Source organism: Agelaius tricolor, unplaced genomic scaffold, assembly GCF_023055355.1.
Source record: "Agelaius tricolor isolate 1412-34295 unplaced genomic scaffold, bAgeTri1.0.p SCAF_10, whole genome shotgun sequence".
Taxonomy (NCBI): Eukaryota; Metazoa; Chordata; class Aves; order Passeriformes; family Icteridae; genus Agelaius; species Agelaius tricolor.
Window position 1 is genome coordinate 24,203,867 of NW_027269270.1, and position 288,358 is coordinate 24,492,224.

Here is a 288,358-nt window from a genome sequence, read left to right on the forward strand (position 1 = left end):
AACCAGTGTTTATAGGTCTGTATTTCTTTGGAGTTGACACCTTGAACTCTCAGATCCTACCTCTTGACTGGGTGGTCAGCAGCATAACTTAAATGGATAGCTTTTAGATAGGATACATGGACAAATCATCAGAGTATCCCCAAAAAAAGTCCAATAGCTTTGGAAGTCATAAACTTGACTAAAAAAAGATATATTCAAAAGCTCAAATCAAAAGGAAGTGACCAGAGTCCATCTGTTCTCAGTGGCAGGTAAACATCTATCACTCACATGTTTTAATATCAACTTTCCATCTTAGAAATTGAGGCTGTCCTAGGGGATCTGTATATTAGTGTTTCTGTCATAGAAAAGATGAACTTGCTTCCATAGTTATGCAGTGTGCTGCAAGAACTGAAGAGAGACATTTGATATAATAAAAATAGCCAACCAATAAAATATGAGGCTCTGTTAATGTTGGCTCAACCATCAGAAACATAAATCGTGCTCCTCTGTCTCTATGTTTGAAAGGTGAGGTTTAAAGATCCTTCCTACCTATGGCTAAATGATGAAAATTACCAAGATAAAGGACTGTCTCATTTCCTGTCTCTCAGGCTTGGAGAATCCTTACAACACAAAAGGAATTTTTATACCATTACCGCTGTTTCAAGTTTTGTCTCTATTATGAAAAAAACCCAAAACAAGCACTCACCCCCCTCCAATTTGTTCTTCAAAGCCTAAAGGCATGAAATTTGTTCCCTAAGTTTATGGCCCATCAATGTGCAAAGATAAAATTGTCTCCCCTAAAAAGTCTAGCCTTAGGAGAGGGAATTCAGAAAATGACTGACAGCTGAACAGCTAATTCCCTTGGCCTCCTCTCAGCTTTTGTCGTTAGAGTTTAATTTCCTATTTTTGGAAATATTCATTCAGAAGCTGCACTCCTTTACTTCTTTACTTCTCCATAAAAATTCTTATTTGCTTTGCTAAGCCAGCCATTGAACTTCATAACAAGTAAGAATACAAAATCCAAAAAGTAGAGAGTGACTCATCCTCAGCTGAGTTACAGACTTGAAGGCATTGCTAAATGGTATTTTTTTAACCATTAGTGTCCAAGCTTGGGATGCCATTGAACACTGAAATTGTTCCTTTAGACACTAAAAAAGAGATGAAGATCCCTTTCCCCAAGGGTTGGAAAACTAATACACTGAGTATTAATTAAGTATGATCTTGAGAATTATTGGCAGTAAGGATACTTTTAAGGAAGAGTGATTTTTAATGTCATTTCTCATTTTGCTACATGATTTGCTACAGGCCTCTCTCACATCTTATTTGGTGATGCTATGTATAAATTTTAAGTCACATACATTCTGCTTTCTGCTGTTTAGATTTGTGAATATGTTTAGAGCCTATACTAATTTTGTGGAAAGGATAAAAAGAAGAGCTATTTGGATTATTTGAAATCCTTCAGCTTGCACATAATTTCTATTACATGAGCTATGGCTTCCAGAGAGACTCTTCCAGACAAAAATGTAGTAAATGCATATAAATATATTTATATCTACATGTATCTATATTGTACCAGATAACTATTGTGTTCATTAGGATTCCATTTAGGTCTTTGCTGTAATAAATTTACAGGCACACATGACTTTTTAAGGGTTTCATAGATGTGCCTGTGTCACAGCACTGTGAGCCCTGGTGTTCGCTGTCTCCATCTCAAGGGCAGAGCATGGGGCTGCTCCTGCAGTCCTCACTCTGCAAACCTCTCACCTTGATGCCAGAGCATTTCTGTGACATTGAATATGTGGATTCACACCAGGAAAGTCGTATTTGCCTGTAGGTCACCTTCCTTCTGGTCCTTTTCCAAGGGTGGGGGGGAACTGGAGCCAAATTAAGTCGAGCATTAGCCAGCACACAGACTAATTTTCTGTTCTGACATTGAGAAGTTCTATTTCTTTAGCCTCTTGCTTCAAGCTTGGAACATATTATGAAATAGTGATATTTTTCTCTAGAACCTCTTCTGTTTACTTTTCACTCCCAAACTGGTGTTATAAGGAGCTGAACTTACATCCAGCACAATTTCCCTACCTCAACAGAAGAGATGTCCTTGGAGCAGAGTGCAGCAAAGAAAATCTTTTCACTTTATTATTTAAAAAAGCAAAGCTGATATCTTGATTAAAATATCCCTGTAATAATAATTAATTTCTTTAATAACTTTTCCCCCAAGGCCTGCCTGGTTTCTCTGCTCCTTTTTCACCCGATGTCTTACCTGTAGGTATGGGCACGATGCACCTTGTGGTGCAGCTGCAGTGCAGATGACATGACTGCTCTTACAGTCCTGTTACCATGAGGCAGCTGCCAGTTCCAATTAACCTCTGAGAGATAAGAACTCAAATTAACACAAGCTGACAGATACCTGGTAACAGGAGGAGGACGATGATTTGGGTTTCTGTGTTGTTAGGTTATGACCCAGCATGTATTACTGAATGATGTGGCTCACAGAGGCCATGTGTGATGACACAGCCCCAGGAGGTACCTGTGCAGGGTTCACCATGGTGTGGCATGAGAGCAAGAGTGACCAGAGCCTCCACTGGTCCTCCACCTCCACTGGGGTAGCCAGGAAGGGCTTGAAGGCTATGTGTGTGCAGGAACAGGTTATGCCAAGTGGTCTTTGGAAGAAGGACAGTGCTATCATCACCTGGATGGTGGTTAGATGTTGCTGTGAGTCTTCAATCAGTTGGAAACTTCTTGGAACCTGGTTATAGTCTTCTGTATTGTTCTGTTGTTCTTAAAAGTATCTCTTCCTCTCTCAAGAATTGTGTTATTAGAGAAAAATTTAATTTCCTAGCAGAGGGTAGAAATGCAAATATTCACAGTGGTCAGTCCCAGGTATTTCCACATGGGAGAATGGACATGGTTCTTTCACAAAGGTTAATGAACCAGCCAGAGTCAATGCTATTTAAGATTTGGTTTCAGTAAACAAAGAATCTTTCTTTCAAAAATAATACCATCATAAGAAACTGTTACTGGATTAGGAAATGCTGATTTGATCCAGTTAAAATCAGCTAAAAGTGAAAAAGACAAATAGTTCTGTCACTGAAATTAACATCTACTTGAAAACAAACTTTGCTGAATTTAGAGATATTCTAATAAAATTCAAAGAACTACAATGACCAGAAGAATACAGGGTACAGGCAAGAACTATTTGTCAGTGATGTAAAGTCTATCTGAAATTTCTGTTTCCAGAAGAGGAAAAAGAATAGGCAAGGGCTACAGATCCAACCAGAAATGTTATAGGAAAAAAAAAAAAAACAAAACAAAACAAAACTAAAAACAACCTAGAAAGCCTGAGATAATTTTATTCAAAGAAATCTGTGTTTTGTCGTTCAGAAGGTTTAGAAATAAATTGAGAGTTTCTAGTAATCAGCTGAATTTGACATGCAAAAGAAAGTACAACAGCAAGAAGATTTTTTTCAGGCACAGAAACAAGAAGACTAAGGAAAGAAGAGAGGCTTAGGGAAGAAGTTCAAGAAGCTGAGCATCCTCCCCCAGTCAGCCATAGACCCCCCATCCCTCACATGCACCACATCACAATTCTCCTGACACTGCTAGTACCAAAATGTCTCAACACAGAATGGGGAGAGAAAAGAAGCCTGAATTATAAGGTTACCAAACTGGGCTTTCTCATCATAACCCAAGTTTAAATTTCATTCTCTAAATGTATTGTTAGTACATACTTGGTAAAGGAATAATTGAAGCTAAAGGAAAATACTGGCTGGAGTGAACAAATGAAAAAGTGGACGTAGACAAATGTAGGCTGAAAATAAGAAGGTGACTGCAACAGCAGTGACAGTCTTGCAGCCTTTCTCCCCCTGTTTGTATTAAAGCCTGACTAACTTGAGCTGGAAATGCAGTTTTTAAAGTGGATTACACGGTGTGGCTGTTAACCACAGCAAGGCACAGACTCGTGACCCAGACTGCTCCTTCCCCAGTTCTGCAGCAGAGCCTTATCTGGCAGTAAAAGTGCAAGCCCCTAATATTGATTTTTGACTAACTGATAATCAGAATAAAACTGGAAAATTAGCTGATTGATATCTGACGTGCACCCAAATATCCCACTAAAGTGAGCTAAGCTTCTTAAAGTTGACATAGATATTATAGGAGGATGTTTGGTTCTTGCAGCAGTTGCCTGTGCAGAATACGAAGAGGAAATGAGTTTTGAGATGCTCTGTCACCAGATCTAGCTTGTTTCACCTTCCAGCGAGTCTGAGGCCTTCTGCATCCAAATTATGTATTCCTTACTCAGTTTTCTCTTTGCTTTAAAGACCCATGATATCCATTATCATATTGAATAACTGGACTTGCAATTTTGTCTTTATACTTTTGGCTATTTAGGAAAAAAAAATAGCAAACCTCTACGAGAAAACAAAGGATTTAAAGAGTTTTTAATTCTCTTCATGTAAAAGCATACACTTCACTTGTACAAAAACATTTATTTTCAGTACAAGCTCTGGATCACCAAAAGGACAGATAGTAAGTGTTATTATTTCCTTCAATCTTTTGAAATTTTTTTTCTCCACTGTCAGTTGTTTTCTTCTAAAAAAGAAAAGCCCAAGCAAACCAAGCAGTCCCAGCTTGAGTCATGTGTGCTCCTTCCAGCAGGAAACAGAATTATGACATTGCATATCCAGCTTTTGGACATGGCCTCTGCTTTTGAGACATTCCTTCTGTGAACTCTGTGATGCTACCATGCTAATAGCTAGATAAACTACAAAATCCTTTTGGAAATCTGCCATCTCTACTGCAAAATGTTATCTTTTCTAGTTTTCAGGGATAAGCAGTTATGTGTCTTGTTCACTAGACTTTTTTTAAATCATGTTTTTGGAGCACAAAGCCATCTACTGAACTAAGACAGTAACGTAACCTTCAGGGAGATGTATTTCCTTAGTCTGTTGAGGTTCTGTGTAATGGCACCCTTAATTCAGGTGGGACCACTTTGTGTTTCACCAAACAGAATTTACTTTGTATATACATCAGAAAGTGACACTGTTTAGATAGAAAAATGTTATTGAATAACAGTCCTTAAAGGTTCTAGTGTCCAGTCCATAGCAGTTTTACTTGATCTCCATATGAAGTTTTCTTTCTATATGAATTCAAAATTTTTCCATTTTAAAGCCATGTGTTATGCTCCTATATTTTTACAATATTTTATATGAAGGAAATAATAATTTTTGCCTGGAGATAGTTTGTTGATAGGACCTCTGAAAATGAGATATTCAGGTCTGCCAAAAAAACATTGCTGGAATTAAAGCAATGTAAAAATGGGAATTGATTAATTCTGTAGTTTAGTTATGTTCAAATGGTTTCTATAGACACAAAGAAATTGAGTGCACAGGCCCAGATTTAATTCTTATAAAACCAAACCCTAATTCAACAAAGCACAAACCCAGTGTACTGTTTCAGTCCTCAATGCTTTGTCTCTAACCCCACTGGGTGTATCCTCTGGTAGTCTCTGATCATCTTTTCTGGGCCAAAACTGAAGGTCTGGTTATTTTCTCATCCTCCTTGATCAGTCTTGATATCAACAGGTACTCATTCCTTTCTTTTTTTTCTTTTTAAGGTTCATTCCACTTATGAATGTGTTCACCTGATGAGTCTATGTGCAATATCTTACTAGCCACACTTGCCAGAGACCTAGGATCAGCTGCACAATAGCATAAAATGCATGGAGACCAGAGGGAAATGGTGTTTAATTGACTACAGTCAATCAGATCTGAATAGTTACCTGGGATTTGTTCAAGTTGTATAAAAAGTTCCTGAAGTTCCAGAGGGATGAGAAGTTTCTATTAAAAAAATCAGATAAGGACAGAGGAAACTGATTGTCTAAATACAGCAAAGGAAATTGATGAATAACTCAGCTTGGAAGTAATTGATTTTATAATTCTCATTTTACTGGCAGTTCAAATGACCTAGTGAAGTTAGAACAACTACAGCCCCTCAGTTAAGCTTAGAGCTAACTTTAGTTACAGGAATCTGCTTTTAATCATGATCAACTTGTTAGTCATCATCATACAGTGCAGACCAATTTCCAGTTCTGGAAGATCGCTGTAGTCAGTTCATAAATACCTGCATTTGTCAGAGAAACTGAATATCAGATAATATCTGAAGTGGTGAAGACTAAAAATTAACATCTTCATCACTTCTGACAGCATCTGGCATTTAGTAACAGCTACTAATACTTTTAAAATGTAGGGACTATCAGCAGCAAAAAATGCTCTAAGTGCATGTAATTTTAGTGCTGTGTTTTGTACTGAAACACAACTTCAGCTCAAAGCACGACTACCGCTAACAATCTTGTGTATCATTAGAAACTTTAAAAAAGTGTTGAAACAGATAATTTACACATGAATGATTGTTACAAAGGAATTAATTTCAATATTTTTAATGGACAGCGTTAGAATTTTTTCAATTATAGGTAAGTTGTTAGGCATTAGAAATGACTGATTTTTGTCTAGTTTTGATGAAATGAAGTAAGTCAGCTCCTGTCCATGCCTAATGTTTCCTTTATGTATCATTTAGAAAGTGCTGAATGTTTTTGGTGGGGACCCTTTCTATACCCAGTAGACAGGAGTTTTCAAACAGTTGAGGGCTATCTTGCACAGAGATTGATTGAGCTAATTATTTTTTAAATGTGCCTTTGTACATATTTTTTCACAACTATTTTTCTTCCCATTAGGCCATATGCATATGTTGTATGTCTTGTTTTCTAAGTCATCCTTATCTCAGCTGTTCTCCTTGCCTTGTTTGGCTTCCTCTGACTTTTGTCCTAGGACACTGCAAATCAAACATGTTTTCCTTTGAGTCTGATATTCCAGTTTCCACAGCTTCCAGTAAAGGGAGATGAAGTTTGATGGCAGTATTGTGTAATCTACTGCATGCCAGGAATATCTTACATACAGTTCTTTAGAAGGACGATCTGGTAATGCATGTCACCACACTGCTTTTTAAAGATGATTAATGGTCTTTTAAATGATTCCTCAGGTGAGCTGTAGATCTTCATTATCTTCTCCGAGGACATTGCATTAGATTTATTTGGAGAAAATGAAATTAGGGTCATGAACCTTTCTTGAAAAACTAATTTATATCTTCTGAATTATTGAGAAGCACTATACTCTAATGATGTGATATGGTTGTTGATATTATAAAGACAACTGTCAATAACATCCAGAAGATAACTGTTATTTCTTATTTAACAACTTGGGAAGTTGCTTCTGTCTTTAAAGCTATTTTTAATAGCTGCCGTTCCTACTTTGGTTTCATCTGGATACACTCAAATTTTATCTGACTACCCAATAATTAGCTGCTGTCAATCCAATCAGTGCTAGATTGGCTAAGCTATTTTTTCTAAAATGCAAAAGTTGTCACAACACTGCTTGACAATATTATGTCATGATGACGTTAGGTGCTTTGCCACCTCACCCACTGCATAATGGTTAATTTGAGCAATATTAAATGAATTATAGGATTTAGAATTTTGATGAGCCAGAATTTGCCTGAAGAAGTATTGCCACATAGAATATTTGTATATAGTTTATTTGGATGAAGAACATCACAAGAATTCTGTCATTTGCTATTGATACATTAAACCCTTCCAAGAAAAACACAACATCTAGATCTGAAAATAGAGGCTCTGGCCTATTTTGTGAGCTCCTCATTAGCTGACTGAGAGTTTATGCAGTGAAGAATCTTAGTGCTTGGGTTTTTGGTGCTCTATCACTATGTGTGGCCGTATATTTAATTCTGTCAGGGTTGTATGGAAAACTTTGCACAGCAGATGCCTTGTACCTCCATGATGTTTGGGAAGTGGGTGGTTTGCATGGAAGTACAATTCTTTCTTTAAAATTTTCTGCTGATCTTCAGTTTCTCCATGGTTTCCTGTTCTACAACTATTTAAACACCTCCAAAAAAACTGTGCTAGCTTTAAGTGGTCTTTAGTGGTCTTAAACATCCTCTGTGGTGCAAAGAGGTTTTGCCATTTGAACTGCAAACTTTTTAATACCCAATAAATATCTTTTAATGTATAACCGAGATTAAAGAGGGCTTTAGCTGTGGACTGCTGATTAAACTGACAGGTTCTAGAATTTCTGTGCATCACCACTCAACAGTACAGCTCCAAGCACAAGGCAGCTGCTTGAAAAGAGTGGGTGTTTTGTAAAGCTCCAGCGATCCTACTCAAACTCAATGGCCTGGTCTCTGGTGATCCACAAGCACCCATGGAAGTCACTGGTGGACCCAGATTTAACCATGTTGCTTTCTCAGGCTGGGAACTCGAGCCTGTCACACACAGGCAGTGCACAGAACATCTTTCCTTTAGAGCCTGGCAGCTCAGGCTGTGTTCCATAAAGGGACTGTCAGCCCCACAATGGGCGTCATCGCACCAGCCTTTGGGCAAGGAGCTCCATTGAGCGAGCACAATGTCTGCTTGAGGTAAAATGTTCTCAGCACAGTGGCTGTCAGAAGAATAACTGTTATCTCCCAGATTCTGGCAAGCACTTAAAGGTCAGAGTTTGGGTTTTCAGGGCCACAATGGTACCTTGCTAAGCTCAGAGTGTCCATAGCACTTTCAGCCAGCTCTCCATGAAGATGGCTTAATGCTCTTCACACATGTAGGATAAATCTACAGCCTCACTCCTGCACAAGCGTTTCAAGGCTTCTTCAGGGTTTGATCTAGGCCCCCTTCCTTTACCAGGGCACACATTTTCTATGAGATCCCCTACTAAAACAGCTGGAGCAGTGGAAGGTGGCATGGACTGTAAGCATGCTGGGGCCAGTTAGTATCTGTTCCTTTTGTTTGTGTATTTCTGTTTGGCTATCAAGTCCTCCAAAATATTAATATGAACTAATCCTTTCATCTTAGACATTTCTTTTAAAACCAAATACAATCTCTTACCCCAGATTATATAATTTGCTAATTAAGAAAGCTAGATGGAGTACTGCAAGAGTATGTATTTTAACCTGAAGTATTTCTAACAGCCCTTACAAAGGGAATTACTGTGGTGAATCATAGTACAGTGAAAAAGGCATTTTTTGTATCTCTGAAGAATAATTGTGGTACAACAAGTGCTGAGCAACTCCTCTGTATGTTGCTGGAGGTGTCATTGCCTGTGATTTAAAGCTCTAGACGAACTGTGCAGCCTTTGGCTAAGCAGCCTGGAAGCAATGGTTAAAACACCCTTCAACTGCACTATCACTTTCCTTTTTAAAAGTTAAAACAGGTCAGCAAAGGTGACAGAAAGTTCTTTTTTTGATTGCCTTCATTAAGCTTTTGTTTAAAAAAGAAGGGAGAAGGGACTGAAGCATACAGAAATCGCCTCAATAACCCTGCAGCAAACTGCCAGAAAGTTTTCCAAAGCTCTCATGCAATTGAACCTGGTGAAAGGAACCTACTCCCCTAGTCCTGCCCACAGCCCTCTTTAATAAAGTTGCTGGAGGTTAGGGGTTTTTTTCTTTTCTGAACACTTAATTGTGTAGGTCTCCCAACAAACTGGTGCCAGCCTGAGAGAATTGGAGCTGATGCTGATAGTGGAGAAGGGAAAAAGCCGAGCTGGAGGGAGGACGTTCAGGGGTGCGCGGGAGAGTGGGGACCAGCAGGCTCCAGTTTCCGCTGCTGGCCAGAGTACAGAAGTCACCAGTTATGATTGGGTTACAGCTCATGACTATTTAGACTTGGACATGGACTTGAAGCCACTTCGTGTCAGTACAAAGGGAGGAATGTAACACTGTCTCTCCAGTGCCAGGGGGGAGAGATTTGTAGGTTGGTATGTGACCTTCACTGCTGGCCCATGCAGGTGCTGTTCAAAGGCTCTCCCCATTCAGCTCTTGATACTGATACTAGATTAAAAAGAGAGAATGAAAAAAGTCCTTGTTAAAAACTTTCCTCTCTGTTTTTTCCCTTTATCTCTGTGAACAAGTTGTCTTTTGATTTGCTTGGGTTTGTGGGTTTAGGAGGCTGTTTTCCTTTCAAGGACTTACTCTTGTACTATGTATTTTTTCCTTTAGCAAATAACATTTAACTCAGTGAAAGAAGATTTGTCTTGAGGCGATTATTAGGTATTAAAAAAAAAAAGGTTTTCATTTGTGCCCATGCTGTCTCGTCATACTAGCTTTTTACATTTTAAATTTTAGCTCCTTACCTGTATTCCAGTGCATGTGTTAAAAGAATCAGAACAAGAAACAGAGAAGTATTCAAAGCCAGAAAATCAAATCAGCAGGGCAATTAAAACAATGACTGGTAATAATCTTACTGACTGGTGGTCAAGGAAGAGACCAGCACCCTCCCTGGTCTCTGGCACCATGTTCCAGATCAGTTGTGTTCCCTAACAGCCCCACTGGTGTGTGCACTTGGGTGACTCACAGTGTTTAAGATGCCTTCAGAGATGATGTGTTTGTCAGGGACTGTGCCTCGCCATCCTGTAGTCAAAAGCAGAACAGACCAGCCTTCCTCACCTGCGAAGCAGACAGCACCCATCAGCAAAGACTTGGCTTAGCACAGATGTTCGGGACTAACTTTTGTACTGGAAAGATCTCAGGATTTCTGAGGAGCAGGAGTGTGCAGCAGAGCTAAGTTTATGTAAATGTCTTGTTCCAGTAAGCACTTAGGTCAAATTTCTTCTCACAGCCTTTTGGAAGGCTGCAGAACTATGATGCCCACTTTTAAAGACGGTTCTTTTCCTATGTGCGTGCTGAAAGGACCAAATGTGTAGAACAGAGTTGCTCCTTCTGCTTCCAAATTCCCTCCCTGGAATGCTGTGCAACCGAGCAAGCCTGCCCAGCCTTAGCAGCAATTTTTCCTTAACCCTCATAGGGTTTTTCGATTGAAGTGGTTGGTATAATTAAAAAGCAGCTTGACTGCTGCTGAGTTTCTTTGTTTTATATTTACTGGAGAAAACCACTGGGCTGTTGATCTGTGAGTTTTATGTTATTATTTAATTACATTGAGGGAAGATCCAGCATTTTGGATAATTTATTTTGAGTGCTATATTTTCCAGGGCTTCGTTTAGTTCTCGTATTAATCCCTTTCCTTCACAGAAGTTTGCATATTGTTTTGGATTATTTATACTTCACTATGCTTCCAAATCCATTATTAATCACACAGGTATTGAAATACATTTCACAGATAATACTGGACATACTGCTGTATTGTTTGCTCACATAATAGTCATGCTTTCACTCGGCAGGTTTCTCATACATCAAATTATCATTAGATAAGAAAAAATGTTACAGTGAAGATTTGCCAACAACTTAATGCTGAATGCTCAAGCAAAACCCTGATGTTTCCCATTCCAGGTGATGACTCCTGGGGACAATAAATGAGCAGATGCTCTACTTAGATGAGAGCATATCACCTTCAGGGATGTGAACAGTGCAAGGTTCTGCTCAGTGGACCTAAAGGAAACCTCTTGTTCATTTTTTCTCCGGCAGCAGTCCAGATGACTAAACAAGAGAGATTTCTTTCATGGTTGCATTTTGGTCAGTATAAAAAGTATTTTAGTTTTGAGAGGTCCTGCAGCTATCAGTGTCTGTAAGCCTAAGAAGGTAGGGCTGGAAAGGACCATCTGGGTCATGGCATCCAATTTCTGGGTCATCCAGCCTCTAGAAACCCACGGGCTGCAGGCCACGCTTACCCAGGCTCCACTGCGTCATCGCAACCTCACAGCAAAACCCCAAAAACCTCAACTAAAAAGAGAGGAAAATCAAAGGAAAAAAACAAGAGTGATAGAGAGTTTTAGCAACAGTCTAGACCCTTGCAAGAGCATAAAATATTGGATAAAACTCCTTGATGATCCCAGCAGGCAGCCCTAGCCTACTGCACAGAGGAAGACAAACTTTTCTGTCCCATTTCTTTGCAGGCTTTTCCACTGAACTCTTGTATAAAAATGGCCCTGAGAATTTGAACAAGGGTATCACTCAAACCTTGGGCCCCTGCTGAGAGCTGCAGCATTTTCCACCCTGTGTTTAGTCTCTGCCTACTGGCCACACCAAGGCCAGGTGTTTTAGAGCCAAAGGAGAGCACAGCTTTGCACACTGGAGACAGCTAATCCATGAACACATTTCCCTGCACTCTACAGAACAGGACTGTTCAGGGGAAAGGGGTGCAGATATGCTGTGCAACACAGAGCTTCGGGCTGGGTCCCTGAGACAGTTTTTCCACCCTCAGTGTGGCAGAAGTCTCAACATGGGTCCCTAGCTGTGGCACAACATGGCACTGGCCCTGGAGTCATTCTGAGTTGGCACTGGCTTAGGGAGCTTAAGTCTGGGCATAAATACAGTGCAGGGACCATGGAAGAGCACACAAAAATTGGAGTTCTCAGTGCTGTTCCCATGTCAGAGAAGAATCTTCAAATACCTCTCTTTTTCCATTTGCACATCTGTACTTGAGGGAGAGTAATTGCACTTTGACACAAAAGCATTTTTCTGGTCCTTGGATGGATGGTTAGTGCTGACATTAAGACATAAATCTGTTAAAACTGAGGATTGGTTAAATAAGTAAAATATTATTACAGAAACTCTCTTAGCTGTTCAAAATGACCTTTCTCCTTAAATTAGCAAAGTGAAAAAGGAATAATTGCTTTCTGTCTGCCCACAGAGTCAGGCACACACAAAATCCTCTAGGTTTATTAGACTTCACAACAGAGTGGAGGACATCCACTGTGTCATCCTCAGCAGTTCCTGCAGTCTCTGGCTCTTTTCAGCACAGTAAAAGGTTACTTTCTGCAGACAAACAGCAACAGTAATAATGTCTACATCACTCAAATGGAATCTCTTCTCTGTAATTCAGAGGAGTAGCAGCACAGGTTTATAGGATTTCCTTCCAGTGATCTCAAAGGACTCTGCAAGTGGAAAAAAAAATCTCAAAATCCCCACCCAGTCACTGGGCCCCAGTGTGACTGTTTTGCAGGTGGCAAAGACATGTCACAAGCAAGAAGTGACTCATCAGATATACACATGAGAGTTGGGGCACAGCAAAGAGCAAAAGAAATTGACTCTGTTGCCTGCCTGTACTAAGAGCTGATCTTATAAAAATGAAAAAATGCATAAAGTAAAAGTAGGGATTTGCTTCTTATGCCATTTGAATTTAAGTCGTGTGTAAATGACTGTGTATTCTTCCTTTTAGTGTAACATTGGCTTTAATTTGGCTTAGCCTTTGGGAAGGATGTTTGACTGAATTAGAGAAGGAAGCTCAATGCACAGGTGACTCTACCAAAACCATTTTAAAGATTGGCTTAAGTTCAGTCCATTTTGAGGATTCATGAAATCTCTTTATATGGTGATATCTATAATTTATGTGCAATGTTTTTAATCTTTATCATTTATATGATTGTAATATGTTAATGTGGTTGTTGTAGATTCATTTTTCTGCAGACAAGCACCACTGTGCATCCCAATTACAGCTGGGCCAGGGTAGCATTCTCTGACCCATCAGTGTTCTAGCTCAGAAAGGCCTTGAAAGCAGGAACTTCAACTTGCCTTTATGAGTTTCTTGGTCATAATTTTTCCTCCCAGAACTTTGTATGAACTTTCATTGTTTTACTTGCTGGTTCAAAAGCCTCTACACTGTCTGCTTTTAGACTGTTATTTCTGGGCCCAAAATAATGGGATTGCCCAGAAGCCCAGGGAATTTCTTGGGGTGGAACAATGTCTTCACTGGGTCTAGATGCAAAGCTCTCTGGGGACAGCACCACCTTCATATTTTGTCTGTTGAGCACCAGCTCACTGGGGACTTGGTCTGGGACAAGAGATTTTGCCAAAAGCCATTTGGGTACAAGACAGTTTTGAGCAAAAGAGCTCGAGAGTTTGCTTTTCCCGAAAGAAGGAAAAAGGCTGTAAAAGTCTGGAGGGAGAGGGTTGCTGGATTTTTTTTTTTTTTAACAGCAGCATCATGACCCCTTCCATGTTTATGTGTCATTACTTCTGTCAAAACTTGAACTATCTCCTCTGTGTTCAGGTTTGGAACATCAAAAGGACCATAGAACAGTTTTCTTTGATGTTAAATTTTTCTGCTGATGCCGTCTGTGGTCAGGTAATACCACATGATTAATGTGAAAAGATTCAATTTGCTTATTTTCCCATGTTCACTAGCAAAGCAAAGATGCAATGCATCAGTGGGATATGAGATACAGTCAATCAAGAAAATCCTCCGTATTAGAAAACATAATTTTGGCTTTCCAAAAATCACCCCTGATGCATTTTCTTTGGGGTTTTTTTTGTTTTTTATTTATTTTTTTTTAAATGTGTGAGTTTGCATAATTGCTTAATATTAAAGAGAGCGTGGTTTGGTCATTTAGTTAGTAAAATGAGGCCTTGAGACTGAGAAGAACAGGCTCCTCTCACTCAGCTCAGCTATTGGCCAGGACAAGCAAGTCACTTTGCCTTTTTATAAAGTAAGGATAATGGTTCCTCCATTGTAAAGATGTGAGATCTACTGCTGAAAAGCAGTACATGAGAGTTAGGTAATATTATTTCTGGCTCTCCTACAAATGTACTTAGTGTTCAGTTTTCCCATCTGTAATGTGGGGATGTTAGAACTAATCTACCTCCCAGGGTTGTTTTGCTTAATTCCATAAAGTACTTGAAAACCTCACATGGAAAGAGTTATAGGAGCACAAGGTTTCTTAATAAAGCTCATTCATGAGTAATGTAGTTTTGAAGTAAGTGACTTGAACCTTCACCCATAGTTGGAAACCAACATGAGCCAAGTCTTCTTTGTTGTTCAGCAAAGGTTGGTTGATCTTTTTTTTTCCCCCTTACATATTTAATTCTCATACAGCTTTACATCTCTGGTTTCTGGCTATGATTGAAAGCAGAAATTCCAAATACCACAAGAGAAGACTGGGGTTTTTTACTTTTTTCCCCTGACCCTTCCAGAAGCTGGAAGTTTTGAAACATATAAGAGTCTCCCCCACTATCCAGTTCTCAGTCCCCCCAGCATAGATAGGTGTCTGAAGTAGTCTTCTCTGAAAACTGAGACTCAGCCATCCAGACACAGCCTGTACCCTGCCCCCTTGCCACCTGCTCCCCACCTTGGAGGGGACAAGTGACTGAGGTGTGGCAGGGCAGCTCTGTGCAGAGCACTAGGTGCCTCATCAGCCCTGATCTGCCCTGCCTTCATACAAACTACATTCAGTCTCATCTGCTGCACTGTTGTTGTTGTTGATTGCTGCTCAGAGCATGGGGAGGCTCTTTAGAAGCGCTGCACAAATGCTGAGGCTGAGATGGTCTTTACGTCAAAGGGCTGTAAGAGAAAATTAGCCAAAACTCATTTATCTCCGTGTCAAAATTCCTCCTAACTGGGGAGGAAGCGAAGTTGGACCAGGCTGGAGGCTGCCAGGGAGCCTGGCCATCACACCGTGGGATGCATTACAAACCCGGATTTGCGGGATCTCTGCCTGCAAATAATCCACACTCGGAGTGCTCTGCACATATCATTTGATGTGTGTAACAGAGGGATGGTGCCAGGAGCACAGAAGCTAACTTGGAGCTTGGGGAAGTTTTCAATCGGTTTTGCCAGGGTTTCCCTCGGTGGGAAGGCAGGACGGCTTTCTCCTGCCCCCTCCTGGTGCAGCCCTCAAATGTGGCTCTGGAAGCGGTAGGCTGGAAAAATGGCACCTTCATTTTCCAGGGGATTTGCACCTGGCATATATGGCAAAGCTGGTCTGTTTTCATGGCGTGAAAAGGAAGCGTTATCATTATTTTTATTTTTTACTTCCTGGCATTGTAAATCCAGTTGAGCTCTATGAAACAAAACTAAAGCTGGATCTGGTCAATGCCAGTCGAGTGGAAAGCAAACATTAGGGTATTTCAGGTGTGTGATCTAATGCCTTTCATCATTGCAGTACACTGCCTTGGGAAATAAGTTCTGTTTTTCTTTTTAAGCTGCTGTGATACTTAGCCAACCAAAAAATAATGTAGTGCAAATAATTTAAAGAAGATAAATAGGATTATGTAGTCCTCGACCAAATTCTTTATTCTTTACTCTAGGAGACAGCAGCAAAATTTCTCCTGAAGAGTCAAACTTGGCAGTGGGTGCAATGCTCCCATCCTGCACTTGAACGAAAGGCAGTCCCTGGGCACTGCACTCCATGGAGGAACAGGGCTGGGGCAGTGCCCAGACTCCTCCTGAGGTCTGCAGCACCACAGGCTGCACAGACCAATGCAATCTTAACTTTTGCCATGGGTACCCACCAGTAAAGCAGTAAATCGATTAATAGTAAGTCAAAATAGCTCCTGTATGGGATCATACTCACTCTTAAACTCTTCAGCCTTTTGGATTGAGCACAAGTGTGAATACAATTGAACACAAACTAAAACAGACTTGCCTAAAAGTGGGCATCCTAAGTCTAGGCTGTCATTCTCTCTTCATATCTGCATTAACTTATTTCACTTTGTAAAATGATTATTGTTCACAAAACCAGAAAAAGATTTTCAGGCCTTTTGGTTACCATATTTCAATATAAGTCTAAGATCTTCCTGTCTGTAGACTCAAAACTGTGTTCTGCTCTTGATGTAAGTTCTCTGGACATCAACATGTTTCTTAACAACAACAAAACAAAACAAAACAAAACAAAAAAAAAAAGAAAAAATTCATAAACTTAGAGTTTTTTAATCACAGAAAAAGAACTGATCAGTTTCTCACTGTTTAGATGACTATCTGTTCCCTTATCCTGCCTAACATATGACTATTGAAGAGGTTTGAGTCTTCTGAATTTTCTAAGAATTTGGAAACAGCTTTTATGTGTGTGTGTGTGTGTATGTATATATGTGTATATATATATAGATATATATATATAAAGTATCAGCCAGCTGTGATTGTGCTGTATTTTCAGAGGCTTTGTATTTCCTGGGAAGGTGTTTTTGATTTGTCATCTTTGATTGTCCAAGATGTTGGAAGCACACTTTCTGCACAGCCATATCCCAAGCTAAGCTGAAGTTAGTGCTCAAGAGGGTGTTGTTTCTTCAATATATTTGTTTGAAAAGCACATCTTGCAGCACTAATAATACAGATTTGTCTCACTTAAAAATAATACCTTTTCTGTAATGTATTTTGGCTGAGGAGTTTCCATGTGAAGTGAAGCAACTCAGCTCCCTTTCTCTACAGAGCTGGAGAAAGGTGGGTAACACTTTGTGATGCTGATGAATGTGTAGCTGCAGCATTGGGCAGGGGGAGACACAGAAAACCACATCATTTCTGCTAAATGGACAGTATCAGAGACAGGACAAAGAGATAGGAGTTTCCTTTTTTTTTACTCATGTCCAGTATTCTTAAGGAGAAGGTCTGGCTGCACAAAGCTTTCTCTGTCTGAATATTGGTATTTAGGAAAATGTGCAGAGAGTAATTCCTTTTAATGAGTTTCTCTGGACTTTCCCATTGCAGCTTGTATCTGGCCAGTTTTTGAAGGGCTGTGACTCTGATCCATTTTGATACTATCTAAATCCATCAGTTTATCTCTTAAAGCTGAAATGCATAGAGAGGTCTGAGCAAAGCCACAAAAATTTTGGGAGGTGAGTCATTTGTTCACCACTCAAAAATTCTATTATGGGTGGACTTTTGAAGAAAATTTTCCATAAATTTATGTTTATATGCAACAGACCGCAAAGACAAAACAATTTCAAATTAAACAAAACAGTTTAGTCAGACTGATGAAAATAACTTTTTTTTTCCCCCATAGTTCTTTCCATCAACAAACAGACGTGAACTTCACTTCAGGGCAGTGTGAATGTTTTTTCTCCCTTCAAGTTCACCTGGCAAACTGAAAAATTAGTTATTTGTACAAGCCTGGCTGTGAATCATCTTGACTCAGATGTGTCCCTGCTGGGGAGGACACGTTAGCCCCTGCCACCTTTGCGTGGTGCTTTGAATTTTCAAGTTTGCCATAATCCAGTTTGGCCTCAGATGACCTGAAAAATACCATTTCTCAAAAAGCACTTGAACTGCTACAGGGCTTCAGGGCAGGTGAGTACTGAGATAGGTATTAGATAACCAGAACCTCCATTTCTGATCTCAGACACTGGGATAACGAAAAGCAGGCTGATGTACCTTCTAGAGTAACTGAGCTAAAGAAGTTTTGTAACATCACATAATGTAATGTTCAAATTTTCATTCTGTTAGACCTTCTGCACAACAGAGGTTCCATCTATCCTCATTACTTTTAGCATCCTGACCATGACTTTTACTTGAACCATAGCACAGAAATGATAGCAGTAGGTGGAACCTCAGGAGGTAATCTAGTCCTGTCCCTCCCTAAGCAGAATCAGTGTGATAGAACAGAATAGACTATTCCAGTTGAAAGAGACCTAAAATGACCATCTAGTCCAGCTGCCTGACCAGTCTGGAGCTGATCTTTGTGGGTCCCTCCTAACTCAGAATATTCTGTGATCCTGTGACCAAAAGCTAAAGCCTGTTAAGGACATTGTCCAAATACCCCTTAAACACTGACAGGCTCAGGGCATCAACCACCTCTCTAGGAAGCCTGTTCCAGTGTTTGACCTCCCCCTTGGTAGAGAATGGCTTCATAATGTCCTTTCTAAACCTCCTCTTAGAATAGTTTTGAAGCATTCCCATGTATCCTATCACTGGATCTCAGGGAGAAGAGATCAGCACCTCTCTCTCTGCTTCCCTTCCTCAGGAAGCTTTACAGAGCTACGAGGTTGCACCTTACCTCCCTTTTCTCCAAGGAACTGAAAGTGTTTGTGTAAAGAAGTCTTAAAAACTTCAAGGTTTCTACAACTTCCCCAGAAAATTAGTCTGCAATGCTTAAAGCTACAAGCAATTATTTCTCTGTCTCACATTTGGGATTTTTTTTTGGTTTTGTTTTTGTGGGTTTTTTTGGGGTTTTTTTTTTTTTGGGTTTTTTTTTCAGTTTCAAAAAATTTATTTTTAAAAATCCAACCTAGATGTACAGTTGTTAGAGTTGTAGTACCATCAGCATGTCCAGTGGCCAATTAGTCACTTTATTACTAATTTTTAGCTCACTTTCAAGTTTGGTTTTAAAATCTTTTCCTCTACTAGATTGCATTGTTTTACCAGACTAGAGGTAACTTTCTTGCAGACATCCAGAGATTCTGCACTCAGAGAGGACCATGCAGTCATCATATTTTCTCTCCCACATGTTATAGACTTTTATATTTTGTGCTGATACCCAATACTTTGCATCTGAATTAAGCATAGCTTTTATTTTGGCTAAAATATATTTTCTGGAAAAGCATCTAATTTTGATATGAATACATCAGGAAATGGATAATCAATCATTTCCTTTAGAAGTTTGTTGCAGTGGTTAATCGCTGTCACTGTTTGAAAAATTGTGACCGTTTTGAATTTCTGATTTCAACTTCCAGTTACCGGTTCTCATTATGCTTTTCTCTGCCAGATGTAAGAACCCTTTAGTATCCAGGATGTTCTTTTCTGCAAGTAACTACACAGTGTAATCAAGACATCACTCATCTTTTTCTTCACAGTAAACTCAGTAGATGGGTCTTTAAATCTCTCACAGTCAGGTGTCCCCTTCATTCATCAGGTCAGTCTAACACTTGTTCTTTCCTGCCATTTCAGTTGTTTATAGAGGTTGGTAAAAACTGGACCAGACTTCTGTGAGATGTTGCACTTTGAGAAGATAAAAACACATTACTGCTTGTTTGTGGGTATATGGATCATAGGGACAACCCGTCCTTTTTTATAGACTTTCTGGAATTAGTATTTTCAAGGGGTGTTACTTGCCCACTGTGATTCCCAAACCATTCTCCAGAATCACACCTTTCCAGGATCCTGGGTCCTATCAGGTTATTTTGCTCTGTGCCTTATAGCTCAGCTTTGTACTTGCCTGCATTTCGTTCAAATGGGCTCCCTCTAACAAGTGACTCAAAATACTCTCAGCATTAGTATTTTCTCCTCATCGTTATTTACCAGGCTGCTAATATTTGTGTCAGCCATCTGTCTATCAGTGCTGACTTTATATTCCCTTGCAGAGCATCAGTGAAAACGCTGAATAGCACCGAGTACACTTCAAAGCCCTGCGGAAAGCCAGTAAAGAATCCTCATTTGATGATGATCTGATTGACGCAGCTGGGTTTTGAGTTATGCTAAATAGCCATGTCTTAGCCATTTAACATAAGTTTCCTTCATGTTATATAGTGTTTATCTAGTAAGTATGTCATGCACTAAGTCTAAAGCCTCGAGAAAGCCTGCTACATCTGTACAGTTGGCTTTTTTTTTGCAGGCAGAACATGAAACCAGTTTTATTTGAGCTATTTTCCATAAACCCACATTGACTGGCAGTAATTAAAATCTTGTTCTTTCATGTTTTAGCAGTTCAGTCCTGTCTCAGTTTTTCCACTCTTTTACGTGGGATTGATGTGAGGTTAGCTGCTCAATAACTCCCCTGTAATTGCACTTGGTTTCCTGTTCTCCCTCTCTCCCCTTTTCTCTCTTTATCTCTATCTCTCACTTTCTTTTTTTTTTTCCCCCAGGTTACTACCCTGCTTCCAGTCACCTGGAATCCCTCTGATATTAAAATGTATTAAAAATTAACATTAGCAAGCCAGAGTTCTCCTCAGTCAAATATTTTAGGACCCCTGGGTGTTATTTATCCAGGCCTGCTGATTTAAAAATGTTTATCTCTACTGGATGATGTTTAACATCCTGCTTATTTCCTAATGGGCTGGAAAGTACTTATTCAACCTTGCTCTCATATAAACATCGTCGAGATATTACTTTTCAAAATACCAAATGGAAACATTTATTGAACAAGTCTGGCTTTTCGTATTGTTGTTCACAGTTCTACTGTATGCAATTCAAACACTCCTCAAAAAATCCTGCTCAGCATTGCCATGGGCTAGTTTTTCACAATCTTTTTATTTTCCAATATAAGTTTTTCTTCACTTCAGACAGTTGCTCTATTTTCCCCATTTGTTGAATATTTAAAACACTTTCAGTTTACCAGTGGAGTAGTTGAGCCAGTCTGTCCTTGATGATGCTGATGGACTGACTATTCTGAAAGAACTTCTGATTTCCATTCATGTTTTCCTCTCTGATTTCTTCCTCCCACTCACTGTTTTCTCATAATTTTCCTCAGCTGGAGGATATTAGCCATTGGGAAGTACCAGCTACAATTGTCTTAATTTTGTCCACTTTTAATTACCAGCTCTTAGGATAATGTTACTTGCCAGCTGTATGACTGCTACATTCTCTGTTAATCAGAATGAGTTGCAAAATGAGTAGTTGATGTTGGATGCAGTATCTTTTCCTGATGTAAATGTGTAAGCGCAGGTTGTCATCCCATCACTTCCTCACTCTCTTTTGGATGAACTACATTGCACCCAGGATTAATGAGATCATTAAGATTTCTCCAGAAACATGGGTCAGGTTTGGGAATCGTGCACTGGATTCAGGCCTGAACCTCACCTTCTCCAGAGGATAACAGACATCAGGCTTTGCTTTTCATTTTGGCCTTATCTCACATTTGGTTCATTCCTCTCTGCCTAAATTGCTCCATATTCTGATGCCTTCCTCAGGGCTCACTGCTGCAGATGGTGTATTTATATTAACTTAAAGATTGCATTCCATTCCATCTTTCAAATGAGATTAATATATTTTTCAGGCCATTGTGGTTACCCGACCTGACCTCCCATAAACGCAGCCTATAATTCTTCACCCGGATTCCAGCATCTGGTCCTATAACTCATACTTGAAACACGGCATGTCTTTTTTAGAAATGCATCTCGTGAACATTTAAAGCCTCTGTCATTTGGATATTTTTCCTTATTTAGTGTAAAATCCAGTCTCTTGATGATGTGTAAACATTGCACTACCTATGGCTGTTTATAAGTATGCAACAGTGTCGTACTTCTAACTGTGTTTCCAACCCTGCCTTCTACCTACCTAAAATATTGCCCTTATTTTCTTCCAAGTTGATGTTGTTCTAGCCATGAAGATGGGATCTGGAAGTCACTGAGAGTTACAGATGCTTAATGAAAGATGCATGATAAAAACCAAAATAATCCAATTATTTATGGTGTCAAACTTCTTAGACAGGTGTGCAGGGGTTGACTGTCTGTATCTCTGATTGCTATGTCTTACATTTCTGTAATGTCTTTCAAATGAGGATGGAGATACATCTGCTGGAATTAAGAGGGTATTGTCATTTGCTCTGTGAAATGGACACACATTTTTGTATGTATGATTAGTGTCAGAAAACAGAAACTGGACTAGAGTGTTCAACATCTTTGCTAGTACTCTTGGGGTTTACACTTATTTTTTATTTCATTTAATTTCTTTTTCTCTGGTGAGATTTTACACTGAACCCTAATATACTCCTGCAGAATGGCATTCTCCAGGGCCTATTTGAAATTCTTGATCTTTTCTGCATCTGTTTAAATCCTGCGTTCATGCACGTACAGTACAAGGTCAACCCTTTTGTTTGTTATTTTTATGGAGTTTAAAGAAAGTCCAAATACCTGACCGAGGTACCTGTCTGGTGTAGCCTTGTGACAGTTGCAAAATCTTCAGGCTCAGAGAGTCACATGATTGTTTCTTGAAGAACAGAGGGAACCATAAAATCAGGGTTGAAGCTAATGGGTGGCTGGGGCTGGCTCCCCACCGATCAGAGTGTAGGAGGTGGTTTGAGAGTTGCCTGCTCAAAGGAAACCAGCCCAGAGTGTATTGCTGAGCCGTGCTCCAAACAGAGCCCAGCGTACAGGGAGGTTAAGAGCTCACAAACAAACTACAAAGCTTAGCTCTTCCTTGGGTTTATCACCTCCAAATTCAATCTTACCCCACAGCATAGCTGACCAGCTTCAGAAGACCAAAGGGTATGGAAGTAAAGATGATCTGCTAAGAATATTTGGGGTTATTTCTGCAGAGTCTGGGACTGGCACTTTTCAACTCAATATTAAACTGAGACTTCAGTTCAGTGTTATTAGAGATGTCAAACTCCTAGGGGGTTGTTGCAGATCTCAAACACAAAGCTGGGCTGCCTGGTGTGCAACTGTCTGCGCTGCTAAAATCCCCAGAACTTGCTCATGAAAGGTTTAGCTTTGGAATGGCTACAGTTAGCCCTGAAATGATAATTACTTTCAATTTTTTATCTGCTTGGGTTTTTTTGTTTTTCTTCCCAAAAGATAAACTCCCTTCAGACGTTTGAAGGGATTTTGTTATATTTCTGCTACATTTTATTGGTGTGAATCTCTGGGGAGAGGCTGATGTCTAAAGGAAATTTATTATTAAGAACTAGCTATACTGTTTCCCAGCACTGAGCTTGTTACTGACACATCTTCATCTAAACTCTGTAATTGGTAATTATGTTTGTCTGACCTACATTCTTCTGCATAATTGTACTGAGATATGGTATCTTTCAATTCCTGAGTAAAAATGTCCACACCAGTTGTGAAGTGTTGCTGGGCAGAAGCTTTCACCCTCAAAAGGCAGTAGTATTTTTGTGGTGGAGGATGCATTTTTTTAAAATGTATGTAGCACTAGAATCCTATGGGGGTAAAAAGCAATGTTGAAATAAGTTAGATATAATGACATGATTTTTCAGAACCTAGGAAACTAATGGTCAATTAAGTCCCAGTGGAGGGTGTGTATTAGCTTCCTAATTTGTTTTGGATCCATGACTGGAATGTATACGCACATGCTATTCAGTCCAGAGCATTCATGTGAAAGATCCTTTGGGTAATTTAACAGCTACAAATGGAACTTCCATCTAAAATTGTTATTGTGTTGTGTTTCTGCACCAACTGAGCCTTCAGTAACAGATCGGATGATCAAGTTAGAAAATTCCCTCTCCTATTGATTTTATCATCAAAAGAAGGAAAATTCAAATTCCTTATAAGGTTCTTCAGTGAATAAAAAGCCATCCTTTCCACTTAACAAAAAAAAATTATTTCCCTTAAATAACATGGGAAATATCTCTCCTACTGCTTCACTTCAGAAGTTTTTCAACATTTTGCACCCATGAAGACTGAAGGAGCTAGTGGATTATTAGCATTTCTCAGTATGTGGACCAGATAATTTGACCAAAACCTTGTTTCTGAGCCTTTCACTCTCTGGCTTATTGACCCAAAAGTTTTTTCATCTGTTCCTTGGGGGCTGCTGAGAATTCTGATATTTTCTCCATCTGTTTCTCGAAATTTCCCTTGTGAGCACTCGGCGTGTTTCCCTGTTCCTTCCAGATGACCCTCTCTTGCTGTTCCCACTGGGTGTCATAAAGTCCATGACTCCTTCCAAGAAACGTTAAGGTGAGTCTCATTTTATTTATTGTGCTGAGTAATGCCATTAACACATTCCAAATTGATCCATCAAAGAACTCAGCCTGGAGAGCCTGCTCAGTGAGCAGCTTCAGGTCAAATATTTAGGTGGGGCAGTGCGTCTCACCTGAGCACTCTGGGAAGTTGTTATTGAAGTGTATCACCCAAAATACCCCTTTGGACTCCACTGGAGTTGCAGGTCTGCTCCATGAAGTCAACCAGCTGCTCCTTTTAGAGTACCCCTCTGAAATGTGAGCACAGCACAGGGAAATTGTTGTCCCACCAGATCATTCATCTGGAACAGACATTATTAACAAAGGGTGATAGACTTCCCATTGATTTGGGATGAAGGGATGTCCTTTTTATGGGTGTTTTGTTTTATCATGTTTTGAGCCCAATGCTGAGCCCCTGAGCACAGCCTGGCAGAGGCTGAATCTTGCTTTAGGGGAAGTGCACAATGTTGACACTTCCAATGCCTGCATTGAATGCAATCTCTTCATCTGAAGGAAACCAAAGGAGTAAAAAAAACCCAGAATCAGATCATTCCTTGTGATGTATTAGAAATATGAACGCTGATGTCAGGAGCTTCTCATAAATTACTTATTTGTCCTCAAGCTGTCTGTGGGGGACAAGAGACAGTTATTTGTACTCTAAAAACCCAAAGAGATTAATTTAATAAAAAGTTATACTAAAACTATTTCTCCTTACATATTTTGCTAGGTGACTTCACTGAAATTCTGTTGTTCCTGTTGATCCTGTTCTCTTCCAGCTGTGCACCCACCTTGGTCTGCACATACCATAATGTTTCATGATCCACCATTTGGGAGAGGGGGGAGCAACCCTAACAGGAGTTCCAGCCACAGGAGTGCTGGGCAAGCTGGAAGCCTGGCACACGGGGGAGAATGGGAAGAACAAGTCCACAGAATGACAGTGTTCCTGGTTACCAGGGAAACAATCCTAAACTGGAGCTTTTTTTTTTCAATCAGAATATTTGTTTTCATTTGAAATATTTTGATAAGGGATTTTGGTTTTGATTTAAAGCTAATAATTTTCACAGGTATGTCTGTTTTTAAATTCTTAACCTTTTTTAAAAATCAGTATTTATAACATACAGATTTCATTTAGAAAAAATATGGGGAGCTAAGTCATCGTCATCTTTTCATAAACATCTAACCTTGTACACAACTTCATAGAAATGCAGAGATCATTGATGCAGCTGGAGGGACTTAGAGGGGTCCACTGGTACAGAACAGGATCAACCACACCTGAATTTCCCCCACCAGGTATTTGCTTAACATGCTTGCAGGGAAGCTCCCATTGTGGAGATTCCTCAGTCATCTTAGGCTTCCCTTCCCCCACAGTAAGTAAATTTTTTCTGATACCAATCTAATCTTTGTCACAATTTTAAAACATTTAAACACAAATGTTGACTTCACTCTGCAAAGCAATCTTTTGCATGTTTGCAGACCATTATGTATCCTCTGCCTCTTCCAAATACAGTAATGTCAACATTACTTTCCTGGTCAGAGGTCTATAAATCCATGACCTCTCATGCTTGTTCTCTTCATGCTCTGTATCTTTCTGCAAGTGTCATGCCCACAGCTCACATCAATGGTTTTATCCCAGCATGCACATTTCTGATTGCAGAAAGGATCCTACTTTTTAAGCAATATCTGCATCTTTTCCTTTGAGCTGAACAGATATCTCACTATATCCAAAACTGTGTGTTTAAACATATTTTACCCTTCATGCCTATATAACAACAATATTTTGACAATGTAATTCGTCAGTAGCATCCTCCTGTTAAGAGCTATCATCTATAATCTGAAGAAGTGATACAAATCTTAAGTACTCATAACCCTCTTGACTTGTTCATCGAAGATGATCTTACGTAGCCTTCACACCTGCCATTTCTCTGGCATTTTCCTCCACAGTATCCATTTGATGCTCATTAGGTTTTCAAGTTATTTTCCCAGCTTTTTAACTATGTGTGCAATCTTGTATTCTAAATAGGGTTGTTTATGCCCCATGTGTTTCAGTGAGTATTTTGGTAACAGTACACAAGCAGGCGATATATTTGTCCTACACATCTTTGTCCCAGCATTCTGCAGTTCCTTCCCACTCGTGCCTGAAAATTGGAGTACACTGGTTTTTTTCCTTCATCTCATCATTGTTGTTGTATTTTTTTTACCCTCTAGCATTTTTAGAACATAACATATTTTCATGTAAGTAGTGTTAATTATGTAACAGTAATTTATCTCAGATAAGATCTTTTATTTTTGTTTCAATTTGGCAATTAGAATGCAGAAAATTTCATGCTTTGAACCCTGCCTTTTATGTCAAGTTGTCTGCCCACAACTGATGAGTATAAGTATCTTATTTGCTTCAGAAAAGGAAGTGAAAAAAGTACCATCTGCAAATTTATTGGAAATTTAAATATCTTGGAGGTATGGCTGAAGAAATAGATCAGGGAGTAGTCAAAGCTGTTCTGACCACAGAGTACTTGAATTCAGCACCCTGAGAACCATTATCAAAGGGCATCAAGAATAAATGTAGATATTGCTTCAGACATAAGGTTAAAGCAACTGGCCAGTGTTTGATGCATAGAGAACTGCATGGGAGGGAACATAAATGAAGCTTTTTTGCTCAGGCATCACAATTTATTTGGGTTCTTTGAAGAGGTCAGCAAGCATACGGATAAGGGAGAGCCAATACATACAGGCTACCTGGATGTCTATTTATAATGCTTTTATGGGAGCTGAATAATGGTTGGAGAAGAGGAAGGACTGTTGCATGAATTGAAATAGCTTAAAATATGTAAAATAGCAGAGTAAATGGCAACTCTCAAAGTGGACTTCTACAGGGCTATGTAGAAATGTGAATGGCAAGTCTCACGGTTGAATACTACACAGATCTGTTTTAACCCCTGATCTTATAAGCATCCCTGGGTTCTAATTTAGTCAGTGCACCACTTGCTTGATCCAGGACTCTTGACTGAATGGTAAGTCTTACCTCACATGTCCTAAATATGTAGCTTCCACATGAACTCCTTTAACGTGACTTCATAAAGATGGTGTTTGTTAGGGAACAAAACGAATGGGGACTCAGTGCTCTACTGCTTCGTCAGGAAGCTCAAGTTCTAACTTCAGTATCAATTACAGCAGACAGTTTTGTGCTGGGTACACAGACAAATTTGATCCAATATTCTCTGGCTGCCTTCCTGCAAATCTGGATGTTGATGTTGTGTCATCTTTAGGACATGGATGTTGTATTACCCTTAGGAGATCTTACTGTGTTGGCACAGAGCAAGCACACTAGGTTTCCCAGTAATACTAGGGTGATCTGTAGTGCTCTGCTTTATTCTTTTAATCTTACAGAAAGCATCTCTAGATAGTCATCTATCTCTCACCATCCCTCAGAGTACCTTAGTGACAGAATTATCACAGTCACAGACCCTGATTTAGGAATTCTTTCCATGTTGGTAGAACACCCATGTTATCTATGCACTGCCATGGCACTGCTGTGCTATGGAGGATGTTACTCACCACTCTGTATCTATTGCTGGCAGATTTGACTGTCCTCATCAAACCAATCAGCTGACAAATAGAATGTATTGCCTTGAACGTCAGAGTAGATTTTTCTAACTAGGTCTAGCTACTGAGCATATGCAGGAGCCAGAATAGCAGTTGCCTGCCTTTATTTCATCCTCCTCCTCTGACAAAGCTAAACTAGCTGATGCTCCCTACCCAACATGATCTTTCAGGCCTTTCAGCATCCTCTATTCAAACAACTCTAACTCTCATAAAGAGAAATTGTAACTTCAAGCCTGCTGGGAGCAGATGGTGGAGAGGAATTACCCAGGGTGGGAAGACCCTTGCACATATATGAATCAATAGATGTCACGCATTACCAAGAAATATAACCTCTAGATATCTTCAAATATGGACTTTTCTGACCTTGAACAACCACAGAACAGCATTCTCATGACACTCTAGGCTGTACATCTAGAAAGGAGTATAACTTCATCAGTGTCCACTAAAGCAGAGTCTTTTAAACAGTTACTTTGAAATGCTGGCATTGCTGGCTCTCTGCTGATCTGCAGCAGAGCTCCTTGGCGCACAGAAAGTCCTGATGACACAGAGCCCTAATGACCATCACTCCTACACCCAGGCAGTGGCGGATCTAGCTCAGCAGGGCAAAGTTTTCTTTTGGGACCTGAGTGTTTCAGAGAGGGGGACACTTCCCAGTGATACATGGGGCTGAGGGACATGAAAGCACCATAGTGCTGTGAGTAATGCATCTATTTGGTGTGTTTTCTTCACATGGCCAGGCTTAAGTCAGTCACCAGGTTTGGGCTGAGTGAAGAGCATTTCTACAGCAGGTACCAACACCTGTTTCTGCTTCCTATAGTTTTGTCCTTTTCTGCAGCATGGTGCACAGTCCATTTCCCAAGGACTGTGTGTTCCAAATCTTGTCCACTGTATCCACCTATATTAAGTGGCCAAATAACATTACTAATCTGAGATCACCCACTCAGTTTCACCTACAAATGCCCATGAGTCACAGTGAACCACCTCCCACCCCCAACAGGCTGTGTCATTAATTTATCCTGTATTTGTCATCTTGCATGGTCCAGTTTTGAAGTTTTAGATCTTTGATGAGAAAGTTTAAATTGGGTTTTGAGAGCTAGTTTGTGATTAGAGCTGTCTAGGGCTGGGGGGAAGGTAAAGGAGAAATGTATTTCTTTGCTTGCTCGCCTTTCATATACTGCGGCAGTGACTGTAGAAACCTGGTCCTGATGACCCAGCTACCATGTTCCAATTCACTTTTTCCCCTCCCTTGAAGGATTGTAGCTCTTCAGCAAAAGGTAAATAACCCTTTTTCCTCTGACCCAGAAATACTTATATGAGTCATAATGTTCTAAATGTGCTTGTTGGTGTAAAACTACATGCTGATGTGAAATCCTTCTTTGGCTTTTCAAGGTTGTTTAAGAACAAAGTGGATTATAATTCTTCACAAATGTTTTACTTTATTGTCCTTAGAACTGGGGATGAAGGGACCTATATGTGGTTTTATTAACACAGAGCAAATATCTGACTGTTTACTTCCAGTCTTGTAGCTGCACCTTGATGAGGAAAAGAAGGGGAGATGAGGAAAGGAGACTGCAGAGATTTAAGCAATTCTGACAAGGACAGGAAAGAAATCAGTGCTTCTAGAGAATCTGTCTCCTAAATTTCTCTGTAGTGCCTACTGGACCATCTGTAATTCCCACAGAGCAGGATCTTCAGAACTATTGGAGAGGCCACTGAGACTTGAAGTCTTTTATAATTTGTCTTCCTGAGCCAGAGATACCTCTCAAGTACCTAGGTGTTATTTAGAATAAGGTTATTCTGACTCGGATAAGCAAAGGGAACTCACCTTCTAGTGGACACAACACCATAGCTAAAACTTATCTTAAAACTTCAAGTTCCTTTAAACAAACTCTTTTGTGAGTGGAATTAAAGTAGGAGAGAAGGGGGCAGACCAAACTGAACAATTGCTGGGAATATGAAAATTATATAGGGCCAATAATGTGTTTATCATAAAGAAGAGCTGGCTAAAAGCTGTAGGAGGACAGTGACAGCTTGCCAGGTTTTCTTGTGGGCTTTTTTTTTTCTATCACTATTTTAAAGTTTCAGAAAAATTATCTGTTCTACAGAAATAATGCTTTGATGCACTTTAAAATATATGGTAGCCAGCATAGTTTCTTGCAGCTCTGGAGGTGTTGCTCTTTCTGTTTCTGGAGAAACTGTGACCCTGCAGGTCTCAGGTGAAACCCCTCTGTAAGTACAAATGCTCTGCCCCACGTGGGCTTTGCAGAGCTGGGAGATGCTTAGCTAGTTTTGCCAGCCTGGATCTGAACCTTGAGTGACTACAGGAGGGGAGGAGGGGAGTAGAGACACCAAATGGCTCTGTCATAATTATTCAGGAGGTATTTAAGGTAGTGCCATGGACTGTATTGCTTTGTGTTCCACGTTTGTAAGCAAAGCCATGGAAGACAAGAGTTCCTCATCCTGCTGTAGATCTAAACTGGAGTTGTGAGTACAGGTAAGCAAAGTGTGAGGCAGTCCTCAGTGCACCAAGATATCAGGACTAAAGAAACAATTGGATCAGTGACACACCTCAAAAATTGCAGTCAACCATGTTAACATACACGAAGGTTTTAAAAGTCTGTACGTGCCTCTTTCTCTTGTATCAGAATCCATCTCACAGGCCATAAAATACTGTCAGAAACTTAAAAACAATAGCAAAGGGTGTGAAACAAACTAGAACTTGTTTCTGGATAAGAGCAAGAAAGAGACAATTCTGCTGATGTCCAAAGACCCTGTGATAGCCAGAAATCTCCATTGGAAAAAACTCACTAATGGCTCCTGGGAAGCAGATTATGGTCCAGAGTACAGAGAGGGAGAGGAATCAGCAGCAACCCTCCCAAAGAAGTTCTCTCCACATTCAAATATGGTTGTCAGCTTGAGATTTGGGTCTGTGCATGGATACCCTGACCATGAACCAGATTTATTAGTTGGGAAGAGAATGGTACAGGATGTTAATGATTTGTTACAGGCATGAAGCAGAGATGAAGGGATCCTGCTTCCTAATTCTTGTGCTGATTTTATAGTGAAGTGAATTGAAGAAAAGAAACACCGATCATGGAGAGCCTTGAATTGTTCTTGCACCTGAAGGTGCAGGGATCTGGTTTTTGCTGCAGAAAAATGATCATTAGAAAAGATGTTTTTGAGCCAAGATCAAACAGAAGGGCTGTAAGCAGGAAGAGCAGTGTGATTTTTTTTTTTTTTTTTTCCTTATAACTGTTTTTGTGCATACTGTAACAGCTGTACATTGGTGCCATCTACTGCCTGGCCTGGGGCTGTCCCTGCCTGGATCTCTGAGGGCATCACCAGAGACAGGTGTAGCAAAAGTGCAACAAAGGAAGAAAAAGCTTTACTCTGTTGATGCCCTGACATAACAAGAAAAATCCTACCTACCTGTCCTGATGAAAGCTGCAGTGATTTAAAGGGAACAGAGATGTTAACCAGTGATACAGCTCACTTGCCTTGGAGGTAGGACAGAAACCATGGGTGAGCATCTCTTTGGCCTGAAGGAAACATAAAGGAATCAGCTGGATTCCTTAGCTATGTTCACATACTATGGCAAAATAAGTCTCTTCTGATCCCATACAGATGCCAACAGCAGTGAGACACTCTGAGAGACAGGGGAGGAGATCCTGCAGCTTTCACAATGCCGATGGTATATGGCTTCTTCCCTGAGGTCAAAACAGAGGTTCATGTGGCATCTGTACCAGAAGACTGGCACTAGAGCATAGCCCCCAGCTCACACCCTGCAGCCACTGTGACTGTCACCAGCAGCAGGCTGCTGTACACTTCTGAAACTTCTCTTTGCATGCCAGGGCTTCTCTGTAGCCCATGTCTCTCTTTTAATGCCATTACCATAACCCACCCATAAAGCTTCCATGAAGCTGCTGTTCACAGTGGCTGTAAAAATAATATATGTAGGGAGTGTTTCCATCAGCTGGTCTGAGCTGCACAGCACAGTTCACATCATCACAGCTAACTCAGCTGAGGCTGCTCCAGGAGACTTTCTAGGAAAGGTGGGAGAATGATCAAATGTGAGGAATTGCTCAGGCTGGTAACAGTGCTCCCTTCAGGTAGGACAGCCACAGGGATCAGGAGCAGGACCTGGCATCCTTCCCTGGTAGAACAGGAATAGGGTTCATGTTCCTCTCAGTCCAAGGCATTTGTTGTTATTAGCCAACAAACTGACCATTTACAGGGCCCTTAGCACCACTGTGGTTAAGGGTTTCATCAATACACTGTGCCCTCTTTGTCAGTGTGCTCTCCTCCTTTCACAGGCAACAGCAGCCGAGATTCCAGTCCCAGCTTTGTGACCAGCCACCAAGCCAGTGCCCAGGCAGCAAGAGCACAACCAGCAGCAGCAGAAAAATGCCATCTTCCAATAGACCTGCCCAGAGGAAAAGGGGGAAGAGTACTTGAAGACAGACATGGTGTTTGCCTGACTCACAGCTCAAGGTAAAGGATCATTTAATGACACAGGTGTCTGTTTACTTTGTGACAGAGATTGTCTCAAATATTTTCAATCTGTGGGTAAATGCTGACTTTTCTAACATGTCATTCTGAAGCCTCGTTTGATCAGTATGTTTACAAGGTAATCTCATAACCAAAGACTCTTTTAAGTGCTTGTGGAGTGCCTGAGTTCAGTAGGATCTGTCTTAGTTTTCTCTGCTTCAAATGAAAATCAATACCCATCATAAGTATCCCAAAGCCAGTTCCTATCCAAGGATAAAAACTTTTGTAGGTAAGAATGTATATATTTGTTATTATGGAAATTATACTTTAAAACTGTACAAATAAAAGGGGTTTCATTCTCTTCTTTAGAAATTACCTTTCTTAATAATTCAGTTTTATACAAAGTGAACATAAACTCTTTCTGAGAACGTGAGAAAAAAGAACGAACATTTTCTCAGAGCTGCAAATCAGTGGAGACTGCCTTTCAGGAGAAGAAACTTGAGTTTCCCACTGGGAGCTGATCCCACATATGACTTTTAGGAAGACCAGCCATGGCCACCAACAGATACACCATCAGAGCCAAACATAAGCCTTCGGGGGAATGTGATCTGACAAGCAGCTGCCACTGCTGAAAACTTTCTTTGTAGACCCTGACATCTGGCTTCCTCAGCTGCCAAGCTTGGCTTCCTCCAAGGTGCCGCAGGAGACACATCTCTGCAGCAGGTAGGAAACTGGGAGGATAAAGATCACAATTTGATGTGACTGGAAGTAGGAGATGAGCTTGGCTGGATGTAAGGCACTAATTTGTATGGCCTTTGCAACACCTTTTATTTTCTACAGATTTGTTCATGAGTTGGCAGTTCTATATGCATAAATTATTTTAGTAGAAGAAGGGAAAGGCAAAGAAGGGAATGGGAAGAGTCACACCAGAACTTTCAATCCATGTTTATATATTCAAAAGATTGATATAATTTGATGTGGCTTCAAACCAGAGCTCCAAATCCAGTGCCTTGCTACATCTAAAAGGATGTGCACACCAGTATTAAAGGTGTCAGGAGAACAAAATTAGATAGGACAAATGCAAATTTCACAAATGTGTGAAGGCTGAAAAAGTGGTGGTCTCTTCAACCCCCTGAATACTGTGGTGATTGGAGACTCCCCTGAGCTCAACGTGGCAGTGTTCTGCTCCATGTCTGGAGCTGAGCTCCCTGCCAGTCTGCAGTGGTTTTGTTTGACACACAGACCATGAGCACTTCAATCCTTTATAAGGTGTGGGTGAGACCAAGCTGAGGCTTTTTCAGATACTGAGTAAGCCAAGGTTTCATTTCAAGAGGGGATCACTTGAGACCTGAATGGGGAGACAGGGTGAAGGGAAGTTCATGTTGCTACACTAGGTGTGACTGCAACGTCACAGTGAGAACAAGGTGTTTGTTTTCCCTGGCTTGCCAACTGCTAGCTGTACAGGGAAGGAGGAAAAGACCAAGATGAGTCACTCTCTGAAAGTAGGATTTATTACTCCTTCCTCTGAAGTGTCTGTTCCCAGTGTGGGAGACAGGCTAGGTCACTGGTTTCAGAGAGGAAGCTACTTTGAGTTGAGTCTTGGCAATCTTCAACTACCAGTTTTCCAAAAAGGTTTAAATGGTTCTTTACTTTATAATAATTTTTGCATATAATTGACTGAACTGCTTTGTTCAAAACTTGGCTCCTGCCTAGACCTCAGTGAGGAGGAAAAGTAATTGCCTGAGTTTAAATAGTCCCCTGTTTATAATCCAAACACTGCAGCATGGAACCATTGCATGAGAACTGGGAAGTAAACCTGACTACAAGCCAGCTCCTCACAAATGTGAAACAAATGTCAGCCTTTCATTATCCAAGACAAAATGTAAAGCAAACAGCTTCCGAGGAAATTCACTTTTTAACCTATCTATCTCATTGAAGGATAGAGGTTTTCCTTGAAATGCAGAGGAGAATATTTACTACAAATACTTTATAATAGTGAAATTATAGAACAGTGTGGGATGGAAAGGACCTCAAAGACCATCTAGTTTCAAGCCCCCATGCCTTGGACAGGGACACCTTCCACTAGACCAGTTTGCTTAGTGCCCCATCCAGTCTGGCCTTGAACACTTCCATGGATGGGGCATCCACAGCGTCTCTGGGCAACTTGTGCCAATGTCTCACAACACTCAGAGTGAAGAATTTCTTCCTTGTATCTAATTTAAACCTGCCCTGTTTCAGTTTAATGACATTTCCCCTTGTCCTGTCACTCCATGACCTTGTAGAAAGTCTGTCCATCTTTCTTGTTGGCCTCCTTCAGTTACTGGAAGGCTGGCACAATGGGTCTTCAGCAAACATATTATATCCAGTATACAGAGTTATCGCCAGAAATGGCAAAAAGTTAAACAGTACCTTTTAATATCTACCACAAGATGGCAGAGTTGGACTTAGAACAATTACAGTTTTGGGTAAACTGATAACTAAAACTTCAGACTAAAAAAAGTCTTTGTGTCCTGTAGAAAAACAAAAAACCAAGAGACAGTTATTACATCTTTCCATGGCAAGGAATTGCATGTCTATATAATACCAATAGTAGCAAACTTATCAGATCTGGCTAGCCCTGAACTGGGACAATGAAATGTGGGCTCCCTCCTGAATACCGTGGTCACAGTGGAGGAAATTACCTGGATGGTGACATGTAAGAGAACTGAGGAGTGTTTTGGTGGTACCTTCTTGTTTTCCAGGGTCAGGCAAAAGCCAGCCAGCAGCAACTGAAAGTTAATTCCACAGATGCCAGAAATATATGTGATGCAAACGGCCAGCTACCATTAAACTTCCACAAACACATTTACCATAAACAAAAAGTTACTCACTTCTTGAGAAGTGCTGACCCTTACAGATTGTCTCTCCTAAGCAGCTCCCTCCAAAAATGCAGTTATCTGACAGCTGCACAGTAGTGTCTCCCACACAAAAAAGTTGCTGTCTTCAGGGGTATCCCGAGAATCAGATTTCCTATGCTCCAAAATGGTGGTATGATCCTCAGGATGCTAATCACCAACAGAATGCTACTGGATCCTATGGGGAAATTTGGCTCTATATACACATCTTGGGGCTGCTCTGAATTCATGTGGTCTCCCTTAGCTGTGTGAAATTTTGTTGCTGGGTAGCTGGAAGGTGACTTGGGCTGTGCTAAGTTATCACATGGATGGGACTACGTGGTGACTTTTAACCAATGTAAATACACAAGAACTCACACAAGTAATGTTATGAGCATCATATATGGAATAAACACCTTACATATTCATGTTATACATTTATGGCCAGACTCACTGTCCTTGGGAGGGTAAAATGCCTACCGAGGGTTGATTATCCAAGGAGAGCCTTGTCTGTGCAACTCCCACTTATCTAAAAGAGGTCGTTCCATTCTTGCCAGGTTTCACAAAGGTTTTTTGCCATCTCAGTTCCTGGTAAAGGTGTAAATTTCACTTTCCCACTAGATGGCAGATTGTCATAGTTGAAATACTCGTTCAGGCCCATTCCATTAATTGAGCATCGTCTACTTGCCAGCTTTGTAGTTGAACTGTTTCATGTACGAATGCATTGGAACCAGAATAGATATGGTGATGTGCTCCTCACCAATTTGTTTAGAATTCAACAAGTTTGTTTACTTATTGATGGATCTCACCTGAGCTCAGTTTGACATTGCAGTACCTACACTGCAGGACACATGGTTCCTGAGAAATGATGGGCATACATCAGATGCACTTTGCATCTCCACAGGACCCTTTTACACAGCTCCTCTGGGGCTCTGCAGGAAGGAGTGTGTTGGCCAAACCACTCTCCTACAGATCTAGGATGTGTGCTGTGGCTCTTTCAGATTTCTTGACACAGGGCATCTCAAAAAGCCCAGCACTATGACACAAAACAATTTTTTTCCTGTCTGAATGCTTAACAAATTGAACATACTTTCTAAGAGCTGGTAGCTGTCCTGCTCCACATTACAGAGCTTCTCAATGCCTCTTTCCCTTGCAAGTGATGAACTCTTCATTTGAGCAGGTCCAGGACTTCAGAATGTTGCAGCAATAAAATCTGCAATCCTGATGCTCCTGTGCTTGCATGAGGTTCTTCAGGTTCCAGTTCTGGCTTCAAAATTCAAAGCAAACTCTTCTATAACTACTAGATATTTCTTGTTTCACTCAAACCCATAAATTGTTACAGACACCTGGAAAGATAACCTTGACTCACAGGACACTTCATCTAGGTGCAGATTTTCTCCCCTTGAACTTGTTACTTATAACCTTAAGAAATTCTACTGGAACTTGTGCTAGTGTCATGCACTGAGTGATGGATTTTTCCTGCCTTACTTTGGTGCAACATTGATGACAGTTGGTCCTGGTGACTTCTCCCTTACCCATGACTCAGTTTGCTACAGTGCTCTCCTGGCTCTGCAGTCTGTGTTGAGGAAGCAGATGAGCTGTTTCAGGATCAAGATCTCTCCAGCTAAAACTGCAACACAGATTTTCCCATCAGTGTTGGGGATTTAAGCTCCATTAGCCACTAAGCAGGCACTGGCACTTGAAATTTCACTTCTGAAGGAACATGTGTGAGCTTTGCATACAAAGGCAAATAACAAATTACACTTCAGGATGTGTTAACTTTGTCATGTGCTGTTGTTTCAGCAGTGGGGGCCTTTTAACAGTCCCAGAGAGGTGTGATGTACTCACACCTATCTGTATCTGTTTTCCTAACTCTAGTGCAAGTCTTTCAAACTTTCATTTGAGAGGATCAATGCTTCCTAATAGGTTTTCAAGGGCATGGAGCATTCTCACACTTTCCTGTGACCTAGGTAAGGACCTTGACATCTCACAGAATTGACTGGAGCCTGTTACAACTGGACTGACCTGTTGTACTGTGGTAGCATCAAACACATACAGGTCACACAATCTCTTTTTGAGAGGAGGAATGATACCCCAAACTGGCTGTGTCCTGGAAGGTGGTGATCTCCCTTCACACATCTAATTTGAATTACTCCTGTTGTGGCAGATTAGCACTGACTGGACACAATAATCAGGACACTTCTGGTGCCCCATGCTGCTGGGAGCTTCCTTGCCCTTGTTACACGGTAATCTTTTCCATGCCTTTTGCAGATGTCAAGCTGTCAAAGCAATTCCCTGGGTTTGTTTGTTCTTTCCCTACTACTAGTTTTTCAGTGTAAAAGGTGGATTTGCAGATCCATCTCTGGGGGGAGGGTTTGGCTCTTCAGAGAGCTGTACAAGTCCAGCAAATAGAGGCATGTGGAAATCCTTCATTTCACCCACATGTAGCCCTTCCTTCAGGCTCCCAGCCTGCTTCGAGCCCATTCCTCTTTGTGTCCATCTGCAATTTGCTGCAAGTCTTTTGTTGCCAAGTACTTTTTGACTGCATACAAACAGAAGGTCCCTAGAAACTATCTGAATTGATCTAATGGAAATCTGAAGACTGTGGCAATGAAAAGCCCAGTTATATGGCAGTGACAGTTTTTCTGTGCATAAAAAGCTTGTGACTAAAAGTCCAATACTTCATAGACTGCAGAAGTGGGAGCTTTATATCATTTCCAGCTCACTAATAGTGTTGCCAACTCTCATGATTTTATCATGAGTCTCATGATATTCTTCTTAAAAGCTTAGTTTCTGAAGTCAGGCAATTACATGAGAATCTTTCTCTCTCTCTCTCTCTCTCTCTTTTTAACATTCTTTTCTTAGCAGCAAGTTTCTAGCCCTGATGCTTTCAAGGGGAAAAGAAGGGAAAAAAAAACCCAAACAGAGGAAGCTTTAAAAGATGACCAAGGTTTGTCCTGAAGACTCAAAAACACCAAGAATGCAAACCAAAAGTGGTACATAGATATTACTGTTTGCTTGTTTCTTTTTAATCTTGTGGGCTTTTTTTAAGCCAGCCTTATGTCCAACTCATGATTTTTGAATGCCTGGGATTGGCAACTCTATTTTGACAGGCCTAATGCCTATGTGTAGCACTGGAAGTCCTGTTATAGTATTTATTTTTAGAAAAGCTATTTTAGCTCATTTGGCACATTCTTTATAGCTTCATCTACCTCGTGTAGTTCGACTCATGGGGCCAGATCCTTTGCTGGAGCAAATTAGAGCAAGATCTGTGATTTAAACCATCTGGAGATCTAGCTCATGGTGCAGTCATCTGGCTTTACTGGCAAAGGGATACAAAATATAGTCCCAATAACATTTTTAAAAACTCCATAAACTGTGCCTAAAATAGTCTTCCGTCGTTCTGGAGCAGATGTGGTACATACAGGGAACCCAGGATGGAAAGCTTCAGAGGGTTTTCTTGCTGCTTGTGTGAGTGCATCTCCATAGCTCACTCCATCAGATCTGCCTGTCATGGGTTTTGTACTCTCCCCATGCACTGCACCACAACTGAGCTGCTGCTTAAGTGTGTCTGTGCTGGGTGCTGTAAAATCAAATGTGATTTCCATACAGGGAGATTCCTACTGTGCTTCCTTCTCTTCATAACCTTTTACCCATTGCAGTGGAACCATGTAGCTTAACATGAATGAAGGAGCCCCTCAGAGAGCAGCTCACATGGAAATGTCTTTGTGCTGGGCTCCCAAAACCCTCTGAGGGCAGACAAGGTCAGTGCTGCTCTGGAGTTGGATTCCTCAAGGACCACAGAGGAGCTGCAGGAAGTGGTCTTGGTGACTCAGCTGATGGCAATCCTCCTGCTGGGTCAGCATTGAGACAATGCCTGGCACAATGGGAGAAGGCAATGTTTGCTTCAACATCCTTCAGGTAAAGTGCAAGGTGAGGTCTCTGACCATTTGCTTCCAAAAGATCTTACAAACCGTTTTGTAGGAACAAAAATTGGCATACCCTTTCAGGAGACTGAAGTAGTCAAAAAAATATGGTAAATCAGAAAATGGATTTTGTAAAAATATATGCAACTCATTTCCAGCCCTTTTTCCAGATGTTCTACAGTGAAAGTCCCCACAGCACCATGCAGTCCTCCTGAATGTCACTGAACCTTTCCCCTTTGCTGGCAGCACTTCATGAGGCTGAGCTCCCCTTGCTGAGCTGCTGCCAGTGTTGACTGGAGTTGTTTAAAGCTGCTCTTCAGTTTCTGTGACTGAGTTGTTGGCACTGCACTAGAAGATGTGAGCCCCTCTCCTGCTATTCAGTGATTCCAGTGATGACTGCTGACAAAATGAAACATCAATGCTCAGAGTCCTGAGGAAGTTTCGAGGAAGCTGCTTTGCAGTGCACAGGAGCTCATTTTGAAGGTGGTGGTGGGAAGGAGGCCACAGCTCAGCAGCTCAGCTGCAAATTGTGCAATCCCTGAACCACACTTGTGGCTGGAGCTCTTTGCTCCCAGGAAAGCACTGTATCTAGGATGGCCCATTTCCTCAGGGACTGTACCCATGCAGGGCCCAGGGCCCACTGTGGTCTTCTGAGCTGCTGGGTTTGTTTGTTGTGGGCTTTCTCGTGGTTCTGCCTGCGTCACTCTTGGTTGAGTTATTCTTCTACAGTACAGTCTGGGCTTTCCACCTTTGGACTACAGGGTGTGCACTGTCTCAGGTTACATCAGCTCCAGCCTTTTTCTGTGTTTGCTTTGCATTTTTCTCTGGACTCATTCAGAACCTGATTAAGTTACTTTGTCCTGGGCAGCTAACTCTTTAGAAAAGCTGGAGAAAAGGGCATTTTCTAGAGAGCATTTGGAAAGGAACAGAGGTGGGCTGTGCCTAGCACCCCTGGGAGTGTGAGTGACCTAACCCAGGCTGGTGGAAAGTGCTCTGCTGTAACACTTGGTAGATTCACCCTCTTTTTTTCATGGTCTTCCAAAGTGTGGCACACTTCACATGGCAGCTGTGACGTTCTGTGAAAGTTAAGGAAAAGTCTGGGCAAGGACAATCCTTCAGGGTGTATGTGATTACTTTTACTGTGATTTATTCTTTTGCAGTCAGAAGGGGAAAATGTAATTTAGTGGCGCAAGAAAATGCTTACTGGGTTAAGTGTGTTCATTTCAGAACATTTCAGGTTTCACACAATTTGGGGAGAGTGTGTTCCTGAGAGAAGTCTCAGGGTGTAACAAACTGTTGGGCTGCACCAGGATCCCATGAGTTACCATCCCAGTTCTGGGGATCCTACTGGTGCTTAGGGGTGCTGCAACTAAATGATAGAAAGACTTTTAACAGTATTATTTCTGATATTTGGAATATATTCATAAATTGGGACTACAGGGCTGTATTCAGTGTTTGTCAACTTCTTTAGATGATCTTTGAAGAGAGGACTGTTGTTCTTTGCACTGATTAGAATCTGCACGGTCAATATGGACGTGTTCATGCCATAAGCTCCTGGCTGGGGGAAGCTCTGCTCTCCTTGGGGCTGCCTGGGTGAGTCATTCTCACCCTGTTACATTTAGCATTTGGGTTATGTCATATCAGCTCTGCCAGCTGGAATTGAGACATTTGCAGTGATACTAGAAGATTAATTGTCCTATTAAGAGGTCGTATTATCAAAGAACCAGATTTACCTCACATTTTTATATCAACATAATACAATGGGGTTTTTTCCTTCCATGTTTTATGCTAAATAATTACTTGATTGTTGATCCTGAGGAAATCAAAAACTAACAAACTACACATTAGTAGCATAACCTCTCTTCTTGTGTGTAAAATTGCTACCAGTATATTTTCTAGGATTTGTTCACTCCAAATTTTGGAAGTCTTTGGGGATGGAATTTGTTTTGCCTTGTTTTTTTTATTAGTATAAATATTGTAATTTTCATTCTGTTTTGGAAAACTTTATTTGAATCCATGCATCAGAAACAATGGATTCAAATGAATGGATGGTTAGGAGATGGTAGAAATTAATTTTTGACTTTTGGTGAAAGTTTTGTGGTCCTTGCTAGTCACCTTCTGCTGATGCCATTTTTCTGCAAATATATTAACAGATCTTAGTTGTCTTGGATAATTAAATAGCCTCTGCATTTAAGAGAAAGATGTTAATTTTGTGTGTGGTTCCAATGTTTGTCCTGCCTATGGTTATGTGACCTAGTGTATATATTATGTTCCACTGAGGACTTTATCCCATCTGCTTCCCCATGAGACATGCACAGATCACCTCCTGTGTGTAAAGCCAGCAGGATCTAGGCTGTTTTGGAAATGTTTGGGATGTTCCAGAAGAAAGTAATCATATTAGTATTATAGAGCTCCCTTTCTGTGCTTATTATCCCAAAACCACTAACAGAGAGAGAAATGTGCTTTAATTCTGTGGAAAGGTTTGATGCTGTGTGCGTTTCAATGGAAATAGCTTTGTCTCTGTGGATGTGTAGCTTTATAGCAGCAGTCCCCTAAGTATATGTAAAACATATTCTGCTGGTAAACCACTTTTTGTGTAGTCAATATGCATATTTATTGGTAAAACATATGCACACTGTCATCTGTCCAATGTTTTACGTGTTACCCAATTTCAAATGAATAGAATAAAACAACTGCATTAGGCTGCAGTACATTGGTAAGAAAATATTTATTCTCATCACAGGGAGCTCTGAAGCTCACGAGTGACTGTGGTTCCTAACACCAAGCCCAATTAAATAGGGTATAGAATGTTGCCACGGTGGCAGTTTGGGTTGTGCTCCCTCCATGCAGAGCACAAAGTAACACATTAAGTTCAGCAGCGGATCCAGAGAAAAGGGGCATCCAAGCATTAATCATTCATTGCAGTGCTTCATGAAAGAAATCACAGTGAAAACAAAAGCAGGAAACTCAACTATTCTGAGAAGCACTTTGAGATAGCACTAGTTTCAGCTGCCAGGTATTTGCACAATCAATCAAAATATATTTATTTATCAGTTGAATCATATATTAAAACTCCCAGCTATGCAGAATAAGAGGCAGAAGAGAAATATTGAATGAATACATACAAAAATACTGAAGCCTACACTTTCTAGAAATAATACATAAATGTCATTTGCTGACAAGAAAAACAGATTGTTGTAAAAGGAACTCCAGCAATGACCTGACATCAGAATCACAATTTCCTGTGTCACAGGTTAGTGAGAAATTGCTTCTTTACAGCCTAACAATTCAAGGAATAATGACCTAACATTGTTCCACTGTGAATTGGGGCCAAGATATATATTTTTGCAGGTAGCAACAAATAAGAACAAACCTTTCAAAGAACTAGAATACATAAATCCTAAAGCACACCAGAGAATTCACCAGTTTTGACATAAGCAATCTATAAACAATATAACCAATTTGAAATATATTAGGTATGATTGCAACTGTTCCAAGTCTCTTCAGCAAAACTGGGCTGGACCTCTGTGGGCAGTACATAGGAGGGCTATCATTTAGGGATGTGGAGTACTTCTGATTCCAGATGTTTGTGCCACTCATTTATTCAACAAATGTAATGGAAATTCACATTGGCTTAATAGAGTTTTCAGACACCTCCTGCCGTTCAGCCAGCAGTTTCATGTATCTGTGGCCACATTCTTTGCTCATCACCATAAGTTGTTAGTCAGGATTCATGGTAAAGGATTCAAGGTAAAGGTATTTTGGATGCTTGACTTGAGATAACTCACAGACAACTCATTTCTGAAGAAGGCAGGCTACCCCTGAAAATATGAGTACTGAAAAATTGGAGCCTTTTCCAGAACTCTTTGTATTTATACAACTTTGGCTGTAGTTCTGCAACCCCTGGATGTGTTATCTGGAGAAAGGGGCCTTTAGTACACAAGAACTCTGAGATGTCAGTGATGCAGTCATATTCTTATTTCTAATCCTTCTATTCCTTTACAGCCTCCTAAAACTAGGACTAGCACAAGAGTTCGTGCTTCTGCTAAAATGCCATCCAGCATGGAGGATTTGTAATTCCTCCAAAAGACTTAGAAAAAGTGATCTACAAAAGTAAATAGGATGAGATCACTTTGAATGCTTTATATACCCTTAAAGTCAGGGCAGAATAAAGCAGACTGAGCTCTGGCAAAGGATTTCTTTGTGAGACAGCATTATCTAGTAGCCTGAATTTGGGTCTATGAATTGGGATTTCCTTTCCAGCTGTATCAGGGATTCTTTATCTGGCCTTGGATTAGATAAGCATTAGAGATCCTAATTAATGGTTATACAACTATGAAGTTTAAATGGATAAAGTTTTTTGGCTGGAGGAAAGCACAAACTTTTATTACAGGCACTGGCCACAGTAGATAATGTTTCAGCAGTCCAACCTCAAGGCAAATCTGTGCAAATTATTTATCAGTATATATACACTGTGTATATGCAATATGGTATAATGTGTACAGCACCAGGTTATACATTTTGTACTGACAAGGATTTCTATTTTTCTGCAAAGCCTAACAAATTTTCTCTTCCTGGAGCAGAATGAAAAGTCTTCTTGTTAGTTTTCCCTCATGAAATATAAATATAGCTTCCAACAAATCTCATTGACTTTATATCAATGTCCGAGTGTTGCTTTCTGTTCCTTGCCAATTCCAGCTGTTTGCAGTTCCTCACACAATGCCACTCACAGGTATCCCAGTTCCTACTCTGTGCATTCCTGTGCCTGCTCTCTTCCCCTCTTCCCTATAAGGAGACAACAGATTTCCAGTAACCCAATCAGCCCTGGGGAGAGAATTGTTATCTGGGCTCTCATCAAATCAAGCATTTTGCTGGGGACAGATGAAGCCCAGAGGAGCCCTGCAAGGCTGCTGTGCTGCCCTGCTCCCTCCTCCCAGGCAGGCAGAGCCCTGTAGCCCATTCCTGGCTGGCAGAGGGGGCTGCAGTTAGAGGGACAGGGAGAAGAGGAATAAGGAATGAGAAACTGCAAATGGTTATGAGAAAAGACCATCCCTTAGAAGCTGCACATTTTGTTTTCACATCTATGCCAGAGAGCAGTGCTTCTGCAGGGTTGCTTGTTTTCCTTTCCCCACATAAGCACAATGCACTGCTGCTTTTCTGCAGCTGGAAACACTGTGAGAAGCACAACTTATCCCTGAGCTTTTCATATGAAACTTTCTGCAGTTTGATCTTGGCGTTGCCAGTCTTAGAGCAAATTGTGCTTCCTTTTTCAGACCTGAGTGAGAAGGGCCCTCTCAGAGTGTGACAGCAGGCTGGGTCTGCCAAGGACAGCCACAAATGCAGCACTTCTTGAAAACCACGCAGACATGATGGGCTCTGTGCACTTTGAAGAAACTTCTGTCCTTCTGCTAAGACAGGTAAGGATGGTGTGTGTATCCCTGGTCCATTGTGAATGCCCAGTCAAATGGTTTATTTATCATTTTACAAGCAGAAATTTCAGTGTATATAGTCATGTGAATAAGGTCTTGTTTAGCAGGGCTTTTCAATTTGAAGTTGAATAAGAACTTGCATGCTCTCTGAAATGACAGGCAGGCTTCCAGGCCAGTTTTGCAGTAAATAGATGTAGCACCTTCTTTCCTGATATAGTATAGAAGTATCATTTTGTAATCACAGAAAACCCTTAGAAGAGTTTATGGTATTAGTTCAATATTCATGATCCAGTATAGATTAAACGAGCCAAAAATTGATCTTTCCAATGCAGCAGAAAACCTCCCAATCCTCCCCCAAAAAACCAAACCAAACCAAATAAAATACAAAAACAAACAAACGAACAAAACCAAAGCAGCATCTACCAGGAAATTAACATTGAAGTTATAATTTGAATATACTTTGGAGAGAAGAAAAATAAAATAATGCTTAATCAAAATGTAAAATGCAGGGAGATGGCACCTGCCTTGAGAAACTTAACACTGAAGTTTTAAACAAGAGACAACACATACATGGAGGCAGATAGGAATCAGAACTGCATATCAACCCCATGAGTATCAGCTCATTGTCTACCCACAGTTACATTTCCCCCAGGTAACAGGGCAACTTTAAAAAAAGAAAGGAATTTACTGTGCCAAAAAATCTTTCCCATTCTCTTAGTAAAATCCTGAGTCAGCATTACACATGACATTGTTAATTCATTAAATATCACTGTGATTAATTACATTCAATAGATACGAGGTGCATTCAGGTTCAGTGCAACTTCATTGACCCCAGAGCTGGTACAGCTGTTTAAATCAGGGCAGAAGTGGTCATGTACTACTTCCCACTTGGACTTAAACCAGGCATCATAAAGATATGAGTTGCATGAAACATGGGTTTAGGCTTCTATCTCTTAGTGATCATCCCACATGTAATTATTTTCTACATTCTAAAAGAGAAGCATATTTAAATGTGATTTTTTTTCCCTGGTAGCTTCTACCTGTGAATATCCTTTGGAATACTCAAATGGGCCTTTTAATTTATCATAAGGATTTATGAAGATTTATAGAAAGAATTCTATAGACACGAACAGAACAGACTGGAGCATTCCCCACTGCTTTTTCAACAATTGTCTTTTAAGATGTACTTTAATAAAGAATTACAGTCCATTTTCAGAACTATATCAAATATTTTAATAGCCACATTTGTGCCTTTTGAGGCTAGTCTAACTTCGAGATTCTTTCCATTGACCTAACAGAAATGGGACAGATCCCAGATTAGCAATCCTGGACTTGGTGGTGTGTCAATCTTTTATCATTGTGAGAGGTTTTTTCTAAAATTGTGATTAAAAGACCCTCTTTCCTTAGTCCTGAACATTTTGGAATGTATCTTCTATATCCACATGATCGTGCTACAGCAAGATATAGTAAGTGCACGTTGTCATATGTCCTTACATCCCTACTTGGTTTCATCCCTATCAAGTTGTACAAGAGCAGGAGGGAAGACAAGAGGGAAGGTTTGCACTTTGACCCGTTGTTCATATTTTGGTTCTTTTATGTGTACCAAATGTCAGTCATCCTGTCGTCTATTTAATCTCGGACACCTACGGAAGATTAAGAGAGGGCAGTTCAATGAGCAGGGCAGGAGAGGGAAGGATAGATGAGCTACAGCAGGCAGATAATCTAAAAGCCGACTCAAAGTTCTCAAAAAACTCCAGCCGTCACCAGCCATCGCCAGCCGTCATCCTTCAGACAAAAAGGAGGAGTTTCCATTCATGCTTAAAAATCTCCATCTTCTAAAAGATTGGCATGTGAGAATTCTAGAAGGGAAAACTGTCCTTCTTTACATAACTCTGAATTAATCCTTTAATTCTTCCTTCTTTTGATTTTAAATATGTTCTTGGCCAGGAGTCTGGATGTACACATGTTTATCACTGTGCAGCAGGAATTTAGAACATATCTAGTGTTATTGTTTTGCCAGCTTGTCGTTTTGATCCATCCAAAACCCTGTTATTCTAACCTATATCTCAAGCTGCTGGGTCATCTTTCCCAAGTAAAGTAACCTGGGAATAAGAGTGAGCTTTGTTTTTGGAGATCAAAGACTTTTTTTGATCCTTCTTTTGGTAACCAAAGCCTCCTCTCCCTTGCATGGTGCTTATCAGTAGTAGGTGCAATGAAACTCCTCTCTGCACAAAATTGTCCACTTGGATGGGGTAAGGTTGTGCTGCTGTGCCAGCACTGACTGCATATGTACCACGGAGAGAGGAGAGAATTTCTTTGGATAAAACACTGTGTGCATATTAATGCAAGACTTTGACAAAAAAAAAAAAAGTTGCAGTGTTGGTGGTTGGCAAAATAACCTGCCTCACAGTCCTTCCCAGGCTATCTGAATGGAATAAACGGGATTTGGGAGTGCATGGTGAGCCAGTTGTCACCCTCAAATACTAGCCTTCTAATGACATCCAGAAAATAAGGGGGGGGGGGGGGGGGGGGGGAGGAGAAGGAAGAAAAAAAATGAGAAAAAGCTATGTGTGCAAAATTTCAGACAGAAGGCACCCAAATTGGTAGCTGGTTTTTAGGATTAAAATTGTCGTGTGAAGCAGTCCAGCCTGGTTGCTTTGCACAGGCTAGAAGAGGAAGGTTTCTGAGTGGTTTGTGCTCATTTTCCACTTGCCCGGACCTGGGCTGCGTGTCGGGCAAATCCGCTGGCAAATGTTAACACTGCCCAAGGGACTGAAAGTGAAGCTGGGGGCTGATGTGGCATGCGGTTGCCATGGTACTGGCCATAATCCTGCCGGAGTCAGATACCCTGATGATACGGCGAGTTTGAGCTTGCTCTGGAGTAAAGCGCAGTGACCCTTCCCAACAGCATCTGGTTGTGTTTTAAACTTTTGATAAATTCCATAGCCAAAGAAATCAAAACAATTTAAATAACAAGCCCAGCTTGGCCAAAGTCCAAGTTCAGGCTGCTGCGTTTCTCATTGGTACTGCTGTTTAATGTAGAATGGAGCAAAAGCAAAGATATTCGGGGTGGGAGCGGGGCACTTTTTGGAGATTCTTTCTCCCCTCCTCGTAGCCTTAGTCCCAGAACAAGAGGATGAAACTAGATTCAGCCTCCGGCGAGGCTGCTTATCGCGTTTAAGGAACAGTCTTTAATGAACGCGTTTCTCCCCCTAGATGTTTCTGGCGGGTAAAGCCGCCCGTGTGCGAGGATGTTCCGCGGAGCTCTGCTGCCTCCAGCCCTGCTGTGGCGGGGGCTTGAAAAAGTCGCGCAAACTCGCGGGGAAAAAGCAACCACCAAAGTTGGAGGAAAACCACCCCCAGCTCCATCCCCGCCTCTCCGCGAGCGAATCTGCACAAGCCAAACTTGTGCTGTTTGGGGAGGGGGGGCAGCTTTCCTCGAGAAGGGGGATTTGTGTGGGCTCGCTGCAGATGTGCTCCAGCTGAGCGCGGTGTGCGGGGGCTCCCGGCGCTCCCGAGCGGCGCGGCCGGGCTGGGTTGGCGGAGCGGATCCCACAGAAAGCCCCGCACCCAAAATGGTGCGGTTCGCTGAGGCGAGGGGGCGATCCGGGATGAAAGGGGCTGGGGGGTGGAGAGAGAAGATCCGGAGCGGTGCGCTGCTCCCGCGCCATAAGGGTGGGAAGGTTTAGATTTCCCTTTTTTTTTTTTCCTTAAAGGGCGGGTGGAAGAGAAAACAGACCCTAGAGCCAGTTTTCCTCTTGTGTCAGGGCTTGAAAGCGCTCCAGCGTCCTCCTGCAGGCTGCTCAACTTCATCCCTCGTGTGTGTGCATGTGTGCGTATATCTATTATATACATAAAGTAGGTGTACGTGTGCGCGCCGTGTCCCGCCGGCGGCCCGGGCGGATGGGCAGCAGGAGCCCCTCACCTCTGCACGCCGCCCCCGGCCCTCCACAGCGCTCCCTCCCTCCCTCTCTCTCTCTCTCCGTCCTTCCCCGCCCGCCTCCGCGGAGCTGCTCCGCGGCTGCAGCCGGGAGAGCACCGCACCGCCGGGATCCGCGGCAGCTTTTGGCGAGGAGCGGAGCGGAGCGGGGGAGAGGCACAAAAGGGAAGGACGGAGGGAAAGTCCCTCCCACGCCCCCCTCCCCCAAGTTTATGATGGGGGTCCGGAGGAGCAGCGCTGCTCCGCGGCAACCGCTCGTCTGCTGAAAACTTGCTGCTCCGCTTTTTGGGTAAAGTTGATGCTTATTGTGTCTTTTCATTGTGCTTTTTATTCTTTTTTCCCCCCCTCCTCTTCTCCCGCTTTGGCTGGAGCTGCCCTGCGCCGGTGGGGGGTGTGTGTGAGGGAGGGTTCAGTTTGGTGAGGGGCTCTCCTCGCAGCGGGTGCCCAGGGGGGCCCGTCCCGTGTGTCCCCCCGACCTCGCAGGTGAGCGGGAAGGATGGGGCCGCGCGTGTATCCGCTGTGTCCCCCCCTTTCCCCGCCAGACCCCTCCGGGACCGTGCCTCCACGGCCATTGTTTTTCCCGGGGGCTGCGGTGACAGTCCCAGCCCCGGGCTGCTGCCGGGACCGCCTTGCCCCTGGCTCCCAGAGGACGGCAGAGCTCCCCAAAGCGAGAATTGAGTTCGTCTTTTTTTCAGAGGAAAAATGAAGTTGCCCCCTCGCCTCCTTGTCATCCCCCCATCCGGGAGGGGCAATCTTTCGACAAGTATATTTGCTGAGGAATTTAAAAAATTCCCTGCTGCAACTTGATCCCTGTGTGATGAGGAGCGGGTTGGAGAGACCCGGACTCCAATCCTATTAAGGACTTAGAGAGTTGAGAGTTTTTCCCCCGGACTCGGTGGCTTTAAAACAATCAGGGAGGAGGGGACGGAGATGGGCTCATCTAGATGCCTTTTCTGCCTCAAGTGATTGCCATCATTTCCTGGGAAACCTGACTTTTCCAGCGCGGGGGCTTAGAGTGATTTATCAGTGGTCCTGCTGCCGGTTTTCCCGAGGTTTACGGGCTTATTTATTTATTTATTCATTTAGCTAACCTGCAGCCAGGGCTTCAGAACTTCCCGGGCCGGGGCTGCGGCTGAGCCGCGGGTGCGGTGCCCCCTCCGCGGGGCCGGGACCCGGCTCGGCCCCCGGTGCGTGGCCCGGGCGGCCAAATGTCCGGGCGTGGGGGTCATCGCCGGCCGGGCCAGTGAAACTTGTGTCTTCCCATAGCTGCCCTCGCGTTTCATACTGCCCCAGGTGCTGGAAAACTTCGTGCTTACAGAAATTAGCATTTTATTGGTGTATGGTGTTTATATTTTTACGGCCACAGATAAAGGTGCTAGTTGTAAAAGCTTGTCTACCCCCTACCAATCCCCTTCTGTTTTCTTTTTATTCTTTTTTTTTTCAACTGGGGCTCTTGGGATGTACAAGAATTTGAAAGTAAGCGTTACTAGCATGTGCATAAAACAGCATTTAAACAAATACTGTATTGGCATGTGCTGTGGAGTTGGTGCCAAAAAAGTTAAGTAAATAAGCCATGAAATTCAAAATACACACAAGTGGAATAGACTGATTTGTTGTAAGACTTGCTGATTTTATCTGCTTGTTCTAGCTACCTTGCTTTAAGAAAAACTTTGGAGGTCTTTTTGGGGTTGGTTTTGTTTTGGTTTTTTTTTTTAAGTTCTAAACCTAATAAAAGTAACTTCATTAGAAAAGAAACTAAATTCACCTGGAAAAGAGGATTGTGCTAGATAATTAACTAATTGTTTATGCTGCTGAGATGTTTGAATTGCGTGATAATTGCTGCATACAGCAACTACAGTTGGTGAATTGGTTTGGTTCAGCTTTTCTGATGGGTGGATATGGTAATTTGTATTTTGGCTGTAACGTCAGGAAATGGTGACACCTGTCAAACTTTGAATTGCAATAGAAATGTATTGAATGTTATTGCAAAACTGACAACTTTTAAGAAGCGAGTGAAATTCATTATGGCTTTTCCACTGTAAACAACTCCTGGAAATTTGTCATTTGATTGAAAGCATGACCTATCTGTAGCACTGCAAAGTGCCTGATTGACTGAAGATGAACTTGTTAATCTATAGGTATGTGTATATCCAACCTCTGGTGTGTGTTTGTGAAAGAGTTGATCTTTAAAGCAAGTTGAGGTAAGATTCACTTCATCTCGAATGTTGTTATTGCTTAAAGTATGTGACTTTGAAGTGCCCAGAAATGCAACTGCTGTTCTTCAAAGGAAAACAGATCTCGAGGACTGTTTCCAACTTCCTTTCAATGTCTTTCTTTTTTTTTTTTTCCTCCAGTGTGTCAAAGGGGATGTATACAGATGGACAAATTCTATTTGTGTTAGGTCATTCAATTAGAGAAAAATTAGAGCCATAGAAGAATTTGAACTAGATGCATATGTCAATATAAATCTAGCATAATTTCATTGAAGCTGCTCCAGGTTATACTTGGATAAAAGAGAATAGAACTTGACCTCAGACATCCAATACATAGCAGCTTGCATTCCCAAATGTCACACTGAAGTCACACTTAGAAAAGACAGCCTTCTGGCTGCATATATATAATGAGCAGTATTTTTGTCATTGTTTTGAAAACCAGTTTGAACTTCGATGTCAAAGAACCATTTTTGATTATGTTTTCTGTGATTCTAATGATCTTACAAGTTTATACCACAACTTCCCTTTCAGTGGCACAGTTGTATAGAAGCTGCACAGGCTCTGGGGCTGTGTGATCAGCCGTATACAGAAAGGGTTATGTGGTTGCTACGGTTTTGTCTGACTTGAAAATACATTTTTCATGATCCCGATACTTTATTTCTATTCTATACGTTTGAATTTTTCAGTCCTCTGGACACATCTCTTTTTTAGTTTAAGGACAGGGTAGAGCATATGACCTAATAGCAGTTTCCTTATTCTCATTCTCTGTTTGCAAGTTCAGAAGACACTTGGTTAACTGCCTGCCCCTGTTTTTGGTGGCCTACTGTAAGCCAGTTGTTTGCCCTGTAGTCTGAAAGGTACACAGATACTTCATGCTTTTGTATTCTGAGAAGTGCTCTGTTCATAGTGAAGTTTCCAGTGCAGATTAGTGAAGGCAGTGGATTCAGCAAGCAGTCACCAAAATCTGTATGTATTTGTGGAGCAAACACCTATCTATTGCCCCGTCACAAAGCCTCCACTTAATAATCTGGCCAAGGATTTCAAGGCAGTGAGTTTTTTCAAAGAAGCTACTTAGGAACATTAGATGTGACTATAGCATCAAACTAATTAGTTGCCACTCCATTTCTATGAAGCTTCTAGGGCTTTATAGAAATGCAATATTTGCACTTCTCACTTGCTGCTAAGGCATTGAGGTTAAGCGGTCTCTGCTTTTTGTCCGCTTTCTTGCTGATGGGAAAGATTCCAGGGCATTGTTCAAGAGCTGCACAACCCCCTTATGTACCTGGGTAAATGTTTTAAACAGTTGCACATTTGGACAACTTGCCACAAAGCATTAAGTGGTATTTAGGGTTTGCTTCAGCTCTGTTGCCAGGACCCTTGTAAAGAAAACCAAAACAACTTGTAGGTATTTGGGAATTAATTAATGCAACACTAAATAAAATAACAGCAAAGAATGAATCCTCCTAGGAATGACAGCAAGAAGGCATTGTGTTAGAAAGGCAAATAATACATGTGTGCCTGTGCATATCTACATGTATGTACACACATTTGTGTGCATGCATGGAATATGCACAATTCATGACCTGTGTATACAGCAGATCCCATATATATGCATGTTCTAGAAACCAACTGGTGTTTGGTGTAAAAGGAATGAAAATTGCATCTTGCATGGCAATCTTGATAGTTCAAGAGGCAAAATTGCAGGTTTCCTTTGTGAACAAGTGAGTGGAATGGAAATAGTGGGTAATCAGGTCAAATTTTCTATAGACCAGCTCCAGTTGGGAGTGAATACATGTTTGATGTGTGTAGTCCAGGAGAGGCCACAGAACTTTTGTTCATTCACTCTTGGCTACTGTAAAACCACAACCCATAACCTTTAACTTCTTATAAACAAAGTGAACCCAAATGCACTAAAGATGAAATGTATTGCACAAAGGGAACAGGAAAATTGTCCTTTAATTCAGAAGGTCAGAGCTGTAAAAATTGTTTGGGATTTGTGAATATTCAGTACCACAGCAAAAAGAGGCCTCAGTGCCTGGAAGTGGACACCCAAATTAGAAAAAAATTGAAAATAGGCTCCCTTGGGCTCCTATTGTAATGAGTGGAAGCGTTTCTGATACTGTCATGGGCATGACTGCCCAAATACATTAGTCACTGGTGAATCTTTTCTTATCGTTTCACAATTATTTGTGATTGGCTGTCACCTTTCTGCAATTATAAATATTCTAAGAGGAAACAATACAAATTAGAACTGTAGGTACCAGGATCTTTGTACTGGATGTATTTCTTTTTACTTTCTAAGTGTTCTTTTTCATATGAAAAGAGTCTTGCAGCTTTATCCTTATTCAAGTCTTTTCTTTTTGTATCTACTGGGGAGAAAACCATTAATTTTGAGGAATGGTGAGAGTAAGCCTTAAGCTGTCTTTGACATTTTACTTTAACTTGAATAGGTTAATTTTTTTTTTTTTTTAAGAAAACAAGTTGGTGGGAAGTGTGTTTTAACTGTGAGCACCCGATTTCAACCATTAGCATAAGAAAAAAAGTTTTAGTGCATTTACTATTGTATTGAATGAAGAGTTCCAACAGTCAGGGAAAAGAAAGTAAAAGGCTGTAAAGAAATGATGGTCTATTCAGATTATTCAGCAGCCCAGAGCTCTGGTCATCTGCCTCTGAAATCTGTGATCGGGATATCACTTTTATCTTCCTGTGCCTTTCTCTCCTCTATTTCACATGTTCACTTTTGTCAAGGTTTATTGATCACGTTTTCTTCTCTGCAAATCTGTGGAAAATTTAATGAACCAAAAACAACTGAGAAATAAAAGGAACTTTTTATTCATTAGTCACTAGATTGAATTTTGTTCTATACTCACTACCCTCTTGCCTCCCATGTGCCTCATTGTGTCACTCCTGCAGCAGTTACAGTATGTACAGTGGGGATGGCCACATTATTAATTCTCTTCCAGGGAAAAGTTTGTTTAAAGTTGTGAACTCATGGCAGCCCCAGCTCTGCTCCTTGGCTTTTCTCTGCCTTCCTGACATTTGGATTCTTGATTGTGGTGCTTCTGTCACTAAATGCCTTTAAGTGTGTATTCGGCAGAGCATTTACCTCTTCAGGAATTAAATGTATTTGCTGCCTAGCAATTAAATCCAAATTTAAATGATTGCAGATTAGTAGTAGTTATTTACAGTCCTGATTGTTTTGGTGCTGTGATCCTTGTTCATTACACATCTGCTTTGCCGTGGTGCTGCCCCAGAGCGCTTTGTGATGCAAATGCTTTTGTTAACTTACAAATAGTTTCAGTATCTAGATCATCTCAGGTGACGTATTTAAGTCGCTTCTTTTTTCCCAGATGGACTTAAAAAAAGCTGTAATTAAATGTGGCTTCCAGTATGATTAAGCTTTGCTAACATTTTCCATGGAACGATTTACTTGAACTCTGGCACTTTCTGAACTTGTCTCTGGAAGATTTTTCAATAAACGCCCCTTTTAACATTAATTTCATTTCATTTAGTGCAGCTTGTAAGTGTAGGGAAATGAGTTAAAATTAAGCATATATCTGCCTGAGAGATTACTTGGATGTTTCTTGATTCTTAAGAACTTTACTGCTACCCCATGTTAAATGCAAAGTGTAAATCCCAGGGGAAGCAAAACGGTAAAGTTCTGTAGAACAGTCCCAAATACTCTCCCAATGAATAGTAGCATCAATCCTGATACTTTTAAAGGATGACCTAAAAGCCACAAAAAGGACTCTGGACTTGAGTTTGTAATTTCAGCTACAGTGATGGCACATCTGTTTTTCTGTGCATGGAGTGACTCTGTTCTGTAGGAGTAGACACTTGAAAGCTTCAACTGCCTGTAAATCTAGAGAGAGGACTTTGTGCCCAGCAGAATGAACCCTGCTGGAAAAATCTGGGGGGAAGGGGGGTGGGGGGAATAGTAATAAAACGTCTCCTATCCCCTGTGAAATGTAGGATTTTAGTGGAGGTAACCCATTCACATGAAACTAATGGAATCTCTCCAGAGGAAGACAGACACCTTCTGTGGGATGCTGTGCCGCACAGGGGAAGCCGGTGTGGGTCCAGCCCCGCAGAGAGGAGCACCCTGTGGTCACAGTCCCTCACCCCTGCCATGAAAGCGGCAAATACCCCCAGCAGGGGAGCAGCTGGTTCTTCCCACAATCTGCAGGGGATGGTTAGCTGCACGGCTTAACTCCTACAGTGGCAGTGGGAAAACTTCCCGCGTTACAAATGCAATTCAGAGGAGTGGAGATTCTGTAGCACTACAGTGCTGTGGCTTATATTCATCACTAGGAGCTTTAAATATCCAGTCTCTGGAAGTTAAATCCTGTTTTGTTTAAATATATATTTGGTGATTATAGTCTATTCAAGCAAGCAGATCTCCTGGAAGTTGTTTAGCGCTGTGTTAAGCAGTTTGATTCTGTCGCTAAAATTCATTGAAAACCCCTTGAAAACATCTCAGCATTTATTTTTTTTCAGCTTGGAAAGTGACATTCCTAGTTAGAATCAGTGTATTGCTCCCCTCCATGCTGACCTGAGGAGCTCTATTAGAGCCCTTTTATCACACCGTCTTTAAAAGCAAGGTCTGTTGATTGCTGCGGTGTTAAAAGAGCATCAGTTCCCAACACCAAGATCGCTCCTTTTCACAGCAATGCTCAGCAATGCCCCTTTGTGCGGGGGACAATGCAATAAGTCAGACAGGACTTTCTGAGCCACCTCTATAAGGAACTGTAAGGGCTGCTGAAGTACACTTGTGTTAAGTTGAATTGATTGAAATTTAATGGCTGTTAGTAGCTATGAATGGTAATGATTTTCTAGAGTATCTTCACCATGCTTGACATTAATAACTGTAGAGTGTGTATGTGTGACGCTAGTATGTTATTCATTTTTAAAGATGCTTTCTCCCAGCCCTCTTTCCCATAATTTAGTTGCTTTGATGCTTCAGAAAAGAAAAAAATCTTTGTGCTTCGAAGAGCACGTACATCTTGTCAACATAATTTTGTGCTCAAGATTTTTATTTTTTCTAATTCTAACATAAATCAGACTACAATATAGTGAGAGTGATGAATTTGTTTTACATGCCATCAAGAATTATTGTTATGCAAATAAAAGCTTTAGAGGTGCCATGATTTACTTAATAATTTCAAGTTCTAATATTTAAGCTCATTCATTATGTTTGAGTAAAAAAAATAACAGAGCATGTTCATATTTTAAAACGTGAAATGTGAGATTTGTGTGCATTTGCTGTGTGTAGTTGCTGTGTAAGCACATTTGATGGCTAAGAAAGAATCAATCAGTGTTTGCATTCGGCATCCTATGCCTGTAGATGTTACAGAGACATTTCAAAGAGAATAATCAAATATTTGTATGTAAGGAGAGGAAGAGGGTGGTGAAATATCCTTCACAGATACAAAGAAACAGAAAACTGCCAAAGAAAACTTTTCTGGCCTTCAGAATTTGAGCAGGGCAGCACAGTTTTGCTATGCAAAGTGGCCTTTATTTCATCCTGAGCTGTTTGCTCCCAGACCTGCCGCCTTTGCCGCACGGGGAGGATGCACTGAGGAGCTGGTGAGAGCTGTAGGCATCCTGGGTCAAAGGTGAATGGGAATGTGATGGCAGCAGGGTTTGCAGGCTTTGATATAATTTTTAGTGTGCTTCCCAAAGGCTAAGGACAAGGGGGAGAAAGTTTGACACATAAATACATCTTGAATCTCTGAAGATAAGAATAGATTTTGATTTTATTTCTCAAAAATTGAGGTCACAGTGGCCTGATGACAGGTTGAAAGCCCATCACTCAATTTTTTTTCTGTTTCTTACTTTTTTTTTTTTTTCCAAATGAACAGACAGATTCTTATTTTTGATACATTGTACCCATTGAGTTAGTGACAGCATATTCAGGTTTTGAAGTTTGTGGCCCCAGGATCAAGGTTTAGCACCAGCATTCAGGCCTCCCTGCCCAAACAGTAGTGATTTTACTCATAATGCCGTTATAGAATCAAACCTCTTAAATTTGGTAACAGTGAATTAAAAGTGAATCTTTATAAAATGCAAGAGGGTCACGTGTTTCTGCGATTGCTACAGTTCATAGCTGTGGTAGTAGGCTCAAGAATTGCTCCTTGACCTCTTCAAGCCCAGGGGACCATTGGCCAGGGAGCAGAGTGGTACTTGGCTTTTAGTAATTTTGACAACTTCTCCTTTTGCTCTGTGTTCTTGAGGAACTTGGAGGAGAAACTCATTCGGATGAGCCATTCAAGCCGAGGATTTAGCTGGGTGTTAAAGGGCCATTTGGGAAGTGGCACACAGTGTATGTACCGTGATCAAGTTAATTATGTTGCTTTGGCAACCCCAGCTTTGGTATTTCCTGGCTAGGACTCATTGATGGAATCATATTCCAATATCTGGCGTCATCAACACTAAAATCTTCTACAAAACCAGGTCAGTGTTGTAAAAAAGTTGCAGAAAAAAAGAGATGGAGGATTTTTCTGAGAGTGTTAACAATTCATTGTTTTACATGCTTTGTGTTGAAGTAAGTTTCTCTTTAGAATTTTTAAGTATAATTCCATTGTAGGAAATACAGTAGCAATATAATTGCTTTTCCAGTGGACTCCAAGTGATTGTTTTAGAATTCCTTTTGTGGAGAATTTCAGCATTTTGAGATTTTGTTTCAATTCACAATAAGTCAGATTTGGAAACCTTACATTTCTTTGTAACTGCAGTAACTGGATTCTTAACTTTGCTCGCTGCTTCTGAGAGCTGTAAGGGAACAACAGGGCTGAGCACGGCACATGCGTTTTTGAACCACGGCCATGGCCAATTTTTTCATCATTGATTTATTGTGTGTGCTGTTGGAGTCTTTTTCCCATTTTCTGCAGAGAAAAGGGAATGAGGGGGGAAACATTGTGCATGTTGGGGTTGCATTATCCCAGCAAAGCTTGCAGTTCTTTAGAGACCTTGCTGCAGCACTCTAAATCTCCATTTCCTATTTGAGAAAATGTTTCTACTTCTGCATATTACTCCAAGGCCTCTGGCAGGGGTTGGTAAAATTTAAACTGTGTGTTGGACTTCTTTTGAGAAATTCACTGATGCTGGAGGTGATTTCATCCCTCTGGGTCAAAGCACAGGGGGGAAGTGGGCGGTGAAAGGCAGGTCTAGATCTGTGTCGAGAGGACGGGGATGAAACGGGGCAGTGCTGGAGGTTGCACCATTCTCCCAGGAGCGTGCAGGGTGAGGGATCTTCCTCCTCTCCATTCCAGAGGGCATTTCCAAGGTGCAGATGGCAGGGGCATCTTTGCCAATGCATTTGTTTCCTTTAATCTCTTCTCAGGGTAGAGAGACACCTGAGAATCAGACTCCATCCAAGCTGTTGAAGGTGGCAGATGAGATGGGCTTTCTTGGTAGAGAGGAACTCGCTGCTTCTGAGTTGGTGTTGCTCTCTGCTGCCCACTTTGGGCTGGCCCATTTCTGGTCACTGTGGGTTTCTCTGCACCAGGTGGTGGCTTTCCAGGGAGACACTGCCTCAGTTTAGGCTGGAAACTTTTAGTGCATTGGCTGCAGTCAGGTGATTAAATGCTCCAGCTGTCAGGCGGGAGGAAGGGGACACAGAACAACTTGGGACCCCTAACCTTGGTCATTTGGGTGTCTTCCTCCTTTGCTGTTGAAGATGCAACTTTCAGCCTTCTGCCATCACCCCACTCCCTCCTCCTGTTACTGCATGTGGAATAACTAGTGCATTCATGGGGTTTACCAGAATCAGATCTCCAGTGAAGTGGAGGACCCTCCAGTGGAAGTGAAGAAGGCAACCACTCAGGATGTCTTCTTCAAAGTGACTTCTCCATCTTTCCTCAGTCACTCTCATTTGCTGGCGTGGTGCAGCCCAGGGGTTGCTACTTGGGACTGGCAGGCTGTTAGCCCTGCTCTAATGAAGGGGGAGTAGTTGGGGGATTTTATCTGGTTTATTTTTTTCCTCTCTTGCCATGTGTTGTTGGGTTGCTAGGATGAGGTCTGTGGTCCTGGTGTGCTTTCCGCATGTGCTAAACCACTCGTCCCACGAACCTCCCATGCAGGCTGGACGGGGAGTCCTTGGTGCAGCAGTTCAAACAGAGTGCAGAGCTGCAGGTGCTCTTTTGCTGGCTGAGTGCTTCAAATGTCACACCTATCCTCAGCTTAACATCTGTGCTCTTTCAACATCTCATGTGAGCTAATGCAGTTTAGGCATCACCCATTTCTCTCTCTCTCCCTGGAGGTTACAGATTTCCAGACACCCTTGAGATGGAGTTTTAAGGTCATCAGTGGCGTTTTTAGGTCACAGAACTGCAGGACCTTGTCTTCTTGCTGGCTAATCAAATGACTAATTAGTTCATATATCGCTGCTGTTATCTTTCTCTCTAGCTTTGGTTCAGCTCTGCAGGATGAAGCCTGCTAGGAGATGACATCTGAGAATTACTTGATTGGAAACTTAGAGGCAGATATGGTCAAGGGAATCCATATGAGCAATCACTGGTGCCTGAGTTAGTCTCTGTACCCCAGTTCATCCATGTGTATTAATGCATCTGTCAAAGCACAGTATTTAAAAACAGCCTTGCTCTAAGCCTTTCCATGATTATGGCAGTGAATACTCAAAATACGCAGCACTCTTAATTCCATTGTAATTTGAGTAATATGCACAAGACTGTATTTTAACAGATGTAGCTGTATACATATATTTTAATTTATTTTAATCATCTATGAGCAGTTTTACATCTGGGCACTTTATCCTGCACCCTCTTAAATGCTCACAAATAGGGACTTGGGCAGTGCAAGCCTTTGTGCGTATCACAGCCGCATTAACCCACTTTATTTCACACTTTTCTCAGGTGTTGATGGCATCTGGTTGTGACAGATGCTTTCTGGTAAAGCCTTCAGATCAACATGCCTTTGGAGACATCAGTGCTCTGTGTTGGTACTTGCAGACTGCTGTATCCAAATACTCTTCTTTAATTGTCTTATTAAGTAGAGAATTAAGCTGTGTGCTTTGACTGTTTTGGTGCCAGTGATTCTTATTGCAGGCTTTGGCACGGCACCACGTTGTGTTTTAAAGAGACAGCATCACTTTAATGATGTGGGAATTGAGTTGGAGGATAAAAATCCACTGAGAAAATGGCTGACTGAAAGTACAGTACGTAAAATCTGATTTTATGTTCTACCCCTCAGACTATTAGGTGGGGGGTTTAGTTCAAATGCCTGCAATGATTTAAGAAATAAAAAGCAGAAATTCTCCCTGCTGCCAGACCACAGGCTCCTCAGCGCCAGACTTGCAGACGAATGTCACATGTTGCTGTATGTTTTGAAAGCATACCATGTGTTATTCTTTAGCTGTCTCAGTCTTCCCCCCCAGCTATATCATCTTCCCCCTAGCCAATCTCACAGAAAAACTTCTAATGAAAAAACTTTCCTTTCCCCCCGTCCGGCATAGACCCCAGGATGTGTTCCCCTGTACCTGTCAGTCCACGTGAAGGTCTCTGCCCACAAACTTCCAGAAGTGATTTTAACTTGACTTCATGTAACTCTGCCTCTTATGCTTTAAATCAGACACTTTTGACACTGATATTGCAGCTTATGTTGTGCGTTAGGATCAAGAGCTCACAAATGACTAAACATATGGTTAAAACTTTTTTTTCATGAAATATAATATGTTTCAGTTTAACTCAGCTGTGGGTCTAGATAACAAACCTCCACAGTTTGCCATTAGAATAATTGCATTTCCAGAAACAATTTTTTACTCCTTCTTTTCTACTGTCTTGGATTAATGTTTCCTCCAGCTAATGACAGGACTGGACATGCAGAGTGGATTAGAGCATAGTGTGAGTACTATGAGCTGAACATGCTGGCATCTCACTTTATTGCCTACAAGGTTAAGCGGTTTACTGTGAGGTCGCAAGAAGTAAACTGAAAGCAAAAAGGCAAATTAATCCAGATCTCTTGGGTTCCGTCAGCGAGGAGTGTGGCTCCCAGGGCACTTGCCTCTAAAATGTTGTTTTGCCTGTCCCCCCAGCCTGCAGCAGTGGAGCTTTCTGACTCATGACCAACTTGTGCCTAAATGGGAGGTCAGAGTCCAGCCACCCCTCGGGTAGCCGGGTGTCACTCCGCCAGAGTGGCCACGGGATGCCGCTCCTCCTCCTGATCTGCAGTGCCAGGATGAACTGTGGCAGAAAAGTTGGCAGCAGCAGCCTGGCGCTGCAGCTCTCGTGAATGGTAAAGGCTGCTTTGCATTAGAGCTGCTCCCTGGGGTTGCCTCCTTGCAGGAGGTCTGCTCCCAATTTCAGCAGGGGTAGGAAGCAGCCAGCACTTGTGCTCGACATCTCTATTAAGTTCACTGTACCAAGGAAAAAACGGCTACTCAGGAAAGCCACTGCTTGGGTTTCTGCAGAAAAGAGCCTTGAATTGGTCCAGTGGCAGAACTGCAGATCACATCTCTGATAAGGAAAAAAATGCTGGGGAATAATGTTAGGATAAAGGATAGGGCTGGGAAGACCAGAGCAGATGGTGCAAGGGATCATACATGCATCACACCCACGTGTGCTAGCTAGACCACTGCTGAAAATTCATTTGTATTCCTTTTATTTTTCCTTTTTGTTTGTTTATTTGTTAGGAGGTTTTTTTTTTGTTTGGTTTTTTTTTCTTCTTTTTAACACTACCGTGAATGGGATTTATGCAAGTACCTGCATCCAGCTGTACCTTATAATTGTAGGTGGTATTTCCAGCTATGAGCTTAGGTGCTGGGTGTGCCATCTGATGTCACAGTTTGCCAGTGGACTGGTCATACTGGGGACTGAATGAGTCTGCTCACTTATTGTACACAAAAGCTTAGATTTGAATCCATGTTGGAAGGCTGGATCACAGCCTGTGTCTTAAGCGTGTTGGGCTTGTAATTCTCTTTTCAGTAGAAATGAAAGATTTATTTGTTATCTTTGAAAACAATAATAGAAAGTTTGTGTTTCATGTTTAGGTATGAGTGTGGTGCTTGAATGATGAGGTGTACTGTGTTCAGAAAGAAACCTGGTACCATCCCACACGAGTGCAGGGCTTCCACTGGGCTGTGTCTCTGACAGATCAGTTTGACAACTCTTGCTTTACTGGGGCCTCCTTCTTCACCAGTCCCTCATGTTTCCTGGGAAGCTGCAGTGTTCAACTGGACTCAGCAACCCAGCTGTGTTGTAGTGGTAGAAATATTTCAGGGATGTGGCAAGTGCCCTGCTGGGACCACCAGCCTCAGGCAGAGTGACTCCTGGATACGGAGCTGACTGTATAGCTTGTATCTGTGGAGAGGAAAAATGGGTGTTATGTTTCCCCTCTTGAAGTCAGTGGGAACTTCACCAGAGTGCCACAACTTCTCAAATACAGTGGATGATGGCTTAGGCACTTCACCCACCAGCTCCCTCAGGACCCACAGCTTAGTCTCTTAGAAATACCAGTAAATGTTGCAGCTCACCAAGGGCACAGGGCTGCTCTTTGTATCCCAGGTTCATGGCCAAGAGCTAGTGAGTGATGACTGCTTTGTGAGACCAAGTGTGACCAGGAGGGCACATCCTGCCTTGTGTGTTACCAGTTGCCTCTCATGTGGACTCCTGTGACCTTTTTGTACTGATGTGTTGGATCTGGAGCTGGGCCTTGGAACCATGCAGAGCTTGTACTGGAGCAAGGGACTTACCCTGCAGCCTTCCACAAGCAGTTATACACACTCTGCTTCCCTGTGCTTTGTCTGTATACAAGTCGTCAGGGGCATTTCAAGATAATTGCTATAAACTGGAAATGTTCACCATGCTAAGGATTTGCATGGTTGGGACAGACCTTTCCTTTGTGACACTGTCATGGTGGCACATGAGAAGCTACTTGAACCTGATCCTCTTGATTTATGAAAGAACTGGTTGTAAGTTTGATTATTTCCCATGGGGCTTCTCAGAAAGCAATGCTTTCCCTGCCCTTTTCTTATCTGAGGGAGCCCTTCCTGTGGCCTGCAAAGATCATCTTACTTTCAGGGCATTTGTGGGACATGCATGTATTACAGTTCTAGTTGGTAACAATACCTGTGTGGGTTATCTTAGAAAAACTATTGCATTACTATATAGGAAGTTCATAGAACTTTCACTGTCTATTTTTATAAGGGAGATCTTTGCCTTAAATTTGTTGCTCTTCAGCAGAAGAGCCGGTGCCCCAGCAGAAGAGGAGGCTGGAATGTGATGTTATCAGCTCTCTGCTCTGCTAGACCTGCGGGCTGGTACAAAACCACAGTTGGCCCCCGAGCAGGCACTTGGCTCACCAGTATTTAAGGGACATGAAGGGGTCCCAAGGAGACAGATGCACAGACAACCTGGTGGCAACTGTGGGGGAAAGAAGGGATGTAAGACACCAAACCTGTAGGAAACCAGTCTTCATTATTTCTGTAACTTGTCTGACTACTTGCACTCTTTTATTAACTTTTTATTACGGCAAAAGTGAATAGAATAAAAATAGTCTAAGTGCCAAGGGGATAAACAGGAATTAAAAGGATTAAGTTCTGAACACTTTACTGCTTTTAGAAAGATGTTATTTGATTTACTAGCTTAAGTTAAACTTACATGACCAAATTACTTCTTAACTTAATAATGACTTTTGTGGGGTAAAAAACCTCATCTGTTGAGGTGTTTTAGCACTTAATCCAGAATACATCATAACTCTTTAGGCCATTATGGAAGAGTGGAGCAGCTATCCTTTGTGTCATAAGCTAAATGAGTGCTGACTGGGATTTGAGTCTTCTGGAAGTCAGCATGATCTGCATGTGGTGTAGGTATAGATAACAACTCAGCATGTAAGATAGCAAGGGAACTATTCCCAGTGTTACATTGGCTACGTTGCCAACTGTGATATTTTTGATTGTTTCATTTTTCATAAACTCTTGAAATAATTTAAGATAACTTGTTGGGGTTTTTTTAAAATATTAAAATCTTTGTTTTCAAAAGACAGCTCATGGAAAGTTGATGACTGACAGTGGCAATTCTGTTTGAGATCACCTGCAATAAACTTCTCTCCTGATACCTGTCAATGTAGTCAAGCCAAGCTCCTGCCTTTTATAAGGGCTCAGAGTTGCTGGCAGTTTGTGTTGGTTTCCTCTGAATCCACAGTGCTTGTTTGTGGCTCTTTCTTCCCCCCACAGCTCCTCACACAGCACACTTGCATGTTGGACAGAGTCCAAATTTCCTCCCTCCTGGGGATTCCTTTGCTGTTAATTTAAGTGATGGCAAATGCAAACTTCTTGCCAGAGCTTGCTGTGTGTTTTTTGGATGCTTTTTATAGCTGTTCCCTGAGGGGTCAGCTTTTGTCCTTCCCCACCACGCTTTCTGCTGTGGGGAGAGAGGCCTTGAACTGGAGCTGATCGGTCCCACCTGGCTTTGAATGCATCTCTGACATGGCTTCAGGACCTCACTGTCTTGTCTTTCACAGTTTTTGAAGACTTGCTTTGTTGTTGTTTGTACAAAGCTGAGCTTTATAATAACTTGAGTGTATATGTAATCTAAAAAGCAGAATTGATCATGCATGCCTATAATAGAGTCTAAGTTCATATTAGATGGTTTTCTGCAGCACTGTGACCTGATGATTTTAGATGCTACATGAAAGTTACAATTAGGGAGGAAAATTATTATTTTTAATAGGTATGCAAAATAGCTTTTCTCTTCAAAAGTCATGTGGTGAAGACATGGTGCTAATATGAGACAGAGCGAATGTGTTGAAGAGAAGTGAGTGCCCATCTGCTGTATGCCTGAACTGTAGATTTATGGGATATCTTCTCAAACTGGGGATGTTCACACAGATCAGAGCACAGTCTAGAAAAGCACTGAGTCTCCTTTCAGGTAGACCAGCAGTAGCCAGGAAAGCTGAAAAGCAGCTCTTCAGTTTGAAGTCATATGTGCCGTTGCTCATTTCCCTTCAAAAGGTCTGCCCTTGTCACCAGAGGGGATTTGAGTGCTTCCCCCAGCCACAAGTTCTGCTTCCCAGGGTTATTCTCCAGGGCCTTTGTCCTGCTGTGAGGTTTGTGCTTGCACAACTGAGAACCCCTTTAGTTGTGGTTTTAACCCCTGTCAGCTGTTTTCAGCCAGTTGAAGGAGCTGTGCAGCAGGACATGTTCACAGGACAGGGAGAAACAACGCTGGCTTTATGGAGATGCACATGTTGGAGGAATGTCATCTGTTTGTGCTTCATTTTGCACTGGGGTCCCTCAGGGCACTATGTGTTCTGTGATCATCTGGGCTGTTGTGGAAGGCAGAACATTTGATTGAGCACAGAGGTTTGTAACACCAGCACTTCATAGCTTTGGTGTCCATTTCGTGTTGAACTGAAAGTCTCTGGTAGAATCAGAGAATCATAGGAATGCTCTGTGAGGGCACCTGGTGAACTAGTGGAAATGATGGTGAAGGAGTTCTCCATTGTGGCATCCTGGATGGAGAAATAAACCCTTGAGTCTGGAAGCAGTGTGGCAGGCAGACTCAGTGTTTGGGGAAGATGACTTGTGGAGACCATGCAAGAAGCAGCACAGCACCTTAAAATGGGATTCAAGTAGGAAGAACAACTAGATTATCTGGGGGAAAAAATCCAGTGGAGTGGACATCCAGGATCCAGCATCTATTGGGATACCTAGGTCCTCAGTAATTAATAACTGAGCGTGAAGATCTTGCAAATTTGCTGCTTTTCATACCTAAAAAGACCCCCCAAAAAAGATTCGGTTGCTTGTCCTGTGCTGAGGCAGCAGATGGGACTGAGGACACAGCACTGGTAACTGCAGAAAGTGTAATGCATTCAGGTCTGCTTCACTCCATTACAATAGAGATTGACAAATTGGAGAGAGTTCAGGAGAAAAAAAGAAGTAACAAGAGAGCTTGAGGGATTGACTTACAAGAGAAGACCGAAAGAGCTGAATATAGATAACTTGGCTAAAGGATGACAAATGGGGTGGTTGAGATATAAATCTACAAATATCTGAAGGGTGTAAACACCAAGGCTATGAAGAATTATTTAGAGTGGTACAATGGGGTGTAACTAGAAGTAATGGGATGAAATTTAAGAGAAGGCAAATTTCAGTTGAATAATGGGAGAAGCTTTTTGACAGTGTGATGTATTAAGCCACGGGCTGCTTTTCCAGCAGTAGTCCTGTTGCTCAGTGTTTAGGGCACAACCCTGTTTGCTTAAGAAGACAGAGTTTTCCAGAGTCTTTATTAAGGACAGTTTCAAATCATGCCTTTTGTGTTTTATGTATTTGATGCAGAGGCATGCAAACCATACACCAAAACTGCTGTGCCTCTCCACACATGCACCATGTCTGGGTGTGACATAGCAGCTCCTGCTAGTGTGGTGGTGGAGATGAAGGCAGGGGTGTGAGCAACCTCTTGAGCCACAGCTGAGCCCAGATGGCCCCGCTGGCATGGCAAGCTTGGCCAGGTCAGTAGTATTTGCTCTTTGATCAGGACCTTCTGTAATGTCCCACACTCCTCCCATCCAGGTGCTGTCATGTTACCCTTTGGGGGTTAGTTCACTTACGGTCTCTGGAGTAGATATCAAAGTTATGCTGCAGCTCTGCACCAAGAAATCTCCCACTTTGCTTCAAAGAAATCAGGACAAACAAGCTCCCATTGATGCACATGGTCTATGATCTTTTATAAATCTACAATACTGTACCGTAACTTTTTCTTTAGAAACTCCCATTTCTTCTTCTGCTTTTCACTTCTCTTGAAATGCAAACCAAGTTCAGAGGATCACTTTCCTACTGGCAGAACACATTGCATTGTCTGTCACTTTTAAATGTCCTCCACAGTAACTGAGGAAAGGTTCCTTTCTCTACTCTTTATGCTTAAAAGTGATTCTTGAATGCATTTTTATTTTCCTAATCTAGAAGGGCTAAATTAGAAAATTAGGTTAACTAGCTGTGTAAATCAAGTTAGAGTTATCTCAACTAAAATGGTAGCACAGGGAAGATGGCAGATTCATGTAAATGGAGAAACAAATGCAGCTGTAGCACTTAGCACACACTGGAAACTTGGCTATTTTGTTGAAGAAGGGGAGGACAGAAAACTTTAAAGCACTGGCATTCTTGGAGCATAAATGAGACGAGCTGAAAGTGTCTTTTATAATTGTTCTTAAATGTGTTTTGTATTGCTCCTGCTGTCCCTGAAGAGGTCTGTGTCCATACGCTTCAGGGAAATTTCTGAATTATATCCTCTCTCAGTCTGTGGGAAGAAAGAACTGCTGAAGGGTTTCATTCTCCTCTGCATGGGGATGAATATTTTTCTTGCTAAAAAAATGCAGTTTTGGTCTCCTCAGAACTGGATTAATTTGGTGGATGATTTTCATGGGGAATTTTGTATGTGGGGAAATGTCAAAACAATTGTGTCTTCACTGCATTCCCATTACTGAGGGCTGTGGTGAGAGTACACTCCTGGAGAGGAGAGCTTTGCTTTGAACCACTTTTCACATCCAGACCAGGAGTGGATGTGTGCTCAGGCCCCGTCGTCTCAGGAGAGCAGCATAACCACTAAGCTACCTCAAGTTTGCCACCTTAATCTAAGTGGTTTCCATTCAGCAGAAATAAATCATTTATGTCAGTATGACTCCAGAATTATTTTTAAAAAATTGTTTGGTTTCACTGCTGTGCAGGAGTATCAATTATCCTCCCTACCTTATTTCTGAGGCCACTTTAAAAAGGAATTTTAATTATGCAGCTGGGGGTCTCTAATAGCATTTGCAGGAGACATCACTGGAGTTTTTTTCCCTGGAGGTTGATTGATGATACTTTTGCACCTCTATTAGTAGACTTAGGTCCAACCCATTTGCAAGGCAGACTTTCCAGGCAGGCACTCCTCAAGAGGACAGTGTAAAACCTGGTCAGGTTTCTTTTAATCGTTGCTGCAAACTTCTCTGAACCTTGACAGTGAAAGACATCTTTGCAAAAGCCAAGCCTGAGCAACTGAGGGAAGTGTTTGGGGGGAAAGGGTACCTTGGAATAAACTGCAGCAAATTTTGGGGTCACCATAGCAGTCCAGGCCAGTTTTAACTTCACAGCAGGGCTGGATTATGATCTGGAGCATTTGGAGTATTCCCAATCTTGTTGGTCTGAGTTGATAAACTGCAGCTGAAGGGTCAGGAGATGGGTGGGAGCTATGAAGCACCAGCAGGAGCAGCAGAATACAGCTCCCACAAGTCCTGGCTTGTAAGAGCCAGCCTGTGCAGCATGGCAGACTATAAGGCACAGTAAGCATACTTTTTTGTCAGTATAAGAAAGGAAAAGGCTGCCCTTCCTCCTTATCTGTTGAGGGCAATGAAAAATCTTGAGCCAGCTTGTGCAGGGAAAGGATTAATTTGCTGTGGATGTTTGATTAATAAAGCAGTAGTCTATCTCATTGCATTTCCCCATAGTAACTGCTAAAGAGTTTCAGATGTGCGTGGCCTTTGCTGCTCTCCCCCTACTGTGAAACAGATGTCTCACTGCCCCCAGAAAGGAAGATCAGCACCCAAACCCTCCTTCTGGCAGGACATGAGGAGAAGCCAAAACTGAGGGAGGGAGTCAGCCCAAGTGCAAGGAACATGCCTTTCTTTTTCTTCTACAATATGAGAAAACATAAACGAGTGTGCGTGAAAGCCAGGCAATGGAATCAGATTATTTGGACTTAAAATACAGTGTTAGTTTTCTTCAGCAGCATTTAAAGGTTGGAAAGTTTACAGCTAATTTTGCTGACAGTTGGACAGTTTCTTTACTGCCTTTTGTCCTTTTCCAGGGCATCCAGCCTTCATTACTCCATACTAGTGCCCTGCCTGTATCTCTTGCAAGTCCTGCTCCTCGGCCCAGCACTGTGGGCCTCCAAGAGTAAATGTTTATAATGTTCATTTAGCTTTCAGTGAAATCTCTTCCAGCTTTCAAAGAAAGCTCTTTAGTTTGGTCTGCACAGATGTAAACTTTCAATAGGAGAAATTCCCTGTGTTCAGCTAATGGCTTCAGGACACCAAGTGGTGCTGATGCAAACTGTAGTTCAGTGTCCTTGTAGCTTCATGTAAAAACGATGTGCTACCTCTGATTTTGAGTTTAAGCACTCTGTAAGAGAGGATTTAGGCCTTCTATACATGCAGCATATACTAACAGTACCTTATTTTTGTTTATGTATAAATAAGATGTCTCTCCACAAGATCTGTTGGAAGCCAAGTACGGGGTTTAAAAAAGGAATAAATAAGCAATGGAACAGTAATTCTGTCATAAGGTGCATTGTGTCAACAGAAGTTTATTTTATTTACCTCTTAGAGTGGGAAGTGCTCTGACTTGTTAGTTTGTTGTTGCTTTCTGATGTGTTGGGTTCTAAGACGGTTCTCAGTGACTTGTATTCTGTTTTCCCAAGAAAAGCCTTATATCACTGTTTCAGTTATTTTCCTTGGCAAAACTTAGTATTTTATTTATTGTTAGCTGCCATAAGTTACAGATGAACTAGCTCATGCTTAGAGCTACATATTTCATTCACTTAGTTTGCACATTAATTTAGAAATCTGAGGAGATGGTACCAGCCATAGGTGATGGAAGTTTTTCCCCTGATGCATTCTCATTTCACAACAAATCTAGCAGTGACTGAAGGTCTAAGGGATGTTGTTTCTTTCCATCAACACCCATACAAATATTTTCTTCCCATATGTCTCAAAGTGCTTTAAAGAAATGCTTGAATATTATATACCAGATGCTTGTATTAAGAAGCTGAGTCACAGATGGACAGTCAGGGCTATGAGGACACCTGATAATAGTGTCAGAGAATGGGGGCCCTTTGCCCCCTGTCCTGGGAATTAGACCACTGCTTCATGGTCCCCACCTGTCCCACTGCAGAAGTGGCTTAAGGTCTGCAAGAATTTCAGGATCCTATATTCTAATGCAGAACAAATGTTCCAGGATTTATTGTGATGTCCACAAAATCAGCTGTCTTTGCAGTATGTCCACTCTGGATGAATCATTTCTTGTCACTTTTCTCTGACAAGATGGGAGAGTGAGTGGCTGTAACTCTGAGCTGTGTCCTCCACGTCGCTCCTGAGGGCCAGGAGGAAAGGGCAGTGCTGGGACTGGGTTCCCTTGGTGTGGTGCAGCTCCAGCACCTCTGAGCAGGCATCAGATGAGCAAGTGATAAGGCAGGTTTAGCAGTGTCCTGGCAGCTCACTGGTGAGGTTGAGCAGCCCAGCACTGGGTTGCCTTGGACTGGCCAGCCCCAGCCCAGAGGTGCCTTAACATGCTCCACACACAGCGCAGCCGTGTCTGCAAATGACTTCCAGAGCTGCAGGCTGGGGACTTAGACTAGACTAAAACTCCCTTAGGAATGTAGAAATAGAGGTGGAATTATTAGCAACCAACTGGTGCTGGACCCCTGAATTGGTCTACCTCTGTTATGGTTTACACCCGTAAATTCTGATAGCTGTTGTAGGGCCATGTGTGTATGGGAGCAGGGAGAGGAGGGGAGAACTTCTGGTAGTGATCAAACTGCATCTTAAACTCTGGTTTGTGTTGAGCCAGAAGGGTTTAATTATATATATGTTACATGCAATGAAAAGCAACATGGGTCTTGGATAGACCATATGTCTTAAGTGCTGCTGGGGATCACTGAGAGCTGCAGAACCAAGCTTTAGATTTTGGAGATGTGGTTCAGACACAGAATTGTGCTGGTGTCCCTAAACTTTCCTGGTTTTGAATAACATTTTTGTAGCTGAGGTTTTGCATGAAGCCAGCTTAAGGAAAGTTTATGATGTGAAAATTAAGTTTTCTCTAGTAAGCTGCAGTTTGTCAAAACAACTGCACACATTCCTGTTGGGCTAGAGTTTGGCAGGATGCAAAGATTGCATCTCTCTCTTTGAATATCCAAAGAAAATGGAAACCTGGCATGTTAATCTTGCATGGATTTCTGTACATCCCTTTCAACAGCTGGGATAAGCTCCTCTGCTTTATCACACATTTTCCCTTGTGTTATGAATCACCACCTTCTCTTCAGGCAGTTCACATACAGGATTCTTCAGTCTTTGGAAGTTAGTGTGTTTGACTAAGGGGAGCAAAAAAAGGTTGTAAAGGGACTTGCCCAAGGATAAGACGGATCTCAAATTTGGTTGTCTGACAAGAAATGAATTGTCATATAATTGGCGCTGGTGCTAACTGACATTTCTACTTTTGGGGAAAATATTTTGTGAAAATTCACTCCGTTTTCCAACAGACCTCTTAAGAGGGTCTCACAGAGAGGAAATTCCATACATTTTTTGCTCTGGAGGCAAAAAAAAAAACCAACAAAGAAACCCCAAAAAACCAAAACTTTTTTTAGTTGATTACTCTGAAATGAAAGAGAACAGCTGTCTGCTCTAACTCCCCACTCCCAGGGAAGGAGGCCTTAAAGCCCCCCTTTAGCTTCATGTAGAGCTTGGATTCATGGAGCTCTCACAAGCTTTGTGCTCCTGCCAGCAGCTTGGGGTAGGCATCCCAGCTCCCAGGTGCAGAAGGCAGTCCATGAGGTGGGTTTTCCTGGGAACAGAAGCTGGGGAGTTTGGGTGTCTTCCTGGACAGCTGCTGAGGAAAAAGCAGCGTTCTGACCCAGCCCACGAGCAGTTACCTCTGACTGATGCCCAGCCATAGACATTTCCAGTGTGGACAACCTGATGATTTCTATTGGAAATCTCTTGTGGCAGGAGCTCCTGACCTCTTTTACACAGGTTTTGGTATATATGCAATGTGTAGCATATTGCTGATAAAGCTGTATAGTGCCATTAAGATTTGGAGTATTGCTGGAGCAGAGCTCAGTTGGGGAATCTGCTTTTGCAGGTCACTGTTTGGATAGGAACTTAATGGTGGTATCCAAGCAGTTGTAAGCAGGAGATCAATAAACCAGAAATGTCTGAGTTATTCCCTTTCTGCTTTGTGACCTCGCTATTTTAGAGCTTTCCCTTTTATGAAACTCGCCCCGTGTGAATTCGCTCACAGCTGTAAGAGCGATTTAGTTCCACTCATTAGTGATGAAGCAAAGGTCCATAATAAAAAAGAAAGGATAATACATCCCCTAATGTATTTTTTCCCCGGGCTTGATGCATATGGAGCACTTTAAAGTATTAGTTGTTTTCAGATATAGTAGAAGTATTGTGTGTTTTGGAAAACTTAACTGCATAAGTAATAGGAGACCTCAGCCATACGCTTCGCTATTAAATCTTTTCTGAGAAGTATGGAGAAACGTGTTTGCTCTGCGTGTGTTTGTGTGAGTTATGGGCTGTGCAGATCAGCAAAATGCAAATTAGCAGTCCTCTACTGTCCTGTCATATCTCGACTCGCAATAGCAGAGTTCAGAAGTTCATTGCTTGGGGGAGGCAAAAAAGGAAAAAAAAAAAGAAAGTTTGCTCTGACTTAGTTGTGCTTTTATGAAGACTGTCTGGAGCTAAATAACCCCTGGTGAACTTGTATCCTCCACCCCAGCTGCAGCCTTTCAGCTCCAACAAAGACCACTCACTAAATCCAGGAAATCGAGCGGCGCGTGGGTGAGTGGCTGACTCCGCATTCACACCCTGCCTGTGTTCCGGGGGAGCTCTGCCCAGCCCTGCGAGCAAAACCCTCTGCATGTGCGCCTGGAAAAAATAATTCCTCACCATCCTCAGAAAGCTGCACTTTCCATTGAGTTTTTCCAGCAGTGCAGCTTTGTAGAAACCACAATAAAAACATGGGGCTGCAGGAGTTTTATTCTTTACATTCCTCACTGCACAAAAAGCAGCACCAAATGTTTTTCTGGAAGCAGGATTTCCAGCCATGGAGCAGTGATTTAGGAGAGTGAGAATATCAGTTTCCAAGAATGTTTCGTTTGGAAAACTTTGAGATTTACTTGAGACATCACCAATCTATCTCCTCCGCTTTGATTACTCTGTTTCCACATACATTTATTTAGCCACCGGCTGTTGTTCTTTTACCCTCGAAAAATCTGTTTTGATGCCCCTAAACATCGTCTTCTTTGTTATGCTAAGGCGGGAGATAGAGCGGCATGCAGAGAGAGAGAGATAAAAGCAGTGTTGTTTTATGGATCCTACGCAGTGTACTTTGCAGGAACTTTAAAAATAATTTGCACAGTGCTCCACAGTGGGATAAATGTTCTCTAAGATCATTTACAAAACACGAACAAAAGAATATTAACAAAGACGAGTAAGCACAGATTTCCTCGTTTCGCAGGTGAAGAAACAAAGCTCTGTAAAACTTATTTGTTGATACAGGGCCTGGTCAGGGTTAAAAAGGGTGAGGCTCAGCCTGCAGGGCCATCATGTCCATATATCATGGGAGTTGCAGAGAGATGGGAGGTTAAAGTGGCTGAGGAAAGAAGTGGCTGTTTAGCAGTTTAGTCATTGGACTTTGCTGCTTGTGTAACATGGCATTTTGGAGATGCTTTCAGGTGATGGGGATTTCTGTCACTGGGGTGTAAAAACAACTCCGAACCTCAACTGCCCCTGTCAGATACTGTAATATTTTTTTATTAGGGAACTTGATATTTTAAAAAAACATACATTTTGTGGTTCTTGAAGACCAGAAGTTTCCTTAGGAACTTCAGCACTGCAGCCTGAAATGAAGCAAGTGGGCTGTTGTGCCAAGAGTGAGAAGGTCCCCAAAGGAGTAGCTGTGGAGGAATGCCTGACTGGCCCTGGCACTATCCATTTGCACTTTTTATTAAACCCAGTGATTAGTGGTTTAAAAATAGGTACAATAAAGCTTGTGAGAAGACGTTAATGCACAGTAGCTGGAGCTTTGCACATCTTCTTCTGACTGTGCTGTTGTTCTCCAGCTGCTGCCTGGTGGCCTCTCTTGGGAGGCAGATGACTTTCAGACTCACTGTATTTGGGGCAATGCTCTTGGTCAGTGGCAGATTCACAGGAGTGCTGTCAGGATGGGACTTGGAGCCCAAATGCCTTGCCTGGAAGCCATCACTAGTCCCCCCAGTGCAAATGCCTGCCTCTGAGAGGCTGAAAAATTGTCCAAGGTGCCTTGTGGATCCACATTCATGGACTTTTCTGGCCCCTTCCCTTGCACCAGGATGCTCCAGTCTCTGTTACTTGTGAGAGAATGTATTTAGAATTTTCCTCTGCAAAGTATTGGTCAAAGGCAACTTAAAATGATCCAGCTGTTAAAATCGTCTTTCCATCTTTACCCTTCTGGCACTCCTGTGGTCATATATCATACACATTCACGTGCTGAAAACAGATTTTTTAAAAATTCCTCCCAGAATAATGTTTTTGTCAGGATCAGTTCCCTGAACTGATTGACACTGTGATTGCATTAATGTGAGCACAGGAGAATGGGAGGGAAGATGGGGGCAGGCAGGACAATGGGATCACAGCATCCCAGGCTCGGTTTGGTGAAGGCTGTCTCCTTGGTTGCTGGATAAGGCTGTATCTGTGGTGGCTGGTGAGGCATAAATTTGAGGATAATTTGTGCAGGAGAATACAGAAAAAAAATTCATTGACTGACTTCCAAGCCAGTGGAGGTAAGCCTGTGTTTCAGCTACTACACAGCCTAAGTAATTCTGGTTTTTAGATTTTTTGATTTATTTTTTAAATTGCTTGGTTATACAGTGGTTTCACTCTATGTCATCCATGCTTAGTCATGCTTCTGCAGTGTGATCCTGCTTATCAGTAACTGGGATTATTCTGTAGCTGGAGCTGAATCTCTCATTGAGCAGCTCCAGGAGGAGGGCTGGTCCCCAGAGGCTGCTCTGAGCCGAAGTACACCAGGGGTTTTGCAGCCTGCAAATGTCAGGCTGATTTTTCTTTCCTTTTCTCACTGGACATTTCTATGTCCTCATAACTGTAGGTACAGCTGCCTTTCTTCAGTCGCCTACAGCATCAAGACAAAAATTACTTTGGCTATCAGTGCTTCTGGGTGGGTTGCTTTTCTCCCTGCTGTTTGCAGGAACATCCTGGGACACAGAGTGACTGTCCTGGCCTAGCCTGTCTGTGAGCTGTTCTCTGCACACTTCTAGCTGTGCTTCAGTCGTGTCTCCCAATGGGCTTGACAGTAAACTGGAATCATCTGTCTTGCAAATGGCCTTGTCTTTAATTAGAAAATCTTTAATGTCTGCAGAGTCACACGTGGGTGCCAGAGTTTGCAGCTATATAATATTGGTTCTGTTGACTTGCTGGTTTTAGGCATAAAGTTTTAAAAAATTATCTCTTGAGCCTCAGGATAGCAGTGTATCCATTGAACCCTGCTTGCAGATTTTCAGGAGTTAATTCTGGCCAAAAAACCACCCCTCTAATTCACATTTTTCCACCGGTGAATCACTAAAAAAGGTCTTTGATTCATTTTCTCATCTTCATCCCCAATGGCTAGCAGACTGTTTATTTTCACTGTCTCTGTACGAGTGCTAATGCATTTTTTGTTTTGTGTTGTGTTTTTCTGGTTTTGTCCTGTAGTTAGGTATCCTGAGCCTGTTTGCTCTGTGTCAGGCATTAGCTTGTTTCCTATCAGTGCCATGCTCTTCCTGGCTGCAGCTTTTGTGGTCTGGCTGCTGCTGCCAGGTTTTGTGCATATTGTGTGCAGGGTGGCACTGAGAGAGTAATATGACTCCAAACTGTAGCCTCCTTCTGATGAGAGACTCTGGAATGCTGTGAGTGGAGCCAGAGCAGAAGCCATGTGGGCTTCTTGGTGTACCCTCCCAGTCTCTCTCATCCATGTCCATCCTGTGTTACGGGATCCACCTTGTGCCAGGCTTCGAAGGAGCAGAGACAAAGGGCAGGACCTTGGGTGAGTTCTTTACCAATAAAGGCCTTGATTTTTTTTCCATTTTGTAGGACCTAGAAAAGCATAACCATGACTTAGCTTATGGGGTTGTGGAGGAGAGACATAGCCCAAGCCTAGATGGACCACAGGTCTCCTGTTTCCTTTGTCATTCCTATAAATTATTCCTATATATTATAGCATGAGGAAAGGATGCTGCTTCTTTCCAGAGGCTAATGTTCCCAACTTTGGGAAGCATTTCGTGGGGAAAGCTTGTTCACTTGTGCAGAGAAAATTATTAATGAAATGAAACAGCTTCATGAGAAGTAACACCTAGTGCTTTGTCTGTGAAGGAATCAGTCTTTTATGAAAGACTTTGTGTTCCCTGATTTATTTATTTATTTTTCCATTGAATGAGCAAGATTGTTTAAAAAGGGTGGTGGGGAATGTCACTGGGGAAAAGCCCCCTCCTCTACTCACTCATCGATTCTTATAACATTAAAAAAATTAATTTAAATTGCCACTTTCCTCAAAATGAAGTGTAAAGCTTCCATAGTTCTGTTGTTTAATTTCCCAACTGGATATGAAATTAAGGAAATTGTAATTGTTTGACCTCTCACATCAGGGAGTCTAGGTATTTTTTCATCTGTTTCACCGGAGTACATCTATATGAGAATAATGGCTTCCCTGGAGACTCCATTTCTTGTAAAATACAATCTAATGAATTAAAATACAATCTATTGAATTAAAATATATCTCCTCTTCTTGGTGCTTTTTCACGCTGTGACCTGCCTTGGGTTTGAGTGCAGGGTGGCTCATGTTGAATTGTCTGAAGGCTCTCAGCATACTTCCTCCTACTGAATTGTTCTTCCTGAAGTTTGCCCATTGATTCCATCCTCTGCCTTGGGTCGGTTGTCTTTCTTACACGGTTCACTAATTTTTCCTCACTAAGCATTGCTAATGTGCCTTCCACAAACTTGCAGCTTTTTAAGCTTTGATCCAGGAACCTTACCAAAATCAGCAAAAACAACTAAAGAAGCAGGACTTTTTTTTTTTTCCTCCTCCTTTCTTTGTGTCCTTTGTTACTGAAGAGGACTGCAGATATTTAGTACAATTTAAAGCCAGACAAAAAAAAAAATCCCTCTCATTTGGTGATTTCTCCAAAACACCAGTTGATTATTGTTGGCAGGGATATCACACTGGAAAGGACTAGCTGTTCTGTGTGGTTTTGAGGCCAGAATACTGCTGGGACTGTCCCTGGTGGCTGGGTGGAGCTCGCTGGGTACCTGCCTGAGAGCTGCAGCGTCCTCATGCAGCAGATGGACCTCTCTTGGGGGGAGGGAATTAGTTGACACCAAAGAACAATGCTCTTCTCCCCCAAAAGGTAAAAAAATATATACTCAGTATCACTGAGAAAACAGCAAATATTGGTCTTGAGATCTCTGTGCTCTGTATGTCTGATCAGATGGAGGCATGATTTTTCAGGAGATCTAATACACTGTCTTTTAGAAAATTGCTGGGTATGTCAGAGTGTGAAGTAAGGGAAAATGAAATTCAAAATTCAAAAAATGCATTCATTTTGAAGGCTCTTACAGAGAAATTTTTGTCCCAAAATCAGCACTGGGAGAGGTGGGATTGGAGGCTGACCTGACTTGCCACCAGAATAAGTGTATTTTGCTCTTGAAGAGAAAAGGTGAGAAAACATCAACTTCACTGATATATTTAGCTCTCAGTGATTGCAAGGATGAGTTCAACTGGATCCATAATCCCTTGCTTAGCTCTTATTTCCCAAACAGGCCACACAAGTGGCCTAATGCACACCCATAGCAGCTGGCAAAACAGCTCCACTTGCGCAATGGAAGAAGTTGGCAGGAGGGGACTGTCAGGAAGGTTTTGCCAGGATTTCATGGCAGAGAGGTGACTCTGTCAATACCACACAAAAGTTGGTCCAGATCCGATCAGAAGTCAGGATCTCCTCTGTCTCATTTCAGCTATTAGAAGCTCTGGTTTATGTAGCATGTGCATCTGAGCTCTAAATAGGTAAAAATCCTTGAATTTATTTCCCTTTCTCCAATCCCATTGCTTTAAACGGAGAGGAAGTTTTCAGCATGCCCCAAAGAAGAAAGTGACAAAAAGGCTGGCAGTGGTTCAGGGCAAACCCCTCCATCCCAGGCTGGCAGAGGAGGCTCCCAGGAGCGGGGTGATGGCCGGGGTGCTCCGTGTGCTGCCAGACCACATCGGTGTGCGCTGAGCAGCAGGAGCAGAGCCTGCCCGTGGCCCACAGGCAGCTGTGAGGCAGCAGCAGCAGCAGGCAGCTCGCTGCCAGCGCGGCTCTGGCACCGCAGAGAATCGAGCCCTTTGTATCTAACCACCCAGACCTAATACACTGACATGGTCGTCATCAGATACAGTTGACACATGTTTAAAGAGTGTATCTCGCTGCTTTGAACAAGTGGGAAAGTGTTCTTGGACTGCTTTGCTCTCCGCATTTCTACAGAGTTTCCCACTGTCCATTTTCCATAGTTACTTACAGCAATTAACTGGAATCCAGGGCTGCAGCGGCTGCATGCATAGTCTCTCAAACCACACCTGTGGCTTTTTTGTGTCACATATAATTCATGACTGAGTGACACTTCCTGCCTTGTCATCTTTAGTCCTGGATGAATGAATAGTGTAGCTAAATCAGCTTAGTGCCGAACTGAAGTGGTGGTTCACGTTCAGCTGTGGCTCTTGCACAAGTCGTGCAGAAACTTATTTGTGTTGGTATGGCTGGCTGTTCACTGGAGGCTCCAGCTCTTTTGATATCGGATCCACTCACAGCTTGCATGTCCTGCCTCAGCTTTATTTTCCCTTCCAGAGGCATAGATACTGCATGAATCACTGTGTCTTTGCAGAGGCTCCAATGGGCAAAGGTATTTGTTCTGAAACCTCACCAGGCTGTAATTAATCTGTAGACGAAAGGAAATGGTTTTGTGACAGCTAAATGAAGACCAAATAATGTGATGTGATGAAAGGTATGCTCAGCAGTCGGATTCAGGATCTGAAGTTATATGAGTTTAGCTTTATGGTGAGCTGAAAAGGGTATGAAAAAGGAATTGCCTCTAGTCCCACTTAGCAGCAGACAAAAGCAGAGGAAAACCTGCATGTCGTTATATATTAGTATGGAGAAAAGTGAGAAGAGATTAAAAAAATTACACCGTGTTATGCATTATTTTGTGTATTTGAAAACATTTGGAAAACTTACCCATAAAACTGTATGGAGTGGTGTACACAGGAGGGCATGTGCTTTCTGCATTAGATCTGTGAGATCAGCATATGTGCCAGTGAACAGGCTGTCTTTTCTTTGGGCTTCAGTTATGCTGAGATAGAAGACATCTGATAACCTTAACAAAAATATTGCAGACTTTTGTAAATTAGGCTGAGGAGTTTTTCTCTCCCCTCTCCTCCCTCCCCCAAATCCCCATTTTGAAATGTTTTGTAGAAGGAAAGAAGTTTGTGATCATCTTGTTTGAAAGTTAACTCCCAAACTTTTTATGGGAGAAATATTTATCTTTTTGTTTGTTTTTAAAGAAGGAAGAAATATTTTAAAGTCATGTTTCAGCTTGTTCATTATCAGTTGCACCTTTGATGCAGGTTATACTTCACGTGCAGCTGGGATTGGTTTAGCAAAAAGTCCCCTTGTTAAATGTGCACCTTCCCTGTAGTTTGCTGACTCTGACCTGTGGAGTAGGCACTCAGAGTGGTTGATGCTGAACATTTCAAGCAGCAGCAGCAGTGAATCCTTAGCTAACTGGATGATCTTCCAAAGCACTGAGATTTTTCATCTCCACTTCTGCAGGATCACAGAATCCCAGAAATTTCAGGTGACAGAAAGCTAAGGGGGGCTCTTTGTCCCCAGCCTCCAGCCCCAGTGGGGCCTGACACCAGCACTGAGTTAAATTGGTCATGGCTTGTTTAGTGGAGTCTTGCAAACTTCTTTTGGCAAAGAGATGCCTCAGCCTCTTGAGGGTGACCTGGTCCAACAGTGCATGGTCTTCCTGGAGAAAACTTTTCTGAACACCGAGCCTGAACTCTCTGGCGAGTGTCACATCATTTGCTGCTACCAGACAAGGTTTGGCTTTGTTATAACTGCAGACTTTTACATTAGGTCATGTATACATGCTTATTTTCTGTTTTATCCTAAGACTTTGATAAAGAAACTTCACTTAGACTGTATTTAAAATAAAACCCGATTAGGATTACCAAATTTTAATGAAATCCTAATTTCACTAGGGCTATATCATAACTATGCCTTAGTAGCGTTATAAGACTGTGACAGTATTGTTATTAGGATTATGATTGTTTTAATCACTTATCTATATTCAACAGGAACATACCATTTCAGGTTGCTATCCCTAATTCTGATAGCAGAAAATTATTTTTATGACTGGACAGAGTTGCTTAATGGTAGGAGAATGAGTTTGATTCTCTTATGACTTCAGCATCATCAACAAAATATCAAGTACTGTAAACTTACATTATAATTATGATGTCAGAAACCATATAACTTGGTTTTCAGGTTGACTGAAAATATGCCCTGGGAATTTGGAGGAAATATATTTTTCTCATTTGGAAGCAGAATAAGTCCTAACAGAAGTATTTCAAGAATATTTATGTAGTTCGGTGATGTTATACTCAGCAAGTATTTTATAAATAGCTGAAGTTTTAAGACCAGAGCATCTCATTTTTGGTTCCCATTTTATTTACTTGTCATAAATGAACTCAGGACTCTGTACCTTTTGTTTTTTTGTTTCAATATGATTTGCATCCTACACATCTACAGCAATACTCACTTTTCTCTGAGATGGAAATTACTTATTTAAGTAAGCATGTAGTAGATAATTTGAATCTTGAGAAATGAATGTTGAAGGAAGAGCTGTTTCAGTGTTTCAGTTAAGACATAGGGCAGTATTTTCCAGTCAGTGTAGAGAATTGGCTGCTGGAATTTTAGGGACACTGGAATACCTTGTATGTGCAGCAATGGGCCAGGTATCTTAATTCCTTCTGGCTGTATAATTTCTTTAAAGCAGAAATGGACATCCAAAATCCTTCAGAAGTGAATAAAGGTGATACCTGGGGCACTCTGATAGAGAAGGTAATCCAGAGCTATACAGGATGTTGCCTGCTTCTCCAAGTCATGTGAAGGGGACTATTCTTCCTCAAACCAAATCTTTGTACCTCTGGTGACTTAGAGTGTCAGAAGGGCTTTGTCTTCAAGATCTTTCTGGTTCTTCCTTAAGGAAGGCTCCTCTCAGTCCTGCTTTAGGGGTTTTCCAGGATGATCTGGAGGAGGTGGTGAAAGCAAAGGGCACAGTGGTGTGGAGAATGATGCCATCTCTCGTACCACAGTGGGTATGTGAGCTCATCTGCTGTGACGGGAAGCAATGGCCCTTCCAGCAGCAGCTGGTTTTGCTCCTGTTGGTGGTGGTGTCCAGTACCAGTCACCTGCTTTGGAAACAAACAGCACCCACTGGAGCTGGGCATCCTGTCTGTGCAGCAGCACAGCTCTGTGGGTTTGCTCTCTTACCTTCATGCCTCTCTCCTCCCCTTCCCCCACAGTTTCCACTATGCTTTCTCTTGTAGACTGCAATATAGGATCAGACTGCTTTTCATTTCCATCACTTTTCCCTGCTGTGCCTGAATCTGTTGCAATTAAATTTTAATTGAGATGCACACTGCTTAAATAGACACAAGACAGCTACAGCTATCGCTAATTAATTTTCTTCCAAAATGACAACATTTAATAATTATATTCCTTGTCACTTACATTATTTATACAAGTTTAACTCTGGGAATTTTTTTAAAGACACGTCAGCTGTGAAAGTGCTTTATGGTGTTAATCTCCTGTAAGGCAATTGTGATTAACTTCAGAAGTGGAAGTATGTTTATGGTGCATTTATTAAAATGTAGCTCTGCAAGCTTCAGGAAAGATTGAGGTATTTCTGCAATAAGGTAATAGTGTTTCTGGTTGCAGTATACAAATCTAGAGAAGCCCTAATGGTAATAATGCGTGCTTCCGTATTATCTGATCTGACGATCTCTAAGCACTTTCTGACTACTAATGAACAAGTTCACACCTTCTGCAGAGATGCTTCCCCAGTTTCTCACTTCATCTGACATAGCACAAAGAGATCATTTTCTGCCCCAGCTTGCAAAAGTCCTTGCCCTCTGCTACCTAGCTGTAATACTGGGCAAAGCAAATGACCTTTTTGTATTTTAGTCTGAGGAATCCATCACTGGTTGCTGTCAGACAGGGTGTTGAATGAGTGGGACCATTTGTCTGTTGCTGTGTGACAGTCCTCAGGCAGTGCTGTGACAATTTGAGGTTCTGTCTGTGCTTGAATACATCACTGCTGCATCATGGCATGACTTTGGTGTTTGCAGAGAGGTGCATCATCATCAACCTCCAAACTTCAAACGTTCACAAAACAGGCAGAAATTTCTCAGGACAGCTGTGAGGAGAATTTTTCCAGCCTCTCCTGTGGGGATATGTGGCCGTGGTGTTGCCTCTGCAGAACAAAGGAGCTGGCTATTGAAGGTGAGATGCATCAGCCCTGGGGTTTTACTGTCAGATCAGGAAACTTTGGGAATGACTGAAGAATCAGAAAGGCTTTTTTTTTCCTCAGTGAGGGTCCTGTCTAGGGTGAAAGTTTAAGCTGGAAGCTGCAGCAGAGGGATTTTCTGGGTCAGAGAAATAAATGTGGGAGGGCAGGACAGGTAAGACTTGGATCTCTCGGAGGACCCAAGACCAGTAAAAGTCAAAACTAGATGTGAAAAGTGACTGCAAGTACCTGGGTGTGCATATTTTCTCTACTAGCATCGAGTAACTCTTTAGAAATCTTCACACCTTTGTGGTCACTGGCAAAGTAAAGCTGCTCTGGGAATAGAGCTCTGGGAAAGTGTGTGTTTGCATTTATTAAGGATGTTGGCGATTAGTACTGATGTTGCAGAGCAGAATGACTTGGATGATGCAACCCCATTCCAGGAAGGCTCAACAGAGAATTTTTCCAAGGATGGCATGAAAAGCAATTGTACTGTGTGCTGCTGTGACCAGAGGAGGTTACGATGGTGTGGATCTAGAGGGCTGAGCAACTGGACATTTGTAATGAGTCAGCCAAAGGAAATTAATTTAAATATATTAAATGTGCATATAACAAAACTCTTTTGTTGGACATTTGGGACTATCACAATTATTACATAAATTTCAGCAGTTTCTTGATGTTATTTTGATTCATTTTATAGTGAATATATATCATAATATATATAACATATATATATCTCCAAAACCATTTACTTCTGTATTAAGATGAATTTGAATGAAAAGCTCTCTGGTCATCTCTCTATCCTCATGTACTGTCATAGCAGCAAAATTGCATTACAAAAGCTTTTCATTGTCACTTCACTTTATTTTCCTCTCAAGTTTTACAATAGCAAAAGAGACTGGGAAATATTTAGTGCTGTTTTGGTATCTCTGTGGTTTCTTGTGCACTGTTGTACTGTGGCAGGGGCAGGTAAGCCAGGAAATTGCATAGAGGATATTTTAGAAGCAGTGGAACCTTTTTGCACCTTTATTTTATCATGTGTCTCAGTAGGCTGTACTTTACTATACTCTTCCTCAGAAGTTAGTGCAGTTAATTATTTTTGTGCTTATTGGTAATACAGTCACAATTCTTGGCAGAGACACAGGTCTGTGTAGCACAGTGGGGTGGGACAGCAGTGTGTTCCTTCCAAGTGGGCCTGTTCTGGGAGCCAAGGTCTGCTCCGTTGCACCTGAAGAGAGAGGAATCATTTATTTCTCTAACAAGTAGATCTCTTCCTATGTGTGTTTTCCCTGAAGTTACTTACACACGCAGCCATTTGCTTTGAGGTCTTGCATGCTCTGTAATTTGCACGTGGTGCTGGAGTTGCGGATGGTTCGTTCCTTTGATTGCCGATTCTCACGCTCTGAGAAAGGCCTTCAGCTGCCAGTGCCCTTGGCTGGCTCTGGGGGCTGGAACCCAAAAGGCTTTGGGAAAAGCTGTAGGTTTTCTGCATGACGCACAGTGTGAGTGCCCGGGTCCCAGCCAAAGGGCCAGGCAGCAGCCGCGTGGCCTTGGGGCTGTGATGTATCATTGCACTGATCAGCAAAAGGGAAGGTCTCAACATCAGGGAATGTTCACAGCCAGCAGTCTTGTGTTCTAAAAATCTCAGCGGGCTGCAGCAGTGGAAACCAGTCCAGCACATGCTTCAGGTCTTTCTCTGAAGGCATCTGCCTGAATGTGGTCTCTAAATAAAGAACAATCTTTGGTTACAAGAGTGCTAAGGGAAGACATCTACTGTTTTCTCAGTATGCCACTATTGATTGGGGGATGTCCATCAATTTTTGCTTTCAAAAAATACATTTTCTCTGTTTGTTTTTTTTTAATTAACATTTATAAGTATTTATTAGCAGTAAACCTGTGAAGAGCTGAGTTTTCAGTGATGATACTGTCTCCAAGACAGAAAGTATGTTGATAATGTCTCACTTTATAATACATGAAAGGCTGGGAAGTGCCCAAGAGTCCAAATGGTACCAAATGTTGAGTAGCTATGGATATGGTTTAAAAACAAGAAATTGTGTGGTCATCCATGGCTGGTGACAAATCCCCCACCCCTGTGCCTTCAGTTCTATGAAAGGTTGGACTCAAAAGGATGAATGTAGAGATGGGGAAAAATAGATGTTTAATTTCTTTAGTAGAGAAATAGATAACTGGGTTTTAAGTCAAGTGCTAGGTTGTGACAGCAATTAAAATGCATACTTGAAGAGGTTTTTCAGTATTTGTAGTGTATAATTTTGAATGTCGCGTGTGTTATGCAGAGAGCAAGGGGATATAAGAAGTAAATCTTTCTTTTGGTGGGGGACAAGTGAATTATGATAAATGCGTTATGCAAGTGATTATTCCCTTACAGGAGGAAACATAGCATTAACTGTGGAACCCTAGTACTTCTAAAAACAGAGCAGGAAAATCAGAACTGGTTCCTGATTTTCTGAGGGGATCTGAGTCTCTTACCTTGGAGACCTGAAATGAAACAGAAGGCAGCTGAAGTTAGTAGTTTCAGTGGTGAAAACTAATTATGAACGAGACTGGGAGTGGGCAGATATCTCTGACCTGTATGACCAAACCCACTCAAAGAACACATATTTAGGCCCTGATGGAAGCAAGTGCATATGCATTTGCTCAAGTCTTCCTGAAGCCAGTGAGATTGAAAGCATAGTGTGGTAGGCTTTGATAGGCTTTGAAAGAGGAGACAATGGCTGAGGCAAAACAAAAGAGCATGCCATCAAAGGATGTAAAGCAAAGTGACAGGAAAAAAGTGACAAGCTAGGAAAATGTTCTTTGTTCCCACATTCTGAATGGCTGTGAAATCAGCTTTGTACTCATTAGAACCAATGTAAAGGAACTTGCTGTAAATGAAAATGAATGGGTTAGAGGCTGGTGTTTTGAGTTCAGATATGTAGGTGAGTGGCAGGAAGCTCAAGGAAATGCCAAACTCTGAGACACTGTGCAGAAGGAAGAATCAGGAGTCAAAGGTGGCCTAGAGGCAAAATCTTACAGTGAGGTTGGAGGAATCTTGAGGACCACCCCAGGTTTCAAACTTGGATAACAAACAAGATGCTATCCACTTCTACAGCATTTGGCATCATTTGCTAGCTTCTAACCATAGCCAGACTTCTGTGAGAGATATTTGAGAGATAGACTGAAGTTTCTGTGTGGTTGGAGGGAATTAGGTCCAAACTAGGTCAATCTGACAGTAAAATGTAGGTAAGATTTAGTGGAGAGAAAGCCCAGAGGCTACTGGGCTTTGAATACAGCTTAGCTGTAGTGAACAAGAAGGAAGATGGAAAGAGTTATAGGCACAACTCAGATTTTGGGTTTAGAGGGAGACAGACCAGAAAAAAGAGGAAAAAAAAGAGAGAAAGAGCAAGAAGAGTAAAAAAAGTGGCTGTGGCATGGTTTAGAAGATGACTGTGCAGGAGTGAGATGATTGAAGGAAAGAGTAGTTGAAACTTCAGGAGCAGGGAGGAAGTTGTAGATGGGAGGTAAATGAATTAGCTTGTTTTTACTGTTTTCTCAAGGAAGAACTCAACAAGCTTGCATGCAGAAAAAGATATGGATATAGAATATAATTATGTGCATTCATATGCAACAGAAATCATGTACAATAACTGCAAGGTATATTGTAACTGGTTTAGTAGATAGTTGTATATTAGTTATAACTAAATGATAACTGTAAGTACAATCAGATGTATGTGTATGTGTATATACACACATGCTCCTGTACAAGAGTTCTGTCCTGAAGAATTGATATGAATCCTTTGCATTTTGTCTTAAATTAGAAACTATCACAGAATGAAAGCAAATAAGGAGGCAGGATTTACAGAATCTTCTCAGGCTAACCTTAATGACTTGAGTCTTATGTAATGAAATAGTTGAAAGGATCTTCTTGTGTCTAGTGGCCACATCAGTCACTATGCCCTGAAGTCTGGTACAGCCTCTGAAAATCTGTGGGGGCTCAACAGGTGCAAATGCAGTTTCCAGTGCTTGGGCCCTGGCCTGGCTGCCACCACACACAGTTCTTCTGCTTCACTTGTTCAATTCCCCTGAGCCATAGCAGCCTGCTGACATTTGCTACAAGTTCACTATGGCCTTTGTTTTGTTCAGTAAGTTTTGGGGACGTGAGACATTCTGGCTTGTCAGCCCAGCTTGTTTCGTATGTGAAGCAGACACTGCAGGGCTGCAGAGGACCAGAGCTCCTCGTATTCCCACTCTTCTCTGGGCTGTGGAAGACACCACTGCTGGGGTTGAGATGGGAGGTTTTCCCCTTAGCTTTTTTTTACAAGAGAATGAAATAAATTAGTGTTGTTTCTTTCCTTTTTTTGATGCTGGCAGCTGCCTACCAGATCAAGAAACGAAGTGAGTTCTTATAGGCTACAACATGAAGATTGCATGATATTCTGTTGGTGAATGGTTTTATAATTTGTCTTAGTCATCAAAATACTTGTAGCACAGTAGACATAACTGCATAGTGAAAGAATGTATATTCTGCAACATTGCTATTGGCAGGACATAAACACCTGTCCTGAGTCCTTAGCACAAAAGAAAAAAATAGGGAAGCTGGAAGGTAAACATTAGTTTTGTTGTCAGCAGAGATAGTCATGCTAAAATTTAATCATAATAAATGCAGATGTTTTGATTTGTGAGGGTATGGCAGACCAACTATTAATAATACCCTGATACATAGGTGCACAGAGGATCAAGGTGCTGATCTAGTCTAACCTTCTCTATAATACCATTAGAGGACTTTCCTGTACTTAAATCCATCTTGTACTTAAAACTCATGTGCTGTGATAAGGCACACTACAGCAGACCTCCTGAAAAATACCTGAACGAAATGTCAGCTCTGCCATGCTAGAAAGTCTGGCACCAGCCTGAATCTAGTGCTCTTTTCTGTTGAAACTGGGAGCCTTGTTTCTAATCTGAATTTCTCTAGTTTAATATCTGTCTCTTAGCCTTTGTGGTTGTGTATCTCTTAATATTACTGATCAGCTCATTCTGCAAGTGCCTCTCTGTTGACCTCTCTTTCATTTTTCTCATGTGTGGCACAGGAGCCTTGGCAGTTTTCATCTCTCTGCTTGGGCTATGGGCACCAGAACTGCACATATTGTCAGTTCAGGGTTAGGCAGAGAGGCATTACAGCCTCCCAAACCCTGTGTAGACAAACACATATTGCTTTAATAGTTTTAATGTTGGTACCCTCCATGGAGCTTCTCAGACACTGTCTGCCCACCATAAACTTCAAATAATCTCCGGTCAGTGTTTCTCAGACAGTTTTCATTTTAATCAATTATTTTCCAGATGTGTGGCCTTGTATGTGGTTGCTTTAGAACCTATAATCTTTATCTAGGCCATCTAGGCATGGAGAGCATCTCACTGGTATAAAGCAATCATCTTTATTTACCATGTCAACACCCATTTGTCACTGACAGACTTCATGGCTCTGTGTTTGTTTCCAGTCCCTGATACACAAAATGATTGTAACTCTCCATTCATGTGAATGTTTCCACCAGATTCAGTAATACCAGTCAGGACTAATTTGTGTATTAAAGGAGCTATTCCACTTCTTGTTTATTACTCATGTTCATAGTGTTACAGTCTACACAATTAAGGAATCTCTTCTCTTTGAGTCCCTTGGTACCTTGATTAATTTTAATCTTGACATCTTGATTTCTGGCTAAATGAGTGCTCATTTTCACCCTTGTCTTTTGTCATTAGCTTAATACCCTCCTGAATACTTTAGCCTGTCTCCTGAAAGACTTATTCCCATCCACTGTAATGACAGCCAGCCACATTGTACAGTTTCTTTTCTCTGTAGAAGATGGACCTGCACAGGGGCTCTGCCAGTCACCACTTACTTAACTGTTAATTTCTGGAAAAATACATAGCTTTGTAACTTGAGTCACAGCTCACAGAAATTGAATGCTCTTCAAAGTATTGATTTCATTCTTCCTCATGGAATGTTCCTTGCAAGGATTTTTGGTTCTTCTGGAATTTTTGTTCACCAGCATGCTTGTGTCGTTGCAGACTAGTCTTTGTTGTGGTTCATGGGTTCATCCCATATAACTCTGACCTCTCCTACAAAAGCAGCTGTCAGATATTGCAACAGTTTTGGGTTTTTCAAATGCTAGTTGTGAGCATAAGGCTGACCTTGATGACCTCCATGGTCCCTTTCCAATCCTAGATATGCTCCTCTGAGAAACTCTTCTGCCATTCTCATCTGGATGAATTTTTCTCCGTTCTCCTGTTTATGAACTGCCAGCCATTTTATGTGGTCTGCATCCTGCCTCCAGCTGGCAACTGGAGTCTTATAAAGACAATATGTGAAGTGGAATAAAGTGTGGAATAGCAGCTTGTGTGGTGTATGTGTTCAGCAGAGGAAAATGAGCCAACTGAAGTGTTGCTTTTTTGTTTTTAATTACATTCTTGTTGCCTTCCCAGGCTTCTCTCTTCTGCATGCTTACATGTGTGCCTCTGGAGGGAGAATTCAATAGGCTGATGAACAGAACTGTAATGTTTAAAAATAAACCAAAATTTTGTAATGAAGCATGTTCTGAAAGAGCCTAGTTGCTATAGGGATTTTTGCAAGGATGCAGTCCTTCATCTTTCATTGCTCAAAATAAAGATTTTCATTTCTTGAGCCAAATGAGGGGTTTCTTATCCAAGCTTTGGAGCCTGTTCAATGTCATCTGGATGGACTAGCCACTACAAGACATTATTACTCATCCCACCCCTACATAAAGCAAACCCATTAAACTTCAGTCCATGTGGTTTGTATTTGGGGTTTCATTCATGAGAGTTGAAAGTGCCCAAACTACTGCAGCACGGAAGTGAAACCCCAAGAGGATTCTCCTTCAGTCACCACCAAGCCAACAAAACATTCACTTCTCAAAACCTCCCTTGAATCCAATATCAAGGCAGCTCTTCTCCTGTTAGCCAGACCTCCTGCGCTGACCCTTCTCTGCTCTGTGGACTCTGCATAAACATTTCTGCTCAGAATCAGTTTCTGCTCCTCTTCTAGTATGTGCAATTTACTTTTGTAGTATCTTTTACTCATAAAACCTGATGAAAAGGCATTAGGTTACTAGTGATTTGCAATTAGAGTCTAATTTTGTTGTTAACAGTTTAATGGTCCTCCACCCTGGTCTTCATGCAGTCTGTCACCCACCCTGTTTAGCTGTAACCCACCCTGGTGTGGCTGCCAAGCACCACATATGTTTTCTCTGACATGTTAGTTATTAGCAGTTCCTGCTCTTGTTGGAGCATGAGAAGACTTGATGAAGGGGGTGTTTGGGGGGTGCTATATTGCCTTTTTTTTTAGTTTTCTATTTTGGTGTGCGAAGGTTCCCTAAAATGAAAACAATACTTCTTCATTAGATACGTGTGTGCACACATAGGTAGTATTTGTAATTTTGGTTCTGTTTTTGGAAAAAACACAGTTGTGTAATGGGAAATTGAAAACTTCTTTGGATTTACATCAAAAACACAAACTTAGACAACGCTTTGCCACAATTCTCTCACTCTTACAACAAAAGCAAACAAATAAACAAAACCCAATGAAGATTCATGGACCAGTTATAATGGTGACGCATCAGTTTTAAGCAATTTTTGTTTACCTGGTGCCTCCTCCCATATTTTTTGCTGCATGTTAATACAGCGTCTGACTACAGGAGTGTCTTGATTATCTTCTTTGACGGTTTTTTCGCATGTCAGAATTTGCTTAGTGGAAATTTTCTCATGATAAGACATGTAGGATTGGTTTTGTAAAATTACAAGCATGACTTTGTTTTCCTGTTCTACCACAAAAGACTCTTCCCTCCAGCCCCCACTCCTCCATCTTCTCAGCTCTTCCAAAGTAAGAAACAAAGATAACTTCTGAGGGAAAGGAGGGAAAGTCAGGTACCCCAGCCTGCATGCCTCAGCATGGACCAGTGCTGATTCTGTGTCTGGCTTTGAGCTTTTATGTCTGTTCGTTTGTTTTGATGATGTATTGTGATTGTTTTTAACCCAGCATCTGAAAGATAATTTTTGTTCAAGGCTCTAAGTTTGGCAACTTGGAAATATACTGGAAGTGGGGAAACGATTCAAATGTTCTGCTGTTTTATAAATCATACTTGTTTGTAATGAAGCAGCAATATTAAAGTGACATTAGTGTTTGTGAAAAATAGGAACATCAGGCTAAACCTGAAAAACAGCTGAAATTTTAGTTCCTCTCTTTAATATCATCTCCTTTCCAATAAATGCAGCCTAGAAAGTAAAATGGCTTTAGAAAGGAAAAAATAATTTATGTTGCAGTACAGTGGCCTCAGTGCTGTCATTTGGTGCCACAGAGCATCCTAGGATAGCTGGCCTGTGGTGGCCATTCCTGAAGGACGTGTCTCTCCCACAAATGCTATGCCACCTCTGTCAGCCCTGCCCAGGACCTGGAGGCCCAAGGGCAGCTGGCTGCCCCTCTGTGCATGCTGGCATTGCAGCCTTGCTGCGTAGCACCCATCAGTGACTGGCTCCTGCTGGAAGGACTCCCAGGAGCTGCTGAAGGCTGGTTCTTGAGCAGGTGGCTGAATATTTACAGACAGTCCATGTGGTGATAATCTCTGAGTGCTGCCACTCTTACTGTCCTTGTGTGATGTTAGGGGAAGGCTGCTGTGGTCAGTGTCAGCGTAAGTAGGGGGGGGCAGCACTTGTGACTCTTTTTGAGATGGTTTCCTTTCACATGGCTGGGACCACCTGAAGCAGTAAAGTCTTTTTGTGCCTAGGCACAAAGTCTTAGGTACTCCATGTACAAAGAGTGATGGAGCAGGCTGGAAGGCTGCACTCTTCGAAGCTGTTTGCCGGGCATATTTCTATTATCAGAGACCCTTGCATGTCACTTTTCTTCCCTGTGTCTCTCTTCCCTCTGTGCCCTGCCTCCCTGTCCTGTCCCTCCCATGAGCAGATGTCATGTGCCTACCCCTGCCCCAGCAGTGCATGTATCTCCATCTCTTGAGGAGCCCGGTCTGCCTACAGTCTTGCTTCTTCATCTCTGCGCTTCTCTGTTTACACAGGATTTGCCATTGTCTGTGCTTCATTCACTCATACTCCTCAGTAATCTTTAAGGTCATCCCCCTATCCCCTGTTTTTCAGGCCCTTGTCCATCTTCAGGAATTTACTGCTCTTTCCACATCCATCCAATCATCCTTTCAAACATCCCTCCTTCCCTCATGCCTCCTTCCTACCCTGCACTTTTCCTTTCTTTACCTTCCTGGACAGAATTGTGCCTGAAATATCCCAGGACTTGTGGAGCTGGCTGGAGGTGATGTTACTACAGTACAGAGAGACCCTACCAAGCCCCAGTCAGTTCTGGGTGCACTTTGACCCCTCCCAGTACCGCAGAGCAGCTTCTTCCTCATGCTTTTGGTTTGCTGTTGCCATATGGAAATGGCAGATGGTGTTGATCAGGAAGTTAATCTAGAAGTGTATCCGTTTCATGCCGTACGCGAAGGATTTGTTCATTAAACTTAGAATTCTAATTTAAAGCCAATTAACGGAGTGATTTGAAGAGACTTGTTGTTTTTGAAGTTCAAAAGAGATGCTAAGTCTCTGATTTCAGCCTTTGTACATTCCAGAACCTGTATAACTATTGCAGTTTTGCCAACCCTACTGGGGGTATTTTTTGTCTCTTTTTCCCTCCTCTCTTTTTTTTTTTTTTTTTTTTTTTTTTCCTTTTCATTTTTTGGAGTGATACAACTTTTACCATGGGCTGGAACTGTTGGGTCAAGCTTTCTCAGATTTCTCAGCAATTTTAGCCTTACCTTTGGGAGTAGGCAGGCAGAACTTGTGTGTCTTCCTATCCTGTTTGCTGCTAGCACAGGTCCCTCCTCCCTCCCTTTGGCAGCCTGGTATTTCTCTCCTCTGAGCAGGAGTCAGGGTAAGGGGTAGAAAACCAGCATAACTCCTGAGCAGCTCTGTGCCCTTCTAGCCCTGCTTCTGCCAGCATGGGTTTGTCTCTGCTTCCTTTCATCCCAGAAGCTGGGAGGGACCCACCACAGAAGGTTTTTTTGAGGGTAAGGGGCAGGAGTGGCTCCCAGACAGGGAGCTACTGCCCCAGTGTACAGCTCTAATTTCCATGTGTAATCAACCCTATAGGATTGGCCCAAGGACACCATTCCTAAGAAATGTCAAGATGGGAAACCTTGTGTCAGGAGGACCTCAAAAGTGATTAGTTCTGAATTAATATTTATGCTGCTTTTACCTGAGATTGATATTCTGTAAACAGTTGTAGGTCCTTCAGCAGCAGACAGCCTGTTTGGATAGTCCCAAGATTTACTAGTGGCATTTAGACAGAAAAAACTTTCTTTAGTAATTTGAAGCATTTGCTGATATAAAAGAAAATAGAGGGGTCAAGTTTTGCTGTGGTACAGAGCCTATGACTTCACCAGGTTAACTGCTGCTACTTCCACGTAATTGAGAACATAATTTGGCTCAAACCCTGGGAGACTGAAAAGGATCACAGCAGCCATTGTATTAAGCCAATGTTCAGAGCAGTTGGCTCACACTGAATTTCATAAGTGGATCATGTATTCAGAAGGCTTTAGCTGTATGATACAGTCCACTGAAAAGAAGAGATGGTGGGAGTGTGTCCTTGTTTATCTTCACTAAAGCAGCACACCAGGAAAAGCTATCAGACCTGGGATTGTACCTACATAGGGCTGATGTGGCAGAATTTATTGTCTCCCTGTGGGTGCCTGAGCACAAACCTGGCAAGAGCTGTGCAAAGCTGCCCTTGGTTATCCCAGCTCCCATCAGCCTTGCCAGGAGCCAGCAGCAGTGGTAATGGACACTGGCTGTGGTGCTGGTGTCAGCAGCCAGCACACGTCCAGCGTGTCCCCTGGAGGTGACGCCACCTCACTGGCACTGCTAGGGCTGTGTGTGGAGAGGTCAGGTGGGGGTGAACTCAGAATGAAGAGAGAATACACACTGGTCTGAGAAAGCCCAAAATATTCCCAGAAAGTGAGATGGCTTCTGGAAGCATGCTTTGGAAATCCCTTTCTGCCCCTTGCATGGGGCTACCAGCCTTGAAGGTGGCACTCAGGATTGGATCTGAGTCTCAGTGTCACTGGCAGTGTCTGCCGTCTGCCAGAGAGGATCACTCCCACAGTGCTGCTTACTCTTTGAGCAGATATAGGCAAAATTGGTCATTCATTTGTCACAGAGAAGAAAAAAAATGTGTTTTCTGCCCTGTCTAGGGGAGGAGAAGGGGGTTTCCTGATGAAAGAACAATCCTGAAGAAGGAAATAATTGCCTTTTTTAAAAAAAAAAAAAAAAAAAAAAAAGGGTGTGCAGAGGGTATGGCTGATGAGTATCTGTTCATTCCTAAGTTTGCCAGCAGTCCTGCTCAGGCTGATGCCCTCCAAAAGAGACAGGCATTTTCGGACAGCACTTCAGACCATTCCTCAAGCACTTGGCGGGAGGGATTGTTTTATTAGGAAAGTTTACGGCTTCTTGTTTTCCCTCAAAGGCAAATGTGACTTTGTTGTTTTTAATTCTGTTGGGATTTCTCCCTTTTAATATACAACACAGCTGTTAAAATAGCTAGGGTTGTCTAGGGCAAATCATATAGCACTTTCCTTGTTCAGATCTCAGATGGCTGCCTTTTTAGTGTCACTGCAGAATTATATTACAGGGCATATGAATAGTGCTGGTATTAGTGTCAAAATCAATTACCCAGTCCTCCTCCTGCAGAGAAAGCTACAAACCTTAGGAAAAATCTGAGTAATCCATTCTGGTTTTCTAATTCTGAGTAATGACGGAGGGCAGAGAGTTGTGCTTGAATAAGTGCATAGGGTCTTTCTCTGTATAGTCACTCCTAAATGCATGCTCTTTACAGGAAAAAGCAGGCTCCCTGTGAAACCCTTTTTCATGCCAAATGGCTCACTGCTAAGATTAATCTGTCATTGAATTTATAAATTCTGTGTGGCACAGAGCAGCAGAAAAAGTTTAGCATCAAACAGAAAGCAAAGTATGCTTTGCTTAAAAAATGAATGTTGTGCTCCTGGATAGTGTGGATTGACTGCCTCCACCAATATATCTTCTTATACTGGTAATAAAAACACTTCCATAGCCTTGTGCCTCAAAGGATCTCAAAGCACTTTGCAAATAGGGCAAAGTACTATTTCCTATTTTATGGCTGTGGAAACTGGTTGCAAGAGAGGAGTTAAGCTTTTTGCCCAGGGACACTGAGGAGACTGTAGCAGGTCCATGATGGGGACCTAAATCTCCAGAGTTCCAGTGCTGTGTCCTGGTCACACATTGCACCACAGGGAAGGCTGCTGGCCACCAGCTCTTGGCTGCTGTCTGTGAAACCTCAAAAGGTGGGGTATGAAATCAGTGTTGGTGCTCCTTTGCTCACTGGTCTGTGGGCAGAGGTGCTGAGCAGAGCAGGATCTGGCAGGAAGGATGCTTGTGTCTTCCTGGGCTGAGATGATCAGCTCTGGCTGTGGGGTGCTGTGAAAAGAAAATGACTTTTAGTTGCTGCTGACTTGGGGAGAAGCTCGGAACCTCACAGTCAGCCTGCTCTGCCCCAGGCACCTTTACAAAGCAAAAATAATTATAGATTTATTACCCTAAATCCTGTGAGATTAGAGTAGTTGCATTATTTATTTTTTTTCTAATCTGGTATTTGAGGATTTACCTGTTTAATACAACCACTTATTACAAACACTTGAATATTGTTTTAAATTCATAATTCATCTGAAAAGAGAGCATTACAGCTGCAAAGACCAGATTTTCAAATACAGGCATGATCTCCTGTCACATTCCAGTTGGATAAATGACACATCTGAAAAACTGGGTCCCTACTGAGGTGTCTGTGGCAGGGATGTAGAGGTTTTGCTTCAGGCATCTCTGGAAAAAAAACCATGGCTCTTATCTGCATGTTTCACAGAACAAGTCCTGTTACCAGTTCCTTCCTTCCCCTCGCTGGCTGCTGAGCTTTGCAGTGCCCGAGGATGCTCCCTCACCCCCAGGGCTGCCCCCAGGGTCAGGGTGCCCAGAGAAGGGGGGTTGGGGTGCGAGGGCCAGCGTCTGGTTTCAAACAAAAGTGCAAAGCCTTGAAAGGAGGGACTAAGAAGAAACAGGTGGGGGGTTAGCCATGGAGCCTCTGAAGTTTATTTGCTTAACGAACAGAAGCCCAGGCTGTCAGACCTAGGTCAAATACTCCTGCAGTTCGGGTGTATTTATTTCATACGTGGCCTGTAACCCAACCTGGTTCCTGGATTAAACCACTGTAAAGTCCTGGCCCCAGGAACACATCCCATGCTTGCCATCAAGCCCAGCACATGCCGGGGCAGGACCTTGAGGGGCCACCTCGGTGTTCAGCGGAGCCTTGTGTCATCAGTAAAGCCTGTAATTGTGGGTCCTGTCATTTCCAGTGCGAGCTCTGCAGTTTACAGCTGCACACTGTGACCACAGATCCATCACTTCATTGTCCCATTAACGTGAGCCACGCCTGAAGGCTCCTGGGATGAGCTGCTCAGGCTGCAGCACACAGCTGCTTGGTGGGACACCACTGTCCCAGAGCCCAGGCAGTGGTGACAGTTCTGCACAGCCACCAGGCACCAGGTCCCTCACACGGTGGGAACTCCTGAAATCTTTGTGCTTTCAAGTTTTTAGGAGAGTTCACCTTTTAGTTCAATATTTTCAGGAGTCAGTCAGTCCTCCAGAGCAAAGGGAGGGAAGTTCTGAATTGGCACAATGGTGGTAAAACTACCCGCACACACACACAAAAAATGTTCTGGTTTCCCAGATATTTGCCCAATCCCATTAATTCTAGTAAGACAAACAGCCAGTGTGCTCCAGAGTATTTCAGAAGATGAAAAATTTGCATTTGAAAATTTGCATGTGAAAAATTGCAGATCTGCATTAAAATTAGAAAGGAAAGAGGAATTAGCAGTGGGTTTTCCCAAGCCCAGCCTGAGGCTGATAGTGCCAGGTAACTGTGCTGGTTACCTGCAAGGAGGAGTCAGGTGGAGATATGTGATATCAAATGAGGTAAAATGAGGGGAACAAAGTATTTGCATTCAGAAATAAAGTATGCCTCTTCATTTTAGAGAAACCCTGTTTTTACAGTAAATTTGGGATACCCATATGTTTGCTTTTAAGTCTAAATCATGCAGAAAAAAATGGTCAAAAAGTTCAGGAGCCTCTATGTTTTATCAACCTAAGTTTAAAAACCTAGGTTATTTGTATCTTCTTGTTTTGTGGATATTTCATGGCATTTAATTCACTATTTGTGGCTGATTTTTAGATGCAATTGGTCAGGATAGAAGAAGTTTTTTGAGAGAGAAAGGGATCAGTGTTTGTTAGACTTCACCAGTGAGAACTTGATGGGATATGGCAGACCTGCTATGGCTTATCTATAAGCATTGCTGAAAAGTTCTGATCATGACACTGGTTCCATACCAGCCCACAGCATAGCCACCCACTGTGGGATAGAAAAAAACCCTCACTTTGAATATATGTTTATCTGTATTTTATTGAAAATTTTTCACTGAGTTTTTTCTTAGGATGATCTAGGTCATGTATACAATGGGTAAATCCATGTAATGTGTGCTAAACATCTGTATCTCACCTATCCTATAACCCTGGAAAGCCCTTTGGACCTGTAAACTTTACGGTATAGCCCAAGTTTAGCTGGGAATTGGTTTTTGGTCCTGATCTTTGTAGATCTGTGAGAACACCCAGTCCTTTACATGGTTGTGGCCTTTGTGCCTATGTTTGCTGGAGTTAGGAACCCAGGAATTCTTTGCTGCTTGCCATTTGCTTTTGAACTCTGCCAAACCATCTTATGCTTCATGGAGTTGATTCTTCCTGTTTTGTGAGTGGTGACCAGAATCTGGTTTTGTTTTATCTCCTGTAGGGTTCCTGAGCTGGAAGATGCCTGTCTAAGATGGAAACTTCTGCTTCAACAGCTGCTGGGAAAAAAGAAGGGAAAGGTGCTGTTCTGGAGGGGAATGGCTTTACAGAGACGGGGAAGAAACCCCCTCCTTTAGCAGCAGCGGGAGCAGCAGTGTCACAAGGAGGTACTTTGTTTTCCACAATTTGAAAGCAGCAGGGGTGTTTTTCATTAGACTGTAAGAATTTAATAAGTATGGTGGCATCTGTCTTCCTGTGAACATGCTGAGTTTATTGGGGTTCTGGGCTGTCAGAGGATCTGGAAGCTGTGTCACTGCGCGGCATCCAAACGTCACCGTGGTGTGATGGAGAACTGGGCTGGGGTGAGGGGTGGCTGTGGGGGAGTTGGGGCATCCCATCAATGCTTGCCATCAGCTGACTGGTGCTGCACAGTGTTGGCAGCACTGTGCCCTCCACTCCTCCATGGTTAAAGAGTGCCTGGTGGGGCTGGCTGGAGATGGGGAGCACCTCATTGTCCTGGTCAGAAAGGGGTGTCATGTGCCAGCTGTGATCCTGCTAATGAGCTAAACAGACTGCGTGGTCTTCAGTCATTGCTGCTGGGATTTCATGGTTAGAGAGGAATTTGGAATTCCAGACCCAGTGCAGGAATGTTCATAAAGAAACCCCTCCACTTGTGCTGTTCCTGTTCAAATCAGTGTGTTAAGCAAGATTTTGGTCTTGCTTCTGTTGAAGTCAACTGGGAAGCTCTTGTGGACACCTGCAGGCATGGAACCATTACTGGTGCATGTAACTGGTGTGCAGGTGAACATGCAGGGATGTTGCTCCTGCCTCCTCCTGCTTGCTGTGGCATGCAAAACCCACTCCCATCTCTGGTACACGTGTGCTGGTGGATATCCAGAGTAGTGCCAGGGCCCATCATGGTGGCACAGCTGTGGGCCAGGCTGTGCCCACTGGGGAGCCACCATAGCTGCCCTCTTGCTGGGGACTGGTTGTCATCTTTGGACAGGGTATAAGAGACAAATTTAGTTTCCACCAGTTTGGATGTGACAGGAGACACCCCAGCTGTGTAAACTTTGCAGACAGCTTTTTTTTTTTCCTTTTTGAAATACATGCTGTTGCTAGTCAGAGTCTACCTCAAAATAATCCTGTCCTCTCCCCTTCCTTCAGTGCAGGGTGGTTTTTCATCACCCCAGGAGAACGGAGTGACTCTTCTGTGAGCTCCTCTCTTTCTTACTTAGATTGGCTGGAGAGTTTGAGTTTTTTGTTGCCTGAGTTTTGAAGATAGTTTCCGACCAAAAAGGCTTAAATCTGCTTTATCACTCCTTTTCCGTAAACTTTGCTACTCAGGTTTCTTTTTCCAATTGACCTGTGAAGATTCAGATGCACAGAATAAAGTAGAGTGGCTAGCAATCTATCAGATTAGTTTGTGTGTTTGATAAACATTTTCTTAAAAGCAACCAAAAAGTCTTTTATAAAATTGTTTGGAGGGAAACGCAGTTTTGTGGTGCTGGATGGGTCTGAGCCACTTTCCTTGTGAGCACTACACAAAGTGGCAGAAAGGAAGGCTTGCAGGAAGCAGAAATAGGGGGGACAGCAATGTGCAGAAGCTTGGCACCCCCCACCAAATCCCTGAAGAAGCAAAGGCTGTAGGAACTACTGAGGCAGCCCACTTGAGGTATCATCTCAGTGACTGGCAGACCTGAAGGGTTGATTGGCCCCAACGTAGTCCAAGCATGTTCTAAAATTCACAACCCAGAGATGTGCTGTTATGAATAAACACCTTCTCCCCACTTGGCACTTGCCTTGGGAGCGCCTCCACTGAGGAAGCAGTCACAACCTTTCCAGAGATCCAAATGAGGATGCCCTGAGGTGGAGTGTCCATCAGCCCGTGTGGCATCCCTGGAGACCTAATTGGTTTTTAAGCATCTAGTATAATGTGTTCTGTTAGCAGTGTGCTCTCACCTTTGGAAAAAAGTGATTTATGGGCTCAATATTTCTCCTTTTAGTAGGAGGAAGTGGAGAAGTAAGTTGAGGATTGTTTGAAGATGTCAGGGGAATTGTGATAAAAGCGTTGTGTAATGAGATGTAAAGAGTGAAATCTGTGTCACGCTGTGAGGAAAAGTGCTCATAAATGACCCAAAATGGCAGCAGTGGAGCAGCGTGTGGCCGGGCGCTGGCCGCGGGACGCTGCAGGTGATGCACGTGCTCTTGTGGCTCCAAGTGCTTCCCTTTGAACTCTGGCTAGACATAGTACAGGCTCCTGAAAGCCAGCAGCATGCTTGTGCATGTGCTTGAAAGTAGGAAAATTGATACGAACTTGTCTTCTAACCTGAGTTAACTGCAAGGTGTGATTTAGCAGGTGATGACAAAAAGGCTGGGTAGAGATGAGACTCTACTTACATGGTATTCATGCTAATGTAACATGTTTGATGCCCTAAACTAAAGTAATTATTCACAACAGGCCAGAACTATGAGTATTTATGCTCATGTTTTTACAGAAGAAAGCAAACGAGGCTTGGAGATTAATTAGGAAGTTCCGTTTGAGGAGGGCATCAGCTTTAAAGGGGGGCCTCTGAGCTCCCCACCCTGCTTTGGGGCCGTACGGGCAAGTCTTTATTCTCATCCAAGACAGACTCTTGATTTCATTTATTGCAGAAGTTTTACTCTTTGTACTAGCATATGAGGCTCAGCCAGCGCTGCAAATCACCAAGCTGCTCTCCAGAGCCAAACAAATGTAATTTGCAACACATTTCTCCTCCTTTATTCTACTGAGTCACACAGAAGGAGTGCCATCATAGCACGTTTTGCATATTTCTCAGATCATAAGGTTTTCTTTTTCCCTTGTAGGAATTAATGGATTCATAAGGTTTTATTTCTAATTAATTGAAGGAATAAACTGAATATTGGTTAAATAATTGAAGAATAACTATTTGATTATATTATTAGTTAGACTGTATTATTATAAGATAATATGTTCAGTTTGCATTTCTAGTTCCCTTGCTTTGGGTAGTTGTCCCAAATGTTTCCAGCCTCTAACAAATTAAGTTATGGCTGTGGGAAAAGAGATCAATATTGTTGATGCTGGCAGTAGAGAAGAGTCCTTTTGTACTAAAAATTTGCATCTCAGTCTTCTGAAGCTGCCATTTTAAACATCATCTGCGACAGTTTTTTTATAGTAACTCATTGATCAGATGTTTAGAAATTGGCCTCACAGATATGCCATCAGGGAAGTCTCTCCTAATTTTCTGGTTTTCCATAAATCATGTTGGCCAAGGAGTCAAAGCTTCTCTTTTCACTTGCAGTAGGGGCAGCTGTGTATGTGTGACTGCGATGGAAAGTGTTTATAATGACAGTGTGTAGGAACTGTAGACAAGTTAGATCTGCAGAAGAGGCTCTTGGTTTTATTGTCTCTACTTCTGGAAGGGCAACATACAACTATTCAAGTTCAGAAAACCATTCTGTTGAATGCCAAAATCCACATTGCTGTGTAGGGTGGGAGGGTTTGGTGCAGAGCACCACGGGTGAGGCTGGGTTTTGTCCTCCAGGCTGGCTCTGACACATCCTCTGTACCTACAGGCATGAGGAAGCCCAGGCACATGACTGTAGGGGAAATTTAAATGAGCCACTCTTTCAAAGGCAGAGATATTTAGGAAGATAGGTTTCTCATCTTGTAATAAAAATTAAATACAAATTCTCCTAAATGCTAACTGCCCAACTTTAACAAGGTCCAGAATGCACCTTTCCCTCTCCACCCCACCCTCTGCATGACACAAACTCCAAGTTCCCAAATTGATGGTGTTTATGTTTGAAACATTTTTCTGATGTCTGGCTCTGTCAAGACTAATTTTAGCATTTCTAAAGCTGAGTAAAAATACAGCCTCATTACTTTGATGTCAGAGCATAGTTTACTATTAGTATATTCTGGGGTTTATCATTTTAGTCATGTTTAACACAGCTACAGCAGGCATGCACTATTAAATCTGGCTTATTTTACATTCCTGTCCGAAATTATTTATTTGGAACAATTTCCTCTCTATCAAAAGACACGGCTAATGCTGAGTTTTAATGTGTTATTTACACACAAAATAACCTATTTACAACTCAGTATCTGCCGCAGGGAGAATGAATGGGGCAGTGCTCCCTTCATCCTGTTGTATCTGAGTTTAACAATCTGGATTGCTAATAGAACCATTTATCACAGGGTGGTAATTTATTTTATGTTAGCTGCACAGGTCTCCCTGCCTCTGATCTATGGAAATACTTTGTATATAATGAAGTTCAACAAGTCATTTGGTGTAAACATGGGGAAGCCAAGCTGCAGAACTAGTACGACTCTGGCTGTGCTTTTTTTTTTTTTCCAGGAGGTAACGACTCTCCTCTGATATTAAGGCTTCAGTTGATGAAATACAGCTCTTTGCCCTGTGTGTGCTTTAAAGGCAGAGTATGGGGCTTTTCTGCAGTGGATCAGAGATTGGGATGGAGTTTGCTCACTTGATTTATGGGCTGGCAGGAATGCTTAGTTCTGCAGAAGTAGCACACTCAGCCCTTTCACAGGCAGAGGAGAAGGGCAGGGAGCACCTCCCATTCCTCTCCAGAGGTCTTCCATAAGCAAGCCCCAAGTGGCATTGGCAGGGAGTCCTTGTGCAGTTCAGCTTGTCTTAGTGCTAGATTATGGGAAGACCATGTAAATGAGGAGGAGGAAATGCCAGCATCCCAGCACACCTCAGTGCACTGAAAAAATATATAGTCTGTGTGGCCCAAGACTCAGACAAATTAGAATGAGAACAGCCCCAATGAAGTCATCTCCTATGTCCACCCTGGAGGGGCAGGGATCTTCTTGAAGAATGTTTTTCATTCAGTTCGCATTTTCCAGGAAAAGGAACATAACCAGTACAAGCACATTCTTAGTTTCCCTGCCCTGCACTGCTTTGCTGTGTACATCTTAAAATACTGAGAGATGTGTTCAACAGAAAAGCTGGGACTGGCTCCAGGGGGAGAAGGGGCAAGTGGTTAAAACTGAATGATGGGAAAGTCCTGTAATTCAGACTGAGAAATTCTCCTACTGCACAGACTTCAGTGGCCCCCACCTTGGGTAGAGCTTCAGTGCAGTGCTGCCACAAGAGCAGCAGCAGTCAAGAACTGTATTTCTTCTCTGACTGTTTCTGTCAGCCTTTCATGAAACTAATTCTCTTGGGTCCTGAAGTGTATTTCTTTGCAACTGTAGCCCTTCTGAGTGCGCAGATTGCCTACAGTTCCTTGTGTACCCACTTATGTCCCTTTGGGCAGCTGGATGTCTCAGATGCTCAGACTGGTGCAGTGCTGAGACTGTTCCCAGTCACAGGATATCAAGGACAGTGACAAGCTTGCCAGCTTTGTCTCATGCTGGTCGCCTGGCACCTGCTCTTTGGGATAGTTTAGAAGGATTCGTGTAGAGATAGATGAAGTCAAAGCCAGGCTGCACCATTTTTATGTTTCATGAGCAGTGTCTGGGGTGTGGGCCTGGCAGGGAGTACTCTGGGAACAGCAGGTTTAGTTCTTCAGTTACAGTGGCAGAATTTTGATAATTAAGATTGCCACAAACTGTGCTACAAAAGCACGTTTTGTCTTCTGCCTGCCCTTTCTCTTCTATCCACAGCTTGCAATGCTGTCTCCCTAGTTTCTTCTTCGAAGGAGTCAGCCCAGGTAATCCTTTGCTTTGCTTAAACGTGTGATTGGAGTCTGACTTCTTGGTTTGTTTTCTTTTTTCCCTCATGGGGGAAAGTTCTTGCCCAGGCCTCTCTACTGACTTTGTGTGGTAGCCAACCCTGTGGGCAAAGGTGTGACCTCAGAGTGGATAACCATTAATGTTTACAGACTTTTTCATTCAAATTGTGTAGCCCTTAGGTGATGCAACAGCTTTATGGTTGGACGTGATGATCTTAAGTGTCTTTTCCAGCCTAAACAATTCTATAATTCACAGCATCAGCTAGCATTCCCTAATTGTATATAGCTCCTCCACACTGTTAAAGCAAAAGTTCTTATAATTTCAGCTCGTTACAGATGCAAAGGTACTTTTGAAGACAGAGTAATTTTATTTCATCCCTAACCATACTGCCGGTTTGCACGCCAAGTTGAAAAGCTTTTATGACTTTAAAATAGAACAAGTAATTCTTCACAGGCTGGTTCTGGCATTGGTGATCCCAACCATTAAGCGCCACCTGGAAGACCTTTGTATTTTGTGAGTGTATTATCTTACCATTAATAATAACTGTAATAGTAATAACTTCTGCGTTTCTATTACTCTGTAAGCTCCATAAGTTTATTCTGGCAAATACTGGTAAGTCTTCTTCTCTGGGGACCCAGTTTAGTCTTCATGTAAGTGCCCTCAGAGGGTACCTAAATATAACCTTTATAACTGGTGCTAAACTTACCTATTGTGGATTGGTCCATTGTAGTCAAGTAAGAAAATCTAGTGGTGATAATGAATTATCTCCTGGATTGTCTCCTCTGCCAGCACATCCCCAGAGCTTGAATTTTTAGTATCTCTGGCAGCTTTTTGCTTGAATGTCTGTGAATTTGTGCAGGTTTTATAAATCAATTCTCCCAACAGCACCCATTAGCCAAGGCATTTGAGCCTTCCATAATCATGGGAGGACAAAGGATGGGAGTTATTTTGTCTAAGTTTGCTGCCTAAGTGTTAGGTGTCTAGTTTGGGATGCTTTTGTATTAGAGTGGAGTGAATCACATTGTGCCTGCTTTATTCCTTTGAGGGCTTCATGCCTGATTTAATGTTAGGTGGAAAAATCCCAGTCTTCCCAACTTTGCCAAAATTTCAAAGTGGGGTTAAAGTGAGAAACCAAGGTGGGACTAGATTAATATTTAAAGCCTTTCATTCATGTTCATCAGTCCATAGCCTGATGAGCAGTCTGGGAGCCCTGACTGCCAGCTCTGAACTGAAATCTCACCCTTGGCTTCTCAAGTTAGAAGCAAACTCAGCACCCAGATATCAACACAGCCAGGGGGGCTGTTTCCCAGAGCTGCTCCTCCTTTACACCAGGGTTGGCAAAACTAGTGTTTTAACAGCCCATTCAGAGAGATGGGAGATTTAAAATCCCCACTAAAAATACAAGGGGAAAAACCATAGTAAATTCTCAAGGCTACAAAAAGCTCCTAAAAATAACCCAAATGGAGGAAGGCTATTAATGCAAAAGTAAATAATTATGTTAAGGAAAGCAACTAGAGAGGCCAGTTGTGTAAATCACTTTAAGGGGAACAAGCCTTAGATAAAATCCATCCTTTTATCACACAGATTAGGTCTACCTTTGGATGCTAAATAATTGATAGGGTTTGGCAGAGTGTTCCATGGCTGCCTGCACAGAGCAGTGGGACTGCTCCCGAGGTCAGACGAGTGGCAAAGAAAAATGTTCCTAGAAACGCTGTGCATCCAATACCAGCACCAAGAAACAGGGCTTTTATTCCCAGCACCCCCTAAAGAAATGGCCTTGAGAAGGCATCCATACACCTTGCAGTGAAAAGAGGACTTGGCATTGTTCCTCACCTTGTTAAACTGCCCCCATGAAATCAGGTTGTCTGTTTTCATGGTTTTGGGTGGTGATGAGTGAGGTGCAGAGGCCTGAGAGGATACAGCCAGTTTCACTGGAACTTTATAATAGAGAAGATTAATTATGCTGTATGGTGGCTTCTGGGAAGCCCAGGGCTTGTGGGGGGATTTCTTGTTTTGTGCAGCCCCCACACAGCCTCAACACTTCAGCATCTGTCTGCGTATGAACATCCTGGCAAGACAGGGAGAGGTCATTGCTCCCATTCTCCAGACAGGGAGACAGGGGATTTTTTTCCAGGATCAAAGTGGCTAATATGGATTGAGCTGTTTCAGAGGGATGTCAAGTGATTATCTCTGGGACTTCAGATGTTCATATGTGGCGTACATGGGACGTAGATAATAGTACAGAGGTCTTAGCCCAGGTTCCTTGGTTCACCATATCCACTAGCAAGCCCTTCCTCTCTCAATGATATGCCATGTAATCATGGTCAGATGACTCAAATCCTCATGCCCATCTGCCAAACGGAGGCGTTGTTTCTTTCCCTTCAGGAGAGATGAGCACAAGTTGTGTATGCATCATCCAGAGCCTCTGAGAACATCACGATGCAGCAGTCAGCTTCATTCCTCTTGGTTGTTGCATAATGGTATGAAAATGCTCAGTAGCACAAATAGGTTATCACTGAATTTAAACTAACTCAGCAGTGCCTTTGTTCAGTACCTAGCACAGTGGGCTCATAATTAGAGCCTACAGATTTTTCCAGAACCAGGTGAGACAAAAATTGCGGAAACCTAAAATTCTGAAATAAATTGATATCCCATGAATTCTGTGTGGGGACTATGCTTGACAGGATGAGTTCTATGATCTTAATGGTAATGACAGAGAATAAAACCTTAGCCAAGATTGTAAATTTAGCTCTTGAAGGAATGAAGGGGATACAGTATTTTCATGCAAACTTCTTCAGAATTATGTTAAACTCTGACATTACATGTCTTATCATTACATTATGACTTTACATGTGTTGGAAAATGACCTATGCTGGGTGTTCTGTGACTCCTATAGTAGTGTTGGGTTGAAATCAGGCAAACCTTGCTGGAAAGAACTGAACAAAACTTTGGGCACATAGGCTGAGTCCAAAATGAAAATTAAAAAAATTGAATGTGATCCCACATGATCACAAACTTGACTGAAATCAATTCTGCCTTTTCTGTAGTTTGTTAGAGAGCTCAGTGGGGGTTTCTCTCCTCTTTTTTTTAATACTTCCTTCCTCCTCCTGGAATCCCAGATCTTTTTAAGATCATCCCATTGAAAATGCTTCCAATTGTAAGTAAATCATAAATAAGATCAGGAGAATTATAAGCAAAATATTTATATTTACTGCCACCAGTATCTGATTTTTAAAATACGGTGACATTTGCAGGGATTGAATGGTGCCATTTTAGCCAGAAAGCTGTTCTATTCTGTTCTCTTTTCTTACAGTGATCAGCTCTTGACTGACAGATTTTCAGAAAAAATCACAGCTGGCAACAGATGCATCCTTAAATAAACAGTTAAAGTAGATGTTTTGATGGCTTCAGTTGTATTGATATAAAAGATCAGTGTCTGGCATTCCTGAAAACTATCCAATAGAGGAGGTATCTTCTTCTAAGCCCCTGGCCCTGTGTGTGCTGCTTCAACAATAGTTTAATCTTTTAAAGAAAGCAGAGGGTTTATGCACCTGTGGGATGCTCTGAGCCAAGGGAGAGTGACAGGGGATCAGCACCGCTGACCCTGGAGTCAGAATGTTGGCCAATATTTAGATTTTCCTGAAATGAAATTTTTCTGTTTGTGAGGTGATAAAATTACCTTTCTCTCTCAGTTTTTCTACCTGAGACTCACCCTGGTTTATGGCTACTCTTTGTGGGATGGACCAGCAGTGATGGGGAGAATTTCCTGCATCCTGGCTGGAGTGAATATCCCTGTCCTGTGTTAATGTGTCCAAGTGCCTTCTTGCAAGTGAGGCTTGAGGTTAAGCCAAATCTGTTTGTGTTGGTTTGCAGGTACAGCTGATGATGTTCTTTCAGAGGCATTTACAGCCACACTATAAAGTAAAACCAGGGAACCACAAAGGTGAGGACTTTAGGCATTGGTTTGCACGTCCCGTTTTAACGAGGGGAATTATTATGTGTTGTGGGAAGCTGATCCGACTCCCAGAGGCTGCTTGTGTGAAGATACCCAATTTTTTGGTGGCTCCCTACAGTGAGGGCACAGAACTGAGCCTGGAGAAAATTAGTTTCAGGTCCTGATGAAGTCCCAAACTTCCTTCATGATTTTGGGAAAGCTGCTTGACTTCCCTTTGCTCCCTCATTTATATAATGAACTCGGATTGTTCTTTGGGCCTCCAGGCCCATCCATCAGCATCTGGTAGCATGTTTATGGCATCAGTCACAAGGAAACACTTAATGGTCAGACTGTGGGGAGGTTACCATTTCCCACTCCCCACCACCTGCAAGAGAGTGCTGCTGCCCCTGGGTGCTGCCTTACAAGGGTGACCATTTCATATGTCTTAGGTGTCGCATATATTGTCCAAAGGGGACAATAAAACAGTTTTTTAGGGTTGGGGAAGATAAGTTTTAGTTCTTGCATTAAAGGTGTTTTCAATATCTGCAGTGGAGAGACCATTTGGGGGTATAGAGATGGAGTGTATTCCAAATGGCCATGCTTGCTCTGAAGTGAGAAAGTTTTTCAGGTGATCTTACCTGGAACTCAGCTGGAGAACATCAAGTTGTTAATAACAACTTGTAAATGTAAACATTCTGTATCAAAAAAAGATAAAATTATTTTTCTTAGTTCAAAACAGTTTCTTATGCAAGTAGTCTGTGGGTGAGCTCCAAATATCTCAGTGGGATTTTGGACACATCTGGATGAATTTACAGAAACCGCGGAGAGCTTCATGGTTTACCCTGACCCAAGCAATAGACACCCAACAGACATGTATATTCACCCAGTCTAGCAATAGACAGTGGTCTTAGCCAAGTCCTTTGTAATGAGACTCTTGGATGCTAGGTGATGGAAGGATAAAATCATTGTCATGCGATAACAGCTTCGGAGAGAAACTTAGTTTCAGCTTACCTTCCCATTAGTCTGCTGTGCACATGCAAGTTCTAATACTGTAATCAGCTGCAGAGGAGCTGGCAATGCTCTTGTTTGGTGTGATTTTTTTTCCCTTTGAAAACTCCTGAGGAACTTTCTGTGCTGTTAAAAAGACATCCTTAAAACATCTTTACTGCAGGATCCTGTGTTTCAACTGCTGGAGCAGTGACTCTTAAAATAGATATGAGATGACTGAATGTGTGAAAAACATTTGCATCTCATATTCTGAGCTCTGTGCATTCTGCATCACTTATGCAAGCAAGTTAAAAGGGTTGAGAGTTTTGCAAATTCTTTTGCTGCTTTTAATTCCACTCAGAACAATGTCTTTGCAGGTGAAATAAGATCCAAGGCTATCTTTTGGTCACATAGAGTCACTGACACTTGAAACAGGCTGGATTTATATGTAGTTACTAAAAAATATATAGCAAAATTAAAGTTTCAGACACTGAGTTCACACGCACTGCCCATTGTAAAGATAAGTAACGGCTGTTATAAGAACACTTAAATGGTTACCTTTGGGACATAAAAGGGATCTTTGAAGACAGTAAGTCTTAATACAGAAATGTTTACTCATAAAAAATACATTTGGAATGGGGGAGGGGAACACATTTCCTATTAATGTGGGGTTTGCCTTTCATGGCAGGTTGTAGCTGGTCTTTAACCTCTGTAGCACTTGAGTGAGGATAGAAATGAGCTTCTCTAAATATCAGCCCACAGGGCCTTTCCTCAGTGCCTGTATCTGCAGTGGTTTTAGTTTATTCTTCCTTTCTGTGACCATAATGAAAAACTATTCTTTTCCAGCCTCAGATCCTTCCCATAGTTAAGTCCTGAGGGCAGAATAGAAATGTCCTCCTGAATTTGCTTCATTTAACCTTGTGTTTTATGAGATACAGGGCTGATGGCCCAAACCAGTGGGGATTTGAGGGCAGTGTCAGCTGAATAAGGCACAAGAAGAGAAGAAGGAATTGGCCCTTGAAAGCTATGGTTATGGATACCAAAAAGAAGGGTTGATGTCTCTCTAGACACTTGGAAAGGGTGCAGCTGTGCTCAGAATTCCCAGTCTGCACATGAAGTGGATGGTGGCTCATGTTACCTGTGAATTTTCTGGTACCAGTTCTGCAGGTAGTTTTGAAATTATTTTTCCAGGCAATTATTATGTTCAGTGAGGCAAAAGAGAACGCCAGGAATATTTGATCAATGTGAACCCCATAACTAGGGAGGATGTGATTTCTGCTTCAAAGTTTTGCAAAGTTATTACTTGAAGGGGTAGGACACAAGGTGCCTGTAACTCAGAGTAGTAGAGAGTCCTTTATGGAAATCATGGTGGACTAAAGTCAAAAGGCTTTACTCAGATACAATAATATACAGAGCAGCACAACTCCCAAGTTGTGTGGGAGGAGGGCTGAGCTGTGCAGAGCGATCTGAAGACCCTTGACCAGCTGCTATACAGAGATGTGAGAAACAAGAATCTAACAGCAGGGTTTGAGTCAAAAGACAACGATTTTTTGGGATCCTCAAGAGGAGAACTTGGTAGCAAAGGGAAAAGTTAGGAAATATTACACACTCAGAAGTGTAAGAAGAAATTGGCTGGGTGCAGAAAAAGACAAAAGGTAGATAAGCTGGAAAAAAGTACATGTTGTGAAGATATGAGGTTACCAAGGTGAGATGACTGGATTTCTGATAAACCTTTTCACTAAGCCCATGGCCCAGTGCAAAATTAGTTCTTCACATGCTAGTGACAGGGCAGAACGGTTGGTGGGCTTTGTTATTCTTGTTCCAGAACATCATGCTCGTCCAGGCAGTAATCATTTTAGGTGAGTAACAGAAATTAGGTTTTGAGTCACATACTGACCTGTCTTTGTAATTAGTACAGCATGTTCTGGTCACGTAATGAGAGAGAAGACAGATTAAATGAAAGACAGGCAGGATTTTCATTCAGGAAATTGGTATGGTAATGACAGATATGGAGTCTTGGCATGTTTCAGATAGGCTTCGTCTGGTCTCTTCAGGTAGCAGATACAAGCACGGCGCTCACTTATATTCACCCAGTCAAGCATGAGGAGGTAACAAGTTCTCCAGGGAGGCTGGTATTTAATATCTGCCAGATGCCTGCTGGAGAATACTAATACAGATCCCAGATTTAGTGTGCCCTGGGAATGCAGATGGTTGGTAGCAACGTGCCTGGCCCAACAGTCACATCTCCCTTAGCTCCGTCCGTGGCAGAGCTGCCTGGGTTTTTATCCCCTGCTATTTGGATTGTGAAAGTGATGACTTGGCCAAAGAAGCCTTTTCTGACTTCCCTGGGAGGAGGGTTAGCAGGCAAGAGAGGGAATGGCACTGGGGTTTCTGTCAGGGTGTCACACTTGAGGACAGGGGTACTGGCAACATCAATTCCCCTGGATGTCACTTGGACCATTCTCTTGGGCAGGACTAGCCAAGTGCTGTGAGGCAGTGAGGGCCACAGGGAGGATTTGTGCTCGAGGAGAAGCTTCAGCCAGCTCCTGCAGTGTGTGTATTCCCCTCTGAGACCACAGCAAGGGCAGAGGGAGGGTGGCAGCGCTGTGGAGATCCCGCAGCTCGTCCTCAGGCTGCAGCAGGGAAGGAACTGGTATGAGTTTCACTTTCTTACCAAATAAAGGGAAAAAAGCCCCAGACCCCTGCAAGGCTACTTATAAATAAGGGCAATAAAACTGCCGGTGGTCATGATCAAATTATGTGGTCTAAATCTATATAAAAGAACTGGAGCAGGTTCAGTGCAGCACTAATGTCCTTCTTGCTGTAAACAGTGAATGGGGGGTGAGGAGAAGGAGGAAGGGCAGGCACTGGGCTCCCAACACCAACACACCGGGGAAATAATTTGCTGAGGTGGTTGAACTACATGTTTTCAAAATCTGTTTGTGTCCATAAGGGTTTAAGAAAAGGATGTCGTCTGCTTACTCGGTAACTTGTGTGTGGCCTGTGAGTGGTTTTAGATGCCGGGCCAAAACCAAATAATCTCTCCTTTTAGGAAATTTGAAAAGTATGCATGCATCCCAAAAAAGAACAGAGATTTTCACTGATGTCCCATGCTCGAGCCACAACGCCTTGTGTAATTGTGGCACTGTGTGCTGTTGAGATGGGCAGAGAGAGGGTTGCTGAGCCGCCTCTGCTAGAAACAGAGACCAGATATGACTTGGGCTTTCATGAGACTGAGTTAATAGGCTGTTTTTAATGGGAAAAAGGGCTACCAGGGTACCTCGTATATCTTCATAATTTAGCTGAATGCTGCAAAAATGTCCATATTAGGACATGTTCCTTACTAGAAGTGAAATAACAGAACTAGTGAACTTTCATAGTGCGAAGAACTTGTAGAAGAAGTTGAAAATTCTGATGGTGTAGGAGAATTTTAAATTCAAGGGTTTTGCTTCTTTCTGAGTATCCTGGTCATGCTGATGAGTTCATAAATCTCTGTGGTGTTTGACTAATATACCAAGGATCTGCACTGTCCTACTCAAAAGTGATAGCAGCCATCAGTATTAATTAAGGGCTGTATTAGAGAAGAGCAGGGGGAGCAAGAGGGGTCTTTCAAGTCTGGCAGCCACCACTTTCAGAGGAAATGGGCAGAGACTGCACACATGCAGCTGAAAGCCAGCGTGACTTCCTGTGCACAGCAGCTCCATGGGGCCACCAGAAGGTGTGAAAGACTCCTTGGGTGGAGGGAGAAACTTAAAATTTTCTGGGGCATGAGGGTAAAAGAAAAAAAAAGCCAAGAAGCTAAAGGCAGTAGCAGGTTTAGGCACAATCCATCGAAGGCCACTGCAGGCACCAAGAAATTTAATAACCTGTTATATTTATGTAGCACATTTCATCCTCAAAGCGTTTTGCGAACTTAATGATGTGCAAACTATGTGCACACGTATCCTTTCATCTGCCAACGACTGTAGCCGCCTTCAGTGTGAAGCCTGATGATGGCTGCTTAGCCCTCACAACAGTGTAGAACAGCAAGTGGAAAATGCCTGAAGTGCAGGAAGATTTAGGGAGGCAAAACAAAACCTTTGGGCAAGACAAAAGGATTGAGAACACTTGTGCTGGCAAAGTGCACATATCTTCTGTGACTACAGTCGATCAGCAATCCCATCAGATAGAGCTTTCTTTCGGGAAAGCTGGAAAATTCACCTTAGCTGTCTGGAAATCTGGTGTGAGCTCTCTTTTGTGCCAGTTGGCAGTCTCCCACCTCAAAAAGTAGTTGCTGACTCCGACTCACATGAGCTGCTTTTCCACCTGAGATCCAGTGGGATCAGATGACAATGTTCTACAAATGGCCTTGTGATGTTGTCCATTTCTTAAATTCCACTTAATGGCATTCTCATCTCAAAGGAAGAGTGTTTATTTTTTAGAAGGGTCAGTAAGTGAGCGTTAGAGATCCTGGGAGATGTGCAAGTTGATAGCATCTCAAATTTGTCAGGAAAGGGGGGAAAAAAAGTGCCACACCAGCAGTTTTGCCCATTATCTTCCCAAGTAAGTTCTATATTGTCAGGCATGATAGTTTTCAATGTCACCCTCCCTGTAAGAGTTTTGGTGTGCCATCTAATCCCCCAACCTAATGAGTTCTGCAGGGATGCACCATGATAACTAAAGATCATTTACCTGAATTGCTTTTTAATTTCTGGAATGGGAAGCTGCTTGTGCAGCAGGATAATTACATTATAATTTACAGCAATCCAAAATCAATAAATTTAGTCATATTGGGATAGAGAAGGAGGATGAAAATCCCCCCCACCATTAAATTATTTTACTCTCTGTACTTGATGATCCAAGAACTCAACAATAAACTTTGGGGGATGGGAGAGAGGGTTGGAGAATCACTGGCTTCCTGAAGCTGGCCAGTAAATCAGCTTTGTCCAGCGATTTCTATAGTGAAATGACACATGGTGTGTTTGCAGAAGAGGGCAAATACAGCAGATAATGTCCTTTTTCTAATTTATTTTAATTATGGAATATTGAAGGAGAGAAAATGCTTTGTGCTCTCTGGCCCCTTATTCCAGTGGGGAAAAGCTGATGAGCCATCACCAGCTGCAAGCTAAACCTGGGCATCTACCTGAGCTCTGCTCCCTGCCTCAATGTGACAGTGGAGTTGAATAATTATTGGGATGAGCCACTAAGGGAGCTGGTGGGGTTTCAAGCTCTTGATGTCTTCATCAAGATAAGATTGGAAGCTTTCTTTTTTTTTTTCTCAAGTTAGGATTTTTGCCATGTACGAGCTGTTTGGCTCATTGACTCATCTCTCATAAGGAGAGCGGGCTGTGCAACATCGGAGTATCGTGAGCTTCCCTGTCCAGGAAGGGCCACTTGAGGGATGAGTTTTTCTTTTGGAGTGTTGAAAACACAGTAGTGCTCTGGTCATTGGAAAGACTGAAGGAGGAGGGATGACTTCCAGTGAGAAGGCTGGTCTCAGCTGGTCCTTGCACCTGCTGCCAGCCCCTCTTTGGTGCAAGCCAAGCCCTGGCAGCAGCAGGGCCAGTGTAGCCCCTCCCTGGGCCACCAGCCCTGTGGTGTCCACAGTGATCCATGTTTTCAGGGGTCCACCCAAGACTCAGGTTTGGTTCTGGCAAGTGAGAGGAATAGCAAATAGACACAGGTAGCCCAAAGACACCCCTCCCTGATTTAAGAGAAATATTATTTGAGCAGACAGTTCAAAGGAGTTCAGTTGGGCACATGGCGATTGGAGCTGTGGTTTGGTCTGGGTTTTTTCCTTCTGTTTTCTTTAAAAGAAAGTATCCTAGTTGTATTAAATCCCACCCATGTCTTCACTGCTGAATTTATCTCACAGGAAGATGTATTAGATGTTTCTAGACTTCCCCCACTCAGACTGACTCAATTTTATTTTTCCTTTGAAACCACAGAAAAGCTGTCGATGCTGCACCCAAAAAAGGATGCTGTATGAAAAGGAAATCACTTTGTCTCTTGTATTTGAGGAGGATTATGATCTGGCATGACCTCATTATGGGTTAGGCGAGGATATTTCTGGAAATACTAATTAAATACTTTTTCCATCCCTTGTGCCCTTGCAGCAAGTGTAGACTTTATAACAAGAAAAAGAGGGAAAAAAAGCTGTCTGCAAGGAATTTTTTCAAGCTCTTTCTCCACTCAAATGAAGGAAGTACAGTTACAGTCATGATAGCAATATTACAAGCTATTAAACAAAATTTTCCTAGTTGTGACGAACTAGAGGAAAATAATTATTTGAAAGAAGACATTAAATGTGGTATTCTTTTGGTGCTTTGTCTATGCCTGACTTCAGGAGTCTGAATTGATCTTGTTATTTCAGCAAGATCACTCTGAACTGCTGAAAACATCCTACCTTGTGCAGTTTTTTTGCTTTAGTTGCCCTCCCTCAGCAGGTTCAGTGAGCACAAGCAGTAGTGCACAGCCCCACAAAGAATCCTGTTGGCAGCAGCCAGTGGTGAGCATGGACTGCAAATCTGTTACACAGGCACAGGCAGGGATGAAATTCCATGGTACCATGTTTTAATGTTTTTATTAATGGATATTCTCCTGTTATTTCTCTTGGTGGCATTTTCCTCCTGGGCTTACCCATTTTGCTCTGAGAGATCTGTTCTCAACTTGCGGCATTTCAGTGAGTTATAACAGCTCTGAATCCTGCCCTGTCTGAGCCGTTTCCTATTGAGGTCAATGGGAGTCTTCCACTTAACTTCAATGGAAGTTGGATTTAGCCACTGACAAAATGTCTTCAAAAATTGCCTTCAGCAAATAAGCTTGTAAATGTTAGCACTAAAATAGCGACATGCAGGCCCAAATATGTCTGTATTGAAAACACATGCTATGAGATAAAAATGTGTTCTGACAAAACCTTCCAACATCATGATGAAGAGGCTGTAAAGATTTTTTAAATTTTTTTGATCATATATTTAGCACTTTGGTTTGCTGTTCTGTTGTGTGGCACACAGGATTGAGTCTAATGAGGCTAACACCAGACTTGTTTGAACGAGCAGTCGGTGGCTTTTGTTTCCGGTTATTGTTCTAAGTCTAGAGATGTGGTTCTTCTTTTCCATGTGAATGTGAGATTTTGTCCAAATTTCAGTATTCCTCTGGTATGTAACAATATCCAGTCCTGCATGTTGTTTAAAGTCTTGTTGCCTCCATGGGAATGAAACAGGAGTGCTATATTATAGCCAAAGGAGGGAAACGGATGCTTTCTCACGATAACTTCAGGAATCGTTTCTTGACCTGCAAAAGCACAACCTTGCATTGAAATATTGCAAGTAGAGAGAAGGTGTGGGGGAATTGTCCACATTTTTACACTTTTGCTCTCTCTGTGGCTTCACAATGGCTAAGGAAAAATGAAAGCCGTGGTTAGGGTGACTTGGGGCAGCTGATGAGTCGACCATGGCTTGTCTGTCATCAGCATTCTCAAGTGCTGCACTTGAGTGATGGTTAAGGCAAATGGAACTGGGTGATGGGTTAAATGCCTGTTGTAAATTGTTGAGTCCTAGGAGTGGATTGATAACGGATAACTTGATTCAAAGCAAAGCAGGGGCATCTGTGGAAGTGGTAACTCCATCAGCCATCCCAAGCCCTGCTGCCTCTGCCCATCAGAGAGCCAGAGACACCTCGCCTTCAGCCGAAGAAAATGAAAAGATTTTATCCTGGCTCATCTGAGTTGATTGGTCTAACCATCCCCATCCTCCAGATTCAAGTCAGTAATGTTTGAAAACTCCACCCATCCACATGGGTGATGCAAATGCTGTTGTTTCCTTTGTTTCTGGTTCTCTTGCAGAAGTAGGTCTTTGTAGGGATAAAAATCAAACCTCTTCCACTAAAATCTATTAAAATGACTTTTACTCATTGACTGGAACAGGGAAATATTTGTCAGGGTAAACCTTCTTGGGGAGCTAGTGGAAGCTGGAGCTCAATGGATAAAACATTGAGATGAGCTGGGGTTTGCCAAGACAAACACTTGGACTTTTCCTGGCCAGTGAGACTTACTCACATAGCAGGGTATGCAGGGTATGCAGGAAAGGTACCAAGACCCTTCCCACTGCAAGGGAGCTGAAGACATCCCCAGTGCTTTGCAAATTGGATGTGGGGTGGTGGCTGGTTCAGCCTGGACCCATTATATCAAGGGGAGGAGCACAAAGAGGCACTGTGCAGAGTGTTAACCATGCCACAATATTTCTGGCTTTGCAAGAGAAGGGCTCCCATTCTTCCCGTTAGCCTAGAAGGCTTTTGAGAAGCTTTGACCTTCTTCCTCTCCAGCTCTTGAGCTGAAGTAGGGCTGTTCCTTTGGGTAAATGCACTTGTAGGATAAAGGTGCAGATGGTTCAGGTCCTGGTCACTGCTGTTACAGCATGCTGTGAGACTAAATCACAGCTTGGCACAGCCACTGAGCCCAAGCCGATTATGTGAAAAAGTAACACATGAGCAAATTCAGGGTGAAGCAGGAGAACAGTATGGGATTTAAAAATCTCAGCCCTGTTATTAATTTCTCTGGAAAAGGTGAACTAATGATACTACTTTTAATTCATTAGTATTTAGGCTAAAAATATGTTGGCTTTGAAAGAAAATGATAAAGTAAAGGGGAAGATGTAATAAAATCTCCCCCCACTTCTCCTCTTAAAGAAATGTTTTGCACAAAGACAGTTCACTGATTAGAAATGAAAAGTTGTAGTCCCATGGGGCCAGGTTGGAATTACTGCATACCACTTGTCTTTGAAATCAAGGCCTCCAACCTTAATGTCCAGGTGGGGAATTCTGGTGGCTTTACTCTAATCCAGGCAAATCTGAAATCCAACCCTGTAGGGAGGAAACAATGTGGGAAACAGATTCATCTTGATCTCGGCTTTGTGCCTTGGAAAATGATTAAGACCAACTGTTAAGCAGCTCCCAATAGAGTTCACAAACCTGCCGGCCTCTGTGTGACACAGATTTCTCAGTTCAGCCTTCACCCCTTAAAATAACAGATGGAACTGATATGGTTAAGCTACAAAGTGGGTTTCCATTATTCCCCAGTTGTTTAAATATTACTTTTGTTGTTGGAAATTATTTTTAATCTGATTGATTTGCTGCAATTAATTATTTTCCACTTTCTATTGTTACTTTAACAAAATCAAATGCAAACAATTTAATGCTACTGACAGGCAGCCACTCTGACTTCTGTGAGAGTGCTGTCCTGATACACAAAATCCTGTGCAGCATTGCAGAGGTCACACACATGGTCCTGTCAAAATCACCCAGTGGGGATCCTTCTGTGCCCTTTTCTCTGTCCTGATCTCAGTCAAGATAACTGGTTTTATAGCAGCTTTTGAGGATTTCAAAGTGATTTAGAAAATCAAGTCCTTTGAGGTAGAAAAGTATTCATATTCTGCACGCAAGTAGAAGCGGGAAGCAGAAAAGCTGCTCTTTGTTAAAGCTTATTTGGGCAAATCCATGAAGAAAACCAGGGACTCACAAGTCCATTTACTGAAACAGTTGTTAAGAAAACATCCTCCAGAGAACCTGCCTCTATAAAATTTCAGACCTGGTGAATGCTGGAAGAACATTCTGGCTTTGCAGAAGCCTCCTGAAAACGAACCTTAGAAAGTTTGGAGGTCTTTATGTTCCTGCAACACTGATTAAGGGAGTGTGTTAAGAAAATAGTAACCAAACATTATGTAATCTTTGTTATTCTTATTTTTCCTATATTTATTGGATGTGGTTACAATCAACACCCATGGGTAGCAAAACTTGTTGCTGGTTTGATTCTCGAGTAATTCTGCAAGTAGTTACTAGCAGATTTGTGAAGTTTGGCACCAGACTGTGCTATTTAAGGGTGGGATTTCAAAAGCTTCCAATGGAATTTGGAGCACAGATCCCTCCGTTTCTCCCCTGAGAACAGACATTTTGTTCTTTATAGTGGATTTATCATTATTGCAGTTTTGGCAAGAATGTATCAGCAAATTTTGTTTAACGCCATTCCTCGGCATTCCATTACTTAAAAGGCATGGATTGCTTTGTTCTCCCTTTTTAGACAGCCCATCCAGTAGGTGATTTTTAAAAGTGTGATTAAGTGTGCACTTATTATGCACCTCTTTTACACCATGTCAAGGATAAAGGGATTGATTCTGCTCTTCTTTTTATACTGAAGGTATTCTGCTACTGGCCACCAGTCCAGCTCTATGCTGTAGGCATGGTTCTTACCTCTTGCTAGGACCAGGAGGAACCAAGAAACCAGAAGATTCATAGAATGGTTTGGTTTTGAAGGGACCTTACCAATCTTTTGTTCCAAACCCCTGCTATGAACAGACATAATTTGCACTAGACCAGGTTGCTCAAAGCACCATCCAGCCTGGCCTTGAACACTTGAAGAGATGGGGTAGGTGCCACTTCTCTGCAAGTCCCTTTCAGCCTTAAAATTGGGGCAGAAAGTTTTGTCAGTTTACCATGGGGGGAATGTTTCTCCCATTAGTGGGGTTCTCAAGGTCAGTTTTTTTTAACTCTTTCCCAGCCCCTTTTTCTCCAAAGATTGCTCCATTTGACTCCTTGGAGGCTGCCCAGACACCGCACATTTGAGCTGAAACTGGAGCTTTCTGGGTTTGCACAGTAGCTTGCAGACTCGTCTGCAGCCCCACTCCCAGTGTCCAGCAGGGATGAGCAGGGTAAAGCCTCTCACTAACCTGTTTGAGGGTGGAGGCCTGGCTGTGCTCTGCTGCCTGCATGTGCTCCTGATTCTCCTTGCAGGGCTCCAGGCCCCTTCTTCACCAAATAGCAATCCCTACCCCATGAGTGTCAGTGCCCTGCTTCCAGTGCACTTTGCTGTGGTCCCTGCTGAGTTTAGAGATATCTAAGCTGAAGTTTTGAGCACCAAAGTTGGGTTGAGTGGGAGAAAACACTATAAGGTTCTGCCTGGTTTTGCCCTTCACCTTTGCAATTCTGTACAGTTGCTTGCAGTTAAGAATAGGCGTTTCCTTCTTCTTACATGTTGGGAATGCAGTAAAAAACTAGAGAGCGTAAAAGGGAGCTCTGTTAGCACCGAGCCAGAAGTCCAGCCCAGGAGAAGCTGGAAGGAGTTTGAGAAAAAATTCACATCTATAACTGAGTAGGTTTTTATGTAGCAATATACATACTTAATTTATGCTTGCAGCGACAGCAGTTGTATATGCAAAAGCAGGCGTGCAGTTACATGTGCACTTCTGTTTGGGATTCCAGGACTTAAGAAAGAAGCGATTATGATCATGGATGAGTTATACTGTAACGGCTCTTAGTGTTGTATAAGCAGCATCTGTATGCTGTATCATGCACATGTGAAACTATTTTTATTATATTAATTTGATTTCCCTGGGAGATTGCATAGTAACCGTTTGTGTTTCATGGCTGCACAGAACCTTGTCTTGCAAAGAGTGCTGTTCATGTACGTGGCTCTTGATAAGGCAGAACGTACCGAGATGGTTGACATTTACACACTTACAGTTAGTATTTTTAATAATGAAAAATCCAGTTTGTTTGCCCCAGAGGAGTTGCCTTGTGAGATTTCCATTGTAATTCCAAACATACATCTTGCCAATTATTCTATTCAGGTACATTTCTTAATGAAGAACAAATTTGTTTTGATAAAGACTTAGTCCTTTGCTCAATAATTATGAGCAAATGGTTGGAGAAGATTGGCTGTGGAGAAGCTTTTGCAGTTGCCTGTGTGAGATATCTGTTTCCATTTATTTATTTATTTTTAAATTTTATTTACTTGTATGTTTCAATCATTTCCTCTTAGACTTTTCCCCATGATAAAACTCACTTTTCGGAGGATGTAATTTACTTCTTTTCCTGGCTCTTCTAAGGCTTAGGAAAGTATGGTTCAGCAGTTCAACCTTCTATATTGAGCTACCTCCTTAAAAAAACAGATGCACAAGACCTTGCTTCAGAAGCAGTGGAGCATTTAAACTTCTCCCTTTCCCAAGTCCATCCTTTAACTTGATTATTTACAGTCAGTGGTGTTATCCATACAGATGTGCTCAGGTATTTTAAGACTTTTCCTGAAGTTTTGTCCACACTAATTTCTCATGGCAAAAGGTTCCCCTGGGAAGCCACGTGCTAAAATCTCTTACATTTGCAGGCAGTGGTGAGTGGTGTGTTGCAGCTGACTGTCTCGAGTGGAGACTTCAGGGTTGCATTTGAACAACCACCTTTGCTTCTGACTGTGTTTTTTCTGAGGCTGACAGCTTCCAGTTTTGAGACTGCCTCTGTCACAACCAGGAATTTTTTAACTTCAAAAATAAAATCCAAGGGAGGGTGCATGGATGATCAGCTCTTCATGGTTTTCATTCTTTGCAACACAATAGCAGGATAAAAAAATTACATGCAGAGAGATGGATTCTAAATAATTATGTTGATTCAGTATACGGAGATATGCCAAGCCTTGCCGCAGAGGTACTGATGCTCTGTTTTATGTGGCTTGTACATAGTATAGAGGAAGCCTCATGAACACCACAACAGGCTTCTGAAATCTTCCAAGGGCTGTTCCAGTATCTACTAGTCCCCTTCCAGAAGAAGTACTCAGGCAGAATGGTGAAAACAGGAAGTTCCTCAGGATTGCAAGGAAAATTCATGTATTTTAATAGAGTATAAATTTTTTACAGAGGTTAAGGTTAATTTTGGCCCTGGTAAAATAAATGTTCATCTCTGAGTTTTGTTAAAAATATATTTAAAGTGTAGAGGCGGTCAATTGTTGATGTATATCTCCTTGATGGGGCCTCTTCCCATTCTTTTTCAAGGTCTGGGTTTAATAATAGTAATATTCTTGTCATATATTTTAGATAATGGTCATTGTATTTTCTTGACTCCTTAGAGACACTGTGAAAATTAATTAGCTAGTGTTTATAAAGGAGGACACTCAGATTCTGTTACTCTGACTAATTACTCTCTGAATACCTGTATTGATTTATAGGAGGAGTGTCCCCAGGATGGGATAATATTTTGCAGGGAGAAGAGCATCAGTGTCTGGCTAGAGGTGCCCTGGGTTGACACATGCTCCTGGTTACCCAACCAGCTCTGAGGGTGATAGTGACAAATATCTGATACTTACATATGCCACCTTACCTTCTCCTGCAGGATGCATTTATTGCAATGATTATCTCCCATGGTTTGTTAGATCGCATAAAACATGACTTGAGGGGGAAGTCCTCAGGTTTCAGGGTCTAACCATTGGGGGAGGCAGTGTCTATGGTAGGCCAATGTATTTATGAGTGCGTGTATTTGGGTGCAAAGATAATGTTTGTGCATGTCAGATCAGGAGAAACTTATTTCAATATGTATATTTTTCTTCCTGATCTAACAAGTACAAACTTCAACTGGTGGTAAGAGCACCACTTTGTAATTGTGTTTAATAAGGAAATGGCCTGGAGCCAAGCACCCAGAGATCCCAGTACTGCTGGGTTTGGGAATGAAGCAGGTCTCAATCAAAGCTCTCTGGTGCAGACACATCCTTTCTCTGTAGTCCATCCTGGCAAGGACTCTGGCACCCACTGTGGCTGACAGGTATGACCACTCCAGCTACATTTTCTCACCAGAGAAACCAGGGCTCCAGGCTAAAACTAAGCCTGAAGAGCATGAGCTGAGTGGAAAAATCTGATGATTAAACAATCACCAGGTTCAGTGGATCCCTGAGTTTAGCAGGTAAACCTGTTGTTCAGATAGCAGCAACAGCTGAACTTTAGTAGCCCAGACTACAAAATCCAGCCCTGTGCAGAACTATCCTGTCCTGAGGCCAAGCTCCCACACTTTAGCTTGGTACAGATGAGCGGCTTCCCCTAATAAAGGATGAAAGCCATGCATTTGTACGAAGGGGCTGGAGAGCAAACAGCAGTCACTGGTGTAAAGAGCTGTAAGCCCTGAACATCCCCACTTTCATGGCTTGCAGTGCAGACCAGAGAGTGTACAGAGCAAGGCCAGCTCCTCTATGTAACTTGTAGCCCATTCTTTTCCTATAACCAGTCTCAGCTGAAGAAGAGTGTATCCCAGACTAGGTATGTAGTGAAGGATGAGTATTTCAGCTTGCTATGACTCAGAAGCAAAGAAACAGCTTGGGTCTGGCAGAGGTGGAGCTGGGTATATGTTGCAGCCCAAGCATAATAAAGGTCTGGAGGCTATAAGTGGGGAAAACCATTCAATCCTGACTTGGCAAAGCTCTTTAAAAAAGACTTCTTTGCCCCAAGCCACAGTGCCTCCCAAATCTCAATTGGTTCCCAGAATTCAGACACCAGTGTTCCTACAAGAAATGAACACACAGAGTTCATTTTAATAAGGATTGAATTGGCAGCTGCATGGAGTATTAGTTACAAGAACATAATAGACGCAATAGAGGGAATTTTTAAGCCACTAAAAGTGACTATAGGGAATATCCTGTCACTCCTGGAGTCATTTTCCTTTGGCTTCTTCCAGTCATGCAGCAGAAGTGTGCAATTTCAAGGAGGTGAACATGTGAATACCTTGTCAGTGGGACAGTGCTGCTCTTGAGGCTTTCACCACTTCCTAGATTGCATTAAGGGCTGTGCTTTGCTGCAGCCTTTAGAGATATCTCTGCTTTTGTCGACCTTTCCATGTCTGAATAGATTCTGGGCGTTGTGACCTTTCTGCACAGCGTGGTTTTTGTGTGACTCTTGTGATGCTGCCTCATTTAACAGTAATGTGCCATCATCTCAGTTTTGCAGGCTCAAGGATCAGATGTTGTGATGACTCAGTTTCTGCAGGGACAGAGACCATGTTCACCATCATGGAAGTTTGTTCCTGCAGAAACTCTGAATGTGTGTGTCTATACATACATTTTCATGGTTTATTCTTCTTTAAGCAGCCTGAAATCTATGTGGATTCCAGACTAGAGGCAGTGAAAATGTATATGTGACTCAGTTCTAATTTTTGGGGGGATTTAATGGCTTTCTTTATTGGAGCAAGATGTATGTTGTAGAAGAAAGGCCTTGGATAAGATACTATTTCTGTGAAGCTGAATAGAGAGGTTTTCCTGAAACGACATAAAATCTATTTGGGGTATGCTGGTGGTGGTGTACAAATGAGCAAACTTAAGGCTGGAAAGGTTAAGATCATGGCATCAGAGGAAGAACATGGAAACTACAAGTTTCAGCCCATTTGACAGCATGCAAGAGAAGAAACCAAAGTTACTGTTTCTCTTGATTTGGCCACTACATACAGCTGCTCAAGTACCGCTGCAGCAAAGTGTCTTCATCTGAGGCAGTCCCCTGCATTGCCTGGATAAACCACTGAGGGTTAAACCACAACAAAATATCCTCGTCACTAAGTCTGCAGATCTGGAGGGGAAAGAAGTGAGGGATAGAAACAATAGATGTTTTTTGCTGGTTGCCAAGATTTATAATGATGATTACGATGATGATGAGTAGCTGAAGGAATGTTGCTCACATTGTAAACCACTGATCTCCTGATGCTCATCAGCAGAATTTCAGTTCTCAGATATTTTAGTGCTGGGGTGTTTTCTATCCTTATCCAAGTGGTTTATTTAATACAGCTGCAGCCAAACCTCCAGCATGGTGAATTCCAGCTGCAGAGCCTGTGAACCCCCTTCCCAGGCTCCCCTGAGCAGCTGCTGTGCTGGGAGCCCAGCACAGAGAGCAAGGAGGCAGATGTCGCCAAGCAACATATCTTGTTTATCTTTTATTTATTGCAGGTATTTATACAGGGCAGGTCTCTCTGCTCCCAGCTCACAACTTTGCACCAGTGGCGGCTGCCGCTTGCCAGGCAGAGGCAGGGGAAGGCAAGGGAAGGGGCATGAATAATGCAGTGCAACATATTTATCGACATTGTCAAGTTGAGCCTCAGATCAAGTTTAGTGGGTAAAGAAGAGGCTTTGAATTCTTGCCGTACTACGCATTAAGATTCAGATAACTTGATTTCGTAAAATAAGTGAGTCCAGGAGGGTGAAACACAGGAATGCTGTGTACAAAATGCACCTAGTTTTCTTCTCTCCTTTCTTTCCCCCCCTTCTTGTGTTACTAGTGTAGGATTTGATGTGGGGTGTAAATTGCCTGAAAAATATTAGCTGGCCACAGACATGCTTCTCCTTTTTTCACTGCACATCTCTCCCACCCTGCAGGACTGCTGCTGCATGTGCTGAAAGCTTGTTCCTGTGCCTTCCAAACCCTCATTTTGGCACTTCTTTGATATGCACCATCATTTGTAATTGTCAAGGCAAAAGTAATGAACTGTTCCCGTAAGTAGGTGCGGGGTGCAGTGCAGCTCCCGGGAATGGCCATCATGCTGCAGCGGTGGTGGGGCAGCCCTGCCTGCATCCCTGTGCTCACAGCAGCCTGGGCTTCCCTCACTGCCCCAGTCAGCTGCAGGAACGGTGCAGACTGCTCAGGCTTAGAGAACAGTGATTTATGTATTTATTTATCAATTATTTATTAGAACACTGGACTAGGCCTTGAGAGTTACTTTCTGTCACAAACTACTCCAGTTGTTTTGAACGTGTCATTAGGGCTGGGATTTCCTTAAAGCAGGTGGCAGCAGTTCAACTTTTCTGCTGTTTGAAAAGAATGACAGCAAGTCTTGAAGAACATCAAGGGGTGGGGAGGAAAGAAGCGAAGAGCAAGTTAAATTAGCACTGAGTACTTCAGAACCCCCCCCACCCTTCATGTTCCTATTTTCATCCCTGTGTGACATTTCCTTACAGCACAGAGAGCCTGAAACATAAGCCATCCTTAGCTGCAGTGACTTTGCAGCACTGTGGACACAAATAACTTATTTCAGAAAAAATTTGATATATTTTTATATTCATAAGAGTGCATGTAATTTCATTTTAATATGAGTTGCCAGTTATGTAAACTGTCCTTGTGTTTTGAGTCCTGGACCCCAATTTCCCTATGCCCCTGCTTTTGTTGTTACACCTTGGTTTGTCCCCTGCATTTGGGGAGGCAGATGCTGGTCCTGGGCTCTGAGATTAGGAATTCATCTGCAGCTGCTCCCCCACAGGTAGCCAGTAGTTCCTTAAGGCACAGTTCAGGGGACATTTCTTGATTGATAGTCCTTTTGGCTGCAAATAGTAATTGCAGATGAAAAAAAACCCCAACAAAACTAGTAAAGGTAGGTAGAAGCCAGACTGGCCCTTGTGTGGTGTGAGGTACTTTACTGGCTTATAGCCTCTGGTTTTTAAATGTCTGTGCAAGGACACCCTGTTGTGTGTATGTGTGTGTGAAATTAAAATAGGATTGTTATTCAGCCTGCGTTTTAAGTGCCTAACCTCTCCATTCTGAAGACTTCCTTCTGCTTTGTGGGAAAGCTCATACTCTTTAAATTGTATTTTTTTATTGGGGGTGGGGGGAAGAAGTCCGCAGGGAGTTTCATGGACAGTTCACACTGTCAACTCAGCATTTTTGCACACTAGAAAAAACATAAGTCTTCCCGGTTAAAAAAAAAAAAAAAAAAAGGCCAACAAAAAACCAGAAGAGCCCCTGAAGAAATTATCTTAATTCTAAGCAATTTTCTTTATTTAAATGTGAAGGGCCTGGGATTTTTTTTTTATTCAAACAAACAAATATTTTCCAGAAAGGAAACATAATTTCACTCTGTCTACAGCACACAAGGGAAAGAAATAAATGATTACTTGACCCCAGGACAACACGATGCTCTTTTTTTCTCTGTTGTCTGGTTGTGGTGCTGGAATGTGCAATCTGCAATCAGAACTGGCAGATGCACAACTTTTGTTTGTAAAACTGACTTCATTATTCCTGCTTTAGGGGTGGGCTGGCTGAAGACGTTTGGGATGCTGACAGTTTCTGGCCTTCCTGTTGAATCATCCGAATATTTGGCCTGAACTGAAGGAGCAGTAGCATCGCTAAGCTCAGATCCAGTGTCTTGGGAATCAGGGAGCAGCCAGCATGTTTTAACCATAGCTTTTTAGCACTAGTTCACATTATCTCAGCCTTAACGTGGTTTTACTCCACCCTGTCCCTTGGGTTTGTTTTGACAACTGCTGAGACTATAGACTTTTTGGACCAGGGTCATCTTCTCACATCACATGCAAAAAGTAGAGCAGAGGTGGTTTTTACTTCAGCTTTACATAGCACTATCACATTACAAATAACTATGATCTAATGTTATATATCACCATAGAGCTAAAAATCCCAGCCGCCCACCAGTACTTAGCTATATTTTACTCCTGATGGCTTGTGCAGTGCTGTACTTCCTGCTTGTATCACTCTAATGACTGTCTTCCCTTATTTACCTTCTCAGATGTCTGCCCTAGTCTGAAGTGATTCCCTTAAGGTTAAGACAAAGACTTTGGGGACAAAAATGATGTGATTATGTAATTAAAGCGTGTATTAATTTATGCAAGGTAGTCTGAGCAGCCCAAACTTCTGTATTTCCTTTGGAGTTCTTGAATCAATCCTCCTATTTGCTAGTAGGAAAGACTTATATTTTCCATAATTTTCCAAAGTGAAATTTCTTTGTTTTCTTAATAGAAAATGCCAGTTCCACTATGCCCAAAAATGATATTTCTGTTTCCTTTGCAACCACCCGTGGGGTTTGAACCACAGACCTACAGCACTGTAACAGAGGTCTCTATCATGGGCTAATTAAAGGGCTTCAAACCAAAGTCAGACAGAGGGGGAAAGCAGCAGCTTGGGGCCAGGTGTTAAAAAGGGAGTTTGATTTTGGGGCACATCACATCCCCTCTGTGGCAATCCCCAGCTGATCATACTGTCACTGACGTTCCCCTTTTGTTGCCTGTCCCTTTCCAAGTCTTGTTTGGAAACTTTCCCTTCCCACTGCTATGGGACTGCCTTTCTCCCTCCTGTTTCTGCTGTTATTCATCCTTCTAATTGTGTAAAACGTTTTGGGCTGTAGTTTCCATAAAGGATGCTATGCAGACTAAAGTTAGTGCTGTATATGAAATCGTGATCTGTAATTTGTATTTACTTCACTGTATAACTCAAGTTTATTAAATAAGGATGTGGCTGGATGTAGTTCTTAATATCAAGTAGACAATGCAATTTGGTTTTACCATTTCCTTTTGTTGATCCCTCTTTATTACTTTTCATCTCACTTGGAAGAACAGAACATTTGGATTGTGGCTTTTCAGCATCCTAACAGTGGGTCAGAGATGCAGGAGATGGAGAGGAGATCAGCAGGAGTGATTTGAGTGTCTGTGACTCAAAGTGACCAGCAAACCCCCTGGGAAGAGTTCAGTGTCTGTGAATCTCATCACCCTGTTTATTTTATTTTGCCTTCCTAGTATTTAGTTATTGCTAACACTTAGAAATCCTGTGCTTAGGAATCATGTTGACTTGGGACCTACCTAAAGTACTCAACACTCATTACTATAGCAAAGCTCACCTCCTTTGTGTCTCGTGACACTTCTGCAGCTCAATGACCTGGCTGGTGGCCCTAGCAAGGCCTCTGATCCTACCTTTTTGTTGGCATAGAGAGAAAAAGAAAAAAAGGGAAAAAAAGGGCATTAAAATTAAAGTCTCATGACTGTAATGAAAAGGTTATTTCCCCTTCTCTCTCAAGTTAAGTTCTGTGCAATTGCAGCTCACTTTGTCCTGTCCATCTTGTAGTCTCATTAGCTGCTGGGCCACAGAGGAATTGAGGAGAGAGAGTTGGGGGTTTTATCTGCATGCCGTACCAGCATAGAAGATTCAATGAGATGATGGCTTGTCATTTTTTATTAATGAGCTGGAGCCTGATTCATTATAGATGTGTGGAATGAGCTCGGTGTGGCTGCAGGGGGAGGGGAGGGACCCTGCCAGGGGAGAGGTGCCCGCGCCGTGGGTGTCCCCTGCAGAGCCCTGAGCAGAGAGGCCTCGGTGCCGCTTTGCGTGGTGCTGCGAGCGCGGCTCGCCCAGCGCCCAAACCCGCGGCTTCCAGCGTGCCCAGAGCAGGAACGAGCACTCAGTGGTGCTCAGCAATTAGGCCTTGCTAAGAAGGCACTGTCCCTCAGGGTCTGTCTCTCTGTCAGGCTGGTGGCTGGAAAAGTCTTCCAGAGTTTCTGTTTCAGTGGTGGATTGGCATGGTGGATCAAATCATGTTTTGGCCAACGGAAGCAAATAGCTGTGTGTCCTTCAGTCCTTCCTTGCATCTGCTGGCCTGAGTCACATGTATGTGTGATGTGTGTGCATATAAATACATACATATACACTTGTGTATATGCAAAAAAAGAGAGAAATTATTTTTTTTTTTTTTTCAAAAGCCGTGTGGTCAGAAGAAATCAATTATGTTCGAAAGGAGGTATGCTAAGCGCTGGGAAGGTTGAGAGCAGGTGACCTCTTGCCCTGGGCAAATCTAAATTCCTTTGAGTAGAAGTGGTCACTGACACTCTGTGGACCCCCTGGCCACACCACCAGAGGAAGCCACTCTTGGTGGGCAGAGGCAGAGGTTGGGCTGTGCCCTGGCGCTGCTGCCTTTCGCTGGCTGCTCCTGGCTCTGGCCACGTGGGCAGGCTGTGCCCCTAGTGTGCCTCTCCCTCACTGACCACACATGCCTCTGTGAGATGCTTCCTTGGGGGTGAGGAATTTGGATAGCAAGAGCTGTTGAATGTTGGAAAACAGGATTAAATACTTAAGGAGTATTTAAGACCAGTTTAAAGAGTGTTTAAGCCAGCTTTAAAAGCCCAGTGTAGGCTCTTCTCTTTGCACAAACGTAGTTAATTCCATTTTTGTTGCTTCTGTGTTTTCTGCCTATTTCTAGAAGCCCTGAAAATCTGCAAGAGGGGCTTCTCTCTCTCACTTTTTGTGTTATTTCTATGGATCAAAGAAGTGCAAGTAAATATCCCAGCTTTTGGAAGTGTTTGACAATAATCTGGCCTTTTGGAGAGTCATCAAGTTGTAGCTAGAGGCAGAATAGGCATCATTTAGCTTGCCTGTTGCATTTTGTTTATTATGTGTTTAAATTTTTAAGCTCTGTGCTCTTTTCAGAGATAGGTGACAATTCAGCATTAGTCTCAGTGGAGGCTGTCAGAGTCATGAAGTTGCAGTTGTCTCTTCTTAATCTGCAGTGAGGTCGTGCAGGTTGAAGTTATCTGGCTCTCCTTGTACACAGGAAAGTGTAAATTCTGCATGTTTGGCAGTGGTCTCCCACTGGGAAGGTGTGGTGTGTGCCCCCTGTGCCATACTCATACACCCACTGGCATACAGGTTTCTTCTCTGAATCAAAACACCGAGAGCAAATTAGGAAATATTCTTGAGCATCTTGGAGGATCATTAAATTAACAGCTCTTGTCGAATAAGGGAAATTTTCCCTACTTTGCATTTACACTTGCCCTCAGATAAATTCTGGCTGAGGTTACATTCTGGTGATGTACAGAGGACAGAATGTGCTATTTTCCATTCTTGTTATTTATAATCATGCAGTGTGGTTCAAATATTTTAGAGGTAGCTGCACAACTGGGTACACAGGGAAATAAAGATATGCTGTTCCTGTCTTTGGTGAGAGCTTTCTTTTCAAATTTTTTCAGGATCCACAAGTATTTTGAAATGGTTGGGTGTACTATATAGAAACTTAAATAAAAACTCAGGGTGCTGTTTGTTATTCTCTGTTTGCAAGAAAAATAAAAGATCAAACTGTCCCTGCAGTAGAGGTGCAGGCTTGAAAGGGTTAATGCAACAAACAGACCTAAAGGAATCTTTTCCCCTTGTAAAATATGCAGCCGTAGTGACAGCAGTATTCCCAGAGTCAAGTTATCTTTTACATTAGTGAATGTTGTTCCTAAAGCTTTAGCTGAGGTAATAAATGATTCATGGTAACCACACCTTTGTGCACAGCCGTCCACTTGATGTTCAGTCCATGTGCGACTTCAAGAAGCCTTGTGCAGGAGCTCCACAGCTCCAGTTCAGCAGCTTTCTCCCAGTAACTGTGACAGGGAGAAAAGCATTTGAGTAACAAATGGTAACTCGAAGGGAAAGGTTTCTCTTCTGCCTCTTAAAGTGTAAATTAGCAGTGTTTGCTTGTGCTTTCTGTGCAACCTAAGTTTGATGCATGTTCCTGAGAGTTGGGACGTGGAGAGGAGACGGCTGAGTCTATTCTCTTTGGAAAAAAGGAAAATAGGAAGGGAGCTTGAAAAGTTCTGTGTGTCAGTTCTCCAAGCACATGCCCAACATGCAACTAATGAGACCTCCCAGTGCATTGGTGCTGCAAGATCCCCTTGCAGAGGAGCTTCAAGTCAGATGACATTCAGAGGTGGGCTGGAGTGCAGGTCTCCTATTCCCTGACCTTCTGCAGATGCTGTTAAATGTCCCAAGTCTCTGGGTTCACCTCAGACCGTTTGTGCCCATAAGGACTGGTGGACCCAGGTTCCTTCTCCTAGGAGAAAGTGGCTGACCCAGGTGGGATCTCAGCTCTGGGTTTTGAAAGCCAAGGCTCAATCCCTACAGTCTCTGTGGTTTGTCCTGCTGGGACAGTAATTTGATAATTAATTGTGTTTCTTGATAGAACATGTCAGATGTGTTCACTTAACCTGGCCCAAAAGCACACACTTTACGATGAACCAGTTAAGCCACTGGCACAGTTATAGATGCACATCCAGGAAGTTCATCTGATCTGGAGGATGGATTTCTAAAATGGTTGGGAAAATTGCTTTTGGAATATTCCATCTGCAGATGAAAGGGAACTAACAAAAAGTTGCACATACAAGAGATACCCTATCTTTCCTCTTCCTGGTAGCATTTACACAGTTGAAGGGATCAGGGCACAACATCGTCTCTGGTCCTGCAGTCCAGTTTAACCACCCAGATCCATACTGCTACACTGCAGAGTAGCAATCCTCAAAGCAGAGTGGGCTTGTCTGCACCACACCCTGGAAACAGTCCCAGGCCAGTGCTCTCCTCCAAGATGTGCACCCTGACTCCTGGCACAGCACAGCAGGATGGTTGCACTCAGTCAAACAGAGGACCCACTAGTTCCCTGGTGGGACTTTAGCTTCACTGATCCTGGTCCAGTGGAAATGACTGAGAAGGTAACCACTAGATGCTGACACCCTGTGATTACTAAAGATATGTTTGTCCAAGCAGTCAGTCTTGTGCAAGATTAAAAAAAATCTTAAAGAGTCTTCTTATTGGGAGAAACAAAGAGGCACAAGATTGACCCTATTAGAAAGTGGATATTGTTAACAAACCGTGTCAGGACACTGGAGGATGACCACTCGTGTTCTGAGATCCAGTGAGAAGTGAGTGGAAAGAGGAGGTATCAAAAAGCAGTGTTGGACTAGCCTGAGAAGTTTTTTAGCAGTTCAGAGAAGAGCCTAGGATTAATAAGGACAGCAGACATTCAGGAATGACAAATACTAATGAAAGGAATTTGTCCCAGTTTGTTTAGTTTTCTCTGCAAGAAGATGTGGGGGAGGTTTTTGGTTTTGATCTTGAGTTGACTTCCAGCAGGGTAGGCAGTGTGTCATTCCCTTCTGACTGTCCCCTGCACGGGCAGGACACGCCGTGCCCAGTGTGCAGCTGACTTTCCCAGAGCCACGTTTCAGAGTGCCACACTCTCCAGAGCAGCATAATGTATTGGGGACCTGTGCTTTATGTATCTCTCTCTCCTGCAGTTCATGAATAGTAAGCACAGTGGGTTTTACAAGGACAGATATGGAATGGCCTCCATGGCATTTGAGTAGAAAGTACAGCAAACAATTGATATAGCTCAGTCTTCGGGCATTTGCTGGTTTGAAAGAAAAACAATTTCCAACAATTGAGGGGTCTTTTTCTTAGCAGACCAATCACAAACTTTTGAAGCATGAAATGAATTTCACTGGTCCTTGCCAATAAGCTTCTTTCTCTCATATTGGTTTTTATGAAATGGCTATAATCTTTGCAGGTAATGAATGAAAGCTACACTATGAAGTCCCACCTAACATTCTTCTTCTTGATTTATGGTGTATTGGTCAAAATAGTAAACTGATAATGATCACGAAATAGCGATAAATCACTATGGGATGATGTATCAGAAACAATAGAAAATGTTCTGGAGGAAGAAACTTGGAGCTGTTTGGGGAACAGCTGGGTGTTCTGCAGATATGAAAGATACCAGGGAGTCCTCAAAAATACAAATTAAAAGACTCTCTCCCTTTGTTTCTGTCAAGACTGGGCTGTTCCTTGCTTCTGCATGAAATAAACTCAAGACATTTATGATGAATTAAGGTTCCCACACCCCCAGTGTATCAAATCTAATTAGAAAGTGCTGGTGGAAATCAATTTAGGCCAAAATCCTGTCTGGATCTGAAGTTGCAATCTGGACGTGATCATTCCAGTTTGTACAATTCTGCAGACCACTGGTATTTAGAACTCGCTCCTGCCAAAAAAAATGAACCTTCTAGATAAATTTATGCATTTAATAGGTTTTTAAAGATGAAGCAAAGGAATGTTGTTGTCTTTTCTCAGCTTCTACATAAGCCCCTTTTTTTGTCCATCAGGTGTGTTTTCAGACAGTCTGTATTTTTTGTTGGCATCATATAATTGTAATACATTCTCACAGATGTGCTTTGCCTAATGATGTGCCAATAGATAAAATAACAGGTGGAGCAAAATCACCCCTTCCTGAATGTAGTTTGAAGACACCATGGTGCCTCCCGAGAACCAAAAAGTTACCCAATCTTTTGGGGACTTGAGCTATCCCAAACAGATCTTCCTAGAAAGATTTTGGGTTATATTCTCCCTCTTGTCTTGTCTTGTAATGGAAACTTTCTTTGGATTTGGTGCTAATCATACCAATGAGCCAGCTCTGATTGGTACTAGCTTGCAAAAGGCCTCTTTTGTTCTTGTTAGAGTATCTAACCTCTAAATCTATTTAATACCCTTTCCCTGGTTGTCCATCATTATGACACATGATTTTCCAAAGGATTTACTATTAGTTAGCAGCACAGGGCTTTCTCCCTGGGGTAGCAGCTACTTGCAGTGAAGAAAATGCATGTTCGATGTAGCAATTTGTCTTTTTTTATATATTTATTATAAGAGTAAATGAGTTATTGTGGGGGACTTCAATATTATTGCAAATTAGGTGCTACAAGCCAAGCCATGCACATTTGTTATGTTTCCAGGCATACACAGCATGCATAGCAGTTCAAAAATCAGCAGTCATATTATATCTAGGCCTTTTCCTGGGCAGCTTCTACTTTGCAGGTATTTTTGTAGTGTGACTGTTCCATAACTCTGCTTACTTCAAATGAGGGGATGGGGGAATGTGTCACAAAAGTGATTGCTATAAAAAATGTTTTGATGAGCATGAAGGCATGAATTATAAAATCTCTCAAGATTTAGTTTCTAAAGTAGGTATGGGCTAATGAATATATAGAGAACATTGTTTGTCATATATTTCTTCTATAATAGTAATTTATTAACTGGTTGGGTTTTTTGTGTTTTTTTTACTTGTGCCTTTCTGCATGTACTTGTAAGCTGGAAACTTATCAAAATTATAAATTGCTCCTCTATTCAGAAAAGCGTGCAGATTCAAGCAAAGCAAACAGAATCAAATCCTATCTGACATCTGTTTCAACAAGGGACATAATTTAATTGAACTTTAAATCAGCAGAATTAGTCAAATGTTTTGGTTTCAGCAGCTCACCAAAGCTGAGGTATCTGTGTTGAGGAGGGACTGAAGGGAGTTCTGCCCCAGGTCAATCTTCTGACTTTCTGGTGTGGGGAAAAACAGACTCTCACCACAAAAATTCCTTTTTGTGTAATTTCATCTCACAAGGATGCAGAAATGGGCAACCAGGCAAGAGCCTCATGTTCGCATCTTCTGCTTGAGCCCTTTTTTTCTAGCTTAGCCATCAGCTTAATCCTGGATTTAGAAACTAATCTGGATTCAAACTCGGTTTCTTTTGATGTTCCTGCAGGACGGGTGGTGTCTGGTGGGAGGGGAAAGCACCCTGTGTACAAAACAGTAAGGAAAAAAATTCTGAAAATCTCCCTGGCTCCAACAGATTTCAAAAGAGAGGAATTGATAAGAATGTAGAACCCTTCTGCATCTTTTCTACTTTTCCTTTTTCCCCAAGAAGAGAGCCCAGTGTGTCATGTTTCGTGTAACGCTGGTTAAATTCATCATAGGTGACCTGGATCATTTGTACTTGTGGTTTATAGTCTCTCGACATGCATTGTTTTCTCTAGCTTGAAATATAGCACATTAATGAGGAATGTATCTGTTCAGATGTACACAGTCAGCTCATGAAAGATGCTTTGGTAGCACTTAGACTAGTTTGTCAACAGCGAGCATTTTGGCAGCTGCAGAGAAAAGCATCCAAAATTCATACAAGAGACTAAGAAAATATGACATTAAACTTTTGTGAGCCATCTTCTCACATGCTGAAGCTAACTTTGTAATTAGTCACATTGTAACCTCCCTAATCCAAGCTCCAGTGAAGCAGCTGTCATTTTACAGTCAAATACACATCCATTCCTGATGGGTCTGTATTGATACTTCTGTTCTCCCTGTATTGTTTGAGGACTGCAACTAAGGTAGCCAACAGCCTGAAAAGGTACAGCAGCCCTGGAGAATAGCACAGGGTTGCTCACAGCGGTTCATGTCAGGAATCAAGGATGAGCATGTTTGCTGAGAGAAACCAAGGATGCTGGCAGCATGTTGGGAGGCCTGGGGAACTGGTGCCTGCACCAGCTTGTGACCTCCAGCATGGGAGACTCACACTAGCTTTTGGTCTGTGTGGGGTGGCCCATGCAAGCAGCCTGTTCTCTGGCTCTGTGGGCCCCCCATTTGTCCTGTGCTGTCCCATTGAGCACGAGCAGCCAGTTCTGGCAGTGCCCAGCAGTGGCTCCCTGCTCGCCAGCTGCTCGCTGTCCCCGGTGCTTGCCATGGCTGCAGTGGCGTCTTTGCTCTTCCTTATCACAAAAAGGGGTCACCTTTTACTATTTTCCTATATGAGATCTGGAATTGTTTGGTGGTGAGAACAGAGTTACTGGGAAGTGTTGGGACTCCTAAATTTAGCTCTTTATTTGGCTCCAGGTTATTACTCTGTGAGTGCATGCTTTAGCAGTGCCTTGGAAAGCTGTTAGTGTACCACTTTATAGCTGTTGACTTCAGTAAGCATTGGACTAGGACCTATTTGCAACGTGATATTAGATCTACAGGAGCATTGGGAACAATTTGGATTGTGTTCCCAGTTACCAAGGCAAGCTGGAAAGACCTTTCAGACAATTTTGGGAAGGGAAAAACATTATTTCTATTTCTCTGTCAGACAAAGAGAAGAAAAAGAACTTCCTTACTAAGCATTTGTGACGTTTAAGTTGTGGAGTAAAGTCCTGTGACTGCAGATGAATGCAGCTTTTTCTTATCAATATACAATCATCCTGAAAGCTGTCTCAGTTTGGCAGAAATTATTTTATTTGCATGCTGGTGCCTTGTGTATTAATAGATGATGGGTGCCAATCTGGAGTGGCATCCTAAGGACAAAGAACATGACAAACTACATCTTGAAATCTATCTAAACTTGAGTAGTTCAAATCTCAAGAGGCAAAACTCTGTTATAAGTATTCCTGTTGAGTAGTAACAAGTCGTCCCATTAAGCAGGAGCTAGAAATCAGCATGTCTCTGAGACAGCCCGGCAGCATTTATTCAGAGACTGAATTGTGGGCGAGATGAGCGGTGCTGCCTTTGTACTTTGCTCTGAAATACTTATCCTCCTAACATCCCTCTGAGCTCCCGGGCTTCCAGAGGCCAGGGCTGCCTCTTAATCTTTGTTTGCATTCACCTCTCGAAGATCAGTACTTTCTCATTACAAATTGCTGTGCTTTTTAAATGACAATAAAGGTAACTTTTAGCCCAGAGACTGAGCCAGTTGTTTGGTTAAACTAGGGGTATATATTTAGGGGCTTTCTGATTCACTGGAGTTTGTGTGTATACATTCTTAGGAGAATCTTTGCTGTCAGGGACCTTTTTTTCTTTGTACAGAGACTCTTACCAGAGCTCATGCAGCACACTTTGTAGGAGCTGAGACCATAAGGAGTTTCTCTCAGCTGTACAGAAATCTTTATTCTCTTTAATCATTTAGTATTTCACAGAAATAGTATTGTCGTCATCTTTTTTTTTTTCATGTGCCACTCTAATATAAATGCATCTTTTATGTTCACAGATTTGACCAAACCAGTATGTTATTTCAGCTACTTTTCATTAACAACTTGGGGTATTTTAGCTGTGCTGTAGTTTTTTCATTGTGTTTCTATGCTACTTTACTGTTGAATGAAATTTAATACATTGCTTATAATTAGCAGTGAGGAATGTTACGCTCTCATCAGTTTGCTGCTATGAGGCTTGCTTGAAGATTTTAACAAAGAAAATATTCTTTACCCTTGAAATGCTTTGCAGTTCTGCTCAGGCTGCTCAAAATAAACATTGTTTTTGAACCAAACTCTTCCCTCCTACCTCCCCTACCCCCCCTTCCAAAACAAACAAAATATCTTCAGTGGCCATCAGATAGAAATTTGACCCTAATTACATGCTTTGTCTATTCATGCAATGTAGTAGGGGTCCAGAGACTGATAGTTTGAAACTGAATGTGCTTTAACATACAGTCAGGTGCTGGCAGAAATACACAGCATGTGTGTTGAAAGGTTTAATGAGAGTTACGTGCTCTTGTAAGCTTCCATTTGCATATATGAAGTGAAGTGGATTTTTCTTCTATAGTGATTAGCTCTTCTGAGCCAAGCCCAGAAATCCTTACTCAGCTGTAACTCCTGATGCTCAGTCATTGTTCACATACTCATGGTACAAATGAACTTTTGCATTAGTTGATTTTCCAGAGACCATCCCATTTCCTGCATTGCTGTGGGTTTCAGTTGTCTTTCAGACAAATCTCCAGTGCCCAACTCTGCAGTTTTACTTATCACCTCTTGCTCCAGAATCAGGATGCTGAATTCCAGGGATGGGGAGATGTCCCTTGGAGCAGGTACCCAGTTTCTTTGCTGGTTAAGTCATCCACACCATTGCTTGCACTCCTGGGCACTTCTCTGGGAAGTCTGGGAAGGCTGATGACTTCTGCTGATCATAGCCAAGGTACCCCATCTGTGGCTGGGTACCTGCAGCCCCAAAAGCACCTGGAAAGGGATCTGCCCAGTCCATGCTCTGCTCAGTGGGAATTTTTACAGTCACTGTAAAAATGGGAAAGCATTGACTGCAGTGGTGGTTCCCATGGGGTCAGCTGAAGGAGCAGCTTAGCAGATGTGAACGTAAACAGCAGCAGTGAGGATCGTGATTTGCCTACAACTTTGCTTATGTCTGTGTACACCCAAGTGATGTGGGTTGGTGTCTCAGACCTGAAAGGTGCTGGAGGTTGGTGCTGGTGTGCAAGTGCCCACATGAAAAGCTGAATCACTCAGCAGAAGGAATTCTTGGTTTTCCCTGGGTTTTATGGCCTTGTTGCACTGTCTCAGTTCTTATGCCCCCACTTCTCTTACTAAGCTCAGTAAGCCACACTAAGGTACTGTCCTTCCCAAACTCAGCACCTCTTCTTGAACACAGATAAAAACCAGTAACATTAATGTTGTTTCACTTCCTTTGGTGGTTCTTTTTTGTTTGTTTATTTCCTTGTTTTGGATTCAGTTTATGACTTTGGTTTCTCAGATGTATAGGAAATTGTTATGGTAGCTCTGCACAGATATTACTTGTAGTCAGTGACCTAAAACAAAACAAGAGGGAGAGAGAAAAAGGAGGAGATTGTCTCTTAGTTACAGAACAGCTAGTTCCTATTGAGAAAGAGACTAACTCTTAAAGAATGCACTGTAATTTGTATTGTAGATCTAATTTGTGTGAGTCTTAAGTGCAACAATGCATTAGTGTGTTTGCAAAAATTAAACTTAGAGATGTGGGAAGAGATAGAATTTAGTTTCTAATTTGTGCAAACATTTTAATCTCCCTCTCACAGAAGATTTGTGAAGTCTCTTCAAGCCCAGAATGTTTAATTGTTCATACAGAGCTTTTTAAATAGGCCCAAGGCAAGCAGGGACAAACTCGCAAGTGAAAATCACGTCCTTGGCCTCCTTTTTGACCAAACCTGAACAACAAGAAGTTTGGCCAGCAGGGTGAGGGGGGTGACTCTGCCCCTCTGCTCTGCCCTTGTAAGACCCCACCTGGAGTGCTGCATCCAGCTCTGGGGCCCCCAGCACAAGAGAGCACAGAGGAGGCCACAGAAGTGACCAGAGGGCTATAGCCCCTCTCCTGTGAAGACAGGCTGAGAGAGTTTGTGTTGTTCAGCCTGCAGAAGAGAAGGCTCAGAGAAGACCTTATTTGCGGCCATTAAATACTTAGAGGGGGCCTACAGAAAAGATGGAGAAAGACTTTCTGCCAAGGACAGGGTGCAGCTGTTTTAAACTGAAAGCGAGTATGTTTAGAATGAACATTAGGAGAAAATATTGTACAGTGAGGTGGTGAGGCACTGGAGCAAGTTGGGGATGCCCAAATGTCCAAGGCCAAGTTGGATGGGGCTTTGTGCAACCTGGTCTAGTAAAGATGGCAGAGGTGTTGGATTAGTTGATCTTAGAAGGTTTCTTCCAGCAGAAAACAGTCTATGGATCTGTGATTATAGGTTTTCAGGCTTGAAGCATGAATGCTGAATGTTTCACCAGCATGAGACACAAGCTGTCTGAAAGCAGCACAGAGTCTCAAACTGGACTTTCAAAATCTCTTAAAATGCTCTTGAAATAATTCTCTGAGCGTGCTGAGGCTCATTACACCCTCTTCAACCTGCTCTTAAGAGGGTAGAGATTTGGAGTGTGGCTTGCCCTAAAGGCTCTCCCCCAGACAATTTGGATACTGTGCTCCTGGTAATACTGAATGGTGTGCCATAAACAGGCTATTTTCTATTTTGCACACACCCGGTCATCAATGGCTTCCTGCTTGGGAACTGTGGTATTCAGACACTTCAGCAGCAGCAAAGATATGTAAACACATTTACCCCCTTTAAGTCAAGGCCAGAAGAAAGTTGGCCCATCCCAACTAACAACATAATAATTTGCTCACTAGCACAGGCCCAGCTCATTTACTGAGGAGTTTTCTGGAGTAGCCCAGACTGGTGGCCGCATCCCAAGGAAGCTCCCTTATGCTGGAGTTGACTGAAGGAATTGCAAAGCCATTGCTGTTCTCTTCTTTCATCTGCTCTGTCATGTGCTTGAGGGATGATGGCCATTTTGGCCATAGTTTATTCCAACATAGTGTTTATTTCCCAAAGTAACCGTTGGGCTGCCAGTTCCATTTCATAATGGAAAGACAAGCAGAAATTACGCTGAAACCCACCATCAGAATCTGCTTGGGCAAAGCCCTGTTATTTCATAATCAGCTCTGATGCTTTTGGCCTAACTGTTTGGGAATCAGTTCTCATCATCTTAAGAAGCCAAATTTCTGGTTTTTTCTTGGTTCTGGCATTGCTCCTGCAGTACTGTTATGATGTCTGGCTCCAGTGACGCTTGCAGTGAATTTGTATTGCTGACTGCTCGGGATGGAGCAATCATACTCAGGCTGTGCTTAAACAGAGGCTTCAGTGGAGTACATCACCATGCCTTTGGCTGACACCACAGAGTGGCAGTTCTGTGTCTGCTGCATGGCAGTCTTGCTTTGTATTGGAGGCAGTATTTTTGTACCTTCATGTGTGTAAGTGCCAGCAGGTACACTTTACAGGCACTTTAGTGTAGTATCAGTGCTCACCGCTGAAGATTTCTAGAGTGCTCCAGAATAAGCTCCAAATGGCTGAGAATATGGGCAGTGAAACCTGACTCTGTGTGCTTATTAGTTGATCTACTGATTGATTTTTAGTGCATTTTGAGAGTATGTGTGGTTTTTTTACAAGAGGCAACTTGGTATTGCAGCTCCAGTCTCAGTGGCCTTAGAGGACTTCTGCACACATTTTACAATGGGTCTTTGAAGGCAGTGACTCATAAGTGGGTTTGGCCTGACACCATGGAAAAGTGATTTTGATCCCTTCCAACAAGGGGCACCACAGCCAGTCTGTGTCAGCCAGCACACGCTCCTTTCTCCTTCTGTGTGTTCATATATCCTGTGAACCCATGACAAATCTGAGCATGTGTGTGGCAGTGTTTTTCTTTTCTAAGCTAAAAAATGTAGTAGCGATGGTCCAAGTCAAGCCAAACCTAAGCACTTAGATACTTTGGGAGTGTTCCCGTTATAACAGATAGGAAAACTTCCATTGCACAGAAGGGATTTTGCAAATACAAGTGAAAAACAACAAATAGAAAGCTCATTAGAATATACTCATTAATTCTTGAGTTAAATTAACAAGGTTAAATATAATTTAGTGAGTTTCTCAGAGTAGGTCTGCCCGATTCATTAACAGGAGTTTAAAACAAACACTGTGATAACCACATTTCTTAAGAGCTGTATCAAAAATGCTTTGGCAGAAGGTCAGCCCTGGATCTGTGATATTTTGGGCTACCCCGTGCTCATGGGACCACTTTCAGTGCTTAACATGCAGTGAATAAATAAGCACTCTGGATCTCTTTTTTTTTTTTCTTTGTTTTTTTCTTCCCCTGAGTGTGAAAGGCTCTGAGAAATGGTATTGGCAGCAGGAGCACCTTGCGCAGATCAGAAGGAAAACTGCTCTTCTGACTTGAGCTGACTCCTGCTAATTATATGGCTGGAGATGGACTTTAGGGAAGCTGCCCCCAGGCATTGTCCTGGACAATCCCCACCAAATTAGGGCTGGTCAGGCCAAATGCAAAGAGAGTGGTGATTACTGAGATTATTTTCTTTTCAAACATGCTCCTTAGCTCTACTTTGCTGGGTGTTGGTTTTCAAAAGGGCCTTATAATAAATGTGGGCCATCTATATATAGCCCAACTTTTGTTCGTTTGCACAGTTCAGAAAGCCTACTGTTTGAGGTTAGCCTTGAGTAAACTTGTACCATTTACTTTGGAGCATTTCAAAGGGAACAAAAACACAAATCATGATGAGGCTAATAAGAAGTTTGGGTGTTTAGTTTAAATGTGTACACAGCAATCATTGTAGAGGAAGTCCTTCTCTTTGGGAGTACATTATTATTAAGCAGCATTGCTGTTTGCCTGGTTTTGTCTGGTCCGCAATTTGCATTCAGTTGATGGATTGCCAGGGTCGGAGGTGCACTACTTGGGAAACACTGAAGTGCCGTCTCAGCAAACTCTTAAGAGGAAAGGAACACTAATACAAGCATTTACCCAAACTCCTTGAGTCTTCTTAGGCTTCCTTAGGCTGTGCTAGATCAATATGACAGTTTGCTAAGAAGCTTTGGACATGCATTCACAAACTCTCTCTATTGGCTTTCTTGGCATGTTATTCAGAAGGTAGTTGCTAGTGAAACATGTCTGCTACCAGCAGAGAAGATTTATACATGCATTTTCTTCTCCTGCTAAGTGATTTATTTACTAGCAATAATGCCTTGCAGAGCTGCTTGGTCCAGTTTGCAAGACTCATTATGTCGACCCTCAACAATCTATAGATGAATGGGATCACTATCGTGCTCTCCCTCTCTCTGGTTTCCCTCCCCCTCTTGCCTTTTCCCTTTCTTAAAACAGTGGTCACATGGTTCCAATCCTCTTGTTCAGTGGAGGTGATCGAAAGCTGATGAACATTTCTTTCCATACTATGCACAGAGGTAAGTTTTCTTGTGCCACCTGTCTCAGAGCACTAAGGGGTTTGCTAACTTGCTTGCTTTAATTGTAGTAATTTGCTTTCTGACTGCTTACTGTCAGTTGCTTGCAAATGGATAAGCTTATATGGGTTACAAGTTATATGGCTCATTTCCTGTGATCTACAATCCCTGCAAAATAGAGCAGAAATGTAATTTTGTGGAAGTTTTTAATGGCAAACACTTGGTACTGGACTTTATTCACAGAGCACTCAAATCTCTTGTTCTTAGGCCACCAGAATCTCATGCTGGTGCTTTTCAGTCTTTCCACTCATTGTCTGGTTTGAATTCTGCCTCTCCCGAGCACTTGATGAGATTTGGCTCTTTTGCTTCCCATTGGTGAAGGATGGGAAACAGGTTGCTCCAATAGCTCTCACTGTTGATCCCTCTGCTGAGGGGATGATGCAAAGGTGAAGAGTGACCAGATTATTCATGTTTTTATCTGTGAAGCACCAGTGGTGCTCCTTGTGTCATGGCCAGGAGCAATAGAGCAGTCTGGGCCCATATGCACCAAGTGTCCACCTTCCCCTCAAAACCCTGTGGCCCCACATGCCAGGGAGATGCTGGCCCAGCTGTGACAGGGCAGAATTCCCAGCACCTGCCCTGGCTGTGAGCAGTGGAACCTCTCCATTCACCATACACTGAGTTTTCAGTTGGTGGGGGGAAGTGAAGTTCAGGATTTGTATGTCTTCCCATCCTTCTGGGGAGTGGGGTCTTTCCACTTGACACAAGTCTTTGTTTAGTGAGCTCCCCAGCACTTTTGGCACTATCTCCTTCCCCAAATGCCTCAACAGATACATGATTCCTTGGACATGTGATGTAAAAATGTTCCAGGGCATCTTAAACTGTTCCACATTCTGTTAGCCCTGCCAATTTCTAAGCACACCTTGAATAAATTCATAGTTGGTGGTTGTGGCATATGTACCTTGGCTACCGTGGGTGGATAAAAAAAGTTTTATACCCCCGAGGAGCAGCAAAAGTGCGAGTGAGCCCCATGCAGCAAAGGGAGTGAAAAAGTTGGATTAAATCATGTCTGTCTGCCTGTGGTTGAACTAGCAATGAGGCATTTTCAATCAGAGGTCAGGGCTGTGGTCACATTTGTGCTCCAGTTTTTGCTTGCCGTAATTTTCCCTCATACCAGATTCTCTGTGAAACACCAGAAGAACCGAGACACTCTGTGTCTGACCTTTTGGGGCAGGATTTTTCAGACAGTCCTGTTTCAATTGAACTCGCTGCCAGAGCATGCAGGAAGGAAGCGACATGTGTTAGTCATACGCCCTGGTGTGTGTTTAGCATCCAATTTGTGTACAGTCCAGGAATAACCCAGCATAATTCTGTAAAGCTGGACTCGCGCTTAGATGTTTTGATGTTTGGGCTAGGAGGGGATTTCTTCATACATGAAACAGGCTTTCGGTGCTCGGGCAGGATCAATTCCTCCCCTGGGGAGCTCAGGCAATGAAAATATTTTGGTAAAAGACACCGGAGCTCATCCTGCACACAGGCACGCTGTGTGAGCGTATTTCAAAGCTGAAGTTTACCTGCCCTTACCCACCCAAGCCCACCAGGTGGGCACCCTGCCCCGGCTTCACGGGCACATCACACCCCAGGAGAGCTGATGTGTGCCAGCCTGGGGCAGCGTGTGCCACAAGAGGCAGATTGTGACAAGTGTGGGAAGAGCCTGAAGCACGCTTGCCTTGCTCACGCAGCCTTTGGAAACAGCGCTGGGGGTAGCCACGCCAGGCTTGACATCTTGAAACAACATTAATTAAAAGTAACTTTTTAATCCTTGAGGGAAGAGAAACTAGAAGTGACAGTCTCCTGGCTACAGCCCTTCAGTTTTAATCCCAGTTTTGACTTTTTGCCGGGGATCAACAAGCCACAGAGAACAAAAACATATTTTAAAAGTTCCTTTCAAGGCAGATGAATGTTAATCATGAGGATGGGATTTTGGGATTTTTGGTTAGGGTTTTCTGTGTGTTTTGGGGTGGGTTTTTTTTCCTTTTTTTTCTTTGGTGTGTAGTTTTTTGGGGGTTTTGTAGTTTTTGGTTTTGTTGGGGTTTTTTGTTGGTTTTGGGGATTTTTGTTTGTTTATTTTTGGTTTTTTTGACTGCTGTTGGTCTGAAGGAGCTGGAACAGTAGAGTTCCCACTTTCAATGGGTATCATTCTACTCCTTTATCTAGGACAATATTTCTGCTCTTTGGCATTGACTGTCATACATTCTGTCTGGCTATTTTTGAGACATCAGGCTGCTGTGCAGATTGGCCAGGACTTCATATCCCATGAGGATGATGCTGGGATGGTCTGTGTGAATTGTCCTTGACTGTGGTGCTCTGTGGTGGGAGGAACTGGGGAGAGGCAGTATTTGGATCCATGCATTTGTTGTCCTTGACAATGGGTTCTGAAGCCAAGCTGTAAGGAGAATGATCCAAGAGAGGTTGGAGATGCTGGTTTCTCTTCTTGCTGCAAAATCCCACACTGTTTTCCCTCTGACACACCATGCTAGTCAGTACATTTTTCTCCCTCACAAGGCCTTGGCCCATTAGTAACTAGAAACACTTCAGCAGACCTTCTCTTCTCAGCTACCTGTTACAGCAGCAAGCCCAGGATTTCCAAATAATCCACTGATCCAAAAATGTGTGTATGCAGTACTGCAATTAACATTCCTTCTGAGTGCCTTGCATTAAGCATCTCTGTATGTGTCTTGAAGGAAACCTCTGAGAGATTGTCTTTTATGGAGGAGTTATAAGAGATTTCTTATGGCTGAGTTCACCTATAGAAAATACAGAATTGTAAGTCTATGTAGTTCAAGAAAGAAACTGAATTAGCCAGACCCAGACAAGAATAAGTTAACAGTACTCACTAAGGAGCCTTGAGTGGAATTAGAAAAGAGAAAAATGGCATGCTGATAAAAACAAAAGCTTAAAAACTTGAAAACCTTCCTTCCCCCATCCCCATCTAATCAGTCCAGGACAGAGCTGGAGCAGGGGTGGGAGGGAATGCGGGATTTACTGGATGTCGGTGGTGTATCTCCTCCTTCCCTTCTTTATTTGACCCTCTTTTAGAGGAATGTTTAGCAAAGCTGTTTATTTTGCATAAACCCAAGTAATAATGTGGCCCCGGGTGACAGGACCTGAATGAAGATGACAGCAGTTTGATTTAACGATTAGCCACCTGACCCGATAGCACCTCTGGAATCTCAACTGCAGAATAAATTCCCATTCTTCCCACATGGGCTGCATGTTAATCACGGGAAGAAAAGCAAAGGGTGGTTGCAATAGGGCCATTGTTCCTGGAGGCGAAGGCTTGAAAAGAAATTGCCCGTTCCTGCCTGCTTTGTGCTGGCTTCACGCTGAGTCTTGGACACTCAAGTTTCTTTTACTGCTTCTGTATCCCCCTCCGCCAAAATACTGGTTTCCAGTGGGGTAGATTCAGTTGAGTTCATTCAGCGAGGGACTTGCCTTCCCCCTGAATTATCACTATGTAGTTTCTAGTATTTGTTTCAGCTGAAAATCAGTGCTCGCAGCACAAGAGTCTATTTGCAGAGTTAGCGGGGCAAGTTGCTAAGGAATCCCTGCTTTTTCCAAACGTTCCCCAAAGCAGCTTAGCAAAGTGGTAGGGCTTTGTTTTGAGGGAAACCAATTTGGGGAAAATCTTGCTGTGCTTTTTGTTTCCTCCCTCCCCTCCCCCTGCCCTCCAAACTCTTTCAAAGCCCTCGCATTAAGCACAGCTGCAGTGGTACAGCCCTCGCCTTAGCGGGCTAATATTCACTTACAGTTCAGCCTTCCAGCTTGGTAGCACAGGGAGAGATGTGGCAAAGGGGAATTAAAAAATGATTGCAAAGTCAATGGTTTAAAGAGTAATTACAGAGTCATTAAAGGTTATTACAGGGAAATGTTCAGCTGAGCAGCGATTAGCATTCCTGATACCTCAGGTTCACCATGGTTTGAGGACACAAGTGAGACGAGTTGTTGAGGTCTCTGCTGCGAGGGGATGGAAGTGGCAGTGAGCCCTGCAGCTCCTCTGGGGCTGGCAGGCTGCTACCTTGGCTGGGCATTCACTGCTGGCCTCCTGCCTCCCCCAGGGCCACTGGCTCAGCCAGCAGCTGCACCAAACCAATCTTACCAGCTCCAAACTACACATGGCCATGCTCTGCCCCAGAGCAACACTCGCTCAAGTTGGCTTGTGGCTGCTGATTCCAGCCAACCATTCAGACCTGCCTCAGTCCTATTCTGATTCCTTCCCATGCAAAATCTTCAGGTGAATAAGGATTCAGCTCTCACTCAACATGGGGCTTAGAGGGTTGCAAGCTGCCATTTACACCTGCAAATAATTTTGGAGGTTAGAACTCCCGGCAGGCAAATGCTTAAAGCCAGCACTTGAACATTGCCCTTGCATGCTCACTGCAATGTACTCCTGTGGCTGTGTCACCCCAGTGCCCAGAGCTTCTGGAGTCTGGGATGCTGTCCCTGACATGGATGGGCCTTGCTCTGCCCCTTTGGGAAGCTGGGAAAGCCTGGTGTCCCTCCATACTGTAATTGTGAAAATCTTGAGGTGCAGCAAGAGCAAAGAGTGCTGTCTTTTGCATGTTTGCATTTGTTCATATGCAGTGAAAAAAACCTACAAATCAAAGTCAGGTCTATTGGGTCAGTGTGAGAAGAGTGAAACACTGACTAAAGTCCCTGTTGTTTTATCGCAGGGAAGGCCAAGTAACTATTTAAACAGATAAAACACATAAGTAAAATAAAACTAAGTATTAATGGCAGAATTTGCAAATTATAAATATTTAGGTATAAAGCAGGTACCATTCTCCCTCCTCAGATGCTTGGCTTCTGGTCTGTGCTGCTGTTTGGATTTTCTTTTGAGCCTTGAAAAGAGCATTAATATGTTGCCAGGAAATATTATTTCCAAGGTAAATTAAAAAAAAAAAGAAACGGGCAGAGGATCCCAGCTGGAGCCCTGGGATACGCAGAGGCAGACCCTGCTGGAACCCAGCATCAGGGCAGGAATGTGCTTGTGCTTGAAGGAGAGCAATGGATGAGTGCATCTAAAGTGGGTCTCTGGGGCAGTGAGGAAGACTCAGACTTTCTTCTTAGGTAACATAAAATGGGATTTGTTTTCAAGGTTAAAAAGAAATGTATTTTTTAAAAAATTAGGGATGATAAAAAAACGATGTTTTCCCCTCTGAGGAGAAAAAGCAGTTAGTTTGCTTACCAAGCGACACCTCAGGAGGAAAACACTGCCGCCCTTTCACCACACCACTGCCTGTGTGTCTCCCTGGGACCGAGAGACAAGGCACGTCCTGCCAGCCTCCCCAGGGGCCACAGCCCATCCAAGGAGGGAGCCTGCCCTCTGAGCCTGTCTGGACAGCTGGTATTCATTTATGTTTTACAAGTAAGCCTCTCACTGCAAATAGCTTTTGCAGATCTCTAAGATGTCGGAGCGGCACAGGGAGGGAGGCCTCACTTCCAGCTGCATGGGCCTCACTTCTGCAGCACTGCTCCACAACAGGCCCTGTGTTCCCTCTGTTGGACCCATCCTAGTCTGCTGCCAGCGAGGGGATTTCCACACTAACATGACCAAAGCTCATCCAAATGCATCCAGTTAATTCAGTTGCTTTAATTATTCTTGTAGATTGCTTCTACCATGTCTTTGTAATATCCTGTGACATCTGAGATGGGAGGTGGCAAAGGCAAGAGTTGGTATCCTGGCCTTTTGAGGCCCAGCAGTGGCAGAGAGATAGCCAGGCATTCTAGGTGGACCGTGGTGCATGACAACTGCTCTGCATTTGAGCTAGTGGCACACCGAGGCCATCAGCTCTGCCAAAATATCAGGGATTGAAGCGTAACCTCTTGCTGATGCAGAAGAGCCAGCTCCCAGACCAAAAACTGGAGTGGGGCTGGGAGTTGGGGATTGCAAGAGGCCACCCTTAACACAGAAAATAGCAAAAGGGAAGGATCCCCACTTGCTGCAGGCATTTGGAAATATTCCTCACCTGTTTTCTTCCCCACTGATGGAGATACTGGCAGCTGTATATGAGTTCAGATGTTCAGCTGCACAAAAAACATTGGGGGTAAGGAAGACCTAACTTAAGCAGGCACTGCCATTAATGCCAGGCTGGCCACTTCCCAGCCTCCCCGCTGCTTCCACCTGCTGCCAGGCTGTGTCAGGGAAGGGTATCCATGAAACTTAGCTCAGGAGCAGCAGCAGCTCAGGTCGAGGTCAAGGTCTGTCTGCCTCTGACTCCAGCTTCAAAGGGGCAGGAGCGCTCAGTTGCAGTGCAGGTGTGGAAGCAGCTTCCCGGCGGTGTTCTCCCAGCGTCGCAAATGTTGCAGTTCAAGGACCAGCTGATTTCCAGGTGGCATCACAGGATTTTTCTTCTGTGAATTTGTAGTCATTTTCTGAAATGATACATCCTTTTAGTGTGAGCACCATCCTACAGCAGTGCCACAGATAGGCTTTGAACTGTGCAAGGGAATGCGTTTGATCATCGTCACCTACATCCTCTCTGTGCTACCTGGTGGCTTGCAGGTCTTCCATGGGAAGAGACTGTGAACTAGCAACCTGTAGTGCTGTCTTCATCCCAGCCACAACCTGCTGAACTTCCTTAGTTGCCTGGGGTTTTTTTCTGACTGATGAGCACAGGTTTGCTCACTCTCTGCATTGAGTCTCATTGCAGAGGCAGAGCTTTGCGATGCTGGTCTCCTCTGAGAATCCAGGATGTACTATCTTCTCTGTTGGCTGCTAATGGCATGGAGTCCTATATTCATAGTGATCCAAATGTATAGCTTCGTGGTGGGAGTCCTTTCTGCGTGGTTTACCCCTTCTGTTTGTATTTTGGTTGTAGGGGACTTGCAGTCCTTCCCTCAAACCCATCCTCCAAGGAGCAGTATGTTTTACCTTAGAAACAAGATGCAAACACAGAGTCATGTTCCCTGCGTAGTCAGTAATGCTGGTGACGCTCAGTGCACTGTGAGAAATGCCTGGGGCTGTACAGAGCTGCTTTGTGCAGACCTGAGACCTGCTGGCTGTCCACTTCTTTGAAAATATTATGCATGCGTGATGGTGCATAGGGAAAGTTGAGGAGTTGAAGGAAGGGCAGGAACCAGGTATTTTTGGGCAGGGGCTCGCCACATTTCTGCCAGCTCAGCCCTGACTTTCTCTTTCTCTTGCCTTTTCCTGTCTTGTCTACCTGGGAGCAGCATTGGGGCTGGGAATGCAGACAGGCGCCAGTGGGAATCTGCAGCCCCTCTGAGTTCAACCCACCCAGGCTCTGAGCACGGGTCTCCATGGGTGAGTGATCAGTGCCTTAAACAATCGCACTGCGCTCTCCCGGCATCTCATTACCAGCACAAAACAGTGCGTAATAATAGATATTGCAGAATAGTTCATTCTCCTGGAGGATTTGATCCAAACCTCAATGAAGTTGGTGGAAAGACTCCCATTGATTTCAATAGACTTTATGTCAGGCTGTTAGTGTGCTGTTGTCTGCTTTGCTGTTAACGGCAATACACTTTTCCCAAACTTTTTCATTTAAAAGAAGATCTCAATTTTATAAATTATTTACTTGAATCAAGAAAGTGCCATCCTTTTCAGAGCAACTGTCCCTCTGTCTTTTATTGTGGTGGTGATTGCCAGGAAGATAGCATTTTCGAATATCACCAAGTTTAGCTGTAGTAATGACAACTGATAGTTAGTTGCATTTTTTTATGTTCCAGTAAGTAAAGGTGTGCAGGAGTTTATCCTAACATCATACCATTTCAGGAGCTTGGCAAAACATTTTGTTTGCTTCCTCTTCTGAAAGCACACATGAGGGCTGATATATACACTACAAACACTGTTCTCCTGTGCTTTCACTCCTTGTGGCTGCAGTCTCATTAACATTGCTGCGTGTGAAAGACTCCTAAGACTCTTTTTGTAAACTGAAGGTTTTCTCATCCGATATTTTCATGAGTATCAGGAAAATATTTCAATATAAACTGGTGGAGGAACAGTGAAAGTTGTTATAATTTGTATTACATCTTTTAAAAAAATTAATGCTTTAAAATTCTTATTGTCTCGTGGGATTCCATCACTACACACTACTCTAGGAAAAAATGCTTATGTCTGGCTAACACAATCATGTCCCTTAAAATAAACCATTTTCTTTAGGAAACTAAAATTTAAAGGTAGATGATGTTCCTTTGCTGCTTCTTGGTTTGACCCTGGGGAGGAGGATGTGAGAATACCGTGCCTTAGTGAGCACTTTGGCTCAAGGATCAAAATGCAGGGAGTGAGCCTCAAAAGTGCTGAGGCAGAAACAACGTTGACTGTCATGGAGAGAAGGTATTGGGAGGAATGGTGCACATCTGGTAGGGGGAATGCTTTGGGGTGCCTGAGGGTGGTGGAGATGTGCCTTAGAGCAGTGACCATGTCCCTAGGAGATAGAAAAGGGGTTTGATGAGGAACCTGATGGATGCTGGTATCCTCAGAGCCGGGAAAACCCCTGGGGAAGGAGCTGAAGAGGTGCCCAGGGATGGGAAAGTGGGGCACCTATTGTCATCATGTTCAGGGAGACTGTTTAGAAAGGCCAGAAATTAAGCAAAAGGAAAATATTGAGAAGGACATTCAGAGCTGCCCCAGAGGAAGATGCCTGGGAGAGAACAACCCTAGTGGGTGACTTTACCCCAGCCAGGTGCCATCAATGCAGGTTGTGCAGCTGCTGAGCACAGCCCTGTCCCAAACCCAGAATTTCATGAGCTGTCAAAAACAGAGGAAGAAAGTACCAGGAGGGAAGGTTTCACTGCCTCTGCTACCAGCTGGGCCAAGGAGGAGGGGGTATCAGCACAAGAAGAAATCCTCTTTGATCCCTGCACTGGAGCTTATCCCAGCTCAACAGGGAATATTGGGCTGTGTATAAACTTCAAATTACAGCCATTCTTGCACACGAGTACACAGGTGCCTGGGTGGTGGTTTCTGTCTGCTGGGCAGCCAAGCCTGGGGGACAAGCTGCCCTGAGCACCACTCTCAGCCTGACATGCCAAATCCAAGAAAAACAACACACTTTGCAGCCAAGAAAGAGACAGCTAAATTTGTCTTCAAACTACAAAGATTTGGAGCAGGATCCGTGCAAGGGGAAGCTGGTTCGTCACGGTTCAGATGATTATTCAAAATGCATGAAATTTGCGTGGAATTTCGTTAATCTGCCTTTATAGGAAAATTCCTTTCCCATTTCCTGAGGGCAGGCCTATATTGTTGAAGGCAGCATTCTTCAGCAGGGGGATATCATTTATTATAAAGGATCATGGGTCAAAGTATCTTAACCCAGATCAAGGGCAAGGTCTGTGGGGACTGCCTGGAGCCTTTCGTGATAACTCACAATAAAGAGCCAATTACAGAGCGAGCGGCTGACACCAAACCCACACCGTGGCTGCAGACAGTGAATGCACCTACTTGGGTTGTGCATCTTGGGAAGAGAGAAATTACTGTAGGTTCAAATTCCTGAGCTGGGTGACCATGGCTACCTGACTAATTATGCCTTTTGAGGGAGAGATCCATGTTGCTTAACACTCGCTATATTTTTCTCAGTAGTTTAACCTTGATATCTTTCCTGGGATTAGAGAGTGATGAAAGGTTGAATTATTTGTCTCTGAACTCCCACCACGAGCCGTCTGACTGCATCTGTTCAAGTTCCTGGTTTCTCAATATAGGTGTTGCATGCGATGCTCTGAGGGTGTAAGACACCAAGATTGTATCACTCTAAACTACTTTTATTTGCTTGGGATACATTTTACTATTTGAAAGAGTCAGCAGTTCCAGGAAAAAAGAATAGATATGTGAATGCCAAGTAATTGAAAGAAAATTTAAAAATTAAGGGGTTTGCATACATATGCACAGATTTCAGGCCAGTCTTTTTTAAAGCCAGGCAGGCAGTGGTATTGTTGTTAAGAGATTCTTATAAAACTAAGGTAGCCTTTTTTCTCCTGTTCTTCTGCTGGGCAGTGCTCAGAAGGGAAACCTCTGAAAGATCATTAAATACGAAGGCACATCTCTGGCTCAGGACCCAAGATGGGAAATTGCCTGGGGGGAGGACTCTAGAGTATGATGGCAGGCATCTTCTGGCCCTCTCCCATCTTACTGCTGGAGATGGGACACCATGAGCTTTGTCTGACCTGCTGGAACTGCTTAGAGGTCCTTGGGCACTGCAGGGTATTGCAGCTTCTGGTCAGGAGGTTGGGAGGAGGAGGAGGAGGAGGCTGAATGTACCATCCACTTCTAAGCAGTAAAATCTGCTTATTGTGCTGTTTTGGAAAGCCAAACAAAACTTGTAGAGAGCTGTGTTTCATTCCAGTCTTGTGCATACACTTTGGACGTGTCCAGCTGCTTGGCCAAGGCAGGTGTTTTTGGGTGCAGCCCTGGTGCACAGAGAGCTCTGCAGGGGAGTGAAGGCTGTGGGAGGGTAGAGGTGTGTGGGATGTCTAACGCTGCTCTCAGTGCCAGGCTGTGCTAGGAGGTACTGCAGCCTCTCCCTATGTCATTAAGGCATATCTTTGCCACAGACAGTTATTGGAAAAGGCTTTTTGCAAGGCTGAACTGTAAGCAATAAAACTTGCATTCTGATACAGCCATAGTGCACTTAGGTAATAAAAATAGCCTTGGTGTCAAAAGGTTTCAGTAAATGTGGCTAAAGATATTAGCAGTCACTGCATTTGTCTTTCATTTCTCTGTAGACCCGGGATGAGGTGAGGTGATAAAAATGGTCATTTTGTTTCCACTGGGAGCCAGAGTCACAGAAGTTGACTTAGGATGGGGAGGGATCAGTCCTGATGTTTCTCAAGGCAGATCATCTCTCTGCTCTTCTGCCTCCTTGACAGCTCAAATATGCTTCCAGCTATGATGGTTTAATGTAGAGTGTCCCAGTTTGGGCAGCAGAATTGTCTTTTCCTCTTGACCCAGGGTGGAAGGCTGGAGCACAGGAGAGTGCCTGACAAGGGTGGATGGACACCTGGCCCTGCCTCTCTCACCGCCTCTGCATGACTGGGGTGTGTTGTGTCACTTGAAAGTTCAGGCTGTGAAAAGAGGGATAGCTCTGCTGTGATGGAGATAAGGATATGCACCATCACTTTCCTGAATTGAGAGCTGTTTTCCAAAGCCTGAATCTGCCACCAGTCACAACTGGAGCTCCCTGAGGTCAGTGAAACTGTTTGCAAACTACAGTATTACAGGACATAAGCAAATGTAGCAACACTTGACTTACAAATAACAAATTAATGGTTTCTTAGGACCAGACACTGATAAAAAAAAAAGAAACATATCATGGCTGAAAGTGAACAATTAATTTCCCTTATTTGCCCAGCTGCTAACAGATTTCTTTCATGTGATCACACAGTCATTTGAATCAGAGGAAAATGTATAAACCAGTTTGCCTCCATTTCCCAGTTGTATGTCAATCACATGGCATTTGCCAGGGGAGGTGATGGGAGTACCTGTGATTTGGATTATACTCTAGAAGTCCCTTCTTGGCTGGGAGCTGTAGTTGCAACAGTTTAATAATATTAATTACCACGTGTATGTACTATCAAAGCTGTGTTTGGCAACTCTTTTGGGCTATGGATGTGGTTTGCCCTGATACTAGATGAGATAAAGTCAAGAGAAGATCAGAGAAGAATGAATTCCGAGAAATGGAGAAAACCCAGCAATCTGGAAAATTTTTGTGCCCACAAACGCACTTTCTGGTCAACCAAGTAACTGAAAATCTCATAGGAATGAGTGTCAATAATTAAACATGGCCATAGTGATTTGTGGCCACTAGAGTTCAATTAGCAGTTTAGAAAGGTGGCTGCAATAGCCTGTCATCCCTTTCCTTCACATCACAGCTTCCCTTGCTCTGTTTCTTACACCTCTTCTTTCTATTTAGTAAGTGAACATGTCAGGATAAGTACTACCTGATTCCTGGAGAAATGGAATAGGGCACTGTGAACTCACCAGTGTGGTTAGGTCTGCCGTGACCTCCACCAGTTGTGGCTTTGACAATCCAAGTGATGCCAACACGAGGTTATCTTGGTGCTTTCTTTCCTTCCTCTTCCTTAGCAGCCCCAGCAATGTTTCAAGGTGCTGGTGCCTACCTGGCACTGTTGTTCCCTGTGGAACAAAAGCACTCTTCTTGCAGTGTGATTTCTTTGGCTCCTCAGTCCCTGACCCAGATCCCTTTTCCTTTTGAGCACACACAGGCTGTTTGTTTGCAAGGGAAGAGTTGTGAAATCAGGGTTGGTGCTGGGAAAATGCTCATTTAGGTGTTCAAAGGCATCTGCTGCTGCAGCTTTGCTGCTCAGGATGCTCCCAGGCAGCACGTACCCTGTGTGAGGGACGTATTCATACTGATACCTGTACTTGTGGGTCTGGGTGAAGAAAATATTCCTCAGATTGGGAGCTGGGAAACTGAGCATCCATGAGAGCGCTGACCGCTGCCAGCAAGGTTGCATGGGTGACATGACACGTGAAGACATGAGTGCAGAGATTAAGGCACTACAGCTTCCTCAGCTGTCAGTGCAGCCTCATTCACATGCATTAGAAATTCACTTAAAATTTTCAAGAGGATAAGTGGAAAAGTTGCTCTAAAACGACTCTCAACAAGAGTGTCGCCAGCTCACAGGAGCGCTCATGTAGGCCATGTTTGAATTATCAAACCCAACAGCTAGAGGCAAATGTCAGCTTATCATAACTGCTCTGTAAACAGAAATCATCACGTAAGCTTTTGTCTCAGCCATCACATGCAGGTGACAGCCCAGGAAGCCTATTAGCAAATGCCAACACACCCACCACACCGGGCGAGTTACGTGCCTGGGTTAAACACCACGAGGGGAGCACGGAGCCTCAGCAGGGGAACAGCAATGAGTCACCTCAAGTCAGAGAAGTGCTAAGTGATTTTCTCATGGGAAAAACTGAGAGCTAGCATCACTGGGATTGAAAATGTCTTCTTTTTTTTTTTTTTTTTTTTTCCCTTTAAAGTTTCTTATTGAAAATACCATGCAGGATAAAAGAGGGGCACCGGAAGAGGGTGCGTATACCCGTACCACTCTGGATGGGTGTATTACAGACTGAATTTTTCCAGTGGGAAGATAAATTATAGAAGTAACCTGAGCCAAATGAATACCAGAGCTGGGAGTAAAATTGCAAGAATTACAGTACATACTTCAAAGTAAAGTGCTTGTACTAAAAGCCTGATAGCAGAACCTGTTTCAAAGTTAGAAGTGTGTTGTCAGTAAAACACAGTGTTCACAGATGTTTTGATCTGCCACTACTGCATTTCTGAAGAACTTAATATACCCATTTCTGCTGTTACCCTATTTTGCAGGCCCAGTTCACAAGTGGTTGTGTAGATCCCATCCTGAAATGGCCCAAGGGGCTCCAGGTCAAAGCAAATCTGAGAGTCTTCTCCTGTCAGGATGTCTGTCTGTTTTTCCTGAAGGCACTGAAAATGAGAGAAAAGTTCAGTATGATGCTATAGCCATTGTGGAGTGGCTTTTCAACTCAAAGCCTGTGCTAGTGTTGCTTTCAGCAGATGATGAATGAATAAATTAAACCCTAAATGATATCTGAAGCTGTTTGCCATAGGAAGTTCCCCATCTTGCAGATCTCTCCAGGTATCTTGAAGTTATCAGCACACATCAGCCGGGCTCTGAATTGAAAATGGGGAAACAACTCTGTTTTCTGATTGCTGATAGAGACACATGCTACAGAATTACCCAGCTTGGAAGTGTAATGAGGTCTTTTATGCATGGGGAATTTGGTATCAGTGATAAAGAGAGTAAAAACAAAAAAAGAGGAAAAGGGCAATGCGTTAACTACAAATTAATAAACTCATCCAAATTTATGCAAAATATGAGGTTCCAGAGATCTGGCTCACATTTTTAAGTGTTTGCTTTTTGTGTATCTTTTAAGATTAGATATTTTTTAATAAGAGACGCTCTCCAAAATTGATTGTGGGATGAGGTGGTTGTGGTGATCATTAGGTTTTTTCAGTGCAAATGTATTTTGGTTAACTGTAGCTTAGCCTAAGACTGTTTTAGGCCCCCACATTGTCACTTCTAACCCAAGAGAAAGGGGTTTACACAGATTGCCTTAAATAATAAACTGCACATAAATGAAACAGCACAGTTTTGTGGTTTGATCTGGACAAAGTAATCTGCTTCACTTCCCAGAGTTATGGGATAGATTGACTGGCTGAATTAATATGAGGAGTGATACAGGATATTTGAACTCTTGTCAGTTATTTCATTCTGCTTTTTCCCAGCAGTAAAATGGATTTGTTCTGAAACCTGGAAAAGAAAGAAATAAACTTGGCAGATGTAGCCAGTTTATGATTTATTCTGAGTTTGTAGCCTGATCCAAAAGCCACTGAAGTCTACAGAAATCTTTTGGGGGATTTCAAAAGGAATCTCATCAGACTCTTGATTAATATGCTGGGGAATTGGGGGGCACACGTTTGGGGCCAAGGGAGTCTTGCAGATCTAATCCCTTTTTTTCCAGGGTTTGCATTCTCTTGGTGTACATCCTTTCATGCAAGTCTCTCAGTGTTCCCTGAACCATATGTATTTGGATTAAAAGGTAATATGAGAAGTGCTAAGAAAAGCTGGAGCCAATTCCCATTTTATTGCAGGAAGGCCTTGAAATGATGTGAGGAGGGACAGTGTGTCTGACATCTGGGGCTGTGGGAACGTTGCTTAGTGGCTGCAGTGGACATGGGGGTTTCTTGTCAGTCCTGTTTCTCTTGTGTCCAAACTCCTGTGCTCGTGTGCCAACTGAGAACATTCGTGGGTGGAAAGGAAACGGGGGACGAAGGAGAAGAGGTTTGGATCCTGTGATCTCCTAGCACAAGCCCCACTGCAGGCAGGCAGCTCATCTCAGGGTGGGGGTGGAACAGGGTAACTCCCAAAGTCCTGTGCTCTGGTGCACTTTGGATCTCAGTTTCATGAGGCAGTGTAAGTGTGTGTGACCTTAATCAAGCTGATTAACCTTGCTGAAGCATCTGGAAATGGAGACGAGAAATAATTGTAGCAGAATTTAGCATGCAGCATCTTTTAACTTTGCAGTTATCTGCAGTCTTTTCTGGATGGGAAAATTTCCAGATTTTTGTAGGATGGGAAAGGCCACTATGTATGGAAACTAAACAGGCTTTGCATCTTGATTTATTCCCAGTCTTATTATTGTGTGACAGGATCAGTTATCTCTCAAGGGGTGGTATTAATTAATGTTTACAAAACATTTGCAGTACTTGGGAAAAAATGCATCACAGAACCGTGTTTTTACTTGAGCTATTTATTAGATGGCACCCTAGCTGTGAAATCCCCTCCTTGTAACCACGACCAGGTTTGAGAGTACATTGTGAGCTTTCAGACTGCTTTTGGAAGAGCTTGTCTTTTAAAATCTTATTATATTTTCCTTTTTTTTTTCCCTCCGCTAAAGTGGGAGGGAATCACAGATGATCTTTCACATGATTCTTCCAACACCCAGTCATTCATCAGCAGAGACTTAAAGATAATAAACTTTTTGTTTCAGGCAATTACTTAATCTCGACAAACTCCTGTGTTAAGCAGGGCTATTAACTGAGCAGGCTATAAATCAGCGTGTTGCCAGGTGGGTGAGTCTCCTGAACTGCAATCACTCTTAAGGACCTTCCAGAGACCCCTTACAGTCTTAAGCACCCTCATTACACAAGCAGCATGCTAACAACCAGCACTTTGCATGAGCTGCCCAGAGAATCTGCTGCAAACTGCACTGGGACCATTTTTAATACCGGTCGGAAAATTTTCATACGAAGGCAGGATGATACATGGGAGTTATTAGCCTGCACCAAAACCACAGCTGGGTAAAACAGATAACTTCCTCACCCCTCTCCTCATCAGACCTTCTGCTTAGTTAAGAGCAGCAGGCTGCCTTATGCCTGGTTAAAAGCCATCTCATGCAATATCCTCTCAGTCTTTATCAGCTAGGACTGCTTTGGGGACTGGTGTCCTGAAGCATGAAAGCTCCCAAAACTCTTCTTTGAAGGCTGCCTAGATATTTATCACCTGGGTATAAGTGCAAGAAAGAAAAATACCCAGCCCTGCAATTTTATCACAACTAGTAGAGAGCAGACATCTTTTCTTCCATTTCCAGCAAGAAGTTTGGTCAAAATGCACAGCAGACACTGAAAGGGTTTTTTCCAGGCTCAATCTGTTCAGTTTTACAAATTACATAAACAGACCTTTCATACGAAGGGGAAATTTTTCAAGCCATTGCCTATAGGAACAGTTTGATTTCAATTTGTTTTAATGCCTGGAGGAGCATATGCATAAAGAAAGCAAACTGACTCCTGTGGTTTGGATTAGAGAGGCTCGAAATGCCAGCGCTGAATTTGAAGCACAGCCTTGTCCTGAAAGATTGAGCAAGTCTTTGTGGCATGAGGCAGTACAGGTGTCCCCACCACGGCAGCAGGCAGCCCTGCAGTGGCAGAGACCATTCAGGTAGGTCTGTGCTCAGGGCGGGCTGGCATGCCCTTTCTTGTTGGCATTGGCACCTGAGCTTTCACAGGATTTAGGCATCTGCTTGGGAGTTTTTCTTCTGCAAGACAGCTTTCCAGCTCCTGCAAGTTGTGTTGGCTGGTTGAGCAGACAGCTCGTAGCGTGCTACCTGATGGATTGGGGGAAGTGTATTTAGTTAGCAATGGCCAGTCAGCCCAACTGCTCCATACATGTTGAAGGAGCTGTGCCTAGTAGGACCTGCAAGCTGGGCTGTGAGCATCAGCTGCTGAGGAGGGGTATGTTATCTTTCATTGAGATGTACTCCTGAGTCCAGTCAGCCCTGCAGTCACAGAAAACATCCTGGCCACCATGATAGGGTGTGCTGTGTTGTGGGGACAAGTGGCCAAGGGAGGTCAGGGCTAATGCTTTCAGTGGCAGCCTGGGCTGGAAGTGGCTGCTGAAGAGCAGCCTAAAGGCTTTTGCTTTTTTCTTCACCATTGATCTCATGGAAAACTGGTTCAGGGAGCTGATCCAGCCAAAACCCGTGCAATAAAATTTTAGGTGATTAGTTTTCAACTGGATGAACTCCCTGAGCTGGCTCAGTGTGCGATTGAGTGAGTGCCAGTGGCACCTCAGGGGAGGGGTGTGAATGCATGAAAGGGGGCGTGAAAGCTAAAAGACATCTCCATCTGTAGATCACTCCTAGAAATGTGCCTTGGGATGAAACTCCTCAATGAGGTTTTATTTGCATGAGTGGAAGGTGCATGGTCAGGGCTCTGCTAGATTTGCTGCTCAGATGAGTGTTGTCCAGAAGGTGCTGTGTGATAGCTGATGTGCTCTCCCTCCATCTTCATTTACCTGCCTTGCCCTTTGGTACTCCACCAGTCTTGTGGTTTCCAGTCTGAAGCTGCTCAACTTTCCTGTCCCTCCACATCTCACCACCAGAGATCTTGGGCTTGTTCAGGTTGGATGCAGCTGAGGGCAGCAGTGTTGTCTGGTGCTCCTGCTGCCTCCTGGTCATAAATGCCAGATAGTGCTTTCTCCCATAACACCTCAATCTAATGGCAGTATGCAATTTAGCCTTGTATAATAGGTGATCTGAAGCATTTGCACTTCAGGGAGCCGAGGAAAATTCCTTTGAAAGTTTGGAAGGAAAACTGCTCAGATGTAAACTCAAGCTCCAGGAACACCTGAGCAATAATGACCTATGTGCTCAGGTAACTGTGGACTCAGGCTCTGGTTCTCTGCTCCCCAGAGTCACTACTGCAAGAGGCAAGACTGCTGTCTGGGCCATGTTTGCACAGGCATCAAATGCATTTCTCTCTCCTCTGGATACCCAGAAAAAGAAACCTGTTGAGCCCTTTGGGAACTCTCACAGCCAGATGTTGGGGGACCATGGGAGAAAGGCAAGGGGTATTGGGGAATACTCTGGGCAGTCAGCTGAGGTTCACACACTCCCGTTTCACCAGCTGGCTTGAAGTGAGGTGGGTTCCACAGTGAAATGAGCTTTACTGTGAAACAGGCAAGGTTTGTCATCCATTGGTCTGGTCCCAGAGAAGTCAGGGGCAAATCTCTTTGCCTACTTATTTGAAGTTACTACATCAGTTGGAGGCTCAGGCAGTTTATTCAGTGAATAAACTGAATCCTAGTGGCTCCCCAGGGAGCAGGATGATAACAACTTGTGGAAAATGTCTCTCCTTATAAGTGTTCATAGAAGTTTTTGACAAACTGATTTTTCTCTTCCTGCCCGTCCAGGCAGGCACAAGCTGAACCACCATCTGGTCTGCCCCACCTCCCCGCCCGCCCCTCGCGTGCCGGGATTTCTTCCTTCCTGCTTGGGATTTTTCTTCTTTTTTTTTCTTTTTTTTTTCTTCTTTCCATTCTCCAGCAGCAGCTGTTGGGAGAACAAGCCCCAAGATCCATCTGGTCCTTCGAGCTTATCAGGCTGTGTCTTTTCCCAACAAAGCAGCAGTGGCCATGCTTTCATACAAGAGTTACATCATATAACAGCAACTTGCCTGAAAAGCAAACTGCCTTTTATTTGCTTGTGCTGCCTTTCTCCCTTTAGAATTGCAGCCACAGCCGAACCACAATGTAGCCTCAGATCTGAGTCAGTCTAGAGGGCTGCTTTTCTCTTTCTCTCTTTCTGTTCTTTCTTTTTTTTTACCCTTTTATTTTCTTTCCCTCCTCTACTTTCTGGAAGAGTTGGCACAGCCCTGTGTTATTAGGACATAAGCTAGCTTGTTCTAGTGGAATTTCCTGTCTGATTTTAATTTCCCCCTCTTTTTTTTTTTTTTCTCTCCTCAAAGTGAGACAGAAAAGCTTTTTAATTGCACTGCCGTAGGTTGGCCTTTCGGGATATTATTATTCTTATTAAGTACTTCCTGTTGGGAGGTGGCACATGAGTAGAAATAACAAGGATCTTGGTGCAGTCAGGGCTTGTGGCCTCTTTGTTTGTTAATAACTGTCAGATTGGCAGCATCCTCAAAACACATCTTGGCCTGACAGCCTGGCAATTAAGCGATTTTCAAGACTCTCGGCATTTGCAGCTCACCTGTGGAATTAATAAGCTGCATTAGGCCTTTCCTTTTGGGTTTCTCTTCTGCCATTCAGTGATCATATCACCTCACCCAGCTAATACAAAGCTAGCACTAGTGGGAAAGTCTCACTCTGGAAATGCTCAGCATGGATGTAGGAACTCCAGATCAGGTATGGTGGAGTAGACTGGTACATCCCAGGTGGGATTGGCATCCTGCTGCTTCTCCAGCAGCAATGTGTGAGTGGAGCAGGTTTCCTTTGCAGTGGAAATGTGCAGTGCTGCTGTTTCAGATTTCATTGTGTCGCAAAGAATTCAGTGCTTATTTAGCAGAGAAAGGCAATTTTGATTTCTTTTTAATTTTCCAGGAAGCACAAATGCGTAGCAGTCCCTTTCAAATCTTTTTCAGCAGATATTGTTGAAATAAAGTCAAGGCATTTCAACTTCATCACTTCCATATTCTTGTAGTCTAAAATATAATAGATCTTAAACCATCTTAAACTTTTCTGTGCTGCTTCTTACAGAAGGTGCAGCTACCTCTAAAACATTAACTGATGAAAAAGTGTTCTGGCCTAAAGCTTCTCCCAGCTCCAGCTATTTGGGATTGAAGAAGGTGGCTGGTAGCAGCAAGGCTGATCAAGGGACTTTTCTAATTACTGCTCTTCGAAAAGCCATCAGAGATTTGGTGTTTGGGCACCCCACTGCGGGACTTCCTTGTGCTTGTGGGTTTCCTCCTGGCCGCAGGAGAGCTCTGCTTTCATCTTATTTACTCTTACCAGAGGTATAAAAAAATAATGGTTTGTCCCCCTAAGGCTGCCACTTATCAGTAACCTGAAGACCCCAGGAATTCTTGCAGAATAATAGTTAATATATTGCCTTCATGCACAAATGCTAATCTGTTTGAAAATACTTCTTTAGACCTGAATATATTCATCCCCCCACACCATTTTGAAATTTTTGGAAGTTTTGGGTACAGCCTATTTTGCACAACCAAATCAAGGACTTCTCATGTCAGCAGGCTTCAGAAAATTCATTTTTTCACCAAGAAGTGAAATGCCCCATTTTTGGTCACAGAAGAAGGGTACTGCAAATCCAGCTGCTGCATGGCAGCATGGTGAAGAGATTCCTGTCCCTTCCAGCAGCAGCTGTCCCTGCTCCTTGGGTGGATGAGGCAGGAAAGCCCCTCATGATGAGTTTCAGAGATGTAGATAGCAACGAAGGAATTTCAGGGTTTGATTTTTTAACGACAATTCTGTGTTCTTATGGAAAATGTCAATGAACTCTTCAATTTTTAATCTAAATTTTCCAGTAGAGGGAAAGGCCATTTTTAGCCTCACTGTAATTGCTCCGTCTCTTTTGCCCATGAAAAGATGGACAGTTTTAATGCCCTTACCAAAGGTCAGGCAGTGCATGGGAGAGCGCTGAGTGGAGCTGCCAGGAACTTCAGGATGGGTTAGACATCGAGCTGAACAAGAATATCCTACTTCCATTAGGGCCCGAGTTCATTTAAGTGCGCTGTCTTCTTCTTGGGGGTGGGGAGGAAATTTATGGGCAAATTCCTTCAGTGTTGCCTCGAGTTGGCCACGGGGCTGCGGGGGGAGCTCTGTGATCTAATCTCGCCCCATCCCAGCTGCAAGAGCCAGCTCGCTCGGCAGCCGCCTGCCTGCCCGCCCGCCCGGCCGTCGGACACAGCCCGCGGGCCCGCGGCGCTGCCGCAGCTGGGCCGGGCTGAAACGAGTTCCGGCTGCAGGGCCACCAGAGCCCTGAGCGTGCCTGCCGTGTGCCGGCAGGGCCTGCGCGCTAGGCAGGCCTGGCTAAGGGCATCCCTCAGCATCTTCAAATGAATTTGTTGTTGTTGTTGTTCTTCCACCTGAGCTGAAACAGTAGAATGAATAAACTTTGTAAGAGGATAAGCTCTTCTGGGCCATCCCCAAGAGGATGGATGCATGGTTGTTGTGATTGGGATGACTGAGAGGGGCATCCTGCCGTTTGCAGTGTCTGAGGGAGATGTTTGCTATCTTTCATGTATTTCATAATGGCATTTTATATGCAGTAACCCCAGGAATGGGCTTTATTCTGTGTCAAGTAAGTGTCCACACGTGCATGTGAAGTCTATGTCCCTGCAGGGAGCTGCACAGGGCGCCCAGTGGCCCCTGGTTGTGTCTGTGGTAGTGAGGTGCATGCAGGGGCTCCAGCAGTACTGCAGTGGAGAGACAAGCCTTATCCTCTGCTCCTCCCTGCACCCCAGCTTCTCTGAATGTGAAGTCACACTGACTCTGTCCTGCAGGTGCTTTGAGATGTCAGTACAATAATGCTTTTCAAAGCATTATTTTTTGTGATTTTATAGCTGAAGGGCAATGTGGTTTTCAGTATTTATTGTTTACTTTTCACATATCTGCATCCTAGCAAGGCCCCTTCTCCTTCCAACTCTCCTACAGGGCATTTACCATTACTTGAGCTGTTTGCCCAACAGAAGTTAGTTGTGTGATCTTTATTTCTTACCTGGATGGGATGCTGTACCCAGCCTGCTGTTAAACTAAGCATGTTGTCTTCTCCAACATCCTGACATGCATTGTCTGAAAAACATAGTTTTATAAATCAGGCTACCACCATCTTTCTCCACTAGTTATGTTATAAGAAGAGAAAACTTGTTCTGCATCCCTTTGGGTGGCAACAGCTGGCTGGATGTATTTCAAAGTGGTCTGTAGTGCCTGGGGCAGGAAAGAGATCTCCCCAGGTGAGCTGGTGGGGGCCTGCCTCCTGCTTCTCCTTGCTATAATGTTCCCAGTGGGCCAAAATGAATATTTCCTATTATTCTTCTTGTGTAGTTCCTCTTTTATTTTTGTCAAAGCCATTGAGCAGGTAATAAAACAACAGAATAATTAACCAGTGATAATTGAAGTATGCTGTATGAAAACCAAACTAAATGCTAACAAGCCAAACAAAAGGAAAGTAGGCATGGTGCAGCCCTGTTTATAGGGCTGTCTGCTGGAATCATTATAGACGTTGATATAATAATACTGAGCACTTAATTACCACATCATTTTTAAAGAGCTGTATAAACATTAACCAAACCTCTGAGGTAGGGAGGTATTATTATCTCCATTTTAAAGAAGGGAAATTCTGACAAAGCGAGGTTAGTCAGTAATTTAGTGTTGTGAAGACAGGCAGCTGATGGGGCAGGAGTAGGGGTTGCAGCTCCTTCCACAATTTTGGAGACAGAAAAACAGAGCTGCTGAAGCACCTGGGTTTTTTTTGTGAAATGCATAGTGCTGCCATTCAGAGAAGGGGCACACTTACCCAGACACCTCTCTATGCTTAGAAAATTCTCGGATTGGTGTAATTAGCCATTGCATAAATATCTCTTTTTGAAGGAGGAATATGGTGTATTTCGCAAAGTAGCTAAACAACATTAAAGTCAATCTCTCAAAGGGGGGACTAAGAGGCAGCTACTGTAGCCTTGTATGTCTGTCCCTGCTCCTTCCCTCATTGATCTGAGTGGTGGTTCTGGGAATGGCTGTCCCTGCAAAGCCCTTAACATTCTGCATGGTGGTATATGACTTCATCCGAGGAGAATCCCACGGACGCATCAGCGTGATCTGCTCTGTCATGTTTCTGTGACCCAATTTTCCCTGTTCTTTGTCTCAGACCTTCCCTGACCCCAGGCCTATTATCCCTTCCAATAATTCAGCCAGACCATTATTAATGGTGCATTAACTTTGGCTGCGCTTTCAGTGAAGATGTTTTTCTTGTGCTCATTCATTCGCTCAGCTCACTTAAACAGCTAGATCATTATTCTGGGGACGTCACACAAACACAAAAACATCTCCCTTGCTGACACCTACAGTCCTGCAGCGCTTTGCCAGAGGGGCGGCCATCCAAACACAACAGTGAAACGCCCAGGAGGGACTATCAAAGGGAGTCAAGTAGCCACACACAGACTCAGTGCTCGAGGCTGGGTTTGCCTCCTCTGCTCGCACACTAAGACTGTCCAGGGATGCTCAGAACTCACCAACTCTAGGAGAGCTCTGATGTGAGGAAAATCACCGCAGGAAAGCTAAGGAACAAAGCAGGGGCCTGTCTTTGCTGTTTCACAGCCACTGTGCTTGTTGGATGCCAAGATACACCTCTTTAAATATATACTGTGGATGAGTAAAATTGAGACACTAAAACATGTAACATGAGAAACTAATGCTGCCTAAGATTTCTTTCTCACTTGATGCTTTGGGCTTCCCTGGGAGATTACTGAATGAAGAACACTTCATGTTTGTTGTACCTTAACCTTGTTCTTGAGAAAGAGATTGAGATTTGGACATCAGGGAGAAAATGTGGGCAGCAAGAAGGGCCTTTGCAGATATCTGTTGTTTCACTATTACTTTTTTCAAAGAAGCTGGACCTGGGAGAAAAAAAAAGAAGCAAAAGTTGTTGTAAGTTGCTGTGTCACACCAGGTGGCATCCCACCTTCCCCAGTAAGAGGGATTTGGCCTCTGACAGCACAGCTCAGTTCACCTGTGGAAGTACCGGTGAAATCTCACGAGCATCCTCTGGGACATGCCTTTCCCATTTTTTCTGTCAGTTGCTTGTGCACAGCTGCTAATGACACTGCAGTGACAGGAGAGTGTGAGCTGGTGTCTGGAAAAGTTTTTTGCCCGCTAACACAAATCAATCCAGTACCCCAGGGCTCTGAAGCTTTTTAGAGATAAAGTTGATAAAGTTGCAGTTTCTGCCTGCTCTAATTGAGGTTCATTGGTATCCTGCTCTTGTTTGACTATGTAGACTTGTGCAAGTTATTTTACATTAGCCTGCTTCAGTCCCTCTCAAGTTAAAAAACAGCACTGTTTTTCAAATGCATGTTTTCTTCCCTTCCTAAAGAGAGGTGAAGCTTTGTTACTCTTTGCAAGGGATCTTGTGATCCCTTTATGAATGCTGTGTCCCATGCATCATTGACTCCATAGGAAATCAAACCAAAAGGCATGTCAAGAAATCAGAATTTGTGTTCCCTCTTTTATAAGATACCAGTTTTTATGGGATCTTTTTTGCAAATTTGTTGTGAAAAGCTCAACAGGTACTGAATTATCCAATGATATTTTACATTTTCCTCAACAAATTACTTAAACTGTTGATTGCAAAATATTTGTGCACTATTTCTGATGGCAAAGAAGCCTACTTACAGGCTGGACTGCTTGTTCCCCCAGGAGACTGTGGGACACCCATAGGAAAGCTGTATATTTTTTAGCCCATATGGTGGCCTGTACAACTCACATGTGCTTCAGATAATACAGGGGGAGCCCAGTACATTCTGTGTGGTACCAAGGGTGTGTGTGGGGCTTTTCAGGGTCTCTTCCCAGCCAGTCTTGGCTGCAGCACAGCAGTTGCAAGTGGCAACTTCTTTAAGTCCTTTCCCAAGAGCTTTCTGAATTGTTTTTGTCAAAGCAAACTGCAAATGAAACCCACTTCAGTGCCGTGGGGTCTGATTTCTTTTCTTCTTTTTTTTTTTTTTCTTTTCAGCAAATGTGTGTAAGCTGAAGTATTTGGAATAGAAAAAGCTTGCTAGACCCTTCCTAATTCTCACTTTTGAGCTCAAGAAAGGTGCTGCTATGAGTGATGTCAAAACAGCTCCTTTGCTTGCTATGCAAACCCATATAGGCAGTCTTGTTTCTCTTGAAACACAGACTTATCTGTAGAGATAATCAAAAGCCTGCATCATCCTCAAGTAAGGGCTGTTTGTGATGCCTACCTCCCTGATTCCTGGGATTTTCAGCAAACGGACATCCCCTTTAAACCTGCATTTCTGCCTCCTATCTTTTCTCTTTGAAGCCAGAGAGTTGGCTGGCCTTTGAATAGACAAGGATGAGAACACAGCAGTGGGAGGTCCGTGTCTTGCTCATAAACCTTGGCCAGAAAATCGGCTCCGACAAGTGGGGACAGGTAGCAGCATCTTCCCCCTTATCAAATGGCACGGTGGAGCAGACACATTCCTGCAGGAGCCCGGTGGGGTGGAAGGTGGGGCCTCCTGAATGTGCCTTGTGCTCTGCTTCACCAACTTGGTGTAGAACTGTGTTGTTTCTGTGCAAAACACCTTGTTCTCTCATTGTCCCTGCCCCTTGCGTGCTGCTTTTGATGTGTTCTTTGGCTTTCTCTTCTTTCAGCAGAACCTGGAGAAAATGTTTATCTGTGGTTGCAGTGCTTGGGGACTTTTGGAGGTGCTATGTCATGCCTTTGCACCTCAGACTATTGTATTGCATGGCTTGGTACAGCCCAACCTTTTCCTGGGGAAAAGCTTTCCCCGGGCCTCCTACAAAAATTTCCCTCCCTCTTGTGTAAAGCAATCATCATTAGCTCTAATTGGGCAGCTTTGGGGTTAAATCTACAAAGATTGCTTGGGTTTGGTAAATCCTCTGCCACTGCAAAGCAGATAATGCTAAACAAAAGATTGCCTTGATTAGATTAAAGTTGGCAAATTCATTGCCCTAATCATCATATTGCCCTTCCCGTGGCTATTCAGGAATACATCACCGTAACTTACTTGAAGTAATTGAATATAATTGTCTTTTTAACTCGTATGTGTAAAACATCCATCTTTGTTAACAGCATGTGTTGCTGTCCTGCTGCCAGCTCACAGTCCTCTTCTGGAGGGGTGGGAACAAGAAGCAGAGCCAGGCTGACGTTTATGAATTGGTAGTTGATTGCCTATAAAACCATTCATTATTTCTGACCAAGCACCTGGAAGAGAATAAAAATGAACAGCACCAGCCACTGGGGCCCGTAGGCTTGGCTGGTGCTCCCAGGCAGGGAAGCAGAGGGGAAGTCATGAAGGGGAATGTTGCAAAGGGATGTCAAAAAAACCCAACCCTTTCCCTTGCCCTTAGTGGCAGCAAAGCACAGGGCACATGGTGGGGTTACAATTGGGAGTGTGAAGCAGATACCCAAGGCAGAGGCATTGCTGAGCTTCCCATGGGCAAAATAGGTTGAAATGCTAAAAACAAACCAAGAGTACAGTGGGAAGGAGGGAAGTTCATGGAAATTTTTTCTCCCATTAATAATCTGAGGTGTGAGGAGGGAGAAATTCTCTTCAGATGTCAATTTTATACCAACAGATAGCTAGGAAAGGAGGCCAGGCAGCAAACAGCCCGTGTTTCTATTTCCCAGCTCTCCTGAGTGACAAGGAGAGACTCTTTTAGCACAGAAATTTCCAGTATTATCTCAGCAATCAATCATGTAGAAATGCATAGGTACAAAATAAAACATAGCTGGCCTGGCTTTTAAGAGATTCAGTTTGACCTGTTTTTAGTAGTTTTATCATTATTAATAAATTAAATTGCCCTAGGGGACAGGCCAAAGGATTAGAGTGACTCCACATCATTAAAACTCAGCGGCGATGTCCAATACAGTTTCAGCCCAGGTCAGCTCTCACTTTCCTGCACTCTAGGGGATTAACTCAGCCCCAGACCTGTCCATTAGAGGCACAGTGACCATCCTATTTTGGAAGGTTGCTAATCTTCACCTGTAGGGATGCCACCAGCAGCACTTGGGTTGATCCCAGGACCACAGAAGTTTTCTTGCTTCTTTTGGTTTATTTGCATAAATATGGGGTAGGCACTGCAGGAAGCCCAGCCTAGGGGCTCAGGCTGGAAGAGATGTTTGTGTTGTTTGCCACTGGATGTCTGTGCAGGGACAGTTGATATTGTGACCATGCTTTGTATGTGATGATGTAAAAGCTCAACTCCCTCTGGTCCCCACAGCAGCCGTAGGTTGTGGCAGGGAACAGCAGTGTCCCTAGGGAGGAGGACAGCAGCTGTAGGTGTCTGCCAGCCTAGGTTGGAGTCGGAGCTGAGCATGGTTTGGGGAGACCAGAGGTTTTACTGTGCTGTATGAGCAGGGGATAGGGTGTGACAGCTAAACTCTCATGTATTTTTGATCTGGAAAAACACGGCTTGCCTCTTAAAATGAAGAATTCCTACAAGTGCCCTTATGTAACAGATCGTCCCTACTCAGGACACTTAAAGGGTGAATCTTCCTCCTGCAGAAGCAAATCCTGAAGGATCCAAGTTCATTCTCTCCCTGAGCTGCTTTTGGGAGAGGAGGGGAGGGGGGCAGAAGCGGGGGAGGTGGTTAACAGTTACTCTACTGTGTCCTGACATTAGGCAAACTGCAAAAATGCTCCCACTGTATCAGGTAGTGTGAGGTGCCAGCCCTTTGCTGGAGCACGGAGAGCAAGTCTGCTGCAGAGCCCTAAATACTTTCCACCCCGACTACCTTAGCTTAACGCCTTTCAGCAGAGTTGGCAGGAGGGTTGTTTTTGTGTAGTCTCTCACCTCTCCCAGCAGCCTGGCTGACGCGCCTGTGCCGCACTGTGCTCAGGGATTGAGCGTTGCAATGGGAGTAGGAGCCGCAGATCCTCTCGCTGATATGCCGGGAAAGACGTATATGAGGATTACACGCAGGCTTTGCGCGAGGGACCCACGCGGAGCGCAGCCCCACCAGACACAGTCGGCGTAGCGCTGGTGCAGCTGGAGTCACAGATGCAAAAGGCTGAATTTTAAGTCTTTTGTAGAAAAAGAGTTTGGCATTTCTGAAGTTTGCTGAGCAACAGCAAGAGACTTGGCCCAAGCCTTGACACTTTGGTTTTGGATGGTGCTTCCCCAGTCTCCAGAGAGATGGTACCTGTCGCGGAGGCAAGTTACGGTGAAATACCGAGCGCAGGCTGGGTTTTGAATTGCTCACTTAGGAGGTTGGATTTGTTTTATTTTTGGTCTCCAGCTAGACAGAAAGGCCAAGAAGCCAGAGAAAGAATGGTAAAACCTGCAACAATATGAAGTAATCTTTAATGAAGAACTTCTGACTGTTTGTAAAGGCAGAGCAAGACCAGCCTTTTATCTTTAAACTGGTCGCTGCCACGGATGTAGAAAGGGGCATCTTTAGAGACGCGGAGCCCTGTCGGAGGGCAATTGTACAGGATCGCTATTGCGGTTGTGCGGTATCGCTGTCGAGACTCTGCTAATTCTATTTCTTTCTCTTGCTTCTGTAATTTTAGCAGGAAAGGCCCAGGCGGCCAGGCAGTATTGTTGGGGGTGGTGAGGAGAAATAACCTGATGAATTTTCCATCAGCTCAACTCACTCAAATATTCTCGCCGTTAACTTTTGGGGTCAATAATAAATATTAAAACCTGTAGATTTAATAAGTCAATGTAGGTGTTCACTGCCTTTTGAGACCACTTTATCTTTCCATCAAAGATGAAACAAGCTTCTCAAATGAATAAAAAATAGGGCCTCAAGTGATTACAAGTGAGAGCAATTTGAGCTCCTCTCTCAGAACCTGGCAGTAGGCACTTCTGAGCCCCTTCTGACTGCCTAGACATTCTGCTTTAGCGCTGCTCTTGCTGTTATATTTTTAGGTAAATATTTCCAACTTGTGTGTACAGACCTTCAGGAACAGTGTTTGCTGCCACTCCAGGCTTGAGGGACGATGCAGGTCTGGATCCCACCAGGCTCTGTTGAGGCTGATTTGCGTTGCAAGTCTAGTTTTCCTTGGTGCTTGCTATAATCTCCTCAAGTTCAAAGAGCGCTTAGCTGCTTGTCTTTGTCAAAAACCCTGTTGGAGATCTTTTATGTCGAAGATGTAGGATTTTTCCGCATGACTTTGATTATTTATTCATTCCACTTCTCTGGTGTATGATAGCGCTGATATCATGAAGACCCCTTGTCTTGCACTGCTCTTGCTCTGAAATTCATGGAGATTTAGTGCCTTTGAAATTGTTTTAAAAGGGAAGGAAAAGTTTTTGAAGTCCCTTTTTTTTTCTTCTATTCCCCATAACAGTGCCGCAGCACATTTTTCCGGCCTTCCACGCTCCTTTGCCAATTGACATGCGCCACCAGGAAGGACGATACCATTACGAACCTCACTCTATCCACGCTATCCACGGGTAAGTCTTACACCTCCACTCCCGTGCCTCACTAAAATGTCAGCCACCTGCAGTATTCCAAATCCCACTGCTAAAGTCCCTGGGACTCACGGCCCTTCTGGCAGGCTGGCCCTACTGGCCACCCTCCACCTCATTGTCCCCATCAGTGACAATACTGACCTGCCCGGCAGGAGGGCTTTACAGCTCTGTTAAGCTGACAGAAGTGCCCTATAGCAGCAGGATGGGAGTATAGGGCTCCTTTGTCATTATCCAGCTCAGCTCCAGGGAACAGGCTTGACTTGTTTTTTGCACCCGCTGTGTTTCTTGCATTGTGCCTTGCCTGGGTCATTTCTGCCACCATCTTGGCAAAGACCCAGCGCTGCTCCCTCTCTCTGGAGACCTTGTGTACCATTCCTCCCTGCCTGCCAGTTGTGGGGATGGTGGCAAAAGGCTGCTGGGAATGCCGTAATTCAGTTTGATTTCACTGGACAACAGCCTGAATGGGCTGGTAGCATTTTCTAAAAGCAGTCATAAGTCAGGTTCTCATGGGGGTGTCCATGTCCACCCTGGAAGGGTAGGACTCTGAGTTTTGCTGGTGACCTTCTCATGAAAGCCTCCTCTCCCTGAAGCAGCTGATGGGCAGTGAGCACAGAGACTGGTCAGGGGCTACACCCTGAGAGGGGGGGTCATGGTTAATCTCTTCATCCAGGGACATTACAGCTCAATAGTTCTTGATGACATGAAGGAGATGTTTACAGAGAGATCTGTTTTCACCTCCTGTGAATTTTGATCAGGGCAAGGAAAATGGAGCCAGCAGGGATCTGAGCAGTGATTCTAGTTATAGTGGGGCTGGAAGTGTTTCTTCTAATCCCTGACATGCACCTTTCCCATGAGAGGTGAGGAGCAGTGTGATGGGGCTGGCAGTCCCACGGCCATCCCAAAATCCTTCAACGTGCAGCTGTAACACAGGGCTCAGACACTGGCTGAGGGACAGGTCCCAGACCACTGGCTGTAGGGGAACCACTGAGGGCCAGAATAATTTTTCAAAAACAAGGAAAGAACAGCTAGGGCTCATCATTTAAAAAACTCTCATTTGATCTCCTGGAGTCCTGTTGCAGCCTTGGCCAGGGGCTGTGCTCACCCAGGTTTGCTGGAGCTGTTAGTGGAGCTGTGCTGCTTCTGGATAGGTGTGAGCAGGGGAACAGACCCTGGGAAGCAAGTAATGCAGACAGCAGCAGCCAGATCTGTGGAGCCCCACAGCTACCGCAGCTTTATTCTGCTTCCAAAATACTGTAAGAAATAAATGATAGGGCATTCGCCCGGATCCTACCAGAAGACAAGTCATTGTCTTTTAGGCTGACAGTCAATTTGACTGGATGGTTAAAGGGGCAGAGCAGCTTCTTCCATGCTGTGTACAAAGGGGAAATGACAAAGCAAGTTGCTAACATGGGAACTGGGGGGGGATTAGGGAGGCTGCATGAAATAGTTCTGGTCTTTCATGCAAAAATTGTAGAAAAAAAGACAGAATAATAACTTGCTGGGAGATAGTTATTAAGCCAGAGCTCTGGCTAATAAAGCATGTATGGAAGAGGGAGATAATCAAAACAGTGGTTAGAAGAGAGGCTGGCAGATGTCCTGATGTTTGTCACAGGTTATTTGTGTGCCCCAGTCCGTGTTTGCCTTCAGTCCTCACATGGAAGTTTGGGGGCACTGCACATACTCTGGGGCTCCACAGCAGTTTCTATGGTGGGGTCATGAGGCAAGGTCTTCTACAAAATGCAGCTGAGAGCTTGCCACTGATGCTACATACCTATGAATCATAACCCCAGTAACCCCAGTACTTTTTCATATTGGCTTTGTCCAGCTGACTGACCCTGGCTAAGTGTACAGCCCTGGCAGATCAGGTTTCAGTTCATCTGCACCAATATTAATAATTTACTGTGTTAGCAGTTACCACATTTGTCTATCAGTGGACCAAGTGTATTAGTATTTGGGTGGAATTGTTGGCAAATACCTGTTGCATTTCTTCTTTGGGATTCCTCTCCTTCCCAGCAGCTTGTCTCACAAAACTGACTTGCGAGGTATGGGAGAGAAAACTTGGTTGCAGGTAAGAGAAAACATAGTCCTCCTTGAAGCTACCTGGGCACTGCACTGAAAGGTGCCTTTGTGGCTGGGGATGCTCCAAAGTCCAAAGCTGCCAAGTGCTTCTAGGCTGTGACAAGTTTTTAGGGTCGAGGGAATGTCGCTTCCATTTGTTTGTTTGTCAAGAAGTACCCTGCGCTATGGCACAGCCATATTGGGAAAATTCTCTGCAGCTGTGGTCTCAGTCCTTTTTCCTCTTCAGATTTTATCTGCCAACATCTTAAAATCATGTATTGCCCTTAACTCCTCTTGTTTTTTATTCTATATCTCTTTTGTCTTCTCTCTCCTCCAGTCTCTGCTCTGGAGGTCACACTGTAGCGCTCACCCTCCTCGCTGGAGGATGTCCAGTGTGAAATCATCCAGACGTGGTGGTAGACCTGGGCTAGAGCATACTTGGTGGTTGCATGGCTCCTGTCCAGTACACTGGACAATTTATGCCGTCAGCTCATTCGGGCTGTTGTCCAGTGAAATCAAACTGAATTACGGCATTCCCGGCAGCCTTGTTCAATACTCTGTGGGCACAGATGAGCTTCTAGAAGTTTGTACTTCATCCTGATGGGGCAGCAATCAATCCTTTTTGTTTCAAAAGTAAACAACCCGTAAAAAAACCCCAAGGGCATATGCATATTCTCACTCTAGAAAATTATGGCAAATGTTTGGAAGAAAAATTGCGTCACTGAGTTTTGGCTTTATGATTAATGTGATGGGTGCCTGACAGAGAGCCCCCAATTCATCAAGTCTATATTCTACCTGTCTGCTGCCTTGACAGTACCAAATTTATCTAATTATGTGAACGTTGCACGGCAAATTAAGTGCAGTCTCATTTGTTGCTAACTATGGGGTCTTATTATCTGCCTGCTGTATTATGTCAAAGGTTTGTTTCCTGATTGCTCGATGTGACCTGGCAGTGCATTCCCCTTCATCACTGTTTGCATTCGGCCTAATGAGAGCATACGTTATTTTATCTCAACTGGAGAGAACTCATCTGCAAGGCTCTCTTGAGCAGAACCACCTGTGGGACCCTTTGCTTGGGAACACAGATGGGAATGTGAAAAACTTGAGTAAAAAAGGACCCCTTGTGCCAAGATGGGCCTGAAAGACTTGCTGTGTTTCTCCTCAGTATTGTCATTCCTGGTGTCTCAGTGATTTTCTTGTTAAGCAGCATGACAAATAATTTTCAGGACATGAGTCTTCTTCTAAACCACTGAGGATTTATTACATATGTCCAGAAGCAGATTATGTTGGGGTTTCCTTGAATTCTACTTTTAGAGATTGTTTTGGTGTTTCTCCAGTCATTAGGACAACCCACTTTTCTGTACAACCACTGTTGGTTTTACTTGTTTGGTGGTGAATTTTTTAGACATCTTTAATATTTGGACTTTTTTTTCTTAGCATGAACAATAATTTGACAGAATTGTGGTGCTTGCTTGGCTTGTCTAGAAAAATAAAGTGTCTCATTCAGATGATTGTCCTGGATTGCAATGATAGTGTGCGTGTGGTAATATGGAGGATAGAGGGAGAGGCAGGATTGGAGTCCAGTGGACACCGTAAAGAATGCAGTGCAGAATGGAGTGAGACTGAATATGGGATGAAATCTATTCCAAGAATGTAGAACTAGAGCAGAATGAATAGAAGAAATTGTATTGGTGCATAAAAATTGTATGAGCCAACATTTCCACAATATAACATTCATTTAACAGTAAGTAATACTACAATACTCAAAGGCTAAGAAAAGACAGAAAAATAAATTTGGAGGTTCTGCATTATTCTGGAGATACTGGATCAAATTACAGAGCCACATACTCTTTCTTCTCTGTGATCCTCTCTTCCAGAGCACAGGATGGCCCAGGCTCTGTGGAAGAGCAGTGGTGGGTCTTACATGCATTTTCTGCATGCAGCTTTTATTGATTTGTCAGAATTTCACTCCTTGCTGCAGGTTGTAGGTCAGCATTATTTGAGCAAAAGTCATCAGCCAGGTGTGTGCAGGCTCAAAGCTGAACCAGAGAAATTCACTTCCTAAGTTAGTACAGGTCCTTTTCTAATAAAAGGGGTGTTTTGTATTTTAGTGAACTTCTTAACAAAAACCTAATGCACTGGGGCCTGGTCTCTGCTTTAAGCTAAGGGGACAGCATCAGCTTTGCAAGACCAAGCCCTTGACTAAAGAGGAAAGTTGCTGGCAGATATGGAAGGTGATTACATGCTTACCTGTGTTTTATTATTATTATTTTTAAAATCACAACAAAAATAACTAAAAACTCCTTAGCTCAGCTTAAAAGTCCCTGCCAATGCAGGAGCCTTTGGGGCTAACCCGAGTAAACAGCATGCCTAGGCTTGACACAGCAAGAAGCTTTTTAACAGTAGCTCCTAAACTGTGGTTAAAACCCATCAGGCATTATGCACTGTAAAAAACAAAAGCAGCCTTGTTTTTCTACCAACATCCTGGTGGTGTTTTAGGATGCAGTTCTGACATTATTTATTAACAAAATATTGTGTTACTCTTCTGTGCAGACATAAAAATAGTAAAAACACCCCAAACCTTGCGCTGATAATCACAAATTCCATGGTTTTCATTAGGATTGAATTATCCCAAAGACCTAAACATAGAGACGACTCCATCTCCATGATAATGTGGAGTTGCCCTTATTTTCCCTCTGGTAGGGATTTTATCTCATTTAATCAAGGATATTCCTCCATTTCCCTGAAATCTTAATATATTATTGCAGATTTTTCCTGATATCCAGCCTACACTTTTTTTCTTTATCTGATTTTATTACCCCTCCCTGTTGAAGTTTGTTTCCTTTTTACTGTGTTAAAACTTACAGAATACTTTTTCAGGACCAGTTAAAATGTTCCTGAGCTGTTTATGCAGGGTGATTCACAGGCAGAGGAGTTGACTCTTAAACTTTTCATCATAAAAAGACTATGTCTCAAGTGTTTACAAATATGCCAAATTTAATGTCAAACCCAAGATTTTCCATGTTTAATATCTGTTCCAGTCTGGTTCTCTCTTTCCTTTGTTGTTTTTTGTGAGATTCAGCCAAGGGAGGCCAAGTGGGGTTAAGGGAAAATATGTTGTTTAGCCATACAAAAAATAATCATCATCATCTTATAACTGCTTTTAGAAACACCAGTGTCTCTTGCTTTAGAGCTGGAATTTTTTATTGTCACAGATGTGCCTTTTGCTGTTCCCATTCTACAAAAACACACACAAAGTCCCATCAATTTTGCCAGATAGGAATCCTTTGAAAGGTCTTGCTTCCAATACACTCATTGAAGGGATGTCAGAGTTTTGCAGTGAAATTTTCCGACTGCCCTGTGGCCCTGACCACGCTTCAGCTGAGCCTTGCCAGGGCTTACCTGATGGTGCTCCCCGTTCCCTGCTGAGGCCTCTCTGCCATCCCTTCCATCCAGGGGTATTCCTGACTCTGTGGTAGAGAGGAGTTTGCAGAGAGTGCTCTGGAAGCTGCCTTTGTGCAGTATGAGGTGTGCATAGAGTGCCTTGGGTTACCCTCCGCGGGGCACCAATGCCCAGGGCTGCAGCTGGGTTTGGTCATTCCTGCAGCAAGGATGCCTCTCAGCTGAGCCACTGAACGTACATACCAATAAAACCTCTGTGTTTTCATATTTACTTTGCTACTGGAGTAGAAAATCTTTGGCAGGTCATGATTGATGGTACTGTGCTGCTTAGGAGACAGAGCGAGCTCCCTCCGGAGTCAAAGCAAACAGCTGCTCAGAGAGGCCTTCTTACGTGTTTTGCAAAGTTTTACAACTTTCACCAAATAGATACATTGCTCATTTGGGAAACAGGTTTGGGGGCTCCCACATCCAATTTATTCTGTCCCCTTCTTTCCCACATGCTTCTTTCATTTATTTAAGAAAATCAGAATGTGTAAGTTTTCAATGGTTTGCAGGGTCTGGTCCCCTCTAGAAGGCTGGTTCAAACCTCTCCGTGATCTGTAATTAGCAGGAGCCTGGTGCTTTGAGGTGGCTCTTTGGTAACCTACAGGAGGTGATTTGGGGGACTGTCAGTTCCAAGATTAATACTTGATGGTCACTTGATCTCCATCTCCAGGAGACCACAGATGAAATACTAGGCTTCGGCTGTCATGTTCTGGGAGCTGGAAAAATTACTTTAATTCTATCTGTGCTTTATTTTCCTCATCTCTAAAATGTTTGATATCTCCTTTTGATATCTGAGAGCTAAGAAAAAGATTCCTTTGGCTTCCAAGATTGGTCTTGTAGCCATTTTCAGGCACCAGGGAAGAGGTACACAGCGCTACCTGCCTGTGCAGAAACTGAGAAGCTACGTGCCTAACTTCTGGCCTCAGTGGGAGGACAGGCTGATCAGGTCTTTGGGGAATGGGGAAGGCATAATCCAAAACACTGATCAGGGATAGTATGTTTCTGGAGTCTTTTCCTGTCTTATAAACTATTCTGCAAAAAACCAAACCAAAACACAAACAGACAAATAAACAAACAAAGCCAAAACCAAACCAATGCAATACAAACCCCCACAGCTTTCTCTTTTGAATCTTTTTTAAATTGTTCAGGCATATTCCATTATGAGAGAGATTTACACATCTGTGCTGTTCTTTAAATTCAAGATAGTTTTGTCATGTGCATTTAGTTAAATAGCCTTCAGAGTACTTTGAGTAACTGAAACCTGAAGTCCAGACAGACCTGAAGGGGAGTGGTTTCAGATTCACTAAACTATGCAATGAAGTGCAGATTGAGCTTGGAAATGTGTGGGCTGGATCTCCAGTTGCTGAATGCTGTGACATGAGGCTGGAGTGAGGGGCTTGGGTGAGCTCAGATGGAGCTGTGCCTATTCACATTTAGTGAAGATCTGGGCCACCGAGTTGCTGGTGCTGTGAAAAACTGCACCTCTAATTTAGCCTAATCACTGCCAGAAGTTTAAAAATGGCTAAGAGGTTTTAGTACTGAGAACAAAAGCATGATCTTTGAGGTCTTTTATGTAAACCTCTGGCATGTGTTCATTTAATATGATGTCACTCTGTAATCCACCATTGCTTTTAAATGTCATTCGCAGAGCTTCATGTCAGCGAGTCTTAAGTGATAATCCCTTTGCTTACCTCACTTTATAGTAGATTAAAAGTGACTTCATGCTTCCACCTTATCCGCTGTTAAGCTTGTGCTTTAGGAAAAAATTATTTGAACTTTCTTTTCCTGCTGCTTTCTAAAGAGTTTCTAAACAGAGGGTGTGTGTCTTTCAGAAGCTATCTCAATGGGATTGCCCATTCTCCACTGCTTTCAGCATCTGTGGAAATGGATAAATGTTCGGTGCCAACTTCCTGCCCTTTTAAACTCCAGTGTTCTGAATTTGTTTCTCAAGTTTTCTCTCAGCTAAATGGGGAGCACTGCCCTTCCTGGCCTCTTCTTTTTCTTAATCCTAAATAAATCACCTCTCTAGATGGTATTTCGCCTCTCACCAGCTTCTTGCAGTCATAAAGACAAGAGATGCTAAGACTTGTTGCAGTGTTCTCCTCCTTTGTAGCACTTTCTCTTGTACTGCACAAGGGTCTGTGGGCTCCCCCTTGTATCTCCTGGTCTTGTATCTCTGGGTTGAACTTTTACTCTATCCTGTAGCAAATCCTTTCTCAGTATTTAAAGCTCTCCATGCAGTTCACCTTTCTGGTCCACCGTCCTTTTTTTCTCTCCCTGAATTTCACCCTCCTGCTGCTAGCACACCTCCTTGTGCAACACGTCCCTCCAGATATTTGCTGCATGTTGTCATATCCTCCCTTCTCTAATGAACTGGCCAGGCTGCAGCCTGCAGCATATAGTCAAATATCAATCCACTCAGCCTCCTCATTTTCACTGTGTTTCTCTGAAATCCTTCCAGTGTGTGTGAAGATAAATGGACAAAATGCATCCATCCCATTGGCTTGTGGAATGAAGCCTGCGGCACATCACTTTTCAGGTGCTGGTTAATCTGGATTCCCAGCTACCAGTGGCCATGGGGAGCAAATTACACAGGGTGCTGAGAGATAAAAACTAATGGCAGGAATGCTGGCTTGTGATGTTGGCTGGAAGAAAAATGTAGGATTTTTAATGTCCATACAGAGCGGAAATTTTCAAATCTCATCCAAAAGTTCCCCCCACGCAGCAATAGAGCAGGGAAGTCAATTTACCCTGGATGGATGAAGGACTGAGTCAATTCTGCTGGGATTAGAACATGTGGTTCGAGGGATCCTAGGTATTTTGGGTCTGATTCTTGGACCACCCAGATGGCTGGGGGGAAACTTAAAAGAAAAATAGCATAGTGAAAAGGACCCTATTTGGCAGAAGTGTGGATCTGGATACCCTGCGTGCAGCTGACACCTTGCAGACACATCTGCACAAATCAAAGAGACTGCAGAACTGGGTGCTGTTACCCTGGCAAATCTCAGACCTGCACATCCCTCCCGTGGGAGTGCGTGTGTTTTAGCGGGCTTTCTAGAGCCCTGGCTCTGACACTAAACCACATAAGTATGTTTTTCTTCTGTGTGCCAGACCATTTTGAGAATTTGTGATTTTACACAATTTTCTGCCTTGGAGACTCTTGATTCCTGCTCTTTTATGTTTCACCATTGATATTAAATAGACAGCTAACAGCTAAAATTTAGAGCATTTCTCAAGGGTCAAACTTTTAAAAGTGCTTGTGTTATTTCAGATCATAAATCCCAGTGTACTGGGTCTGGCTAATAGCATTTGAAAGTGGGTGTTGTGGGTTTCAAAATAGTGTTGACTCTTAGGTCTGGCTTGTCAAGTGCTGGTAATGCAAAGGCTCAATGGGTTTTTCAAACAAGCTGGATCCTATTTAAGGTCAAACTACTCCAACCTCTGTTGAAAATCAGGACACTAAAGCCATCTGTAGTAAAGGAGTTAAGTACCCAAAAATTCATAAAGTGTCTGGAGTGGAGTTAAGAAACACAGACATGTTAATGAGGCGGCTTGTGCATACTTGGAGCCCAGTGTGCATGCCCAGGCCATGCAGCTCCCTCAGGATCAATGGAGATGTTTTCTGCCCTGTCTCCTCTCTGTTGTAGAAGCATGCACATGGCAAATCTCATGGGAGGATGTGCTGTGGAAAAAAAACATTCAAGGTTTAGATGATATCAGTTGGCCAGGCTCCACTTCAAGAGCAAGTTTACTGCATTCCCTGCTCTCACTTCATTGGCTTATGTGGGGCTGGGTTTTGATATAATCGATGGTGGTAGCTGATAGTGAACCAGGAGAATGTGAGCCTTTTGATGATTTTTTATAGCAGATACTTGTCGGAGGGGGCAGCGCCTTAGAGCATGGTAGGAGCTGTCCTTTTTCACCCCCTGGGCAGTAGAAGGACCTGTATCGTGGTTTCCTTGCTGCTGAGCTCATGCTGTTAGATTAAATGTGAGAATTAGGCTCCACCCCTCCCTCCTGCCCTTTCTCTGGCTGCAGTGGTGTGCCAGTGTTTCTTTTGCACAGGTGGAGCCTCCTGACAGCAGGGTATTTCTTCCTGCACAGCTCATCTTATCTCTCTCTTACACCTCTCCCTACTCTACACACGTGAGCCAAAGTCATTTATATAACAGCACCTGGGTACAGCCAGGCAAGACTGAAAAAATGTGTTGGGGCTGTATAAAATGCAGTCACATTCAGCTTTTTGAGTTTTAGTTTCTCAGGGAAATAAACATGCGTTCTTAAATCCAGTAAGGGACTTTGAGATATTTTTCTTTTGATCCTGTGAATGCATCCTGGAGAAGAATTTGTCTTATTCCTTCTCTTGCCCCTTCAAAAGAGAGTTTCCTAGCTTGGTTATGGAGCTACTTCCATGGCTTCTGATTTGCAAACCAGCTGCTGGACATGGTACCTGCTGATTGAATGCTTCATCTGAAAGCCTCTTAAGATCCCACAGAGCAACCACACATCCCAAAGTACCACTGGTAGAGGAAGTTGACCAGAGTGTGGTTAATACATTAAAAATAGGAAAGTTTCAAGCTTACAGCTGCATTAGGGTGATGTTCTTACATGCACATGCTTGAAGGCTATTTGTCTTCACTGTGAGATAAAACACTTGATTTCATAGGCTGTCTTTCATTCTCACTCAAGTGAAGTAGGATATTTTACAAGAGAAAACTGCATTGTAGATGACAGAAAGCAGAGTGTAGAATGATAGGGAGGTGAAGGAATTAATGCGTTCAGTCATCAAATCAGTAAATTAAAGGAAGATCAATCTAATGAGGACTAGCAAGAAGGAGAAGATTTGTAGAAGATACTTGAAAAGTATCTTCTTGAAGAGTATCATCTAAAAGATGAGTTGGTAATGCAGAGGGTCACACAGAAAGTGCTCTGGGCTAAAGAACTGTTTTTAAGCCTCTTCCTATTCAGGAGAATGTGTGAGTGTATGCTTAATTAGAAATGCCTGTTTAGGTCTGATGACTTCAGAGAAACTTTAATGAATATTCACATGCTGTCCTGAGGAGAGTGCTCTTCTGAAGATACCACAGAATAGAAATGTTTACTGAATTCTGTTTGTGTATTTGTGCTCTAAAATTAATTCACATTAATAATTTTTCTTGTGTCAATATGAGCTTGGCTGTTGACTTCAGACCTCTTACAGCAGTGGATTATTTGCTGGTATTCTCATTAAGGACTTCAGTTATGATTCTTTAGATGAGTTTTGCAAAGTATAAGTCCACATTTAATGAAGAGGGACTCTAGAGCTGTGGTGGTTACTTCCACACAGCGTTGCTGTGACCCCAGCATCATCACAGAGGTCCCAAAAGTGGTGTCAAACAGACCAGTTTTGAGGAGTCCAGCCATGTTACTGTGCAGACAAAATATCCCAGTGTCAGCTTCCTATGATGACCAAATTTTCAAGGAATTACCAGTGTTTGAGGTGCTGCTTTGTGTAACTGATAACTACTCGGGTCAGACTGTGTTGGTGCTCAAGGAGCCAATGACATTCTCAGTTCCTCTGGCCTCTGAAATGAGGCCTTTGCTGCTCTTTTACCCTGATTACAAGGCACACATTTTGTGGTGACATCTTCTGGGGATCAAGGTACAGCATGAGAGTTGGTATATTATAGGGATCAGGTCAAGGTGAATAATTCTATTTTCTATAGACCAGCTAGAAGGATTTTGCAGTTGGTTCCCAGGAGTGAAATCATATAGAAGTGATTTCTATTTTTCTCTTTTTTTCCTAGTCCTCCAGCCCAACTGATTCTCTGTAAGAAGTATTGTTAGGAAGTGATGGACAGTGAAGTATCTGCAAAGTTTTATCCAGTATATTTTGAATCTTCAATAGTTACAACCTGTTTGTATATTGTTTCCAATAGAAGTCTCTAAACAGAAAAATAGTCATATGAAACCAGTGTCAGCAGACCCCAAACCACTTTATTCACTTGACAAAATAGTAGACTTCCAAAGTCAAATAGATTTCTAGCCATCTTTGGAAAAGAAATTGTACACAAACACATAACCCAACCACTTTTCAGGCTAGGTCAGAGAAACTCAAATCCTTGCCCAGGACATGAGATGTAAGAGGCTAAAATGGAATTGAGCCAGCTTAGATATTTTAGAAGTCGTGTCTTTTAAGGGTTCCAGAGGATCTTTACAGAGGACAAATACTGGACTTGCAGGCTTTAGTGGCTAGCAATGAAAACCACTTCATATTCCTCACCAGAGCAGCATCACATGGCCTTGCCTAGTGAATCGAGGGAAAGGCATTCTCCCACCAACACCACTTCCTCCACGTCCTGGGGACTGTCTGCTCAAGGCTTGGCTAGGTCTTGACCTCTCTTGGCATGCGAGATCTAAACCTGGTATGACTCCAGACTTCCCTCAGCCGCGTCTGGTTTGAATCCTGTCAGTCCTGGATGAGTGTTACCACAAGAATAAGAATCTCTTCAAAGAGTTGTTTGTTTGTTTGTTTGTTAGTTTAAGAGATGACTTGTGCCAAATGTGAAGAAGGTAGGAGCTCTGTGAGCTGTAACTTCTTTCCCTTCAAGTCCTGATGTACTGCTGGAGCTTAGGATTCTGTCAACCTGGTTTCTTCCTTGCTTGATCCCTGCAGAGCAGGGTTTGCATTTCTGGTGAATTATGTGACAGTTTCTGATAAGGACGGATGGTGAGCAGAGACTTGGGTTTGATTTCTGTGCACGTGTCACATTGCTTCAGGTATGTCACTCTGGTGCAGCATATTCGGTGAGTGACCCTTCCCAGGGTGACTCAGTGAGTAAATGGCACAAATTGAGGGACAGAAGATTCCATAAGGTGCCTTGTGCTGAAGAGCAGCAAATTGTGCTCCCTGCCAAAGTCTTGCAGTGGAAGCAGTGGTTTCCTATCCCTTCGCTTGGTTTTTGACTATGTTGCCAAACTGGACTTTTTCCAGGATCTGGTTTCTGTGATTGACTTCATTACTTTGTGTTCCATAAACCCAGCCCTTCCAGCTGTGTGTTCATTGGTGCTTTTCTCCCAGGCAGGGCAATTTTGTGGTTCACATATTCACCAGCAAATTTGCTGCAATCTATGAACTTCTAGTGCAGTAAGGATTTGTGTGTGCACATAGGGTGTGTGTGGTGTCTTCCTTGCTTAGCAGTGTAAGGTCTCAGTCTAGTCTCCTCCTCCTGTTACCATCCTCACTGGGTGAAAGCTGGGCTGAAAGTAATCTCCTGGCCTACAGTACACCATGGTCTGCACTCCCCAGTCACATTTGAGATTCAGTTGAAAGAGCCAGTGGTGTCCAGGAGGAAAACTTTGATTAAAATGAAATTGTAGACTTTTAGAAGCTGTTCTTGAAGGTTGAAGGTAGAAGGTGGACATACAGCCCAGCAATCTGACTTCTTGGGAGGTGTTACAAGAGCTTGACAAATATGCCTGTAAAAATCCATGTCTACAATACCACAAGCTGCATTTGTTATTAATTTTTGACTTGTCAAACTTTTGGCCTCCTTCACTGAACAGGAGAATGTGAGACCTTTCATGTGGGAATTTTGTAATTAAAGGTTTATCTCCTACCAATAGGTCCTTGTAACTTCCTGCCCTTGCTCTGTCCCTCAGATACTCTATGACTGACCTTAGAACATGGTCTGTGCATTCTTGTACCTTTTATTCCATTGGCTTTTGTAGTAGGCATGAATGGTTGTATTAATCCTTATGATTTTCATGAATGCTAAACATGTACTGCATGCTGGGTAAGAGTAATTACATTGCCATTAGATTATGAGCAGCTTTCCTGTACTGTGATGTGACATGCACAAATAGAATTGTGAATATTGGCAGTTCAGATCCAGATACTTGAATTTCCTTGGTTTCTACTAATACTTTAGATTATTTAAACAATAAAATATTTTTTAAATCAACATTAGTTTCACCTGTTACATCCTTTGCTTATTTAAACAAATCAGTCAGCTGATTCAACTAAATAAAAAACCCCAAAACATGCAAAGTTCTATTTTAAAACTAAACTGCAAGATAGGAGAATTTCTTATCAAAATCCTGTCTACAGCCTTTTCCTACAATGAAGGTATGTAAGAGCTTATACCCCACTGAAACCAACTTGGGCTGCAAGTGATACTTGATGGTGCAAAAAGATGACTGATGGGACTTTCAAAAGCTTCTACCACATGGAAAACCTCACAACTGGGATTTCAGCATAGCTTTGATTGCCAGGCTTGGTTTGTCTGCCACTGAGTTGTCTAAAGTGGGTAAAGAAATCCACTGCACCTGAGCAGTTCTGATTTCTCATTTCCAGACCACAGTACAATGGCCCTGTGTTTGCCTTTTCCAAAACCAGAGAGAAATGTTTAAATAACATTTTGTGCTGAATTATTAAAACTGATGCAAATGTTTTCATTAAAATTGGAGTATGTTTAATATCCCTTCTCTTGAATTTTAAATAGAACCAATACTTGGTGACTTAATTGCCCAGCAATATATATTTTTTAGATTTTTGCCTTATATTAATAAAATGAGTGTATTTACATAGTTCCAACCTAAGCACATCTCGTTTTACTGACTAATTGCTTCATTTAAAGGGCACACAATGTTAACACCTTTTGGCTTGCCTGAGACTTTACGTCATGCTACACGCTGAATCCCACAGTGAACTTTAGCCTATGCAAAAAATAAATCATGTTTTCTATCTTTCTTGATAAAAAGTTCCAAAGAACCCCTCCATAATTCCCTGGTCATTTTAAACTGTCCCCATGGCAGTGAGGTTGTGTTCAGAGTAGCTAGGTGACGCTCTCAGACAGAGCTGGGCTGCTGTTGTGGAAAGCAGTAACCTGTGAGTTGAGTGCCTGCACTTGCCCATGCAGCCATCTCTTCCTCAGCTCTGCAGCGTTTGAGTGTGCACAAACAGGGCTGGGGGTCTCATCCCTCTCACCACTTTAATGCCACGTGCACTGGTTTTTGGTGAGATGCAGGAAGGGTGATTTTTGAGGTTGTGGAGTGATGAAGATCCTTCTGTTTCTGTCCCTGGATCAGCAGTACAGGAGGCCCCAGAACTGTTAGTGTGAGGAGGATGTCTGGGGGCCTTTGCCAGCGCTGATGCTGCAAAAACCCTCCTGTATTTCAGGCAGCACCCCAAACCCAGCTGCAGTTCCCTGGAAGGGGGAGCATAAAGAGTGGCTGTGCCTCTGCCATTGGAGCATTTAGGAGAGAAACAGTTTCAGTTACTTGGCATCAACCTGGTGCTTTTGGGAATTAGATGTTACATTTGAGGTCAGGTTGGCATAACTTAAGGGTCAACTGAGGACTGGAGGTACTGAACTTGCTGCTTCTACCCAGCTGAGCTCAGTGCCCAGTTTTAACCTGAGGTGAAGGAAGGTCTGGGGTGTGTAATATTGATGGGAGGCCCCGTGCAGGCAGAGAGGCAGGTGAGAGCAGTGGCCAGGAGAAGTGAGGCCATGGCACAGCCCCAAGGACAGAAGCCACTGGTGGGTGGTGGCATGGTGAGGAGCTGTCTGTCTGTGCCCAGGCCCCCTCTCCTGGCAGGCTGGTGAGCACCAGACCCGCTGGGCACCAACACAGCCACGGCAGATATGCAGGGCTGGGTTCTTTGGCCTGGATAGACCATGTGCATGTGTACATCACTCTCCAGCTGCAATGACAACGGCTCTTTGAAATGCTCTTCTGCATTTGCATTTACAAAAGCTGGATAAGCCTTTTTTAAAAAAATCTGATAAGTAGCAGGCAATCGAATTAACCACTGTTGACTGTATTGCTGTCTCTTAACAAACTCCATCTGTATGGTCTTCCTTTGTAGACACAATTTTATAACTTAATTTCCCTACCAAAACATCAGTGTTTACTTAGTAAGAAATCTGTTCTTTGTCAGCTTAAAACAGTGATTTCTTTATTACCACTCTGCGCAAGGAATGACAGCACAGAGTTGGCACTGGAGCAAGTCTGGTTGAGTCTACAGCGTTGTAATGGAAACAGGGTGAACTGAGGGTCAAGTATAATGGGATTTGTATACAGAAATGTGTCTGCATAAGGAATAGCTGCATGAGATAAGAGAATCAAAGATGAGGCCCACAGGTCTCCCTTTGCGTGGTGTTGGGAAGGAGGTATTGCTGTAGGTACACAGCAGACACAGGAGATGGGGTTACCTCTGCACCAGCACAGCAAAGCTCCCTAAATCACATGTGCCTGCTCCTGCACCAGCTGATGTTGGTGGGTGTAGGATGGATTGGTGCAGTCATCAAGGATTACTCTAAGAATGTTTTGTATGTAATTTTTACTGATTTTGGGAAGCATAGGGTCAGTGAGGGGTTTTCAAGCTATTACAGTTTGTGGCCTTCCTAAAAAATTTCTAGCAGAGTTGTTAAGCATAGTATCATGAATTTGGCCTGAATAACAAGAGATTTGCAGAGATTTTTTGCTGTCTTTCACAGCCCCTAAAGGAGTTTTTAGTGTTTCCCAAGGGTTTTGCAAACCACAGGTTGAAAAGCACTAATGTAAACTTTCAGCAGTAAACAGCTGGGGACCATCAGATCCCTATTCCTTCCCTGATAAATGTGTTATATTTTCCTATGCCGCTGAAAAACCAAAAGAATAAGAGGGCAGCTGTAGTCAATGACACCAATGGATCTGGGAGCAAAGGAGTTTTGCAAGGAAGGTTCTTTGGGTGGTTACATGGCAGATGAGATAGGAAACACCTCATGGTTTTTTTTGCCGTGAGATGATGAGTTGGGGGGCAGGGGAAGCATCCTGGCTCCTTTGAAGTATGTTCAAGTTGTACAGTGCAGTGAGCAGAGCTGGGGTTTTACCACAGGACTGGGCTTCTGTTTATTGCTTTTACTTTCTCCCACCATAGAGCCTTTCTCAGTCTTACATTGCAGGCTAGAGCTGGTAGAGAAATGCCAGTTGTTTGTTGCAACAAATTAGTTTTGTTGCAATTGGAGAGACTCTGCTTTCTTGGAATTTTTTGTGCTCAGCTTTTCCTTATGAAAAATTAAACCCTAGTGGAATGCTGTCCAGATTTTAAAAAACCATTTATGTCTCATTCATGTTCATTTTCTTTCTAATGTTAAAAAAGCAAATAGAAATGGAAAAAAAAGTGATAAGCTAAAAAGAAGAAATAAATATTGAAGTGCTGATTTATTGTTAATTCTCTTATTTTGTGCAGAAAACTCCAGATATACTTCAAGAGAAAAGCTTGTTTGGAATAAAAAGGGTTTATTCCCTACAGTCATATCAGTGAAAAACTTTTACCTAGTTCTGCTCTTCACCATGTAATTGCTTGCTTTTCAGCATCCTCGTTGCAAAGCAAAGGCTGGTTAGATCAGCCAGTCTGCTGGATCAGATCTTACATTACATCTTGAGCTCTTTGAGTGCCATTAGCATTTCCTTTTAGAAGTGAAGAAATATTGACAGTTTGGTAGGTTATCTCGCATTTTACTGCACGTTAGGGCACTTCAAAGTCTTTATGTAGTGATGGGAACTGTCATGAAGTAGATGTGAAAAGGGCCTTTGGTCCAACTAAACCTGTCAGCAAAAAGATTTAGGGCAGATGGTTATTATTAGAAATCAATGTATTTATTATATATTGTTCAGGAATATTTCCCTTTAGAGGTTACTGTGAGTACTGTTGCTGTTTAAAATGTGTCAAATGCCAGTAAAATTAATTCCTGCAGAAAACCCAGGGAGCCCCAACCAAAAGCTTTGTTATTATGGGAAGGCATGTCTCTTTACTCCTTTGTGCTGTGATGCACCAGAGGCAGGTAGACACACAGCACACCAGCAGAATGCCTGGCATGTGTCTGTGTGTGTGAGAGATGTATTTCTGCACAGTTATCACAATCACCTTTATGTACTGACAGAGCTCCTCTGTCTGCTGTGTCTGGAAAGGCTCTGTAGAGATCTGTGCTGTACCTGTTCCCATTTTGTTATATTCCCCTTTGTAAACTATGAGGTTTGGTTACTTCCAGTTAGTTACAGCAGCTTACTGCTGCTTAGGTCAAGTGTGTCATTTCTCTAAGGCTTGAACACCAATGGTTTTCTCCTGTACTTTAGTAAAGAGAAGCAGGATATTTCAGAGTTTTGTAATTAATTGGATGTACGTTTTCCTTCCTTAGTGTCTTGTTTAGCTATAGGTTTTAAGTTATAGGACCTTGGATTATGGGAATAGGACATTCCCAACAGAAAAGGAGCATATTAGCAGAAACATTAATGCTGGAAGTCGTTGTCCTGGAACAAAGATTCATTTTCCATTCACCCCGTGATTTACAGCACATTCCAACCAAGTGATTTGGCTATGGTCTTCTGGCATAACATTGTTTGCCCTTTCCCTGACATTTTGCATATAAAGAAAAGTTATGAGCTTCTTGGGCATTCAAGGTACCAGGAAATGCAGGAGTCTTACCTAATTTGTTAACATGAAATTATAGATGTCAGACACAGACTCTGTTAGTTAACGTTGGTTAGAGTAATGCTGCAGCCAGTTGATTGTATTACAGTCATGATGAAGAGGAATGGTCTTTTTTTGCTTTTCTGGGATATGACAGGTATGGAGCCAAGGCAGATTTAAAGTGTAATGAATGAATAAGCATTTTTTGTGGGTTGTCTGACTCTTCCATGAGCCCTGTTGCTGTAGTGTTGCTGCCACTGTCTTTCTCTCTCCTCAATGGGTTAGTGCTGGCATAACATGGAAACAGAGTTTTCCAAAGTAGTATAGGAATTGTCTTTTAAATGCTAAACCCTTCCGTAGCACTTGAATGTTATAACCTTTTAAGGGAGAGAAGCCTCCACCCAAAAGTAGCATAGGAGGAAGACACTGGGCAGGGATTCAAAAACTCAGATTTCTTCCCCACAAACACGCACTTCCATTTGTTTTCCCAAGCCCAGTTTCTTCACAGCTACAAGCAAAGTATTCACTTGAAAGTGCTAATATCCTCAACATGTGTCCCAAGGGAAAGCAATGAGATGCAGAGAAATGGCTGTGTCACATCTGACACATCTCTGACACCTATTTCCCACATCCCCACACCAGTGTTGGTTCCTCTCAGATCTCCCTCAGCTCTGCCATCAGGATCTGGTCTGCCTCTACACTTCTCCCATCTTTTTCCCCACCAATTCCCACCTGGCTTGCTCCTTCAATCAGCCATGCTACTGCTCAGTCTTCATCCCCTCCCAGCCCTGACCCTGCAGCGTTTTGACACCCTAACTCTCAAAATTTGTGGCTACTGGAATCAAGTTCTCATGCATGGTGGTTTCAACCTGAAGCTCACATGCCTCCAGGTTTCCACAGCTCCTTAGGTTTGCTTCCTTTCACTGGCTCCTACACTTCTATCCATGCTTTGCTTCATGCCTTTTCTCTCACTTTTCTTCCTTCTCTCCCCCTCAGCTACCTTCCTTGAAGTTTCCCTTCTTAAAATACGCTTCTTCTCTGAAGGCTTTCATCATTAATCTCTCAAGAAACTATCTTAGAGCCTCATCTGCTGTGCTTTGATTTATTCGTTGTGCAGTTTTTTTGGTAAGTATCTCACAGGAACTGAGCTGGTCATCCTTCTACCTCCATTCCTAAAGGAAAACTTGTGTGAAAAGGTGGGCTTTCAGAACTTAAATTAAAAGATCATGTAAGTAAGATAATTAGATTAAAAAAAGGATATTAGGATCTGAAACAGAATGTTTACTTGCTTTGATGTGCTTTTGGAACATATGTCTGCACAGTGGGTTGTGTGGCTGATTAAGTATAAAACAATCCGAGAAAAAATCACCACTATTAAGCTTAAATCAAAGATCTCTCCCTAAGACACTAATTTGATTTGGGTTTGAAGGTCCCATATCAACCCTAATTTCTATCTTTGATGTCTTGCTTCTTTGTGTGTTGTATAATGGAGGGCAACCTTACTTATAAAAATTTGCGGTTTTCTTCAATTTTAAAAGCAAATATTGTTATTGTTGTTGTGTTGCAGTTGTGAGCACAAATGTCAGCCAATACCAGACCCTTGTTGTGATAAATGCAGCACAAATGCAATGAGAAACCATATGTGGTCAGGAGAGTTTTTAATCTGAGAACCAATCCCTGTGCTCAGGCTCCCAACTTTGCTCTCTCCAAAAGTTGCCTCTGTCCCCACTGAGGCTGCCAACAACCTGTGACCTTAAAATTGTTAACTTATGGTGGAACTTAGATGAAAAAAGGTTTCAAGCTCTAAACCAAAACAGTTTTGATTTCATTATTAAAAAATAACACATATCAGTTGAAATCAAATAGGTTGTTTGATTTGTTCTTGGATTTAGATATTTTAGGTATAGGATTGAAGTCAGGTATGTTTGAATATGGAATCATCCTTCAAAAGGAAAAATGAAAGATGTTTGCCACTGTTGTTTTCTACTTTTGTAACAAAAAATTATTTTTCTTACCTGGAACAAGTATTTTAAATTACTCACATGCTGGAAGTAGCATTAAGTCTAAGGCATGGAAAAAATAATCATACAAAGAAATTGTACCTGCCTTATATTATGATACTGTGTAGATGAAAATCATAGGAGTTGTGTTGGAGACCTGTTCTTGTTGCTCTTCCTGTTGGTTGCAGAGTTTTCTTTGATTTCAGTAGTACACGATTAGACTGAAGGCATGACAACTACCATTGCCAGTGGACGTGGAGTGGGATTTTCATAGTGTCTACCTAAATCCTTCTCAAAGTGCTGCCCAAACCACAAATTCACAAATAAGAGATGTCATAGTCAGAGTTTTTTATCTGTTAAGGCCCAATGGAATTACCACAGTTATCTGATCTGACATCTGCAGCACCAGTCATTGGATTCCCCTCTTTAATTTCTACTGTGGGAGAAATGGCTATTTCCTACTATTAAAACTCCAAACCTTGCTGTGCACTTAAAGCCCATCTTTTTAAAAAGCATCTGGTTTTGCCGTACAGTCTCGTTGCAATGCTGAATTTACTAATTCCTTCCATAAACCCATCTAATGGGAACTTACCCTTGTTGATAAAAGTATCTTTTAAAATCAATATTTTATTGTTATAAACCTTTTATTATTATTACTTTTATGCTTCCTTTTTTGCTCAAAGACATGTTTGAGGGGAAAAGAGAAAATACGAACTACATGAAACACATATCCATTAAATTTCTGCAGAAAAGCTGTAACAATTTTTGTTCAGATTCACAATCTCTATAACATCTTATAAGTAAGAGCATTAACTGCTGAATTAGCCATGGTAGCTCTGATTTTCTATATATTCCTCTTTGTGAGCATGAAAAAAAAAATTAACCTTATTTTAGAGCTGAAAAGATACAGGGGAAAAAAATATTACTTGTGCATTCCGATGGAGCGGGGGCTGGGAGATAGCAGTGATGTCCCTGGAGTCCCCATCTCGATCTCTTTGTAGAGGGACACAGAGGCCGGCTCTCCAAGTTGATAGTCTTATATTAGATCATCAGGTCACTTTACTGGGTAATTATCAACTTGTTGCAGTGCTGGGAGAGCTGGGAAGAGCGAGTGATTCCCCATCGCCTCATTACCGGTGATCCCTGGAGCGGCTGCGGGGAGAGGCGGCTGCGAGGCAGCTCTGTGCCGCTCCTGCAGCACATCCTCTGCTCTCCGAGCTGAAAACACGGCAGGGAGGGAAATCTGTGTGAATGATCAAATGCCATGTGAATTTGATAGTCGTGGCCCAGGTTTGACCTCGGGAAGTTACCTTGTTTTGAGGGACCTCGCGGGGTTTGATCCTCAGGGTACCGCACAACTGTTGCGACCTCTCGCCCTTCCTGTTGTAAGGGACTTTAAATCAGAAATAAACAGAGGTGAAGCTGAGGGGCTGGTGAGAGCTGTTTAGACTGAAGCATTTAGCATGAATCCTGGGGCATTTTAGGTTTCCTGTTGAATACAGCTTTGGCATCCCATCCATACAGTCTCTGCCATGAGAGCAGTCCATTTTTCAGTCGTCTGTATGGCTTTCCTCCATCTCCTTCAGACAAAAGTGGTGTTCTGGGTACACAGCACTTGGAAAAACAGGCTAGGAAGTTTTATGTAAAGCAAAACAAAAGGAAGTTTTGGGGTTTAAAAGTGGGGCTTAAAAATGATTGTCAGCTTTAAAAGCTTTTTTTTTCAAATAGCAAAACTTTACCAGAGTATGATACCCCTCCCCATGAGTAGTTCTGTTCCTTGCCTCTATGTCTGTTTAGCAGCTATGCGTTTCTTTATTGTAGAGCAAAACAATTGCCTTCAAGTGTCCATATTCCATTAAGCATATGGAAAAGTATTCAGCCCTTTGTTTTCTGCAGAATGAATTTATTTGTCACATAAGTATTAATTTAGACTAGTCATGGACCATTAGTGCTTGGTAATTGTCCACATTTTTCTGGGGTTTATTTAACTGATGGAGATTATTTCAGAAATGTGCAACTTCTTTAACTGTTACATTCATTGCTGAGTGCCCCTTGCAGAGGATGCAGGCTCACAGCAGTGGCAAGATGTTGCCTCATCTCTGTCACGCAAGATTTTGGGATTGCTGATGAATGTCCACTGAGAGAGAGCAGGAAAAAGTCACCCCAAGGCCCTTTTCATAGCCGCCAACACTGGTTTTGTCAGTTCCTGAGGTTTTGCCTTCCCAGGAGCCCAGCCCAATTCCTCACAGAGGATGCTGCTCCTCTGCTATGGGACCACAAGCTTCTTTCTCAGCACTGCATCCAGCAGCAGCATCAAAGACAAGCACCTGCCAGGCTCCAAGGCACACAAAGGAGAATGGTGCTCTGCCTCACTGAAAACCATGGGCTGAGGTTTCCTTGCCTTGGTTTTCAAAGGAAACTGCCACCTCCTTCCCCCAGACTTTGGGATGAGACTGCAGAGCTTCAGATGAGCTGTCACTCCTTTCAGCAAAACCCAAGAGGCAAGAAAATTAAGCAGATCTCTGTTCCCCAGTGAAGGACAGTTACAGAGTGACCAGCTCCTGGGAAACCACCAAAAGTCTCCCAGTGTCCCACAGACAGTGTGTATCATGTCTCAGATGCTGGTATCTCAATCTCACCTTTCACTGATTGTGTTTCTCTGCTGTCAAGTGTTACCACTGCCCCACAGTTCTGCTCCACAGGTGGCTGAAGACTGGTAAATTGTGCCAGGATTTCTGCTCTCCCATAGGGGTCATCCACTGCACTGGTAAAGACTGCTCTGTAAAGCCTTTAGTAGCTTGTATGCCCCCAGCACCACCACGAGGCCCTGCAGCTCTTAGGTGGCATCAGGTGATGTCTCCCTCTGTTAAAGAGCAGCAAAGGAAAAGCCTCTCCTGGGTGGGGGAGGAAATGAATCCAGGCTCACGTGCTTCGTCAGAGATGCAAATTGCTCTGCAAATCCTGAGCATTAATTATAAAGCCTGGGCTTCTTGCTGGAGCCACAGGGAAAACAGGCCCCTCGCTCACATTAAATTTAATGGTGTTTGGACACCCAATTCCCTTAGCCTATTTGAAAACTAGAATCCCACTTTCTCCAGATACATATGTGGTCAGGTGAAATCCCTCATCCCACTGCAGACGGCAACATTTTTACAGTATTTTGTTCAGCAAAGCCAGGAGCTCTCCCTCAGGTGGTGAGGTGTTTTCCTCATGCTGTCTGTGTGATCCAGGCAATAAATGGGGAGTGATGTGGCTAGCAGAGGTCTGGACAGAGAGCTCTATGGACAGGCTGAAGAACACAGCTCTGGCACCATGGTTTCACTGCATGGGCTGGTTCACCACACCAAGCTGAAGGATGTCCCACTGCAGGGTCTGGGGCATGGGCATGGAGAGCCCTGCACGCCCTGGATGTGAGCTGGACGTGGGGACAGAGCTGCCTTGCCCCTGCACTGCTTCATCTCTCATCCACTGCCTCTAAAGAGCAGGATGTGATGGTCTCCTCTGCAAGGAGCAGACCTGTGAGGATACAGCTGCCTCTCACTGTGTAGTTTAGTGCCAATGCGATGGCTCAGTGTGGGATGAGATAAGAAACAATGCAGTTGGGAAAAAAGTGGGGGAAAAATCAAACCTTTGGGGAATTAGGAGCAGAGGATGCCCCTGGCTGTGTTGAGTTGTTCCTGGGAGGCAGCTCCTGGAAGCCACATTATTTTGCAACTTGCTGCACTGTGGGATTTTGTTTTGCTAGAATTGTCGATGTACAACAGTGAGCGGTGATCTCTGCCTGGGAGGGCTCACAGGAGCCAGATCTTGATGGGAGTATGGCTGTCCTAGTCTACAGATGGACCAGTGAGCAAGGACAGGCTTTAAGCAGAGCCATAAGGAGCTGCCTACTCTCCAGCCCAGTCTTTGTGCACAGGGCCAACCTCATGCTCAAACACCAGCTGCCTTTCCAGCTGCATGCATTTTGGGGAAATTCTTGATCTTTTTCCCAGTGTTACCTCTTTGTTGAGGGTGGAGTTTTCCTATTCTGAGGGACTCCAGCATTTCTGCCTAATTTAGCACAGAGAAAATGAACAGCAAACCCTTCATATTGTTATAAGCATTTTAGATGTCGGCCTCACAGTTTGATCAGCAGAGGCTCCAAAGGCTCGTAAACCTGGTAATACATAGTTCCAGGACTGCATCAAAGAAGTTCACAACCCTTTTGGGAGAAGCTGTGAGTACTGATGAAAGAGGGAACTTATTGTATATGTAAGAAAACCTCTTTCATGGCTTATGTATTAAGGCAGGCTCTGTGGCCCAGGGAAGATTGGGGCTGCTTTTAATTTACATCGCCCCTCACTTATATTAAGTCTTCGTCAGAAGAAAAATTAGTCAGATGTTTTCTTAATGACATCATTTTTTTTAATCCTGTTTCATTTTTTCCAGATGAGGCGGTGGAGATTATTAGAAATGAATTGAAACTAAATCTGGAACAGAGACTTTGATTCACTTCTCCCTCCTCCCCGGTAGAAATAAATTGGTCGGCTCCGTGCTCGGATGCCTTTATTAGCAGCCTCGACAGAAACCAGCCCCAGCGGCCTCGGTGCAGCTTCCTGAGCTCGCCGCCGCCGCAGCTGACGTCATGGCGAGAGGCACCGGGGAGTGACTTTGGTCACCCCATAATTTTGGTAATGAAAGGCCATGGCAACACAGGTGGGGAGGTTATGAGGTCTGAAATAGCCATACCATCATCAGTTCGTCTTTCAGTGTCATGAAAGAAAACAGGGTCGATGCTGGTGGGTGTTTCTCTGGCAAAACCCTGGCCTGGGTCTGATGAGCCACCTGTTTTGGTGGCTGTGCATCTCCACAAAGCCTTTATGTGTGACAGGTTTTCACTGCCTGGTATTTCACACCACTGAGCCACAGAGTGCATTGCTACAGGAAAGTACTTTGAACTATAAATATTTCAGAAGGCATTTAATTTACTACCCATCAGCAGAAAGTGTTCAAAAAGCCACAAGGTTTACTAATTTATCAGAAAGACAGAGAAACACATAGAAGATCAAACAAAGACAAACATGCTTGTTAAATTGCTGAATAAGTCTGCAAAGCTTATATTACATTTCTGTGTGGTTTTGTTGATATGCAAGTATTACAAATAAATTAAAATGCACCTGAACTGTTGATAAGGCAGGGTGGGACTGAGATCCTGAGGTGCTGGTGGCATGTTGAAACTGCTCAGACCATCGTGTTTGTGGTTGTCTGTGCATGGAGAGACAAATCTTAGATGAACTCACTAATGGCATATTTGGATAGTCTTAGTGGAGGGCCTTTGTAATACCCTCCCTTAGATCAGCCCACATCCCAGATCCCTGACCTCCAAATCCCTGTTGTCTTCTCTGCTCAGGGTGCAGCCCCATTGGGTGCACATCCATCTCCCTCAGCTTTGCCAGAGCACCCAATCAGGGACAAATGCTGTCCCTGCTGTGACCTGTATGTCAACACCAGCTCTGCTTCCAGCAGTCTGTGAGTACAGAGAGAGCTAATACAAAGCAGATTTTTCTCTTTTGTTTTGCCTAATGACAGTTCTGCCTCCTTTGGTGTCTAGGTCACATTTTTTGCTTCTCAGGTCAGGGTGTGTAACTTTTTCTCCTTTGCACCCTCTGTGGTTTGTCTAAGAGGCAGGAGGGTACAGTAGGGCACGTGTCTGGGAGAACAGACTTTCTCTTCCATCCTTGTTCACCCTTCAAAAAAACTGCTTAAGCACTAAAGCATGCATGTGACGTTTTTTTGTTACCTGCTGAATCCCTCAGTATTTACTGACTTTATTCTCAGGTAGCACTTGGCCTGGGGAAGATCTGAGGGATTTGAGAGAGGCGGCCCCCAGAAAGCATGCAGTAAAACCTCTCATGAACTTTTGCCCTCTGAACCGTACCACTGACCTGTCAAGGAGGTTTGTGCTGGCCATGATGGACGCAGGAGGTGGGGCTGCTGCACCAGCACAAGCCAAGCCATGCATGCTGGGCTGAGCAAAGCACAGCCCAACATCACATAAGTTCTCCTTGCCGCATTTCCATCCTTGCACAGACTGCCCTGTCTAGGGCTTTCTGCACATGCCAGGACTAAACAGCTGGATATCCAGGGGCAGCAAGGAGCTTGCACACCCCAGGTTTGCCTCAAATATCGTTGTGTGGCCAGCCTCACTGTGCAAGGAGATGGGGTGGGATCTCTAGAGCAGAGTGTGTTCCATGCCTCCTCTATGTGCAGGCACTGCCTAAAGCAGCTCATGCCCCTTTCCACAGCAGCCCAGTTGGGGTGAGCCGCCTTGCACAAACACATATTTAGTGCGGTACTGGTGCATGTCCACAGGAAACTTGGGAACTTCAGACTCTGTGTATGCCAAGAAGAGAGGATTGTCCCACGATGTGCTTGAACTCCTCTTGTGGGTGAAGGTGGTGGGGCAGGACAGAGAGGGGTGGCAAGCAGTTGTGCCTGCTCTGGGTGGCTGTGAGTGACAGCATGTCTCTGTTTTCCTCCCCAGGCCTCCTCCTCTGAGCGGCAGCCCTGTCATCTCCGACATCTCCCTCATCCGCCTGTCTCCACACCCTGCCGGGCCCAGCGAGTCTCCCTTCAGCCCCCCTCACCCCTACGTGGCACCCCACATGGAGCACTACCTCCGCTCTGTGCACAGCAGCCCCACGCTCTCCGTCATCTCTGCTGCCAGGGGCCTCAGCCCTGCCGACGGTAAGACACTGCTACTGGTACTGCAGCAATTTTGTAGCTCACCAGGACTGAAATTCCCTAAAACCCGGGGATTTACAGCTGCAAAGACTCCGCAGCTGCTCTCTGAAGTGGGAGAGCTGTCTCTTTTTCTTCTTGTTGGTTTTTTTCCCCCTTTAACTACACATTTGTTTTGCATCATCGCACTGAGAAAGCAGAGCGTGAGAATAGCTATTACTGCTGGATCATATTATAAATATTTTGTTTAAAGTACGTTCCTTTCTGCAGCGCTCTCTTTCTCTCTTAGGAGCTTCCCTGTTCTTATGTCTCTGGGACCCAGCTTTCCCCAGAGAGGGTCACAGTTGTTCTGGCTGCCTGGCCTGGCTGAGACTGATGTTACAGAGGAGACAAGGCCAGCTGGGTTATCCCCTGTTGGCTTTGTGTCTGGGGTCAGCGTGGCTGCTGAGTGAAGGCGAGGGGCCATACTTTCTTCCTCCTTACTTCTGAGCTGCTCTGCAGCAACCCTCAGGGAAGGCAAGGATGTGTGGGGAGTTGGTGCTGGGTGCAGGCAGAGGTGATCATGTTCTCTGAGCCCTATCAGACCCCATGCTGGGGAGCTGGGGACAAAGACATCCAGCAGGGAAAGGGGAAAATGCACAACACTGCTTTCACTTGGCAAGGTGTAAGTCATGCCTTACTTTGTCAGAAGAGCTTCATTACACAGTTGCAGGTGGCTGGCTCAGTGCCCAGGGAATAGCTGGGGACATGGTCTCTGCATGCCCAGTGAATCCCAACATCCCTCAGCTCCCAAGCTGCTGCAGGGGCCAGCAGCCCTTCAGCGCTGCAAAGCAAAGTGCACCAGAGAGCAACAAGGCCCCTGGATTAGTGTCTGGCAGCATAAAACTGTCTTGTATAGCTAAAACAACATCACTATAGTGATGGGGACATGCATATGTCTTCTTCTTCCCTCCCCTTGAAACGTCATTCAAACTCTCAGGCACCCGCCAGAGAGAGTCTGATGGCTTGTGTGTGTTTGTGTGTGTTCTGCCCTGTCCTCTCCTTCCAAAACCAGTTTCATTGTTTGCTGTGGAAGAAAGGCATTGCATTTTGGGTTGCTTTTCTTTTCCTCCTTTTTTTTCTTTTTTTTTTTCCCCCTTGTTTAAGGTGGTGGTAAATAAGTTAATGGGGCAAGCGGGTGGGGAGGCAGGTTTGAAAAATTACAGCTGGGAGAAAGTGATTGTAATTGGCTTTGGCAGCCAAAATGGTTTTATGCTGCCAGACACTAAACCTAGTTCTATGCATTAGACCTTGGCTTTAATTTCCTCACGCTGCTATCGGGAACTGGGCTGCATTTGTCTTTCCTTCCTAATAGGCAGGGATGTTAATGCTGACAGGGTTACTGCTGTCGGCAGCCTGGGCCCTCTCCCCGCCTCCCAGGGGTGCTGGCCACGTCCAAACGGGAGGATTATTAGAAGGGGGAACGAGAGATTGTTTATAAATTTGCGGAAATGGAGGAATGCAGAGGCCCCAGCCTGGTCTCCTTTGTCCACAGAAGCACGCCCAAGCGCACGTCACGCGCGGAGCCGTGCGGCTGGGGCTGCCGGGGGGCGCGGGGGGAGCCGGGGCCGCCAGCGCCAGCTCCAGGGTCTAACACTGCACTGGGAACCTTCTCCCCATGTTTCTCTTCTCGCCCGCGGCTCCAACAGTGGCTCATGAGCACCTGAAGGAACGAGGCCTCTTCGGGCTGCCCCCACCACCACCGGGAGCCAACCCTGCTGACTACTACCACCAAATGACGCTGATGGCCGGCCACCCAAACCCCTATGGGGACCTCCTCATGCAGGGCGGGGGAGCAGCCAGCACAGCCCACCTCCACGATTACCTCAGCCCTGTCGATGGTGAGTAGCAGCTTGGGTTTTTCCTGGCATGGCTGAAATTTTGGGTTAGATGGATGAGACTGCCCTCCAGGTGGAGGTTGCTGGATGTGGTCACTCTGCCCTGCTGGAACCTTTGGGTGCCACACTATAATTTTTGGCTTAAAAGGTCACCTCCTTCCATAGATATAAAATATACGTAAACTAAAATAGGTACACCCTGCTCTCTTAGGGAGGATAGCATGGGTAGGAGATGGGCTGGTCCAGCAAGCTGGGCATTGCTGCTGTCCTGCTGCATTGACCATGGGTGACCGGAGCGTGCCTGGGGACAAGCTGCATCTCTAGCTCCCCATCCCACCGTGTGTTTTGCCTGCTTGGTGTCTGGGTTGAAGTTGGGCCATGTGCATGCAAAGCTGTGCTAGGCACAGTGGACATCTCATCTTGGTTAGGACCTCTCAGGTCCACAAGGAGAGAAAATACCTGAACGGGGAGACACAGTGGAAAGAATAAAATAGTATGTTGAGCAAGGAAATTTAAAAAAGCAGGAATGTGGTATTTGTGATAGCATTGTGTGTTGTAAACTCAGAAAACTCTATCTCCTTGCTACATGAAGAAGAAATAGAGTCATGTTAGGCACTGTAGTGCTGAGTCACCCCTGTGGCCTGACTGCTGCCCTGGGAAGAGTCTGACTGGAAGCATATATGAGGTCCAAATGATTTTTAGAGCTGTTAGAAATGTCTTTCCTTTCACTTCATGCTACCTCTTGCAAGAGCTGGGTTGTACAGATATTACAGAGGGCAGTTTGAGGATTATTTCTGCTGCAAGAAGGAGAAATCTCAGCTCAACTTTCAGATTCAGCGTCTGTTTCCTGGGATGTCTTCGGATTTGCCTGTGGACCATTACAATTTTTGGAGTGGAGATCTGCATCATTTCATTACCGCTTCAAAGTTTCTGTTGTTGAGCTTTTAAGATGAAAGACTTTGTGGTCTTTCTGCTTCATAAAGTGACTGGTTTAGAATGATAAAAGCTGTTCTGGCTTTTCAGTGATGGGAGTTTACAGATACTTCTAATGGAAAAACAGTTTCTCATCTGTGGCTGCTGTGGAAGTTTTACCTGAACAGTCATTTTGTGCTGCCAGTACCTAGATTAATTTGGAACCTGGATCCCAGTCAGAGAGAGCACAAGCTCCTTGGTACTATCCTGCCCTCTAACACCCAAAATATATCTCAGGCTTCGCTGCTGCAAAGCAGCTGGTCAGTAAGACTGCTCTGTATTCCCTCCCAAGGGTTAATGCCTGTGGTTATAGCAGATGGGTGCAAACGAGCCCTGCCAAGTTCTCCTTGGGCTCATGAACAAGACTCCTTCCTCCTTGCCTCCTTATTAGTCCATCTCTGACCAGCAGTGCCTCACTGAAGTGCCAGATAAACAACCAGTGAGGGAAGCAAACACAACTGTTTTCATGGTGGTACAGGCTGGCTCCCAGCACACCGAGATGCTCATCCTCTGGTTTGCTGAAGATCAATCTTTATCTGAGGTACTGAGATACTCCTCTTGGCAGAAGACTCTCATATTGTTTGCCTTCTCCTGAAAACAGCTCTACGGTGAATCATGTATCAAAGGTCTCAGTTTCCTGCAGCCAAGCTCATAACCATGATTCACTGCAGAGCCAGGGCTCACCAAGAATTTATTATGATCTTTTGGAAAAGTTTTGTTGGTGATTAACTGGAAAGCCTTTTCTGGGCCTTCACGTGGGTTCTGTGTGAGATGGAAGCTTTAAAACATTATGAGAATGTGGCACTGCTTTTTAAGAATGTGTAAAGGAGCACCAGTCCAGTACAGTCCATGTGCCTGGGTTTATCCATCACCCAGAGAAAAGAGAGAATTGTACATTATTAAAGCAGAGAGTAAAATGGATGGCTCTGAAATGCTCGATGAAGGGACAGTGTCTCCTTCTCTTTTTAGAAAGTTATTTCAAAAATTTAAATCAGCAGGGCCTAAGTAAATAGTTGAACAGATAATTTAATAAAGCATCCTCTTATGGTGTTTTTCTGAGACAAGAATATCAGTAGCATGCATAAACCCCCAGTGAGTCACCACCTCACTGCATCTGTCATTCAGAGAGCCTTTTTCTTCCCAGCCGGGAACATAGAAACTTTACAAGAATTTGTTTGCTGAAAATGCAGGTAGCTCTTGTTAAACCACATGCAGCACCATCATTCATCTGTGATAACACTGGCACCTGCAAAAGGAAAAGCAGGAGATAAGCATATATTAAATCTGGCCTATTCAGTGTCACATCACTTCCAAACATCTGCAGGTTGGTCCATGGGAGCTGTGGACACTGGCTATGGGAGTTCTTCCACAGACACATACCTGCACTTTTCTGGTTCCTGTAATTGCATTTCTCAGAGAATTTCTCAGTGCCTTCATGTTTGTTCTCAGAATTTTTCACTCCATCACATGTCTAAGGTCAGGAAAAGTAATAGGATATGAATGTTAGCTGGAGTTTGTTGGTGCCAACCCTGTGCCAGGTCTGCTGAGTGTTCACATGGTGGCTGCGCTGGGCTGCCCAGAGCTGCATCTCTGCTGGGTTTTCAGTGTACAGCTAGAAGTTAAAACAGTGACCAGATTTAAGTTTTACGTACAAGATTGCTGTGGTGTTCAGGCCAGTCCCAGTGGAGACTAAACAACCATTCAGTTGCTTCTCCTGTTCCATTTCCTCATCCAAACAGGGACTCAAAATCCAAGACTCGAATTTGAATCCAGGCTTAATCCCATTTTCTGGAAAGCTTATACTTTCAAATCAAAAGTTAATCACTTTCCAATGTCACAGCATTGCTGATGGGATACATTTGAGACTCTATCTACAGGTTCTATTCACCAGACCAAAGCAATCTTTTGCATTTCTTTTTTAAAAGAAGTGCTTCATGGTGGATTATTCCAGGTGATGGAGTGGTTGTGCAAGAGCATCCCTGAGGCAGGAAAGACTGGTGGGAAACAGAATGACCCTGGAGATGGCTACCACTTTCATGTTTAGTACTTCCAGCTGCTTTTTTCCCTAGGCACAGGGCTTCCTGTGACTACCCTCAGCCCTTCAGGAGGAGACATTTTCTCTCAAGAGGAGTCCATCCACACTGACTTGATGCTGCTACTGTTATAGACCTGTACACCAGCAGATCTCAAAGTGCTGCACAAGCAAAGCCATTTCATCACTGGAGACCACAAAGAAAAAGGAGACCAGTGAGTGGAGTAGTGGCAGCTTTAGGAGCAAGATCCAGATCTTTGGAATAATGCCAGGGTGGAAATTAGAGATCATCTTTAGGTCCATTACTTTGCAGAGCTTTTAGAGTGTGATTGGGTTGTGCATGCTGAGTAAGGGAATGGGAAAAAACATCTTGAGCATAAGTTAGGTCCAAGGTAGTCCCTCATGTCAGGAAGGCTGTATAGATGTGTTTGTGCAACAGTTGCCAATAGCAGGGATGATCCAGCAGTGCTGTCCATTTTGTCCAGTTCTGGAGCTAGAGGGGGGATCCCTACCCTGTGTTTTGCTGCCTGGTGCCACAAATGGTGTCACAAATGTCTTGATTCACAATCAGCAGTTTAAGTGGTAAAAGGCTTTGTTCAGTGCAGCATGGCCAGCAGGCCAGCAGCTGGCACACTTGCCTGGGATGTGGGCAAATCACAAAGCAGGACTTTATTTCCCCAAATCAAACAGTGATTCAGCTTCACCAGCCTCTTTCAGTCAGTGTTGCTGGAGCCTTTCTCCTTGAAGGAAATTATTTAATAGCCAGCAGGGTAAGGAGCAGGGCTGGCAGTGCAGCTGGGTGGTGACTGCAGTCTGCAGGCGTGTGGCTGGGAGAGGTGAGCTCGGGACTGTCTCCAGCAGGAGAGAGCAACTGTGGAGCAACTGCTCCATCAGGACAAAAGCAGAGAGCCAAGCCTCATGGGGACCTAGGAAGGAAGTGCTTCCCCTGGGGCTGGAGGGGCAGCAACCCTGGTTTGCAGGCTGGATGTGCTGGATCACAGATGACTTCCCAACCAAGCCAGCTGTTGGCTACTCTGGGCAGACGGCGCGCCCTGTAGTCGCTTCCTTAAAAACTCTCAAAGACCTATTTTTTTTTGTTGTTTTCTTTGTCCCAGCACAGAATGGAAACTTGCTGAAATCTCAGAAAAGGTTCAGAGAATGGGAAACAATTTCCCACCCATTTCTAGCCAGCAGTGCTGTTTTCCTCCCCAGAAAAATATGTGCAGAAGAGAGAAAAAGTCCCAGAGCACCCCATAAGTGCTGTGTCTGGAATCCTGCTGCACTCTGGTTTCTAAAGAATTCAATTTACATATGCAAGTTGGGTCGACTAAACAGTTACCTTGTGGATTGGGAGTAGAAGAATGCAGTCTTGTCTTTCAGCTAGGATTTGAGGGAAGCATTAGTATTCCTTGAACTGCAAAGTTGATCGGCCTATGGAGAGAAGAAAGAAGGGTCCCAGGGCAGTGTGTGGTGCCAGAACAAATGTCCAGCATCTGCTGAAGACTGAAAAAGAGGTGTGTTGCCTCTGCAGAAGGAGAGAGGGAACTAAGGAACTGGTTACACAAAGAGCGTTTGTAGTTTATTGCCGCTTATCAGTTATGGGACCATCCTGTGTTTTTATGGGGCCCTTGGTTTTAATTTGATGATGGGAGTGGGGGGAGATATTTCTTTACACTTTGGATGGAGTTTTGTGAATGGTGAGGAAGGGGGACCATTTTGATAACACAGTATTTATCCTGGGGCTTGGCCAGGGGATGGAGGGGAAGCAGTGGCTCTGGCCAGGTTTCAGTGAGGCGGGAGGGGGGCGGGCAGGGTGTGAGCCATCTGCAGCCCATGTGCTTTACAGGCTTGTCTGTTAGGGAGCTGATACCTCTGATGATCCTGTGCTGTTGTGAGCATAGAAACATATTTGTCTGTAAAGGGTTGCCTAAAATTTCTTTATCCTGGAGGAGCCTCGAAGGAGCTCCCACTGAGTGCCTGGTGTTTCCTTCCAGGAGGGCTTTGCTGCCATTATTCCTAGTGTGACATGAGGTCTGAATTCTTGCTCCAGAAGAAAACATGTCTTGTAGAATCCCTCTGACAGCCCACGGCCACAGAAGTGGTCCGAGCAGGAACCTCTGCTCCCACCTCCCAGACGAGTTGGGATCTGATCCTGCCCTTGGGCACTGGGATCAGGCGCCAGAGTTGGTCCACAAGCTGCCACATGTAAGAGCTGATCATTTGGTCATCACTGGCCTGTTGTGGATTAAGCTAAATTTGGAAGAAGTATCCCAGTTTCTGAGCAACTTGTGGATATGATAATTCATAGGCACCACAGGAAATTGCCAAGGATACTCTTTCCTTCTAGCACAGAAATCTGGACTTTCCTCATAGCTCTAAGCTGTCTGGGGAACTTCCCCCAACATATTTTCCAACCATCAAAAAATTCTTTAAACTAATCCTGTTCATTCTGACAGGGGAGAGGAGAGAGGAGTGTTAGTGATAAATGTTCCCAAAGCTTTCCATCTGTGTGTGTGAAAAATGGAACCCGCCTTTAGTTCCTTCTCTGGGCACAGTCCCTGCTGAACAGTTGTGTGTGGCTTTTCTTTTTGAGCAACACTGGACCTCACGCAGCAGAGGACTTTGCTTATGTGCCCCAGTGGCTGTCAGTCAGCCCGTGTTGAACCCCTTGCTATGTACAGCCACACAAATGCTGACCACTGCTGCTGCCTGCTACCATTTAACATTCCTGCTCCATGTCCTCCGATCAGAAGATTCAGGTCAGGCAAACTTTTATTATTTAGAACAATCCCAGTGTTGTTAATCTGCTTTTGAATAATAATTTTGAAAAGATTCTCTCTTCCTAAATGCACTGGTGAGCATTCTTCATGTGCCTAAACTCCTTCTTCATTTCCCAGACGATTCTCTTCCCAGGTACCTTGGGCAGGCTGTCATTAAGAAGAGAGAATTGTTCATCCATAGCACGATTTTAGGTCACAGCTTTCTGTGGAGGCCTGCAAGACCTAAGAGGCTTTCGTGTAAAGCATGAGCCCAACCTATTGGATCTGCTATCAAACATTTCAGACAGCCCACAGTACTTGCAGGATCTAAATTAGAGTGGACACTAACACAATGCATATTACTGGTTTTGGGCTGGAGAATTCCCAAGAGAGCTTGATAATCTGACAGCTTTCCACAGAGTTTTACATGGGGAAAAAATGACATACCTGTGTGCAGCAGGGAGGAGTGCCCACATCGTCTGCACTGCTAAAACCCTGGTTCTGTTGGACATCAGGTCTTCTTCCCTCTGCAAATTAATGGGGACCAATGGCTGATCCAGCACTGTGAGCATAAATCATGTGAAGGAAGAGCGAGAAATGAGTACAAGGCTTTTCTTTCTATTTAGTAATTTATCAAGGGAAGTGGCACATTAATAAACAGATCTCCCTTGAGATGTGGGAGTAACAGAGATAAATATGACTGTCAAATCTGGCCTGCTTCCTTCTGTTAGAGAAGGAGGAGACTGTAGGAATGCAAATGCAGGAAACAATATCTATATCTGGAAATACACATATTATTTGTAGGACAGAAATCCTGACAATTCATCTGAGATGGGGCCCCATCGCACTTGGTGCAGTATGTACAGAATAAAATACAAGCCCTGTCTAAAGGAGCTCATTTAAATAGATGACACTGGGAAATAGGGACACAGAAAGAAGCAGCAACTTGCTCAAGGAGGTATGGCTGAAGAGGACTGGGAAGAGCACCCAGGTCCCTCCAGGTTGTGGTGCATGTATTGAATCAAGATTCCTTATGGCCAGAGGACCATTGTGATCTAGGCCCAAGCAACCTTCATGTTGTTTGGTCCAGGGCTCTGGCAGGACTCAGATTTCAGGAACCAGATGTGAAGTTTGGGAAATCTCCATTTCAGCCTTTTGGGCCAGGCTTTGCTGAGACGAGTTCAGTTGCACAAAGAATTGTTTGATCACACCAGCAGGACACATCTTACCTCTTTCTACATCCCAGTCAGCCTCTCACCTACCAGCACTGTCATCAGGACAGAAAGTTCACGCTCTTAGAAAGTGCCAGGCTTGTATTTGGTGATACGCAGCCAAAATCGGTGCCTTCAACCTGCTAGAGGAAAATGTCTCATACTGCCTGTCTGGGCAGTTCAGTATTTTATTCACAGCATTTAATAGGATAAACCCATAGGATGCTTTCTGGGGAGACCACCACTGGACAAGTCAGGTAGTGATACATTGCTGTGCTCATCAAGGAAAGGAGCTGGAGCAGCTGAGCCCTCCTGCACCCCTAGGTGGATGGCAGGGATTACCAGCCAGGACCCATTGCCAAGTGCTATATTTCACCCTTAGATTTTTTTTTTTTTTTTTTTTTAATACACGATCCAAACACTTCTTTGGAGGGATGAGTCATTCCAGGCAGGGTTTGGATCTGGTACCCTAGCATTGAAGAAAGTTGTGATTTGATCCATCTGCAGCTCCCATCCATGCCACCCCAGAGATCTGCAGGTGGGTCGAGCCTGGGCAGAGTTTCCTTTGGGTGAAGTCAGTAGTTCCAGTTAGTGGTGCTGAAACACTGAGAGATGCCAAACTTATACAGTATTAACCCATCATGTATTGCAGATCCATAAATGGGCCTGGCAGGGTTGGAAATTACTTCATGCCTGAATGATTGACAATTGCTAATAGGGTCCAGGCACTGGCAGGTCCCCTCAGAGGGGGAGAGCTTGAACTTTGTGCCTGAGCTGCCAAATTGGTTTTCTTAAAACTCTTAATTTACTTTCAGGGTTTCTGGAGCCTCGCCTCCTTCATTAATTGGTTGGTCAGCATTGTGCTCATGCTCGTTTGGTTTCCGATCCCCCCGCGCACAGGCACACACTCACCATTTGCAATGGTCACCCAGCTTGGATGTGCGGCTCCCCTGGCCTTCTCCTCCTGACACTGAGTCAACAGGCATGGCTGCACTCATGGAAACCTTGCTGGCCTTCTCCCTTTTAAGTTAATTTAGTGCCCATGAAAGGGGATTATGGACAGGATTCTGTATCCCCTGAGGACAGCAAAGCAAGCGGACGTTCATGGTGCTGCCCGACCCCTGTGATTCAGCACCCAGAAGAGAGGAAACCTCCCATCAAAGGGCACTTGGTCCCTGCAGTGCTCCTGTGTCCTGAACATCCCACAGCAGTCATGAGTGCAGCAATTCTCAGCACTTCCAGCCTGCCTGCAGGAAGGGAGCAGCCCATGGGTCTTGTCTGACAAAGCCTCTCTTTCCTGCAGTGTCCCGGTTTTCGAGCCCGCGGGTGACTCCAAGATTAAGCCGGAAACGAGCCCTGTCTATCTCCCCACTCTCTGATGCCAGCATTGATCTCCAGACAATGATCAGGACCTCCCCAAACTCTCTTGTGGCATATATCAACAACTCCAGAAGCAGCTCAGCAGCGAGTGGCTCCTACGGCCATTTATCTGCCGGGACAATCAGGTAAAGCTCTGGGATCAGCTCCATTCAGCTGAGGAAACACCCGCATGAAAGAAGGGATGATCCTCCTGCAAGGGAGAGCTTCCCTTCCTTGCAGCCTCTGCTTTTGTGCATCAGGGCTGTGTAGCATAGTAAATCAAAGCCCCCATCTAGTTTTTCATGTGGAAAGGTATTTTGTGGCATTTGGGGTGGGGTTTCTTTGGCTGGATTGGGGTTATTGGCTACCACGTTTCCAGTAATTACAGTATGATCATGCGTCCCTGCAAGCAGAACCAGATAATAAATTGGTCTTAAAAAATGCTCATTGTGAGCAGTTTGACTGGTTAAGAAACACTCTGATTTAAGAGATTGCCCCAAAGTACTCTCCAAATTACTGGCCCACATTCTTAGAAAAAATGTTGCCTGGGTGGATAGAAGAGCCTAATTCTAAAAGCATATTTAAACCAAATCTAAACCCTTGAGTAAAGTTTTGTTCAAATCTTCATTAAAAAGCACTTACATTAGCCAGCTGACTGTTGTCAATCCCTACTGTGATTGCTTCACCCAAGTTTCACAATGTTATTATTCTTTTTGTTACTTAACTGTTAAAAATGTTAGATCTAATTAACACTGATGTTGCAAAGCAAAGGGTTACGAAGATTATGCATGCTTAAAACTTGTGGGGGAAAACAGAGATGTTTTTATTAATAAGTGTAGCATTAATTATGTAAGTTGCTTTATCCAGCAGCATAATTTAGAAATTGACTGTAAAATCAAACATAAGACTGGCATAAACAAATTGCAACTTCTTATCTGGTAATCGTATTTTTTCTAGCCTCTTTACCTGTTGTCATTAGCTGCACATACCTGTAGCATGTCAACTTATACTCAGATATTAAGAGTACTATCTGGTATTTTTGACAAATCAGTAGAGTCCAGGGACTGACCTAATGGTCAACTTTCAGCCTCCAAGGGAATAATCAACTAATAATAAAGAATTTTAACCCCTTCTCAGTGTTCTAAAAATATATCCTAAATGTCAGGATTTGTAAAATGGGTAACATATATAGCAGCATAACTGCCAGAAATTTGGTATGAAAAGACATTTTTGTTATTATTTTTACAGCATCTTAAAGGCAGGAATGAAATACTCTCTCCAAAAGCAAAATTGGTTATTAAGCGTGTTTCTAATTATGGCCCTATTCTCTGAACAGTCACACCTCAGGCAGTTTTTGTGGTGAAAATACCATGAGGGTAAAGGTTCAGGGCAGCCACTTCTTGAAGGTGGCAAATAATCAATTTTTGAGCTGTCTATGGTTTGTTTATCACACATCTAGAGTTACCACAGAGCATCTCCTGTGCTTCTCCCTCTCTGCCCAGTGGACTTGCTCCTGGGAGTTAACCCCTTTTTTCCAAAAGCAGAGTTTTGTTTTTACTGCTCCCCACTGCTGCATCCTGTCTTGGACCTGTTGCCCCAGTTATTGCCCAAGCAGCCAGGGGGAGTGGTGTTCCTGGTCACTGCTGACCTAGATTGGAGATGAACCAGTGACCTACATAGGAAGGGTGACATGCTTCAGCAGTCCCCTGAGCCAGCACTCCCCTCACCTGAATGCAGAGTAAATTGCATGGTTTTGGACTATGTTAAGTGGATACTTATTCATCCTTGCTGTAATCTGTGCCAGGTGAGCCAGGTGATGCTTGTTTTTCATATCCAGGTTAGCATAACCCCAAAGTTGCAAGTTTGCAAAAGAGGTCTGCATGGGAAAACCCAGGAGCCTTAGGGGCTGCAAAGCCAGATTTACCGAAGTCTCATCCTCTTATGAACTCCCAAGGGCTTTTGTTGGGTTTTTTTACATAGGAAGCAAGGAAATCATGATCAGTCTAATGCTTGGGTCAAAATGATTCACAAGTTTGCTGAGGCACATGCAAGTCAAATGATGACTTTGCAGTAAAGTAGGCAGTCAGGCTTATCCTGGCATTGAAGGCATCTATCTGGGTATTGCAGGTTGGTTCCTGGAGTCTCCGAGAAGCCAAACTTGAATCAGTGACTGGCTAATATGATAAATATTGTTTAAAATAACTCGTCATCATTTCTATTTCTTCTGTTGCTGCAGTCCGGCATTCAGCTTCCCCCACCCGCTTAACCCCGTGACGTACCAGCAGATCCTGACCCAGCAAAGAGGCCTGAGCTCAGCCTTTGGACACACTCCTCCCCTGATCCAGCCATCCCCAACCTTCCCCTCACGGCAGCACATGGCAGTCATCTCCGTGAACCCATCACCAGCACAGAGCAGCAGCAACAGCAACTGCATCTCTGACTCCAGCCAGGTAGGGACAGCCATCCTGCATGGCACATGTGGAAGTGGAGGCACCTTCTCCGTGGGAGGTGAGCTTCCCTTCATGGTGGTTGTGGGAGTTCTAGCAATTCTCTTTTTTACTCACTGTGCCTTTATGTTGCTGTTCTTTTTCCTGGCAAGTGTTTCTGAATTAGGCACAGATAAATTTTGCACCCATCTCCCTTCCTTGCACCTGTTGTTACAGAAACCAAAGGCCTTGGTCCATCAAAGTATTGAACACAGTATGCAATGTCATCCCAGGCAGGAAATTTCCTTGAACATGCTATATGCTGTGAAATTGAGGGACATCAGTTGCTGTAGTGTTTTGCAAAATAAGCACCTGTGAACCAAGCTTCTTGTTGGGACCTTCACCAGTCCCTCCTTCCTTTTTTGTGCTATCTGAATCATGATGAAGGTCTTAATCTTTAATGTGTAAGTGCATCCTATGTAGGACCTCTTCACATTTTACTTGCTGTTCTTCTTTTTCAGTAGGTTTTCTCTCAATGTGTCCCTGCTGTCAGTTTTTACTGCTAAATTTTGCAAAACCAGGGGCCAGATTTTGAAAACTAGGAATGAGATCCCAACACCTTAAATGCATCCTTACAAATACCTGTGAGCACACAAGCACATATATGTGTGCACAAGCCCTCCGCATGCACTGGGTTAGTGAATATGCCTAGCACATGCTTAATCATTTTTCTTTTCCACTTACATTCCTTCCAAGTCTAAATTGCAGTTGCTTTTCTCCCCAAAGACTTATTTCACCATATGTCACACCCATTTCAAATCGTTGTTCTAGTAGTATCATACTGAACTTTTCAGACTGGTTTATTGTTTTAGGGTTTCTCATGGCTGCTGCACTGCAAACTCTGTTTGTTATTGCAGGTTATTTGATTGATTGGTTTTGTTTTCTCCTTACAAAACTAGCTACCAAAATAATGTGGCTGGAAGGAGTTCTGCCTCTGTTTAAAAATTTGCAGGACCAATCTTGAGCAATTAGCAAGAGTATTTAAAATGTTAATGTTCCAATTTTATGCACATACAATGGGATGTTTTTTCTCCTGAAGTTGTTCTTATTTTTTAAGAGCTTAGCAAATTACACACACAGTCTTTCATGGACACAGCATGCCAGAGCCCTCACATATAACCAGAGACCCCTGCTTCCCCCAGGAATTCATTTTCTCAGCAAATCATTTTGTCACATTGAGAAATAAAACTGGCTTGGGTGGGGGTTGTATAAGGCTTTGATGGCTATGCCATGGACTGGATTGCTCTGAAACAGAGCAGCAGTGGCGAGGCCAAGCTCCCCAGTGAGCCTGAAGCTGAGGCTGCCCTTGATTCTTCCCTCTCTCCCATCCCCCTGCCTTGCACAAACCTACATGAGCTGGTTTTCATATGAACCCCAGGCCAACCCTGCTGTCCCCTGCCACTCCTGAAACTCAACCTTGACTGATTTTAAAGTGAGTTTTCAATGATGAAGTGGGCCACTGTCTGTGTGTCATCCCAAACCCCAGTGCCATTTCTTGCCTGGTTTTCTTTCCTAGAGCAAGCAGAGCAGTGAGTCGGCCGTGAGCAGCACCGTCAATCCAGTAATTAACAAACGCAGCAAAGTCAAGACTGAAGTTGAGGGCTTGCCCCCAGTGTCCCCAAACACACAGGTAACCTCCCTCCTGTGAGCCATGTTGTGGGGTTGAGGCAGCGAGCTGCTGGAACTCATCTTTGGGAATGATCCTCTTGGCATCTTTTGTTGTAGCTGGGAGCAAGGCAGCAAAATCTGCCAGGCAGGCAGGTGTCTCTTGGAGCACAAAGCCCAGGAAGGGACAGGGCAGAGCTGCAGTGACTGAGTGAAGCATTCCATGGGTACTTGGGACTCAGCTTGCTGTTGCTGTGCTTGGATAAGGAAAAAAAGGAGAGAGCAAATATATCAAATATAATAATGGAAAAATGATGTCTGAGTTTTCTGTGCTGCAAAGCAAGCAGCATTAGTGTCTCAGAGAAAACATAGATTATGAGGGGAACTTGCATGTAGGTAGAAAGCTTGCAAAAAAAGGACGACTTCTTGATTCAACAAGGAATTGCTCCTAGAAACATCCTTTACACTGGTGACACAACATTTGACACCAAGAAGGGCCCAGAGGCCTTTGCTTTCTTTCTGGAGCCCTGTGATTGCAAACTGCTTAATGGCTGACAGTATCCATCTGACCGTCCTTTATCACAACTGTAAACTATCAGGAGTGCTCTGGGCACTTCATTTTCATGAAATATTAAGCCATGTTATTGTCAAGCGAATGGAAGAGTTGATGACAAATTTCTCCTCCTGCCCTGGTTCAGGAGCAGGTCTCAGCATGATGCATGGGGACAGCAACGTGTGTAGTCATCAGGGGGCTGGTAAAATTGATGAAGATAGCATATCAGGGAAAGATAAACATGCTGTAGTCAGCACGATTAGGGCAAAGAGGCACCTCTCTGGAGCTTTGAGTTTAGGAGTGCATTCACACACTGCTGCAAAATCACACGCCCTGAAAAACCAATCTGGCCACCGCCTGGGCTAATAGGGCAATGTGTTTATTTCTTGCAGCAAATGAAAAAATATTCAAAAGCCATCAGTTGCTTTCTCAAAGCATGTGTTAGTGGAGGAGCTGTGGGACAGACAACGGCTGCCAGCCTCCCTGCGCTGCTCCATGCGAAGCCGTGTGCGCCCAGCTTGGGAGTGCTTGGAAAGCACCAGCCTGGCTCACCCCTGCTCCAGGGGTTTTATCCACTGGGTCTTAAAAACACTGAAATTGGCAGTGAATGGAGCAGTTTAAAGTAATGCAGTGAGATTTTATTAGAATAGCAAGGTGAAATTAGGGGTAGGAAAATGCACGCTGATCATCTAATAGTTCCTAATGAGGCGGTATGTGAAGTAATTCCCCAAGAGAAATGTAGGTTCCACATCTTGCAGTATTTCAGTATTGACTGGGAAATTACTAGAAGGTACCGTGTAAAAGCCCGTTCTTGGCAAGGAGAACAGATTAAAAAACTGAGTATAGTGGGTGTATACTTTGGTCTAAGCAAGAAGAATTGATTAAATTTAGAAATTCCTTTTCTGCAGGACACTGTGCTGAAAGTTGTGTTACAGTCAGTTAGTAATTGACTGATCCACTTTTTGCTGACTATGAAGTTCATCTATCCCCAAAAACGTGTATGTTTTGTTTTGGAAATGCTGCATTTCAAACACCTCATATGAGTTGTGGTTTGGGTGTTTGCAATCCTTGGCAAGACAGTCTCTCCCATGATGGTTTGTGCTGTAAAAAATACAATCATACAAGATTTGTGGGACACAGTGAAGTACCAGGCACAAGGGACCTGAGTTACTGAACTTCTGCAGTGCCACAAGAGAGCTCCAGTACAGATTCAGACTAGCATTGAACTAGCTGGAAATAAAACAAGTTAATTCTTTTCAACAAATTAAATTGTTACAGTTCCATTTTTCCCACAGAAAGTATAAAAATTTGGGGAAAATAAGATTTTTATTAGAAAATTGCAGTTGTCCAGGAACCGCACTTTGCACAGAGACAAGCATAAAAAAATTAGTGTTTAAAGCTAAACCAATAGGAATTTCAGGGAAAAAAAGCTGCTCTTTGAACTTTCTCAGACTTTTGCTCTGGGCTCTAGTATAGCTTGAATCTCCAGAAGTCTTTCTGTAAATTACTACAGTTTCCTGTCCCAAGAGCCACCTTGCAATATCTTTTTTTTTTTTTAAATAAGAGCTAATTAAAACAAATCTCTTCTGTCTGAAGGTGTCCTGGAGGCAGGATGCTTTGTGCTAGGCAGCGGTAGTGTCTGGGAGGAAAGGGAATGAAGGGGGTCAAAACCTGCTGGGTTTTGTCTTGCTAGATTCCCAAGCCAATAGTGGGTGCTGATGGCCTTGTTTGTAGTGCAGGTATCTGATCCATGCAGAGTTGACAGTTGTCCTTACTCACATTTGTACTAATTATGTTGTATGTTACACTGTTGTGTAGTTGCCCATGCTTTAATCCTAGCAGCCATAACAAAAATCTTCTGTGCTTCATTTAGCACTGAGGATCTGGCTAGACAGAGAAGTTAAGGAGAGAGCTCGCAGTGTACCCAGCATAAAAGTAACTCATTAATGAGTCCACAGTCCCAGGAGCTCTCTTCTGCAACCTACTGTTCACTGGGTCTTGCTCGAGCTTTCCAAACTCCCCTCTCAGGAGAAGTGCTTTGAGACCTCATCACTTCATCCCTGTGGAGCATCCTGCAGGCATAAATCTTTGGGTTAGCTATCATTTTCTCATCTACTGAGAGATGCAGAAAACAGGAACCCCCTGCCCAGCCCATGTCAGGTGAGTGGGCTTTGGGCTCTGACTGCCCTGTGATTTCTTTATGCTCATGTTTCTCCACTCTGCCCAGATCAGTTGTGTTGCTCCAGCAAAGAACATAACATAACATAAAGGTCAGAAGCCAGCTCTTTCTTTTTTTCAGTTTTTCCTGGGACTGCCCCCAACCCAGCTGAATCCAGGCACTGCTTCATCAGTGGCTTTGGGGTGTTTCATATTTTGTCGTCAGCTCTGATCCACTTCTGCCAAAACCCTGTAGCTCCTTATTTCACAGTAATTGTGGATGTTATGTAGCCACAAAAAGCATGGTTTTGTGATCAGTTGATACTTGCCCTGTAATCTATGAGTGATGGAGGAATTCAGATGAAAGAAGTTCACCTTATACAATGCACCGTTATGTGTTGCAGGAGCATCTGACAGACCTGAAAGAAGATCTTGATAAGGATGAATGTAAACAGGAGCCTGAGGTTATTTATGAGACTAACTGCCACTGGGAAGGGTGCACAAAGGAATATGACACTCAGGAGCAGCTCGTCCATGTGAGTAATGGTTGGGAGGAAACCCCAGCGATAAATTTGGGTTTCTGTGCACTTGTCCTCATTTTTTATCACTAGCTGCTGTACAGCCAGAGCTCACCCTGGGAGCTACTAAAGGTGCAAATCAGAGATACGGTGTGTAAACACTGCCAAAGCAGGTCGCTGCTCCCCGAGGAGTTCAGCTGAAAGAAGGCTCTCATAGATTATGTGATATTGCTCCCTTCTCAGCTGCTGAGGCTGCACTTTCAGTCTCCCTTGTGCATGGCCCAATGACAGAAGGCTCAGTGCAGAAGACTGGATCAGAAAATGGGGAAAGGGGCTGAGCCCTTCTCTCTTCACTGGCCGTATTCACTGAGCCTTCCCACAGAGCTACACCAGCTATGGGTCAGGGATCATCCATGTTGTCCTCAGTCCTGGTCCAGGCTGGGAAAGTCTCTAATGCTGCTGTTAATGAGCTGTGCAGCTATATCACTTAGAGGCTGTTGACCTGCTCAGCTCATCCCTCCCACAGAAACAGAGCACTTTCAGACTTTGGAGATATGCTCCAGTGTCTGAAATACAGAAAGTGGGTTGATTTTCTAAATCTTGGGCAACAGGGCTTCCATAATCACAGTGATGTTCCCAAACCCATGTCAAAACTGCTCTCTGAAGGATCCCCAAACCAAGTCATTAATCAGATTTTCAGTTCTAATTAATTCCAAGAACCTTTTGTATGCTTTGCTTCCTCTGGGTATCTACCATTTGGTTTCCTTTGGCTTCTGGGGTCAACAAATTCCTCATCCTCAGGGAAGTGCCTATGAAATCAGACATGATCTGTGCCTAAGCCCCATTTTGCTCCCAGCCCAACACCTCCCTAGTCCTTACTTTGGGTCTGTGGTGCAAGTCCCATTTCTTTGAAGCCAGCCCATATCTGCTGGGAATTCACCAGCCCAGCAACCCTGATGCTTGCAGCAGAGTTTTGGATTAAACACATTTTGCCTCAGGAGCTGCTACCTTTTCCTTTTCCTTCAGCCTTTAGCTGCTTGTCTCAAACAGGCTCCCAGCTTGCCAGGGGCCACCCATGTGCAATTCACATGTAGCCCCCTTCCTGAGGGCTTGTGTTTGCTTTCACCATTTTTTATATATCTTCATTTTGGATACGTTTTGATGCCCCCAAATTGGCATCAGTCACCATTTGCCCGTGTTCTGCACACAAACATTGTGCAGAGGGACTACACTCTAAATTACAATTTTGGGCACATGTTTTTCTTCCATCTAAGGCTAGTGCCTGCCTGCCTGTGCCAGAAGCCACTGGTTCAGTGCATCAAGTCCTTGAGTAGAGACAGATTTGGAAACGGTTTTCAAGGCCAATTGAGTGATCAGGTGCTTAATGGGTTGCACATTGCATAGTATGGGGCATTGCTTTTTTGGGGTTAAACCGCAGCATGCCTGTCAGATGGGCTGGGCTCACATGTGTCCAGCAGTTTTTGTGTGTTTCCCTCTCAGATGTAAGATAAACTAACTCTGCCCAGAGCAAAGTACAAAGCACCAGGCAGCTCAGCACAATTTCCAGAAAAAAACCCCAAAAATAAGCAAAGAAAAACATTTGATGAAATATCCCAAGATTTTCCTAAATTTGGAAGGTTACAAAAATTGAGTCTTCTGTACTGTGATTACTAGCAACATGGGGTTGTGGATTTGGGATGCCCAAAATACACATGCAAATGAAATACAGATGTTGTGGACCAGCTTCTGAGAAGGTGCCATCTCACCATGCATGGAAAAACTGTATTTTGTGTGCAAAGTACCTGGGTGAGCAGGGTCTGTTCCCCATACACAGTGTGCTTGTGGGAGAAGTGCATGTCAACAGGGAGCAGCAGCAGTGATGACATATTTTTGCAAGCATTGCTGCTGCTCCCAACCTCAAAGGTCACACTCAGTTTGAGAGAAGCCCAAGCAAAGCCTTCAGCCAGGTAGGGGCTAAGGAGCTGTAGCTGAAGTGGGGTGAGCTGTGCAACTCCTCCTACACCATGTGATGGGAAGCAGATGTTGCCTAGACAGGGAGTGAATAGTCCTGAATGGGGGCTACAGTTCCCTTCCTGTAAATGTTCTTCCTCTGGCTCAAACAAGACCAGAAGGGTAAGCCTGTGCTCTTCCACACTCCCAGCATTGCTGTGTGTAGTCTTGGTTGCAAGTTAGACTCCCACACAAGCAGAGCCTGGAGACGTGTCTCCCCAGGCTGGCCTGGACATGGTTTAGCATATCCGTGGGTCTCTGGAGAGGTTCATCAGATTTCCACCATCTGAGGCTAAAATCTCACACCAATGCCACATTGTAAAACCAGAACTGTAGGCAGCAGAACTCTAAACCCATACAAAACCTCTCCCAAACCAAGGCTTCCCCAGTTCTCCCAGCACACAGCTTTGGCTCTCAGTGTTTGTGTGTGGTGCCCAAGAGACCAGCTGAGCCCCACACACCTCCTCTTGTCTCTGGGTAGAGCTGGGACCCCAGGCAGCAGGACCTTGACTCCAGGATTGTTCTGCAGTACACAGAACACTGAGACTGAGTTCAGCTGGAGCTGTGAAGGCTGATGAATCTGTTGTAATGTACTTTTGTGTCCTCATGCTGCCTCACGGCCCCAAGAGAGTCTCATCCCTAGCTGCAACATGTGTGCCTGGCCTTGGCCTGGGGACGAAGGCGGGGGCTGGAAAAGATCTCAGCACAAAAAAAGCCAAAACCCAAAACCAAAGTGGTTTATTTTAGGATTTCCTGTCAGTGAATGTCTTCTGAAAACACAGGAGCGAGGACAGGCATTATTTTTGGCAATGAGACCCCATTCAGAGAGACAAGGCCGCCGCGGGAGCGGCGCTGCCGATGGGCTGGCCCCTGGCTCTGTTTATTTTCAGCAGGGCTTCATCTGCCCTTCACTGGGAAAAAACAGCCCACTTCTCCCTACCAGGGTGGATGAAGGCACCATTCTGGGTCTGGCTTTTCAACACTCCAGCACAGAGTTTTGTGGGCCTGAGCAATTAGCAGTAAATGAGCTCTCCCTGCTGCATAGCTCTTAGATGCTGTCATTTCCTGCCAGCCACCAGCTCTGGACGGCAGGTGGATGTCATCAGGCCAGCATATGGACTTAGATGCATAGGATCATTTAGGTTGGAAACAACCTTTAAGATTATTGAATCCAATCAAGGCTTGTCTCCTGTCCATCATCCTCCAGCAGCATCCCAGGAAGGGGTCTCAGGTGTGTAAATGCAGCACAGGAGGGTTCAGCAGAAACAAAAATTACTCTGTCACCCTGTCAAGAGTGGCATCAAGCAGCTGGGGGCACGCTGAGAGGGCTCCCTGCTCCCAGAAGCTCCCATTGCTTTTGCAAACCTCTGATTTTTGGCCTGCTTTGTACCAAGTGTGCTGGGTGCTGCACACCTTTCTCAGCAGGACACACCAGACCACAGTGCTGGGTCCACATCCCTGTGGTGTCACCTGTGCACCTGGCACCCAGGTGCTGCAGTGCCTGACAAGCACTGGGGAGGGAACATCTGGCTTTTGGAGCACTGTGCATGATTCACTGGCATCAGCTCTTCAGGAATGACCTGGTTTTCCTTTCTCTCCTACCAGCACATCAACAACGACCACATCCATGGAGAGAAGAAGGAGTTTGTGTGCCGCTGGCAGGACTGCACACGGGAGCAGAAGCCCTTCAAGGCCCAGTACATGTTGGTGGTGCACATGCGAAGGCACACGGGAGAGAAGCCACACAAGTGCACGGTGAGCTGGCAGGGGACATCTCACTTGGCAAGTGGGACACCAGGCTGGGGTGGTCACAGAAATGTGATGGCAGACATGGGCATGGCTTCAGGTAGGGCTCTAGCAGGCCAGCCACTGGCAGCAGCTCAGAGCCAGTCCAGCCCTCTGTGTCTGGGTTACAGCTACTTGCAGGTTAGACCCTGGGGACAAGAAGACAAGAGGACAAGGAGTGTGGGTGAGGTGTTAGTGGGCAAAACTGCATTTCTTTGGGAAGAACTATTTCAGAACTACCACAGAGATCCAAAGCAACTCAGGACACATCACTTAAGGTGAAAATCCAGCCAATTTAGTTGCCTACATCCAAGAAAGAAATTCAGTAATGCCACACTGTGGGGAGTTGCTTAACCCTGTGTCTAACCTGTCATCACCCACTACAGCTGCTGGGAATGCAAGATTCCCTCACCCATGGACCAAAGCATACACACATGTCTCTTTCTACCCTGGGAATCTAGGCCAACACCTCCTGCCTCTGCTCTCTTAATCCAGAGGTGAGGATAAGCCATAGGTGCTTAAACCCCAAAGAAGTGCTCAGTCTCCAGACTTTCTGCATACCAGCAGCACTGTGTCTAGGGTTAAACATTGCCTGAGGAAGAGTATGGGGTACTGTTTTGTATCTCAGCCCTGTGGGTGCAGGCTCACTGACCACATGGGAGAGCTGGGCTCTCCTTCCCCTTAGCCTCAAGATATGAAATCCCATATGTGCCTTCACATTTGGAGCCTCTCACCACACTGCTTGCTGATGTGGGGCAGCCAAGGATGCCTGATGCAAGGCACAAGAGGGAAGCAAGGTTATGGAGTTCAGTGACTGTGGTCAGCTGTTGGGAGAGGTGTTCACAATCTCCCTCCTCATCTCCTTCAGCCTTTATTCCTCTTTTCCTCCCTGTCTTTTGATATCCTCTGCTCTCTGCCTTCTCCTCCCGATGGCATTTCATAGCTCCTCTGCGATCAGCATTACACTGTTCCTCTCCCCAGAGTCTTGGGGATGAGTCTCTTCCTGCTCAGCAAATGTCTGAGCCCTCCTCCCATATATTCCTCCTCCTCTGCTCCATTAGCCAATTCCAGCCCTGCTAACTCCCTGGCTCTGCCCCAGCTCCTGCTTACAAATACTAGGATATGTATGATTTGCCTGCTGCATGACTCCTTTATCAATCTTCCAGCCTTGTGTTCATTTAATTTAGAGCATAAGCTCCCCCGGGGCACAGGGCCATGTCCTTTGTTTTAATCTTCTAAAGCACTTTGCCCAGTCTAGTGCTTTACCAATCTTCCTTAAAAGTATCAAGAAATATTGATTGTTGGTGTATACAAAGTGAGCACTGAGGGCAAGTCTAGCCTGCCCTTGTAGGCAGAGGGACTCAGGAGACAAATCCAGCAGTGGCTGAATCCTCTTTAGTGCTGTGGTGGAGCAGGAAAAAGACACTGCTGCACAATCCTGCCCTTTTCAAGCCTCAGCTTTGTCACACTGGGGCAATGGCAAGGCTGTGTTTGAGTCTCAAGTCATCCTCTGCCTCCTGGAGAACTGCAGGCCCTCCATGTGCAGTATGTTGCATGTCCCCAAACTGGAGGAACACCATTTTCCAGTTGTCTGGGATAATGGCAGTTCTGCAGACGGTGCCCTTCTGTGGCACAGCATTCCTTGTCCAAGTCTGGCAGTGATTGTTCAAAGCAACAATGGTTTCAGACAAGTAAGTTTGTGGTGTACATAAAGCTACAGATGAGCCCAATTGCAGCCTGGGATTTGGTCAAGGATTATTTCAACAGACGACAGCTAGAACTCCCACTGGCATAATCAAATCCACACATAAGTGTGGGAACAACTGCTTTGAACATGCACAGCCTGCTTTGCTGAGAAGCTTTTATTTGAAAATGTGGCCTCAGAACTTTTGCTCTTAATAACTGCATTTTTGTGTTGGTATCCAGCAAAACTAGATTGGATGCATGAGTTGTCTCATGCTGAGTTCCCTTTGTTTTCCAGCAAGAGGAATGATGTATTTCAATAACTGTAGAGACTTGACTTGTAAAGGATTGTTGTACAGGGCAAGAGAAGAAAGAGATATACTGTGCTACCTCAGAGCTGTGGCATGTTCTGTGGGACAAATGGGCTAATGAAAGTTGTCTGAGGAAGAAAAACTGGATCCATCCCGCCCTGACAAAACTGTGGAAGGAATCAGCTCTTGCAGGATTCTCCTACTGGTCCTTGAAGAGATGTGAATAGCTCAAGAGCAGAACAAATCTGCCTTATGTCCACCATCCCTATGCTAGACCTGAAAGGGGATCTTAAGTAAGCCTTTGCCAACAAAAATGTTGCATGGGATCAACCTGTACCTACATGCTTCATGGGTTTCATGGGCTGCATGTTTGCCTCCCTCCCTAGCAGTCCAGCAGTGCATGTGGAGCCCAAGGCAGCAGGTGCTGTTGCTATTGAATGCAGTGCCTGTGACCAGACCTTTGGATGTGTAGAACCACTCAGCTGCCCATGGAAAAATCAGACACAGAGCATGACCTGTCCTGCTGTGGCTCCAGTTTTTTCACTGGCCAAGACTCAAGCAGAGCAATGTAAAGTCTTGTCACAACTGGACTGAACTTGTAGACATGTTTAAGTGATGTGACTAGAATACAGCACATACATTACAGCAGCAGGGGCTGCTTGTTGAAATTTAAAGGGTGTATTTTTGTATAGGAAGTACAGCCTGGACTTTTCAATGCTCCCAGCTGAACAGGCAATGCAACATTTAGCTAGAATTTCCAAGGGAGCCTTGCATTTCTTAAAACCTCCCACTTGTTTTGTCAAAGAGCACTTTAGAGACTCCTTGATTGGAGGTGAAACCCTCCCATGCTGAGATGGGGCAGGTGCAGGGAGAAGCCTCCAGCCCAGCCAGAATGGAGGGTGGCAGGACTTTAATCACCCGAAGCCTCATCATGTCTCCCAGGCTGCTCCTTCTCATTGTGTGGGCAGCTGGTTTCCTTCCAGGAGGAAGGTTCCTGGCCTGTTTCATCATCCAAAAATCCATCTGTCTTCAAGATTGAGAGTCTTGTTTTTTAAACTGGTAATGTCAGACAGCCTGACCACAGCATCCTCCAAGAGTAAACCCAAGCTGTAATTTGGGAAACTTTAAAGCTTGCTAGATTTCTGTTTGTGTGTTAGGGAACTGTCTGCTCTTTCCAGTGTTGGTGCTAGTGAAGTTGCAAGGCTGGTCAGACTGTGGAGAAGCTGTCAGTTCCCTAGGTGGGAAGGAGGGGGGCCCCTGTTTCCGAGTGTTTTAGATGCAGAGGGGTGGCAGGAGGGGCTAGGAGAGCTCTGGGAGGAGTGGAGGGGTGTTTAGCTCTGCTGGAAAAAAAGAGTCACTTGTTGAAATGTCAGGTGGGTACCCAACAAGGAGTAGCACCTCAAATATGACTCACTTCTGAAACTCTCAGCCTGCCTAGGGAAGCAAATTCTCCCAACAAAGTGGATGTTGTTCCCTAAAACACAAGCCCTTTAAAAAGAAGAAAAAAAAAAGAAAGAATGAGAAACAGATTGGAAGGGTTTAGGCAGGGGGAAAATCAAATTTTTCTGGTTAATTAATCACTCCTCATGCGGTTTTTTTATTTTAGTTTGAGGGTTGTTCCAAAGCCTATTCCCGCCTGGAGAACTTAAAGACACACCTGAGGTCCCACACTGGAGAAAAACCTTATGTCTGTGAACACGAAGGCTGCAATAAAGCCTTTTCCAATGCCTCGGACAGAGCCAAGCACCAGAACAGGACACATTCCAATGAGGTAAGCCTGGGCTCACCACAGCTCAACGGAGGGCTTTTTTTAAATTTTGCTGACAATAAACATACACTTTACACACTGGACGCATGTAAAAAGAAACCTACTGTAATGAGAGGTTTATCTTATTTTTTAATGGGATTTATTTTTGCTGGGGAGCCAGACCACATTAGCTTTATATTTATGAAAGCTGTGTTTGAAATCATAAACAGATGTTAAAGTATGCAAACTTTTTAATCGACTTTGGAAATGAAAACAAGCATTTTCCAAACATATAATTTTTAATAGCACAGATAGTATAGTACAGTTGTGCAAGTGGAGTTTAATATTACTGTGGAGCAGACTTGCAGTAATATAACAGCTACCCTGGATCCTGATGCTCAGGAAATAATAGTCCCTCCATCATTTGATGTACAATGATAGAGCACAATGCAATGCTTTGTTAACCTTGGATAATTAAGACCCACTATTAGTAGTTGGGGAGCAGAGGAAATTGCCTTTATTGTAACGCATGTGATGGTCTGTTGCAATCAACCACGGCCGACGATTGAAATTTATATTACCACTAATTAGCTGACAGGGGAAGAAAAACAACACTCTAAAGTTCTAATAGTGTTTTCAGCCATGAAGAATTCAGTCTGTAGCCTAATTTGCAACAGTTAAATATCGACCATTGGAGAATGGAACACAGTTGTCACGGTTGACAGCCTTTTGAAGCGATGCTGTGTCTACAAAGGGCTTGTTGGGAGTATTTTTATCTCTGGCCTAGTATCAGTCAGTGATAACCAAAGCTCTGTAGGTTTCAGAGATTCTGTTTGAGTCAGAATGAGGACTCAAAATCTAGAAACCTCTTCCAGGCTGAAATGATGCTGAGATGGACTGGTGAATGACTAGGATCTCAGGGTTGTTTGAACTGGGTTGGGTATGAACCCAAACGTCAGGATTGTTCTCCACTAGCAAGACAAAGGTTAAAATTAACCCATATCCACACTTAAACTGGATAGTTTGGAGATGTTTTAAGTCTACACCAACCTTGAGGCCAGGAGGGACTAAAAAGGTAAGTTGCAGCCTCTCGTCTGCTCGGCATCCTGCATTCCCAGTAAGTGGTGTTTGACTACAGAATGTTTCTGTTAAAGCTTTTTCCCCAAAAGGTAGGCAATTACGATTTAATCTCACGATTTAGGTGTTGGAAATTGCTTGTTCTCCAGCCCTGGATGCTTTTTCTGCCTTCCTCCAGTGCTGGATCCATTGTCCCTTTCATTGTGGGATATTTCCACCTCTAATTTTGCAGTGTTAAGCCACTCTCCATGTTCTCAAACTGAAAAAATCAATCAGGCCACTGAAGATTTACATTTTTGCAACATTGTTTCCTGTCTTAAAGGAAATTTGCATCTCCCTTTGATTCCTAAGGATTCTCATGTGAATGGATCACGACTGCTGGTACAGCTCTCAGTGCTGGATACAGACTCACTCAGCCCAGTCTGTGCACACTGACAGTATGTGAGCAACTTTTTTGCCATAGATCACTTGAGGTCACATCCCTGGAGCTTTACCAGGAGCTTTGCTAGGCAGGGCAGTTTCCCATTTGAGCCAACTAATGTCCCATGTGGAGTTTTCATTTTGAATGTGTTAGTAAATGTAGTTTCTCCAATGGGTTCAGATTCTCGAGTGTTCCAGATCAGGAGCTGCATTGGATGTGGGATGACTCCTTGCTTATCTGAGCAGAGGTTGAACACACTTGAAAGTCAGATCATTTGGGTTCCCCTTGTGCAAGAAGGTGAGGCTGTAGGGCAGGAGCATCCAGCTCCATGTCTCTTGTGGACCCTGATCTAAATATGCTGACACTTGGCACAAGCTGCTTTCAAACACCACAAATCAAAGACTCAGATAACAGATAGGCATCTTATGCTCTGCAATTGCTTCTCCTAAAGGACACCTACCCCTTCTCTGGTGTAGGAACAGTACAGCCACCAGCAGAGGATCTGTACCAGACCAGCTGGCCCTGCCAAGGAACTGTAAGGCACTGCCACTATCCAGACCATCTTACATGTTGCAGTCATGCTTATTCCTGAACTGCTGTTCAACCCTCCTTGATGCAGTACAGAAACACCCCAAGACTGTGGGAGATGTGTAGGCTGCATACAATGGCTCTCTGGGCCATATTTTTGACACCCTCTTTGTGAGGATCATATAACACAATCCTTTACACCAGCTGGTATCCCTCACAGCAAAGCTCCTCACACTGGGCAGCAGGCCCAGGCAAGGGTCCTGTGTCCAGCTGTGGCCATGACCACTGGCTTAGCAAACTGTACTGAGACCTTGGCTCACAAAACCACACAAATGCAAAGCAGAAGTTTGTGGCTGTGACTATTTCCCATTATCCATTGGTAACTCTATTGTGGTTCCTAGCTACCTTCTAAATATTTTCCTCTGCTTGCAGTGTTTACTTGGAATACACCAGTTTCAGAGTTAGTCATCCAAGTCTCCTCTAAGGGGGAAGTTCCAGGTTCCCTGTGTTTGTCACTATCATTGTGTGACAGGACGTAGGTGTATGGTCCAAACATGCTGAAGTTCAAGGCTGGAATGTGTTACCACACTGACTTTGGTTTGATTGTTGAAGTGTCATACACACTACATTTTAAACTTTCAGTGACTGTTTGAATCCCTTCAGGGGATACCTTCAAAGTTACACCTGGAAAAAGGGCTTCCATCCTGTGACCACCCTCCAATGCATACACAGAGGAGTGCCTTGAGTTCATAGCCAGCCAAAGACTCAGAGTGACATTTTCAGCAACTCAAGCTGAACAAGGGTAAAACACATAAATCCTGTTCTGCTTTGTGTGGGGGGAGTTCTCCACTTCTCCCACCCTCAGGAGTATTATCCCATATGTGCATGAGTGTGGGAGGGAGGCATCTGAGACATCTAAACTCTTGACTTCACTAGGGTGAGGATGTCACTAGATGTCAGAATCTGGATAACCCAGGGACAGATGAAGGCACACCAGTGAAACAGCAGTTGTGCTTAGCTCAGTTGCAAGGGCTATGGCCTGATGAAGAGGATGATTGAATCCCCCTAGGTGGAGTGTCTGCTGTCTAAGCAACAGTGATCATGTTACCCTTATTGCTGGGGTCTGAAAAATCAGAATGTTGAGCCTAAAGGATATTTATAAAAAAATCTTTGAGCTGTTCTTATACAGGATTTTTTCAGCACATGTTGTGGGGATTCTGTTCTTTGTAATAAGGCTTAATAGCAATAGTAGTATTTCTATAATGCTTGTCCAAAAGGTTGCATGGTATTTTTAAACAAACTATTTTAATTTTTGTGCTTTGGTTTACCCAGCTTTAAAATATATTTACCTCAGTGGGGTGTAACGTGGATTTAGCTGGTTTGAATGATGTGCCAAGATCAGTCAGGAAGTCAGGAAGCATGCTTTGGAATACATAACAGACTTTCAGTGTTTTTCATGTGATGATGCTGGCTTTCTGCAAAGAATATATACTCCTTTTTATTTTTTCACTTAAGTTCCTGGACAAAATTACAAAACAGATTTTTAAAAAAATTTAAGGAATGGTCATTTTGGGTAGCCTTCAAATAACATCTATCTGTTTTTTCTCATGGATCTATCCTATTGCATTGGTAGGAAAATACATAGAGTTGTTGTGGGACCAAAAGTGGAACTTGGGATGAATCCTGAGCTTCCAGTGCAGCAGCACCAGCTCAAACAACTGCAGTATTAATACAACTTAGGAATTGGAGACTCAGTAAAATAAAAATAGTTAAAAAAATAAAAGTATCTGTTGCCGATTTCTGTTTTCAGAAGCATGGCTTCAGCCTTGTTTTCCTGTGGCAATCAATGATTCATGAATTCAGGATAGAGTGCTGTCGTGTGAAAAAAACATTGCATGCCTGTGGTTTGTTTTGCACAATAGCAGATTTCAAGGTGACAGGTGCTGGAGTGGTGTGATAGATTGAGTAGGGTGAATCCAGTCTGGCTTGAATTCACTGGACTTCCATCAGCCAAAAGGTTTCAGACATTTTCTTGGTGTAGACCCCACCTTAGCAGAGCGAATGTGTTATGCCCAGTCCGCTACATCACCTCCTTCCCATCCTTAATCAAGAAACATTCCTGTGGCCACCCGAGCAACTATATACATGGGAAAGTAATACTGAGAAAGTATTTTGTGAATTCTTAGCTGTCTTTTGATCCAGAAACTGAAAACAAGAAGTTTAGCCAACATGAAATGACAAGCCAAGTCTGTGTGGATCAGCAGCAGCCCATATATCACATCTTCCATATCTCAGTCTTTACAGAGTCCTGTGGAGCAGATGCTCCACATTTTGCTGCTGCCTGCTGCTATGCTCATTGTATTTTCTTGGCCCATACACTGTACCTGGAATATTTGGGCTTATTCTAAATATAACCCAAGATTTGTTTCTGTTGACAGAAGCCCTACGTGTGTAAAATCCCTGGCTGCACGAAGCGGTACACGGACCCCAGCTCCCTCAGGAAGCACGTCAAGACGGTGCACGGGCCCGATGCTCACGTCACAAAGAAGCAGCGCAATGACGTCCACCCAAGGCCACCTCCTCTCAAGGAAAATGGGGACAACGAGGCCAGCGCCAAGCAGAGCAGCAAGGTGTCAGAGGAGAGCTCCGAGGCCAACAGCACCACACGGAGCATGGAGGATTGCTTACAAGTCAAAACGATAAAAACAGAGAATTCTGTGGTAAGAGCAGTTGCTTTTGGCAGAAATGACGTGGTTCCTGATCTCTCTGATGCAGTAGGTGCATGAAGCATTTGTATTCCATTTACCTCTCTGGGCAGGTGCCCTTCAGCCCTAGAGTTCAAGTCCAGAAATGAAGCTGCAGGTCAGGGCACAGTCCACTACATTTTGTACCTTCCTACCCAGCATCATAAATTCCTGCCCTTGTAGTCACGGGGGCCATGTGGTGCCCTTGGCTGAGGTTGGCATTCCTGTGCTGTGAAAGCGGGTAAAACCCAATCGTGTTGTGGTCAAATGAGCTTTACCTACCTCACCAGTTTAAATTGAGCAACGACCACAGGGCACAGATTGATGAATGCTTCTTGAAGCAAAGGTCCTGGCCTAAGCAGTCCCTTTTCTTCTCCTCCCTGCACCCTTCACTCCTTTTCTTTGTAGTCTGCTGCTGTTTGATGAAGCCAGTGGGGATAAAACTAGCTGTTCTATTTTTGTTGAGTATCTTAAAGCAAGTTTAATTCCTTGTCCACCATACACAGAAGCACAAAATCCCTGGGGTTGTCAGGGACCTCTTGAGATCATCTAGTCCCACCTCCCTGATCAGCCCAGGCTGGCTGGAGCAGATTCCTCAGGAGTACAGAAATTCAATACATGACTCCCAGCTGCCATAGAAAATTGTAGCGAGGTCATGGGGCAGGGGAGTGAAATTAGGAATAAACTGTGGCCCGCAGAGTACAGCCTGTCACTCAGCCATGATCAAGCTTTACAGCTCCAGCACCTGAAGCAAAGACCATTTATTAGCTTTCTGTCTGTTACAGCAGCTCCACAATTGGCAGTAGCGTGGTCAGTGGTACTAAGGAGCTGTGTATAGTGGTGCTTTCAAACACATCAAACCTCTTCCACCCCATCCAGGATGGAGGAGGAGATGGAGGGTTACAACACATGAATCACTTTTACCTTTTGATGTTTCTTTTCACTTTTGTACCCAAAGTTCTGGTCTGTTGCACCAGAGTGGGACAGGGTATGGTCTGGATACAGAAGAAAAGACCTTCACCTGCAAAGGAGTGTTCACATATTCCCCAGACTTCCCACTTGAGCTGAAAGGACTTTGAGCTCCAAAATACATATTTTCTTGATTTGAATCCAGGCTAAAAGATTGTTATTCCTGTGAAAAACATGCCCTGGAGCTACAAAGATTTTCTCAGAAGGGTTAGGGGATGTGTTGTTGGACAAATTACTAATGAGCAGCATGTTTCAGTTAAGAAAAAATTTAGTATTTACACATCCACAATGTCTCTAATTGACTAAAGAAACAGTTTCCTGTGATGAGGTTCTGTAATGTGTTACAAAAGCTGAGTGTGAGAACCACTGGACAGAATGACCTTTCTCCAATACTCTTCCTCCATGTGTTTTGTTGTTTTTTTCCTATGAAAACACTGACACAATTACAGCTCCCCACCCTGCTTCTCCTGAAGGTATGGGCTTGTTTTCCTAGCACTCTGTGCTTCCAGGGTTCCAGCCAAGCCATCTCACTGGCAGCAGGGCCCTGGGTCATGTGTTACTCTTCACTGTCCCTCTCTAGCCCTGCGTATTTCCCTTGAGCACCTCTGACAGGTGGCATCTCGTCTGGTGGGCCCCATCCAGCTCCTGTTTCATGGTTAAGGTCAGGGTGGTAGGAGGGGTGAGATGCTTAACTAGTTCCCATCATTCCCAGGCTCCTTGTTTTGACCTATATTTGTGTGTCACCCCAAACCCATGGAAACAGGTAGAAAGTCTCTTCTAGGAGCTTTTATTTGTGCCCCCAAAGAGGGAAGGCAGGGAAGGTGGGGTATGGGAGTGGGGGATATGTTGGTAATTTGTGCTATATTCTGCATTTCTCTCTTCCTCCTTTTACTATCCTGGTCCTTTTTGTTAATGCTGTCTTTGTCCTAACAACCTGTTCTTTATTCCCACTTACCCTTCCTTACTCTACCTTCCTAAGGACAGTCGGTACTAAGGTGAGCAAAGAAATCCTTTGTATTAAAATAGCTGTATAAAATATGATCTCCTGCAGATCTCTGTCTCCATTTAACCCTCACAGGGTGGAAGTGGAAGTATGTGGGGCAGTGGGGAGGGATAGGAGAAATTTGCTTGAGTGCCGAAAGGGGGAGGATGCAGTGCCTGAGGATTCCCTTTGCCACCTTTCTCCCAGCATCACAACTTGCCATTAAATATTGGGATTGCAATCTGTATTGCCTAGACTGAAGGACAATCAGAGCCAGGCAACCCTGCCCATGGGGGGCTGCTGTGGAGTAAAAAACAACACTGCAGCACTCTGCATTCCCACCTTGGCCCAGGGCAGAGTACTTTGCCTTTTCAGCACTCCCATTTTTGGCTGGAGCATGGGCCTGGAGCAGAAAAGCCAAGCATCCTGTTTGGTAGCAGCAGCAGAGCAAGTTCAGACCATATAGTGTCTGCTCCAAATAAACTACTCAATGTGAGTAGTTTACATTCCTAATGTAAATAAAATAAATATTTATGGTGCTTATCTGCCTTATCTGCAAGTGGGAGTTTGCAAACAGTGAGCCAGGTTTTTATCTGGCGGGGAAGTTTGTCAGCTAACATAATTATATGTTAGGGTATTTTAAAGACAGAAATACGTTGTGTCTGAAATACTTAAGCCTTGATCCCATGTTAGATAAGCCAGTGTTTGCTGCAATATACCTTGCACAACCAGGTGACATGCTGCTTTTCTTCAAGAAACATCTGTCCTTCTTTTGGAGGAAGAGCACTTGGTTTCTCTCTATCTTGCAGTTGAATCACCATGGTTTTTCCAGGTGTGGGGTGCTGTCCCATCCTCCTCTCACAGGGGGGAGGCATCTGCCTTTTGGAAGAGCTGGGATCTTGCAGCAGGGAGGGGTAACAAGATGAGAGCCTAGGATAGGAGCTCTCCTAGCCTCCAGGACTAACACCGGGGATGTTTAGCTCCTGATTTCTTCCCAACCATGTTTTCACCTGCCCAACTCTTTTTCCTCTTTTCCCTCCCTAAGATGTGTCAGTCCAGTCCTGGTGGCCAGTCGTCATGCAGCAGTGAGCCATCACCCCTTGGCAGCACCAACAACAATGACAGTGGAGTAGAAATGAACATGCACAGCGGGGGAAGTCTGGGAGATCTGACGGCGTTGGATGACAACGCTCCTGTCGTGGACTCAACAGTGTCATCTGGTAACTCAGCAGTCAGCCTGCAGCTAAGGAAACACATGACGACGATGCAACGACTTGAACAGCTCAAGAAGGAGAAACTCAAGACAGTTAAGGATTCCTGCTCATGGGTGAGCCCAGCTCCACAAGCCAGAAACACCAAGCTGCCTCCCATCTCAGGAAATGGTAAGCCCTGGGCCTGGACCGTGTCCTGTAGGAACATTTCAGAGTTTGACTCCGGTTTCATAACCAAGAGTCTGCCCTGGAGGAATGAGGATCATTCCTTATTGCCTCTGAGTCATGCTTTGATAGATAAAGATGTCAGGTAAAATGGACAGCTTGGGTGTAAACACAGCCATCTGGTGATGTGCAAGAGAAGAAACCCAGATGCTCAGTTCTACAGACCTATGAAGGGAGACAGGGGTTTTGGTGCCCTTGTTTCTGAGCTTGCCCAGAACCCAGACACAGCTGTCCCCATTGTCTCAGTTACAACCACAAGGCTGCTGGCATTTTTTCTAGCAGTAGGAGTTCCCCGAGGGGTAATGTGCTTCCTGGGAGACCACTGCAGCACAGCAGCAATCCAGACAAGACCTCCCTCCATAATCTTGCTCTGACAGAAGCTTTTTGTCACTCAGAAACTCCTGGCTATGAAGCCTCTAGCTTCATATGCTTGTTTCCCACTGGCTGGTGATTCCTGGTAAAAGCATCTTTTTGAACCCTCTAGAGGTCCTCTAACTTTGCCAAGAAATCCAAAGGCATAGTGCCTGGGTGATACTAGATCTCAGAGCTTCTTGGGTTGCTCTTGGAAGAGCCTTTAAATGTCAACCTTTGGATTCTCGGGCTGCTCTCCCTGACTGCTGTGCATCTGTCCCAGAGAGTAGCTGTGGTTGTAGCTGTATGCTGTCCCTGTGGCACTGTTTCACACCAGTCCTACCTTTGTCCTACTGAGGGAAGCCCATGTGGAGACATTTCCTCAGAAGCTGAGTATAAGGGGCGTACATGTTACAAACACTCTGCAGCAGGGACTTCTTAACTTCTCTCCCCAGACTTCTTGCTCCCTTTGCATGAACATAGAGCTAGAAATGAAACTTTGAATTCGCTAGCAGCGCATGAAACTCATCATTACTCCCATTAAGTATTTGGGGGTGGCTTTGTGGGTCTGTATTCTGGCACCTAGAACACCACAAAGTGAAATTTCTCAGCTAACTAAACCTTTTCCTTCCCTGCAACCTTTCCAGGCTCTGTTCTGGAAAACAGTGGTGGTTCTTCAGCTATGCTGCCTAACCCCAGAATAATGGAGCTGTCTGTCAACGAGGTTACGATGCTGAACCAGCTCAACGAGCGCCGTGACAGCACAACAAGCACCGTCAGCTCTGCCTACACTGTCAGCCGCAGATCCTCAGGGATCTCCCCTTACTTCTCCAGCCGCCGTTCCAGCGAGGCTTCGCATCTCGGGCACCGCCCCAACAACACCAGCTCCACTGACTCCTACGACCCCATTTCCACAGATGCCTCCCGCCGGTCGAGCGAGGCGAGCCAGTGCAGCGGGATGCCGGGTCTGCTGAACCTCACACCAGCTCAGCACTACAGGCTGAAAGCCAAGTACGCTGCTGCCACAGGGGGCCCTCCTCCGACCCCCCTGCCAAACATGGAGAGGATGACCCTGAAGAACAGGATCTCACTGATGGATGGACCAGACCCCACCTTGCCCTCCGTCCGCCTCCCACCGGGCCCCAGGCGTTGCAGCGATGGTAACACCTATGGCTACCCATCAGCTCCAGCATTTCCCCATGAGGTGCAGGGCAACTGCACGAGACGGGCAAGTGACCCTGTGAGGAGACCTCCTGGAGACCCCCAGGCTCTCTCACGAGTTCACCGCTTCAACAGTACCAACAGTGTGAACCCCTTCCATCCTCCACAGCCCACAGACAGGAGGAATTTTGGTCTCCAGAGCTATGGGCGCTCAGACGGGAGCCTGCCCCGGCACTCCTACTCACCCCGGCCCCTGAGCATCAGTGAAAACATCGCCATGGAAGCCATGTCCGGGGAGACAGACGTGCCCATTGGAGATGATGACATTATGCTGCCAGATGATGTGGTACAGTACATCAAATCCCAGAACAATGGAACAGTGGCTGAGAGCACTTCCATGGGGTACAGCAATGACATGCAGAACTTCCAAGGAAGTGGAAAGCTGCAGCCTCCAGCCTTGCCCAATCAGCGCAGGATGGCGGTGGCTGAGGCAAGCATGAGCCACTTGGGACCCATGATGGCAGAGTGTTCCATGAGTTTTGATACTTCTTCAGACATGAATAAAAATAACATGCCTGTCCAGTGGAATGAAGTCAGCTCAGGCACAGTTGATATCATGTCCAATCAGTCAAAGCAGCAGTTTTCACAAGGGAACTTAGCGGTGGTCCAGCAGAAGCAGAACTTTGGTCAGTACCAGAACTACAACCAGCAGCAGATGCAGCTGCCAGACAACAGTATGAATGCAACTCAGCAGAGCTTTATGCAGAGAAACATGGGCATGGATGGGCAGAGGCTAAACTGCATGCAGCTGCGGCAGCAGCACATGAGCCTAGGTCCCAGCATGAACCCCGACATGGGCTTGCACTCAGGGTATAACCAACCACATCAGATGCTGAGCCCCAGTGCAGTCAGTGGCAACCCAAATCAGATCTCTCCTAATTGCAGCAACATGGCAGCAAAGTCTGGACCTCACCTTCACCCTCAGCAAATGGACATGGCAGCCAACCCTTCCTTGATGGTCAGGAGCAACAGTGAGCGCACAGCGCTGGGACAGGTCATGCACGAGCCAAATCAGCAGAACTACTCATCTCAGCCAAGCCACCTGAACTTCCCTGTGGCTCAGGAGACCTTTCCTCAGCCCATCATGACCTCCAGTCAGCCCAGTTTTGAGCCTCAGCAGAGCGTGGTGGGTTCAGCTGCGCAGGCATATCCACCTGGCATGATCCAGCCTCATCCTCCACCGGAGCCAAACCCGGGCAGCAGACCCCGAGGGGTCCGCACCGCCCAGCAGCTGGGCTACATGAGAACTGCCCATCCTGCAAACACCATCAGCTCTGGCCAGGAGACAGCGGAGGCCATGCACAAAAGAACCAGTGACATGTTGCTGGCACCAGCCCAGCAGTGTGCGGACGGCACGAGAGACAACAGCTTGATGTACTATTATGGCCAAATCCACATGTATGAGCAGAACAACGGCTTCGACAACCACGCGGACTGTCGGGTCAGGCAGCAGCAGTGCACACAGAACAGCAAGCCAGCCACTCTGCCTTCCCCAGGAACAAACCAGGTGTCCAGCACAGTGGACTCTCAAGGTCTTGAGCCGCCCCAGATAGATTTTGATGCCATCATGGACGATGGGGACCATTCAAGCCTGATGTCGGGAACCCTGAGCCCCAGCATCCTGCAGAACCTCTCCCAGAACTCCTCTCGCCTGACAACTCCACGAAACTCTCTGACACTGCCCACCATACCTGCGGGGATAAGCAATATGGCAATAGGTGATATGAGCTCCATGCTAACCACGCTGGCAGAAGAGAGTAAATTTCTAAACATGATGTCGTAACGGTAAAGCACAAGGCCTTGGTGCTATCCAAGGGGCTCTGCGTGAAGCAGTTGTATGAATGTGCTTTTCAAAAATAATCTGTTTCAATAGAGTAGGGTTTTTTATAAGTGTTAAATGCATTAAAGGATTTCAAAGTGAAAATTTTAAAAAGTCTGTGTACAGAATTATGTAAACTTTATGCAGGCAGTTCAGTACCACAAGGGTGCACCTCTAGTATTATTTTTTTGGCTTGGTTTCCTGGAGCACTGAACGGTATCGCCACCAAACTAGGAGACAGCATGAGGGTGGTTAGAGATGAAACCCTCCCTTCTGGGAAGCCCTGTAAATAGCCCTCCCCATCATTTTTCCATTAGTTACATTTGCAAAAAAATTCCGTTTTCAACCCACCCCAGAAAGAAATGGGAGGATGCATTTTTGGTTAGAATAAAAGCCATACGATGTATTCTGCTCTGATGAGAGTAGGGTTTAGTGATGTCTCCAAACAAGCCCTCTGGCAGCAGTATTGTTTTATACCGTAAATACCTTTGTACCTTGCAAAGAGCGACGTTTCCAAATGGCTTCTCAGCAAAGTGCCTTACCATGCTTTCTTGTTAAGTAGCCAAGGCCTCTCTTCCTTTAAAAATCAAATATAGTGTATTGTCAGAAGCGTATATAAAATGTACATTTATAAAAACATAGTGGTGTTTCTGAGAAAACATTGGAAAGACACATTGATGAGACACATAAAAGGTGAATGCACACTTTGATCAGATGTGTTTACAACGTGGTTTATATCATGTGCATAGTGGAGCAGAGGTCTGGGAACAGCAATCACTGGGAAATAATCCCCCGTGGCAGGAAGTCTCTGGCATGCAGACTGACACACATGCATAACTTTGCACCTTCTGAACACAGTGACTTTCTGCCAGTGCCCCACATGCATCTTTAATGTCAGAGTGCTGGAGCACACATTACTGGATCCCTGTGCAGCTTTGCAGCAGCTTTGCTCTCTGGTGGGTTTTCCATGCTGAGGTGCTCACATAAACAAGTGATGGTGATGGAGAGACTTTTACTTTCGTTCCAGCCCAGTGTGCACTGTGGCAGCTCTGGGGGAGCAGGTTAATCTGCCAGGGCTCATCTGTGTGATGTGCTCAGTGCAGGGTTCTGTCTGGGCTTCATGTGCACAACAGGTGCCTTGCTGCACTGATATGGGGCCAAGCATAAGCCAAAATGCCCTGCCCCACAAGCACCCAGTGTTAGCTTAACATGTCCCACAGCATGAAAAAACTGCTGTATCCAAAAAATATACCAGGGTCAACCTGAGTTGTTCATTTGAGTAGCAGACTGCACCTGCAGCCTGCAGCACCTGCACCAGCAGACTGCACCTGCAGCACTAAACATGTGTATAGTCTCAAAACAGGAATTTGGGTCAGAATAGTAGCTTGGTCAGTGAGAATCTCTTGGAACCATCATTGGGGAAGAGATGGGAGGAGCAGGGCCTCCTGAAGTCAAATTCTCCACCAGAATATAACTGCTCATAAAATAGTGATCAGCTGTTTCCAGGACAGTCCCACCTGCCAGTAAGTTGATCTTTGTTGTATTATTTATTTTTGCTGTCATTAGACAAAAGGGTAGAAGCAGTGGGGTGCACGTACTTGGGAGGATGCCTTGCTTAACTTCAGACTGCGTTGGACAAGGACAACTCCTCTCATCCTGCTCTCATAGCCTCAAATACTTTGTACTCCATATTTTGAAGGGCAGGGAACAAGTGTGACATCCCCCCCAGGTTTTTACAGCTGGACTGAGTAAGCATCTGTAGAGCTTCACTCTTTCCTTCCCATCTCCCTGTCATATCAGTGTCATGTTCTCATTTGCACCTACTCTGTCCCTTGCACAGGACCAGGACAGCTCTATAAAGGTGTTTTCTGGTGTCTCTGCTTTCCTTTTGCACAAACTGATGACAGGATCACTCTTCCCAGTATCACCAGGGGCTGACATGAAAATGCCACGTGCTACCTCCAGGCAAACTCTGTGATATCAGGTAGGCAGGAGCTGTGCTTGGCAGTGGTGGATCAGGACAGCTTTGCTGTCAGGTATCCCTGGGTATGGCTGGTGCAGGGAGGTGCTGCTCAGCATCCTGCAGTCTCATCATCCTCATCCCAAAGGCAGAGGGTGCACACAGGGTGCTCTCAGCCCTGCCCTTCACCCCTCCATGATTCCTGCTGATGTCCAGGGTGCATGAGGACAGGGGAGCAAAGCAAGGTGCCGGGCTGTTTATTTGTGTCTCCTGTGAAAGTTGTGTTTAAAGGGATTGTTTTATAGTCTGCTGTATATATTCTCCTGCAGTTACTGACCTTGCCCTTGCCTTCGCATTTATGAAAAGAGGGCAGTACATGTTTTTAGGACATTGTATGTTGTCCTGGACGCTTGGAGTACAACTGGGCACCCCTTATGCTGAGATGGACCAGGCTTTCATGTGTCCTTTGATTGCTAATGACTTTTTTAACAGCTGCATAGGGCAGCAGTGGCTCTTGAGTCCCTCCTCACAGATATCTCATTAGCAAACGTTCAAATACAGAAGCAAAACCAAATCTCCAATGACTTGAGATTTTTTTGGACTTTCCAGTGGTGGTCTTCCTTCATTTACTGAAAAAGTATTATAATAATCTTTCCAGCACTGTATATATTATGTATAGAAGACATCATTACTAAAAGTACTGTAGGTGAATTGTTCTGTCAAATTTATATCCTAAGAACATTTTTAGCTGTTTTCTACATCATAAGAATGGAGGTAACATGCTGAACCTGTATATAAACCTTTTGTACATTAAAAAGTAATTTTTTTTTCATAATTCATTGTGTCTGTTGTTATTTCTTTTTATTAACAAATGGTGGCTGGTCTTGGTCTGTTGTTAGCACACCAACACTGTTAGTTGGACTCTGGTGGTGCTTAGGAAGAGTTGGTGAGGAGCTGGTAGGGCATGTGTGTGATACAGCACAGATGTGAAATGGTCTTGCCTTGAAGAACTTCCACTTAAGAGTGAGATGGAGGTGGCAGAAAGAGAGGCAGCAAGGCCAGTGTGTGCTGCAAGCACAGTTCTGCTGCCCAGGTGTCTTTCACTGCCTCTTGGCAGAGGTGATTTGAAGGACAGTGGCAGTGCAGCAGGGATTGTACAGGAGAGGAGATCAGAGCAAGGACTGGGCAAATTTGTCAACCAGAAGATTTATGATAAAAATGGCTTGTTGACTGACTTGGTCATTGTCCAAAAGGAGACAGAAATAGGACAGATTAGCAGAGCTGTGATGGGCCATGACAGTGGCAAATTGAATATTGGGTTTGGAGAAAGGAGAAATTAATCTGTGCATTATGTATGTGATGGGAAGCAATTATTGGGTGAGCAACTGATAGATACATCAGTTGTGACTAGTTAGTGTCTCATCCAGCTCCTTGATGAGAAAGATTTAATTTGGCTGCAGCAAGAGTTAGCTCAGCTACTCAAGAGACTGACTTTCCACTTGTTTTTGTAGAGGTGGGTTGGTGTGCACAGGGTTAGAGCCTTAAGGGAGGGTGAGGAGGCTCACAGGTGACCCTCGTGGGCTCAGCAATGAGTTTGGAATGAAAACTGCTGAGCAAAGCAGCTGGCCAGTGAATCACTGAATTACACTTGCTGCACATGAACCAGCAGTTTCATGCAGAAGCAACTGCAGGGGATGGACTCCTCTTCCTCTCTGTGGGATCCCTCCTGAGCTGATTGGCAGAATCAGGTATGTAGAATCAGGTACATATGGGACAAACCCTCACCCTGTCTTCAGGATCCCTATTTGAACCTTCCAGGTTCCTTCAAAGTCCATGGCAAGAGATTGGCACATCCCTCTTGTGAAATTATTCTTTCCTGTTTTAGACACATGGAATGGAGTGGAGTTTTCGTCTGAAACACATGCATCACTCTCCTCATTGATTACAGAGAGACCCCCAAGTAGGCAGCTTAGATGCCTTCTCCACTGGGGCAAGGTGAATCCCACACTCCTGTGGATCTCTTACACCAATCTGGTCACCCTCAGCATGATCTGAGGCTGAGTCAGTGGAGATGTTAGTGATCCTGTTAGCCTGTTACTTATTGAATAAATATCACACCCCTCAGTACTGTCCAAGAACTACAGAAATCACAATAAAAATGCAGACATTTCATTAAAAGGCAATTGTTCAGATCTTTTCTCTTGACAAAAGCTTTTGGAGACTCAGATCAGCTCCTACTGCTTTTCTACTTCAAACACTTAAAGTAGGTTTCTAATCTAGATCAAATGATGCTTTTAGCTGGTGTTTCTCTTCAGAGTTCAATCAGGGCACACCTCTGCCAATGTGAGAACATATTTATTACTTAAACTGGGCTAAGATTTCCTAGGAGCCCACCTGAGGTCATGTACCAGCATGTGCATTTTTACTGCTTTACCATCCTGGAATAAACAAGGAACGAAAGGCTTACTGCTCCAATTGTAAGCAGGTAATAACCCTTCTGCAGCAAATGTTGTTTATAAGCCAGAGCTTGGAGTTTATACTACTGTGGCAGCTGCATAATATTCAATTAACCTTCTTTTTAATCAATCATATCCCTTATGAAAACAAACCATCCTAACAGGTCTGATTCTGATCTTCTTTGGTGAGTGTTAACCTCACTCCACTCCCAAAACCAGTGGGAGCACAGGAAGAGTAAGGTCCCACTCTGGGTAAAACCATCACAGCTCTTTAATATTGCACTAATATCTCAGGTTTTCCTGGAGGGGAGAAAAAAGCCCATAAAAGCTACTGTTGCTGGATCTGATTGCACTTACAGAGTACAGAGTCATTCCCAGAGCTCTTTATTGCAGTGGTCTCTGTAGGGATGACATAGGGGCTCTTGTTCTTTACGAGCTGTTGGATCTGCTTGGAAGCGCATACGTGTGGTAAACAAATGGTGTGTTTTATATTATTGGAAGGACAATTTATGACCAACCAAGGCCTCTTGCAGACAGCCATTTAACTTGTAAGTAAAATGACCTAACACTTAAGAAATTTAGAAGCTACAAAACAACCCGTGTTGTGCCCAGTACACTTATTTCTCTTTGATTTATGCTTCATGTAAAACTTGAAATGGCCATATTAAATATGTTCGGTGTAAAAAAAAAAAAAGAAGAAGAACAATGCAATGTTTTCAGTATGCTGAGGGTTTGTGACTACTGTAGCTTCCTCCAACTGCACCAGCACTTCTGATTCATAACATGGGTCCCTTTGCCTCCCTTATTTCCATTTTCCCCACACTGACCTGTCAGGCAGATATGTAGGGGGCATGGTGGCATGCCTGCTGTCACCTTTGGAAGAGCTGCTGCACACAATACAGTGCACTTGCTGGAAACATCTCTCCAAGTGTTGATGGCTTACCAAAGAGCAAACGCTATGGCTGATACCTTTGCCTGTCAGAGGCTGTTTTACCATCCCATCTTTACCATCATGTGTAGGGTGGGTATCAGCAGGCAGCAAAAGGTGTAGCAAAACACCACAAAAGGCAGCTTCTGCACCAAAAAACAGGGAATAGGACTACAAAAATATGTGATCTACATTCCTTTGCCCAGCCTTAACTCTTACTCAGTGCAGCCCAGGATAGTCTTCATAGAAAAAAGATGTTTAAGGAAGCACTTTGAAGTAGAAGCTTGGTCTGATGCTCTGAATGTCTTCTAAAGGACTCTCTCTTTCCTTTTCTCCATTCACTGTACAGAAAGAGTACAGATGAAGACAACCTTCACAAATGTCCCCTCTCTCCCCTGCCACTATCCCTTTTCTGTTCCTCTTTGGGAAGGACCCCGGAGTGCTCTGCCCATACAAACATCCTCTCTGCCAGGCTTTGACAGACAGACATTTTTTGACTCAGGACTATGAGGAACAGCTTTCCTTACACCTGTGGAGTGAATCATGCAGAAGAAGAGCACACATTTCACAGCTGGATGTTGGCCAAAGCACCAAGATCTGTGTTCCAGAGTGGTGGTATTGGTTAAAATAGATCAAATGAAATGAGGACAGCAGCAGGGAAGGAAGCAAAACTCTGGACAAAGCTGAGCTAATTTTCTTCATGACTTTGTGTCCCCCAGTGTGTCTTCCACTTGGAAAATTCCATGGGCCATGAGGTGTAACTGGCTGTGACAAAAACAAAACAAAGAAGTGATGCTTATGAGGGTGTAAGAGAGATCTGTTTTTGAAGAATTTTGGTCTGTAAAGCTTCACATAAAGGACTTCTGGAACAAAGGCACCACTTTTAGCTTTGTTACCTTTTTTGCCCACTACTCTTTTGACCAGCTGAGCAAGCAGCCATGGCCTGGGAAGGTGCTGTGACCAGAGAGCCTCAGCCACCTGCTGCTCCATGGGAATGGCCGTGGCAGGGACAGAAGCCGAGGAACGCAGCTGGGAAGGATTTGCAGCAGGCTTGGAAAGGCACTGCAGCCCCAGGCCTGGAGTCTGTAGGTGGGCTGCCCCACCCTTTGGCAGCACCAGCATCCTGCCCTTGGCTGAGAGCTCAGAGCAAAGGAACTCCCAGGCTCTGCGGCTCAGCCAAGCTGCAAGAAGCAAACGTGCTTCTGCCTTTTTGCCACTGTTACTGTACAGCACCAACCTGGAAATCTCCAGGTGGCTTCACTGGGCCCCTTCCCAGCTGGCAAAGCAGCCTCCTGAGAAGGCACCTGCCTGCTGCACTTACCCATCTGATTGGCATCTGAGCAAAGTGTCTCCACGGACTCAAAACTGATGTATTCTTTTTTCTTCTTTCTTTCTTTTTTTTTTTTTTTTTTTTGAGCAAAATGTCTTGATGCGAATCATTTAACCTCTGTGTCACTCATCAATAATGACGATAAGTGAAATTCGATGAAATGCACAGAGGATTAAACATCACTCCAGGCACACTGAAAGAGGGCTGTGTATCTGGGAGATCTGAGGGAGGGGTGAGAAAATGGGCTTTGCTCTGCAGCCCAAAAGGCTGAACCCCCTGTGGCAGCAGCACCAGCTGTGGGGAGGGCTCCTCGTGGTGATCCCAATCACATCCTGCAGGCCAGTGAATCTGCCCTGCTAGCAGCCATCCAGGAACCAAACAGGTCTCACCTCGCTTGAGGACCTCTCAGGAAATGATAGCTTGTCTTAGCAATGTCAGGAGATTTGTCAGAGAATGTGAAGGATGTTTTCAGGGAATAGAAACTGGGGCTGAGCCAGGTGAAGGTTTCTACTTAATTGGAAAAAAGAAAATAGATCCCAGCATTTCCATCATTAACTGGAAATAAGTGGGAGCATTTTGAACAAATCAGCAGTGGTCTATTGTTGAAAGCACCAATGACACCAGTGTGTTTGAAAACCTTTTCTTAGAGATGAGAGACAGATTTGTGGTCATTGAACACTTCCAAAAAACGGTCTGTATTTGCCCAAATTATGAGGGAAATTTAAAACCTGAACCCATTCAAATGCTTTCCCAAAATTTAACATCTACTAATAATACATCAACAACTTTATCCTAAAACCCTCAAATCTAAACCTTGAATTTACAAGAGCATTGGGCTGAGACATGACTTCTTAAATAGTCTTGAAAAAAAGCAACATCAAAAAGATTTTCAACTAAACTACTATCTGCACATTTCTTCAATAATGTTTTAACTGTCATTTATGGGTTTTTTAAAAAAAGGAAGATTTATTATGCAGAGACATGGGCTGGTTTAATCACAGGTGAATCAGTACCAGAAAAAGTTAAAGTCTCTAAGGAGCTCACATGGAGTTGTTTTCCACTCCTGATCATTCTACAGAGTTGTTTCACTTGCAGGAAGTTGGGATTGAGATCTGACAAAAGAAAAAGGTGTAAAATAATGTAAGTGGCTGAGGGCCTTTTAGATTAGCATCATCCCTCCTTTTAACAGGAAAAACCACATTTTTAGTGGTGTTCAAAATTATTCCAGATAACACACATAATACAGTATTGTGTTACAATTAGATTAGCTGAGGTAAAACCTCTTTCCCAGCCCTTATTTAAGTGCTGACAAAGTCCTTCAGTCAGAGCACTGGCCCACAGATGTTCCAACAGATTCAGAAATTGCTTTTTGTGAGCACAACTGGTGAACAAAAAGGGTATTTTCTCCCTTCAGAATAAAATCCAATGATAGACAGGATGAGGTTTATTATTTTAAGATATTTCCAATGCCTTTAGTACTACTGAAAAAAAAAAAAAAGACATTTTTTGAATAAAAATAGCAAGAGACCCATCGGGGTATTGCAATTGTAAACTAGATATTGTGTACATGCTTCAGTGTTCTCTATTACAGTAAATGAAAACTACTCAAATTAGGGGAAAAAACGTCCTCTAATGACCTGGGTTTTTTGGTCATTTGCTTTTTCTTAAGACAACAAATTTTGAGCCTACCATTTCTCACAGAGCAACAGCACTCATGGGCAAAACTAGCTCAAACTCTGTCTCACAGAGCAACCTGCTGCCTCCTTTAAGAGTGAGCTGATTTTTTGAGTTTTTCCACAATATCTTGGAGTTCCTGGCTTGGGGTTGGGTGTTTGGGTGGTTTTTTTTTTTTAATTTATAAACTTGCATATATTACTTTTCTCTCAGGGGAAACTCCCCCTTTACAAAGAAAATAGCCTTTGCCCAAGCTGCAATCAGCAATGGGAAAAGAACAAACCAGCTTAGTTTAGGGCCAGGGCCCAAACAATGCCAGTCACAGGTGTGTGCCTTCAATGGAGAAGTCAGAGCTTTCCTTCCACCTCTCCAACTGCAGGAATCCAGCTCAGAACACAAAATTCCTGTGAAGAATGTGGCACCTGTTGAGAAAAGTCTTTTTCACTGGAAGTTGTAATGAGAGACACAACCATAAGCATTACAGAATCACAGAATCATTGAGGTTGGAAAGGACCTCAAAGATCGTAAAGTCCAACCATAACACACAACCAAATCCATCCCCTAACCATGTCCCAAAACACCACACCTATATTTTTTTAACACTTCCAGGGATGGTGATTCCACCACTCCCCTGGGAAGCCTATTCCAATGCTTTACAACACTTTCAGTGAAGACATTTTTCCTAATGTCCTATCTAAATTCTAACCTATTCCCATGAAATGCAGCAGAAAGCAGACAAAGAAGCAGGGGTAGGTCTGAGCTTAGTGACAGAAATAAGAAGGACCACGAAGATGCACAGCACAAGGTGTGGCACCAGCCACCTGCAGCCCCCACAGTGTGCTCAAGGTGACATTAAAGGACAGCTCAGCCTGTGCTCCATGTGTAGGAAGCAGGAGATGGAGCAAGTCAGGCTATAGCCCAGTCACATGGGACATTTAAAGGACCACTGGAATGTATTGGAGGCACAATGACTTTGGGTAGGTTTTTTTGGCAGCCACAGGAGATTGGTTTTTTGTTTTGCAATGTACTGGATGAGACAATGTGGGTACCATCAAGGCTTCATCTCATTTAAAAGTTTATTTTAATGAAGTCACAATAAGGCCTCCAGCTGGAAAGGTTATTTATTAACCTCTTATTTACAAATTGAGCCCTGATTTGAAAATTAAGGCATAGTAATTTAATATTAACCCACATGTCAGAAAATAATGAGACAAACTACAGGGAAAATTGCATTCCATATTGCAAAAGACCCATTTTATTTATAATGACCAGGATTACAAGTTGTGCCAACATTGATGGATCATACTTTAAAAATCTTGATAGCTCATTCATTTCTATAATTATATTTATTACAAATTAAATAAGTTGCGGACACCCTTGATATACAAAGAGACAAAATTAATTTGTGAATCAGTATTAATCTGTCATCAAACTAAATGAACTCCCTTTCTGGCAGTCTACTGAATATAATGTACTGTACAGACTTTACTCAGGACATGGGAGCAGTGAACTGCAAGTCCAAGCTGTGGAAGGAACACCTCTTCAGTTGGATGTATGTGATTGCTCAGTATGGCTTTTAAGTCAAGAGATTAGACCACTATAGAAAACTTGTCTGACCAACTTCTAGAAAGCAAAACAAAGTCTGATGATTCCAAACACATCTGTTCTTTGCCTCCTCTCAGGTCAATAGTGAGAAGCAAGGTGCTTCAGCACTTCTCCTCTACCTACATCACACTGGAAGCTGAAAGGCTGGTACATTCCTGCTTCCCTTCCTGACCAGACAGGTCCTGAGGCCCTGGGGCAAACCCCTGCCCTGTGGCAGCAGTGGGATATTTGTGCTGGATGCCAGCCTGAGCATCACAGGAGACGCTCACTCCCCTTGGCCAAGGGAGAAGGGGATGCTCAGATGCTCCTGGATGAGATTACAGACCTTAATGCTCAACAACTGCCACTGTGCTTAGCCAAAACCTGTGCCCATCTGCTCAGGGGTTTTGTGACTGCAGACAAGGAGTTCTGCCAGCTTCAGGAGAACTCAGGCTTTCCTCCAAAGTATAAATTTGGAGAGGAAAAAGGGAAGAAAAAAGGACAAAGAGTCAATGGTGCAGGTTAGGGCACACAGTCCCAGTGGACACAAGCAGAGATGGGTTGTGGCTGCATGCCCCCTTGCCTGCATCATTCCTACCCCAGCATCATCCAGACTCAGTGCTCACAAACCAATGCTTGGGCCATTCCTCTTCTAAATAGGACATGACTCATCCTGAGGCAGTGGAAGTGTTGCATGTGGAGGAGGAAATCATCCCTGTGTTTACAGACTTATTATTTTTAAATTTCCACTGTATTATCCCACCCCCCTTCCTCTTGAGTTAATCATCATCAACACCCTTGAGTTCATCATCTCAGAGGCAAATGTTCAACTCTAGTGGGTTGGATCCCATCTAAAACTGGCCAAAACAACTGAATTCCCCTGCCATAATATGCTGATCTCTCCATGTCATTTAGCAGCTAGGATCAACTAATAAAGTGCAAGATGTAGAAATGTCATTCAGAGTTACCTACCCGTAACTAAATAACTTTGTAATGAATGAAAGGCCATTTCGAGCTGCTGCCTTAAAGACTAACTCCATCTCCATAAAGAAAGAAATATGACTCAAGCAGAGACAGCCTGCATGTGGCACTAACAAACCCTCTTTGTTTCTGTAGGAAAGACTGACACCAAGTGAGTTGAGTGCTTGCATCATCTTCACCTTATTTTCCTTAAAAACTGATGACTCCACCTCAAAATATTCCTGCAACTTTAGGGCTGCTTCCAGGGAGCAGGTGGGCCCCTTCACTATGGAATAGAGAGCTCTATAAGTGTTTCTGAGCTCAAAAAATTTTCTTAGGTTAACTTGAGCTAGAGAACAAGAACAGTACTGTTTTAGTAATATAACAATAATTAATTCTGTCTGTTCATAGAGGAAAAACACAGTGTTGCCAGAAGAAATGATTTATACATCTTTATATGACAGTGGTTTTCCACTCACCTTTTTTTGGAGCATTTCCTTCAAAAGACATTAAGCCCATACATTACTATTTAAGAGCTTAATTCAACCCAGGCAATAATGACCCATAAATATTCATGATTTTGTTTAACATTAAAATAACATCTGTTTCAAAACATCTGCAATCTGTTTTCAATGCTTGGGTAACATTTAAATTAACTGTAACTAATACAATAAACCACTATTAGGGATAATGATAATGAAGGATGCCCTATTAAGAGACAGGAACAACATGGAACTGAATGAAAAACAAAACAGGGGGTGGAGGGAATGAACCCAATGGTCAGGTACCAAAGCTCCTTGGAACTTAAATCCACCATTATGGGAGAGTTTGCTGTGTGCAGGGCTATTGTTTAACCATCTCAGCTGCTGGGTCTCCACTCTGCTTGCTCATGTTCAAATTTCCACTGCTAGAGCAGTAATTTATGGTGGAAGCAGTGTGGCTACGTGTAAGGCCGGGCTGGAAGGGAGAGTCACTCTCTCCAGCTGAGGGGGCCCACAGAGTGTTTCTGAGCTGGGGAAGCAGCTCACAGTGTGCCCAGGGCTCTCCCAGCCATTTGTGCTTCTCCAGCCTGCTGACTCCCACCCCCAGTGCCGTGTCCCTGTCCCAGCGAGCTCCGAGGGCCGGTGACCGCGCTCGTGGCTGTGCCGTGCCCCAGGCCATGGGTTAACCAAAATTACCAACTTCCCCCCAAAAGGGCCATTGTTTTCTGCTGTGATTTCTCCCTGTGGCCAAGGCAGATGACGTCACTGCACATCTGTATATGGTACAAGGGTGCAGGTGAAGGTCGGGCGTGTGACGTGCAGGGGAGGGCGGAAGGTTCCCATTCCCATCCTCTGACACTTGGCACTCACCTCCCTGAGACCCACATGGACCTCGCACCCACAGCCCCTGGCTGGAAAGTTTTACTTTCATGGAAAGCCTCGGTGGGTCACCAGTCATAAATTAAAAATTATATTTAAGGGGTTTTGTGGCTTGTTTAGTTTTTTTAAGCCAGCCCTTCTTCTTTACTTCTCCCACACCCTGACAAAAATCCAGGAGGCGTTTCTAATCTCCTGGACATAGTGCAAAAGGCAAAGGAATATAGCAGCTGGTTTTGCTCTTATCTGATGATTTCTTTAGAAATAAATTCTATGTTAAAACACATTTTTTCAATCAAAACAAAGCCAGGACTTGCCACACATCTGTACAACCTTGATGCAATAAGAGCAACTGTTTACATTGTCAGAGGGACATATTTTTACACCAAAATGCCCAGGCAATCTGAAGAGACCATTGCATAGGTACAAAGAGCTCCAGAAAAGCCCTGGAGGCTGTTCATCCTCTCTGGCCTGAGCACTGCACCCCTGGCACACACCCTGCATGCTGGCTGTGCTCCCAGCCCCTGGCACCAGCTGGACCAGGTCCTGGCTGGCCACCACGGAGCCGTGCCTCTGTGCCTTTCCAGCAGTGGCAGCAGCCCGTGGAAAGCAGAGCATAAATCCAAACCATTTAAAGTGTGATTAAGACTTCCCCTGATTACTGCTCTGCATGATATTGAATGCTTCGGCTGTTGGTGATTTATTGAAGTAATATATAATATGCTGCATTCAGTTAACAGTCCCCATCAAGCACAATCTAGCTGAATAAAAAAAAAAAAAAAAGAGTCAGAGAGTGAGAGAGTGTGCTTTAAGAGGAAATCTCCCTGGATTTAAAGGAAATTGAAATATGCGCATGGTAATCTGTGTCCAAAGCTTTTAGTGCTTTAAAAAGTGCCAGTTGCTAATACCACTGGCTAAAATCAGCATTTCTTCAATCACTAATGGTCCCAGTGCCATCCTCACCCTCACTCCTTCCCTCCACCACCACCAGCTGGCTCCTTCACATGCACTGCTTTTGCTTTTTGGGGTTTTTTTCAGTTTTATTCCAGAGTGAAGTTTCAGGTTCTTCAGCAAAGAAAAGGAAAGCTGTGCCACAGTGTTTTTTGTATCATCACCACCACCAAGTCAGGGAAAATAAGGTAAAACTTGAGGTAACTGTAGTCTGTAGTCTGAAAGGAAATAAACAGGCTGTCATTAAAAGGGGGAAAAAAAAGGAAAAAAATAGTAGTATAAGCACTCAGTATAGTTACAGTGCTTTAAATACTTCAGCTTTAATAGCAGAAGTAGCTATTAGTTATGCAGGGAAGAGGTTTATTTATTTTCATATATGGTACTTAATGTATTACTGCTCCTTTAGGATCTAATTCAATGAGATACCTCCACAGTAGGCTAATTTTAAGGTGTCATCTTCAATTAACACTGATCTCAAACATAAGCCTTCCAAAATAAGGTGGCTGACTTAGAAATTATGAGATTATTTTTAAAAAGGGTTTTATTTGACATTTTCTTTTGAGGATCCATGCCTCCAAGTTGTTGTGTGCTTTGTTTTTTCCCCCCATGAAGGCACAAACTTTGGAAATTTCTTTTTATAACCAGCAAGAATGAAAGCAGATACTCTCACAAAAGCACTCTTGCTCTGCAGCCTCAGGCTTTCACAAAACCCAGATGTAATTCCCAGAAATCATAGGCTTTTCAGTGCACTACTCAAACTTCAGAAAAAAAAACCCAAAAACTGGCATCTGAAAACACACCAGGAGTTGGGTTTGGTTTCCCTTCTTCAGTTTCTAAAACTGATTAAAAAGGCCCAGTACCAACCCTGGTACTGATGATAAGGACTTTGCTTCAGCTCTGGCATTCTTCACAAAAGTTGCGGAGTTGTTTTTGTGCACTGCAGCAGAGAGCTGACTTACAGCCAGTGTGTGATGGACATCAGCACCCATGTGCATTCCCTTCTCAGAGAATTAATGGTTCAGGTGACAAGGGAACATTCTTGGCATTGCCCTGGCTTGACTGGCAAAGAGTGAGACTTCAGCTCATGTCTTTAGCTGTTCTTCATTCTGGATGCCAGAGAGACATCTTCCATGGTGACTGCAGGAGACACAGTCACTGGAACAGGGCTCCTTCCCTCTTGTTAGCTGAGAACTCAAACACACAGAGGTTGGCTGTTGGGCTCTAACATCTCTAAAGTACACACTGACAAACAATTCTTTTTTATTCCTGCAGTTAATGTGGGTGCATTTTGATGGGAGGAGCAAAAGTGCAGCCCTGACCTGAGGGCAGGCACATGCCAACTGTTGAGCTCTTGCTTCAAGGCCCCAGAGCCCTAGAGCTTCTCTGGAAAATGTCTGCAAGAATATTTTAGCTTGGGCATCATATTTTCCCTTAATCTCATTTTAACCAATGTCATCATCATTTTAGCTTGAAACTTTCCAAATTTAACTCAGCCCAAGGCACGGACTGTTGAAAGCCTGGCAAAGTTGTAGACTCCTGGGTCTTCCAACGGGAAGACTCAAGGCAGCCTTGCAGAGAGGTGGAGGTCCCAGCTCTGCTGATGAGCTGAAACATCATGTGGCCCCTGAAACCCAGAAAAGTATCATCAGCCCAGAGCCTGGGCATTACAAACCTCAAAAATGCAGTAGCAAAAATTTTGCTATTTCTCAGCCCAATAAAGCAAAAAAAATGCATATGCAATAAATAGCCTTTTTTTGTTGGTTTTTTTCATAGTTTGATTATCCGTCATGATAAGACATTACTTAAAGCAGTGGTGACACTGTCTAATCATTCTTGTGAAATATAGACTTCTCTCTCCACTTCAGACAGAGCAGACATTAATACACATTTATGCAAAGCAGAGCTGGAGCTGTCAGGGGCTAATCTTTACAAGTATGATAAATGATGTTTATTTTCAGTGATGGAACGAAACACCCGGGCTGACAATAATTGTAATAAAAAGGACAGATCAACTTCTATAAAGTGATTGAATTACCAGTCTATTGCATTAATGCCTGATCCTGGCTCTGTCATAAACCTGCTTTAGGTTACCAACGACTGCACATTAGGGAACATCCACCTTCAAACCAACACCCTGCCCTTGACCTGGGGCAATGCAGGAGAGCCACTGCTGGGTGCGGGGTTTGGCCATCCTTACTTAACACCTGTCTGCAGTAAAGTAATTTTACTTCCTCTTAGGCCAAAAAAGCAGCAACCTGTGTCTCTTAAGCCTTGCAAAAGAGTTTCAAAAGCTCAGAGCTGCACACGCCTCCTCCACACACACACACTGCCTGAGTGCCCACATGCAGGGATGCCAGTACGGAAATCAGTGCCTGCAGTGCAGGTCAGATTCACCAGCATCCACAGGGAACAACATACTGACTGTGGACCACCAGAGTCCCCTTGGAGCAAAGAAATGGAAAGAGGTCAACCTTCCCCACCTTCCTGGGCACATGGATGCTACCACTAGATTTTCTGTGATTGCCCTGAAGGAAAAATAAAAGGAGCTTGAAGTCCTCTCATCCATGGGATGACCAAAACCTCTCATGAATAACTGGATCAATTAATTGCTTTGTAATTAACTCCATCATAGGAAGTAAAACCAGCTTCAGTTTATAGAATGGGACAGATGCTGTAGGAAAAAGAAGAAAAGAGACAAATAGAATAACAATGTACAGTTACACCTGTGTATGTTCATAAAACATTCATGCATATACTGCCTGGATTTCCCTCCAGCTAGGATTTCTGAAATAAGACTAAAAACTGAATAGGAAAGGTGAAATTTGGGTTTGTCAACAATCCCTTACAAAACAATATTCTGGAAACATGTCCTTTCAGGTCAACTGAAACATTTGTTTGTATTTTTGGATTTTTTCTTTTCCATTCCATTATGCTTATATTTAATGTACATTTCATATTTTGAGGATTCCATGTTTCTATTCCAGTCCAGATTTGGATAGTATTATTCTGTTTCGTAATTCATTTTGCATTATTTCATGTAGGATTTTGTACTCTGGTATACATTAATGCACAGTGGTGCCAAAGAGAAGGCATTTGAGACTGAAAACTTGAAATGTGCCATTCTGACAGCTGACTGCTCTGAATTTATTGAAATGAGTTATTCTGGGGTTTTTTTCCCCTAAACTTAAGTTTGTCCAAATTGACACGCTCCCATGGGGATGGCTCAACTGCAGCAGAGCAGCATTTTCTGACAGCAGACACTAAGCAGGAAATTTCCAACCTTTCTCAGCTGTGTGTATTTGTCGGGGTATGAGTGTGTGTGCTGAGCCCCAGGGCAGGAGCCCTCTGGGGCTGGGAGCTGCAGAGCACACTGGGCAGCCAGAGCAGGATCACAGCCCAGGTGATGTTTCCAACAGCCCTGGCTCCCACCCAGCTGGTGCTGGAAGGGTGGTGATACTCCTGAAAGTCCCAACAAAGAGAGTTATGATTTTGAAACAATATTTAAAAAAAAAAAAAGTAAATATTGCTGATCTAGACTTTGCTGACTTTATTGAAGACCATTTCCTGGATGAATTTTTTAATGAAATAAATTTAATTTCAGCTGAATCTGTTCCTAGCATTGCTATCACAAGGTTTCAGCCTCTGTGGATGTACCTGCAGTCAGGAATGTGACAGTCCAAGGTGCAGTGTGGTTTCTGTGTGCAGGCCTGGGAACACGTGGGAAGCCAATTTGTGTGGCAGGTTCCTGGGAGGGTCCTTCAGCCACGGGGACAGGGGAGCAAGGTGGGAGCTGGGCTTGCCCATTCAGCTGCTGCCACGCAGGGGGCTCGAGGCTGGAGACAACTCTGATCCATGGATCAGGACAGCACCCACATGGGTGCAGATATTCCCTGTCCTGCACTGCAAAGGGCACTCAAAGCTGATACTGAGTATCAGTGCCTTTTTCTCTTCCCATTTCCCACTCTGAGATTTTCTAAATACTCCACTATCTTAACAATTAAAAGGGGGTTATGCGCATTGGATGTGCATCTCATAAAGAGGGCTGGAACCTCTAAATTACATCATACCTCAATTTTACATGTCACATAACACTATACATTCTAGTGGGTGAACTATTGTCAGAGTGGAAGTCAACCTCATTGGCAGCTAAAGATTTTTTTTCCCCAGACAGCAGTAAGAAAAGATTCAACACAAAGTCCTGACCATTCAGCACTGCCTGTGTCTACACTTTGATGTCAGAAATGCTTGAGGGCTGAGTCAGAACAGCCTTAGCTGCTTCTGTCATGTCCCACACATCAAAAAGACATGTAGGGGTTTGTTGCCCCATCATCCAATAATGTCAGCAAGACACTGGCATCTCAAAGTATTGCTGACACCAAATGTGCTGGAACTCATGAACCAGCTATGCAAAGTGCACATTTTAGCTAAAAGACAGAAAAAAAGCATTTATTTTTAAAGTCATGTGTTTGATATTTTCCTCTATCTGGCCTTAGCTCAGTATTTCTGAGTGCACTGCAGAGAGCAGAGACAGACAAGGGGGCAGGAGCAGCCAGGGTAGCGCTCCCACAGCTTTGCCCAAAACAGCCCGACCCACTCTCATTCCAAAAGTTACTGGTACAAGCAGACTTGGGTGAGTTTTGCCTGGGAAAAGGAGGAAGGTCTTGCATAAACTGCTCCCCCAGCAGTGATGCAACAGCCCTGGAAAAGAGAATCATAGAATCATAGAATATGCTGAGTTAGATGGGATCATTGAGTCCAACTCCTGGCCCTGCCTAAGGCATCCCAAGAATTCCACCATGTGCCTGAGAGCATTGCCCAAGCACTCATTGAACTCAGACAGGCTTGGTGCTGTGGCAACTTCCTTGGGGAGCCAATTCCAGCACTCAAACACCCTCTGAGTAAAGAACCTTTTCCCAAATATCCAACCTAAACCTCCCCTGACTCACCTTCCTGCCATTCCCTTGAGTCCTGTGCTTGATCAGGCCATGACAAAACACAGCAAGCTCCTTCACTGGCACAGAGCACAAGAAGGGCATCTCAGTGCAGCACAGAGCAGCTGTGTGAGGCTGGGAGAGAGCAGGGCATCGGGGTGTGGGGACACTTGTCACAGGCACTGCAGAGTGGAGGGGACGTGTGGGGCTTTTGCTGGGACTGCCAGAGCACAGAAAGAGGCTTTGACACTCGAGAGGGTCAAAAAGCAGTGCCATCATAAAAACTGTGCAAACAGCAGGAACATTTCTTTAATAAGTCTCCAGACAGATAAATCACAGCTTAAGGAGAGATTGCAGTGCTATTTATTAGTCATTTGTGCATGATTTGCTCACTCCATTGGTAGTGGAATTTCTTTTTTTGGGTATTTAATTTTCATCAGAAATGATTTGTGTGCTGCACAGCGGTTCATAACGACACCACTGCCCTGCACAGGCACCTGTAACCAGCCACCTACAGACAGCTCCAGCCTCCAAGAAAAGTGCTGACAGTGACCTCCTAAAGGAGATGCCCCAGTGGTTAAATGCATCGGCTTTCACATGTACCTTTCTTATTTTTCAGAGCTCTTAGGCTTCCTTGCATGGCTGAGCAATACCCACCAGGTAGCACACACTCCTTGGAGCTGGGTTCCCTGTTTCCAGCCTTTTCCACATCCCAGTTCCACACTGCAAAACAACATGCTGGGTGGTAATGGGTGACAAGGCAAAGAATGAGAGCTAAAAGGCTGGTGTAAGGAAGACAGAAATCATTAAACACAAACAAATGACTTTCTAGAAGACTGGGTTAAATGCCACCACAGTTTGTACCTGCTGTTAATCCAAGGGGTTGAGTCAAAGATGAATTTTCTTCCTGTATGTAACATCCAGCAATAAAACAGTGACAGGACTAAAGTGACAGTGCAGAGGCTCTAGAGCAGTTTTTGTTGTACAGGACAGATCTTGCTATTTGATAGTGCTCCAGAGCAAACATTCCCAGGTTTTGGGGAAGTAATTAGCTGTCTGTCAGAGATACTCATTGTGGGACCTGATGATTGTTGGTTTGGCTGCATACACTGTTGGGCAATTTTTACATTCCCACTAGCAAGAGGCAGCAAAGCAAGATCTTGCATGGCTGCCAAAAGTTTTCAAACTCTCCAGGACTAGCAACAGCAAAGACTACTTGGAATAGTTTAACTTACTCACAAGCTAAAAATTATCTCTATTTCTTGTTTTTCTGATAGTTCAAGACACATTCACTTCTTCCCTCAAAGCCTCATTTCTCAGAAGCAGCTGTTAACCAAAAAGTTTGAACTTTGGAAGCCATTAATTGAGAAGTATGAGGAAAAATCCATCCATGTAAAATCCACTTTTAACCTTATTCAGACACACAGAGAAATTCAGTCCCCAGTCTACTCCCTGCCCAAGTCCTTGAACTTGCAAGAAAGACTAGCAGATGTTCATTAGTGCACTGGTAACTAGAGAATTGGAGGCACTTGTCAACTCTGTGTGTGATGAATAAATGCTGGAAAGTTTCTGCTGGGGAATAGTACTGTTTTGGGGCCAACTGGATGCACTCAAAAAAGTGTGGGAGGGGCAGGGGAATTATGACCAGCAGTTCCACTTTGTTAGTCCTGTTATTCATTTTAATAATAAGTGTTAGCTGCCAAACACCTGAGGGTATGTACCCCCTACCTAAACTTTAGAAATAGCAAATATTTGGCTGAGATTAATGATCTTTTCAAGGCTTAATAAAGATTTGGCTGCTCATGGATATGTGTATAATGTTCTCCTGCTCCCTGGCGCCACAAGAGCCTGGACATCACAGTGACCCCACTGACCAAGGAGAGCAAAGCTCACACGGGAGCACTGCAAGCACCCACGTCACACAAGGCCATTAAATGCTTTCCAAACCTGTCTTCAGGCTTGCATTTACCTGGCAAGTCCAGGATATTTTCCTCCCCTGCAAATACCCCTCCAGAGCCTGAACTTACCTCCAAAATCCAGCAAATATCTCCCACTCCTGTGTGGCTGTCGCTCACACCAAGTAGTCCCTTTTAAAAGGACAGAGTTACTTTCCTCAGCATTGAACTATGCTGCATGTTTCCCAGGCTGGGCTGGGACTGCAAACAAGATAACACTGCAAAGAAAACTTCTGAACTGCACAAGGAAACAAAGGCTTGGTAGCAGAGAAACTGCTTCACTTTGAAAAACTCAAATACTTAACCACTCTTGGTAAAGTAATTCAAAAATGCAACCCTGGCCCAAGAGGAGAAAAGCCAGTGCTTCTCCCCAGGCAGCTGTGTGAGCCAGAGCTCTGTCTGTATGTGGGAGTGAGTAGCTCTGCTCAGTCTGTGAGCAGAAAAACAACAGAAAGTGATCTGCTGGAAGCTGTCTCCACACACAGGCATGTGGACACGCAGACACGCACACTCTGAGCTTTGAAATGTGCCTCTGACTCAATTACAACTGGCAAACACACGGGCTAGATATGCCTGAGAACCATGCCTGACAAAACTATATCCCACAAAAGAGAACTTGGTTTCCCAGAGTAAAATAAAGCAGATAGTGGCCACATCTGGATTTCTTCTCACTCTCACATCGCTCTGCATTTCCTGCTTAGAACTGGGATCTCCCCAAGAGAGGCTTTTCTTGTGGTATTTCTAGCTGGGACTGGATGCACCACAAATCTCCTGAGAAGGTCTTTCCTTCCAAGATTCATGAGCTGGAGGCTCATGCAGCACAGATAGTTCAGGGAAGTGATCAACTGTGTGTGTGGATGCTTTCCAAGCTCTCAGCCTTTTGGGGGGTCTGGTAGCACTCACAGTGATAGGGGGTGACAGTGATAGGGGGTGACAGTGATAGGGGGTCACACTCACACTGATAGGGGGTCCCCTCTCACCCCCTTCCCACCAGCATGGACACTTGACATCACAACTGTCTGGAAAGCTCCTTACTCCAAACATTACCAGGGAGACAAGAAGTCCCTCTGGGTCTGCCAAGCAGGGCTTGGGGCTGCCTGGCTGCTTCAAGGCCCTGCAGCAGGAACCTCAAAGCAGCTGGTGATACAACAAGAGCAGAGGGACACCACCAAATCACCCACCTGCTGATTTCCATCCAGGGGACACCAGCTTTGCTCTGTGCTGGGAGGTGAGCAAAGTCCAGTGGGAGCCTCAGACCTTCCTTTACAGGAAAAAAATCCTCAGGTCAACACAAGCTCTTCAATCCAGTCAATTCTGGTCCAATCCACCTCCAGAGCACACATACCCCACTCGGCTGGCCTCTGGGTTTTCTGAAAAGGTAAAAAACAAGCACTTTCAACAGCATTTAGTTGATTATGGGATACTTAGGAGCTCAGTTCCCTATCCATAAAAACAAGAGGGAGAGAGAAGCAGCAGCATTTCCCAGCTTCGCTGGGATCTTGTGAAGATTAATGCATTAAAGAACAAAGAGTGTCAAGATGGTGCATAGGGAAAGCAAGTTAGGTCAGTGTAGCACTGAGGAGGAGTGTATTTCAACAGAAGGCTTGTTTATTCCGTGTTGTTACTGTCCAAGGGAGATTTGAAGGGTCAACTTAAAGCAGAACAAATGCAACTCTCTCTGTGCTCCAGAGGGGACTGCACAGTGTGTGGGTATCTAGGAATGCTCTCAGGAACAGGAGGTTTGGAAACTATTGTGAAAACTGTGTTCAAGAAGAACCAAAGCTTACTGAATTCGCCAAGGAGCCTTTTCCACTCAGAGTTCTCCCTGTGGACAGAGTCTGGTGGTTTCAGGCTTCTCTGCTCTTTGACCCAAATGCAAAGAGTGGAGCCACACAGTCTGAAAGGGCTCAGCCACCAGGTGTCAAACGTGTCCCTCCTCTGCCTTGCTCTGCTGTAGCTTCAGGGTAGCTCACACTGACCCCCCCAAACCCAGCGGGCACCTCCTGGCACAAACCTGCTGCAGAGTTAGGGTTAGACACCCCTTTGTACTGTAACCCCCCTCCCTAAGCACACAGCCCTTCCCCTTGATCATCCTCAAACCTGAGGGCTTGTATCCCTGCCTGTCCTGCAGGAAATCTCACTCTAACAGTGTGTTTTGGCACAGCATGCACTGCCCAGGGTCACATCACATGGGGACTGTGGTTTGTATTTTAGCACAGGACAGTGAGGCTTCCAGGACCTCTCCTTTTCACACGAGGCAGCACCACTATTCCAGAAGTGTGCAGCCAGCTGGGAGCTCAATGCCCTCCAGTTCAATCTGCAGCACCGTGCTGCACATTTATTTTCCTTCTGCACCCATGAGATGCACATTCCTGAAAGAGGACATTTCTCTACAGGCAAGTTAACACTCTATGTTTGGGCCTCCTTTGACTGTCAAAAAAAGCACCTAAAATTCAGGTCCACCATGTCTCAGTCTCTATTAGGAAATGTTTACCATTATCATGAGCCTATCTGAAGAAAAGTGAACTATTTCTATTTAAGCACTTATCCCAGACAACTCAGCACAGGACACAGTGCCTCTGAATCCTCATTCCATGAAAACAACCACCTCAGGGCTGCAGAAACCTCCCAGAGTTACTGCAGTACCTTCAGATTGAAAGGCATTGCTGGTCCTTTCAGCTGGGTCAGGCCTTTCCTCATACCCCATCCCAATCAAGACTGGTGTGCTTAGAAAAAGGTTATGAGCCAGTGTTGTGCAGTGCTGGGATCACAAGAACTCCAGGATGAGAGCAGCCCCAACTGCTGAGCTGCACAGCTCCCACTCATCCAGTTTGCCCAGAAGAGCTAAGACAGAGTCCCTGCTGTCATGCCATCACATGCAGCTCATCCATCCAGACTTCACATAATTCAAAGAAACATAGGCAGCACTTCCACCCTCCTCTGAATCACCAAGGTGGGCAAATATAGATCCAGGCAGGATGTTTGAGTGATGGGATCCTGACACACCCCCAATCCACAGCACCTGTCACCCTTCATCCTTTAAACTATTATTTTAGATAGTGCAAAAAATTCCTGAAGTGAAATGTGATACTCCAGAGTCATGGAAGAGCATGGAATGCTGAGGCTGGTGCCTCAGTCCCTGCTTCAACCCCTCACTGGGGGTCCAGCTTCCACAAAGATGCCTGGAAAGCACAAACTAAAGCAAGCAGGTACTGAAAATTCAAGCCAGTCTTTGGTCTAGCAGGAGTCAAGTGTCCTGGGTGCTGATCTGTGATTGTTTCATCACTTTGCATGGACCTGCTGAGCCCAAACCCCAGGGAAGATTTGGCTAATGGGGAAGAGCAAACAGAAGATTTGTGCAAGAGGTAGAGGTAAGATCAGGAAATACTCGTGTGGGACTGGGTTTCAGATAAACTATAGTCAAAAGGAAAAAACACTTTTCCTGCCCAGGGTGTATTGCAAAAGAAGTCAGGGGCATAAAGTGTGGCAAAAAAGAGATTAAAGTTAGACAGCAAGAAAATCTCTGTAAGGATGAGGGTAGTGCAGACTGGGGGCAAGCTGCAGAATTACCTCATTAGAGCCATTTAAGCACTGGTCAGATGAACAAACACCTGTCTAGCAAGAGCCAGGTGTTTTTGGTCCTGCCTTCAGGTGTGACTTCTTTAAGCTACTGCCACTCCTCTGATCTTTCAGGGTGTGGAAAAGGAGCTCAGGCAGTGCTCTGGGGCATCTGTGAATCCCAGCCCTGGGCTGTCTCTGTGGGGACTGGAGATCTCAATGGGAAACCATCTTCTTGAGGTGTCAGGGCTCCTCCTGCCACCTTCTTGTCCCTCTGTCCAGGCTGGGCATGAATCCTGCCTTGGAATAACTCCTGCATCCTAGTTAAAACCACTGTCAAGCAAGATGTGTTTGACTTGTGGGAGGGAGAAATCAGGGAGATACAGGGAGTTAGCATCAGTGGAAAACACTAAAGGTTCTGTCACTGCTATGCAGGCAGTGCAGCCCTGTGGGCAAAGCTCACCAGCTCTGTGACAGGCTGGGGTGGTGCTGGCCCTGCAAGTGCTAGATGAAACCAGCAGGAACACTTCCCCTGCTTCCCTCTTTCTTTTATTAGATACAACCCATTTCAAACCGTATTCCCCAAAACCAATCAGTAAAGGGTCATAAAACACCCACAGACATCAAAAAAGTGTGCCACCAGTGCCTGGCACAGAGTCACTGGTGATGAGCAGGACCCAGTGTTTGCTGGGTGGCACCCGTGCCCTGCTCAGGACCCTGGCCACCCCTCACCTGTCCCCCAGCCCTCTGCAGTGACACCCCTCTTACATTTGGGCCTGCTGGAGTCCTGGCTAAAACAGAGGTATTCAGCTTTATATAACCCCCCTCTCATACTTGCTCAGCTGTGAGAAGCTGGAGGATTTTCAGCCAAGCTCTTCCCTACCACCTAGTGGGAAACAGAATTTTTCCTGTCATGATGAGCACAGAGCAGAGTGGGATCTCTGGTGTGATCCTGAGCAAACCCTTTGCAGCCCATTCCCACTGGGGAGATCCCAGTGACCCCAAAGGCCAGGGCAGCCCCAGAAATGGTTTCTTTCCTGAGTCTCAGCAGCACCCTGGCTTAGGGGCCAGAAAGACTTGTTGAGAGAAGTTGTCCCCTCCAGTATTCCCTATTCCTAGTGCAATTACACACTGGCCAAGCCTATTTTCCAGGTGACCACCAAGAAAAAGGGCACCTAAATTTGCATCATCCCAATGCCTCTCAATGCAGCACCCACATCCACATACAAATAAAGCTGAATTTCACCCTTGTGCATAAATTCTCCATATTTTCCCATCTCCATCCACTCCAGACAAGGTTTGGGCATGACCCACAAGGCCCCAAGCAGCCTCCAGAGCTGTGTTTGACCCCACAGCCCCCGAGCCCCAGCCTCTGGGCCCCGTGGTGATGGTGCAGGAGCAGGCTCTGGCCAAACTCCAGCACAGGTAATTGCAGCCTGTGCACTGCAATTCCCCCTGCAGATGCAGCCTGTGCTCATTTCCTGTCCTGAGCTGTGGGGTGGTGGTGTTAAACAGCTGCCACGCGCTGCCCAGAGGCGCCTGTGCCTCGGCAGTGGGTGGGTTTGGCACACCCAAGGATGCTGAGAGAGCAGCAACGAGGGCACTGGGTCCGGCTGCTGCCTGCCTCCCCAGCTCCCCAGCATGGCTTAGGCACTGCTGGCTCTCCCTGCTCTTTCTCACACAGCCAAAATCTGGACAGCACCTTCCCCTTTTCTGGTGAGCAAGCGGCCATGGGGAAAGCTCGGCTTTCTTCCAGCAGCTGCCGGATGGGAGGAGGCAAAGGGTTAATTCCACCAGCGAGGGAGGGTTCTCCTGGCAAACTGGAGACCCCTGTGAGTTTTATGGGGAGGGCTCATGGGGGTGGAGGGACACGGCGGGGGGAAGAGAATTTGCTTTATGGCTTTGACAGGAACTCCCATCATGGTATAATTATGGAAGCGAGAAGTCTGTGTGTAATGAAGACCATATGCCGTGTTAAAACACACATGCACAAATATTAGGCTCCCGTGAGGCCTGTGGGGGAGCTGGGGAGGGGATTAGGAAGGGGTGGAGGAAGTTCTCCCCCGAGTTCTCCTTACAGATCTTCCAGCCCAGCCACAGGCAGGGCAGTGGGGATGTGGAGCAGCTGAGGAGCCCAGCGCAGCCAAACACGGCTTGTTTGGGGTAAGAAACATCCGGTTTAAATAGCACTGGGTGGAAGGAAGAACCTCGGTGCCAAAAAAATGGGGTTTCACTCTACATTGCCTCAGACAGACTGAGAGCAAGGTTTCCTTCAGCAATAATTTTTCTTCAGCTTCTGCTACAATTTTTCCCTTTCCTTTCAAACTATGCCCTCACTGCTCTTCCTGCAGTGGAAAACAGCTGCCTGTGGAGGCGACCAGCCCTCCTCCTCCTCACCTGACCCAGCTGTGCTGGTGGAGCAGCAGGAGCCACACAACATCCCCAGGCAGCTCCTGGGCTGGGGAAGATGACTTCAGCAGGCACCAAGGCCACCCAGCTGCTGTTTGAAGTCCCCGTGCCATCCTCCCCATCACCCCGCCTGCGCTCCATAATGTGAAGCTTTCTTGGCTGTGGCATATTATTGTCTCCTTTCCTGATCTCACATGTCTTCTGCTTCACATCTCCCACTCGCTGCCTTTATGGGTCCTTTAGGCTTTTTGAGGCTGTTTCTTCCTTTGCTGGTCGCATGTTTCCAAGATTACTTTGCTGCTCACTTTCTGCATCTGTCACCCTGCAGGTGCCTGTGTCTCTCATGCCCAGCAGCACACACTGGCCTCAGCACGCTCAAGTACTCACCACATCCCTCAGGGAGCCATTCTCCATGGTAACCTTCACAGGGATGGACAGAAGGTGTCCTTCACAAGCCTCAAATCCACTTACTATGTCCATCCCCCCCACCCTTGTCCCTTCTTTTCCCTGCTGACAGGACAGACTCTGGCCTGGAGCAGATGATCCTGGTTTTCCTTACTCTGGACCATTTTCACCCTGCTGGTGGTGACTTAACTGGGAGTCCCTGGCAGCCAGCCTAGTTTGCTCTTCCAGCTATTTTGCCAGCAAAACAGGAGCTGTTGCTGTTGTGTAGCAGGGCTGGAGGTGAGAGCTGTGCAGGAGGGGCTGTGGGCAGGGATGCTGCTCTCCTTGCCAAGCAGCATCAAGGGTGTCCAGTTGCAGGGCTGGCTGGGGTAAGCAGGGCAATGCAAGGCTATGGGAAAGCAAAACTGATTAGCTCAACATAAGCTCTCCTTGCATCAAAGGAGGGAAAAACACATTCCTCTGCCTCTCTGGTAGAAAAGAGAGGTGACAGGAAAAATCCCATTCCCTGTGGAAGAAATACCAAGTGCAGTGGAGGATTATTTTAGCTGGTTTCACTGGGACTGGCAATGTGCAGGAGAAGAGAGCCCAAAACTTATATTTTTCTTATCTTTCATACAGCCTCCGTTTAAAATACTTTTCATTCATCTATACATATAGTTTTGTCTGTTCTCCTAAAAAAAGTTGCTGCTTTCCACCACCCATAGATGCACTAGAGATAAAGGGAAGCACAACTCCCACAGCAGTGCCAGGCAGTATTAGAAGGTCAATCACTCCAGGAGGGAAGAGCCTGCATTTCCCAGGCATGAAAAGGGAATTCCTCCAAGACTACAGCACAGAAAATGCCTAGATGAACGCTGCTGCCAAATGCAAGCTCATTTCAGGATGTATCTGTCCCCCTCACTTTATCAGTCTTACTTCTTCCCTCACGTTTCCCGCCTGCATCTGCTCTGAGGCACAGCAATCATGAGCATTCAGTGTCAGGAGCAAAATCTTTAATTGTTGCTCTGATTAGAAGTATCCCTGACCACGGTGGTTAGAAGCTGCTGATACTCAGCACTCATCCTCCTCAATGCTCACTGCCCACATGCAGCAAATCCTCCTCTCTGCTGCCCCATGCCTGATGAGAAGCAGAACCATCCCCAGACAGGCCCAACTGTGATACTGTGAAATTTCCAGGGTTCCTGTGAACCTTTACACCCATTCTTACAGGGCAGAGCTGCCTCGTGGAGGTGAGTCACAGGTGTAGTGCCATGGCCTCCCTTCACTGGGGACAGCAGGGTGAGGAGCAGCCTCTTCCCCCGCCAGTGTCTGCTGCGATCCGCGATTCCCGTCATGCACAGAGTGTCATTTCCCACGAGTGCCTGCCTGCTCCTGCCATCTGCCATGATTTATAGAAAATGGGCAGTGATTAATAGCCCAGTCAATGCCGAGTGAAGCCATTTTCTTTCATTTACCTGCTCCCTGACCTCCCTGCACAGTCCCAGACAGGGGCTGGGAAAGTGTATTAATCATGCACTTAAAATATATTTAAAAGGGGAGATTGGCTGGGAGCTCAGTGGTATTTATGGAGTCATTTTCTACCGAGGATGCAAGCTAATTGCCAGATAAAACAAATGGGCTCTTTGAAATGGAAATGAGTCACTTGGAGGTACTGGATGTTTGGTCCTTGAGTGATGCCCCAAACCCACACTCCTCCTGGGGCTCTCTGTCACCTACTGAGTCCAAGTCCAGTGGCAGCTGTAGCTCTCAGACAAAAAGGATGGGGGATGCCACACCAGCTCAAAGTGTGAGCATGGTGCAAAGAGATCCTTGGCACCAGATAGGTCTGTGCTCCCACTGTAGCATGGTCACAGCACTGGGGCAGGGGGCTGCAGGGGTACAGAGAGATCCCGACAGGCTGCAGTCCTCCTGAAGAGTTCCTGCAACACAGAAAGGCCATTTGGGGAAAAACCTTGATTTCTTACGGCATGAGCTGTATTACTAGAGCACATGGTGGCATTTGTCCCCTCTCTGGACCCACAATATTAACAGCCAGTAGGCAAGCTCCAGACCATCTCCACAGACACAAGGCAGGCTCTCTACACCATCTTTTATGACCTCCAAGCAGCAGGACTGGGCCTCCTCATCCCTCAGCAGAAGCAGATAACTTTTTGGGGGATAAACATCAGTGTCCCTTGCTTCCCCCAAGCTCAGAACTAGAGCCCATGTTCACCTCTATCCTCTGTGGCACACCTGGAGTGGCACCCCCAGAATCACAGAGCAGGTGAGGCTGGAAGGGACCACAGGGGTCACCTGGTCCAACCACCCTGCTCAAGCAAGGCCACCCTAGAGCACATGGCACAGAGTCTTGTCCAGACAGTTCTGGAGTACCTCCAGTGAGAGAGACTCCACAATCCCTCTGTGCAGCCTTTTCCAGTGCTTGGTCACTGCACAGTAAGGAAGCTCTTGCTTGTGTTCATTTTCTTTCCTTGTGTTACAGCCTCGGGGCAGCACCATGTACGCTGTGTCCTGTCCAGTTTTGCATGACCTCTCAGAAAATGCTGCTGTGCCCTGGGCCCCCAAGGACAGCTGGGGTTGATAGCAATAAAAAAGAAAATCCCCTGTCAAGCTGAACAAAATTATTGAATTATTCTCACCAGCCGGAGACCAAAGGTTTGTTGACAACTTAATTAACTGTGTTTGTAATGAATTTTTGGCCACATGCAACAGACTAATTATCAAAGCAAACATTAATCTCTTTCTAGGTACATCAAAGTGTTGAGAGCACAAAATATTTACATGAGCCTCAGATAAAATTCTTTGCACTAATTCTAACATAATTAAAATTATGTTGGGGCTAAGGTAATTATGCAAGGTGCTTATGTGACATAACAATGTAATAGAAGACGGTGCTTATTTTTCCTAGAGTCAATCAGCAAAGTTCTCAAACAAATGTAATGTCTTTTAAATGTATTTTCAAGGGAGAGAAAACAGCACCACTTTTGAGCTCAGCTGAGGCATTTTAAATGGCCCACTAAGGCTGGATGACATAAGCACCTACATTATTTGTACTATCTGGGCTTTTCCCAGCAATAACTAGACATGAGTAAAATTGGTGAGTTTTAAAAGGACCTTGCAGCATTTCCAGCTGTCTCTGTGCAATAAGTGATGGTTTGCTTTTCTATGCTTCAAAGTGCTGATCTGAACTTGATGCCTGAGAGGTGGAGCAGACTGTGTCCATCCATTATTTCCTAAGGGATGCCCTTCCCAAGAGCAGGCTGCAGGAAAGGAAAAGAGAGAAGAGAGAAGGGAAAGGGACCTGTAATTTCCTGGGATGAGCTGTGGCAGGACCTCCTTGCTCTAGAGAGGGAGGCACTATGCCACAAGGCAAAAGTGGCTTTCCCAGATATCCCCAGGTTGTAGAAACAAGGTGGCCACAGCGAGCTCAGCACCTGCTGCCCGTGTCACCAAACAACTGCCTGCAGTGCACCAGCTCAGCCTCTGCACGAGAAAATGACCACAAGGCAAGGTCACTCCCAGGTCCCACCCGCCATCTGTGCTGAGAGTCATTTCTGCTGTCACAGGAGGTGACCTAGTTTCAGGCAGCAGGTCCCAGAGATGCTACCCTGCATCCCCCACCCTGCCCTCCTGTCCCTGGCCCAGCACACCTGCGCTGCTGCGACACCACGAGGGCCTTGTGGTGTGAGCCATGCACAGAGGCCATGGTGACCCAGAAAATCCTTCAGCTGATGAGAAGGCAAGTTGTCTGGATTAAAAAAAAAATTAAATGCTGCCTTAGATCTGTGTCACAGTACTGCAGAGATGTGGTTGTGCATGTCTGCCTGATGCTCTGAGCCATCAGGATGAATTCCAGCACTGGAGGTGAACAGCTTGTCCCTTCATGCTGGCACTCCCCTTAGAAGGTTGTTAACTCTTCTCACTTGTGTCTGATCCTGCCCTGCCTACCAGTGATGGGCAGAGGGGAAAACCTTCATGGGCACAGCAGCCTCGTGGATCTCATGGGCATCTCCCAGGATGTCCATCTGGCTCCTGATCCACAACAAGAAGGGTCACCTCCATGTGGGTTGTACTGGGCAGAGCCTCCAGCAGCAGTTAAAAATTGCCCATTCTTAACAAAACATGGAGCTCAGCTCCCTTGTGTCCAAGGGTAAACCAGGTAAGCCAGCAGCAAGGCCAGAGGGGCTTGTGCTACAGCACTATTCAGTAGCTGCACCCCATCCCAGCACCATCCCACCTCACATGTCAGGACATATGTTCCTGTTTTGCCAGTACTAAAATCAGCTCCTTCCCATGGCCTTTGGAGACATTTGCTGGAGGAAAGGCTGCCTTTGAACAGATTTCTGCCTAGGTTTCACTTCATAATTCAAATAATTTCTTGACACAAAGCACTGAGGACTTGCTCGGGGTGCAAGGCCAGAGAGCAGGGTCATGTCGAGTGGCTCCAAGGGGCTGCCCAGTGTCATTCCCACAGACACACAGCCTTGAGGAACATGTTAAACTTTCAGCCTGATTTGCAGACTTAAAAAAAATTAGCAGGTAAGTTTGGAGCAACAACAAGAACAACTTTTCCAATATCAGCTGGTGTTACTATCCAAAAGACAACTAATTTTACACCAAGATAAAGAAAGCAATATCACATCTCAAGGTCCTCAAAAGGTGACAGAGCTATAGAGGGACTATCTGGATTTCTTCCTTGTTGGTGGGGCTTAGCCTAGAGTTTCTCAGGAGACAAGCCCTGCTGTTTGGCCATATGAGAAACTAGCCAGCTAATTGCTCTGAGGAATCTGAAGGTGGGACAGAAGAAAGCCTGGTCATGAAATCTGTGTGCAGGAGAGAGCTCTAACAGCCTTTCCCCTCCCTGACTCTCTGGCCAAACAGTTTTGGCATTTGTTCAGCATTTGAGAATGTGAAGCCAAGTCCAAACACTTGACAGGCTCCAGTGCAGTGCTGCTCCTCAAAGTCCAATTGCCCAAAAGACAACTCTCACGTTCCTCAAGTTTCTGAGCAGCTTTGTGTCTGGGGTTTTCTTAAAACCTTCAAAGCTCCAGCAGGATTAGTGCTTGGCTTAACCTCTGGCAGAATTGACAGAGGCTTTAGGAGCTGGAAAGATTTTAGGGCTTTGTCCTTGGCCTCTCAGCAGAGGCCAGAACCTTTATATTCAGGTCACCTTCCAGCCCCAGAGCTGCTGGGGGTGCTCTCCAGTAAGAGCCTGCAGAGAGAGGAGAGGAGCAGTGTGCAGATGTTACCCTCAACATCTGGAGCAGCTGAGATAAAAATACAGCTGCAGAGGGAGGCAAGCTTTTAAAGTACAGGGAAAAGTAGAAAACATTGGCTAGAGGAGTGGCAGGCTACAGTCTGGTATGAATATCTTGTGCTCAGGTTGCTCTGAACAGAAAAAGGCACAGTAATTTCCATTAGTTGTCCAAAGACATTTGTGAGAGCTGTTCAGCACACTGATCTTTAGCTGCTTGCAAAAGGAAATGCCCTCACTGTGGCAACTGAGCAGCTCCACATAGTTTTTGGGGCTCTTTTCATCCTGACAAAACTCTCTCAAGATTAGGGGGTGTTAGCCCCATTTTAGTAATAGGAAACAGAGACAGAGAGAACTCAGGTGTCTAAAAGGTTTTTAGCACTGGCATAGAGGAAATTACTCAGCATCAGTGGAAAAGGTGCATGGACAGACCTCTGTATTTTAAGAAGTTATAATAACTCCAGAATCTGGACCAGAGTATGGAGAGGGGTAATTTTAATTTTTTTTTTCTTTTTTATCTTTTCAACATTATCTTTCCAAGTTATGAATAATAAGATTGGGAATTAAATAGAGTCCTGACATTTTCCCACTATTTAACAGGGAAGTGATCGGAAAATCTGGTGGGAGAAGGGCTTGTGAAAAAATGAAATTCAAGAAAAAATAAATCCATGAACAATTTCCACAGCTACAATGACTTTTGGACTTTTCTCAGAGGAAAACAATCTCACATTATTCCCAAATTATCACTCCCATCACCCTGAAAACTATGGGATGTTTTTATTTGACTAAAAACTACAAGATTGCAAACTGGGGGAGAAGAAGGTCTGGTTCCAGCCTCTACACCAGTCCCTGCCACCAGCTGTCCCGCTTTTGAGGCCATACATGAAAAAAAAAAAATTAAAAAAAAGGGGTCAGGATGGGCTTCCCAACCAGGATGGACCAGACAGAAGATTCTCAGACCTAAAAGTTTCCTGCCTGCTGCGGAACAGACTCTTTGCTCGCAATTCCTTAAGCCCCTTGTGGTGAGCAGGCGAACCTGAGGCTGAACCCGGCGGCAGGGAGGGAGGAAAAGCCCCGCGGCCGCGCTCCGGGACGCGCCCGGCGACAGCAGAGGGAGCTGCGCGACCGCCAGTGCGAGCCCAGCGCTGCCGCCGCTCCGGGACACCGGCCGGGATGGGGAGCGCCTGCCCCGCGCGCCCTCCTCGGCACAGAGAGAGAAAGAAAGACGAGAAAGACGAGAAAGACAGACAGAAAGACAGAAAGAAAGAAAGACAGAAAGAAAGAAAGACAGAAAGAAAGACGAAAGAAAGAAAGACAGAAAGACAGAAAGACAGAAAGACAGAAAGACAGAAAGACGAGAAAGCAAAAGGAAGAAAGACGAGAAAGCAAAAGGAAGAAAGACGAGAAAGCAAAAGAAAGACGAGAAAGACAGAAAGAAAGACGAGAAAGACAGACAGAAAGACAGACAGAAAGACAGACAGAAAGACAGACAGAAAGACAGAAAGACAGAAAGAAAGAAAGAAAGAAAGAAAGAAAGACGGGAAAGAAAAAGACAGAAAGACAGACGGGAAAGAAAAAGACAGAAAGAAAGACGGGAAAGAAAAAGACAGAAAGAAAGACGGGAAATAAAGACAGAAAGAAAGACGGGAAAGAAAGACAGAAAGACAAAGAAAAGGGGAAGGAAGGAAGGAAGGAAGGAAGGAAGGAAGGAAGGAAGGAAGGAAGGAAGGAAGGAAGGAAGGAAGGAAGGAAGGAAGGAAGGAAGGAAGGAAGGAAGGAAGGAAGGAAGGAAGGTAGGTTGGTTCAAAATGAGGTTGGGAGAGGGCAGAGCCTGCTGGTTTTTGCAGAAAAGACGGATGCTCTGAGGTTGGGATGTGGTGTTTGTTTCCTGGCCCCACTGCCACCACAGACTTCATCTGCAGCCTTGCCTGCATCACTCAGGGGACACCATTTTCCAGGGAACTCAGGTCATTGTCCAGCAAATGGACTCTGGAGCATCCCAGCTCCTGCTTCCCCTGGCAGCCCCCCAGGATACCCACCATCCTGACAGCTCCTGCAAAAGCTTTCAAAGGTCAGAAATGGCCTGCTGCTTGTAAACAAAAGGCAAACCCACAGCTTACCTCGGGAATTTGGGGATCCCTGGGGGCTGCCCCTAGGACATAGTTAGAGTTTGCCAGCTCTGAGCCCCCTGAACAAAGAGCTCTGGTGCTGGCCCCAGTGGGTGTTCCCAGAGGTGCTTCTTTGGACACTTGCTTTGGTAGGTTATAAAACTCCCTTACAAAGTAAGTGATTACAATTAACTCAGGTTTTATAGATGTGGAGTGCTCTTTGATGGTGTTTGGCTCACAGGAAAGAATAAAATAAAATGAATGATGCAAGTGTGCCAGGGCCAGCAAGGCCAGGCTGACCTTGCAACAGATTCATTCATTTCCCCCAGCACATGCTCAACACAGCAGCACCTCAGGTTGTGAGAGATTTTATAGAAGAATAAAGCAGTAACTGAAGTGTAATAAGCTAACACACAGCCCTCCTTAGCTTAATTTTTAACTGTGTGAGTGACAATCAACCAGCAAAATAAAACATCTGTGGGGGGTGGGTGGATTTGACCCAGATTTGATCCGTTGATCCCTCAATGGATCAGATCCATATCCTCCTGTGGGATTTTTCAGGGGTGGCAAACTCAGTTTCTGGGGCAGGCCTGGCTGACACCCCAGTATCTGACACGGGCATACATAAAACATTTTTAAAAGAAGCCCATTTAAAGATAAGCTGCATGCATGCTGTTAGATTGAACTCCCTGCTGCTGCAATAACTGCAGTGCATTACATGTACACTATGCTGAGCTCTCACACCAGCCTAAGAGACTCAGCACAGGGCTGGGTCCCAGCCTGAGCTATCACAGCAGCCCCGCACATATTTGCAAGCTTGGATGAAGCTGTTCTTCAGGCCAGGCCCAGGCCATCCATTATCATCTAATTTATGGGCTCAGGGCAGCAGAAATGGGAGAAGGTTTTTGCTCAAGGCACATGTGAGCCAACATATGATTGCAATGGCTCCTTCTCACATTCACATCTCTGGAGTGCTTCTGCACACAGGAACAGTAGGGAACAGGCTGTTTTCTCCACGAGCACAACCACAGCCTAACATTGCACGGAACACTTAGGAACAAAAATAAAAGTGTGTTCTAACCATGTTGCAGCTATTGTTCTTCCACAGGATTTTCATCTCGTGGCAATTTCTGAGGGAGTTGAAGTCTTTGTGGTTTCTTGCATTTGGGGGGAAGAGAAGATCAAAGCACAACACCCTCTGAGATCTGGCCCGGGCGACACTGTCCCCAGATGACTCGGTGTCGTGTGACAGTGCATCCTGCAAAACAGGCTTCAACAAGGCAGGACACACCAGAGGCTCAGTGCTGGCTGCCCCACCGTGGGGATGAGCAGCAGCACAAGGTGGATGCAGGCACCTGAGCCCTCCATGGAGTGTGGCAGAAGGGACAGCTCTGTCCAGAGCAAGGGCAGCGCGATGTCCTAAAAATCCCATCCTTTGAGACTTCTGCCCTGCTGCATCCCAGTGCCATCTGCCCCGGGACAGGCAATGCCTTCACACCCCAGGTCAACTCCCACTCACCAAGAAAGAGAGATTTTAAAAAGTTTCTTGAAGGAAAACAGCCTGGGAAGCTGTGGGCTCTCAGGGGGGTGTCTCACAGTGCCTTGCCCAGGCTGTAGGCTTCCAGCCCCTGCACTTCCAGCACACTTCCCTGCAAGGCCCCAAGCAACCTACCCAAAATCAGCACTGATTATAGCAGGGAGTTGGACCAGAGACCTCCTGAGGTCCTTCCAGCCTCAATTACTATGCAATGCTACTCTTGTGTGCCACAGGAGGTCATCCCAGGCCACCACTACCTCTTCCTATGCGCTGCCTTTAGGGCTAAACCACTTGGTGCTCCAAACCTTGACCCAGAGGCTCTGCAGGCTCTGATATTTAGCTTATCCCTCTGGCCAGCTCAGCTGGTACAGATCACTGCCTGTGCTGGCACAGGATCTAGAAGAGTCCATGCATCACAGCTGACTCAAGCCCAGCCTTCCCAGGATTTCTTCCATTTGAGCCAAACCAGAACAAACCCACATGCCCCAGAAACACTTTGCTACAATCAACCAAGATGATGCAGAAAATCCAGAGTTTAACTACTGAACCCCTGTTAAGTTTGCAAGACTGAAGCCTGAGGGAACAGACATTAAAACCCTTCATACAGCAGCCTCAAGAGGCAAAGCAGAACTTTGAGCCTGGGAACTTTGATCACTTTGGTAAACAAGCAGGCAGGGATTGGGAGACTGGAGAAGGACTCCTCCAACATCCTGGTTTGCCCATAAAATGAAAGAATAGGGTGTACTTTTAAGAACTTTGCATGTTTTATGACATTATTGTCTGTAAACCTTCCTAGTTTCCTTAGTAATCAGAAAACCGACGCCTTTAATGGAAAACGCAGTGTACTCGCCACAAGAGCAGAGAATGAAAATTGGTCTCCTATGCAAATAGTTCAATTATAATCAAGAACAAACACTGGAAAAGGTCAGGTTCCCAAAAGGATGTGTGTTTACATTATAAATAAGGAACTGGGAAACAGGAACAATATGATAGCTTTACTACATGGGAGCTGTGACTTGTAAAGGTAAACTGCAGTTTCACAAGGGGGCTCAAGGTGTGACAAACTCCCAGTGGTGGCACTATGCTGCCTTTTTTCCTTTTCCTTATGAAAAGCTGCAAAAAGTCTTATTCTTTTCCACAAAATCATGAGGCTGAATCCCAGAAAAGGTGGCAGGGTTTTTTATTTGGATTTGTCCTGGGTGTTCGCTTAGTTGACCTGAAATCAGCACAAACAAGTCTGAAGAAAGCAGAATTTGTCACATAAATTCTTCACTGAAGATAAAATAGTATCAAAGATGGATCCATCCTCAGGTACAAGGTGAAATCAGTTCCTTGTAACTATTTTTAACACCTTTTGGTCCCCAGTCATGGTTTGTTAGTCTGGCTTTAAGTCATTTGAGCTTTCTTGGAGTAAAAAAATCAAAACCACTAAATATTTTACTATTTATAAGTAATCTGTTACAGGCAAATAATGAAGCCCTACTATAGCTTTGAATTAATGTATAACTTAAATAATGGCTAGCCTAGTGTTGGTGTGCTGGTTTACATCCAGGAAGGCTTTAGGCAAAAGCAAGGCCTGATGGGGATGGTTGAGTAATACAATAGAAAGAAAGAAAGAAAGCCTAACATAAGAAGGGAAGCAAACCCAGCATAGAGAGTTACAAATATAAGACAAGAAATACATAAAGAAATATAAGAAAGCTTGCTATAAGCAGACAAAGATTTCCCTCTGTCACCTCTCAAGAGGAGCCTCAAAGTTTTGAGGGCTGCAGGCTGAGCACCAAATGAGCTCTCAGCTCCCAGCTGCAGGAAGAGGTCGAGGCTGGAGATGATGTGTCACAAACTCTGTGTAGGTGTAGAGCACTCATCTCAAGAAACATTAAAATGAGCTCAAGTGCCCAGCAATGAGCCATGACTGCTCTGCCCCAGAGCACAGGAACTGCACTCTCCCAAGCCATCCATGTGCACTCTAACACACCCACTCAGAGTGGCTGCTCCCAGACACACAGCAGTGCTCATAGTCCCACTGTCCCACCATCCATGCTTAGCTCCTCAAAAAGCAGAGATCTTTCAGGAATGTTGTATCTGTGACAACTTATCCTGAGGAAAGCAGCAAAAACCCTCCCAGGGGACATGGAGGGCCCTGTGCAGGCCTGTCCAGCCTCCCCCTGCCCAGCAGGTGCTGTGTTCTCAGCTCCTTGTGCTTCAATATGCTTTTTGCAGAGCAAGACAGGTCGTGATTATACATGATTCATTTTATAAGCATATTTTCAAACTGCATTAGCAAAATATTTTCTACATACCATTTTACAGATGGAAAAACTGAAAGAGAAACCAAGAATCTTCACTTTTGATATACGAAGTTAGATCTGTTCACCGATTTCAGTGTTTCTTTGGGAAAAATCCATGAGAGGAAAAACTGTATGTAGCCAGTATCAAGTGACAGAAGGAGCCCACACGAGTCGGTGCCTTTAACTCCTGAATCAACTCTGCTACCCCCAATTAATCAACATAATCACCAAATTTCCAGCTCACTAAAATCACATTAAGCATTGCAAACTTTCATGAGCACTTGCAAAGCTGAATATAATTTCCACTTCCAAACAAACAGAACCAGACGTACAGTGCCTCCTGCCTAAGGCCAAACTACCAACAACATTGTCCTTTTACCTCCCTTGAACAGTTCCGTTCAGTATTTTAAGCTTCAGGAGAGTTTTGGCCCAGGTATGTCCCTGCTCCCAAATGCATATTCACCTTGTAGCTCAGAGTGACTGCAAAGGTAAAAGGATGCAGATCCACATGCCAGCAAGGCTCTGAGCCTGCCTCCTCTCCCCACACACAGCTGAGGTTTCAGCTTTCCCTGGGACAGGCAGGCATCAGCTGCATCAAGCACATTGGGTCAAACTGGTTCTTGGCCCAGATGCAAATGTCAGAAAGGGAGGGAGCACACACTGACCAAAACCAGCTTGTTGGAAATGTAGGGACAGACCTGCAAATGCAGGAAAACTCAAGCGTTGAAAATACCCAGAAGAAGAAAAGGGATGGCTTGGGGGGCTGAATGTCTTTTCTCCTCAGAGTCTGAAGGAGAGCAGTCAGACAGGGACAATCAGTCTTTCTCCAGCTGAAGGAGGGATTAGGGACTGCTTCCAAGAGGAAGGACCCACCAGTAAATTCAGAGAGATTCAGCAAGGATCACAGAGCAGGACCTAGGTCACTTGGACTCAGTGATCTTTGTGGGTCCCATCCAACTCAGGATATTCTATGACTGACAGCAGTTGTTTACTGTGGGCTCATACAGACTTCAGCAGGGCTCTGTTTACTTCTCCCCCTCTCCCACACATTACCTAACACTGCTGTGCAGCATTTAACAGCTGCCATCCCAGATCCCAGGAGGTGGCTGCACACCAGCAGGGTGAACATGGGCACACAGCACATCAAATGCACACGTCTCTGTCTGTGCATTAAGCACTGCTCCAGGCTGGCTGCAGAGTGACAGCTGTGTGACACTCACTGCCAGTGCTGCACAGCCATTTGAGTAGCTTGAATGAAGAAAAGGCACAGATGTTTTCCAAAATCCTTCAAGACATTCTGACTGTTACCAACAGCTGGGCAGCCTTTCCCATGGTAACATCACAGCAGTCAGCAATGCAGAAGTAAAGGAGGAGCTGGGGTCTGAGCTGAGCTGCCAGCATTCCAGCAAGTAATGTTATTTCAGTAAGGAGCACAAATGCAGATGCTGTTTCTGAGTAGAGTAGAATCCTTCCCCACCAATTCTTTACTTGAAGCTTGAATTTTGTACCTTCTCTCCCATAATAAATGGAGTTATTTGTGTGATTTTTGCTACTGTATCAATAGCCTCGTAAGGAAAAGGAAAAAAAAAAAAAAAAAAAAGAGCAGGCTTAGGTGCCTCTTGCACCCAGGTCTCTGTCTGACTGCAGTCACTTGGTCTCCACACGCAGTGGGAGATCCACAGGATGCAGTCCATGGTGTGCCCTGTGCCACACAGAGCAGAGGGGCTGCTGCAGTCAGGATGGAAGTCTGCAGTCTCTGGGAAGCCCGGGGAGGGGAACACTTTGCATGTGCATTGTAGTCGCAGGTGCAAAGCCATTCTGCCATTCTCTCTCACAGCAGCAAAGCCATTCTGCAAATGCTGATCTTGTTTTCTCACACCCTGCCTCTCCATCACACAGACAAAGGCTTGCCAAGGTCGCTGTGTTTGCTGAAATGAACCAAGACCTCAGAAAACTTCCCACCGGCCACACAATGCCAGAGGACCAAAGTGACCTCTCTCAAACAGGCCTTCAGCATTCTGAGAAATGCACACAGTTTTGCCACATCTTTTGAACAAGTTTGTTCCAAGAGGTGTGCAGAGGAAGGAGGGGCAGGTACTAATGGGGCCAGCTCTGTGCTTGAAGAGATGTAATTAAAGAGTGAAAGCCAAATTACATCTCAGTGCCATGTATTAACACAATATATTCAAAAGCTCAGAGGTTTTACCAATAGAAAAAAAAATGTACTTGTAGCAATACAAACTTGTATTGTCATATTACCACAGATTCTTTCCAACTAAGAAAAAAGCATCGTAGCAAGTCAGTGTGAAAGAAGGCTTTTGGGTTTGGTTTTGGGGGTTTTTTGTAATTAATCCTGTCTTGAAAACAAACAAAAATAGAAGATTGGCTGGATTTGTGGGAGAGTAACATTGGGAAACCCAGAGCTACACACTGCACCTGAAAGTCACTCTCTCTGTGCTTTTCTTTCCTCCTCTTCTTCAACTGCTGTCAGGCCCCATAGACAGCTTCTTAATACAAATATTAATGTGTCATTAATACAAATATTTATTCTACATATCAAGCTAGAACCTAGGAGTCCATCACAGGCAGTGTTCTTACTGGGATTGGTGATGTGGAAATGTGGAAGTACAAACTAGTTCCTGATCACAGTAGAGGTAACAGCTCTCCAACATGAAAAGCTCTATAGGACCACCCAGTCCCTATGGAGCAGAGTCAGAAATAAAGTGTATTCCTCCTCTCTAGTCCATGAGATCCACAGGCAGAGCACACAGGTCCAGCCAGCAGAGTTGCTTTTCTGGCCACGCCACATCTCTCTGAGGTTTGGTCCACTGTCCAAAGTGCTTCTACTCTCTGTTTTAATTGAGAAAAATGCAGAGAGTGCCTCAGGCTCCGTTTGTACCAACCTGCAAAGCAATTCAGTTACAGTTTAACTTCTCCTTGAAAATGAGGTCAAGAGGTGAAGCCTACAAGTCAAGGAGAAGTCCTCCAGCAAGCATGTAGTTATTGGGTGCACCACATAAAATCAGCTCTGCCATCTCTGAGCACAGCCTTATGATTCATCACGTGCACAAGTCTTTGCAATCTGTTGAAGACAGCTATTGTCCCTGGGAATACCAGCTAAATTGGGTAAGAATGTGATGACTTCATTGTATTCATTAGGTGCTTTCTCCTACCAGATGTGGTACTGGGCAGCACAAATTTTGACCCAAAAGAAGCCAAACTGGCACATCAAAGCTTGCAGGGATCTGTATGCCTTCAGCTCAAAGCCATCACTTGTTTTCATTCTGCCAGGGCTTTTGGAACTCTAAAAATCTCCTAAGGCATGCAAAATACAACTTTACAGACTGTGACATCCCTCTCTCTATTCTCTACAAGCAGGGAAAGCCCTGTTTCCTCTCACAAGCCTCAGAACATGTCATGCATGCTGAAAAGCACAGAAGACCTCAGACAAGGCCTCAGAGAGTTTAGGCAGAGGGGCACCTGCTGTTGTGGAAGGGGAAAGGCACTGTGAGTGACATTTTCTAAAGCAGGGCACTGTCCAGAGAAAAGCACAGTACCCACTACCCTGCAAGAGACCTGGGCACAAGTGAAGCAACCAGATGTTGTGGTACTTCCACAGAACTCCATCCAGCAAGGGACATGTGCTGTCCTTGTTCAGCTGACAAGGGGACATCAAAAATGCTGAAGCTGTGAGACAAGGCTTCATCTTTTATCTGATCTCACACTTCTGTCACATCACTCAGCATCTTAACACAATCTCAAGCTTTTCTTGGTAAACATTTCCACAGAGCAGCAGTGGTATGTGCTAACTCTTTCCATTTGCCCTTTGTATTTCTCAGGGTTGCAGGCAATTTCCCATTCAGCGGTGCTGAGGAGGCTCCCCTGAGGATATCACCAAGCAGAGCCTGTTTTTCTCTCTCTCCCTTTCCCTCTGGTGATGGCTCTGCCCTGCCCTTCCTGTCCCTCAGCCCAGTCAGAAAACTCAGTCAGTCTCCAGTCAGCCTCCCTTGCCCCTGCACATTACCTTCCAGCATTTACACAACACAACAAAAGTGCATTTCTCCAGAAAAACTCTGCCTCACCCACACCTGCCCATGAATCCTTCTCAGAACCCATCTTCCAAATTGGGTGGAGGTATTTCAGTAGGCTTACAATGCTCATGTGGCCTTCACCCACAGGATTGCAGAATGAGCTGACAATCCTTTGTATTTTCTGGGATCCGTGGAAAAAATGGAGATTTGACAATTATATCTGGATTTTTTTTACAAGATAATTCTGCATCTTTGAAGAACTATTGAGCTTGGGAATTAGCTGTCAATCTAAATAACATTTAACTGGAAGATTTCTCTCTCCACCCATCTCCAAACATCTGGGCAGATCTTCAGCTGATGTAAATCTGTGTAGCTGTGCTCAGTTACTCCAGCTGAGAACCTGGCACGTCTTACAGTTCTTCCAATATTAAAAACACATTCTCTTTTTATGTAAGCACAAATTTTTATGTGATGTTCTCTGCACAATTTTGCGCTTTTTTTGGTGCAGATTAGTGTCCCCCAAAGAGATGGGTAAGTAAAATGGTTGCAGCACTCAAGCTTTATTCAGTCTCTGGGTTCTCCATTTCTTCTGATTCTTGTTTGCATCATTGTTTTAATGATGTGAAGGGTACATGAAAAAAATCCATGTATGGGAAAGGAACTGATGAAAGACCAAAAGCTGTTTATAGATGAAATGCAAAGTACTTAGTGGAGTTAATACCAACAGAGCCAAATAAGGCCAGTTGAGTTAAATGGGTGCCATTCTTGAGTTGAGAACCAGATTTTGTACATTTCTAAATCTTATGTGCCAGGTCGCTGCACTGGAATATATCCACAACAATTGAGATAATGGTTACATGCTCATTTACATCAGAGGATGAACTGGCCACTTATCTATATATGGAAATGTATTTATCTATCTCCCTGAGATTGCCCCACAAATTTATCTTTAGACTTCCTGAAATTGAATTTAAAACCTCTGTGTCACTGTAATACCCGAGTTGCTCGAAGGATAAAATCCAAGCTCTAATAGCCTTTTGCAGCATCCCTGCCCTGCAGTCATACAGGACATGACTGCAGTTCACTGCTTTTTACAGTATTTGATGGTCATCCCTTGAACACAAGGGCACACTTGCTTGATGACTTCTGAATCTTGACTGAAGTACATCACTGTTTTTCACAACGGTTGCTGAAACAGCTGCATGTTAACTACTACATAAATCTCCTGTTTCCCCCAAACACAGACAGTTTGGAATCTTCTTCTGTGTGACTATAGAGGTTTTTTCCTTCCCATCAGTCACACTAGATAAGTTATTAAAAACAGTGCTTTTAATAAATCCCAGAAAGCTATGTATTTCCTGTACATGCCTGGCTAGCAAAAAAGGCTCCTTTTCAGCAGTGCAACGTGCAAACCTTCCATCATCTGCCAGGAAAACTATACCTGTACTCAAAGCATCAGAAGTGAGAGAACTAAAAGAAGAACCTGTGCATATTTCCTTTACCAACCAGCCTCCAGCTGCTTCAGAAAATTTACTAGGACTGAGATTTCTATGCGTTTTAAAGCCCACAGGATTCCTCTGTCAGCATTAGAAAAAAATCTTATTGCAAAACCCCTCTCCATCTTGTCTTGTCTGCCTACAGAATGAGCTGGCTCAGAGACACAGTTTACTTGGTTTGTCACAACATCTGGAAGTCATAGTGACACATCCAAGCAAGTGAGAGCTGGAGACCAGCAAGCTGTGGACAGAATGAACGTGTCTGGCAGACCCTCTCCCAGACACCACAGTGCCATGAGGGGAGATAAAGGGAGCCCAACAGGGAAATGCAGGTGCAGGAAAAGGGTAATGCAGGTACACTCATCTTCATCACGTCAGAGGGCCCAACTTCAATTTGTGTTCAGAAGGAGAGATGAAAGTTCATACTGATCAATATGTACATTTCTGTGCAGGAGGTTAAGGGAGATACAGAGAAATGCTGTTAGGAAGAATTAGAGAGGTGATAACTCCTAAGCTTCATTTTTAACTCATCAATTGAGTTAAAGAATGGGTCTCTCTGTTGGTGGACTTTACTACCCTAGTAGTCATGGTTTCCGTGAAATTACTGGTGACAGCATCACACCTTGCAAGTAAAGCTCTGTTTGTACATGGCATTTCTTACAGAAAGGCTACCAACTGTCAGAATTTCTATATTTTCATAGTGCCTCTTTTCCCAGCTCGGCATCACGCCATGTGAGATGCTCCAACCTAAGCTTCATGACAATGCATCACAGCACCAGCATGAACTGCAGTTCTCATGTGATTTTATCTATATTACATCTTTTAGGTAATCTTTCTGCTCTTGCCTTACCATCAACACTGTAACCCTGGTGTGGGAGGCTACTGCATTTGTCAGGGCTGATTTGTCCTTAATGAAGCCACATTGGCTGTCACTAATCACCTCCTTAGTTTCCACCTGCCTTTGCCTAGTTTCCTGGTGGATCTGCTCCATGATCTTGCCAGGAACAGAGGTGAAGCTCACTGGCCTGTAGTTCCTTGAGTTTTACTTTTTAAAAAATGGGGGGGTATATTTCCCCCTTTCCAGTCAGTGGGAACTTCACCAAACTGCCATGACATCTCAAATAAGATGGACAGTGACTTAACCACTTCATCCACCAGTTCCCTCAGAATATGCAGATGTATCTAATCTGATTACAGGGACTTGTTCACCCTAAGTCACTAGAGTGAGGCATTAGATTGATTTTGGGCATTTGTCTTCTGGATAAATGTGGTTTTGGGTTCAAGTTATTTATCAACAGCTTTTAGGGTACTGGAGACAAAATTTGCCTCAAGTGATGACATGCAAATTTGGGATAAAGGACCAGATCCTGCCCCTGAAATGCTGCCTCTGAATTAGACTGGAGAGCAACATTTGGACAGGGGAACAGCCATCCCCTGTGCAGAATTTCCTTAGAAAATACACATTAAAGTGACTGATTTACAGTGCAAAGTTACTTCTCTGCACAGCTGTGGTCACAGAAAAGCAACATACCTCATTTGTATAGATCTTAAGAATCCTTATTTTTATTTATAAAGAGTCCATATCAGCTCCTAAAAGCTAGACAGGCAGCCTGTCTGCAGTGCAGACAAGTAGCACTGCACATCTCTATGTCTGCTGATCCTATATTTTGCCAAGATCCTATATTTTGCCAAATATTCCCTGGTAGGGAATAATTTTAATTTTTCATACCCAGAGGAAGCAAAGAGCTGTTGTAAAGGCAGATCTGGGCCTAATTTGAGCATATGGCCCAAATTGCAAACTGTAGAAATTTTAAGGGCATGGCAGTTATCCATGTCTAGTTATTGCACTGAATTGAATTTAGATTGCATTTCAGGAGCCCACCTGAAATTGAAGGGGTCCAAGAAACTCAGCCTATATACTAAAAGAGTCAAAGAGCAGGTACTGCATAAAATACAATAAATCCTTTTGGTCAGATGGGCAACAGACTGGTCGTGATTTGACCCAAATTGTTGTAGAGCTTTGTTGCAAACACTGTAGTTTGCAACCTGGAAACACCATGCAGGTATTTAATTTGCTTTTACCCTTGGCTGTTATCATCCCTCTGGAGCTGGCTCAGGCAGAACCAGGTCAGTTGGTTCCAGTCTAACCTATCACAGGGAGAGGAAGAAGGAGGGACCACTTATTTGCACTGCTAAGCAAAGCCAGTCTTCCTATCTCCATCTGCCCTGCTCTTTTGCTAGATTACTTTTTTTTTTAAAAAAAAAAAAAAAAAGCATAGCTAGAAAGAAAAAAAAATACACACCCCACCAGCCTGCCTCCACTGCATAGCTGCCCTAATCAAAGGTTAAAAATGAACTCGGGCCAATGAGATGGAAATAGAGAATAAACATGCAGAAGCATCTGAGATTTACTACTCAGATAGGACTATTTTCCATAGGATTTGACTAAGAATTCCTGGCAGAGGAATGGAAGGCAAATCTGTCCTTTGAATGGAATGGGGATTTTCAGGTCTTTCTCTGGCTGGGTAAGTGCAGGCATGTGCAGCTTTCTGTGGATTTGAGCAGATGTAAATACCATGTTCAGCAGTAAAAGGTTCAACATAAGCCTGCTGCTTTCAGAGGTTCTGAGATTTAAACAAAGCCCATAAAGGCAGCAGGGGCCTTCCTTGACTCAAATGCCTGGTCCCAAAGCCTGTGGAAGCAGCATGTCACCTTAGTATGGATGATCTCCTCATCCTGAGTATGAGAGTTTTCACTGAAATTCACTATGAAGTTTGTAAGAAATGTTGCAATAATTAGGGGCAAAAGGTGCAAATTTCCTTTACTGTCGTTCATTTCAGCTAAACAACTTCAGATCTGAGCAAATTCCAGTTCTGCAGCTCAGATCCTCAGGAGATCTCTCTCAGCAGTCACAGACACTTGTATGTAGCTCCCAGTATAAGACCAACCTATTTTTATGCAAGAACAGTTGTCATTAGAGCAGTCAGTCTTTCCCAGTCTGGGAACACCATACATCCCTAATTGGCATGTCACACAGACAGGACATCCTTAATTAAACCCATATAATTATGCCACTCCAGGCACCTGAGTGAGAAGATATGTGGATGTACCCATCTCCCCCAGGCAGGTGTGGGTACCTCCATAAACCTTGCCTGGCACAGACTGAGCTCATTGCCACACACCTTCAAAGAGGAGAGGCAGCCTTTGACTCAGCCAGCCTCATGAAAGATTTCCTTGAAGCACAAGAGACCAAGTCCTCAACTGGTATTGACTGGTACTAATGGTACTACCAGCAACTGGTATTGACTGGTGAGATCCAGTAACACCATCCATTTATCTCATCAAGTTCAGTGTATTCCTTGGGACTGCATCATGCTTGGCAACATCCCCCCTGTTCTACATGGGCTCCCAACCAGCACAACCCATGCCGGATGGAGGAGATTTCCAGCCAGAGCACTGTTAGGAGTTTGGGATTTGGAGGTGGCTCAGCAGGTGAAACATCCCACATGACCTCAGTTCACAGCAGTGGTCAAAAGCAGAGCTGTGCATGCTGGATGTGCCTGAGAAAATCCAGAACAAACAGCAAACAAGCCAGACCTTGCTGAGCTCAGCAAAGGCAGGCTGTGGCTCAGCCTTTCACAGTGCACTTTCTATGTGGCCATCTTGGTGCATCAAGAAAGGCTGAGAGGGAGAAACTTCTTGAATGCTTTTGACTGATCCATGAGAAATCTTCCACTTGTTACCCTCTTCCCTCAACATATCTAAATTCTTAATATGGTTGATCCTATCAAATTGCTCAATGGGGTAAAGAAACCTCCTCTTTTCATTACACAGTTGCATCACAGATTCACAATGTCATCTTGAAAGCATTCAACATCCTAATTCTTATCAGTGCACCCAGATTTCTACTTAGGAACCTAAATATCATTGTGACATTTAATTCAAATTGACTACTTATTTTCAGACCTGCTGAGTCAAACATGGAACTAAATAGCCCTTTAAGCCTACTTGCAGATGGCTTATCCCTCAACCAAGGTGGATCCATCTAGCTCCAGTGGGTCATGCAGGGAAAAACCCAGGCAGAAAAATCTCATGTTCCTACATCTGGATTCCTGCACAAGGAAAAGTCCTCACTTCCAGAAAGGTTAATTTGGTTTATCTTGGAGGTATGTTTCCATCCAAGAGCCATGCAAACTGAGCTGAAGAACAAGTACTGCACCTGCCATGCCCATCTGCCACCCTAAGCACACAAGTCCATCTCTTGCTCCTGGCATCTTGCATCAAGCAAAGGTGAGGAGAGAGGCAGAATTCTGCTTTTACCCCATCTCTGCACACACACAGCAAACTCCATGAATGCCATAAGCACTCAGTCTCCTCCCTTCTCCACCGTATTTTGACAGAATTTTGGGAATTGCTTGAATGCAAGACAACTACTTGAACTTCATACCAACAAACACAAGCAAGCATTGTTTAACACCAGCATGGACATAAAACACCTATAACAAACACCCTTCTTCACTAATCATTTGGACATCCAGCTTCTGTTCAGGTCTGTGTCCTCAGAGACATCCCTGTGTTGCTCTGTAGTGTGTTTACACTGAAGTTAGGAGCTTTTGTCCTTATCAGTGTGCTGTGCTAAATAATCCTCTTGTAGCATTGTAGCATTGCTTTTTTTGCATTTTTTTGTTTGTAACAGAAATTCAATACTCACAGGCATTATGAAAACAAGAGTGAGTGAAAACAATGATCCAAGAACACTACAGTTACAAGCTGCTATAAGGAAGCAATGACCTGAAAAATCTCTTTCAATTTTAGTGTAAATATTTAAATTTGCATGAGTAGTAAGTCTTCATATACTGCATGCAGCAACATTTTTGGGTGAAACTAGGGCAGGAAGAATATGGCCACAGACTCCTGAGGAATCTACAACACCTATCCCATGTTTACCCCAAAATATTTGTCTATCCATAATGGCTACTTTCTACTAAGATTGCAAGCTTTTGGATAGACAGAGATCAACATTTTGTTCCACCACAATATTTTCTTTTCTGTCAGCCCAGCAGTTCTTTCTGCATGATTACGAATCCTGACAGAAGGAAAAAACACCCTTCAGTGTATGTCAAAGTATCTAATAAAGGAAGTCAGTGTCACAGTTCCTGGTTGACAGAGGGGGAAAGCCGAGAAGGAGAGGTCCTGCCTGTCCTGGTTTGAGAGAGCAGGTTTGTGCTTAGCTCTAGAAAACCCAGTTGGCCTTGCCTGGGGGCACAGTAAGTGCTGTGTGTGCCTGAGTGGGTGAGATCATGCCTGCCCTGGATGATGCCTCAGGCACAGGTCAGTGGCTGCTTGTACAGCAAATGAGAATGGCCTGGAGGCACACATTGCCAAGCAGAGAGCTCAGACATCCCACAGACCTCTTCTCAGAGCTGGGAGAGGGACTTCAGGTTCCAGGTCCTGCTGTCTATATCCTTCAGTTTTCCAGTCAATAGGCATTTGAAATATCTCCCAGCTAATTTAGAGAAGTTTTCTTTACAAGGTACTGATATCCAGTCTGAGGATAATGGTTCTTTTGCAGCAAAGAGTTGGTCAGAGTGTCCAGCACGTGTGATAGTGACATTGTTATCAATAGCCTGAGTGTATTGATAACAAATGCAAAGCAGGGGATGTGTGCTAGGAGGGCAAGGATAACTTGCAGAAGGTCTCTAGTTCTCTGTAAAGCCAACCCTCAAGATATGTGTACTCTGGAACAATGGGATTTAGAAGAACAACTAGGACTTACCAAAAATTTTCTTTTCCTTGTTTTGTAAAGATATCATGCCTGACACTGCTGCATGTGCTACAGTACATGAAGGCAAAAAACTGGGCTGTAGTATAACACGTTCCAAGTGCTTAAAAAGGGCAAAGACAGCTGCAAAAGGTAAAGTCTGATTTAAACTTCTGGTTTAAACACCAGAAGTTATCATTTAGGTGTTCTGATAGGAATTCTAACATGACAGGGACAGTCAGAGTACTTGTTCCAGCTTCAAGCAATGTTCTTTAGATAAGTGTCTGCTGGATATGCTACAAAGAATTGCTGTAATCATAATGACTGTGGATTTTCTGTGCAGACTTTGAAGGCATATAAAAAGTCAGGTGTAACCAGACTTCAGTCCCACCTGCGCTAGTGCATAGAACAAAGGCATCAGGGCTATGAAGAAACTAATTCTGTGTCAAAGCAGGTATTTCACACCAGTCAGGTCCTGTTTCCTCAATATAAGGTGCTAGAAATGTGTCTATAATAATTAATGTCAGATGTGGTACAGGACTTTAAAGTTCATTTGGTGTGAACACCTTTTATTCCTTGTATAGGTCCTCTCCTTGGATGAATCACTCTGAGCAAGTCCTAATCACCCACCCCAAATCAGATAATGCTCTTCACCTGGCTACAACCACATGCTAGCTCTTTCCCAACTGAATTCATCACACTGCTAGTGATTCACCCAATACTGCAACTGGAACAAGTCAAGGGTAGAGCTTACTCAGACTCAATTCAATATCCAAGAAAATAAGAGAAGAAAATCCCAGGTTGGAGGGACAGTTATCAGGACAGTATTCACTTAATTAGAACAAAACTAAGTTTTACTGTAAGAAATTAGTCTTTTTGCTGCTTCACCAGTGTACCCTTCACTATTTCATCCACAAAGACGACAGCTTTTAATATAATTTTCTGTGAATCTCAAAGGATTGGGTTAAACAATCCAAAACTTAAAAAGCTTTTCCAAGCTATTTGACCTTCTGAAGTCTGCAAAGTCTGGTACCAAATACTTAGTCATTTACATTTCCAGCCAAAAGCAGAAGTGTAAAGACTCACACAGATGAAAAACAAAGGTGGGGAAGGGCATGCCTTGGTCACTAGAATTGATTACTCTGCTGATTGTATAGAGCTGCAGAAGTCACCAGCCACTCTTCCTTCTCATGTAACAAAGTTGTGCACTTGAGGGCAGGGGTGTAACTACTACCAAAGGGCTTTTCCAATTGGTTTCTGCCCCAGCTCCATTTTTATAAGATAGTGAGGCCTTGTCAAGGCTGACCTAGAAGAGAGGCTAGACAGAGTTAAAGAATAAAGTAGGGATTTACTAAAAGGCCTCAGTGGATCCACCTTGGGCAGTACAAGACCCTTGACAGGGCTACACCCAAGATAAACCCAAAATGGTCACAAAAAATGGACAACCAGTCACAAGGTCTCTCACTTTTATAAGGTTTGGTCCATTAGCATATTGGAGTTAATTGTCCAGTTATAGCTTTAGCTTATGAAGTCCCATCCTTCTTGTTTTTCTCTCTTCAGTCCATGTTGCTTATGCTCTTGGGCCTGAAATTTGGATCATTTTTCTTTGGATCCAAGCTATAGAAGGAATTGTTTTGTCTATGTACCCTGTGAAGAAAGCTCATCATCCCCTAACATGAAGCTCAGAACTACTCACTATAGCAGTACAGAATCTGAAAAATATAAAAGCTAAAACCTAAGGCATCAACAGCTCCATCCTTTTTGGAAATTGCTCACAAATTTCTTCAAGGAGTCCGTTGGGAGATGAGGTTTTCTAGGCTAAGATTCAACCCAAAAGGTTTTAATTTTAGCCAAATTGATTTGACTGTTTTTGAGTAGTGAAGGAATGGAAGAAAATACTTGTCCCATATGTTCCAGACAGAGGAGCACATTTGCTGAGAAGAAAGAATCATTGAGGAGACAGAGGGGGAGAGGGGGCAAATATCTCTAAAGGATAAAAATATTCCCAGACACAACACCACCATGAGCTCAGCCCTAACCTTGCGTCAAAGAACACAGCAGCGATGGCATTTGTGTTTACACCAGCTGAGTATCTGGCCCGTAGGAATGGAGAAGAAAGCTTTCCATTAAAATCTTGGATAAGATACATCAGAATCTAAACAACATGACAAAAGCCTCATATGTAAAACTCCCTTCCTGTTATTTCTCAAGACCAGAGGACAGTGTATTCCAATGCATGGAGAAGACAATCTGCTGCAAGCCTTGCCTGGACACAGTGAGTTTGTGCACAAGACATCCTTGCTCAGAGCTTCCACAAGAGTCAGGACCTCCAGGGATCTGGGCTCATGAACCCCAAGGGTTCATTAATGGCTCTGTGCTCCTGGCAGATCAGCTGCTGAGCCTCTCTGGGTCAGACCAAACCTCCCACATCTCACCTGTTGCCTCTTGGCTAAAGTGAGGCAATATGAAGCCCAGGAAGAAAATGAAAAAGGGCAGTGATGAATACAACTCAAAATTGGAGTTTCCCCAATCTTAGCAGTTCCAATATGAGGGAAAGACAAACTTTAGAACTGCCAACTTCTTGTCCTGACCATGGAAGCCCATGGATCTATAGCATCTGCCTGTGGTGCTACCTTAGGCAGAATTCACAAGGCTTGAGGCATGTCCTGTTGATAAGAGTGCCAGGTTCTCACAAGAACTCAGCTGCACAGCATGAAGCCTAGAAATTTAAAAACACGGTTTGTCTCTTGACTTACTCTCAACAGAGCCTCTAAAGTTTGCAGATTCTGGGTGTCATATGCCAAGTCCAAGACGTTCCAGTTTCCTCAGCTTCCAAGGAGATTCTCATCAAGAAATCAACATGAAGCTGTGGATAAATGAGAACCTGAAGTCACGACCAGCACGCTCATTTTTATTTAGTAATAACATCATTATTGAGTAGCTGTGTCCTCAGTCAAGACTGACAGGTGTTACACAGAAACCTCTGCCTTAAAGAGTTTTACAATTTATAAAGAAGAACAGCAAATACAGGAGGAACTAGGCAAGGATATATACAGAAATATACATAATTCAACATCAGTTTGCAGTGTGCAAACCTATAGGTATGCTCACTAGTACCTTTGCATTAACTCCATCTGTGCTGCCCCCCTTAGCAGTTACTAGCCTACTGGTTCTTATATTAGTATTTATTACAGACATAGACCTCAGAGGAAAAAATACCTGGTTTTCTTCTCTGTTTTTTACAGTCTCCTTTGAAGCCTGCCATTGAGCTCTGCTGGAGCAGGCTCCTCATAAGGACACTGAGGATGCTCATAAGTATTTGATAGGGCACAGGTGAGTGGGGGCACGAGACAGGTAATGAAGGAGTGAAAGCGCAAACAAGGTCTGAAAGGCAAGACTCTTCCACTTGGTACAGAGAGCAGTAATAATGAAAAAGAGCTGCAGATATCTACAACAACATCATCAATCAGAAGATTTTTATTAGTGGTGATCCAGTGTTCATACCTTTAGCAGCAGTAGTCTCTGGGAAGTTAGATGAAAGAAGGAAAGCTTGCAGAAGGCTGAGAAGGAAAAGAAAAATGAGAAAAAGATGGGAGAACACTTTCAAAATAATTAAAAAACCAAAAATATTAGCATAGATTATACATGTGTAGCAGAAAAGAGTCATATAAACAAAGCAGTAGTCATTTAATAGCCAGAAAGATGGTAGGAAACCAATGGGATGGTGTTTTAAATACCAGAAACGTTTAACAGTAGCTGGTCCATGATAATAAATAACCCATTAATATTCCATGCCATGGACACCTGGAGACATGAGTGGCTGTAGGAAGATAAGTCTATTAAATAATTTTCTCCAGTGTAACTCCACTAGCATGAAGACACGCATGCAGACAGCTTACAAAAGCCCTCATGCTGGGGCAGGTTAGCCTGAGTAATACAATCATCCAAACCAAAGGCTTTTTTTACCATCTTGATTTTTACACAGGAACTTTTGCCAGCACAGCTGCACTGGATTTGAACATATCTAATTAATATAATACTGGGCCACAGCCTAGGTAGGTTCTTGGAAGATACACCTGAGGTCCCAACCCTGCGAAAGGATTGGCAATGTGACATTCTAAGAAAGGTTTCCTGTATTGCAACCTGCTAATTTACCTGCTATTGTCAAATCTTAGTGATTAAAGACATGACTCACACCCCCTAAGAGCAGTATGTTTAGGTTAAACATGATGGGGTTTTGGAAACATGTTAGGTAATAAACGTTGGGCTTCTTTTTAAACTGCCTTTTGTTTAGGGTTGTCAGTTCTTCAGGTTAAAACTTTGATTACAGATAAAGGTGATTTTTTTCATCCTGGGAACTGCAGCCAGAGCCAGGTGTGTAGGATTAGCTCATTGTATCCCCAGAGCAGAGCAGCACTGCAGTGTGAACCCATGGCAACACCCACAGCCTGCTTGACAAGCCACCCCTCCAGGTCCTGTCACTGCTGGGGACAGTGGCATGGGCCACACAAGGTAGTGACCCTGAATCTGAATGTGGCACAGCTCTCTTTCCCAATCAATTAGAGGACTCCTGGGCCTGGGTCAATGACTCTAGTGAGGACACTGAGCTCCTTATGTGGCCTTGGCTCCTTATAGGACCCTATATGAGCTTAGTCACATATCTTTGTGTCCAAGTTTCCTGTCCCTCAAAGGGGACACTAATCCCACATGGGACCCCACTTGTCTCAACTATGCAGAGCAGCTGAACAGTATGCAAAAAGAGGGGAGAGCTTCTTTGCAAACACAATTCAGTCATGGTTATAAATTCTCTTTCATTTAATTCAACAGTATACTTAATTTTTGCCCAGAATAAGCACATTGACTTGCAGACAAGCACCAAGGCACTGAGGTGTGATGGGCAGCACTTTGCCACTTCCAGAATTCTCAACCCTTGTGAGACAGAAGTTGTCTCCACATCAAAATCAGCTACCCTGAAGAAAAACAGGACAGTTCTGTGCCATTACTGCAGGGTCTGGGCTGTAGGTTGGTGAGGAAGTCCCTGAGGTTAAACATTAGGAATACAGCAACCAGGAAAAGAAATCAGCATGAAAAGCAAGCCCCGAGCAGGAGAAATCACTAACTTGCTGCAGCACTGCAGTAACTGTGACCCTTGAGCACATATCCTCTGAGGACCTCAAAAGCTTCTAGAATAAACTGGTTACCATGAAGTTTGTGGGTGAAAAGGGAAGAGAATTGGAACCCATAAATGGTTGCACTTGATGATAGAGCACATTCATCCCCACCCTTCATTTCCTGTACCACCAGCATCAAGGATTGTGTTGACCACAGACCTTCTAACACCAATCCTGATATCCAGCCAAGATGTGGAGAAAATCTTCCGTGGTTTGGATTTCAGGACTTGGCCAGAAGGGAGCAGAAGAGTCCTGCAAACGCACACACTGGGCACAGTGTTGTCCTGCACAGAGCCCAGCTCTGCTGTCAGCGTGTGGCAGCCAGGCTCCCAACAGACATCACAGCTGCAGGATTAAGCAAACTCATCAACATCACCTCACAGCCTAGGAAATTGTAGCTTTGCAGTTCTCTACATGTGCAAGTTGTATGCCTACAGTCACGCCAGTCCATGAAGACACTCAAAGTTGTCCATTTCCTTTCCCACTGCTCAGGTATTTTCAGTTTATAAATACGTGAACACCAGAAAAGTTCAACCCTATATAAAAAGAACACAAACCAAGTCCAGTTTCACATAATTTTAGAAAAGTGGAACTGTATCTATGCTTGTTGGAAGGTCGGGTTAAGACCAAATTTCCCCTTCCCTACTGACTTGGATACCTTGGTTCCTGCAATAAAATTTCAGTCAAGAATTGAAAAATCAAGTCTTAACTGAGCACCACGAAAAAGATGCCAAGGAGGAATCTGTTTCAAATCATT

General features: G+C 43.9%; 1 protein-coding gene across 5 annotated transcripts; it reads left to right on the plus strand.

The window, feature by feature from the left end:
* Window positions 1-44,432: 44,432 nt before the first annotated feature.
* On the plus strand, window positions 44,433-236,291 carry GLI2 (GLI family zinc finger 2). 5 transcript variants are annotated; one of them, XM_071435246.1, is made up of 14 exons: window positions 44,433-44,567; window positions 97,000-97,162; window positions 170,099-170,204; window positions 196,687-196,889; window positions 198,572-198,763; window positions 207,038-207,239; window positions 209,330-209,543; window positions 211,096-211,209; window positions 214,299-214,430; window positions 218,028-218,177; window positions 221,808-221,972; window positions 226,413-226,694; window positions 229,715-230,051; window positions 231,104-236,291. In XM_071435246.1, exons 2-14 carry the CDS (start codon window positions 97,030-97,032, stop codon window positions 233,458-233,460), a joined length of 4,587 nt encoding a protein of 1,528 aa, XP_071291347.1. In that variant the 5' UTR covers window positions 44,433-44,567; window positions 97,000-97,029; the 3' UTR covers window positions 233,461-236,291. The 5 variants fall into 5 exon arrangements, with proteins under 5 accessions (XP_071291347.1, XP_071291348.1, XP_071291346.1 ...); XM_071435247.1 differs by lacking the exon at window positions 44,433-44,567 and adding an exon at window positions 48,009-48,157; XM_071435245.1 differs by lacking the exon at window positions 44,433-44,567 and adding an exon at window positions 48,192-48,808.
* The last annotated feature ends 52,067 nt before the right edge of the window (window positions 236,292-288,358 follow it).

Excerpts from the sequence above, each read along its gene's own strand:
- GLI2 (XM_071435246.1), top strand. The coding sequence starts at position 97,030 with ATGGAAACTTCTGCTTCAACAGCTGCTGGGAAAAAAGAAGGGAAAGGT. Across the intron at positions 97,163-170,098 it reads AGCAGCAGTGTCACAAGGAG|TGCCGCAGCACATTTTTCCG; the intron begins GTACTTTGTTTT and ends TCCCCATAACAG. Across the intron at positions 209,544-211,095 it reads GCATCTCTGACTCCAGCCAG|AGCAAGCAGAGCAGTGAGTC; the intron begins GTAGGGACAGCC and ends TTTCTTTCCTAG.